Genomic DNA, 288,358 nt, shown 5'->3' with positions numbered 1-288,358 from the left:
TGAGATATACAAGGGTAAGGCAACACATGGTGTACTCGATTTTTTAAAGCTAAAAGGAGGCGGGAAGGAAATGTAGAAACCGGACTCCTGCTGGTTGCTGGATAACTAATGATGTAGGCCAGGGGGATCAGATGGCAAAAGTAGACATTAAAACATATATATCCTCCAAAACAGAAGGGAGAGGGCATATATTACTTGGTAGAGTGGGGGAGGAAAAGAAATCAGCCTGTGTGCTCTGGAAAGCCCCGGTTTTACTCTCCCAGATGCCTGGAGATGCAGGATGTCAAAAAGAAAAGACTTCTTGGATGGATTTTTAAGGTCTGTGCAGGGTCCATTCTGACTTGTTTGAGGTGAGCAGGAACTGAGATGCCCATTTCCTTTTTTTTTTAAGTGGGATGATGAGATACCAGGGGAGAGGGGTGCTGAAAATGTGCCTGGGGTGATGAGAACAGCCAAGATGCCACTTAAAACAGTGGCAAGGCTTTTGCAGAGGGAGGGAAAAGAAGAGAAACCCAAGATATCCACATTGTAGTGCCACCCCGGGCTCCTTTGGAAGAGGGTCCAGGGTGTAAATTTAATCAAACAGAACTTTTAAATAAAATTCAAAGATAAGACAAAATTTTCAAAATTTGCCAACCCACCATGCCAAAGTCACCAAATATCCCCATACCTTTGCAGGGGATAGACAGCCCTGTGGAACGTGAATATTCAGCTGCTCTTGAGTTTCAGCTGGTACAGGGAGCAAATGTTAATGACAATACTTCAAGTACTGAAGTTTGTTCTTTCTGTAAGTCAGATTTGATCCTCTGAAGCTTAACCTTACCAATGTTAGTGAAGGGAAGCTCCGAATTCACTAAGCAATGAGATTCTTCGTGGGATCTGGCAAAGGGGAAGGAAATGCCAACCTGAGTTTGCCAGCAGTGAGGAAGAATAGGGAAGATGGCTATCTGTATGTCAACTGTGTGCCTGAAAGTACTGAGAACAGTTCTGCAAAAATGGTAAATATTGTCTGTTTGTTTTGTTGATGGCCAATACTACCTGAATGAAAATTGTTTAGAAAGCAGGGGACCCCCAACCTTTTTTTGGGGGGGGCAGGGGCACATTTTGAAATCTTAGAAGCTATAATGGCCGCCATTTCACAGAAGGAAAACAGACAGTGCTCAGAAGTCTCTCCTGCCCCCCACCAAACAACAGGCAAAAAACTGACACCCCCTCCAAGACAAATAACACACAAACAAAAATAGAACAGGCATACAGCTGCAATTAAAGAGCCACCCCCTTCAAATTCGTTGTAGAAAAAAAATGGAAAGGGCATAGTGCCTTGGCAGGTACCATGGGGGGTTGCCTGAAAGTGCCATGGTGTCTGCAGGTGCCACGTTAGAAACCCCAAGTTTAAATGATAGTTTTGTCTAAAAATGTTTTAAAAAACAGCTGTTCATAGGGAAACCAAGCATGTATCAACTTGTATGTTTTGTATTCTATTTTCTTTCTAAGAAACAGTTTTAAGTAACATGGGTAACTTGGCATTTTTGGTTTTGTTGGTCTGGAATTCAGTTGTCCACATTTCTACATTAGTTTGTGGGGTGGGGTTTTTTGTTTTTTGTTTAAAGTGCTCATGAAATTTCATTAGCATCTTAGTGCAAATTTCTCCGCACATGCACATTATTGTATGTCATTCCACCTGATAAGCATATTTTTGTAATGCACATGTTTTGTAATATAATGTGTTTTTTTTTCTCTTTTAAAAAATACATGATTTTTGTGCCTGCTTTCCCTTTGTATATGCAATTTTGTACACATGATTTGGCTGAAGAACTGCATTCAAAATTCAGAGATGCGTGAATTTTGAAGGATGTCTGTATTTCTGTTCATGTACTGTTTCAGAAAGTGAGGTAGATTTGAGTTTAAATGTGGGTTGGATAGAATTTCTCCCCCATTCCTACATGCGCATATGCAGCTGATGTTTGATAATCCTTACATGGGGCTGAAGGGAGTACCCCAGTGAACTCTGGGGTCAGTGCAGTTTATAACAGGAAAGGGGGATTTTTAAGGAATGTGAGGCAAGTGAAACAAAGCTTTGGGCCCTTTCTACTTTGCATTGAACAGGATGCCATTTCAACCCCATGTTGCACCACAGCTGTTGAAGTGACTCCACAGACTGGGCTGTCAATCAATTTAAAGTTTACATCGAATACATTCCTGTATTAGAAAGAAAGAAAAGACCTACAATCAATGTTTGTGGTACATTTGGGTTTGTTTGTTTTTAATTCACCTCCTAGAGGCACATTTGTAAACAAGCATCTTTGGGAATAGGTTCTATTAGCTAAGTAAGTGGGTTTAGATCATGATTCCCGGGCAAGACCAGGCAAGATTTATAAGCAAAATCTCTCTGTAAGCAAGAGAAAGCACACAATTACCGCGCTAGAGGCTTGTAATGTTACCAAGCAAGCCTTCAGGGTACATTCATGCCCATTGTGCCTATCCCTAGAGAGCATTCGATACCCACAGAGCAGCAGCGGTAGTTTTCATTCTTTGCAGGAGCAGGCTGGAGGGTGTGTCGCGGCTCATGATGAGCAGGCAGAGAAATCCCCTGGGTCAGGATAGCAGCCCTCCAAAGAGCTGGCAAAGTTAAGTCAAAGAGAGGAAATGAGACTAATAGCCATAAATCACGTGGTTTTGTTTTCATAGAAATTACATTCTTAGTAAACCCCCAGAGAAACCAATTCCATTCCGTGGTACGGTCAGGATGCTGCCTTTTACAGACATCTGCGGTGCATAAAACAGTACCATGACCCACAGCTGTTGGAAAGCGGTAATCAGTAGTTAGAACACAAGACTTGCATTACCACTAACTAATGAGTCATGTGGCTAGTCAGAGCATTGGAAAGGACTCAGGGCAGCAACTGCTCTGACCCACGAGCCCATTGCCTCTGCCCGGCAAGTCAAAGACATTCCTGCAATCTGCAATTGCCCGGGGCCGGATTTAGGTTTGACAAGGCCCTAAGCTACTGAAGGTAATGGGGCCCTCTATATGTCCAGGTGTCCTTTGTCAACAACAAATTGCCGCTGTTTTGTGTTGAATATATGCTATATGGTAATTTATGGACCTAATAGGTATCTAAAGCCATTTGCACATAACAAAATATGTATTTTATCAAAGTAATTGTTGAACTGAAATACAATTCAGAAGAAGTATATTAATAGTGAAATACAATTAAGAAATGAGCAAACCAGTGATATTTTAGGGAGCAGGCTAGCAGGCGGGGCCCATTACTTACATCATAGGAGCCTACACAACTCAAAACACTGTTGCTGTATGTAGGTTTTGTTTTGTTTTGTATCCTGTATTTTGGAAATGTACATCCATATTTTTTTCTTCACATTTTTTTGGGCCCCCCAAGAGAGTGGGGCCCAAACTATAGCTTGCTTAGCTTATACATAAATCCGGCACTGAATTGCCCCATATATGGGCCTCTAAACCACAGAGCCTAGGGCTTGCCGATCAGAAGGTCGGCGGTTCGAATGTCCACGACGGGTTGAGCACCTGTTGTTTGGTCCCAGCTCCTGCCCACTTAGCAGTTTGAAAGCACGTCAAAGTGCAAGTAGATAAATAGGTATCGCTGCAGTGGGAAGGTAAATGGCATTTCTGTGGTTTACCAGAAGCAGCTTAGTCATTCTGGCCACATGACCCGGAAGCTGTCTGCAGACAAATGCTGGCCCCCTCGGCCTATAGAGCAAGATGAGTGCGCAAACCCAGAGTCATCCGTGACTGGTCCTAACAGTCAGGGGTACCTTTACCTTTACCTATGGAACTTTTATTCTGTTGTCATTTCCTACTACTTCCTTTCCTTACAGCATTCTGCTTGTCATACTAACCCTTTATCTGAATTTAGGGGTGTCCCATTTTTTTCGTCATAGCAGTCCTGAGCTATGGTGGTGGCACAGGCAGAGGCTTAGACAACAGGCAGCTAAAGAGGCCATTCACATCTGTCCCACTTACCATGCACACCATGTGCTCTGGGGGAGGGGAGCAGGTGCAAGACTGCAACATCAGTTCCTGGACCACTAAGCAGCCCATCGGCACCTCTCAGCAGATGATACTGCCTTAAATGTGGATGCAGCTTGAGTCTCAACACCTTTAAGAAAAACGAGAAAGAAATTAGCCCCTGGATCTGTCATCTTGTCCTTACGAGTTGTTGCTCCAAAAAGAGTGAGATAGCCTTCCAACCGCAGGGCACTTACTGTGCAAAGGGGCCCTGTTCCACTAGCGGTTTCTTGGCAGTTCTCCTAGACGGGAATGAGAAACGTAGCCGTAATGATGGGGTTTGCGAGTGTACCTTTCGCCCAGATCTCCAAACCCACAATGTGCGTCTTAAGAATGGATTGAAGTTACACCATGTAAATGCCCTGTCTCTCAGGGATTTGCCTCAGTGAGCTGTGTGCTATCCCTAATATATATTTGTTTGCAGCATGAATGCAGATCCAAAGAAGCCACTTTCTCACTAGGGTATTGCCTCACCATCCCAAGCCTGCTGTTCTTTTGGACTGGCCATGTTTATTTTGACATTCCTGGTTTCCACCAGTTCCCTTTCCGCTTATTGTTTAGAGAAAGGCATTTGCTGAGCCAGGGGCACAAGGGGCACCTTCCTGGGACAGCCAGTACTGCAGCTCCTTGTCCTAGCATATGACCTGGTGGAGCCATCAATGAGGAGAATGCAGCCAACATTGCCCTCCTAGAGTCCTTAGTCCATATTTCCCCAGTCTTATTGCACTCATGCTGTTAAGGTCTCCCTACCTAACATGTCTTTTTTTTTCTTTTTAAATGTGTAAAACCAGAGCATATTCTGAGGCAGGGCTCACTGGGCCTTACTCGGAACCTATATTAATTCCAGGTCACGCTGGGTCATAATGTGGGGCACGATGAGGGGAAATAGCCTAAGGCACATTATATTTAGGGGGCACGAAGATCAAGATGATAAACCTTTTGTCACAGAATGGGGAAAAATTCTTGAATATATGAAAACAAATTGTAAACCATTAAAAACATTAGCAGGATTGACCTAAACATGAGCAGTAAGACATTTAAAGGCATTATAAAGGATAAATTAGTAAAAATGATAATTTTGGGTATGCAGTGAAAATATGACAAAAATAAGAAACCGCAGAAGGGGAGGGAGGGAAATCACAGAAAATATTATTTGATTTGTGTAGATTTATATTCGTTGTTGAATGTTCTAAAATGGAAAAATGGGGGGAAATGTTGTTTTTTAAAGATTTTTAGGGGGCATGAACAAGTCGCCCCCCCCCCAGGGATCCCTGTTATGCCCTGCCTCACCACCATGTCCCCAACCCCCTCACTGAATGCCCTCCTGGCCGTTGTTGAGGGAATTCACCTGCCAAGAGCTGCAATGGCTGGCCATGCTTCTCCCTGCGAGGGCAGACAGTGCAGCCCCACTTGGTTCCAGTGGTGAGGTCTGGGCTGGAGCAGGGGCTGCATGAACCCTCTGCGTCCTGCACACATGTGCCCAGTGGCATCAGTGGCAAGGGCTGGGCTGGTGCAGTGGGTTCTGTTCACCCTGCTAGCAAATGCCGCAAAGTTGCTGAGGTCCATGCCGTGTAAATGTCAAGCAGAATAATGATATCTCTTTTATGTTTACTTCTTTGAAAACTGGGGTAGTTCACTCATTTTCAAGAAATGAGCTTTATTACTCTGCTTTATCTTTGAAGAGGAAAATGCACATAGTCACAGGAACTAGTTTTGATCAGATTCTGAACTCTGTCTAATTTTGGTTTTTTTCTGTTTTGCATGCCTAGGATGTTGAAGGGGTTGTCATTCAAATACAAGCCCTTGTATCTTGAAAGATGCATTGGACAACAAGGTCCTATAGTTTGCCAATGCATATGCCTGTAGACCTTTCTGTGTACCACATATGCATGTCTGAGAAATTCTGACTCTGTTTAGTGATGCAAGATAGCAAGAAGACCATGAAATGGAGAGGATCTTGCTGTAGAAGACTGCACAAACATGTGTAACTGAGCTAGGAATCTTTGCCATTGAAAGTGAGGTACTGTATACTCCTAGCAGTGCTTGATTTATAACATAGAACACAACTACTTTATAATATGATCATGGGACATCCAAAAAGTATAAAACAATGCAGCTACAGAAGAACATGAATCATTCTCAAAATATAGTTATAAACGAGCTCTTACATATGTACCCTAAGTATGTATACAAACTCAGAGAGAGGTGTGAGCTTGCTTTTTCTGGGCAATCTCATTTACATTGCGTCTAATTTGAGACAAACAAACTCTCATCTCCTCATCAACACAAAGAACCCTTTCTCTTTTCTGATCTTTCATATTTGTCAGAGTTGAAAATCCCTCTTCACAACAATATGTTGTAGAGAACTGTAGAAGAATAGCCAATGCTCTTGAAGAGAGGCGTGAATACTGTTTCCACCCTGATTTAAACAGTTACGTCATGATTTATCAGCCATAAATGTGACATATGGAGGGTTTTTCAGAGCAGAATGAAATCATTCAGCAACTGCTCAATTTTGTATGAATTTTGCATTTCCTTGCTGCGGGCTATATGAATTATATTAACTTTATAATATAACCTTGTGCTAACATAAGTATTTTCCCCATTGAATATACTTTCTGTTTTACTGACCATACATTCCTCTTAGGCACAACCACACATCCCAAAGGACAGTGTGAATAACACACATAACCCTTTGCAATGCAGGCACAGGATGACCTTCTGACATGCTGCAATGGTTTTTTTAATAAAAAAGTTAGTCCTCTGAATCAACAGCACCCTTAAAAAATGCAAAATAACCTGCAGAGCTGACACTAATTAGTGCTGAATATGTCTTGAGTATATTCTACTCTTTAAATATGAAGACATAAAATACCCTCCTTGATGAAATCTGAGTATCCTGCTTTCACCAGTGGACAAGATGTCTCTGGGAAGCTAACAGCCCTCTGCTGATGTGTCCTGAACATCTGGTATTCAGAGGTAGACTACTTCTGAACATGGAAGTTCTGTCTTGATGTCACAGGAATACCTAGATATACCTGCCAAAACCTAATCACCACATCTCATGGAGTGAAATTTGTATGTTATACGAGCATTTCTTCTTCACCTTTCTTCCATCATGGAACTCAAGGTGGGATACACAGGATTGTCAAGCAGTTGCCCACCTGGCCACTGAAAAAACTCAGGAGCTGCTTAGCTCCAGCAAGTCTGCTGCATCACGTTCCTTCAGACTTTACTTACAGGGCTGACCGTATAATCAATAGTGCCCTGGGCCAGGATGGCTTTTGGTGCCTGCCCCCCTTGTGGCCAGCTTTGCAGGGCCACCCAGAAGGTTTATGGGACCCATTGGAGGTATGATGTTGGAGGCCCTGCTGCTGCTACCCCCTGCAAGGGTCCATGCATGTGTAAAAAGCTGGGGACCATATGCGAGAATTATTGCCTGCACAGGCTATAAGAAGAAGAGTTTGGATTTGATATCCCGCTTTATCACTACACGAAGGCGTCTCAAAGCGGCTAACAATCTCCTTTCCCTTCCTCCCCCATAACAAACACTCTGTGAGGTGAGTGGGGCTGAGAGACTTCAAAGAAGTGTGACTAGCCCAAGGTCACCCAGCAGCTGCATGTGGAGGAGCGGAGACGCAAACCCGGTTCCCCAGATTACGAGACTACCGCTCTTAACCACTACACCACACTGGCTCCTATAAATGATAAATGATTGTGTGCAGCTCCTCCTTGCCCTGGGATGAAGCAGAATGATGCTTCCTTACAGGGAATAGGGGCAAGGTTGTACTTCGCCTGAGTATCTCCTGCAAATCCCAACCCCCGTCTGGCAGAGCTTCCTTTTCTTCTTTTCTCACAGGTCTTCTGGTTGTGAGCCTTCTCCACTACTCAAACAGGAAGGAGTCTGCCCTTAAGGCCTGGCCTCATACCCTTTCTCCACTTTTTCCTGTGGCAATTGCCACAGAAAATTACTCTGCAGTGACACCTTGCCTCCAGAAGAGGTTAGATGGCGACCTGTCAGAGATTCTTTAGCTGTGGCTCCTGCACTGGAGGGAGTTGAACTGGATGACCCTTTGGGTCTCAGCTCTACAATTCTGCGATTCCAAATAGTGCTTCTAGTGTCTACAGCTGACAAAATGCTAAGTGCTTGGTAATGTCGCCTCAAAGTAAACACTGTGTTCCACTGATATGTGTCTAGCACAAATGACATCGACGTGGAAACCGAAAAAGAAACATACAGTACTTCAGTGCTAACTGGAAGAAGGTCATTTTTGTAGTTGGCACCAATAAAAAACCCGTTGAACCTTGAGAAAAAGGTTACAGTCCCTTGCTTTTTGACACCCTTGCTCACCGCAGGCAGCACATTAAAAACAACAACACGGCCACTGATCTCAGCTTGCTGGTCCTCTCAGCTCCCACATTTTGAAGGTCTGCCCAGCTTCCATGCCCTGGGATTGTAAATCATAGCAGTGAATTATATTATTATTTCTTTATTTGCTTGCTTGCTTTTTGTCTTTTTGAGACAAACTGGGGAGAGAAATCAATACAGTGGTACCTCTGGTTAAGTACTTAATTCGTTCTGGAGGTCTGTACTTAACCTGAAACTGTTCTTAACCTGAAGCACCACTTTAGCTAATGGGGCCTCCTGCTGCTGCCGCGCCGCCAGAGCACGATTTCTGTTCTTATCCTGAAGCAAAGTTCTTAACCTGAAGCACTATTTCTGGGTTAGTGGAGTCTGTAACCTGAAGCGTATGTAACCTGAAGTGTATGTAACCCGAGGGACCACTGTATTAGAAATCCTCATAATGGATTTTTTATCTTTCACATAGGCCTGTTTGCATTGCAGCCTTCCATAGGATTGCCTATCAGTTGCCTCTTCATGCACTTAGCAGAATGGGTAGTAAAATTACCGGTATACATCCTTCCTCTGCAAAAATGACTCAGCCATCCTGGCAAATCTGTGCTCGCTAGTGCAAAACAATGACAGCACGGAGACCTGCTAGCTCTCTTTAGCGCGAGTTATTTCTGAACAGAGAAGCCTCTGCAGCTTTCGGAGGCTGCATGAACCATTCCAGGAATAGCTCAGTGCTAAGTCATGCTGAGCTCCCACATTAACCCAGCAAAAAGAGGGGAAGGGAGGAGGGAAGGGAACTCATTAATGAAATGAGTCCTCCTACGGACTTCTGCTTTTAAGGCATGCAGTGCAGGAATACAAGGAGGCTTTTCAATGAAAGGGTACATGAAAGAATGAACCTATTTGTTCTGATACTTGCTTGTGGAACCCACTGCCACAAGATGTTATCAAGGCCAGCAACTTCCATTGAGCCGAGACGTTGAATACTGAATAAAGGTAACATTAATAGGCAGAGATATGACAGGAAATGTTTTGTTTCCTAAAATGTCAGATGTTTTGAGGAAAAGAATAGTAAATGTCATGCATCAGGGCATGAAAATAGCTGCGCAGACTTCAATGTTAAGCAACTCAAACTATGATATTGGCAAGCCAAAGAAGAAAATCTGATGGCAGGTCCCTCCAAGAAAGATTTAGAATGCTAACTTTAAAATTTCTATTTATCTACAATAACAAAGGCTATGTGGAATCCCCTTCTTCCTCAGAATTTTTTTTACATGTACAGCCTTTCTGTTGCCCATACAGGTGGAGCTATGAGACTCTGCAGCCATCTGCTGCTTTGGCAGACTATGTAGTGATTTTTCTGCCTGCTGTAGAAATTGTACTTCCATAGAATATATACAATAAAATACAACATAAATGAAAGAAGCAATAAGAATACAATTAAAAATACGAATATTCAATGTGGTGGATGTGCTGTCTCCCATCTTCAAACACCAATCCACAGACACACTGTGGACCACCTAAATGAAGTCTGAAGACATCTGGTGATTCACAGATCACAGTTTGGGAACCTCTGCTTTAAATGATAGCTAAATGAAGACCCCCAGATACCAGTTGCTGAGTGACAAACAATGTGGGAGGATGGTTGCCTTTGTCCAACTTGTGGGCTTTCTGGAAACATCCGGGTGGCTACAGTTGGTAATAGGATGCTGGACTAAATTCACCTTCCCCACTCTGCTGCCTTCTAGGTTCTTTTGGAATATGATTCCCATCAGCCCCAGCTAGCATGGCCATGGTTGGGCTGATGGCAGCTTGTTCAAAATATCTCTGGAGGCCACCAGGTTGGGGAAGGTTGGATTACACGGATCTAGCATTTCACCTAGAAGGCCTTCTCTTATGTTTTATGTTCACATCCCCAATAAGCACCACATCCTAAGACATCTCAGTACTCTGGCCTGCTATGTGTGTGCAGTGGGGAGAGTTATCCTTGTATATGGCTATGAGCTATGGCTGTCAGCTGGTTTAAGAAACCTTGGTTGATTGATTTAATGACTTTTTAATCAACCAGTTAATACATACAATGGGCAATAGTTCACAAGGTGGGTGGGAATTCTGCTTTTTTTTAGGATGTTCATGTCACATCAGGTCCCATCTTTGAAGAAATATGACCTAATATGTAGGAGAGAAATGGGAATGTCTTCTTCTAAGGTAGTACCTACCACATACAATTTTTGTAAGTACTTGATTTTTCTCTCTCTTTTAAATGTTAATCAAGGGACATGTTGGGTATGTGTGTTGTTTTTGTTTGTTAATATGGGATTTATTTTGTCTTTTTATATTGTAAACTGCCCTGTGATCTTCAGATGAAGAGCAGTGTAGAAAATTAATAAATAAAAAAGAAGTAATAATCCATTCATTTCTTTGGTTAAACATTGCAGCTCCTGTTACTAAGGTTGACCTCTTGAGACAACCATGTGGAACGGGGGGAAATATATGAAAAGAGAAGCGTGACTATGAATCAGGGGAAGTCTATCAGCTTTTGCATATGTCTGCTGTCCAGGAAACCATCTTCTGCTTGCCTTCTAAAGGATTCCTCAGTAGCTGTTCAGTGAGGTCATTTCTGATGACCTCCACATGCCATTAAAAGCAGAAGCTGCAAGGGAGCCCTTGACGGTATTCTGCAAAAATGGGGAAGCCAAGACCGGTTACTATGTTGTGTTGTTTCTCTACCAACTTTCCTATATGTTACTACGATTAAAGGGCAAAGGAAAGATTGACAGAGTTTCACATGCAAGCCAGTGAACTATGTCAAAGGAGGAAATAGAGCTGTTCAAGGAAGTGTTGTCATCTTTCTTTCTTTTTCTGCTAAAGGTGCTATAGTACCGTCCCCCCGCCCCAGGTAGTATGACAGGCAGTAATCTAATAAATAAATGCAGATTTGCATTTTTATTTTTGCTGATGGAGTTGCCCTGTTGCTTTCTGTCTGTCATGCAACCATTGAAAAGGTGTGGGGAGCAAAGAGGGGAACACCTGATCCAAAGGCAAAAATGAAATATCTTCAGGCCTTTCACTATAAAAACTAATTGCCTGCCTCGTGATGTTCCACCAGCTTTTTGTATTCCTTTCAAGCTTTGATGCTGCTGCAGAAAACACATTATGCTTTCATGCTTTGCATCCAGATATAGAATGCATTCTTTGGAAAGTCAGTTATCTTTAGGTCTCTCCTTTAAATGTCTTTCCCCTTTATTGCAGTGGTGAAGAATCTCTGCAGATGTGGCTCCCCTAAGTTTATGCCTGGAGCTTGTGGAACACCGAGGATGGAATTGGTGTGATTCCACTACTCAGGTCAGGATGGGACTGAGTGATGTGCCAGCACAGGATCCTCTCGTGCCATAGTGATTCCTGCTTTCAGAAGTTCAGCAAGGTGCCTCATGACTCATCCAACAGCCAGTCCAATCAGCTTCTCTACATGGAATTGGGGGAAAAAATATTGTTCTTTGCCTTGGGCAGTGAAATATATTTGGACGGCCTCATACATGAGGCTGTTGAGCTGTAAGCAGGGAGTGGACTAGGATCGAGGTGATGATAGTGGTAATTTATTCTTATATCCCACCCTCTTTTGAAATGGAGCCTAGAGCACAACTTGGAGGAATAAGCTCTCCAGGGCACTTTGCTGGCTCAGATAGCATCCAAACAAAGACGAGCTGTTTTCCAGGGCTGCTTGTTTATTTGCAAACAATGCTGTTCATATCAGCCATCTGCACCCTGCCCAGCGTCTGGCCTCCTGCTCCCAGTGCTGTAGCCGGACAAGGCAAACACAGCGGCATCTGTGTGATTTAGTCGCCTTCCCCATCTCTGCCCCATTCAGTACATCTCTGGCTGTAACCAGAGGACCTTGGCTAGGCACACGAGATTAAATAGGTGGTTAATAGAAGATATTAGATAATAATAATAATAACTTCTAATAATCTCTCCTGCCTTTAATCTCTCCTGCCTTTGGACTAGAGTCCTTAAGGTAACTTGCAAGATCACCATAAAGTAAAAGCATCAATGCATTTTAAAAAATCAGCAGCTGCACAGAGTTCACATCAAGACCAAGACGTACAAAGCAGTTTGTGACTTCTGTCTGCAGTCTGGAAAAGCCCCCTCTGTGCTGCTGAGGAATTATTGTGTACTTATATCAGAATTTGACAGCCTGAGACAGGCTGTGAAGCAACAGTATGCAAATTCCAAATCCAGAGCTGGGAAATTGCCAGCTAGATCACATGAGCCTAGCAGACTTGTTTAAAATGTCTATACTGATAGTCCAGCTTCCCCAAGAGCTCAGGTTGAGTTATGTCAGTGTTTACAGAGTGGAAAAGAGGGTGATATTAAGCACCGTCATTCCATTAAGGATTTCTCTTCCTGTTATCATAAGAGGTGCCAAGGATATTTCCATCCCCGTATGTTCCTTGAGCACTTTAAATCGTGGTCTATTATAACTGAACAACAATCTGTTCTGAAGCCAATTCCCACCCTGAGGAGTTAAGCCAGATTTTCTAGAGAAACTCCACCCTGCAGCTCCTCCTCACCCATATCTAACAGCTGTGATGAAGTCACCAGCCTCAGAGAAAGAGATGTATAAAGTGGAGGCTCAGTTTGTGCTGCAGTTATCTGACTCAGTATACATTTAAAGTCCTATCAGAGCGCTTTATAAACAGTCATGGCTTCCCCCCAAATAATCCTGGAAACTGTGGTTTGTTAATGTGCTAAGAATTGTTAGGATGCCCCTATACCCTTCACAGAGCTACAGTTCCCGGGTGGTTTAACAATCAATCCCTCTTCCCAGGGAACTCTGGGAACAGTAGCTTTGTGATGAGAATAGGAGTCTCCTTAACAAACTACAGATCCCAGAATGCTTTTCAGGAAGCTGTGACCATTTGTGTGATGATACTGATTTAAACATATAGTATAGATGTAGTATCATTTGAACATCTTTCCTGGGGGAGTGGGGCATTTGTATATAACTGTGCTGCTGTGCTAACATTTATTGAAGTCCAGGAAAAAGGAATCCTTACCCAATGGGATGCATTTCCATACATTCCAACAACGAACTCCACCTGAGCAGATATGTATAAAACCTACTTCTTTAGCAGAGTGCTAAAACCAAGTTTTAGATGCATCCAATGACTTAACTTTTTGCAGGTTAGGGACATGTGCAGGATCTAACAAGGTCAAGTTTGTTTCCAAGTCTGTCTCCGTCCCTCTGAGTCCCTTCACCAGTGTAGTTCCTGCAAGATCATTCCATGGTCTGTGAAAACTCCGAATACTGTGAAAGAAGAAGTGATTATACAAATGATTTAAAGGCACACCAAAGTGCAGAAATGCTGAGTTTGGAAACTGATGTTTGGTTTTTTTCTCCTTGCAAAACCATCGTGGTTTCAAACTATTATTCTTGGCACAAAGTGCTCCTAGACTTGAGCCTAGGCAATTGACTTGCTCATCACAGGGAACTTACAGCACAGCAGTGAGTAGGTGCTGCAGGAAGCAGAGTTCCTCTGGCATATAGGAAGATATTTGTTACGAAGATATTAAACGGGGAATTCCACCTCCCACGTTCCACCTACATATCATGAACAGTGAGGGAATAAGATCCGACAGCTAGTAGTTGGGCACGGAGCCTAGGGAAATGTTGCTAAAGCAGTGTACATATCCCATTCCAAAGCATCCGACTACCTTGGAAGGAGGAGAATAATGATTACATTGGCAATAGGGATTCCTTCTGATTCTATGGCAGATACAAGATGGGACTTGTTTTGTTGGCATACCTGCTGTAAAAAGCAGAGCCAGGCTATGAGTTTGGGATCGCTACCCTTTCATACTTTTGTCTGGTCTTTGTTCTCTCTTCATCTCTTGGGGGCCACAGTGTCAAAACTACCCATTGCTTCCATTAGATGCTACTGAACGAAGACCTAGTATATTATACTCGCTGCTTCCCTCTGCCAAAAGCCAGGACTTTTCGTAACTCAGGGAGTTGCCTGCATTCTATCTAAATAGAGAACATTCAGGGTTGGTGGCATATGCGGTGGTCTGAAGCTGTGCTACAGAAAGTTCTCGGGAGTGTTTGTGTTGTGATCAGCACTCCTATGAGTTAACAAGGCCAGGCCAGAAGGGAAAGGGTGCCTTCCACACCTGCCAGTCATCTGGAAATAGTATATCTTGGCTGGAGGGAGTCTTGGCCTTTCTGTGCTGGGCAATAGGTAGGCCACATCTCTCCTTGGGCAGCAAAGCAACCAGTATTCAAATGCAATAGCTGTGTGGGCAGGTCCTATTGTGGAGCAATGAAAAAATACCAGGGAGGAAGTGACCTCTCTCCCTTCTTGCAGAAGGCAAGGAGGAACAGGTCTCAGGGTACCTAGATGCTGTTTGGGCAGTTTCATCTGAAGTGCTCTGAACAAAATGGGCATAGCAGATGGGAGAGGACTAATCCAATTCAATTTGCCACATTCCCACATCAGTTTGTGATTTATTTATTTTAGAAGGTCCTCAGAGGAATTTGTCAGCATTTTAGTGTGTGTCTCTAAATACACACATTCTAGCAAGCAATTGTCCCTAAAATAATGCATTTGTATATACTGTTTTCGCTGATAGATGCATTTCTTATGCACACTTTCCCATAGCATACATAATTTTGTAAACATTTTTGGTTCGAGAACTGCATCACAAAATTCAGAGAAGTGTGAATCTGGAAGGTTAGCTGAGTTTTTGGTTTGTATGTTATTTCTGGAACTGTGAATTAGATAGGTTTCCATTAAAAGGAAACCTATCTAAGTCACATTCCTAATAGCAGAGGAATCTCCATGGTGGCTTTTATTCTTCCTATCACATCATGCAGTAACCATACTTTGTGAAAATTCAGCATATGTCACCTGATGATCTTGTTCAACAGTCCCAAGGAAATGGGTGCTATAGTGATCTAAAAACATGCAAAGATTAACACCCATGTGGTCATGAAAACCACCCTAAATTAGCTTCTCTGTGGTGTCTTCCAGACACATGACAAAGTCATGTCAAATTCTCCTTCATGACCGCAGTGACTCTAATCTCACTCTTATGCCTATAGGTCACAGCTGTGTAGGAAACCCTTCCATAAATTAGAACTTGCTGCATTTTCTATTTATGGGCACAGATAGCCCAATGACTGAGCTATAAATAACACCATGTCTCTGTTTTTCCCCTCCACCTTCTCATGAAACTTACTGCATGAGGTGTCTCAACTATCATGTGGCATTGTTTCTCAAAATTTCCTTTGTGGATACAACATAACCGTAACTACTCAGAAAGTTGCTATATTAAACACAGTCTTACCCCATAGATATGGTGGTGGTGGTGGAGAAATCTAACTGACACTATAGCTTTGGTCGTCTTCTTAAACCCCCCCTCTCAATCTCTCTCTCTCTCTCTCTCTCTCTCTCTCTCTCTCTCTCTCCAGGTAACCATTGTGCATCATGATGGCTACATACATGTATACAGGGATTTTCAGCCTGACTACTCCACACTCTGTGGCATTTCCCCACTCGCTCATACACACAGAGGGAGCACACAGAAAGGCAGCCATATAAACACGTACATATTGACCCCTCCAAGAAGGTGTTGGTTTTTACTTCCCTGTTGGTTTTTACACTTTTGCAGTTAAGTATACCAGGACTTCGGTTTATGTGTCACATGTGGCAGCCATTTTGAGATATGCCACACCCACTTGGCAGCCATTTGGTGATGGTGCCCATTGCACTTTCTCAGAATTCCATATGGGCCCCCAAGGTTAGTGACCACTATGGTTTGGTTACAGGTCTTAAAAACCATGTCCAGCATGCGTTTAAAAACAACAACAACAACAACAACTTTGCAATAGTTTTACAAAATGAAATTTCTAGGGAAGAGTTAAATTTTTCGTACTAGAAAAACTTAACAGATACATTAAGACTTCTGGATTGCAGGAAAATGGATTCACAATGGTATCAAACTCCAGGAATAATATAAGTATGATTTTAAATGGTAAAATGGTTGAAAAAAATTAATCTGAGTTGTACTAGATGTGTGAGAAAGCAAGAAAGGATTTATGCAAGAAGTTTCAGGAATCAACTATAGAAAGCTATTAATAACACTTTGAGAAAATGACCGTAAGTTCAGAGCCTAAGACATTATTATGAACAATATTGAAAGTGATAGTACCTAAAAGGGGAAAAAAGGATGTTATTTATATGATTGTGACAGCAAGATTGATATATGGCAGATTTTATAAATACTGAAGTTATGGGACACAGCTGTCTTAAGTAAATTATCATGGGAACTTTGAGTAAGACAAGGAAAACAGCATAATGACTTTGAATATTATTGGCGCTGTTTTATACAGTTTTGGATTGCAAGACAAGATCAAGTACTACAAGGGTGGGGAACCTGTGGCCTTCCAGATGTTGATAGACTACAACTCCCATCATCCCCAACCAGTATGGTCAATAGTGAGGGATGATGGGAATTGGAGTTCAACAACTTCTGGAGGAAGAACTTCCATTCTTGAAGTAGTGATAAATTGATTTCTATTGTCAGAATTGTCACTTTGCATGCTCAAGTCTTTGGACACCCTCAGGTATTACATTTAAATCACTTTGTGCTAAAATTGACCTGCCATGCAAATGTAACCTCTGCATTATTCAACATTTCATTTTATCTTATCATTTAAAAAATAATAATATTACACACTTATTTTCTAGTGGAAACAACATTCTGCTCCAAACAAGTCCGTTTGGCACACACACCCTCAGTTAAAACTATGTCCACAATATCACCTTTTAATAGACCAGTGTCTACATCTCCCAGTAGTCCTGTTCTGGCAGTGTTCCATGACTGAGCAAATTGTCTGGGCAATGACCTCATACCACACACAGAGAGAACAAAAACTGCTCTTTTTCATAGCCTGTTTGTGTTGTAAAGCACCCAAGACAGGTCTGGAATCCTGCACAGGCCCTCCTTCAAAATCAGCTCTGATATCAGCTCCTAAATCTATTTTGAAAAGGACATTTGCCCCATAAATAATTAAGTTTATTTTCCAGGGAGGGTCTTTGTTTGTACAAAATGTGTGTGTGTGTGTGGGGGGGGGGAATAATCATATGAAAAAACTGGCCATCCATCGCTGTGGTCAATTCTTTCATAGTCTGGGTATGACACATGACACCCAAACGTCCTGCTTTTCAACATTTCCTGCCCTGTGCCCTTGCACTGTTCAGAACTTTGCTACATCTTGTGCATATCCTCTGAAATGGTAGGCCTTTTTGCTGCAGAGTGATTTAAAAATGGCTGGACTGCTTTGTCTCTACTTTCTTTTTTCCTGTATTGGCATTGCCTTTGCTGAGGCATAATGAATAAATTTGTCATTGGAACAAAAAAGGCTTCTTCTGGGAGGAGAGGTTAATTCCTCCAAGACACTCCCAAATTCCTTTCTACCTTTAACTGGGTTGCCTTCCCATCTCTGTGGCTTTGTGGAAGGTTTGGTTCTCCATTTGCTCCATGTCTAGAATGCCAAGCCAATATCTGTCTCTAAATTGCTCCTCCTATTTTTATCAGCGGACTCAGTGTTCATCCTGTCATGATAAGGCCCTAACTAATGACCAGCGCTGACAGAAGGTGGCACTCTTCTAATAAACCACATTCCTCTTGCAGATTAAACAGATGTCAGACTTGGCCAGAAGTGTCTCATAGTTGTAAAGTAAATGATTTATAAACATGTCTGGCTTCTTTCTCCCTAGCGAAAAAAGCAAACTTATTTGCACTATTACTTCCTCCTTTTGCTGTTTTGTGACCAGGCAAAGGCAAGTTTTTCTTTTAATTCAGGACATGGTGCAGTGTTATTAAAGCTGAAGGCTTCTGGTGTTGGTGACTGTGCCATGTCTCTTAAAAACAAAATAATTATTGGTTTTTTCACAATTTTATACATTTTAACCTAACCATTTCAAACATTAAAATACAAGGTTCTTTTGAACCTTGGGACCTCCTTCCCTCCCTCCACAGGTTCCATGTTTAAGATTAAATTTGCTGCATATTTTACCATTATCCAGCTGTTAAATATCCATAATTATCATTTAAAATTCCACATTACAAGTGTCATTACATCCATGCCAGCGATTTTAATTGTTTACAGTGATCTTTTAAATAAATTACAGTTTTACTCCAATCTTTAGAAAATACTTGAACTTCCTGGTTTCAGATCTTCCCCATCAGTTTTGCCATCTCTGCATACTCCATCAGTTTCGTCTGCCATTCTTCTTTTGTTGGTACTTCTTCCTCCCATCTCTGGGCTAGTAGCATTCTCGCTGCTGTTGTACCATACATAAAAAGTATTTTATCCTCTCTTGGTAACTCTTCACCTTTTTTACCTAGTAGAAAGGTTTCTGGTTTTTTAACAAATGTATTTTTAAACATTTTCTTTAATTCATTATGTATCATTTCCCAGAAAGGCTTTACATGTCCACCACAGGCAACTGTGCCATTTCTCTTCATTTTCTTAGGAATCTGTAGGTGTCAAAGTTCACCTCTAACATCAGATCATGGAATTCCATTGAAGTGCAACGTGTTAGGAAATGACCCATGATGACAGTGACTCTTTTTAACATTACAGTGATACTCTCTTTCCTTATCTTTAATATCTCACTCTCCTTATGTTTGGCGTTATTGATTTAATTGTTGTGATACTATCAACCACTGTATCCTTCTGGAGTTGAAAGTGAAGGGCACTGCTTTCCAGTGAATCTGCTCATACTGGTATAGCTGGTTGCAGAAGCCGGTTCTTGGAGTGTATCGTTTGGTCCTATGAATTCTGCAACATGGTGTTTTGCAAGTGTTGGTAATATCCTCCATGATGTAACATCTGTATGTAACGTAAGAAAGAGGTAATTTGGAGTGTGTCGTTGTGACTGGGCTGATTGCACACAGCTTTACTTATCCCGCTCATCTTCAGGAAGTGAGGCAGTGGATGTGCTGAATCGGTGCCCAGCTGCAATAATGGACTGGATGAGGAACAGCAAACTCAAGTTCAGTCCAGATAAGACAGAGGTGCTGTTAGCGTGTGGTCCTTCTGACCACATGAGTTTTGCTCCGTATGTTCTGGATGTAGTTGCATCGCCCTGCAACCTACAAAGCACGTCCGTGGCTTGCAGATCCTCCCCATGTCCATTATTGTCACCTAAAGTATGGGTGTCTTCTGGCAGCTTTGGGTGGTGGCCCAGCTATACCCCTATCTGGAGAGGAACAACATAGCGTCAGAGGGTCTGGTAATCTCCAGATTAGATTACTACAATGTGCTTTATATGGGTCTGTCCCTTAAGATAGTTTGGGAACTGTTGCTAATGCAAAAAGTTGATCTTATAATGCCCACTGTGGTCTTACTGCAATGGCTGCCTATAGATGTCTAGAATCCATCAAAACCACTGGTTCTAACCTATAAAGTTTTACATGACATGGAACTTCAATATTCCCTCTATAAAACAGCCCATTCCCTCCCATCCCCTTAGGCCAATGCCTGAAGTACCCCTTCTGAGAGAGGTTTGGGGTGTGTGTTACAAAGGAAGGGGCCTTTTCAGCAAAGGGATTTGCACATGGTGTGGTTAATGTTGCCAGGTTTCATGTCATGTTTGCAGACATCTTTGGAACACACAGTTGGTCTGACAACACGCCTGGTGCGTGAAGGCACCTCCCCGTAGAACAAGTCCTTGGGGATCCTGCCGTCTTCCATTCTGTGGACATGACCCAGCCAGCATAGACGTCACTGAGACAGGAGTGTGAACATGCTGGTAATATGGGCTTGGGAAAGCACATCTTTATTTGAGACTCTGACCTGCCATGTGATACCAAAAATATTCTTGATGCAGCACCTGTGGAAGGCATTGAAGGATCGCTTCTGAGACTTTGAATTGCACTGGCAAAAAAAGCAACTGATAAATTTAATAAATCGTCATCAAATACCCTTCAACATGTTGAAGCCGAAAACCGCAACACATATCTTCTGGGCTGTGTTCCCGTGTGAGTCATGTGATCTGCACGAGATCACAATCTTGCATGTTTTGGGGCACTGTCTTCATCATCTGTGGAATGATCTGCCAATAAGGTCTGCTTGGTGCTGACAGTCAATTTTTTATGCCCCCCATTAAGACATTCCTCCACTCCAGGCATCTGATGGAATGTGATTATCACTTTCAAGCCTTTCTTCAGTTATTATTATTATTTATTAAATCTGTAGACTCACCCTTCATCCATAGATCTCAGGGCAGTTAACAAGATAAAAACACAGAATATATAATAAAAACAAGAACAACAATAACCCTCTCCCCTAATTTCCCCTGGTGTTTTGTTTGCTGAGTTGGTATGGTTGTTAAGATATCTTAATATTGTTTATACTGAGGATAGCCATTGTGGTGCCCTTCAGATGTTACTGGACTGCAGTTGCCACTAGCTCTGATTCTTGGCCGTGTTGACTGGGCTAATAGGAATTAGAGTCCAACAACAACTGGAGGGCCACAGTTTGCTCACCCTTGGTTTATACTGTTTTGTATTATTGTCTTCTTCTGAATTTTGTATATAAAGAAGCCTTGTGTCTTTTTTTAAAAAAGAAAAATGTGTCTCAGAAATTTGATGTGCTCAGCTCAACTCAACTTGCAGAGGCAATGTCACCTCTCTTCAAAATATTTTTTCTATTTTATCTTGGTGCCATTTCTATAAGCTTTAGACCACTTTATTTCCCTAGAATGCTGAGTTTCTATGAACTTACTTTTAGCGCTGCTTCGTTTTTTGCATCTCCCGTTCATAACTTCTCATAACATTTTTGCATCATTTTCTTGAAAGTTTCCCAACGGTTCTATAATTAGATGTTTAACATCCTCTTCAACATTCACTGTGTAACAAGTGTCTGTCATCACCTTGTATAACTTCCACAGTTCTGTCTTTTACCTCACTTGTTTTCAAACAGTATTGAGTAGTGATGGAATTGAACAACAGTATATGTCTGACAGATTTGCCTTACAATGTGAAAATCAATTTGGAGGTGAGTGCTTTTGATCCTAAGAATGGTCATCTGCATACAATACAAACTGAGATTATTGTGAATATCTGTAGCTACTTTGTACTTTGCACTCTGCTTTACCGCATTAAGTGGGATATAAATGCAATAAATATAAACAAACAACTGTTCATAACGGTAGCTGTGTGTGTTGATGGCTGGCTGGCCCATGGCTGTCCATTGCTGAAATTAATTTGAACTTCTTTTTAATCACACACACAACAGGTATGCACTTTGCAAAAGAATACGATGGCTCCTTGTATATGCTAAGGGCAGGACACACACAATATACATGTAAATTTACCGAAGCAAAATGTGTGTCCTACTGATGGGAACAGGAAAACAATACCCCCTTTTTCTTTCATGTGGAAGAACTCACCAGAATACATATGCAGAAACAAGTGAGAGTTAGTTCAGAATTATTTGGGGAAAAGCAGTCTTCCTTATGATTAGTCTCAAGTAATGTGTGTGTTTGACAGCACAAAATTTGAGTTTAGGAGGGTTTAAACTAGGAGGGGACTGAAGTATTTAGCATTAGCCCAGCAATTTCCATGAATTTCTGGGGATTGGATTAATCTTTTGGGGTGGCAGAAAAAGAGCGAACGCCTTTGGCAACCAAAATGATCAAATGGTTGGAGTACCTCCCCTGTGAAGAAAAGCTGAGACTTTTTAGTTTTGAGAAAAGGCAACTAAGGAAAACCTGGGAGCAGTAATTGTTTACTGCTGAATTAGAACAAATGCCAGTTGGGTTTTCTGCAGATTGACACTTGTTCCAATTCAGTAGTAAATGGTGGGTTTTCCTGGAGAAAGTGGTGGGACAAAAACCCACAATGCTCAGACCCGGGAAATAGAGGTGCTGCCTTGAGCCAAAGATTGGGTGGAGCCAATAGGGAGGGACATGTGCAACACATGCCTATGACATCATGCGTGCAATGCATGTCACATGTTACACATGCATTGTAGGGAGGAGCCCTTGCAGCTTCAATGGCTGTGGCTTTGCCTCTCTTGTGCACAGGAGAAGTCTGTCTGCCTTTGGTGGGGGGAGGGGGGCTGAGCTCCCTGTTAAAAGAATATTGAGGGGGCTGATGACATCTCTGTCCCCTGGAGCGGGCACACCTGCCAGGAAGAATGGGCCTGTGCCTACAAATCACAGCCCAAACAGAAGTCTGGATGAGCTCAAAGAGGTGACATGATATTTATTAAAAATTATGAAGTTTATAAAACATGAAGTTGACAAAAATTATGCATGTCATGGAGAAAGCAGATAGAGAATTCATTCATTCATTCATTTTCACATAACTGTGGAACTCATAGACATCCTCTGAAGCTGAATGTTGGAAGATTCGGGACAGTTAAAAGAAAGTACTTTTTCACCCAGTGCATCTTTAAACTATGGAACTTGCCCCCACAGGAGGCAGTGATGGCCACCAACTTGGGTGACTTTAAAGGAGGATTGGACAAATGAATGGAGGACCAGGCTATCGATGGCTACTAGGAACAATGGCTATGCTCTGCATCCATGGTTGGAAACAGTAATGCTTCTGAACAGGGCCGGATTTAGGTTTGATGAGGCCCTAAGCTGCTGAAGGTAATGGGGCCCTTTATATGTCCAGCTGTCCTTTGTCAACAACAAATTGTCGCTGGCTTTTTGTGTTGAATATATGCTATATGGTAATTTATGGACCTAAGGTAAATGGCATTTCCATGCGCTGCTCTGGTTCCCCAGAAGCAGCTTAGTCATGCTGGCCACATAACCCAGAAGCAGTATGCTGGCTCCCTCGGCCAATAAAGTGAGATGAGCGCCGCAACCCCAGAGTCGGTTACGATTGGACGTAATGGTCAGGGGTCCCTTTACCTTTAATAGGTATCTAAAGCCATTTGCGGGACGCAGGTGGCGCTGTGGGTTAAAGCCTCAGCGCCTAGGGCTTGCCGATCGAAAGGTCGGCGGTTCGAATCCCTGCGGCGGGGTGCGCTCCCGCTGCTCGGTCCCAGCGCCTGCCAACCTAGCAGTTCGAAAGCACCTCCGGGTGCAAGTAGATAAATAGGGACCGCTTACCAGCGGGAAGGTAAACGGCGTTTCCGTGTGCGGCTCTGGCTCTGGCTCTGGCCAGAGCAGCGATGTCACGCTGGCCACGTGACCCGGAAGTGTCTCCGGACAGCGCTGGCCCCTGGCCTCTTAAGTGAGATGGGCGCACAACCCCAGAGTCTGTCAAGACTGGCCCGTACGGGCAGGGGTACCTTTACCTTTACCTAAAGCCATTTGCACATGCAGAATGTAGGCACCCTATGTATAGAAATGTATAGAAAACCAGTGATATTTTAGGGAGCAGGCTAACAGGCAGGGCCCATTACTTACATCATAGGAGCCTACACAACACAAAACACTGTTGCCGTATGTAGGTTTTATTGTATTTGTTTTTTTTTTATCTTATATTTTGGAAATGTACATCCAGGGTTTTTTTTTCCTTTAAATTTTTTGGTGGCCCCCAAGAGAGTGAGGCCCTAAGCTATAGCTTATTTAGCTTATATGTAAATCTGGCACTGCTTCTGAATACCAGTTGCTGGAAACCACAGGAGAGGAGAATGCTCTCATGCTTGGGTCCTACTCATGGGTTTCCCATAGGCGTCTGGGTGGCCACTGTGAGAACGTGTCGCTGGACTTGATGGGCCATTGGCCTGATCCAGCAGGCTCTTCTTATGCTCTTATGTACAAGGATGGATTTCTTAGAGCTACTGGGCCACCCTACAGGATTGGCTGTGGGGTGAGAAACCACCTTAACATTACAAGCATTCCATAGTCTACCATGCTATTTTTATTTATTTATTTATTTAAGATTTCTACCTTGTCTAAATCACAGAGCCTAGGGCTTGCCGATCAGAAGGTCGGCGGTTCAAATCCCCATGATGGGGTGAGCTCCCGTTGTTTGGTCCCAGCTCCTGCCCACCTAGCAGTTCAAAAGCTCATCAAGTGCAAGTAGATAAATAGGCAGGAAGGTAAATGGCATTTCCATGCGCTGCTCTGGTTCGCCAAAAGCGGCTTAGTCATGCTGGCCACATGACCCGGAAGCTGTCTGCGGACAAACACTGGCTCCCTCGGTCAATAAAGCAAGATGAGCACTGCAACCCCAGAGTTGTCCACGATTGGACCTAATGGTCAGGGGTACCTTTACCTTTACCTTTACCTTTACCTTGTCCTCCACTGGAAAGTCCCAGAGCAAGTTACAACAGTATCATCATATGCTTAAAAACAAGAAGAAAAATAGATTGTGAACAATTATAAAATCAAGTAAAACAAACGCAGCACAGTAAATGAAACAAAACAGAAGAGGTGGGCCCCACAAATATATCTCACCCATCAAACTATTTAGTTTGAACTCCCAGCCCAAATCCCTGGCACAGCACCAACCTTCTTTATTGTGCCCAAACTTTTCCGTTGAGATCTTTCAACTGTGTGCAATGGGCTGAACCGAATACCTAAACCACCCCAATGGTAATGGATAAATCTTCTTCCAGGCTGAGATTCCACCTTCTCAGATTACAGGAACTTTTTTAAAAGGTTGCACTCCAAGCATCAAGTTTGGCACAGAACCACATGGATTTGTAGGCAACCTTGGCCGGATTCCCAGAAACTGGCCAAATTCCCAGAAACTATTGGTGCTTTCACGCTAAAAATACATATAAGAATACTGGTTTCTAGGTGAACACAGGTTGTTAAGATGAGCGTTGCTGAGTAATAGTCATGTAAGTTTCATTTTAGTTCATATTGTTAATGAACATTTCAGGAATGCAGATACTCAGCTGTTATGGGCCAGGTTGTAGTAATAGCTCACATGGATGGGAGGCTAGCATTTTTATCCATTTGGATTTGTGGTTTGCCTTGCCTTTGTAGTTTGGGGCAAGCAAAAGGGCTGACCCCTGATATTTTGCTGCTTGAGGCACAGGACCGTGGGCCTCTGTTCCATATGCAGAAACCAGCTGCAGCAGCAGCACTTAAATGCTGAGAGTGGGACATTGTGCTTCACCACATCTGAGGACAGCGAATTAGCAGAAGGGGTGCAGAGGAGGTCCTGCTGCATGCAGAGCTTTGTCCTCCAGCACCTCACTGCTGTTTCCCAGTTTATGTCATCTGAGGTGGTGGCCTCAGTCTGCCTAATGGTAGGGCCAGCCCTTGCAATTATTGGTAATGTATAATCCTATACAAGCCAAAAAAAATTCCATTGGCAAACTTCTACCCTTCTACAAGGCTGTTTAGATATGACTTACTATTTTTTTTAATGAATTGTTAATTTCAAGTAACAAAACACACCCATAGAAGGGTGTGGTTGTACAGAAAAGGAAGAAAAATAGTGCCTGGTGGTTGTAGCTTTAGATGTTCCAAGAAAGGCAATTAAATGAAAGTGTCTCTTCATAAGGTTCCATGAGTCGATGGAGAGCCTAGGATGCACTACGACCAAAGGAACATAGAATTGTAAAGAGATATTGCCAGTTTAAATGATCAAATGCCTTGACTGCATCCAGCATTAGGAGAACAGTAGATTCTGGACATGACTGATTCCCAAAAAATGTATTGGGAACCTTTCTAATAGAGAAGGCCATGGATCTTTGCCTTATGAATCTGACTTCGTCATGGTGGACATAGTTGAGTAAAATTTTAAAGCCTATTGGCCACTATGCCTATAAATAATTTAGCAAACATATTAATCAGTGAAATAGGTCTATACGGTTTAACCTGTTCAAAGTCTTTTTGTGCTTTGGGTATAACTGTGATAATTGAAGTACGCCAAGTTTCAGGAATTTGGCCTCTATTGTGTATGTCAAGAAACAATTTCAAAAGGTAACGTGAGATTTGTTATGATTTTTTAAAAATTTAAACGGCTAATGAATCCATCAGGACTAGGTACCCGAAGCCTGAAGCCTGCAGGCAGCTCTCCGCAAGTCGTGGGAGAGCTGTGCGACTTCGGATAGCTTCCTGAAGCGGATAGCTTCCTGAAGCGGATAGCTTCCTGAAGCCTGGAGAGCGAGAGGGCACCGACCCCTCTCACTCTCCAGGCTTCAGTGAAAGCCTGCATTCGCCCCATAGGACGCACACACATTTCCCCTTCATTTTTGGAGGGGGAAAAGTGCATCCTATAGGGCGAAAAATACGGTATTTTGGATTTCTGCCAGAGTAAAGGATAAAATTTTGGAATTTATTTTTTCCCCTAGGCATTTTATGTAGACTTGAGAGTCCAGTAGTTCAGATTCATAGTTTTGTGTGTATATATTCAGAATTTCTTTTTTTCTACAATTTTTTTCACCTTTTTGCATTTTGAGAGTGCATCACTCGTTTTGCTTGCTTCATGTGTACTTTTCTCGCTAGGAGGACATGATTTTTGTTGCTGAATTTATGATGATATTGCTTTATCTTCTGAAGTGAATTAAGTATCTGTGGGATTTCTGGAGATCTGGGTTCTGCTCTTTTTCTTAAGAGTTTTCTGTACACTCTTTGGCTTGGCATACGTTTTCAAGATTTTGGAAGTGGCTGTGGCCTGGGCTTGTGATCTTTGATGATCGGAGATGGAGGTGAAAACCAGCTGTCCAGAGTACTGCTTTTGATCCTCTGATTCTGCAGCTCATAGCCTATTTGGGACTGTTAAAAGTTTGAGCAAGACTATGTTTTAGAGCATGCTATGCTCTTTTTGCTTCTGGGGAAGGAAGGAGCAGCAGATCAAATCACCGCCTTGCCTTGGTAACATCAACCCCCCCCCCATCTCATTATAATTTTTTTAAGGTCTTTTCAAACATGTTTTTGAAACAGCTTTCCAGCAGGAACATTTGTGTAACATGATTAGATGACACATAACATGAAAATTTGCAGATAGCACAGAATGTTATTTTCCTCTATACAAAAAAAAAAGAGCAGTAGACTTGGTTGTATCAATGTAAAGAAGAGCATCTGGACCAAACCAGAACTTGTAAATGATACATAATGAGAAAATGCCAAGGTTCCTAGGAAAGCACTTTCATCACCCTGCTGACATGAGGCAGGCACCATCAGTGCACTCTTGGGGATGCATGCAGACACTGTCTCTGTTGCAGCAGGCCTCTCCGGAACAACACATGGTTTGGTTACATCTGTTCTTAACTGTGATCTAGATGTTTTATTGTCTTTAGCAGATGTTTTAAATATGTTTTTGTTTTACATGGCCTAGGCGCAAGCTACATGAAAGACCATATTCCCTCATGCAAACCTGCCTGTGCTTTGAAACTTGCTCCCTCCTTGCCTCCCGTTGGCAGGTGAAGATTTTCTTGTTCCAGCAGGAACTGACTGCTTTTAATGAAAGGGCTGGTGCCATGCTGATTTTATTGTAATTATTTGTATACATAGTATGTCTGTGTGTACACACACACACACACTTTCAATAGAATATATATATATATATATATGTATGTATGTATAATATACATGTATATTGTTTTAATTATGATTTCCCCCCCTATGTTTTTAGCTGTTCTTATTTTTATCAGGGAAGACAGTGGGGTATAAATAGGAAAACTCAGATGTGTTTGCCACTCTAGGCTCCTTTGTGAGGAATGGCAAGATATAAATGTCATTATATAAATCAATAAAGCCCAGGAAGAAGAGACTAGATAAGTAAGATACTGGGTTTTATGAAATTTTTATACCAGCACCCTGAAGTAAAGGGCAAATGGGACACAACAAACTGGTCTTCTTTATGTCTGTGTCTGTCCTGTTCAGATCTAAGAAAATGTGCATGTGGGTGAGGAGACAGGAACTTCCGCTCCTTTCCTTGGTGTATTCTGCTGCTTTAATCACTTTCCCCCCCAATCTAGATGACTTCAACTCTTGGAAACTCCACCCAAGTTCCAATCCTGGGCTTGCAGCAACAGGGAGGCAAGGCAGGGTTCAGCTCCCCTCACCTGTGTGGCCTTCTGCTGTAAAAAAGGAAATTTAAAAAATAGATGCTTCCAGCCTCTGCTTTCAATCTGAAAAGGGCAATCATATGAAGAGCACCTGTGGCTTCCCCGTCACAGCTAGTAGTTTGGCCCAAAGAATTCCTGCTCTCTGTGTTTTGCTGGCGTCTGGATGTCATTCGGAGGCTGAGTTGGATGTCTCCATTCCATGGATGCCTTCCTGGTGACTCAGGTCCTCCTGACACTGAATGAACAGCAAGCCTGTTGGGAAGCAAAGGAAGGAGACCATCAGAACTGTTGGTGACGGTTCTTCCTCGCAGTCGTCTTCAGACCTCTTGTCAGAACAAGGGAATGCACTGGCTTGGGAGAACTCATCCCCGGCTGGGGTACACCCTGAGATGATTTCTAGCTTCGTTTTTCAAAATGCAGCGAACCATTTCCAGGCTTGTAAATGATGAGCAGGAAAGACTGGAAACTGAGGGCACGCTTCCAAGACTCTGCTATTATTACACTCAACTGCAAGCCTCATTCTCTACGGCTTTGTGAACCGGCAGTGACACCAATGCACTATCCACCAATGTTTCGGAGATGACAACGGGGCAGATGTTTGCACTTTCCTCTATTTTCATTTGTGGTGCCGTCGCTCACTTGCTCAGCACAATCCTCTCCTGCCCTGGCTGCCGAAGCGTGGTGTGTGTCAAATATGGGAGTGACAGTTGTCATCCTCAGGCTGAAAAGTGTGTAACCAAGGGTAGGGCAACAGCTGTGGACAGAGAGGGAAAAACATTCTTGCATGGCAGACGCTGATAATATGAATGGGAATAATAAAAGGTGGTGGTTTTTAGTGTCCTCTAGACAGAGGGACACAGGTGGCACTGTGGGTTAAACTACAGAGTCTAGGACTTGCCGATCAGAAGGTTGGCGGTTTGAATCCCCGCGACAGGGTGAGCTCCCGTTGCTCAGTCCCTGCTCCTGCCAACCTAGCAGTTTGAAAGCACATCAAAGTGCAAGTAGATAAATAGGTACCGCTCCGGCGGGAAGGTAAACGGCATTTCCCTGTGCTGCTCTGGTTCGCCAGAAGCGACTTAGTCATGCTGGCCATATGACCTGGAAGCTGTATGCCAGCTCCCTTGGCCAATAAAGCAAGATGAGTGCCGCAACCCCAGAGTCAGCCACGACTGGGCCTGATGGTCAGGGGTCCCTTTACCTTTACCTTAGACAGAAGAACATGTAGTGGCAAAGATTGCCTTTCTAATATGTAATGGGCTCACAATTTACTTTTGACTGTTTCTGGTAAACCTCTCCATAGATCCTTTTTTTCCAGGGTGATTTAGACCTGTTACAACTTTTGGGGGCAATCATCTAGTGAGTTCAATTACATCAAGCACTATATGAATAAATAAGTGGGATATTTCTCTGTGTAAGATACTGATCTGAGTAAGATACTATAAAAATAAATAGCATAGCCCATATAGCTAATAATGAACTCCCTTTGTTTCTGACCATTTTATTGCCAAAATCTCAGCTTGAAAATGGGATAGTTCCTTTCAGATACTGCTAAACCCTGACCAGAATAGGCCACTTGTCTCCACCTTCTGGATATTCTGAATATAACCCCACCCCCCGCACACACACTTTCCATCAATATCTAATATGTATAGCATCTCCAAAGCCTGAGAGAGAGGCAGAAGGCTGTAGTCAACCAGTCTCAAAAGGATGTTTTACTAAGATGAAGTTCTAGCTTTTTGAACCTCTCCAACTAAAAGTTACTTCTTATTAGCTCACTCAAATGATGATAGTTAATAGAAAATCCTTTTTAAAACCACATACCATTTTTTTAGAGTTCTTGGGCCTGAATCAAATCAGTAGGGCTTCCAATTTAACTCACTTGTCAATCGCCTGACATTACAGTGATCTTGGGTGACCTGTTACTGCTCACATGATTTTAAATCAAATCACAAATGGAATACCCAGAACTTCTGAAGCACTAACAGTCAGCTGATAGTTTGGGTGTCCTGTCAGCTAGAGATGGAAGGATCTATCAATTTCAATTAACTCAGCCTCTCATTATTTTAAATCTTAAATTCAGTTCTCCGCATTTCTGCATCAATTTGCCTTTGTTTAAAAAAAAAACTCTTGAGAATTCATCAGCACTTTTGAATAAATTTATCCTAATAAATACATTTTTATATGCAGTTTTGATTAAGGTACACATTTTTTGCAGGTAATTTCCTTTGATAAAATGCACATTTGTAGATTGTTTTCACTAATATGATCATGTTCAGGCACACTTTCCCTCAATATGCACATTTTTGCAAGCATTGTTTGGTTGGAGAAATGCACCCCAAAATTCAGATATGTGAAAATTTCAAAAGGTACGAAAGAAGAATGGCAAACAAAATTACAAATGGACTATGCAGAATTGGATAAAATGACAAGAAGGATTCAAAACCTGCGGGACCAGAGATTTTCAAAAGATTGGATGAAATATACGAACTATTTGAAGAGCAACTGTAATCAACAAATTACGCTAGTAGGACTACAATAAGTTTTGTAAGGAGAAATATTTGAAATATTGCAAAGAAGAGAGATATTAGTTATGAGATTTAAATGTAATAATGAAAATAAGAAATGTAAATCAAGTAAATAGATTGGAAAATTTTCAGATGTGATTGACAGAAGTAAAAAAATTGTATAAGATGTTAAAGTACGTTTAATTATTGTTGAAAATGATATGTTGAATATATATATATATATATATATATATATATATATATATATATATATGAAAATTTCAAAAGGTAGCTGCGTTTTGATTCACATAATGGTTTTGGAAAGTGAATTTGATAGATTTGCCTTTGCGAACTGGTTCAAATTTATCCTGCATTCCTACTATCAGCTGATAGTCATTGCAGAGCCCAGCACTAGAGGATTCCTGACCAGAAGGATAATCTTAGCTAGCAGCCCTGGCCAAAGTTGAGCCAGCCTAAAAGCCAGAAGCAGAAAAAGAAGTGTGAGGCGGAGGAAAACTGTCATATGCATCTGTGTGTGTTTTGGCTTGGGTGAAGTTTAGGGGGAAATGGCCTGAGGAAAAAGCTACTGAGGAATTATTATTTAGCTGAAGAAGAGGTCCCTCTTCGAACTGCAACAAAACATATGTGACCCTTGAGAATGAAGGATTCTGCCAATAAGCAATCTTATCCTACTAGCTGAAAAGCAACACTTCCTTCCCTTATGGTGCTAATTCCTTCAATAAATATGTCAGCTTTGTTCATTTTATAAGTTTATCTCTAGTAGTGGTGTTGATCCCATGTCTGTGCCAGAGGAATTTTTTCAGCACCAGATCAAGACTCAGGCATTTCTTTGCTGATTTATATCCCCCGTGGTCAGGGCCAGATTTAGGTTTGATGAGGCCCTAAGCTACTGAAGGTAATGGGGCCCTTTATATGTCCACCTGTCCTTTGTCAACAACAAATTGTCGCTGTTCTTGTGTGTTGAATATATGCTATATGGTAATTTATGGAACTAATAGGCCCATACACAACACAAAACACTGTTGCTGTATGCAGGTTTTATTTTGTTTTTCATCTTATATTTTGGAAATGTACATCCAGTTTTTTCCCTTTAATTTAATTTTTTTGGGGGCCCCCAAGAGTGTGGGGCCCTAAGCTATAGCTTGCTTAGCTTATACATAAATCCGGCACTGCCCATGGTTTGCTGGCTTTTATTCCAGGCTGTTTCAATGGTGCATATACCAATGTCTGTGGAGGTGATTTAAAAATATGTATCATAACTGTATTAGAAGAGTTGAGCCCATTGCTGTACCTGCTTTTGCCTCTTACTACACCCATCCCTGGCAAGTGGCCCCTGGATGTTGCCTAGGAAATAATGTAGCCCTCAGACTGAAAAAGGCTCCCCGCTCCTGCTTTGTATCTTTCATAAAATGATTTGTTATCTTAGTGATCCACAGCTATGGAATCTCCTTTCTAAGGAGAGAACCACCAGGTTTTCTCTCTTCCCGTGTTTAGATGGGGTTTGTGTAGTAACGATTTATCATTTGGGGACCCGCAGAAGAACATCAATGGCAATTTCCAGAAGCCCAAGCTGCCATAACTACCAGAGATGCTAACTTGAAACTGAAGAGCAATGCATGCTGGGTGTTCCAAAGCTGGTATTGGTAGATATTATTTCTGCTAAAAGAGAAAAGAGTGCTTGCCGTTGAAATGATGACACAACCATAGCCTAAGAAGAGTGGTTCTAGGGCAGAGATGAAGAACCTGTGGCCCTCCAGATGTCGTGGGACCCTAAATGCCATCAGCCTCTGCTAGGATAGTCAGAGATTATGGGATTTATAACCTGAGGACATATGGAGTGTCAGATAGGATGTCCTTATAATTTAAGGACATATGGAGGCCACAGGTTCTCTGTTCTAGAAGATGGCAAATGATCTTGGAAAATGTATGCTTAACTTGTCCATGATACACCAATGTTGTGGCTGCCTCTTGAAAATATAAGTAAAATATGCTGTGATGCAAAACCAGAACAATCATTCAAAGCCTTGAAGCAGCGCTTGATACAACAGCTAATGTCAAAGTTTTACAACCCAAACAGGCCTATAAATATTTCAACTGATATTTCAAAACTTTACGATTTCTGGCAATTAGGCTGCTTTGAGGTTTGTTCATTTGTTTTTAAAATCAAGCAGTATATAACTTTTATGAAATAAACTAACTGCGTATGCATCAGACTCTTTCACTGATACAGAAGCCAGATATGCATAGATTGAAAAAGAGCAGATTTGCAGATGACACAACCTTGATGGCAGAAAGTGAGGAGGAATTAAAGAACCTTTTAATGAGGGTGAAAGAGGAGAGCGCAAAATATGGTCTGAAGCTCAACATCAAAAAAACTAAGATCATGGCCACTGGGCCCATCACTTCCTAGCAAATAGAAGGGGAAGAAATGGAGGCAGTGAGAGATTTTACTTTCTTGGGCGCCATGATCACTGCAGATGGTGACAACAGTCACAAAATTAAAAGACGCCTGCTCCTTGGGAGAAAGGCAATGGCAAACCTAGACAACATCTTAAAAAGCAGAGACATCACCTTGCCAACAAAGGTCCATATAGTTAAAGCCATGGTTTTCCCAGTAGTGATGTATGGAAGTGAGAGCTGGACCATAAAAAAGGCTGATTGCCGAAGAACTGATGCTTTTGAATTATGGTCTGGAGGAGATGCTTGAGAGTCCCATGGACTGCAAGAAGATCAAACCTATCCATTCTTAAGGAAATCAGCCCTGAGTGCTCACTGGAAGGACAGATCCTGAAGCTGAGGCTCCAACACTTTGGCCACCTCATGAGAAGAGAAGACTCCCTGGAAAAGACCCTGATGTTGGGAAAGATGGAGGGCACAAGGAGAAGGGGACGACAGAGGACGAGATGGTTGGACAGTGTTCTCGAAGCTACCAGCATGAGTTTGACCAAACTGTGGGAGGCAGTGGAAGACAGGAGTGCCTGGCGTGCTCTGGTCCATGGGGTCACGAAGAGTCAGACATGACTAAATGACTAAACAACAACAACTACTGTTTTCTTATGAAATATTAACAGTGCAGCCCTATATCCATCTACTTAGACATAAACCCCACCACATAAGTGGGTATACGATTGCAGTGTCAATTGATATATGTGGAAACCGGCCACAAGTTCTTTATGCCATTTTTCAGCATATCACTAAATTACTGTACACTGTATGGTCCAAGAATGTCAATTAATCTACAGAAGCATGATTTCTGTTGAGATGTTTACTGCTGATGCACTTTTAAGAGCATCCATCTCATTGCACGAGGCAAAAGACTTTAGAGGCTGACATACAATCTGATGTGAATATGATTTTAACTTCCTGTGGCAAATCTTAAATTCTTGATTATTGATTTAATTGGGTCTACTCTGAGTATGATTTACGCAGAGATCACCCCTAATTTTCCCTTACTTGATGATCTGCATGTTTGACTCTTTTGTTACTGTGTATTACTTAAGGAGTATGATGTAAATATAATTTATATTTCAGAGATATGTCAGGGCAATTTTTACGGAAAGGAACACATTTTCTTTTTATTATATGTGCTATCTGATTAGCTTTTTGTTGAACCAGGTATAAAATGTAATTTGATTAGTAAAATATGCAAAAATATTTTTTTTAAAGAGCCATTCCTCTGTTTAATGCATTAGTCAGTTCTTTCCTTGTCTGCTCTAGATGACCTGTTGATTGAGCAGGAAGGTTAGATGACAGTGCAATTTCCTGCCACTTTCCTTATCGCAAAAAGTCCAATCTTGTTGGGAAGCGGTTTTTTGTGCAAGACCTTCCAATCAACTACAGTTGCACAGCCTTAATTTGCCCTTGCATGATTGAATCCCACCCCAGAATAGGGAGGAGGAGGAGGAGTTTGGACTTGATATCCCGCCTTTCACTCCCTTTAAGAAGTCTCAAAGCAGCTAACAATCTCCTTTCCCTTCCTTCCCCACAACAAACACTCTGTGAGGTGAGTGAGGTGAAAGACTTCAGAGAAGTGTGACTAGCCCAAGGTCACCCAGCAGCTGCATGTGGAGGAGCGGAGACGCGAACCTGGTTCCCCAGATTATGAGTTCACCGCTCTTAACCACTACACCATGCTGGCTGTTACCATGGCTGTCACCATGCTAGTGTCAGTTTGGAAGCACCAAACTAGTCATTTGGGGATACACCCTAGCATGGCATGCCTCTAAATTGTATGCAAGAAGCAGAGGAAGGCTTGAGACCGCTATACAAACCTGACACTTTCCTTGTGCTTTATCATAAAACTCTTATGCAACAGGTTTTCTCCTTGAGGTTTTCTCAAGGGAAAGGAATATAAGATATTTGAGAAAAATACTTAAAAATATGCACATTGGATAAATGAGAAGCAAATAGGCACACTGAATCACACTGTTTAATTCTAAAGAAGATTTCTCCAGCATCTTGAGATCCTAAAAAGCTGGTTTTGCCAGCTGGAAGCCTATTGGCAAACGTTTTCAGCCAACTCCAACACTCAAAAGTGTTTTCTCTTTCTCTGGCCAAATTCAGACTGCACAAACTGTTCCTTTCAGCCCCAGTTCACCCAAGTGGGTGTGACACATTCCTCAGGCTTGTGATTGTCACCAACACCAAAGCCCATTAATCAAGACAGGACCCTACTGTCCACCAACTGGGGCCAGTCTATCACAAAGACTGAGTGAGAGAATACCAAACCAAAGGGTGGGCTTCTTCCTTCTTATTTTTTTGTGCTTCCCAACATCATTTTACCAGTTTCTGAGCTGGTATCACTTTACACATTGCCTCTGACAGGTTTGCTGTTGATTAATTTCCCACCCAGCATCTGAACAGCTTTCGCTAAGCTCTTTACAGTTATTTCATTTGGGTGTGGCAACACTGCTGGCTGCTACAAGCCCATATGTGAAGAAAACAGAAGGATCAGTCATGGGGGCAGATTCCATTCCCCTCCCCTCCCCCACTCCTGAAACAAGCAATACAAGATGACAATCATCCCGGTGGTTCTGATGCAGCAAAAACCCTGCTTGGTGTATGTTTTTAATGAAGCCCATCAGTTCCCCGAAGAGCGTCTGCAGTCCCGCCCAGGAAGACCTGCTATGCCAACATTGCAACATGAGTTATGTGGGCAGCTCAACTGATAAAGCAGGGTGAGCACTGGGTAGATGTGTAGGCTGATTGTGTGTGGGTCACTAGATTTCATCTCTTTGTCAAGCGATCAAGGAAAGGGACATAGGGTGAGATTGTGCAGAGAGGGGCTGGCCCGATTCTCCGTGGCTCCCAAGGCTGAGATCAGTGGAACAAGGGAAAGAGGCTGCAAGCTGGAACACAGATGTAAGAGAGCAAAAAATGGGTGGTGTGCTCTCCGCATTCAATGATTCTGCACTGCGTATAGACTTTGGCTGTGTACACATTCCCATTTGCTCTGGCTCCAGTGCACTCTGCTGCTGGTGCTCGGGGCCGTGTAAACGTTCTTTGTATAAGTTTTTACTGGGTTTTCAATTGTACAGAGAGCATACCAAAAAACATAAAGTTTCCCACTGCCTATAATGAAACAGGAGAGCAGGAGCATTAACACCATATATAAGAAAACCATGAATCATTGAGAGACAAAAGAAAGTACAGTCATACCTCTTGTTACGTTCGGTTCAGGTTATGTCTTTTCAGGTTGCGTCCCATGGTGACCCAGAAGTACCGAAAAGGGTTACTTCCGGGTTTCGCTGCTCGCGCATGCACAGACACTCAACATGATGGCACGCGCATGCACAGAAGCGGCGAATCATGACCTGTACACTGGATGCATTCTGCTCATGTTGCAAATGGGGCTCCGGAACAGATCCCGTTCGCAACCAGAGGTACCACTGTATAAATACAAGAATAAGAGCTGGGCCTTAATAAAGACCAGAAGAAGATCATTCAAGCCAAATTGTCCCGGCCATTTCTGGCAGATGCTCTTGTCTGTGTGATTCAGAGGTACATAAAAACAAAGTCCCACCATATCACACTAAAAGACTGTGGCTGTTCTTTACCCTGCACCAAATGTAGGTTGTGGGTAATCTTCTCTAAGATTGCAAGGATAGGTTGTTCAAAGGTTTCCAGTGTCACACTACTGTCCACCTGGCAACATTCTGTAGGAATGTCAAAAGTTCCTTCAAAGCTGTTAAGCTATGTACACATGATGTTAACCACAGTGTATATCTAATCTGTAGTTTCTTGAGAAAAACTGCTGTTTGGTGCGTATTCTCTCAAACCAAATTCCATCCAATCTGAAACCGTAAGCCGCAGTTAAGCCCAAATGTGTACTATTTAGCCATCTGTTGCACATATGCAGAGGGGTGCACAGATGACAGCTTCATGGATAGGAATTGGGGGAAACAGGTAATGCACATTGAATGAAAATAGCCTCATTCCTTCTCAGGTGTGTACAGCAATTTACAAATGCAACTTGAAATGCAGTGAAGAAGGGGATGACCTCACTGTGTTTTCAGTTGCTCATGTGTGCATGGCATTGGAAACAGAAATTCTTTCTCCTAGCATATCCTGCCTGCAGAATATGTCTCCGCCCTTTCCCCACCTTTCAAAATGAAAAACAAAACAAAACATGTTTCTTGCAGATGTGCACATGCACATCTTTTACAGACAGAATTGACTCTTGATAAACAACCTTTCCTTTATTTTATTCCACTTTATTTCTCTCATTCTACTGAAGTCAGTGGCAATATTCCAAGTGATTCTTAACGAAGAAAGATTTCAGCTCTAACATGATTTTCTCCCTGTGACTTATTTTTTAAAAGAAACAAATCCTCAGAATATTTTATAAGGTGGTTGCATAACATATTAGACTAGTTATCCTAAAGAGAATGAAAACCTAAGCCACAGACCGCCCCCCCCCCATTGAAGGGCTTTTATTTAATCTCAAATTTGTGGTTTGACAGTGAAACAAGCTGCCTCCCAGAAGCGCTTGTACTGATGATCCTAATAAGAGGTTGTGCAAGCATATGTCCCAGATGTTTTGAGTTAAGGAAATCTCACCCCACTGGGAAGTGAATGGAATATATTACATTCAAGCAAGCCCACTATGATTTGGGGCACTTTGCTTCCTCCTGGTAGACCCTTAGATGCATCTTCACTCCCACTGGGATGTGCTGGCCAGGACCTGAGCCTCCTTTTATTAGACTTTTACCACACACACACACACACACACACACACACACACACGAAAACTTCCAGTCAAAGAAATCCTGACGGAAAGGAACAGAGACAAGAGACGTTCCAAACAAATGTTGCACAACAGCTGCTAAGGATATTATGTTCTTGTTTTGAGATCACACAATTGAAATGGTGAAGGGGAATAGGTGCTATCATGCGATAGTGAGGATGTTTGCTGGATCAGACCAAAGGGCCCTTCTAGTATCACATCCTGTTCTCCCTAACTTTTATCTATGTTCTGTGACCCAGCCCCACATGACAGGATCACAGCTGTTTCGCACCTTTACAGTCTCTGCTTTGCGGAGCAGCCGCTCCACCTGTTGTTAAATGATGCCGTATGAGCTGTAACCATAACTCAGCATCTGTAATGCGCATTCCTTTCTCTTGCTAACCGCAGAGAATCCTGGAATCTTTTCCCCTCTGAGTTTTTCTGCAAATTGAGACTGCACTGCACTGCAATTATTCCTATGGCTAGTGGGATCGTAAGGGAGCACAGGGGGTGTCCAATGGCCTCCCAAACCGCCTCACCACTGGGAGAGGTAAACATGGCAAAAGTAGTAATTAGAAACTAGGAGTAGGAAAAGCACTGCAGGAAGGTTGAGGGGGTAGAACAGGAATGAAATGTTAGAAATGCAAACTCTCTATTGCTATATGCAAGATCATTCTCTCCATTGTAGCAAAACCAGCAAAGAATAAACAAATGAAAAAGAGAAAACTGGAGTCCAAGCAGCCAGGGTCCAACAGTGAATCCATTCTTGGATTCTTGGAGACGGGGGATATGAAAGCTGTTTCCAATTATGCAGATGTCCCTGTTTAATTAGGAACATAAAGGAAACCCAGCAAAAAATACTACTACTCTTTCTTTGGAAAAAGAATATATGTTATGCTCTTTTCAGTTGCTCATACAACATCCTTTGGACCATAACAGACTTCCCATACCTGATGCTCTCCAGATGTTTTGGACTTCAACTCCCATCAGTCTTAGCCCTCACAGCTGTTGGGAAAGCCTGGCCTATAAGAACAGCTCAAGTCATTCAATCCTGGGCGCATTTTTGCATGGGGTAAAGCATAATGCAGAAATGAGGTGCTCATGCATAAATTTGGCAGTCTGGTGGCTGTAAATACGTTGTCAGTTTTTAAGTTCACACCAGGCTTACACCAGGCATAGAGCTACATATATCTTTAAATGACATTTGAAGAACATCTCACCCCTCAAAGAATTCAGGGCCCTTTCCTCATCCTCTGGACCCCCTGGGAAACTCAACAAACCTGCTGTCCCTGGAACTGAGTGGGAAGAAGACAGCTGAATGGGACACAGCTGTGGGCAGCCTGAGGAAGTGCCATCCACCTTGGGCCTGCCCAGAAAAAGGAAGGCTAGAGGGAGAGACTAGGGTGATGCCTGCTGCTTCCAGGAACCCTTCTCCTTGTGAGACTATTTCTGGTGAGCTGAGAGTTTATTTGCTGAGACCTGGGAGCTGAGAGGGAAGGTGTGTCAGAAGGAAAAGGAATTGATTTTGATTTCCAGTAACCTTGTAATAATGCAACATTTCTATATGTAACTGTGTATTTTTGTAATATTTTGCTCAAGTTGTCAGTTGTTGCTTCAGTTTCTTTGTATACCTCTTGGAGATGCTTTCAACGCATTGAGTGGTACAGAAATTAAATAATCAAGCAGTCCCACTGCTGTGACAGTAAGCAGCAGTGAGCTCCCCTGTTGGGAGGCCAGGAAAGCATCTCCACACATACCCATGCTACCTGTTACTGCTCTAATGCCCTTGCCAGGGCCCCATTGGATTGCCAGTTAGCGAGTCGGTGTAGTGTAGTGGTTAGAGTGCTGGACTAGAAACTGGAAGACCAGGGTTCAAATCCCCACCTAGCCATGAAACTCACTGGGTGACCTTGGGCCAGCTTAGCCTAACCTACTTTGCATGGTTGTTGTGGAGATAAATAAGGAGGGGAAACCACATATGCCACTTTGAGCCCCTTGGAAAAAAAGGTGGGATATAAATGGCCGGTTTCTGGTTTCATGCTGGGGAGCATTTGTTGTTGTGTCATTTGACATCTGCTGTCTGGAGAAGCAGAGATGCCACCAGTGTGAAGCAACTGTGAGACCTTTTGGTGTGCAGGTGTGTCAACAGGCGGAGGGACAAGAAAGTGAAATGGCTCCATCTACTGTATAACTATTTGATTGTGATTAGATTTGTAAATTATCTTGTTTTAAAACTTCCAAAATCTCCTACGCCTGGGGAAAGAAAAGAGATATTTTCCTATCTACACACTCTCAGTATTACTTCTGTGCTAAGGAAGAGATGCAGAGAGATTTGCCAACTTTTCTTCTGGCAGGGCTCCTATCTCTAACAGCTTCCTGCTGTGCAATTTAATAACTGGAGTTTTCCCTGTCAAGGAGATGCAGTGAGACGGGGAGTTTCATCTGCACAATGTCAAGAAGCCATTAAAAGCAGGGAAGCCCTATTTGTGGGGTGGGGGTGGGGGAGTTGACAACTCTAGAGATCAGAAAGAGCACCAGAAGTGTTTCTTCCACACATCTGGGTTGCACCATTCATGCACAGCCTGCCTGTCTCTGCATCGCTCCTTCATACAGAAGAATATTCCTTTTCTCTCTCCATCAGAAGCCCTGTGCCTTGACAATCACATCAGAGACAGAAATTCAGCTTGGGGACAGCTTCCTTCTCCCTGTGTGCCTCCCTGAATATTGTAACTGCTCCTGTTGATTTTTCTTTGCCTATAAAGAGCCTCTGTCAGGGGGTGGGAAATGTTGGCAACTCTATCAGAGAAATAACTACTGCTTCTGAACACTCTTTGGGACTTGCAAGGATCAGATTTGCTGAACAGTCACATTTCAACATCTTCTTTTAAAAGTAAAACTGTGTGCAGATACGTCCTCCAAAACAGAGCATATGTTCTTTTTTCTTTTTAATTCAATTCTTATGTCAAATTTGGTTTCCGCAAATTATAGCATGGGAAAGCCCATCCTATATCCCTGAAAAATGTGCCCACTGATGTTTCTTTCAGCAAACTGTGCTTGCCTGGGGACAACCCACAGAAGCTGCTTTTGCTACAGACCACCAAGTGTCCTCTTTTCTTATCTGTTTATATAGAGAACATTTAATTTCCTTCTATGATGGATTACTTTATTTACAGAAGCAATGTTTATCAACATGCTGCTGGCACAGTCTCTTTCCAGCTGCCTCTGGTCTATATCATAATGTTGTTAGTAGAGCTGAGGTTAAACCAGCCTGAAGGGACCCAGAAAGCCAATGAAAGGGGAAGATGTACAGAGGGGGTTGGGAAGGTATAGAAGTTCAGTGGATGTCACCCCAAGGCTGGCTCAGCTTACTAAGCTATACTGCTGACCCTTGGGTCGACAGAGGCGCCAGATGCTAGAGGGCATGGACTGGCAGCAAGGTGCTGAAAGCAAAGCTAGGTGTGCCATGCAGCCTGTTCTGCATCCTCTAAGACTGCCTGCTACCTCAGCTGCAGTGTAGGATACGGTCCAATCCCCAACCCTGGACTTAAGATTCAGTTGCCACTCCAGTCAGCTTCTGTACGGGAAAGGGGTGGTGGCACTATCTTGTCCTTTGCCTCACGCATCAGAATATATTGGGCCAGGCCTGCTGAGGTACAAAGCACATTTCCCAGCCACAAAGAATTCTGGGAACCGTTGCTTGTTAAATATTACTGGGAATTTTAACACTGTGTGTGATAAAAGATAGTACCCAGAATTCCTTGAGGGGGTAAATGTGCTTTGAATGTGAGTTGAATGTATAGTGTATATGCAACATAAAATAATTTTTGAGGAGTTTACAGGTGATTGTTATGCCGAAAATGCTTGAGGTAGGAGAATATCTCAGTGATAGTGAGGGAGACTGTGATTTGTGGGTTGAATCCCACTCACAAAACAAGCAAAAGTCTGGAAGCAGCATGAGGGACAATGTGTAAAGATATTCGAAGTGTGTGGTGTAAATTTGGTGTTTTTTTAAGAACAGCCACCCCTTGGGCTTCCAATTCCAGGAGGAGAAAACACTTGAGTAGGGGGTGGAATATGGAAGTGTCATTTCAGGGACAGCGAGCAAATAAAAACAAAGTGGAACAAAACTGTGGAAAGTGTTGGCATGGACACAATTTGTGTCTTTAACAGCAGCTGAACATATAGAAATTTAGCAAGAGAAGTTTTTCTTATCGTCTCCATACCAGAAAAACCTTTGTTTCTTAAATTCCTTTGCATGAGGCTGTCCAAGATGCTGAGCCAAGGCCTGTAATGAAAATTTTTTAGAGTTGCAGGGACCCTGAGGGTCATCTAGTCCAACCCCTGAAATGCAGGAATTTCAACTAGTTCATACATGACGGATGGCCATCCAGCCTCTTCTTCAAGTTTAGCTGGCTTTGCAATGCCAGGTACAGGAAGGCTGTAAGAACTAAAGCAGGAAAAGAAATAGCTTTTATTAGCCTAAACTGTAACAAGCTGTATGATAAAGAACTTTGTGGAACTTGAAATCCCGCGTGGAGGCAATCCAGTAAAAGTTATTGATTTACTCCATGTTTTATTTCCTATGCTCTTTGACTACCACATAGCCAATAAAAGTTATAATGCCTAATAAAAGTAGACGAGCCGTGAATAGCGATGTCTGCGGGTGTGGTAAAGAAAAATGGGAAGAAGCTGAGGAGCCAACTAGCTTACTGTTAGGTCGCTGGGAGTCCTGCCATCGCACAGACTTTGAGGTTGCAACTGCAGCATTTGAATAAACAGTGGCAGGACATTAATTGTGTGTTTGACTCGATGGAAAGCCCCAGCCTTTAACATGGGGCTTGGCAGGGATACAAGAATGCTGTGGCTGGAATGAATTCTGCATTATTTGCATCAGTAGCTAGGATTAATATTTTTGCATGAAAACTAAGACCTTCCCAGGTTATAAGAAAAAATGTAGTCAAAATAAACTTTGGTCCTTGGGGAAAGCTAGACAGGGTGTATGTGTGTGTGCTGTTACAAAAGTCAGGTGCCTGTCCCTCTCTCTGCCAAGCTGCGGCAAGAGCGCATGGGATCCCAGGTGCCCACACAGGGTCTGTGTCCCTTTGGAGAACAGAAGACACATCACAAGCACCAGTCTGTTGGCACTCATGAACCTGGCACAGCCACACTGTGCACAGCAGCCGTAATCGCACTGCACCCACTTCTGAACCAGGAACAAAATCTTGTCTGAGCAATTGGGAAATACAGGAAGACTAGATTGTGGGAGCAGCTTCTCTCTATGACAGGATAATAATTATGCAATTGTTGTGCAATTAAATATTTATAATCTTCTGAGACAGCTTTCCTCATTCTGGTGCCCTCCATATGTTTTGGGCTACATCAGTCTCAGTGAGTATGGATGTGCTGGCTGTGGCTGATAAGTGCTGTAGTCCAAAACATCTGAAAGATGACAGACTGGAGGATGCTCTCTGGAGAGAAGATTTCCTACATAGTCAGGAGACCTGTCCAGTAGCTAAGAACATTCCTTTTTTAGCTCTTCCATAAAAAAAATGACTTGTTTCAGCCCATTGGTGATTTTAAACTTTTGTAATGGATGTGTGTGGGAGCTGCTTGCTTTGCTTTGCTTTGCTTTTAAGATGAGGTCATTGGAAGTTGTGAATTAGTCATTAGGATAAGCCGTGTCCACACTCTTCAGCATTGTATGAATGTCACGCACTAGAGGAATTCAGGGTAATCACAAGCTGTAAATTCCATGGATTGACTTGTTTCTTGGCTGTGAAGATGCTGCTGGTACTGTCCATTGAGAATTTCATCATTTCCACGTGTTCATTTCAAGCCAATTCATTATTAGTCTTTTTGACCCAGCTGTGAGTCACAGTCCTTTGGGATTCCACTCTAAAAATCTCAACCAAGAGAAGCTGGCCTCAACTGGGGTTCTCTTAGGTCAGGGGTGGGAACACTTACACCTCCAGATGTTGTTGGACTCTAACTCCCATCATCACTGACCACTGGCTATACTAGCTGGGGCTGATGGGAATTGAAGTCCAACAACGGGTTCCCCCTCCCATTCTTACATGACTCCCATCTCTGTCTGTCCATGGTGGTACTGCAACACTGCTGGGAGGTAATTCAGCCAACCATTCTCTCTCTTTGATGTACACATGAGCACCAATTTGACAGGTTTTGTGATGGCCTGGGATTCCGATTCAGAGGCTGAACCAGAGGAATCCCAGCCTGCACAGGAGTCCCCGCCTCCAGGGCCGGCTGAATTGGGGCAGGGCCTTGATGCTGAAGCGCCTGCACCTGTGTCGGATCCTCAGGAGCAGGCACCAGGTGATCCCACTCTGGCTCCAGAGGTGGTTGAGGACTCAGTGCCTGCAGGTGAGTCTCCCCCTGGGCCCAGTAACCCTTTAGCCTCTCCTGAACTGCAGAGACTCAGGGCAGAGAGGCGAAGGGAACTGGTTGCTCCCAGGAGGAGTGCTCGCCTTAAGGCCAAGAGAGGCGGGTCTCCTGGTGGCCGGGACCGCCCCTGACCTCAGAACTGATAAAGGCCAGTCGGCCCGGTCCCAGGTTGTGGGAGCAACGTCGTTGTTGGCTTCAGACCTTCCAGTGTTCCTGTTCCCTGCTCGGCCTCCTGTTCCTGACCTTCCAGCGTTCCTGTTCCCTGCCCGGCCTCCTGCTTCTGATCTTCCAGCGCTCCTGTTCCCGCCCGGCTCCCAGCTTCTGACCTTCCAGCGTTCCTGTTCCCTGCCCAGCCTTCTGCTTCTGACCTCCCAGCGTTCCTGTTCCCCGCCCGGCTCCCTGTTTCGGACCTCGCCTCTCATCTCGTGAACTCTGACTACGATCACGGTACCTTTCCCCCGGGACCAGCACAGGTTTGCACTTCCAACCTTATAACTGTGCTAAAGACATATTCCAATATTTCTTTGTGCCTAGGCTGCCTTCCTTTAATCTCTTGTCTGCCTGCCTTCTCTAGGACTATCTTTCTGCAGACCTTGGCTGAGCGCTGGAGTTTAAGACCATGGACAGATCCACACCATCCATGTAAGACGCCCATTCAGTGCCAGTTAAGGGAATGCTATTAAGGATGATGGGAGCTGTAGCTATGTAAGGGGGAACTACCGTTCTCCGGATTCTTTTCAGCAGAATCATATGTTTTAAAATGTGTGTTGAAAGTACTTTCAGTGTATGGTGGGGATCTGCCCCAACCCTGGCTCATTTGGTGGCTTGCCATGTTGTCTCCTGGATTTTCCAGCTTACATGCTAGGTCTGTTCTAACTTTACTGGATTGAACCCTCTAGCTGGACTTTGGAGGTACCAATCCAGCCTAAATATTTTTGCATTTGGAAACTGACCTACAAACAATTACTGTCCTCTGCCTTGGTGATAATTTATAAGTGGAAATTCAACAGATGTAACCTTTTCCAGCATGGCAATGCTGTTAACTTGATGGCTTCATGACAGGCACAAAACACGTGGCCTCTGTAGCAACCCAACTTTCACTATGATCATTCCACATTTGATGCCAACCGTATCACATGGTAGTGTTTCTTCTCTCTAGTTGGAGGCAGTGAATTTTATTTTTATATTTTTAAGGATGGTCTTGATGATTGCATAACATGTATTCTCTGGAACAAATAACTAGTGTTGCTAAATTTGAAACTCATTTTTTTCAGCTCCCAAGGTCTATCCAAATCCTTGCCCATAACAAGCAATATAAGTTCACAACAAGCCAAACACAACACTTTGCCTCCCTAAACATAGGGAATCCATGTCACTTTACTGACCAAGTAGCCCAATCTCTGAGAAAGCTGCCCCGACATGTGTCATAATGACCTAAAGTCATTCTGGGACAAGGATAAGTGGCTCACTGTGTAGCCGCCACACTATCTCATCTCCTGGTTTAGACAAGACTCAGTAAAGCCACTAAGCTCTCTGTGGGCATGGATAGAAATGAACCTTTGGGACCTGTTGGGGAGTGAAGAACACAACACCAAAATTAAGCCAAGTCTATCTCTTATATTTGCGGGACGCGGGTGGCGCTGTGGGTTAAACCACAGAGCTTAGGACTTGCTGATCAGAAGGTCGGCGATTCGAATCCCTGCGACAGAGTGAGCTCCCATTGCTCGATCCCTGCTCCTGCCAACCTAGCAGTTCGAAAGCACGTCAAAGTGCAAGTAGATAAATATACCTTCCGGCGGGAAGGAATACGGCGTTTCCATGCGCTGCTCTGGTTCGCCAGAAGCGGCTTAGTCATGCTGGCCACATGACCCGGAAGCTGTACGCTGGCTCCCTTGGCCAATAAAGTGAGATGAGCACCGCAACCCCAGGGTCGGTCATGACTGGACCTAATAGTCAGGGGTCCCTTTACCTTTACCTATCTCTTATATTTGGTTAAAAATGTTTCACATAAATAAGATGTCACATACATGTTTTCTGTCCTTGAGTAATTACATCCAATCTACTCCCAGAGTAATTTCAAGGTATTTGCTTTCTTCTGTTCCAAACACACACTATAGGAAGCATTGCTATACAGGACATCCCCACTTCCTTAGTAGAGTGATTGTTCATTGTTAAAGAAAACTCCATTACTCTGGAAAGCAAAAGTTCTGAGCTCCCCTGGAGCAATTTATCCTCAGTTGCACAGCTTCTCCTGCTTTTCACACCATGGCGATGCAATACAGGTAACTCTCAACTTACATGCATTTAACTTAGGCACATTCAGCTTTACACACTTGGTAAAAAATAAAATAAAACGAGGTGGAAAGGAGGCAGGGATCAAGGGAAAAAATAATTTTGGCAATCCCAGCCACCATTGAACCAAATGTGTTTTGACTATATGCGATTTTGGCTTTACGCACTGTCAGGGAACTGCCATCGGAGCCAGGGGTGGAGGGAAGGCTCCAGAGCGATGCTGGAGAGGGTCCCAGCAGGGAGAGAGGCAGCTCATCAGCTGGGGAAGGAAATCAGCCTAACACCAGTGGTGAAGGGGGGCGGATGGGGGAATCGGAGAGGAGGCTCAAGGACTCTTCACCGGAGACCAGTGGGGAGAGCACGGGTACTCCGCTGCCCACGCCCTCCCTGCGCAGAAGACTTCCGTGCAGGGAGAGTAGGAGGAGACTTGGCATCAAAGAACTTCTTTGCTGGAAGAAGTTCAAGAAACGCCCACTGACGGATTCTGCCAGTGACTGAGACAGCCACAAGGTGAAGGGCTGTCCAGACAGAAAGGGTTCAACCAAGTAACCTAGCCAGGAGTGGCGGCAACTTACGCACGAGCAACCCCTGGAACCATTACACACACTGTCCTCAGAACATAACCACAGAGTACATTGAGAGTCACCTGTGTTCCTAGCCTGGGACACAAAGAGGACAGGGCTCCTGCATCTTTAATAGTGGCATAGAAGAGGGATTTTCTAAGGAGCTTCTGAAATCCCCTGTTCTACACAACTAAAGGTGCAGGAACCCTGACCACCCTAAATACTCATTTGCAATGAACAAGTGGTGATGAGCTCCATTAGATATTAAGAAACATATATTGTTGCTCTGAGTCTTGCACTGTCAGCTCAGGGCCTTACACTATGGGTTGTTGTTGTAAGTGTGCTTAAAGCACACTGATCCAAATCAGGGCCCCACAGCAATTGCCTGATGAAAAGCAGCTAGAAGCATTTTAAACTTTTCTTTACTGAGTTGCTTGTTTGCTAATGCCTTATTCTCTCTGTGTTTTGCCAGTGCAAATACTTTTGATAGTTAAAGAACTCTGTACAGACCCTGCAAACTGCACCATCGCTACCCGATGATTAAGTGCCCTGTGTGCTGCTGCTCCACAAAGAGAGGTATATAACATCAATTTTGATTTTAATTAATCTTATAATGTTTTTATAATGTTGTACTGTTTTAGTGTTGTTAGCCGCCCTGAGCCCGGCTTCAGCTGGGGAGGGCGGGATATAAATAAAATTTATTATTATTATTATTATTATTATTATTATTATTATTATTATTATATTGTGTTTGAAAAGACCCAGTGTCCAGAAGACCTGCCCCTGGTACGTACCATTCCAAATAAGTCCTCCATGCTCCTCTACCTTGCAGTAGGACAGAGCTACCTGTACCTGAAGCATAGCAGAGAGATATAGTTCTATGTCATAATACACAAAACTGTATGGAAGTGGAAAGCCCCTTCAAGTGGGAAGAGCACTTGTGTGACAATTCTGTGAGTACTGTACATGGACTTCGGCCCTTCAGCTTATACTTTCCAAATTCACAGTGATGAATGAGAACTCCCTCTGACTTCAGGAACTTCGAGGAAGAATCCTGTTGACCCTCAAACCACATATTCCAAAATAGGCCCACTGGCTTTTGTGGATCTGTTTTCTAGGGATGTGGCCCGAGAACTGCAGCTTCATCATTAGATGGAAGATTGCTAGTTCAGATAATTTGTATCCCTCTCTCTTACTTCCCTACTTTTATGTGGACTTTGGCTATGCAGAAGCTTGGTGGGAAACACTGAGCGAGACAGGATGGGAAACAGGAAGCTATCAAGGCTGGTGGTGGGAAATGCATTGGTCTAGCAGCTGCTGTACCACAAATAAGAAACCACTTTGTTCATGTACCCAGTTCCCATGGTCTAACTGCACCAGGTTCCTGGGTAAAATGACATAGGTTGGAAGGCACAGCTGGAGGGGAAGTCACAACAGAGTTCCATCTTCCACCTGACTGAGAGAAAAGTTTACCCATTGAATGAGGCAAGAGCTGGGCCTCCCTTTAGCCCTTTATTCAAAGAACACAGATTGGCCTCCTGGTGTACCTTTCAATGGGACACACATTTCATTGAATGTATATGCATTTATATGCACACGTTTCATTTTACTTGGCACCAATGTATACAGAAAAATTGTGCACATTATTATCATGGCTATCAGGCAACAATACCCTGTATATTCCAAGTTCTTCCCCAGCAGTCTTTAGTGTGATGAAATCTACACAGCACCTAACAGAAGCTCAGTTAATCATTTCTGACCTCCTCCCATATTCTAGCTTCTGAGTGGAACTAGGTGCAGCCTCTCTGGCTTCACCATCAATCAGCTTTCCCCATGCCTGTTTTGTTTACCAACTGACCCAGTGAAGTGTCCTGGAGAACCTAAAAGCTTGTACTTTGTGACATTTTAGTTGGCCGCCCTAAGGCATTGTCCTAACCATGGGACTGGTGCTACACAGACCACTTGCCATTCTTCAGGCCTGGAGAAACAAGTTACAGTATATATTTTTGTTAGCAATTTCACATTTGAGTTCTTTAAGAACGCCCCAGCGGATGTCATTCAGACCCAGTGGCCTGCCATTTTTAAATTTGTCAATAAGGCCCAGAGCTTCTTCTCTTCACACCACTATTGTCCCTCATGTCACAGAGGCTCAAAACTGGAAACCAGGAATTTAGTGTCAATGGTTCCATGCTGGGGAACATTCTTCCAGCAGAGATTTGGCAGGGCTCTTTGCTTTTGCCTATCACACATCTCTTGAATGGCTCGGAGGCTTCTGACATTAGCAAAAAAATACCTATACACAATTGTTATGTGCCGGCGTGGTTGCTCAAGAGCGAACAGGCAAGACTCCCACCGGTCTTTTCCAGGCTTTATTATCTGTACAAAAACATTTACAGTGCAGAGCATCTCAAGTTCATGTCTGCTCAGTCGGAGTGGGCGGTCCTTAAACCTTTCCCAGCATAACAGTCTTTTGACCCCCATCCTTCTCCTCCCCTCTCTGTGCAGAGTGGGCGCTGGCAGAGGGGGACTTGCCTCCCCTCCGCTTTGCTCAGGCTTGGTGTTGCGGCTCTCTCTAGCATCTTCTGATCCCTGCATCCCTTCCCCACTGGAGGCGGGGCTTCCCTCCTCACTGGAGGAAGAGCTGCTTCGCATGATCTTCGGAGGCTCCCTGTAACACAATTGATCTTCTACCTCTCGCCTCTGAGCTGATGGCAGTTCCCTGACAACAATCTCTCTGTGTATGGTTTGGCACTGTGAGTTACCCTGCAGTGCTTTGATCTCTATTGCTTGTTCCCGCACTTTCAGTGCCTAGTCCTACCCTCACCGTTTGGACAGTCATAACCATTTTCTATGTAGGGCTTTTGTAACTGTGTGTAGGTGGCAATGGGCCCAAAGCTCAAAGGTGACATATGATCAAACTATAATCAAATTGTTTTTAGGTCCTTTCATAGACTTTCCAGTGTGGGAAAGAACCCAAGGATCATCTAGTCCAACACCCTGCAATGCAGGACTATTGTTTTAAGTGCAATAAATAAAGCAGTGTTATTTGTTTATTGAAGTGGAATCAACAAGGTAACAATATCCTGTAGGGATGTTGCATTTTTACAATGCTCCGACTACAGCCTTTTATCCCTGGCAAAATATGATTCTTCATCACTGATCACACATCCATTGTAATTGCCAAAGGTGCCTACTGTGTAACATGCACAACATCACTAGTGAGGACCAAAAGAGCCATCCTCCCCACACCAAACCATGCATGCCCTATTTTATGACCTTTTATGACCTTTCAAATGTTTCACTTTTAATTTCCCTGTGTGCCTTAATCTCAGTGCCAATGATGTCAATCGTCCTGATGCTGATTGTAGGCCTCAATGCAGTATTTGCAGCATGAAGATTGCTTTGTCTCTCTTCCTTGGCCACCATTTGGCCGTAGCAGCTAGTAAATGGAAAGTGGCAGGCAGGCAGGATGACACACAATACTTCATGAAGTCTGACCTCATGCCTGAACCTGCAATAAAAAGGTAAAGGTAAAGGACCCCTGACAGTTAAGTCCAGTTGCAAACAACTCTGGGGTTGCAGCGCTCATCTTGCTCTATAGGCCAAGGGAGCTGACATTTGTCCGCAGACAGTTTTTCTGGGTCATGTGGCCAGCATGACTAAGCCGCTTCTGGCGAAACCAGAGTAGTGCATGGAAACGCCATTTACCTTCCCTCCAGAGTGGTACCTATTTATCTACTTGCACTTTCTGGTGTGCTTTCAAACTGCTAGGTTGGCAGGAGCTGGGACCGAACAACAGGAGTTCACCCTGTTGCGGGGATTCAAACTGCTGACCTTCTGATCAGTAAGCCCTAGGCTCAGTGGTTTAGACCACAGCGCCACCCGTGTGCCATGAACCTGCAATATGTACATATTTTATTGTTTTGCTGTGGGACTAAAGAGACCAGAAACCTACCCTTTGGAAAATCTTATGCAGGATTACGAAGGAAATCATTAATAGCTTATTCGGGAACTGATGATGCAATTATAGACATATAAATTTCAATACTTTCTGGTTTCATTCCATATTTGCTATCTTTTGCAACCTTTTTGTCAGATTAATTTTTGACATGGATTTGTCAAACGTGTATTTACAGAGTACACTTCTTTAGAATACGCCTAATATACTAATATATGCCCAGCATTGCTGTTGACCATCCTTCAGAGCACAGGAAATACCACGCCTTAATCTGTGGAAATACGTTCCAATTAAATGGGTTAAGAGCACATGACTGGAGATTCCGTCATCCATGGAGTTCTTGAACCTTCAAGCATTTTACCCCATAAGAGTTCCTTTGAAATGCTTGTGCAAAAAAGTTGGCTAGCCAAATGTTACTCAACCCCTGTAACTGTGCCACAGCCAGCAGCATTATCAGCAGGTATTAGCGGGTGATAAATGTGTATCATCAAATGTTTCTGCCCTTAACATTACTATTAAAGGTATGCAAACAGACCATGTATTATTAGTTGGCAACCCTGGGGAGTAAGAAATATTCTGACAATTGCTAAATAAGAAAAAAAAAACAGCAGCTTTGACAGCAGCTTGGTCTGCAGAAATCCAGAAGTGAAGCTTTTCATAGCATGGAGATTAACATTATCACATAATGTTTGCCAAATAGTTAAAATACACAGCTGCAGGGTCTAATTTAGAAGATGGGAAACCCTACCAGCAAGCCCCCAACTAAGTCAAGTTTTGACTTAACCATCTTAGTCTTGGATCTCTATGAAACCTTTTTCTAGTGCTCTAGGACTGTTTTGGATTGAGATACAATGTGCCACTTGCAACAGAATATCCTGAAAACTCTTATGTTTTTGATTAATTTTGTACCAGATTGTATCTAATGAACCAATAACACAAGCTGATCTGAATCGCTTGGGAACCATAAGAATTTCATTCAGCTTTTCTGTGGAAATGAACTGGGTTGTTGTTTCTTCTGGTATTGCTAAGCTGCTGACAGGAAGAAATGCAAGGCGAACATGTTCTCCAGATGGAGTTGATGACAACCTGCCAACGTAGATAAATAGGCACCACTCTGGCGGGAAAGTAAATGGTGTTTCCGTGCACTGCTCTGGTTTGCCAGAAGCGGCTTAGTCATGCTGGCCACATGACCCAGAAGCTGTATGCCGGCTCCCTCGGCCAATAAAGCGAGATGAGCGCCGCAACCCCAGAGTCAGCCACGACTGGACCTAATGGTCGGGGTCCCTTTACCTTTACCTAGGCTAATACTACAAAATGCCAAAAGTCTCCAGTGACTGCATTCCAAGGAATGCAAAACCCTAGGTCAATGCTTCCATCCCTGGAGTCCTCACTCTGAGAATTGGTGTGCAAGCTTCTAACAATATTCTCCTGCGGACTCCTTAAAATGGGAGAATCCAGATATGTAAGTGAAGAGATCAGGAGCAGGACAAGAAGTTCAGAACTGGAAGGAAGCGGTGAAGATGGCCTAGTAAGTTTCCCTGCCCCACCGCCAAGCTTTAAAGATGAGGCATGACACACTCACACACAAGACTCTTGCACCTTGCAGGAATGTTGAGGTTGCAAACTCATGTTCCGTCGGTGAAGGTGGGTCTGCTCCCCTCTGTGAAGGTGGTGCCTGGTTCTAGGTAACAAGGCTACACCCTCCTGTTCAGTCATTGCCACCTCATGTTCAGCCTCCCCACTTGGGTGATCCTCCCCAGCCTCCACTGAGGCTCTCTGCCCCACAGAAAGATCAGAGGGGAGAGATGACATCTCTGCTCCCCCTTCTAGAGCGGCTGAAGTTGAGGCAGAAAGGGGAGACATGCCATCCTCCATTCCAAGTTCCCATCCTGCAGCCCAGCCCTGCCCAGACCAGCCCTGCATTTCTTCCTTCTCCTGTGTCAGGCCCTGCCAATCCAAGCCTGATCCCAACAATGCTGCAGTTTTTAAAATTATCTACTGTGGGTGCTTCTACACTGTAAATTAAGATTGTAAAAGGGTTGTTAAGATATTGCAAATGGGTCGTTGGCAACAGGTTTGGAGGGCGGTGTTTTTTGTTTACTTCTAGAAAGGGTAACTCCAAATTAAATGGGTCTGTGTGTGTACTACAAGCTGCTGATAAGGAGCACCCATCCCTCTATCAGAACCCATGTGGAAGCACCCTGTATTTCTCAGTAGCCCAGTAGCTAATGTTCTGTCTTTTCAGCTCATCCATCGTTAAAGGTAAAGGTAAAGGTACCCCTGCCCGTACGGGCCAGTCTTGACAGACTCTGGGGTTGTGCGCCCATCTCACTCAAGAGGCCAGGGGCCAGCGCTGTCCGGAGACACTTCCGGGTCACGTGGCCAGCGTGACATCGCTGCTCTGGCGAGCCAGAGCCGCACACGGAAACGCCGTTTACCTTCCCGCTGGTAAGCAGTCCCTATTTATCTACTTGCACCCGGAGGTGCTTTCAAACTGCTAGGTTGGCAGGCGCTGGGACCGAGCAGCGGGAGCGCACCCCGCCGCAGGGATTCGAACTGCCGACCTTTCGATCGGCAAGTCCTAGGCGCTGAGGCTTTAACCCACAGCGCCACCTGCGTCCCCATCCATCGTTAGTGCTGAGCAATACCAAATTTAAATGTATAAATGCCACAATGATTAACTATCTTTCCTCTCCTTCCTTAGAAAGATGGTGATCTCAATTCAGAATTATCTACAGATAATATCCACCCTTGCCTCCAGTTCCCTTCACTAAGTGTTAAGGGCTGGAACTGCAGCTATGGATATAAGCCACCATTCACTCACTTGCAGAGGAAGAAACAAAAAACTATTCTTGAGCTGGCAGCTTCTGGTGACCTGGGTCTATGTAACAAGCACAACAACAAAGTTGGGGGTGGTGGGGTTTTGCTTTCACTTTCCGCAGCTATTTAGCCCTTGTCCAGCAGAATGAAAGCCTTGCTTGTGCACCAACAGTACTGCTGAAGCCAATTGTATAGGGCTGCATGAAAGCACTTGCAAAAAGCCAAATCTTTGCTCAAACGGATGAGGAAGGATTGTGTTCTGATGACTAAACTTCTCCGCTATGGAAAAAGAAACACCATCAGGTGTTAGGCCCTTGAAAGCCACTAGTCCAAGACAACTAAATAGGTGGGAGTCCTTTGAGCCAACAGCTGGCGCTGCAGGGGCATCAGGAAATGGGTTGATAGGACATCCACTTTTTTCCATGTCATCAATGAAGCAACCCACGTTAGTTTGATGGAGCCGCATCCTGACTTGGGGATTTCCAAGCAAAGAAGGCTATTGGAAACAGATGTGTATACACAGACAGACACAAATATGAACTTGTGGATATAAATTATAATCCTCTTTGTACCTTGCAATGGGGTGCTGCAGTGGGGGGGGGGACATATTATTGACCTGTGGTTTCTCTGTCTGCTCTACCTCTCTGGATACTTTTGATTTATCAGCTCTTAAGTGACAGATGACTTTAGGAGGTTATTGACATTACTTATTTGTCTGCAATTGACCAGGCAGTGGAGCCCCAAGAAATACAGTGAGATCAGAACAATCAATGGCATTGAGACTTAACCTAAACACATAAATATTGTAGTAGTCAAAGCTTTTAAATATTGCTCACAAGCCATTGGTACATAAGCAGGCATGCACTTTTAAAAACAAAAAGTGGGGGCTAATCACATTTTGTTGTATTTAATAAGAGATTTTCTTTCTGAAACCGAACAAAGAAAAATATGATTCCACTTCAGCAAAATTGTGACAGGCAGCTGTAACATGGACAAAGCAGCAGCAATAACGTCCAGACCCTAGACCAGGAGTGGGAAAACAAATTTCAGCCAAATGGTCTTCCGGGATGGGAAGTGCCAGAGGCAAAAGTTGGGTGGAGCAGCAGAATTGACTCTTACCTTTGTACACAAAAGTCAGAGGTTTCACATACACTCCTCTCCATCCAGAAAGGCCAAAGGCAAGATCAGCACTCAAAGTTTCATTTCAGCAAGGCAAAAGCACTTGAAGAGGACATGGAGAGCAGGGCTGGTAAGGGATATGGCCTGGGGAAAACCCTGAAACTCAGGCAGAGAGGTTTGGAGGCAACATTTGGCCCCTGAAACTGAAGTTCCCAAGCCCTGACACAGAATTTCTGTCTCTTCCTGAAGTTATCAGCCATAAAGAACACAGCCAGAGTTTAACTGGAAAAGAGCTGGTGTGGGTAATTTTATTTTTTGTGACTAAAAGAGTGTTTCCCCCCTCCTAGGGTTGCTTAATGTCCTTCCCCCTAATCTGCCTCACACAAACTCCCTGAAACCTCATGGCTTGGAGAATTGGTGTGTACATAATATTATCACTTAAGTGTGTACTTAAGCAGCAGACCTCCAGAAAGAAAAGGAACAAAATGAAAGAATCACAAATGAATAATCAGCAGGAAGGAAATCGTATTGGGAAGTCATCATCTAACAGGTGCTTGGAGCACTCGTGCAACCACATTTCACATAGCAATCATATTTCTCCCAATACGGATTGTAATTTGGGTGCTTGGGCAATGCAATGTCCCATCCAAAAAGCAGATGATGAGAAACATGTGGACAGGGCACACCAGAGGAAAAAGAAATGTGGATTTATTGCTCAACAGATGATTGTGCAAAAAGGCCCTCATTACGGAGGACGTTGGCCAGGCAGCCACCCAGCTGATGGTACAATGATCTCCTTTCTTACAGCTCAAAGAGGTTGAGGCACAAGAAACCAAACCTGCTTGGAATGGAAAGCGGCCATGGTCTGGAATGAACACCACCACTGACATGACACAAGCGGGAATGCAAGCCACAGAGAGACAACTGAGCTCCCTGCTAGTTCCAGAAACAAACTCCATTCCCCTCAACAGTTGAGTAAAACTGGACTGGGGCAGGGGAAGCAGGAAACTGAAATGGCACCCAGTGGGACCCCAGATTTACTTGGCTGTGGCTTTGCCTGTTTTAATTTAACATGGAAAACATGTGGGGTAGAGTGTAGTTGCAAGGAGGTGATAGTGCAGGCTTTAATTGAATTCACATGCAGGTGTCAAGGTCCAAAGGAGTCTCAGGTGGAGACATTTTTGGTCAGGAAGAAATGGGTGGGCACCTCCAGGACACCTGTTTATCTAACCTGCCTCCTGATTTCTTTGCATGTAGGATTAGACAAAGTTGCATTGTCTCACACTTTCCATTGAAGCTTACTGTCACTTTTCATATCCCAAGAAGTTCATTTTTTTATTTTATTTTTTTGCAGAAGTGAGTTTTCTGCACAAGACCTCCCAATCAACTGAATTTATCAGACTGTTGCAATTTTTTGGTGCAATTTAATCTGGAAGCACCCAGATACGGGGTGGGGGGAGAGGTATCCCACTTTTTTAAAAATGGGGTGAATGTGGCTCTAGTCCCTGCATAACTGGGAGGAGAAAGGGAGGAGAACATAGAACCAGGTTCCTGTTAGCTTTCCTTCAGTTTTAAAAGTTCTCACAGATTTGGTCTCTCATGCAAGAGTTATACTAATAGGGGAAAGCCCTCTTGAAACAACACTAAACAAAGGTTTCACAAAATAATGAGGGCGCTGCCTTGAACAAACAGCCTTCATTGTTTTTGTTTCCCTTCTCCATTCTAAGCTAGAGAAATGCTCCAGTGCCAGTAGGGAAGTTGCATGGCCTCTGAAGAATTTTTAAACAACGCTTGAACAACCAGCTCATAAAATGACCTGAAGGAGATGAGTTGTGCTGCTCATGCTGTTATCCAAACTATGTCTACTCAGATATAAGTCCTATTAAAGTCTATGGATCTTACTCCCAGGTAAGCAGAGTTCAAACTGCAACCTCTGTCACTGACTGGATTACTCACTACGATGACTCTCATGCAACCATGCACTACACAAGAGCCACAATATTGTTTCTGTGGGAGAGGAGATAATTGCATCTTCTCATAGAAGTATCAGATTTTCCCCAAGCACAACAGTGTGTTGTTGAGTGCTTAGTGAGTGCAACCAACCCACAACAAAAGTGCCACCATGAAGGAAGACGTGCTGATTGTGTGCAACAAATGAGAAGCAAATGTGCATTTATGTTGTGGAGGGGGAAAACACCCTTCTAAGAATTCTGGTTACATAGAAGGGAGACGCCACAGTGCGCAATGAACAAAGTGATGCCTGCTGTCATGATGAGAGCCAACAGATGATCACACGTTGAACTGGCCTTGAACTCTTAGCTTATGCTAACATGAGCAAGTCCCTGAGGCTCATTGAAATGAAGGTGGTTACTGCTGATCTGCTCCAGTTAAGCTTCTGGTCCCTAAGCAAAAAAAGATAAAGGAGCTAATAATCACAGCAGTAGTTTCAAAAGCTGATTTATTTCCTACCTTTTCTCGAGGTGGTGTACAGTATTCTTCCCACCTTCCTCATTTTATCCTCAGTAGAACCCTGTGAGGTAGACTAAGAGACTATGACTGGCCCAAGGTTACCCAGTGAGCTTCACTGCTGTGTGGGAATGTGAACAATAGTCTCCCACTGCTTCACTCATCCAATACTAACTGCTACTTGTCCTGAACCTCTGGCCTGCATGGCAGCAAGTCAGTATGTCAAGTCCGGGGGATCAAGCCACATAAGCCAAGTTCAAACATCAGGAAACGCAGTCCACGGTCAATCCAAACAGCCAGAATACAGTCTGGAGTCAAACCTGAAGCACAGTTCCATAGAGGTCCAGGAGCATTCAAGCCAAGGTCCATCAACACGGGCACCTCAACTCTGCTTCCCTTTTATATTTTGCATGCCAATTGCAGCATCTGGGCTTGAGGAGGCAGGTGACCCTCACCTGTTCCAAGCATCCTTCAGCTGAGGAATTACACCCCTCCTTCCCAAGCTAGTGAGCCCCACCTGGCCAGCTAGGGAGCTGGGCAGTGGGCCCTTGCCTGCCCCAGCCTCCTAGAACGCCACTCCTGCTGCTCCCTGTGCCTCAGAGCCCGCTATGTCCATGAGAAAAGGGGCCCCTCTGGTGATGGGTCATGCTGCTCTGGTTCCTGTGCATTGTCCTCCATCCCCTCGCCACCCTGTGAGTACTTCCTTCCCCACACCCTGCTTACCCTGGTGTGTCCCAATCCTAGCTACACCCCATGCTGGGACCCTCTTCCTCCACTCCATTGTCCTGCCTGTTCATGTCAGTGCTGCACACACACTCAGCCCTAGCCATTGCCCATGCTGGCTGATGGGGAGGAAATCAGATAACTGGAGAGAGAAGATTCACTCCTAATTTAAGAGAATGACTGTGACTGGAACTTGGATGTTATAGTATCAAAGATTCAGACTCTAATAGTTAATATCTTAATGTTATTAATCTTAATAATAAATGTCTTATTAATCTTATTTAATATTTATTATTATTAAATAAGATTAAGAATAATTAAATAAGATTAAAATATTAATCTTGTTTTGTTGTTGTTTAGTCGTTTAGTCGTGTCCGACTCTTCGTGACCCCATGGACCAGAGAACGCCAGGCACTCCTGTCCTCCACTGCCCCCCGCAGCTTGGTCAGACTCATGCTGGTAACCTCGAAAACACTATCCAACCATCTCGTCCTCTGTCGCCCCCTTCTCCTTGTGCCCTCCATCTTTCCCAACATCAGGGTCTTCTCCAGGGAGTCTTCTCTTCTCATGAGGTGGCCAAAGTACTGGAGCCTCAGCTTCACAATGTGTCCTTCCAGTGAGCACTCAGGGCTGATTTCCTTCAGAATGGAGAGGTTTGATCTTCTTGCAGTCCATGGGACTCTCAAGAGTCTCCTCCAGCACCATAATTCAAAAGCATCAATTCTTCGGCGATCAGCCTTCTTTATGGTCCAGCTCTCACTTCCATACATCACTACTGGGAAAACCATAGCTTTAACTATACGGACCTTTGTTGGCAAGGTGATGTCTCTACTTCTCAAGATGCTGTCTAGGCCTGTCATTGCCCTTCTCCCAAGAAGCAGGCGTCTTTTAATTTCGTGGCTGCTGTCACCATCTGCAGTGATCATGGAGCCCAAGAAAGTAAAATCTCTCACTGCCTCCATTTCTTCCCCTTCTATTTGCCAGGAGGTGATGGGACCAGTAGCCATGATCTTCGTTTTTTTGATGTTGAGCTTCAGACCATATTTTGCACTCTCCTCTTTCACCCTCAATAAAAGGTTCTTTAATTCCTCCTCACTTTCTGCCATCAAGGTTGTGTCATCTGCATATCTGAGGTTGTTGATATTTCTTCCGGCAATCTTAATTCCGGCTAGGGATTCATCCAGCCCAGCCTTTCGCATGATGAATTCTGCATATAAGTTAAATAAGCAGGGAGACAAAATGCAGCCTTGTCGTACTCCTTTCCCAATTTTGAACCAGTCAGTTGTTCCATATCCAGTTCTAACTGTAGCTTCTTGTCCCACATAGAGATTTCTCAGGAGACAGATGAGGTGATCAGGCACTCCCATTTCTTTAAGAACTTGCCATAGTTTGCCATGGTCGACACAGTCAAAGGCTTTTGCATAGTCAATGAAGCAGAAGTAAATGTCTTTCTGGAACTCTCTAGCTTTCTCCATAATCCAGCGCATGTTTGCAATTTGGTCTCTGGTTCCTCTGCCTCTTCTAAATCCAGCTTGCACTTCTGGGAGTTCTCGGTCCACATACTGCTTGAGCCTTCCTTGTAGAATTTTAAGCATAACCTTGCTAGCGTGAGAAATTAGTGCAATTGTGCGATAGTTGGAGCATTCTTTGGCACTGCCCTTCTTTGGGATTGGGATGTAGACTGATCTTCTCCAATCTTCTGGCCACTGCTGAGTTTTCCAAACTTGCTGGCATATTGAGTGTAGCACCTTAACAGCATCATCTTTTAAAATTTTAAATAGTTCAGCTGGAATACCATCACTTCCACTGGCCTTGTTATTTGCAGTGCTTTCTAAGGCCCATTTGACTTCACTCTCCAGGATGTCTGGCTCAAGGTCAGCAACCACACTACCTGGGGTATATGAGACATCCGTTTCTTTCTGGTATAATTCCTCTGTGTATTCTTGCCACCTCTTCTTGATGTCTTCTGCTTCTGTTAGGTCCTTTCCACTTTTGTCCTTTATTATGGAAATCTTTGTACGAAATGTTCCTTTCATATCTCCAATTTTCTTGAACAGATCTCTGGTTCTTCCCATTCTATTGCTTTCCTCTATTTCTTTGCATTGCTTGTTTAAGAAGGTCTTCTTGTCTCTCCTTGCTATTCTTTGGAAATCTGCATTCAATTTCCTGTATGTTTCACGATCTCCCTTGCATTTTGCTTGCCTTCTCTCCCCCGCTATTTGTAAGGCCTCATTGGACAGCCACTTTGCTTTCTTGCATTTCCTTTTCATTGGGATGGTTTTCGTTGCTGCCTCCTGTATAATGTTACGAGCCTCCATCCATAGTTCTTCAGGCACTCTGTCCACCAAATCTAAATCCTTAAACCTGTTCCTCACTTCCACTGTGTATTCATAAGGGATTTGACTTAGATTGTATCTTACCGGCCCAGTGGTTTTTCCTACTTTCTTCAGTTTAAGCTTGAATTTTGCTATAAGAAGCTGATGATCTGAGCCACAGTCAGCTCCAGGTCTTGTTTTTGCTGACTGTATAGAGCTTCTCCATCTTTGGCTGCAGAGAATATAATCAATCTGATTTCGATGCTGCCCATCTGGTGATGTCCATGTGTAGAGTCGTCTCTTGTGTTGTTGGAAAAGCGTGTTTGTGATGACCAGCTTGTTCTCTTGACAGAACTCTATTAGCCTTTGCCCTGCTTCGTTTTGATCTCCAAGGCCAAACTTGCCAGTTGTTCCTTTTATCTCTTGACTCCCTACTTTAGCATTCCAATCCCCTATAATGAGAAGAACATCCTTCTTTGGTGTCACTTCTATAAGGTGTTGTAAGTCTTCATAGAATTGGTCAATTTCAGTTTCTTCAGCACCAGTAGTTGGTGCATAAACTTGGATTACTGTGATGTTAAAAGGTCTGCCTTGGATTCGTATCGAGATCATTCTATCATTTTTGAGATTGCATCCCAGTACAGCTTTTGCCACTCTTTTGTTGACTATGAGGGCCACTCCATTTCTTTTACGGGTTTCTTGCCCACAGTAGTAGATATGATGGTCATCCGAACTGAATTCACCCATTCCCGTCCATTTTAGTTCACTTAATCTTCATTAATCTTGTTTAATAATTATTAATCTTAATAATAAAGATATGTCCAGGGAACATACGTCTGAGATTCATGCATAGGATTATGTTGTCAAGCTATTTTAATACCACTGCTGTTTTACTGTCGTAATGTTTTTATTATACTTGACTGCTGTTTGTAATTGCTGCCCCAGGAGTATTTTATACTAAAGATGTGGGCTCTAAATACTGTATACAAATAAATAGGCACAGGATTGCCAAGTTATTCATGCTGAGCTCTTAAGTGAGGAGAAAAGTTTGCTCCACTTAATGCATGTAATGAACTGTTGATGAATTTCTTTTTAAATGAAGATCTTCGCTCAAGGAAATCTTGATCAAAGAAGCAGGACATGGTATAACTCTTATCAAAATGTGGGCAACCGTAGCAGTTCAAAGGGTTGTGGCCTAATGATAGAACAGCTTCAGGTACAGCTTGTTGGAATATTCTAGAAGAAATTTGAAAATGGTCTTGAACAAGTTGCTAGGCAATGGAAAATTTCCCCAGCAACAGATGTCCTTATCAGGGCATGCAATCAACTCAGTCTGGGTCAGTGTAAATGAGTACATGAATGAGTCAGCATTAGGTCTCTGGCCGGATGGCTAAAAGAGAAAAGACTATGTCACTTTATTTGTTTTGTTCTTTATTAATGACCAGTGTAAGGTTTTGTAAATCATAAAGACAGAGAAAAAGAACCAAAATGGTGTTTATTCCTGCAATGGGAATTTCACTAAGAGATAGCTGGGATGCTGCTGCTGTTGCTGTAAAGAAGTAAAAGATGCAGGGAAACTTTTCTGTAAAAGGAACTCTGCTGCAGAAAGGAATGAAAACGCAAGAACAGATGCTCACGGACCAACAGGGATCCTTGCCTGAAATCTGACAGGCAGCCAGAGCTAGGTGGACCATGAGTCTTACCTGGTATGCACAACTTCTTATCTTTCCAATTTCTTGTGTTCAGGGGTGCCAACTTGAATAAAATAATGGCGGGGCACAGGTAAGCCCCACCCTGAATAATTGATCACATGATGGGGCTCAACCACACCATTTGAATGGCAATGCCCATCAACTTGGGAGGACAACCCCCTCAGATATTTTACTGGGGGGGGGGGGCAAAGAGACCTTGGGCCCTAGGAGGTGGCTCCTATGCCTGTGTTCATATCATTTGTGACCCTGAGCTCAGCTCTCCTAATAAGGTAAAGGTAAAGACACCCCTGACTGACTCTGGGGTTGCAGTGCTCATCTCACTTTATTGGCCGAGGGAGCCGGCGTGCTGCTTCCGGGTCATGTGGCCAGCATGACTAAGCTGCTTCTGGCGAACCACAGCAGCACATGGAAACACCATTTACCTTCCCGCCGGAGCAGTACCTACTTATCTACTTGCACTTTGACGTGCTTTCGAACTGCTAGGTTGGCAGGAGCAGGGACTGAGCAACGGGAGCTCACCCCATCGCAGGGATTTGAACTGCCGACCTTCGGCTCGGCAAGTCCTAGGCTCTGTGATTTAACCCACAGCTCCTAATACAGCTTCCCAAATGACAGCTTATACATCATCTGCAGTATAGTCTATTTGTCTAGTCAGAAGCAAGCCCCACTAAATTCAGTAGAACTTACTCCCCGGTACATGTATTGGGTTATAAGCTCTGGAATAAGTTTGGAAGGCAACTGAAACAGCAGGTGCTGTGTTTTCCAAATTTCTCTGGAGTTTTTGCAAGAAAGCCCTAGCCCCAGCACTTGCAGGAGAAGAGACATAGATCTGGAGACAAGAGACCTGTGACTGGGTTCAGAAAACATATTGAAATTAACAGCAGTCGGATTTGGTCCAAGGTCAGAAACTTAATGACTCTAACCTCCTGGAACCAAACCAAAGCCTCCTTGCTTTCAAAGAGTTCCCTTTCCTTCTGTTAAAGAGGGTGGTTTAAGAAAGTCCTCGTCAATTGTCACTTTTATAAATAATGTTTTTTTTAAAAAAATTCACAATGAGTCAAGCCACAAAGTTTCCTCCGGTTTGTTACCCGGTCAGTGTGTTGAGTGGAAGAAAGCCTAAAGACACAGTGACTGGGTGCCTCTGAAGCAGGAAACCAAGAACTGCTAGGAGAAGGACATCCCAGGAAAAGGGGGGAGGGATGAGACAGGGAGTAAAAAGGAAACCTACGTAGACCAAAAAGAAGGCAGAACAAGGGGCACAGAAGAGGGGTCACATCTGGGGCTGGGAGAGGGGGGAGATGGGGGAATGCAGCATCAGCCCTAAGCTGCAGCATCAGAAATCCCTGAGACTTCATATTCACTGTGTGGGCTACCCCCACTGAAAACAAAATCACATTTCAGGGAATCGGCATGGATTGCTGCAATTTGTCCTTGCTGTGGCAGTTCATTACAGAATCAGCCTTGGTTGGCGTCCAAAATCCAAGTCATTGAGACTGAAAAACAGCCTTGTGTTGTTGTGCCTGCAGATATTCCCAATAGAGCCCCCCCCCCCCCCGGTCCTTCTTCTCTTAGCAGCATGTTCACAATGTACAGGGGTGTGCAACAGCCACCATCTAGTGTTCCTAGCGGGGGGGGGGAGCAGCTGCACACACACACACACACACACACACACACACACACATACACACACCCTGCTTACAAGCTCAAGGTGGAAAGGATTTTTGATTTTGAACCTGAGAGTGTTGAATTCTAGGGAAGTAGCTGCGTTGGACTCTTGCAGCAAAAACCACCAAGAATCACAGATGTAAAAGGCTTAACAGATTTATTGTGGCTCAGAAAAAATACATGTTGTGTGTTGAGTGGGTTGCAGCCTCCTTCGAACTTCATTGTTGCAGAGTTATCGAACAGGCTGCAAAGGGCAGCAAGCTCATAACATGTTCCTCACAGTTTGTGGGCAGCCACTGAAACTTCCTTCCACCTCCCCCTTTCCTGGTTATGAAAGGGTGAATTGGCAGAAACGGGCCGAGTCACAGCCCATCTGGGGAGTCATTGTTTTTCCTGGAGGTTTCTGCATCTTAGCAATTAAGCTGCAGGTCTGGGTAACCACTGCCTCACACTTCACCTCATTGACGTGAGGGCGGATATGGGCTTTGCTGACAGAGAGTCTGCGGGACGCTGTGGGACATGCCAGTGGTTTATCTCAGCTGGATATGTCCCAGCCTCTTCCCCGATGGAGGGGATTTGGCTGTGGCTTCATCTGTTTCTGATCAGATGTCCCCTCTTTGACACAGCTTGTCTTGGGTGGTGGCAGTCAGGGACTGATGGGGACTCCTCAGGTGGGCGAGGAGCAATATACCCCCCTCAGTGGCATGCAAAACAGTGTTTTAGGGGTGCAGCAGCACAGAGAAGTGACCCTGTTTGTATGATTAGCTGTCTTATTGTGAAAGTCAGCTCAGAAGGGCATTGCAAAATGAGATGAAAGCCAAGTTTGAGTCAAAGTGCCCCAGTGGCCTGTGGTTAAGGGTCATCAGGTGTAGTAGGTAAGGAAGCGGGGTGGGGGTCACTTCCAGAAAACCAGTTTATTGAGCATTCAGGTTGATTTGTTTGCAGGGAGCATACGCAACATAAGCTACTTACTGAGCATTCAGATTTTATTGTGGGGTGGTGATACAATGTTGCATCAAGCAAATGTCGTCTTAGAATTTCAGCTATCACTTTCCTTATTGCAAAACAAAAATGCCCATTTTTATTGGGGGGAAGTGGGTTTATTGAGCAAGGCTTCCCAATCTACTATAATTACACAACCTGAATTTGCAGGTTTGTGACTGAATCCCACCCGGAAGGCCAGGAAGCAAACACATACACACCCACACCCACACCCACACTTCCCTACCTTACTTTGCACCAGACACAAGGCTGTCACATCCTGACATTAACACAGGCCTGATGGAAATTCCTGGATAAGGACTGGTCTAGTGTAGAGACTGGTGACCTGCTCCAGTTGTGCAAACAAGACCACAAATGATCTGCCCTCCTGCTCCACAAAGAGAGGGTGAAGAGATTTCAGGAAGCAGGGTGAGGTGGCAAGATTCACAGCAAGGTTCAAATGCCTACTCTTTAATATCTTCAAAAATAAATTGCAAAAATGCAGAGTATTCCACAAGCATGAGCTCTGGTTTCCTTTTTTTATATACTTCATAATCATTAGATTATATAGAGTTGTATCCCATGCTAGTCCTACTCAGAGTAGACCTATTGGAATTAATAGAGTCTGAGAAGAATATATGATACAGCAGAATGAGAGGAATGAGGGGTTTCAGAGGTGGGACCATCCAATATATCCTATTTGTAGTTTCGCTCTGGCTGCTGTCAGACCATTTAAAAACGTGAAAAGCATATTTGAGCCTCTCTCTCTCCATTGTATTATGTCTCACAGTTCTTATTGCAGGATCATTTGCAGAAGAATGATATGTTTAACTTGGATCTGCATTCTGACCAATATAGGTTCACATTAGCGGCTTACCTGAGCATAGACAAAAGAAGACAGTTTAATCACCATGAATTTGGACTTGGCGGAGTCCTTAGTCTTGCCAAGGCATGCCTAGACAGCTGCTTTCTATATTTCAAATTTGTCACTGAGGAGCACCAGCAGGAGTGTGGGAAACTTCTTTTGGGGTGGGCTGGGGGAAACCCTGCTGTCCAAAGGCTGGAAAGAGCCATGCAAATGGCATATGCAGCCAATTCTTGTCCAACAATGGTCCCTTTGACATTTATGGGCTCAAGGATTTAGGGGGACCATATGCTCCTGAAGCAAGAGCCATGTGGACATGTTGCCTCAGAGCAGAGATAGGCAGCCACATTTATTCAGAGCATCTGACCATGCCTTAGTGCAGGGCTGAAAATATGGGGTGAAACACCATTTTGATGAACTTTTCTACAGATTATGTAAAGCAGCTGCTAAGCTCCAGAGCACTGAACTTCCCAGGGCAATGAGAAATCAAAACTTAGTTTCATTTTCCCTATTTCATTAAAGCTAGAGTGCATGATAGAATAGCCTGCCAGTCACATATTTAGCTAATTGGTGCCAATGAAGTGTTTAACTAAAACTATAACAAATTGGATGTTTCCAGGCCATAGTCCAATTCTGTTCCAGAATACTTACTCATTCATTCTCTAATAGTATTCCAGATATAATACAGAGGGAATCCCTTTCCTATTGCTTATTAAAATAATTTGCAAGTATTCTGTTTATGATATATTACTCACCCGTCCCATTAGGCTTGGAAACTTGGTGAATGACCCAGTTAAGGACTTTCAGTTCCTGTTGACTGAGCTGTGGAGGTTAAATGCATGCTTGAATTTTGCTGATTAGTAAGCTCCAAAGGGATGCGGGTGGTGCTGTGGGTTAAATCACAGAGCCTAGGACTTGCCGATCAGAAGGTCGGCGGTTCGAATCCCCACAATGGGGTGAGCTCCCGTTGCTCGGTCCCTGCTCCTGCTGACCTAGCAGTTCAAAAGCACGTCAAAGTGCAAGTAGATAAATAGGTACCACTGTGGCAGGAAGGTAAACGGCGTTTCCGTGCGCTGCTCTGGTTTGCCAGAAATGGCTTAGTCATGCTGGCCACATGACCCGGAAGCTGTATGCCGGCTCCCTCAGCCAATAGAGCGAGATGAACGCCGCAACCCCAGAGTCAGTCACGACTGGACCTAATGGTCAGGGGTCCCTTTACCTTTACCTTAAGCTCCAAAGTACTTTACTTTGACTGGATCATGTCCATTATAAGAAAGAAAGAAAGAAAGAAAGAAAGAAATTGTTTGGTTCATAGATGGTATTCAGTGTAAGTAAGCACATGAACATTTCTGATTTTCTTCTGTACACCCTTAGTCGCCAGTGAGGCTTGGAGAGTATCATTGTGGTTTTCAAAAGATGGCTCTGAGGCTGAGTAACAGACCTTTCATCACTGTTAGTCAATGTGGATCATTTCAGATGATACGCACACGCGCGCGCACACACACACACAAACACACACTCCCTCTTAATTTTTTTCCTGTGTAAATTTTAAATATTATTATTATTATGGCTGCTTTCTCAAATGCTTTTAAAGTAGATTCCTTAGAAAGTGCTTCAAAATATGCCTAGCGTGCAAACCAAGGGTGCTTCCAGATGGGGGCTTAGTTCACAAATGGGACATTGAGACATCACAAATGTAGGGTAGCCATATGTCTGGAATTTCCCGGACATAACCTGGATTCGGCAGTCGGAAGCAGTGTGCGGGTGGAACTAGCTGAAATGTCCAGGGAAATCTGGAAATGTCGGAATTGTAGATTTTGCCAAATTTTCTTAAAAATAGCTGAAAAGCTTCGATTTTTTTGAGTTTCTGCAAAAGAGAAAAGGGGGAGGAAGAAGCTCAACCCTAATAGGTCATTGCCAATGGGTTTGTTTGTGTTTGTTTTTACTTATTGGATTTCCTACAGAAATTATTGATTAGATGAGGGGGTGAAATACAATCTGCCTGTAATTTGAATTTATTACAGTGAAATGGTACCAGTCCAATTTAAGTTGTTTGCTAAGAAGCACCAGAATAAAATTATAATTAAATCAGGTCCCTCTAAAAGCTTATTCCTGACAATAAAATTTTTCTTCATTATACTTGTGAATGAGCAAATCTTGAAGAACACTAAACATTCATTCAGTTAGAGTTATTTTTAGCAAAACTATCTCTGGAGAGAGTTCTGGGAAAGGCCAGATATGTCAGTAATTTTTATGTGCATTGGTCATAATAATTGAAGAGGCAAAATACAATTCCAAAGCTACATCTAGCCATAGAACCACTCAACCTTACAAAAATTCAAATATAGAAATTGGAATTGGAAGTAAAAATTGAATGGATAAAAATAAGGGCAGGCTAATAAACCATAATAGCTAAAAAAAATTAACCACAATAACTAAAAATAATAGAAAAACCGATTGTCTCCAGTCTCTAGTGGCTTTAATTCTAATTTTAGAAGCGGTCAGAACAAATTTTGCAACTATTTTGGTTAGCTCTGCATGCTTAACTTCCTTCCAACAAAAGTGAGAAGTTTGTCTTTTGCAGTATTTCTTTAGTTAGCTAGTTCTTCAGCTGGAAAATGTCCTCAGATGCCTTCTTTATCAATCAATAAAAGCAGGACACTTCTTGCCCAATGCCTATGGGCATCCGATCTAAAAGAAAGAACACAAAAAGTACAGGAGGGGAGAGGGAGGGCAAAGTAAATTCAGGCAACAATTTCTCAAGCTATAATGTTCCAATAATTGTCAGCTAGAATGGAAACAATTCAGTGAGAAGAGGGAGAGGAGGAGTCGGAGTCAAGTACAACTTGTCTCTCAACAGAGACAATGGAATAGTCCTTCCCATGACATTAAAAATGTTGTTTTCTAGAAGTAGTAAAAGTCAGCTGCCAGTCCAACTTCTTTACACGGAATAGGAAGGAGGCACCATCTTGCCTTTCACCTTGGGTATCAAAATGACTTGGGCTCCACACCTTTGCTTCTCCACACCTTTGTGGGTCCTCAGGATTATGCTATAGCTTAGTAGCCATCACCACACCTTTTTGAACAGCATAGTACAAGTGTTGCTACTTCCCATGTAATCTGGCAGGCTAATGTAGGTGGAACATGTAAACCGGGGTGGAGAACTTGCATGCCTCCAGGTGTTGTTAGTCTCCAACTCCCAACACCCTGACTAATGGTGTGTTGGCTGGGGCTGCTGGGAGTTGAAGTCCAACGGCAGCTAGAACACCGAAGGTTCACCATCCCTTACTTAAACGATACAGCCGCATGGAGTCCTAATTCCCTGTCAATCTCTTTATTAAATGTCTACCTATAAAGATAGGCCAAATTTGGTGGAAGTCTCATTGCCAGAACCATTTGAAATGGGCCAGACCAGCTTGAGTAGTAGGCAGCTCTGAACTGACATTATATAGTCAGGGGTCAGCAACCTAAGGCCCATGGGCTGGTAGCGGCCCATGGGGCTCGTCTATCCAGCCCATGGCACCCCCTGCTCCCCTCCACCGCCCTCTCTTACTGGCATGACGTGGTGCAGTGTGGCGTAGCGCGGGGACCGACTTCCGGATTGATGACGCCTGTGTGCATGCGCATGGACACTCCTCTGACCTGGATGTGCACGGGAAATAGCATGTGCGCACATGTGTGGGACGGAGCAGTGCCCGTGCACATGCTCATACGCTATTTCCAGTGCACATCCAGGGCAGAGGAGTGCCAGAAATAGCGTGTGCGCACACGCATGGATGGACAGAACGTGGACCGGCCCATCGTCTGGCAAGCTTGCCGACCCCTGGACTAGGGTATCCCAATGCTTGGTTGAATGGATGCTAAATGACAGGTTTGGGGTTGAAAGGTTACAGGCATAGGCAAACTCCAGCCCTCCAGATGTTTGGGACTACAATTCCCATCATCCCTAGCTAACAGGACCAGTGGTCAGGGATGATGGAGGGCCGGAGTTTGCCTATGCCTGGGTTGGGAGGACAGTGGAGTCAGATAGTGTCTTAGGCTGCTGCAGCTTGAGGCCTGATTTTGATTGTGTTTGCCCAACAGTTTCTGAGTCAGTAGAAAGCATCATTTGGGGTTCTTAATTGCGGTGTGAGACACTGCAAAGCGTTCCACAGCTATCATTTCTCAGAGTGTTTACTAAACATCTCTGTGTCAGTTGCGGACAGACAGGCAAAGGGCCAGGCCTTAGGAGCGAAGCTGCATTGGAGAAATGATGCTGTCTGTGACTCATATGCGTTGCTTGAAATTGATTGCTGAAAGTCATTATTTACCCCACCTGCTTAAATGGGTTAATTTTATTGGAATCTCTGACTTTCCAGAAGACCAATTGAGGTTGTGGGGGAACTGTCAATGCAGCCTGAGCATGATGCATCTTTGAGATCAGCTGGGGCCTTCTCATACCTGTGCACGTAATAATAGAGCTCGTAGTGGTCATACTGAGTGTTCCTACAACTGTCTCTTGACTTGATCCTCTGGGCCAGCCAGAGGATGAAGTGCTACAGTTCAAAAATGGCACATTCCAGGGTTTAACTGGGAGCAGCTGGCCAAGTGGGCAGCACTGGGTTGCCACCACTAGTGCATCCATGCAGCTCTAACCTTACTGTTGTATTTCGTGTTATCCAGGTAGGTTGCAGTGATGCAGCTGCTGGAAGGCTGGCTCCTGAGTTCATGTTAAAATCGCATTCTCTGCCCTGTTGACCTTTAATTTCAGAGGAGTTTGTGGTTACTCAGCAATGTGGGGAAAGCATGCCGCTCATGTTCAGATCAATCTATCCATTATTATTACTTCACGCTACCTAGGAATGGGGAAGAAATTGTATTCCATTCTCATTTAAAGCCAAATCTATCAAATTTGTACTTTCTGAAAATATAAGAAATTCACACTTGTTCCAGTTTTGCAATGCAGTTCAGCCAGGCAGTGTTTACAAAAATGCATATATTATGGGAAATGTGCATAAAATGTCTATGTTAGTGAAATTAACATAATAAAAATCATGTTTGGAGAAATTATATTAAGAGAAGAATGGGTACATTAGTGAAAGATGCATACAAAAATGTGTTCTTTTAACAGGAATCCACACTAAAATGCTGGAGGTTTTTCATGAGGGCTCTTTTGTGAGTTGCTGCAGAAATCTGGGGAACTGAATTTAAGCCTGGAAAAAGAAGAAACCACTTTTTTTTTTGATGGAAACCGCAATGGGGGGAAAGTGCTTGATGATTTCCCACAAGCATCTGGTTGGCCACTGTGTGAAGAGGATGTTGAACCAAATGGACCGTTGGCCTCATCCAGCAGGCTCCTCTTATGCTTGCAGAAATGTAGAGAACTGAAATTGACAGATTCTTCTATCAATACTGAAAACCAGTTCTGAAACTAGGCCCTGTTGAGCCCTGTCTCCAGTCAAACCCTATCCTGCTCACTTCCTAGTTACTGTGCTCAGTGAAATTCTTAGACTCTGTTCCCCCAGAAAGCTGCATCACAAACAGCTGCTCACCTTCAGTCGGATGGTAAGTCAGATGGGATGAGAATGAAGTGGGACTTCAACTCTCCTCGTGAGCCATAGCTTCCACACAAGAGTAATGAGTAGTTGCCCTTCCATCAACCACAACAACTGGATGAATTACTCCCCACAAACAAACAGTAGACAAGGGAGCAATTTTGACTCCAGTCACCAGTGACTACTTACCCTTAAATCATGGAATAAAGGGTAGAGGATTGCAAACCTCCTTGAGTGTCAATGTCTCCTTATGAGAAGAGCTTTTTGATATTAGCTGATGGGATTGATCTGGGCCCTGGAAGTGGTTCCAGCAGCTTCAGCTCAAAAGCTTCTTTACCTGGCTGTGCGACCTGCTGGCACATCTTTCCACCGGTCCTTTGCTGCTTCTGTGTGACCAGACTCTTGCCTACCTGGGTGCCCTTTCACTTGGGACCTGGTCTGAAACACAGCCATCTGAAGGAATTCCCAGGCGAAGTTTGACTTAAATGTAAAGAACCATAAGAAGAGGGAGTAGGACCCTGAAGTTGCCTGCCCATGAACAGTGAGCACCAGAACAGCTGGCTGAACCCATAGCCTTCCCCACCATAGTGTGATGTACTGTATTTATATGAAAATTACACTGATTATTTCCAAATGTTATGAAACTATTTCTTTTCTTCTTTCTTTCTTTCCATTCCCTTTTTCTTTTTCTGATGTATTTCCCCTTTTTAGCCATGCGTGTAAGTGGCCACCCTATGCCTCCCACAAGGTTCTGCTTGTGCTCTAGATCCCTACCATGTCCAACACCATACATCTAAGCAAGTGCAAGGCTCCAGTGCTTTACTAAACCCACAGCCTGCAGACTGCAATGATTCAAGGCAGGAAGGTTTGCTGCTTGTGCATGAAGTGGGCAGAAACATGACTATGGCAGAGCAACTCCATGAATCAAAAGAAAGAATATAATAATAATAATAATAATAATAATAATAATAATAAAAATTATTTATATCCCGCCCTCCCCAGCCGAAGCCGGGCTCAGGGCGGCTAACAACACTAAAACAGTATGACATTATAAAACATTATAAAAATGAATTAAAATCAAAATTGATGGCAACCATAAACTAAAGTTTTGTAAAGATTGCCAGAGGAGGGGGTCAGGCTGCGCCCTGACCAAATGCCAGGTGGAACAGCTCTGACTTGCAGGCCCTGCGGAAAGATGTCAAGTCCTGCAGGGCCCTTGTCTTTTGTGACAGAGCGTTCCACCAGGTTGGAGCCACAGCCGAAAAAGCCCTGGCTCTAGCTGAGGCCAGCCTAACCTCTCTGAGGCCTGGGACCCTCAAGGTGTTTTTATTTGAAGATCGTAAGTTCCTCTGTGGGGCATACCAGGAGAGGCGGTCCCGTAGGTGACTAAGGGGCAAACTAGACATGACACAGCAAATCAATTATCGGGAAATCCCATTTGTTTTTATACTGGCAGGCAGCCAGTTTTTATACTGGCATGTTGGGGAGCGGGGAATTGGATTGAGCAGGTGGGGTTAACCCTTTCCTCACTCCCCATCTCTCTGATTTAAATACCACACATCCCAAGCTGATATTGGCTGTGGTGGCTATCCATTGCAACTCTCTCTTAAAATCCTCCCCTGTTGATTGCAGCCTGGGCGAGGGGCATTTAGATCAAGGGAATCATGCAAGTGCATTCAGCATGTCCACCCTGAAATCTTTGCAGACAAGAGCAGTACTAAAAGTGGGATTCCTTATACCCTCCCTGATAATGTCATGGACACAAATAATCATGAATGCACAACACAAACGAAATCTCTGGAAAGGTCTTAGTTAGGTCTTTAAAAGGCACACCTTGGCAAGGCATCGCAGTCATAATTGACAAGTCTTCTGAGGAAAGGTGAAACTGGATAAATTTAGTTAACGTGTAGCCATTACAAACATTTAAAAGGCTGCTGTGCAACAGAGTAGGGATGGTTGCTTGTTACAGAAGGTAAAAAGGAGCAGAGGAAAACCTGAAATGTCCAGAGAGACATTAAGCTGAACATTCAGGCATGTCTGACTGGGGGAAAGAAGCTATTGGTGAGGAATCTCCTTCCTCACCCACATTTTGGATGCAAGTTTTTTTTTCCAAGGTTGCCTTTAATATTGGGTACGAAGAGAGGTGGCTTATTTCATGGCCCATTCTGAAAGCCTGCTTGGACAACTGCATTTTTAGGGTTCAGGAAATGTGCCTCCCCTGTCCAGCTGCGTCTCCCCTTCAGGTGCGACTCAGTTGTGAGCATCTCACATTTTTCCAGCACTCAGATCTCAGTGGGTAATGTAATTCTCCCCCCCAGCTAGCATGATTATCACTTTATTAACTAGTGTGGGAAACACGTGTGGTGCCTACACCTTTAAAATCTTTTTTTTTTCTTTTTTCACATCCTCATCCTCTAGTCTAGTCTGACCTAGAGGAAATTACTTGCACCTGAGTCATGGTCAAAACCAGCAGAATGTAAACTTGGTTGTGGGCAGCTGGCTTAAGGCCCATTGATGCCAATAAAACTTAGGCATGACTAACATTCATTGACTCCAAGGGTCTGTCATTGTAATGTTATGACCGGCCAGATGGGTGGGGTATAAGTAATAAATTAATATAAATTATTATTATTACTATTATTTTTGAATTGGAGCTATTCTCCACTATAACAGGCCAAGCACAGAAAAACCTTTAAAAAACAGAGAGAGCTGGCAAGGCTACCTCCTCTGCTCTAGAAGGGCTCCCCTTATTTTGCAACCTCTTTTTTTCTTTTCCTTTTAGCTTGATTTGTTTGGTTGTATAAGATAAATAGCCTCCTACCTGCCCTTCTCCCCACAAAGCCCTGCTATTCCCTTTGGAGGATGACTAGGACCTGCCACTATACCACACCTCCTGTCCCTGGATAAGGTCAAGCAAGAGTCTAGAGAAAAGGCTTTTCATCATCCAACCAAGCCCCCAAATTCTGTGACTGTGGACAGCTCTGTCAACTCTGCTCCTTGAAACCAGCCTTGGTGTCTACAGCACTAGAAGTGGTTTTGCGCCATTCCGCGCCGCCTTTCCCACAGCGAGGGGGAGTCTGGGAGCCGCTGAGTCCTTGCATCCGGCAAAGGGGGACATAGACTGGGGAAGAGGCTATGTCTGGCAGGGACTTGTGGAAAAAGAAATTGCAAGATGCTCATCAATCAAATAGTCCAAGAAACCAAAGAGCTTCGGCGGGAGGGCACCAACAGGCTAGAGTTATCATCCCATCCTCCTTGCAATCTTTTTGACTAGGGATGAAACATCCTGTCTGAACAGGGTCACAGCACAGCAGCCCCCTCACCTCCCACAAAGCTCTTCCTAGGAAGGAAATTCCCAAGCCACCTCACGTCACACAGCCAAGCCAGAGAAGAAACAGCAGCCATGCTTGTTGCCGTGTTGGCCAAGAATGATTGCCATTTCCTCTCTGCCTGAGCAGGGCCCTTTAGAAACTGCATGAAGGCTGAATAAATGGGTAGTCTAGAAGTGGCCTCTGTTCTTCTTTCTTAACTTCAGAGGTCTACATCATGCTCCGCTGTCATCCTGTGATATGTTCTACTTCCACCTCCAAAGGTTGCAGTCTTTCACTGCAGCTCAAACCCCTTGATTTTGTAATTTGCTTCTATGTACCTTCCCCAGCTGGAATGGCCAGAACCGTACACACTATTCCAGATGTGGCCACACCATAGTTATGTGCTGTTATGCCACCTGACTGACTATTGTTATGTTGATTCGTGTTTAATTGCCCAGAATGATTGGTTGGTGTTTGCTCAGTAGGATGAAAGTAATCACCTGGAGATGGTTCCTTGATGGGTCCCAATTTGTGCATTCCAATTATATATCCATCAGAGCTGAGAGAGAGAGAGAGAGAGAGAGAGAGAGAGAGAGAGAGAGAACAAACTGTAGGCAGGTAGATGTATGGGTGAGTGAGTGAATCAGACGAGCAGCAGTTTCCAGATTTAAATAGTAAAAAAAATGGAATTGGGTAAATGTACCTTTGGGGGTAGAAGGGCTCATGGTAGGCCCTGTGGTGTAAACCACTGAGCCTTGGGGTTGCAGATCGGAAGGTTGGTGGTTCGAATCCATGTAATGGGGTGAGCTCCCATTATTTGGTCCCAGCTCCTGCCAACCTAACAGTTCAAAAGCACGCCAAAAAGTGCAAGTAGATAAATCGATACCACTCTGGTGGGAAGGTAAATGACATTTCCGTTCGCTGCTCTGGTTTCGCCAGAAGTGGCTTAGTCATGCTGGCCACATGACCCAGAAAACTGTCTGCAGACAAACACCGACTCCCTCAGCCTGTAAAGCGAGATGAGTGCCACAACCCCAGAGTCGTTCACGACTGGACTTAACTGTCAGGGGTCCTTTACCTTTACCTTTTTACCTTTGGGGGTACTGATCTTCCTGGGGATCTGATATGGTGTCATTCAGCCTCCATCAGTCTGGGGCAATCCAGATGTTACCTGACTACATTATTTCTGACTGTTGGCTGCAATGGCTGGAGCTGATGGGAGTTGGGTATTCAACAACTTCTGGGTGGCACCAGCTTAATGAAGGGCTAGCAGATCTGCTACTTTTATGCTCTGCTTGTGTGCTTGTAAATAAAGCAAATAATATGAGAGTTGGTGGTGCATGATGGCCACGAAACTGTCCTGTGAATCAGGAGATCCTTGGTTTAAACCTCACCTCTGGTCTGAATTCACTTGGCAGACTTAGGCAAGCTACACCCTCTCAGCCTCTGATTCCCCCAGCACCACCACTACTACCATCACCTGCAACAAGGGATAATAACACTACAGATTTGCTTTACAAGGCTCACACTGTTCTAAGGAGAAGTACACTGAACACTTGAAAACACTATGCAGATGCTTATCACGATGAGGATGATGTCAACATCATTACAAAAATGCCATAAAGTCTCCAGTGTCCTCTCATCCAGAGAAAGCCAGACATGTGTCCAGGAAACTTCTAGTTTGAGGAATTGGAGGGGGGCATACAACCATATAAAGGCATCATAGCACTGACTGTTTCAGAATCAAGTTTAGTCACTTTTCCTAATAATCCCTAACTTGCAATTTGCCTTCATGATTGCTGCTGAGCCCTGGTCCTTGTGAAGGTGTCGGTCATCTATCTCCCTCCCTGCTGCTCCAGTAACCAGCTTCCTCTGTCATCCAGGAATCATCACTAAACAAACATACACTCTTTATCAAGAATGGCAAGTACGCAAGCCTTGCAACACTTCTCACCACTGATGTTTGGCACCAATATTCTCAAAGCATGGCAGCGGCCCATTCGGAAAGCAAGTTAGGAGAGCAGAGCCCTCTACTGGGTGGCTGTGAAAGGGAATACACTTTGACAGCTTATTTTGGTTCCACTCCCAGCTTCCTTTCCTGTTCTCAGTTTAATTAAGAGACACACTTTCTGTTTCCTTCTGTAACACTCTACAAAATAACAGGTATTTACATGTGTATGCTTGCTTGCTGGTTTAATCAAAGAGCACTGGCTTCCAGCCTTGACAGGATAGTTTAGGGATTAAATAGGACCTTGCAGAATAGACAGCAGCAGTGACAGTTGAATGCCTGGTCAGGGTTGCCATCCAGTGATCAGGATTTGCAACTCTTAGTATTTCAATTTGCCAGAGAGAGAGAGAGAGAGAGAGAGAGAGAGAGAATGGCTTTCTTTCATTTCAATGTTTTTATTAGAAACACACAGAATTGCATACATTTGTATCAGTCTACTGTTGTTTTAACTGTGTTTTAAATTATTGCTGTAATGTTTTAGTGATAATTTTATTGTTTTTTGTAAACTGCTTTGAGTTTTTTCTACAATGAAGAGGCATATAAATTTTATGACACAATAATAATGATACATAAAGGTAAAGGGTAAAGGTACCCCTGACCGTTAGGTCCAGTTGCGGACGACTCTGTGGTTGCGGCACTCATCTCACTCTATAGGCCGAGGGAGCCGGCGTTTGTCTGCAGACATGTGGCTAGCATGACTAAGCCACTTCTGGCGCACCAGAGCAGCGCACGGAAAGGCCATTTACCTTCCTGCTAGAGTGGTACCTATTTTTCTACTTGCACTTTGACGTGCTTTCAAACTGCTAGGTTGGCAGGAGCAGGGACCGAGCAATGGGAGCTCACCCCGTCGCAGGGATTCAAACCGCCGACCTTCTGATTGGCAAGCCCTAGGCTCTGTGGTTTAGACCACAGCACCGCCCACGTCCAGTAATGATACATATTTATAATTACATATTATTATAACATTTCCCCATTGCTATCCCTATAAAAAGTCATAATAACAAGAAGAAGAAAAATATAAGTATATGACTTTATATTCACACATTCGTTTGATTATAAATGAACCAACTAGGACTTTAAATAGTTCTAAAATGTATTTCTGTTTCATGTAAGAAAAACTGGATTTTTGATAAGAAATTGCAACTTCTTGAAGAACATTTATGGGCAACATCAGGAAGGATCTTGCTCAGTTTATTTTATTCTATTCCCCAAAAGAAAAGCTGACCTGGGATGACTCTGCAAACTGGTGCTCATCACTTCATTACAATAAGTGATTGCTTTTCTGCATGAAATAGCCATTATGGATCATCAGTTGACCTTGGTTTAGCAGTAGTTTTCAAAAGAGGCAGTTTACATGTTCAGCTGTGAATCACTAAGAGATAAATCACACAATTATCACACAATTGTCATGCACGTGTGAGTCAGTTCTCCATGTAAACGGGAGCAGCTTGTGGGAGGAATTTATGTCTCAGTCATCTCAGGATCACTGGCTTTGTAGGACGACGCAAACTAGCTGAGGGTGGTCCAATGGGGCACTGTCCCACCAACCTCAGTCTGTCCTCACCAAGCCCCTACCTGCCTCCTTTCTTACATACTTACTTCCAGGAGGGGCATTGCCTGTCAGCTTCCTCCTCCTTAGTCTCAATGTTGTCCTCTATAGAACTCAGCAGAGAGGAAGGTGGGGACTATGCTAAATGTTGCCTGCACCCCAGTCTCTGAGCAGCAAGAGATTCCAGGAGTTCGAGCACTTACCAGCTTCCTTGGAATGAAGGTCAGTGGAGACTGTGGTGTGTCTAGGACACATGCTTTTATTTACAGAGATATGCAGCCTGAGCACAAGATGGAAGGACTCATAGCAGTTACACTTCAATAGATCTTGCCTCCCCATTAGGTTCCTAGAACGTCCCCAAAGGCCATAGCTTTGGGTTCAGCACAGCTGAGAGAGTCAAGCTTCTTACTCCAGCTTCCAGCCAAGTCAAAAGAACACTCAGACAGTCCCCCCTGAACTATTGTTCTCCTTTCTAGGGTGACAAGGCACCCAGCCTGGCAAGGAAAGGCCCATCCCTTCCTGAAAACCTTCACTTGGTTGCTGCTATAGCAACATGCCACACTTTTTAACATTCTGATGGGGTTTTTAAATAGGTCATTGTCTACTAGAATCTAAACCTCACAGATACAGAAAGACAGAGCTGGAAGGACACCCCCCATATATATATATATATATATATATATATATATATAATATTATATAATATATATATATATTATAGTGCTAAAATTAATTGGCTCTGCCTCTGAATGGCTCTTATAAATTCCATGTCCTCCTACCTTCTGGGCTATGGAATTCATTGGCTGGTGTGGCACTCCTTTCCTCCCTATCTGTCTCTGGCTTTTTCCTAGGCAAAATGGTTATTTCCAGGCTGTTGCTGGTTGTGCTTGGGCTGCCAGTGAAATCAAGGCCCTGTCTAGGATGGAGGTGAACACAAGCATCTATTGCTGCTGCCTTCCTATTCATGGAAGTACTGTGAATTCTTCCTGGGATTATTGCGCGTTGTGTGTGGGAGTTGGTGTGGACTAGGGAGGGGGCCGCTACTGCAGCACTTGTGCCTTGTGCGGTGCTGATTGATGGCTTCCATGCACAGCCAATGTGGTAACATTACCGGAGCACAATGCTATGATTAGTGGATGGCAGCAGAGTTGTCATGGGTGCTGGAAAATGTCCGCCAGCGTTGCTGTCTTATCTCTTGTTTTCTGCTTTGCACGTGTGTTTTGGTCCTGGTGTGGTGGCTGCTAGAGTAACAGGAGGATCATTCTACCTGCCAGACAATTAATTTGCTAGGTTAAAAATTCATTCCTGTCAGAGTGATCCTGTAAAAGTGCCTCCAAGATGTTCATTTAGGATGCTCAGTCAATTTAGTATTTGTAAAACTACAGAGCACAAAAGATTCCCAAACCTACCTCAGCATAATAAGGATGTCTGGAACTGTAGGTAGACCAGGCACACACACCAAGAAAGAAGAGATGTTATTATCATAATTGAATTACCAATCTCTTACAAATCATTGAAATCCCAAAGGAACCTCTGTGGGTATTTCTCAACCCAATAAACTGTTTTATTTAATTTGTGAAATGAGTTGACCACAGGGAGGAGAGGATGCCTATAGTAAATCACTGGCATGGACATTTCTTACATAGCACAGATTAGTGGGATTCTTAGCATGGGATAAATTTTAAATTGACGCATTACAGGAAAGTGGTATGTCAAAATAGAATTTGGAAATAACTGAATGTAATTGTTCAGGAGTTTAGCTCCAAAATGAGATGATAAACATTTTGACATTTTTAGGAAATGGAAACCCAGGCCAGTGTGCATCTGTATGGCAAAATGTTACAAAGAATAGTTACTACTTCTTTTTCTTTGGACTTTTCTCCAAAATGGAGGCAAGTGTGTACAAGCTCTGCGTCCCTATCTAGCTTCATTAAAGCACCAAGTAGGAATGTAGAAATGAGTCTCCATAGTTACTGAGCAGGCATTCTTCCCTTCTTTGGGTGCCATAGCAACACGGCATTTGGCTGGCTGGCTGGGGGAGTCAAGGGCCCTCTCCTGCAGACTAACTCATGATTACTTGCAGGCAAGATCAAAAGAAGCAAACAATAGAGATCCAGCCTGGGCTCAATCATAGAATTATTGCTAAAGCACCATCTAGTCCAAACCTGTATACAAAGTGAGGCTCATTCCACCCTCCTGCAGGTCAAGCTCTGCAGTCACGACCCACAATATAATTTGTGCAACGTGAGCAGCTAAGACTGAAATCCCTATTGTGGAGTGAATGGCACACGCAAGTAAGCGAAGCAGTAGAAAGGGAAAAGGGAAACCTACGCAGCAGGTCAGTCTGACCTATAAGAATCTTTGCCCGCCCACCCCCATCCTCACATATTGTGACAAACCAGATCCTGAGTCTCAAGGAAATCCAGCCCCCAAACTTTCTACGGCGATGTGCTGCCACTGGCTGGCGCTGTCTCTGATGCCTCATGTAAGGATCGCCAGCACTGGGCACCTGTGTGGCCATCAGTACCTCCTGTGGCACACACAAAAGTTCTCAGGAAAACTCTCCTCAGAAGTCCACAATACACATGAGACTGTTTACTCTTCCTGCTCAGTTCCTGTTTGCACTGTCTCAGCTTCCCTTACATTAAAGGTGTTCCCTTAAACATGCCCACTTTGGACTGGCTGTAAGGATTGGACATTCATCCTCCCTTCTGTTTTGAACAGAGGAGAGGTGCAAAGGTTTTATCTCTGAGTGAGTACAGCGGCGGCTTTTGCAGGTCCTCTTTCCCCCTCCATTGATGTGGGGGAGGGGGCACACCTGCATCCCATTGTGGTCCTGTTTGTAGGTTTGGCAGCCATTTTGTCTTCTCTCCTGCTTCGTGGCCGCACTCACATCACTTCATCAGCAATTCCAGGTGTGCCCACTGGTCCCAAAAATTTGGTGAGTTTTGCATCAGAGGAAGTAGAGAGAACGAAAGTGGGCAGATGAGGCCCCATTCTATCCTGAGCACAGCCCACAAACATAGCAAAACACAGAATGACAAGGCAAGTCTTTATAAAATTATTCAGATGGACACTTTGCCACACATATGCCCCTTGATGTGCAATGAAGTGCTCTGTTCCATTTAGCAGGGTGAGGCCAGCTTTCCAAGCAGCTATATGTCCATGGTCATCTCTGTCCACCCTCTGGCTTAAATGCAGTGGCATTCCTTGTCCCCACAACTGCTCCACAAAGACAATTCCAAAAGATTGCAGCTCTGATCGAAATCTCGATCCCCTTATCATATGAGGGATAGATTCAATTTCCTGTCTCAATACTCAGTGGGTCCAGGGAGCAGCCCCCACTAGCCATAGTGCTATCAAATTTTACACCCCTCCCTCCGTGACTCATAAGCCAAGCTTGCTTCAGTTACAAGTCAGACATTTGGTGTCTCATGCTGTTGAACACTCAGCCAGAAGAGATTCGGCAAACATCTGTGCTGCTAACTTTCAGGTGTTTCTTGAAAACGGTGTGTGCGTGGGCAAGCCTTTGCAGCTGTTTAATTTTTTGGTTAGCTGGTCACCTTAATAAGTATCTGTATTTTAAAATAAATTTTATTTTTTTAAAAAACAAGTTTTATGTTTTAGTAGTGTACACCACCTTGGTGTTTTATGATGTGGCAGTATAGAAATACTTCTATATATAAAAATAATAATCTGTTCTGATTCTTTTTTTCTTTTTTTAAAAAAAATAATATTTATTACTTTTTAAAAAGGAAAAAGAGACAAGAGAGAAAAAAACAAGAAGATCAAGAAAAAATAAAACAATACAATACAATATGTAAACCATACAAAACACAACCTTAACACATTATCTAACACAATGAACTAAACAAAACAAAACAAAAACAATTTAAAAACATACATCATACCTTTTCCATATTCTAACTTTCATTCCCTTCTATCATCGACCTCCTCTCACCTCCCTCTTTGTATTCCACTTCCATTAATTGTTTCAGCAATTCCTTTCCATCTTTCTCCATTTTCTATCATATAAATATCTTAACCTATTTTTAATCTTATTTCCATTAAAATTAGTATACTTATTTAAGCTTAACTCCTTATAGCATTTCTACTAAGGCCATAAAAATTCATTCCAACATTTTCCTGTCACTCATTAATTTTACAATATTTCTATATGTAGACTTTAAATCTTCCAATCTTCTTTCACCATCTCCTCTCCCCGGTCTCGGGCTCTGCCAGACACTTCCGTCCACTCCATACAGTCCATCAACCTGGAGATCTTATGTCCGAGGCTCTTAACACTTTTCCGCGTCCCTTCTGCAGTTCTTCTTCATATTCTTTGATGCTAAAGAGCAGATCTCGAGGAAACTCCAATCCAACAACACCTTCACTCCATAAAGTATTTCAGGGCATATTTCAAAATTCCTCCAACTCCAAAGGCCCCCCGAGCTCCAATCTCCTCCTGACCCAAGTCCATATTCCAAAAGTTAGTTAATCCCTGCATAGAGGGATCTTTCCAACTTTCCTTTTCCAGTCCAGGCCGGGCTCCGATCTTCAGAGTCTGACTTTTTCTAGTTTCAATCATAAAGGGCCTCAACTTATAGTCTTCAATTTGCTTCTATAAGACTAAGGCTCCCCCTTGTATTGCTTTAGGTTCGACAACAGCAACTTTCTCCTTCTCCTTTTCAACAATTTGTCCTGTTAAAATAGATTCCTGTGCCCAATCCTGAATAATTTCTGTATTGGTGCTCACTTTTGGTCCCAAAATGTCAGTTTTAGTAGTCATAACAACCATTTTTTTATGAAGCTGTTCCAACAAATAGTTTATCTTGCAAAATGCAGTTACTAAGTCTTCTCCTGTCGACATCTCGAATGTCCAAGGTCAATCTCTAGTTCCCACACTTCTTATCAAGCAGCTGGAGATTTCCCAGCTCCACTCTTGTAACAGTTTCAAAAGCTCCCTCTAGAGGGAAACAGTCTCCACTTGTATCAATCCTTTCAAAGAAGGTTCAAAAAGTAAAGTTAGTTTCAATTTTCAGTTACTTTTCCTCCCTTTTAAACGCAGAAGCGGACAATGGAAACAATATATTTCTCTTATTCAACCGACTGTCAACATCCGTTCTCTTCGCTGTCAATGAACTCTCCCAAAACGTCAATCACTGTCAGTCCATTCCAAGGTTCAGAGCAGTGGCAATTTAATTCTAATCACTCTCTCCTGCAGGATACACGGTCCAAAATTTCCCCCCTCTTCTCCTGCTTCCAAGGGGGGTCTAATAATTTCAATCGATGGAAGTTTAATCCTTTACATAAGGCTTTCCAAGACCTTAACTTGTAAGCTCTTTGCTTCAGTCTATTTACAAAAGGGGAAGGCGGACTTCCTGCTTTGAACCTTCCCCGTTCGATGTCAAATTAAGGTATTTAAAGATCCAATTTTCCGTACTACTCACGGGTTGTTGTTTAAAGTCCAATTGTCCACAGGAAAAAGTCAGCGCTCTCCGGCAGCAGCAATGCAGCTTCACTCCGTGAAAGAAGCAGTTGATTCAAAGCACCGCGCCGCTCACCCCACGTCGCTCCGGATCCCCAAAACAGGGTTTCCCCGTGAGTAAGGGAGGCGCGAAAGGTGCCAGCCGAATCCCAAGTTCACAGGCTTCTTCCGCCTGTTATTTCAGTGGGTCTCCGCCTTCGCCGTGGCGGTTCAGACCCTACTTTCCACGGAGCAAGTTCCTCCTGATTGGAGGAGCTCCGTCATTGCCGGAGGCGCTAACCCGGAAGTCCCCTGTTTCACCATGGCAGATTATGTAGAAGATTTTGGCATTTGTGGTCACACTGCGACTTTATTTCAAGGCATATCCCTTTGCAAGAATCCACCAGCAGATGTCACTGCAGAGATGAACAGCAGACTAACAGGGATGGGGTTTAACAAATGCCCCCTCTGCACAACACACTTAAAGCAGTATTATGCCACTTTAAGCAGTCATGGCTTCCCCTGCCCCCAAAGAATCTTGTGAAACGTACTTTGTTAGGGATGCTGACAGTTGTTAACAACTGTTATTATGTTAATAACTGTTGTTATGTGAAGAGACCCTCACAGAACTACAATTCTGATAGAGGTTTAACAATCAATCCCTCTTCCCAGGGATCATTAAGTCAGTCTTCCCTATTATGGTGAGATATCTTGTGTTTCTGTTTCTAGTTAAAGTAATTATTTCTACATTTGTGTACATATTAGAATACACATTTTTTTATGATGAATTTCCTTTTTCAGGTCTGCAGTGCAAGATTTGTGTATTCCAGTTAAATCCACCCTCAAAACAATGACAGATTATGGTGCCTTTGATAACTAAAGTATCCAAGTCTCTTGGGGCCAGAGTGGATGATTTGCATAGGCTAAGGCTAGAGTCACAGGTGAATGAATTAATATGAAGATCATATTACCAAGTCTGACTTGGCTCTGGTTCCTGAACTGTGCTTTCTCCCTGCTTTATATCTGAGCATCACAACTATTGCAGCTGCATCCAAGTTACTTGCAATTTTGCAAGGAGGACACGTTGCCATTTAATTGAGCTGTGCTGTCATGCAGACCTAATGTCATACAGTGAGGTTTGGCACTAAACCAGAAGTACAGAAATCAGGAGTGAGAACAAAAGAGGGGGGCTTTGTTTCTTCTCTCCTGTGGGCTACATGCCCTGCTCATCCTGCAAATGCCTTGGCCTGCTATTTGAAGTGGCAAGGATAGGCCCTGGGGGTGGGGGTGGGCCTCTGGCTTGCTGAGTCAGTAGTCCAAACACCAGAAGAATCTTCCATTGGCAACCACCTCATTCACTTGGCCCTTTGGTTAGCATGAATGGCTGATATTTACTAGATGTCACATTCTTGACCACCAAATCTCCAGGGGGAAAGTTGACAGAAACCAGGCAGAAAGGCAGAAAGCCTCAGGGCTGTTTGCTATGCACATTTTTCAACTTGATGGGAAATTGCACATTGGAGGTGGGTACACAGAAATACAAAAAGTTCTAGCAAAAGTTTAGAAGAGATTCACCCAGAGGTAACAGAAAAGAAGTAAGGATTATCAGAAGACATAGGCCATAGGCAGAAGTGATGCAAGGTTAAATTGTCTTTAATTCTTGGGAGTGGAGGTTAGTTGTGGATAAGCACCTACAAAGGATTTGAAGGATTTGAAACCCTACAAAGGATTTGAAGAATATATAATCTGCGTAGCTCATTGGGATTATTCCTTTTCATAGCAAACTCTTCAAAATGAATGGATTTTGCCCTTATGGATTTCCTCAGAAAGGAATATCCTGACAAATACAATTTTCTTGTTTGAGAATCTCCTGAACTGCTGAGGAATATTATTCCTCTCATGGCGAATATTCAGCAAAATTGCCTCCTCAGTTTCTCCATCCCTGAGACTGGTTACTGGTCTTATTTTTCATAGGATTTAACATTATTTTAGTGTTGTTGAAGGGAGCAATGCCATTGACCCTGACTCCTCCCTGCCCTTCTCTCTTAGCCCATTGGAAGGGCTCTCTTAGCCCTTCATCCACCCAAAGGAACTAACAACAGAGTTTCAATGAACATTATGCAAGTTGAATTTTTTCCCCCAGAATAGGAGTTTTTGAGAAATGTTTGCAATTTTTTGGTTTTTGAGCTCCCCATAAACTTTTGGAGGCTTTCGGTCCTCCCCTGGGGAATGTTTTGCAAATGGACCACTGTTTCAAAACAAATAGGAAATGGGTGTGGCCCTCCCTGGGAGAGGGAAGGAGCCCTAGTCCCATAAGACTGTCTTAACCAACCTGGCATCCTCCAGACGTTTCTGACTATGTCAGTGTTCTCTCTCCTAAGTAAGGACTGTTCTGGCACAAGCAGAGTTGGTTGTGGTTTGAGGGGGTCTATGAACAGGAGGTATGACACTGAAATGGCTGCAGTGTAGGAGATGTATACGGCAGTGGCGGCAGCATCAACAGTACTGAATGGGATGGATTGCTTCTTTCTGTACACAAGAGACCAAAGAGCACAAGGTGTAGCCTCTGCGTCACAAGCAGTCAAGCCCTGATGGATATGAATTGCTCTCCGCCTTTCAGACCTTAACTCTGTTTGTTTGTTTCTTTCACAGAGGGGGCAAAGTCTAAACTCGAAGCTATGTATCCAACCCAGTCGACTCCTTCCCTGCTCGGCTTTCAGGTGCTGTGCGCAGCAGAGGGGGGCCTTGCGCTTGTTCTACAGTAGGAGCTATCGCTGCAGCAACTGAGAAGGTGAGTTGCTTCACCATTTCCTAGACGCTCGCTGATGGTACTCAGATTTCCCTGTCCTTCTACTTTCTCATACTTCCAGGTACAGCTAATCCCAGTTCCAGGGAGTGTTTGTCACGGTGTCTAAAGGGAAGGGAGGAATAGAGGGACTTTCCATTCAGTGGAAGGGATGTTCCGAAGCTGAAATTTGCACGAAAGTGGGGTTTAAAATAATCTATCCATGTATCAACAAGAACTGCTTGTGCTTTTGTCTTTCATACAAAGGGAATGGCCACATCCCCTTCTCCAGCTCAACCCCACATATGGGAGAGACTGTAGCACAGTGGTAGTGTGCTCAGCATGCAAAAAGTCTGAGGTTTAATCCCTGTTCTCTCTAGTTAGAAGGATCAGCTTGAAGGGGGCAAGGGGAAATCCTCAGATCTTCAAGAACTGCTGCCAGTTACTGGAGACAAATGAACAAACAAACTGGCCTGGTAGGAGGAAGCTTCCTGTTGTCCTCGTACAAATCTTTCTGGCTGGAAATACCCTAAATATAATTGATTCCTGGTGTCCTGACATCCCAGCAATTTGGAATATGGAGATGGAACAAACTGCTTGGCTCTTAAGAGCACCCATAGCTACTAAAGGCCACTATTGTGTAGATGGAAACATAAGACTCAGCCATAAAATATTATTGATCATTAGGCAAATTTCAGGAGAGGTAACTATGGCCTAGTTCCCATGGCACAGTAAGCTAAACTATGGCTTGGCATGAATGTGTAAGTAGGTGTGCAAGCTCTGGGAGAGGAGATTGTGGTTGCTTTGCTATTTATTGGCCTTTTCCTTTTTGTGCTGAGCTAAGCCATAATTTGGCTGAGGGTGTCATTTGAACCCGGGCTCACCACTTAGCTCTCCCAGGCAAACCATGAGCTGTAAACTATTAGCCTGGACTTGGACAACACACTAAGCCCGAACGATGGCTTAGTTCAGTGTGGCACAGCAGCAAAACAACTGGGTTGAAGCAAAATAGGCTGCAACCTGCTCTCAAGGAAACTGAAACACTTCCACATTTGATGTGGTGTGTCATGTGAAGCAAGCCGCTCTTAGTTACACCACACAGAAAATAAGGAGGATTTGTGGCACCAAGTTTTGGTCGGCTGCATGAAGTTTTATCCCAGCTGGTTTATGTGTATGTGTGCATATGTATATTTGTAATCACACAGAGAGAGGTCAAGTGTGGGGGCATAAGCAGAAAGTCCAAAGGGCTGTGAAATGCTCAATTTACAATGAGTGACATTTCCATGCGAAGCTCAACTGTGCAAGGTAAACATAATTAATGGACTTGGTGACTAATAAGGATGGGCACATCTGTCAGTTTCATTCTGGTTTCTTATTTTTCCAGTCTAAAGTTCAGTTCTCCACATTTTAACATCAGCATGTGAATTTATTTATTTATTTATTTTAAAAGGGTTTTCATGAAAATTCACCAGCATCTTTAAAAAATAAAAAATAAAATTCACCAGCATCTTAGTGTGATTTTCTCCTAATGTACACTTTTTTGCAAAGCAAATATCCCTACAGTTATGCATTTATGTATATTAGTTCACTAATAAGTGCGTGTGTATGCACACTTTACTCTGGTATATGCCTTTTTATACACATTCTTTGGCTGCATTGCAAAATTCAGAGAAGTGTGAATTCCACAGGGTGGTTGTGTTTCAGTCCTTGTATTATTTCAGAGAGTGCAAATTAAGGAATATTTAAGTGTGAACTGAATAAAAATTCTCCACCATCCCTAGTGCCTAAGGATGATGTGGAATATGCAGTATAAAAGGAAGCAGTACTGAGGACCATCTGATGGTGTTCAGGTTGTTGTTTTTTCTTTCCCTTCTTTTCTTCCTTCTTCTATTTTGGATTTTTGCTAGTTCTCTTTCTTTTTATCCTTAGCTGTATTTCAGCCTCTGAATAGATTTGAGTGGGCAGCTAGATGTACAGAAGTTCACAATTTGATCCAAAGTCTTTAATAGAGAGAAACTTACCATATCCCACCACTTCTTTCATGCACACCTGAAATATTGATTAGATAGACATGAGTGTTGGGCATCTGTCTGTAGATATAATTGATGTATAATCCACAGGATCAAAAGTCAGGAAGATGGCAGATCTCTTTCACCATAGGAATGACATTTCTTACAAGTAAGTTTATGCATATCTTTCATACCATTTGATACCACTGGAGGACTCTGCTTGCCACAACCAACTGTTCTTCACGTTATATTCATTCTTGCATGTGGACAAGAGTCTTTCTTCATCAGGAAGAATTTGATTCTGAAAACGTTAGACCTTTTATGTTCCTTCTTTGGAAGTTGCCAAGTTCTAATTAGGATTCGGTGGTTTGCAAATACAAAATACTACATAGTTCCCATGGCAGTATTAAAATATGCCTCTTTTCAGCCTTGTTGCTAGTTAAGGTTTGTTTGCTTTTTTGTTTATTACTCGTATATCCCACCTTTCTTCCAAGCAACTTGAGGTTTAGCCTTGCAGCATCTTTGTGAGATGGGTTAGGTTGAGAGATGGCAACTGTCCCAAGGCCACCCAGTGAGCTTCTTGGCTGAGTGGGGATTTGAGCTTTGTTAACTGAGTTCCTGCTATCAGGATCCCCTGAAGGCTCATTGAGATGGATGCTGCAGCATCCCTACTTGTGGGGAGATGCCATCAGTACCCAGTTTTGACTCCATGTAGTAGTGATGAAGGGACGTGAGTGGCGCTGTGGGTTAAACCACAGAGCCTAGGACTTGCCGATCAGAAGGTCGGCGGTTCAAATCCCCGTGATGGGGTGAGCTCCCATTGCTCGGTCCCTGCTCCTGCCAACCTAGCAGTTCGAAAGCACGTCAACGTGCAAGTAGATAAATAGGTACTGCTCTGGCAGGAAGGTAAATGGCGTTTCTGTGCGCTGCTCTGGTTTGCCAGAAGCGGCTTAGTCATGCTGGCCACATGACCCGGAAGCTGTACGCCGGCTCCCTCGGCCAATAAAGCGAGATGAGCGCCGCAACCCCAGAGTCGGTCACGACTGGACTTAATGGTCAGGGGCCCTTTTACCTTTACTTAGTAGTGATGAAGGGTGAGGGAATTTAAGGCACGTAAGGTGGATATATTTAGACATTTTAAAACCTAGGGGACATTTCAACCCCTTGTGTCTTTTTGCTTCCTCCACAGTGAAACTGAGAGCAGCTTCAACAAAGCCAACAGCATGACCAGGCCAAGTGGCAAGTCCATTTACCGTAAGAACAGCCTGTTCTTTTCTCCTGCATTCAACATCTCCAGTCTTAATAAGTCTGAATCCCCATCCGAGAGCTCTCAGGGTTTCTTTGTTCATTTTTATTATTTGCTGCAAAGTCTCATATTGGGGGGGGGGAGAGAGAGATAATCAAATTGTAGATGCCACCTGCGTCCTCTCCTATTTCTGTCACAGCAGTATTAGAACACTTTTTACCTCAGGGAATGGCCTTAGAGTAATATAGTTGCCACTTTCCTTTATGATTTCACTTCCCCTCCTCAGACAGCAGTGAGATCAGCCGTCCCTCACAAACAAGCTAGTTAGAAGGGTGGAGAGCTCCCCCCCCCCGCCCACCCTCCTGCTTGTCAATAAAAAATAAGAAATTCTCCCTAGTTGCACAGTTAATCATTTGACATTGGAGCCATATTAATAGAAGCCACACATCCATTCTAATCACACAGCAATGAAGCCATAGGGCTGTAGTAGACCACATGGTGAAGCAGAGATGATTACCTAACCTCCTAAGCAGGTAAATCACGTCACTGCTGTTTACCAGGAGGGATGAGGTAGTGGGGAGGGTGATGTAAAGCAAGCCCAAGGATTACCTAGGAAGTAAGGTCTCATAACATCTTCCTGCCTAAGGCAAAGGTGAGGATGGTGCAAAAGTAAACTGGACTGGCAGTTGGATTTTCTTTTGGTATTGGCAATAGGATTGTGTCTGTCACTGCACCTCAGGCCAGTGTGGTGGCAGGCAGTGTGGCACACACAATTCTGCCCTCCAACTAATGGGTACAGCTAGGGATCTGGATGCTGCTTCCCCACAACGTCTGCTGCCTAAGGCAGTTGCCACACTCTGCCTAATAATAGGGACGGCCCTTCTCCAACTTATGCACCTGCTTGCAACTCATTGGCCACACAAGAAACTCCTGCCAAGCTGTCTTCCTTATGAATCGTTGGAGCCAAAGCTATTTGACCATTCTGAATTCCCTGATATTTGTACAAGAGGTTGTACAAACCTCATACAGAGGTTTGGATTCATATATTTAAGTGAGGATTCCCTTGCATCTCGGGATACTGAAGTTGATTTCTTCATACTGTGTCTCCTCTCTCTCCCTCTTGCTCTCACAGACCAGCGGAAGGAATATACTGAAAGTATGATAAAGCACCAACATGAATTCCAGCACCGGGTGGAGGTAGGAAAAGCTTGGGGAAGACATTTATTCTGTCCAGTCATGGTGGAAGAATGAACTGGTCCCACACAGTGGTGCCAGTTCCTACACTTGGTGGTGCCACACAATTCCCATCATTTTGCTAACCTGCTGGTGGCCTCATACTCTCTCCTACAGGAGATCCCATGTGGCTCGCCCATTCCCTGGCTTTCATCTCCTACATGTGTTCAAAGGAACATGTTTGGTGAAGGGAGCAGGATCACAGCATCATGCACCATCCCCAATCTAGACACATTCATTTGAATGTGTTCAAAGAACACCTACATGAATAAGGCTTTCTCCACAGAAATGGGGAACCGCTCCACTGTATGTGCAGAGGCTCTCATCATTCATTCAGATGAATGTGGATCAGGCAGGGACACAACATGTCAATTGTGATCCCACTTGCTCCCTCACTCAAGGCTGAGCCATGGGCAGAGGAGCCAAGAGCTGTGGGGGAAGCAAGTAGCCAGGAGCGCATTAGAGCTCAGGAAATCCTTATTGTTCAAGGACAGCTTTTATACTCCTTCCTGCCCAGGAAGATTCAATGGGAAGCTTGAGTGGGTGGAGCCAGTCCAGGACCAGAAGGTTTTCCACCAAGAAGATTGCCACCAGCAGGTCCATAAATCACCACAGGACAATCCAGTAAAATCATCACACAAATGATCCATGAGTTCCTGACTGCTGTGCACAGGGCTTTGTATACCAGAAGGAGCTCAGGCCCTAGACTCTCAGATCTGAAGTTACCCTGAGGTCCAGCACTAGAAGACTATACTTGCTACACAATTTCAAAATACTTAGCTGATAAATCATCTGCTTTTTGATCATCCAGTTAATCAATTAAATAAATTTAAATATATTTGTATACCACTGAAACCTCATTTTGGGATTTTCTGAGATAGTAGGAGGAATGAGCATCTTTAATATTTTCTTTTATTCCTTTTTGCAGTAACATAAACATAAAGGTAAAGGGACCCCTGACTATTAGGTCCAGTCATGACCGACTCTGGGGTTGCGGCACTCATCTCGCTTTATTGGCCGAGGGAGCCGGCGTACAGCTTCCGGGTCATGTGGCCAGCATGACTAAGCCGCTTCTGGTGAACCAGAGCAGCACACGGAAACGCCATTTACCTTCCCGCTGGAGCGGTTCCTATTTATCTACTTGCACTTTGATGTGCTTTCGAACTGCTAGGTTGGCAGGAGCAGGGACCAAGGAACAGGAGTATGCAGTAACATACTAGGACCAAATTATCATTAGAAATAAACACACTACTCAGTTATTTATAGTTTGCCCCTGCAGATAAGCATTTCCTCCACCAATGTTCAACTAAAGCTTTCAGCTTATAGCCCTTATAATTTCACTGAAAGGCTAGAGTCTTAATGCACCACAGCACAGAAGACCATTCTATGCAATACTTCCTGGTCCCTTCCATGGAAACTGTTTATGTAGGGGTGGAGTGTCCTGATTACCTGCTGCAACAATTAAACTATGGCTTCTATTCCCAGCACCTTCTTACCTGCAATGTTGATGGCAAGGAAATTAGCAATGTAGAGAACTGTATTAACCGACTCAAGATGATGGATGCCCAAGGTCAGGTGTGGGGACAAGACATGCTTTTGCAGGTGAAGGATAACAGATTGTTGCTGACTGACATTGAGGCAGAGGTAAGCAGAGCTGCTTTATCTTATTGTGCACACCATGTAATGTCAGCGGGGGACAAGTTGTGCTAAGTAACTGAGTCCACATCTTGTTTGGAAGCGACCAGACCTCTTATTTATACATTTATACTGTGCATTTATTCATAAAACATTTATATACTGCCTTTCACACCAGCTAAAGATATACACATGATATTACCATCCAAAATGATTAAAAGTCAAGCTGGTCTCAGCAGATCATCCTCACTGTGTCACCGGTTGGCTTGTAGTGCTCCCCACCCCATCCTTCAGACCTGGAAGATTGTGATAGGATTGATTGCCAGGGAATCCCCAATGGCCTGCTCTGTTGCTGACTGTACACTGATTTCTTTCTTTGCTTACAGGAAGAGCTGGATAGTTACCCCCTGGAATATATCCAGGAATGTGCCTGTGTCCTGGACAGCTGCATCTACAACTCCATCTTGGCCATCACGGTGAAAGAAATGAGACCATCCAGGACTAGCATCATGCTGTTTCAGTGCGAGCAGATTGGAGTGAGCAACTTCAGGGCCCAGAGGAAGGAAGAGACCTGGGCGGGGAGGGGGGTTATAACAACCTGTATGTTCCATGAAATGCAAGATTGCATTTACTCTGTCTTTTTAGATAGTCATGGTGGGGCCATGGCACATGGGGAACTTTCCCCTTGAACCATAATCCTGATTCACACCCACCCAGCTGCTATTTAGTAGTTTGTTTTATTCTCCTGTGGCAAATAGCAGCTGGGGTGGGGAGGGATTCTGCCAGGATCATGGGGCAAGAGCAAAAATCTCTCATTGTGCTCCTGATTCTCATTGCCTCCCTTTGTTGTGATTTAAAACACAATCATTGCAGTCACACATTAACATGTGTAGTTTGACCTTTATCCATGTGTCTGTCTGCAAGATGGATGGAAAGAAAGAAAGAAAGAAAGAAAGAAAGAAAGAAAGAAAGAAAGAAAGAAAGAGGGAGGGAGGGAGGGAGGGAGGGAGGGAGGGAGAATCTGAGAGTAAGAACTGTGTTGTATAAGTTCCCTGTACTCACTACAACTTAGATCACTCAAGTATGTGTCCTCCATCCTGCACTACCATGAGCTAAGAGGAGTTCCATAATCTGATGACAGATTTCCTCCCAAGGGTATAGGGAACTCATTACTGCTGCTATTGCCATAGAAATTGAGAGTGATTTCTATTCCCTGTGCACCACAGTAATAGCAGCAGTTCCAGCTCAGAGCATGCCTGAAGCTGAGATTAGAGGAAGATATTTTCAGGGGAACTTTGATAGATGCTGGTGAATGGTTGTAAAAAGTGATAAGACTTGCGGTGCTTTTACTTTCCTCCAGGCTGAGCTGCTGAAAACCAAAGTGGAGAAGGCCGTTGAGGAGTTGAGAGACGAACAGCAGAATCACAACTTGCTCAGGTAGTGAGAGATTTAGAGGCCTGCAGTATGGACAGCCAAACCTTTCTTTCTCCAGAAGCCTGCTAGATTTTAACTTGTGCATAATCATTATCAATGCAGAACTCCTCAGCCCAGAGAGACTTCTCCCCCAAGTCAACGTAAGATATATCCCAGCCATAGAGAAATGTATTATTTCTACCGGCCACCTGGAACCCAATCATACTGAGTTGTTAGGCTGTGAATCTCCACCTCACTTGTCTGTTAAGCATGTGGCATCTCTCTCTCTCCCATGTTCACAAGCTTTTTCTCACACTTTTTGGTGATTTCTAGTTATCCAAATTCTCCCAGGCAGATTCCACCAGTGCTCTTCCAGTTCCTTTAGGTTCAAATTCCGTGCTGAATTTTCCAAGGTTTTCCTTCATTCTTGCTTTCCTAAGAATGTACTTATTCTCAATTATCTTATCAGGAGCAACCTGGAGAATATGTTGTACCAGCAGAGCAGATCATCACATACCGACAAATCCCCACTGATCTCCCAAGAAAGAAGACCAGCAGGGCCAATGGAGCTGAACCATACGCCTTCCCCAGCACAGCAGCCTTGGCAGAGGCAGCAGCAACATCCTTGGAGAGCTGGCCCAGTCCCTGTGGACTATGGTAATGATGACGTTACAGTCTCTCTTGCAACACACAGCAGCATTTCTAGCTCCCACTCTCATAATGCATCAGGAAGCGGTCAGAGGAGACATTGTATCTCCAAAGCAAGAATAAATGCCTATGGGATGTATCCAAAGTAGCACTGCATAACGTGTCTCTTTAGTGCAAGGACTTCCACTCCTCCACCTGCATCCCCCTAAATCTGTTCTAGGGATTCACCCAACCCTCTAAAGCAGATTTTGGGGAGGGTGGAGGTGAGCACAAGCAAACGCTTTTACGACATGGGCCTATAACAGTACCATTGTACTGTTCAGAGTATTAACTTATGTTCTGTATGTGTGGTTTGGGAGCTGCACAGTCAGGGAAAAAACAATGCTGTCCAGGGTTGTAAAGACTGTGGAGAGAATAATTGGATGCACTCTTCCTACCTTGGATCAAATCTACGCTTCCAGGTGTCATAAGAAAGCTGCAGAGATAGTGCGCACCCAGGAAATGATCTCTTTCAGCTTCTGCCTTCTGGAAGAAGGTACAGGGTTATTAAGACTAGGAGTAGCCGCCTGACAAACAGTTTCTATCTGTTATGTACTGAGTCGAATAGGATCCAAACTGCAGCAGTCTGATTGGTCCTAGAACAATAGGATCCAAAAGGCAGCAGTCTGATTGGTCCTAGAACAATAGGATTCAGAATGCAGCAATCTGATTGGTCCTAGAACAATGCAGCAGTATGATTGGTTGGCAAGAACCACCCAATCATGCTCCAGATTGAAGTGAATCCACAACCTGATTGGCTTACAGTAGAATTCCGGAATTAGCCAATCATGTGCAGCCCATTGTGTAAATAATGTATATAAAGCAGATACTTGAGGGGACATTCATTCCTCCTCACCACTATGAGCTGAATAAAGAGCATGAAATCACTTTGCGACTCTGAGTATATTTCACTATCCAAATGTGATTTTGGTTTTAAACGCAGTGTAAGGTAGTCTCTATGGGAGTATATTGTATTTAATTATGGGGTATCACAGTTTTTAGGGGGCTAAACAGGCTGGGATAGCTGGGATAGCAGGCTTGTTGTTTTGAATGTCTGATGTAGATTTTTTTCAATTTCGTTGCTCTGTATGAGACAATGACAATAAAGATTATTGTATTGTATCGTATCATTGTATTGTATAAGGCTGGATCCTCCAGCAGCACTGTTTACACAGATAGGCAGGTGATTGACATAAAGCTGCTACACAACTGGACTGGTTGCACACTTGGTTGAAAGAGTATCCTATCTGTCTCCTTCAGATAGGCCAGTTGGCCCCACCACCTAAAGTCTCAATCAGCTGTGCCATTGCTTAGGATGTGTATCCTACTTTGCAGAAGATAGCTCTCTGTTTGAAGAGCTGTGAGAAGGCTCTATTTAAAGGGCTATCCTCTATTTAAAGGGCCACTTCAAGCCCAGTTTAAAGTTAAAGAAGCATAAGAAGGAAGAGTAGGGGGTCTTGTCGTTGCCTATCAACAGTTAGTACCTGAACAGCAGAGTGAGCAGGTCACCTGGTCCCAGCCTTCCCCACTATAGTGAGATGTATTTTATTTCTGTATAAATTAATTTTAGTAATTATTTCAAACGTTGCAGCTCCTACGTATAAACTGCCACATGCAAATTTTCTGCGAGTTGCGTGTCTTCGTTGTCAGTGGTGCATTTCATCTCTTTTGGCAATGTGTTAAATGGTTGCACTGTTTCCTGATGTGGTATGTCTTGCTTCACTGCGAGAAGCGAAGTTACAGGGAACTAGGCAGAGGGCCTTCTCGGTAGTGGCGCCCGCCCTGTGGAATGCCCTCCCATCAGATGTCAAGGAAATAAACAACTATCTTACTTTTAGAAGACATCTGAAGGCAGCCCTGATTAGGGAAGTTTTTAATGACTGATGTTTTAATGTATTTTTAATATTTTGTTGGAAGCTGCCCACTGTGGCTGGGGAAACCCAGCCAGATGGGCAGGGTATAAATAATAAATTATTGTTATTATTATTGATCTTGGGACTCTGATTGTTGCAGAATCAGAACAGCCACTTCCCCAGCAGCAGAAATATGAGTCAATGTATGAAGACCCTGGGCCTCCAATGATGCAGGACATAGACAGAGATGCTGTAAGTACTTTCCTGGATACCACATCCTGCAGGCCCCAACTCAACCTCTTTCCCTGTTGTATTTCTAGAGGGTAGGAACCTCAAGCACTGATAACAGGGAGGATTATTTGATTAAGCAGGGCGGGAAAGCTGTGTTGTCTCGGAGCTTGATCGGACAGAGGGAGAGGGGCATCTCTTGGCTGTGAGACCTGGAAGACCAGCTCCCTGCCTTGGAGGCCTTTTTCCACCTGGTCTGGGAGGGGAGGGCTCAGGCTGACTCCAGCTACAAAAGCTGAGGCTGCTAAACAGACTTTTGGGCTGGGGCATTGTTTAGGGGTTTTTGTTTTTGCTATTATTGAGATGATGTGAGAGAGAGAGAGAGAGAGAGAGAGAGAGAGAGAGAGAGAGAGATTTGTATCTTTATCTTAAATCTTAATGTGTTTAATGTGGAACCTTTTCAATTTGGCTGTGTGCTTTTTGAGGTTTTATTTATTGTTCATGACTACTTTTGTTATCTTTGTAATTAAGTATTTTTTAATATTGTAATCCACATTGAGCATGGCTTTAACTATGGAAAGGCAACATACAAATAAAATAATGAATGAATGGTGTGATATGAATGCTTATTGGCTAGAGACATGAGTTGGGCTACTTTGAAGAACAGTGTGCAGTCAAGAAGTACTTCTGCTGAGCAGATATTGACAGATAGCTCTAAAATTGGTTTGGAGGATAGAAGGGAGTCAGGAAGATGGGCAGTTAGGAGCCAACCCTACAAACATTAACGGATTCCTATAACCCTATAACCCTTGGTCCAGGAGTAATTTGTGATAGCCAAATGTACAACTAATTTACCTGCTCTTTTGTCTGAGACTTTTCTCCCAGACCTGAGCTGAAGAACAAACAAAGTAAAAATGACAGATAATCAGCCATAATCAGTATAAAACAAAGTCTCCTATGATGGCTGTGAGAATTTGAACTACTGGTGGTTCCTTGAGCAACAGCTTTCGATGCAGTGTCTGATTTATTTATTTATTTATTTATTTATTTATTTATTTATTTATTTATTTATTTATTTATTTATTTTTGTTTCTTTGCTGGCCGCAGGAGATCCTGAACCATGTCTTGGATGACATTGAAACGTTTGTAGGGAAAGTACAGGAGACCAGTAGATCCCAGAATGACAAGAAGAAGAAGAAGTCAAAAAAGAATAAAGGCAAAGAGGGTAAATAAGAATGGCAAAGAGGCCACCATGAGGTTCTGAAAGTGGGCTGACCCCAAGCATTTTTCTGCCTTAAGCAGATCAATAAATGACAATGCCTGCCTTGGTGTGCATCAACCTTGGGTCCCTCACATGTTGTTGAACTACAATTCCCATCAACTGTCATGGATGACAGAAGTTGTAGTCCAAGAACATCCAGGAGCCCAGGGTTGAAGAACAGTACCCTACCCTAACACCAGGCCAAGGTACGTAATGCTGAAGTGATGTCAAGATCCTGTGGTACTTGAGACAGATAATCTCATGGGCTTTTCTCCCCCTCCTTGACAGTAACAGTACAATAAGAAGACATAGACAATGTATTTACATAGAAAAATCGACAGGACCACAGTCAATAGTAGGGAAAAGGCACCTATGTCAGCCACTGTGGCATCACTCAAAAAAATAAGCTCAAAGCCCCTCTCCACTGTTCAGAATGGTTTGGGCATCAAATCCTGGCATTCAATGAAATATGAGCATGTTTAAGGGAGGAGGGACTTTTGTAGGAGAGGCCAGCCAGCGCAAACAGGAACTGAGCAGGAAAAGCAAGCAGTATCTTATGCGTTGCAGATTGTTGACGGTATATTTATTGCGGGTTTTTGCAGTCACTGTTGGAGGTATTACCAGGTACACTGGCACCTCTAGGTGCTGGATTGGAGGGTCACGGGTTCACGATTCATGGCACAGAAGCCGTTCTTGATGGTGTCCACCAGGGATGGCTTGTGCACTTTGGATCAGGGTGTCTGCTAGGACAGGGGAAATTTCCAAGCAGCTGCTGTAGCTGGCCAAGGCCTGTGGAGGATTAGCCTTGGCAGCTGTGTTGAGCCATAAGCCAGTTGCTTGGTTACGTTCTGTCTTATCTACACTTTCAACTTAATGAAGAGGCTGTGAGCTAGTGAGTGGGTGGCTTCTTTGTATCCGATGCACTCAGGATGGTGAGATAGAGATTGGATTCCAAGTAATTCATTCATGGGGACATTTCATGTCCTTGCAGTAATATGAACATTCTAAGCAGATTTGATCGCTTATTTGCTATCTCCTTATCTGCCCTTAGCGCTCCTTTGACAGCTGAAGGTTGAACCATGACTCACTGTTTTCCTACTTCAGATATAACATTGGTCTTTAATATTCTATTTTATTTTATTTTGGCCCCTTTTTGTTGAGAAATAACTGGGGAAGTCAGTTAATCCTGAAGTCCCACGTGTGTAGGGAACGGCAAAAGAAAAATGGCTGAATTACTGAATAAAAAAAAATGGGGGGGGGGGCTTGACTCACTCTTTAGCCAAAACACCAAAACAGCCCTCAGCAGAGTTTAAAACAGCATTTTCAAAGCAGGGGAAACATACTGTAGGTTGTTAGACCTTTAAATGTCCAAGTATTAAGCATTCTCCCCTGCCTCTACCCCTCTCAGAGTGAAGAGACCACAAGCTTTAGTAAGTTTAAATGTTTTACTTATAGCAATCACAGGTCTCTCTCATGCATTGTTCAATGCTACAGCAGAAACAACACTGGCAAGGTATATTTGTTTGCAAAATACAGAAGTGAGTCTCAAACACGCAGTCTGAGTCTGGAGCCCCAGCCTCAGAAATGTGCTTTGCTTGCATGGTTCAGAGAGAGGGGAACAGGAAACAAACCATACTTCCTCCCTCCCCTTGCCTAGAAATTTACAGCTCTGTGTTCTTTAACCCCTTTCTTACTGACAATTATGCACAGTTACGATTAGCTGCATAAAATCTCCCACACTTTCCCCATGCCTCTCCTAAAATTAGCTCTTTTTCAGGAGCTATTTTTAAGACAGGCCCAAACTCACAGCTACCAGATGTACCTACCAAACATACATAGTTCCATAAGCCAACTTGACAATGAAATATCTGTCCTTGGTGAATTCGTATTGAGAGCTTCTGGGAGCAATGGAAACTCTTGCAATAAATGTGGCACTGGTTGAATTTTCAGTGTAAAACAAGCCTGTGCAAAGATGTGGGGTGAGTGGGCGAGTGTCAGACGAAAGGAATAAAAGGGTTTGTCTTTTATTAGGCAAACTACCTGCACTGTGCTTGAAAACCTCAATGACTAGGACAGGGCTAGGAATCCTGTGGCCCTCCAGATGCTGCAAGACTACAGCTCCCATAGTCACACACTATTTGCCACCTTATCTGAGGGGAGATAGGAGCCAAACAACATCTGGAGAAATACAAGTTCCCCAACTATGGATTGGAAGGACAGTAAGGCAGTGATCTTTACTTATGCTGTGCTGACCACCATAGCTGTCAACTTTCCCCTTTTCTTGCAATGAATCCTATTCGGAATAAGGGAATTTCCCTTAAAAAGGGGAAAACGTTGACAGCTATGCTGACCACACCCACAGCTAGCAAAGCCAGTCTCTTGGATTTAAACTGACTTTGTCCCATTGAGGCTATCTGGATCAAACCAGCTTCTGTTCATGTTACCCGCCAATTGTTTTGGCGTATCTGGATTGTAAATAGGGATTGAAAGCTGTGTGCATGTGTTCATGCTATGAACCAGCCCATAAATTAAGAGCCTAGATAAACAAAGGCTTCTACATGAGTAACACTGCCTGTAACACCTGTTTGTTTTTGGTTGAGCTGACTGACTGATTCTTTCTCTGGATCTGCAGCAATGCCTCCGGAGCCTGAGTTCAAGAACTGTTTCCAGAACATCAAATACAGCTTCATTTTGCTGGTAGGTCAGTGTGCAGCCTGCACAAACTTGGCAAGGAAATTCTCCAGCATGAGCAGGGCTGGCCGCATTTCTGAAGAGAGAGGCATCTCCCCTGCCTGAAGGCCTGGCCTCCCAAGTGCGGAGCAACTAGGGCAGATGCACAAAGAGCCCTATTGTGTCCTGCTGCAGCCATTCATTGCACATGGAGAGGCTCACGGTGGATTTGTTTTGGAGATATCTTGACCCACCAGAGCAGGATAAGGAATATATGGATAGGAGAAGATGGGGAATAGGGATGTGAACCAGTACAGAGATGGATGAAGGATCAAATAGTATCCATTGATTATATTTTGAACCTGCTTTCCAGATGGGAAAAAAACCCTTTTCCCAAAGCAATTAAAATTCAATACATAATGCTGCTGGCAGGCATTCTCCATAAAAGACACAGGTCCTCCCTGTGAGCCACAGTCTAAGGGACAAACCAGATGACATGCCATTTTTACAATTAGCAAGTGCAATTAGGAACAGTGTTTTTCAAAAGAAAGGGCAAGCCTGATCCTAACAATGTTTTTCTTCATTTTCTCTCTTAGCTGCCCAAGCTTCAGTTCCTAACAGGAGACTGGTTGGGCACTAACTCTTTTTTCTCTACCGACTTTTCTCATCCAACTTGTCCCTTTTCCCAGGGGGGAAGGGGAAGAGATGTGAGGGAAGAGGGAATGACATATAGCAGAACACCATGTGTAGTTTCAGTCTTAAAGGCAAGACATAGAGGGAAAGGGAAGTGGAGAGGAAAGATAGAGAAGGGAGAGGATATTTGACAGTGCCAGGAAAAAAGGGGATGAGTTGCTTACGGGCAGCAGGCCCAAGTCATTTTGCTGCCTGAGGCAAAGGACAAGGTGGCACCTCCCCCATTCCATGTACAGAAGCCAACCAGATTGACAGCAGTTGAACCTTACTTCCACACTGGCAATCGGACAGCACCTGAGGGAAGCAGGTTAGCTTAGGTAGCACATGACGATGCACACAGCTATGTTGACTCCTGCCACCCTATTTGCAGCTGCCACCTGAGGCAGCCACCTCATTCTGTCCCACAGTAGACAATCTTTGGTAGCAGGCATCAACATCCAGTTGAAGGAGGCCAGACTGATCTCCCCTTGCTGGTGGTAGCACTGGGCAGATATGGTGCCGCTACCCAGTGTTTCATGGTCCTCAGGCCATTGATTGGGAAGGGGAAGAGTGCCACTCCCTAGTCTCTGCCACCACAGAGCAACTGAAAGTTGAAACAGTGTTTTTTGCTGACGGGTGGGGAAGCAAGCTTTCTGCAGCTGCATGCATTAAAATTAATGGTCCTAACTTAGTCATGTGCATTTTGATAGGTCTGCTCTGAGAAACAGTTAGTTAAATGCCACCCAGAGAAATATATTAACAGTGTAAATATTAGCTTGCCTTCCCCCCCCCCCCAGGCAAAACTTGAACATACAATGCAGCAACCAAGCGCTCCTGAGATGGTTCAGCTCATCTTTTCCACTTTGAAAATTGTGAGTATTCTAGCCAGGAACAGACTCCTGGAGGCCTCTGGTGGTAATCTACTCTCCCCCATTATTATTAAAGATATTATTTGCCATATCAGTGTGTGCTACTGAAACTCTGATATGGATTTTCCTGTGCCATAATAATTAGATTTCATAGTGCTTGGATTAAGGACTCCATGCATTTTACTCCTAACCTGCTCCTGATTTGTTGGTGACCTTGATGTCCCCCCAAGCATTATTATATATATCTCACTTTCTGCATGAAACGGGACAATCACCAAATGATACCTGTGAAGAAAATTCCTAAAACCTTGAGATCCCTAGAAGGAGGCAATAGAGAGATGAATAGTACTACCTTTGGTCCTTTCTGTGTGTCAGTCTTTGGGCACAACAAAGGGTTCTTATAAGCTTATGTTCAGAAGAAGCCTTCCTGGAGACCTGACCACACTGGGCAGGGACAAAGAGACTGTCAGGCTCCATGAATCTCATATGCTGTTGCGTTGCAGGTTTTGTCCAATTGTCCTTGGACCAACTTGGCCTCTACGGTGTCCTCACCTTTGCTGATTCCTGCAGCAATTGACTTGCTAAGGCGCTCGTTGGATTCCAAAGACCAGCTTATTTGGAAGAATTTGGGAGATGCTTGGAATCTAAGCAGGTACGGATAAAGCCCACAAAGTAGATAGCATGTGCAAACCAGCATGCCATTTGAACTTAATGATAGGCATTAGTGAGTACATTCCAGTGACATATCTCACTGTAGCAGGAACCTGGCCAGAGGCATCTGCCAGGCCACTGCTGGAAGCAGACAACTGGTCTTTTGGCCTAGCAAGACTCTATGTTCTTCATTTGCAGCTGCACTATGTCTTTTGTTGACCCTAGCTCTGAGTCACACCTTGAAAGGGTGTAAAAGTACAAGTAACTCTGCCACGCAAGTGAATTTCCAGCAGGAAGTCTGAAGAAAAGGTCATGGACTTAATATCCTGCATTGCGAGAAACATCTGTGGCTCCACATCTGTAACAGGATGCACCTTCTCATTTTGGAAGGCCCTTCATTACAAGTTCTCTTCTTCCCCCATAGGGCAGAACATCCAGAGGGACCATCCATCCCCAGCTACCAGCCCACGGTCTTGAGTGGATGGGTGCCGCCGATGCCCACTCGGAGGCAGAGCTCTGCTGATTTCGATAAGGTGAATCTCTCCTTTAAAAGCACATGAAAAGCAGAAGTAGACCTTGCAACCTGTAGCACAGAAACACAAGGGGGAACTGTGTGTTTCCCTGGTAACTAGCGCTGACAAAGGATAACATCATTCTGCTACTGTCTCTGCACATGAATTTAATGAGCAAGTGCAGTGGCTTTGACTCAGAATAAGCTTTTAAAATATCCAATACATTTCTTGTGTTTTCCTCCACACAGGTCCGCACAGAAAGCCGGAGTAGCTTCTCAAGCAGGTATGTTCTCTTACTGGCTCTAGCATGTGACATTGTTGTTGTTGTTTAGTCGTGTCTGATTCTTCGTGACCCCATGGACCAGAGCATGCCAGGCACTCCTGTCTTCCACTGCCTCCCGCAGTTTGGTCAAACTCATGCTGGTAGCTTCGAGAACACTGTCCAACCATCTAGTCCTCTGTCGTCCCCTTCTCCTTGTGCCCTCAATCTTTCCCAACACCAGGGTCTTTTCCAGGGAGTCTTCTCTTTTCATGAGGTGACCAAAGTACTAGGAGATAAAGTTTAGGGTTGTGGACATGTGCAAATCCCATTGAACCCAACAGCAAAACAGCACATAGAAAAAATTGTGTTTGTCTCAGGAGTCGATATCCTCACAATTCTGAGTCCCCTTGATTATCCCTACACAGAAATTAATCAGAAAATGATTCTATCAGCCATGTATATGCCTGTATGTGAATATGTACACATTATTCTAGTCCTAAAGCAGGCCTCTCATTTTCCATTCTCCTGCTCTCATCAGGGCATCTAATGCTCCCCAGCTTATGCAAGCCATATGTGACTTCCATGCAAGAAACCCCAGGGAGCTCACATTAATGAAAGGAGATCTCCTAGAGGTAAGACAGAAGTTCCTTACCCTTCAGCAAACTAACCTTCTGGTAAAAACAGCACTTTTAATAATAATAATTTATTATACCCCACCTATCTGGCTGGGTTTCCCCAGCCACTCTGGGTGGCTTCCAACAAAATATTAAAATACAATAGTCTATTAAACATTAAAAGCTTCCCTAAACAGGGCTGCCTTCAGATGTCTTCTATAAGTCTGGTAGTTGTTTTTCTCTTTGACATCTGGTGGGAGGGCATTCCACATGGTGGGTGCCACTACCAAGAAGGCCCTCTGCCTGGTTCTCTGTAACTTGGCTTCTCGCAGTGAGGGAACCACCAAAAGGCCTTTGGCACTAGACCTCAGTGTCCAGGCAGAATGATGGGGGTGGAGACGCTCCTTCAGGTATACTGGAACAAGGCCATTTAGGGCTTTAAAGGTCAGCACCAACACTTTGAATTGTGCTCAGAAACATACTGGGAGCCAATGTAGATCTTTCAAGACCGGTGTTATGTGGTCTCGGCAGCTGCTCCCAGTCACCAGTCTAGCTGCTGCATTCTGGAATAGTTGTAGTTTCCAGGTCACCGTCAAAGGTAGCCCCACATAGAACGAGTTGCAGTAGTCCAAGCGAGAGATAACTAGAGCGTGCACCACTCTGGCAAGACAGTCTGTGGGCAGGTAGGGTCTCAGCCTGCGTACCAGGTGGAGCCGATAAACAGCTACCCTGGACACAGAATTGACCTGTGCCTCCATTGACAGCTATTCCTTCTGCATAAGCTCAGCAAGCCTCCTGCCCTGCTGCTTAATTGCACCCATGTGCACTCCAAATGATTGCAGCCCAATCATGACTCAGGCAGGTCAGGAAGGGGGGCGGAACCAGATCAATGGGAATAGGGTAATAATTCCCATTATCAAGCAGTGTTGCATGAGCTTATTAGAAAGAAAAGACACACTAAGGGTTAAAGACTTTGAACATTAATCTTTGTCAATAAATCGCTCTTGCTGTAGATGGACTCTGGAGCTGGAAGCTAATCAGTAGACAATAGAACCTCTCTCACCCAAAGAGAGAAGTCTCTCCAACCTTTTCTTAATATCTCTGATGATTCACTGTTCCAACTAGCTCATTCCATTTCTGCTTCACTGATAATTTTTGCTTAATGCAACCTTTGCCAATGCCATGCTCTCCAAATATTTTGGACTTCAACTCCCAAGAGCTCCAGCCAGTGTGACCTTGGAGATGGGAACTGTAGTCCAAAGTAACTGCAGTGCTTTTCAAGTTCCATCAGTGCAACAGACTTTCTCCCTCCTCTAGTGAGGGAGAAGATTACATTGCAGGAATCACTGTACTGATGGGACATGGGACTTGGTGCTATGTTGGATTCCACCCTTGGAGATCACCAGCTTGCTAAAACCTGGTTTACTATCCTGCATTATGGAACTTGAAAGTTAAGTGGGTAGCCCTTGGCTTGTACTAACTTCACTGATATCTCCTTTCTCGTGGTTACATTCCACCCTCACTATAACTCAAAGGCAGGACAGTGGTACCTCGGTTTAAGAACAGCCCTGTTTACGAACTATTCAGTTTACAAACTCTGCAAAACCGGAAGTAATGTCTTGGTTTGTGAACTTTACCTTGGTCTAAAAACAGAATCCGAACGGTGGAAGGGCAAGGTGGCGGGAGGCCTTGTTAGGAAAAGCGTGCCTCAGTTTAAGAACAGTTTCGGTTTAAGAACGGACTTCTGGAACGGATTAAGTTCGTAAACCGAGGTGCCACTGCACAAGTATTTCATTTTAATCAGTTGCAGTGTTTTGAAGTAATCACACGTTCTCCTTTGTTTAGGTTTTGGATCAACGGAAAAAATGGTGGCTTGCTAGAAATGCTGCAGGAGAGACAGGCTATATCCCTAACAATATCCTGGAGCCTATGGAACAGAAGACACCTAATGGGAACAACGCAGAGCAAGTAGGTACTATTCTTTATTGTACTGGATGGCATTGCAGTGGCACAGAGATATGGAGCTATGAGTTTGTAAAATACATCTACTCTGCACAGTCTTTGAGCATATCTATGTCTGCCCTTCAAAAGAGGCAACGCAATGCATGACCAGAAACCTAGAAAGTGCTCCAGAGGAAATTTAGGTAGCTCTGCAAACACTGCTGGGAGCCAGCTGTGCATGGGACTCCCTCTGCTTCATTTCTCTCCTCACCCCCACCCCCGGTTCAATATAGAGACATAGGCTTTTTCTCCCCCCCCCCTTTTCACAGAAGCGGATGAAATTTGCAAGCATACCAATCCTCTATGGTGGCTAAAGCTTGCCAATTTACAGACTAAGAAATTCACAAGTGTTTGTACTGAAAAGCTCTGAAATGTGATTTACTGTTGTTGTTGTTTTAAGGAACCATCTACAGCTTTTTTTAAAAAAAAAAGTTCTGGGCAAAATTTGATGAAATTTGCAGACAAGCTTGCCTATTCTAAATCCTGCCAGATTTCAAAGGGCAGCTGCAGTGGTTTTCCAAGAAAAGCAGCTATTAGAAGCAGGGGTGGGGTAACTCCAGCCCACCAGGCCTCCCCAGTTGGGCCCCTGATGCCATTTCAGGCAAGCTATATCCACCTGCTCCACAGCCGACACCTGTGCATCAGGTAAAAGCAGAACTTGGCCAAAGAGGGCCAAGCACCCAACAACCACCTGCAGCCCTATGCTCAGTGCTGGGAAAGTGCTGGGTGGCGATGGATTTCAGTCAGGACCATGGCAGAGAAAAAGCCTTTAATCTGCCCTCCCCCAACATCAGCTTTTTGTTTTTTTTAAAGCAACTATGCAAAATCATATCTAGTTTGGTTCTGAGAGCTAAAAGAAAGAAAAAGTAAGTACCCAAAATTTCAGCCACTCAGCTGTTCAAGATGTAAGCCTTTAGTTGGAGGCAATCATTGTTCTCTATTAAATATCTTTCTCTGCATTAAGGTTTCAAGAGACTTCCTTGATCTCCGGCCCAGTTCTTCACCAGCAGAAGTCACAGTTTGGCTCAGGATGAAAGGCTTTTCCAAGATGTAGGTGCTGCATTAATAACTGACCCAAGAAAGCTTATCCCTAACAAATAACTCGGCCCCACATCCTTTCCTAGGTGCTGTGTTTCTGATACATAGCTTAGCAGACTGCCTGCAAAGATAATAAACTTTCAATTTAGACTTAAAAGGCATGAAGATCAACAAAGCCCAATAGCACAGCGGCACTATTATCATGGTCTGGGGCCAGTTTCAGAAATTATCTGGTTATTTCTCCATTGAAAAACAATGGAATAGTAGGGAGTGCCACTCTTGTATACCTTATCACGAGGATGGTGTGTGCTGAGCATTTAAAAAAATCCAAACTCTGTATAAAGATGACTCAAATGGAAAGCTCAGAAATAATGAAATGTGATTTGATTATCTTGCACAGTATGTTCTACAACCAAAGAACATGGAGGTTTTTGCAAAGTTCAGGGAGAACAGGAGAAGGGAAGGTTGTGAATATAAGAGATGGTCCATAGGGCTAAAAAGATTTGTGCCATGGAGTGAAATTCTTCCCAGCTGTAAGCCCTGTTCTGCCTCCCTCTAGCTTCAGAGATTTCACCGAAAGACTACTATAGACAAAAATGTGATTTTAAATGAAGAGGATCTCAGTGCTGAGTTCTGTATGAAATATCCAGTTCTAGGTTTGCTAAGCCATACAGAACCAAAAGTGACCTAGAGGCTCAAGCGATGGGATTGGATGTAAAAGAGCCAGGTTCAAATTCTCAGTTACCCATTTAAGGAAGTTGCTGTCTCTCAGCCTTACCTATCTCACATAATTGTTTTTTCACACAGAATGATAAACTAATATAGGCTAGATTTTTGAAAATAAAGTGGGCTAAAAACTGCTTGGTCAGCTAGCACTGTATTTGTGGCAAAGTCTACCTTCTGCCTGGCACAGGCTTGAGGAAGAGGTGGTGCTGTGGTCTAAACCACTGAGTCTCTTGGGCTTGCTGGTCGAAAGGTCAGCAGTTTGAATCCCTGCAACAGAGTAAGCTCCTGTTGCTTTGTCCCAGCTCCTGCCAACCTAGCAGTTCGAAAGCACACCAGTGCAAGTAGATAAATAGGTACTGCTATGGCAGGAAGGTAAACAGGGTTTCCGTGCACTCTGGTTTCTGTCACGGTGTTGGTTTGCACCAGAAGCGGTATAGTCATGCTGGCCACATGACCCAGAAAGCTGTCTGTGGACAAACACTGGCTCCCTCGGCCTGAAAACGAGATGAGCACCGCAACCCCATAGTCGCCTTTGACTGGACTTAACAGTCCAGGAGTCCTTTACCTTTTACCTTTTACCTTTTACCTTTTACCTTTTACTGTGCTCTTCTCTTTGGGAATGTCTCAAGCCTGTACCATCTTTTACCACCTTGCTTTGATGCTATCTCACTCACTCACACACGCACACACATGTACACTTTCCCTTCTTACTTCATCTTTCAACAGTACGGTGAAGGCCCTTGGAGTCCTTGATGGAAACCAGATTCTGTCTCTGAGCAGAGAGGAGCTGAAAGCAGTTTGCCCGGAAGAAGGAGGAAGAGTGTTTCTCATGCTTTCAACCATTAAATCAGCACTGTAGGTAAGACGCCCTCCAACAGAACACTCATCTGTCTTGGGGCAAGAGGTATGCTATAGAGTGGCCTCTTCCCAGGCCACACACCCCTCAGGCTGCTTTGCACCCTCCTTGAGTGTTTTTGTCTGGCTGGAATAGTCCTTGGATTGTGGTGATGCCTCTCACTTGCCTGGACAGAGGATACAGAGATATGTGTGGGTGCATGTAAAAACCTCTCAACCTTTATGGTCAGAGTCTGTTTTCACTGTTAAGAGCCATGTCTGTTTCTCTACCCACTTTTGCCTCTGGCCAGCTCACCATTTTTATGTAGTCACCAGACAGTTTCTCATGACGGAATCTGGCCTTCGGGCTGAAAGCCAGTCCCTTCTCCTCATGTAGGCAATATTTGACTGGATACAATGCCACAATGCCATTGTGTTCTTGCACAGGCTACGTAGTTTCCCATTGCTTTAGTTTCTCCCTGGTGGAGATGAATGTAGGCATAGGACCCAACTCCTAGGGGCCAAGGTCCCTTTGCCCCCCCATAAAATATTTGAGGGGGCTGTCCCCCCAAAGTTGAGAGGCATTGCCATTCAAATGGTGTGTGAGCAGTGTGTCTCTTGATCGATTACGCAAGGCCTCCCAATATTTTATTCAAGTTGGCACCTGAATATAGGAACACCGTGGGTGCTTAATTCAGGGAGATATACCCAAGTAGAACACAGGGGTTTTCTACTTGTGTATGTTCCTATACAGGGATTTCCTTAATTCAGGGGGATAGCATATGCATAGCTTGTTGCATTCCTGCACCAGCTTCTCTCTCTTCAAGCCCCACAGAAAGCTAACAAAGAGACCAGTGACCCACTCCTATGCACTAAATGTGTCAGTTTTAGGATTGTCTCACTTTTAAGACTGGGGGTGGGAAACCTTTTTGGCTCCAGGGACCAGATCATCATCAAGCCCCATCATCTAGTACAGAGTTTATGGAGAAGCGCTTGGGGGAAAGTCACTGTTATCAAGCTCAACAATTATGAAGCTGCTAGAAGGATAAAGTAAGCAATTCTGAAATATAACCTCAAAGCTTCTTAGAGGTTTGTAACTGTGGTAAATGTAATGATTAGAGTTTATCCAGCATCAATTCCTCTCTCCTTGCTTCTCTTGACAGGATGATCCACCAGAGCAGCCATCTTTAACCACTACATAATTATCATAATAGGAACGTGTTAATGATTTTCCATTTGCTTTTCAAGAAGGTGAAGTGTTTTCCTCTGCAGCTGTGTGCATACAAAAAGTTGTAAATAGTGGGGCTGTAATGCCATAAAATAAGAGGTATTGTCAATGCAATTACTGTGTGAATTTCAAAATATATGCAAGATAAGGAGTAGGACAAATTAGCACAGCAGTACGTTAGTGTAGCAAGTTTAGGAAGGCTGTGTTATGACCAACTAAACATTCTTGATTTAGTCTCCCAGAAAAAGAATCAAACTTTTCTTAAGTTAGAGCTATGTCCGAGTGTCCCAATACCATTTTTGACGGGAAAACATGAACTTTCAAGATGAGTGGAGGAGCTCACTGCAAGAATTGAATGTTTTCCAACTAGTTCCTAAATGTTTCCATTTGTGTCAAACTACCCAATAAATTTTAATCTTTAATGTGTCACAACTGCTTGTGTTTTTGCTGTATAGCAAGTAATGTAACTACTGGTCCAGAACCTTCTCAAAAATATTTGTGAAAATTGTGCATTTCCTACTAAGCATGTGCTCTTATCTCACCGTCGGTTAGATTTAGCAACAAAATAACTCTACAGGCTACATTTGCACCTGCAGCCAAATCTTAACCCAAACAGCCTCACTCTAGGGAGGGAATCCTTCTCTAGAAAAGAAATAAAGCATTCATAAGAGGAATATAAAGAATGCCACTAGACCTCAAATTAGCAGGAGACCAACAGAAATGTCAACCCTCTTCTTCCATAGATGGGCAAGACATGTTCATACAACCACTCGGAACAGCAAGATAAAAGCAACACATTAATGGCCAATAAAGACATGATGGCACATTCAACAGAACAACAATATTATTCTTTATTGGCTACTACAGCTTTAAAAATACAGAATAGTTTCCAACTATTCTATAGAAAGAGTACTACATTTGGGGGGGGGCAGCCTTTAGTCAATCCAATCAGCTCTACTCAAGGCAAAAAGAAGTCTTCTTGTCTAGCAGCAGCAAGGAAATTTTTATTCTTCATCTACTCTTTCTTGTTACACCATTTAGCCATCTTGTTATTAATAGGAGTCTTCATAAAGCGGCTGGATTTCATGTAGGCAGCAATCTTCTCTAGGGCCTGGAGGTGCAGAAAATGAATGTTTATAGGAAAGGATGTGGGTGAAAGAATCCACCTCAGTAAGACAAAAGTTGAAGAAGCCTTAGGAAAACTGACACTGCTCTCAACTGGCACTGGTTTTGCTCATGCCAAAATGGCAAGTCTGCATTTAAAAAAAAAAAAAAAAATGTTCGTTTGCTCAACTTTTCTATAATGGTAGGTGATAAATGAAGGCCACAGGTTGTATCCTATGCTAGTTCTAACTCAGAGACGACCCACTGAATTTAATAAGCCCAAGTCAGTCATGCGCACTAACTTGTGGGTCTAGTGGGTCTAGTCTGGGTAGGAATAGCATTGGCTACCACACAATTCTTCATGGTTGGTTGGCTTACCTTAGTTTCCAGTTGTACTCACATTCAGCCACCATATGCAAAAATTACATGACTCATGGCAGCATGGTCTTTAACAACATATTTTAAGTGTGTACACCCTGTGTGGTAATGTGTGTTTAATGTGCATTTAAATGCTGAATGTAGGCATCTTTGGGGGACACTGTCATTTTGGACTCATAGCTGTCCAGGGCAGCTGTCTACTAGCTCCATTTGGTACACCAGCTGAGATCCTATCTGCCCATGGACTGTCTCGCCATAGTGGTGCATGCTCTGGTTATCTCCTGCTTGGACTACGGCTACCTTTGAAGGTGACCTGGAAACTACAACTATTCCAGAATGCGGCAGCTAAACTGGTGACTGGGAGCGGCCGCCGAGACCACATAACCATCTCTTGAAAGATCTACATTGGCTCCCAGTACGTTTCTGAGCACAATTCAAAGTGTTGGTGCTGACCTTTAGAGCCCTAAATGGCCTCGTTCCAGTATACCTGAAGGAGCATCTCCACCCCCATAATTCTGGACACTGAGGTCCAGCACCAAGGGCCTTCTGGCGGTTCCTTCACTGTGAGAAGCCAAGTTACAGAAAACCAGGCAGAGGGCCTTCTCAGTAGTGGCACCCACCATGTGAATCTACATTGGCTCCCAGTATGTTTCCGAGCACAATTCAAAGTGTTGGTGCTGACCTTTAGAGCCCTAAATGGCCTCGTTCCAGTATACCTGAAGGAGCATCTCCACCCCCATAATTCTGGACACTGAGGTCCAGCACCAAGGGCCTTCTGGCGGTTCCTTCACTGTGAGAAGCCAAGTTACAGAAAACCAGGCAGAGGGCCTTCTCAGTAGTGGCACCCACCATGTGGATCTACATTGGCTCCCAGTATGTTTCCGAGCACAATTCAAAGTGTTGGTGCTGACCTTTAAAGCTCCAAACAGCCTCGTTTCAGTATACCTGAAGGAGCCCACTCCTTCAGGTATCATCATTCAGCCCGGACACAGAGATCCAGCTCTGATGGCCTTCTGGCGGTTACCTCCCTATGAGCAGCAGAGTTACTGGGAACCAGGCATAGGGCCGTTTCAGTAGTGGCACTCTCCCAGTGGAACACCCTCCCTTCAGATGTCAAAGAAATAAACAGCTGACTTTTCAAAGGCATCGTAAGGTAGCCTTGTTTAGGAAAGTTTTTAATGTTTTAGTATGTTCTGATATGTGCTGTGAGCCACCCAGAGGGGCTGAGAAAACCCAGCCAGATGGGCAGGGTATAATTAATACAGTGGTACCTCGGGTTAAGTACTTAATTCGTTCCAGAGGTCTGTACTTAACCTGAAACTGTTCTTAACCTGAAGCACCACTTTAGTTAATGGGGCCTCCTGCTGCCACCGCGCCGCCGGAGCCTGATTTCTGTTCTTATCCTGAAGCAAAGTTCTTAACCTGAAGCACTATTTCTGGCTTAGGGGAGTGTGTAACCTGAAGCGTATGTAACCCGAGGTACCACTGTAATTAATAATAATATTTACATACAATATAATCCCCATGTTGTCCCTGTCCTACATTGTTTGACAATCTAATGCACATTCTGCTGGGATGGTTATAACCAGCTTTGTGCCGAGAATGCACTTCTCAAGCACATTCTACTTGTGTACATGTGCACACAGAGAGCTCTTTCTCAGGTCATCTCCTGCTGGGGCTGGCCTACTGATACTGTAGGTGCATGCCATTCTCCTTCAACGTGTTTATCTCATCTCTAAAGGAGATTGGCAAAATAGGAAGCAGAATATATTTGTCTCTTCTAGTTGAGGGGAGGAGAATAGAGAAATACATTGCACAGTAGTTTGAAGACAGGTCCAACCGTGTGTACAGACAACACCGATAGCAGCTGCCCCTTGACACAATGCTATGGTGCAAAGGTGTGTACAACCGCAAACCGCTATGTACAAAAACACTGAGAAATGACCCCCTGTGCATTTCAAAAGCTGCATGTGTAAGACAACAGCAGCCAAAGTGTTCACCTACTGAGCTCAACATAACCCAGCTGTGTTGCTGTGCCAGTGCTGAGGAACTCCACTCACAAACAATTTGACCAGGAAGCATCTGAATCTCTGAGCTAAGTCATCTGGTAGAAAATAAGACACTCCAGGAGGCTTCTGGAGCAATCCATCACTTCATGAAGGAAGGCGCTCCCACTGTATCTGCAACAGCACACGGGATGGGCAAGAACACAAACAAAACCTCCTTCTCTCTCACAGCCCACAAAGATGTCAGTCAAGACCCTTCAGCAGAGTCAATTAATTGCTAACACCCACTGCCTTGCTACCAGTCACATCTAGGAACATATGAAATGATGGATGAATGGGAAATTGCCACCATCTCCCTCTGAAGCAAAGCACGTTTCAGAACCCTGGCCATTATGTGCAAAAAAGGAAACAGACAAATGTTTCTTGCAAATTCCTGTTTGTGCCAACTTGGACAGTTGCTCTAGCCAGTTTGGAACTTTGTAGTCAATCAGTTTGTGGCTTCTTGCCAGAAGCTAATGAGCCAAGTCACAAGATACGGCAAAGACCTGCAAGCAAGCACGTTTTGGGAAGACAGCACTAACCTCAAAACGGGAGACAAAATCCTGAAGGTTCTTGAACTGATCAAGGCACTTGGGTTCAAACATGCGGTTTTGGTCAAGGACATCATACATGAGGAAGTCAACAAAGGTGATCTGGAAAGAGACTCAAAAGTGAGACACCAAAGGGAGCAAGCCTGCTTTCAGATGCCTCTAGGTGGACATGCACATACCTTGTCCCCAGCAAACCACTTTCTGTCCCCTAGGAACTTTGAGAACAGTTTCAGCTTTCCTGGCAGTTGCTCCAAGTACCCAGGTTTTAGTTTCTCCTGCAAAACAAGCAAAGGGGAAGGGGGAAGGTTGGATCCGTGTTCTCAGGTAAAGTTCAGCATAACTCCCCTCCAGCCAACAACCTATGAATTTGATGTTGTTAGTGCAAGAATTATCAGAGAACAAGGCAGGATGGCATCTTGCCTTCAAGGAGTAATATGTCAGGAAAACAAGAAGTTATTAGGCATGACCTAGAAGAGCCGGTTTATGGAGACTTTTTTTCACTTTCTTCAAGCCAAACTCTATCAATCGCCATAACACCAACAGGAGAAATTTAAACACGCTGTTCTGTGAGCAGATTCACATTTACGCAGCAAACACTGTTGCTTTGTGTACCTTGGTGTTTCCTGCAGAAAATGCTTGTGAAGTGTGAATCCCACACAAATGCACACACCTGCACACACGTCCCATCTCTAGCAAGGTTTCTAGAAATATGTTCTAGACCAGTGTTTCCCAAACTTGGGTCTCCAACTGTTGAAGACTACAATTTCCATCATCCCTGACCACTGGGGTCCTATTAGCTAGGCAACATGGGAGCTGTAGTCCAAAAACAGTTCGAGATCTTGGAAAAGTCACATACTTCGATGAAAGAAACATTGCTCACTCTATACAGTGTGACTCACTCTCCTTTTGGAGACAGCCTATAACAGGGGCCAATCACCTTTTTGGAACAGTGGGCACATTTTGAATTTTGAGAGAGTGCTGGGGATACCAGTCACAAAATGGCTGCAATGGGGGAATGGCATAACACAAAATTAGAGGCAGCCACCCGCAACAAGCTTAAGCTTTCAGTGGAAATGAGCTATCTCCTGCCAGTCCCAATTGTGGGATCACACAATATTAATTTTACACAGGGAGATACACTGAGGCTGTCTAATAACAAGGAGCACTACCCAGCACCAGAAAAATATACAAGGTCATCACACCACACTCACTCTCAGGACCGCAATACCTGAAGGACTGCCTCTCCCCATATAAACCAACCCAGAACCTGGTCATCATCTGAGGCCCTTCTTCTTGTGCCTCCTTGAGAGATCCAGAGGGTAACATTGCAAGAATGGGCTTTTTCTGCAGTGGCTTCCTGTTTGTGGAATGCTCTCCCCAGGGAGGCTTGCCTGGCACCTTCATTATATATTTTTAGGCAGCAGGTGAAAATGTTCCTCTTCAACCAGGCCTTTGGCTAAGATTCTACAGCCTTTTAATTGTGTTTGTGGGATGGGGAGTTATTGTTGCTTATGTTTTAACTATTTTGTGCTTTTATCCTGCTTTTTTATCTTGTGCATCTCCCGAAGATCTTCAGATGAAGAGTGGTATATAAATTTAATCAATATTAATAATTTCACAGAAATTGCTTAGAAAGTACCTGCACATTTTGCCCTGTCTAGGAGGGCTAGATACTTACTTTAAAAAGAAAAGAAAAGAAAGGAAGCTCAGAGTCTGGGGCAGCACCAGCGAGAGCTTTTGCAAGCAGGCACAGCCCCTGTCCTATAATATCCCGCCAGCCCCACAATACAACAGCAGCTGTGAACAACAGAGGCAGGGGAACTCACAAAATCAGGGTTGTACACGACCATCACAAGGCTCATGCGGAAATCCATCACCTGATTCTCCAGCATATCCACTCTGACAATCTCCTCCTCTGTTTCTCCACCTGGAGACAACACACAGCAATGAGAAATCCCAGACAGACAGAAAGAAGCCGATCCCATTCAGCCAGCCCAAGTCCCCCAAAGAACTCAATTCTACTCACAGAGCTTATGTTTGCGCGCAATGTACCGGAGAATGGCATTACTCTGTGTTAGCTTGGTCTTGCCATCAATTAGGTAAGGAAGCTGGAAAGTAAGCAAAGAATGATCAGCTTAAAGACAAATCAGCTTGGAACTTTGTGCTTCCACCATTAATCGCCCCCATTCACTCTACTCACACTCATTCCTCAAGCATTGCTTCCCAACCCAAGGCCCCACAGAGGAGTACCACAAGGAAGAAAGGCACATTCCTCCACCAAATCTCCAGAACTTCTGGATAACCCAGGCACATTCCTCTTCGCACCTGTCATATGATAGAAAAAGACAGTGACCTACATTAGGGAAGTCCAGGCCCAGCTTCTCCTTCTCATTGAACCATTGGCTCTTGTCATAGTCGGGGGCTGGAAGAGAGAGAGAGCATTTTCACTTCCTGCACATAAAATTTGCTCAGTCACTCTCCTTCACACAGGCAAGGGAATCAACGTTTAAGAAATGCCATGCACGCATGTGCACACACACACACACACACACACACACACACACACCGTGAATTTGTGGCTAAGGTTGCAATCCCAAGGAAGGTGCTTAGGACAAAGTCCAATGACAATTCAGCAAGATTTAATTCTGAGTTAGCTTGGTGAGAGCATTCTGAGGGATATTTTTCTACAGAGGCTGATAGATCTGGGCCTTGCTGAGTTATAGCAAGCCCTGTTCAAGTCAAGGGCACAAGTTCAGGCAAGCATTCTGAATTGCTTTCCCACACTTTACTTGTCCATCTTGCTAGGATCCATTCAGAGGAGTCTCTCTGAAAGTTACATGGAGCAGTTCTCTGGCTTGGTTTTATATTTTCTTTCTAGATCCTAAGAAACTGTGGGGACATTCTGAAGATTTCAAGAAATCGCTTTGCAAAATGAAGATGCAGTTAAGAGGAAAACAGCAAGTTCTGAGCTATGTGGATTATAAGACAAAGCCTCCATTGTGCTCAAGGCTTTTCTGGACAACCAGGGTTTATAAGCACAATCAGTTCTTGCTGTTACACGTTTTCAAATGCAGACATCTGCCTCAAGATGGTGCTTCTGCTATAAGATCTCCATCTCCTAGTATTTTACAGTTAGGAAAACTTCTCCCTCCTCCTCTTTGAACATTCCCAATTAACACAAGGAATGTGGCCTAAGTCATGCCAGGTTTTAAACACTAATTTGAGCACTTTGAACTGGACCTGGAAACAAACTGGCTGCTGCTGGCTTAAAAAGGGGTTATATGAGTTCTAAATAGAACTCAAGTAAGTCAGTTACCTGGCTGGCACATTTTGAACCAGCTGTTAACTGTTAACTGTGTTACAACAGAGGGCAAACTCTAAACTTGGAGGCAGTGGCATCTGGCCACATCCTCAGTTTCTTTGTAGGAAATCAAGCAGATTCAAGAAGTGACTCTGGAAAGGGCCATTGCCTTTTTTTCCCATTGTCCACTTCCCACCAGGTGTGCAAAACCAAAATATCCCCCATCACCATCCACTAAGACAAGCAGGAAATGTGGACCAACTGAGTGGTGCATAGACTGCACTCTTGTGCATGAGCGCATCTTAATTCTGAAACAAACACAAAGAGGGCATGTACCCAGAAGATTTGGGGTACCGAAATCATTTCTAAATATGTCCTTGGTGGTTGCATACTCCCATACTTTGCAAAGCTACTGTTGGAATATTCATCCATCCTTAAATTAAGAGAAGCTTGCAGAGAAAAAGCCACTTAAGAGGTACTGTCCCTACAGTTATGCTCTCCCTATGCTCTCTGTCACTCTCTCATGTGCAAACACACACAAATGCAAGGGATTAAGCTAAAGACACCAGAGTGAGCTAGCAATATAGCACTCAAGATAAAACCTACTTTCACAATCACCCTGAAAAGCTCATTGTGACGGTTTGGTAACAGCAGCCTCTAATACACCTTTGCATTCATGGTATGCGCCTCCATTCTACACACCAAGGTGATTCAAATGTTGTGGCAACAAGTGGGAATTTGAATCATTTAGTTTTCTGTTGCTTATTAGGGCAAGTACAGACCGCAGAAACCAAACTTACATATCCACACTTGGGTATGGGAGAGCCAAGATTTAGTTAGATTAATTCTGCCCCTTTTTTACTCTTGAACAGAGTCACCACACACACAGTTCTAGGAATATTCCTCCAAACAACATCTGGTAGCCATTTAGAAATATATGGTGGTGTGTAATGCGACATATATAAACATTATGTAACAATTACATAACAATAAGCAAACTGATATATTAAATATATTAATATATATTAAATATGAGTGTTACAAGCCCTTCATCAACACACACAGAGAGAGAGAGAGAGAGAGCCTTCCAGCAACTTGACATACCTTCAGATTGTAGTACTTAAGTTTAACATAGTTGCAAAAATGCAACTTTGGGCATTTCAAATAACTGGCTGACATAAGCACAAGCGAAACACTTTCCCTACCAACTCTTGTTCAGAATGCCCAAAGGCAAACTGCCTCTGCCCCACCAGGAAACTAATAATAAAGCAGCAACTTTTAAAAAGTGTTTAGTACTCTGACTAAGAGGAGCTTGGTACATTCTAAGCTTAGCAATACGCACCTTCTCCACAGCTGTAAAACTTATCTTCAAAGGGGGTGTCTGTGTACGCTAGTAGTAAGCGGATGCTGTGGGCAAGCTGGAAAAAAGGAAAGAAGAATAAAAAGGTATCGCAGCAGCAGTCAGCATCTAAGATGGAGGACGAGAGGGCAGAAGGTGAAGAAAGAGCTGTGCGGGAAGTGGGGGGGGGCTTTCCTTATCCCCTGGCCCCCCTGGAAAACTCAACAAACCTGTTATACCTGGAAATAGGAATGGGGAATGCAGCTGAACGGGACACAGCAAGTACCATCTGCCTTAGGCCTAACCATAAAAAGCTAGTCTAGAGGGAGACTTGAAGTCCGCTGCTTCCAGGAACTCTTCTCCTGGTGAGGCATTTGGGGGTGAACTGAGAGTTTGACCCCGAGTGAGAACCGAGAGTCTGTGTCAGAAGGGAAATGAATGTAATTTGTACTAGTGGACCCCTAGATGCCTGTGGGAAACCCGCAAGCGGGATGTGAGCCCCTGGGCCTTCTCCATCCCCCACCCACCCGTGATTTTCTGCAACTGTTATTCAGCAGAATTCCTCCCTCGTGGCTAATCGCTATCGATGGCCCCCCACTTTCCACGTGCACGGGGCTGTAGAGTCCTAACAGCACAACACGCAGGCAAGGTAGGCGTGGACGAAGCAGAGCTCGGCAGGTGGGAACCGCTCGTCCAACGAGCCTCCGCTGCGGGCGCCCCGTCGAGCTCCGCTCGCGCGAAAAACGAGGCGAGGCGAAGGCCCGTGGGGGGGGGGTGCACCTCAAACCGTCTCGCAGGACCTGCCGGCCTTTTGCAGGGGGCAGCAGACACGTGGAGCAGCCAGACAAAAGGCCTCCGCCGAGCTCCGGCCGCCTTTCCCCGGCCGCTGCCCCGGGAGATCAGCTGGGGGCCTCCAGCGCAGCCCCTCGACGGCAGCGCAGCTTCCCAAGGCTCGGGGGCTGGTGGGGGCGGGACAGTGGCTCGAGCTCCTCTGGGGAACTTCTCCCTCCTCGCCTTAGAAGCCACGGGAGCAAGAGCGCACCCAAAGGCCCCCCGCGGTTGGGAGGGCGTAAGCAGCGGCTGGTCCGGCGCCCCTGGACGGCGCCGACTTACGCAGGGGCGACCCATGGGCGCGACTCCCCCCCCCCCCCGCGGGAGCAAGGAGGGCCTGGGAAGGCTCTGCAGAGCAGACTCAGCAGGCGGAGGGGGGAGACCTCTTCCTCGCTTTCTGCACAAGGAACTCACCCCTCGGATGTCCCAGTAGCCCAAAATCATCGTCATGTTGCCTGTCGAGTTCTCTTTCTCTCAGCCTCGCTGCCAGCAGCCACCTTGGAGGAGGGACTCGAGAAGCAGCCGCCGAGGCGCGTCGAGTTCAGCTCTTTAAAGGGCCAGAGCCGATTAATCTTATTTTTAATTAGGTGGGCGGGGCGTGGAAGCAACGTTTGGGGAACGGCTTTTTATTACAGAGTTTATGAAAACTTCAAATACACATAATCCTAAAACTGGCTTGGTTGCACATTAAACCTGCCCCGGAGAACAGCACTTTCCCATTGGGGTCAGTCCCAATTAGCACCGAAAAAGGACGGGGGTGGGAAAGTGTTTTGCTTTCTTCTAACCCGATGTTATTGTGGCCTCGTGTTTTTCACGTCCTACACCACCTTCTTATACTTTTCATGTTAAGTTTTGTGAAACATTATATAATAAAGTTGCAATGTGATCTTTCTGTTGCGAGGAAAGGGCGTTTAAAAACAAAACAACACAAAACAAAACACGGTCAAGTGAGAAGCATTCGTGAAGCTTTTGGAAATTTCTTAACCACTCAGCCCTGTCCATGTCTGCTAAGAAGTAAATCCCACCGAGTTCAATCCCCAGTAACAACTTCGACTGCAGCCTAATGCCCACTTACTTATTACTTAATTGGGCATAAGACTACAGTCCAAGTTGATACAGGAATCTCCTGGGAGAGAGAAGCTGGAGAGCAGCCAGGCGCTGCAGGCTGGAGTCAGGTTTTGGAGAGAGGACTTTGAACAAACTTACAAGTTTGAAAAAGTGCCTCAGGCAATTAACCCCTTAAGCGGCTTTCCCCCCTGCAATACAGTATTAGACAGAGGGCCTTCTCGGTAGTGGCGCCCACCTTGTGGAACGCCCTTTCATCAGATGTCAAAGAAATAAGCAACAATCTGACTTTTAGAAGACATCTGAAAGCAGCCCTGTTTAGGGAAGTTTTTAGTGTTTGATCTTTTATCGTGTTTTTAATATTCTGTTGGGAGCTGCCCAGAGTGGCTGGGGAAACCCCGCCAGATGTGCAGGGTATAAATTATTTGATTATTAATTGAAAGCTACTGTCTATTACAACAATTCACACACACGCACACACACACACACACACACTGCAGTGTCTCATCTCTTCTACCCCACACCTTTATTGAAAGGTTAACTGTTGAAAGATTACGGAAAGAACTAAAAAAACAACCTACTTAGGCAGGCTTTATTATTATTATTATTATTTAAATAAATTTTATTAGTATTTTCCACACAACAACAGCAACACGAAAGATATAAAAAAATAACAATACACAACACACAAAAATCAACATTCGAAAACTAAAAAACAACAACAAAAAAGCAAAAAACCCAAATCCATATCCATATCTTACAAGTTAATATTATAAACACTAAAACAACAACATCAAGACATTGACTTCCACCAATCCCACAGCACCTCCTTTATCTCTCATTTTGTCTTCCCGTTTTCCTGTTTTCTTTATCATCTCTATCCTAACATCTAGATATAAATCCTTCTTTCATATCCTTTCACTTCACAAGGTTATTCCAGACTCAGCCAGATTTCTGCCCTCGAACCTTGACTTTTGAGGTATTCATTTAGGCACTCCCATTCTTTTTTTTACTTCACTTTTTGGTTTTTGTCTTATGTCTGTCAATTTGGCTAATTCTAAGTATTCTGAGATACTTAGGCATGCTTTTATGGATCATGTAGAAAGGCCTTAATTGGGAGGAAAGGCAGGCTAGCACTTCCCAATCATACAAACGAAACCTGTGGCTTTACACCACCATGTGTCCTGCCAGTGTATCTGGCTGACACAAGGGCATCAGTTGCACTGGGCAATGTTGCAAGGGACGACAATTCCTCCTCCTCCTCCCCCCTCTCCCACAGTCAGGTTGCTTTGTGCCCTGTGAGCTCTTGGAATAAGAAGCCAGGACAATTGTTTCAGTATCCTTTTTTTTATCACAATGACAACATTAATTAAGAGTCACAATGACAACATTAACACAACATAACATACATGTTTAAAGGCACGAAGGGATAGTGAATCATTCAGAGGCCATCCCTGATGCCAACACTCATCTACAGAAGCTTTAAGGTCCACATTCTCCTCTTCTATTTTTTATCGCCCCACTTGGCATTTTTCAAGAAGATGGGAGTCTTCAGGTAACGGCCAGATTTCATGTAGGCAGAAATCTTCTCCAAAGCCTGCAAGAGAGAGTCATTAAACAGCAACAGCATCACACATAGCAAGAGTCTAAATCCAACTCTGGAGGAAACCTGAAAACAGTTGTCTAGGACCCAAAATGCTTTCCACTCAGGACATGCTTGCACTCTTCTTGTGTGTTTTTGCCTGGCTATAATGTGTCCCTGAGAATGCCTCTCATTTCCTTAGATGGAGGATAGAGTTGAGTGTCAGAGCACATGTAGAAATGAGCCTATGGTAAGAAAATAAAATTTACAGCAATTGCTCAGCTGCTTTTGCCTCACCACTGACAGTGGCCTCCAGAAGCTTTTGCAGAACAGAATGTGGGCCTTGGCTGAAAAAGGATCCCTACGCCTGGTATACAGCAACAGCAGATAGCTTGAAAAACATGACAGAGTTTGTGTGTAGATTCTGCCACACACACAGCCCAGCAAATACTTTCTCATTATCTGGAGAATCAGATTTTTGTTGTTGTGCAATTTTGCCAGTCTCTCATAGCATGTATGGCATCTACACAGCTTGTGTGTGTAGATGTGTGAAGGGGGTGAGGTAGGGGAAGCACCTTTCTGCAGGAAAACCCTGCAGAAACACACCCACCCCTAGCGTTAGAATGCACAACTCCTATGTGATAGCATATACACAGTGTCTCTACCCCCCCCCTTAAAAAGAGTATTTAATATCCATAAGGGAGGGGGGTCACATGTGTAAATCTCTGGAGGCTGGCACCAAGTGGAACAGCTAAGAAAGGATGAAAGGAGACCAACATTAGGTAGATCCAGAGGTAATGGCAAGCAGAGCCATAGAAGTCATAGAATCATAAACTTGGAATGGATCCTGAGGGATCCCGGTCAACCAATTCTGGTTTTGTAACCATTATTCTCCCTGCTGAGTTCCACAAAGGCAGCACTGAGACTAAGGCCACATTCACACTGTACATCCAAAGTGCTATGATACCCCTTTCAAAAGTTATGGCATCGCCCAAAGAATTCTGGGAGTGGTAGTCCATTAAGTGTGCTGAGAGTTTCTGCTCACAGAGATATGGTTCAGAAATCCCAGAGTTACCTGGGAAGGGGGACTGATTGCTAAACCAATGTGGACAGTTGCTCTTAGAGCCAGGGAGTAACTTGCAGGAAGCACCCTTAACAAAAAAACAGCTCCCAGGATTCTTTGGAAGAAGCCATGACTCTTTAAAGTGCTATCATGACACTTTAAACACATAGAGTGAGTGTGGTCTGAGGAGGAGGCTGACATTTAGTCCTACCCTGTGGACTGGTTGTGAATAAGGATGAATAAAGAAAGGGACAGATTAAGGGAAACTGCCAATATTAAGTTGGTTGGTGGATCACATTTCTTCTGCTATGGATAAAAGAACAATTCCTACTGGAGATCCATGCATACAACACAGTAAATCTCACCTCAAAGCGGTCAAGGAAATCCTTCAGATTTGGGAACTCATCAAAGTATTTTGGCTCAAACATCCAGAGCCGTTCCAATACATCATATGCAAGGAAATCTACATAGGTGATCTAGGAAATCAAAACAGGAAGACATTTTAAATGGATCCATAAAACTAGAGAGACATCTTCGTTTCTATGGAATTAGGCATAGCCCTTGTACCTTCTTTCCTGTAAACCACTTCCTGTCCCCCAAAAACTGGGAGAGCAGCTTCAGTTCCCCGGGTAACTGCTCCAGGTACTCAGACTTCACTTTTTCCTGCAACCAGAAATTCTTGAATTATTACATACACAGATTCATTTCCAATTCAACTCTTGTGAAACCTTGAACTACTGACTCCCAAGTTATAGGACTCTCTTTCTCTCTCTAACTCTAAAGATCTTTTGTTCCTCTGCTAGCCCTCAAAGAGCAGAAAGAAAGTATTTGTTAAGACTTACATAAGTGCTATTTTTTGACCCACTCACTCCATATTGATCCCCAAATCATTCTCGTCATTGGCTGGATTGCCAACTTGGAAGGAGGATTCAAACCACCAGACTCACAAAATCTGGACTGTAGCAAAGTCTTGCAAAGGTCATTCTGACATCCATGAGCTGGTTTTCAAGCATATCCATCCTGATGATTTCTTCTTCACTCTCACCCCCTGTAGAAACACAACATACACAGAAGGTAAGAGCGTATCCACTAACCAATTATTTGGCAATAATATTATCAATCAGTTAACTGGTTAATTTTAAGCTGGCATCCAAAGAAACACTACTGCCAAAAAGACTCACATATCTTGTGCTTGCGTGCAATGTATCTTATGATGGCGTTGCTTTGTGTGATCTTCATCTCACCATTGATTAGGTAAGGGAGCTAAGGAAAGGATAGGAAAGGTTAATGGTGCCAGTGCAGAAGACCCAGAACATTTCATCGCCCCATCATCCTTCCTGGACAACTTCCCATTTACATAGGATGAACAATGCCAGCAGAAAGGATGTCTAAACTGAAATGGCTTCAGGAGAAAACACACTGTTAGGTGTTAGTTTTTGCATCACAGCTCTAGTATAATTATTTAGGGCTACTCAAGGATTGATGTGGCAATTTTGCACCACCAGTTGAGAAACACTGCACTTGAGAGTTGTGCGTGAGAGTTTAATTGCAGAATTTACAGGGCCTGGCTTCTCCCCCCAGGCACACTTGAAAGGTCCTGGCCTCTGGCTTCCTGGCAGCCTTTGCTCCAGCAAGAAGCCAGGAATACACTGCAGATCTCAACCTCCAGCCAATCCACTGCTTTAGATTCTGCTCACAAACCGTCGTCATTTTCCACTGAGCTGTGACCTGTACTTGAAGCAGCAGTGCAGCAGAGCCAGATGAGAAAGTGCCCAGGACTCTGGCCTGATTGCTCTCACTCATCTCAAAGAGGGAGCAGCAGGAGGATGACCCCACCATCCCCATCAATGCACAATGCACAATGACATGTTGCTGGGTTTTTCCACAGTTGCTACATACATTTGGGAAGTCCAAGCCCAGCGTCTCCTTCACATTAGTCCACTGACTTGTGTCAAAATCAGGAGCTGTAAATACAGGTATGAAAAGTAAGTCCATGGTAAGTCTGTTTTCACTTCTATACCAGTCAGGCTTATTTTCCCCTTCATTTCCAGCTTCTCTTATGTTTTTGGCTCCATTCCTAAGGGGGTTATCAGGCATGAATCCTAGCAATCTCATACTGGGAGCCATAGTCCAACACAACCAGAGTGCCAGATTGGGGAAGGTCATTCTAGCTGCAGAAACATATTGGCCACTGTCCAAAGTACAACCCATACTTTTAAAGAGGCAATTGCATCTAGAAGTAGACACAACAAGAGATTGTCTGTTCCACTTCAACTCCCATCACTAAACATTTTACATGGCCTACATAAAACACACACACAAACCTTAAAATCATTGAGGTCCACCAAGACATTTGGCATGTATGAAAGCCAGAAGGCATACTCAGAAACACTAAGCCATTGTTAAGTGATCTTCAGTGTGCATTGTTACATGAGAACGTAACCACCTTTTTGGCCAGATGAAGGTCTGACCAGATTGAGCAGGAGGCTTACACTAAGTGGCCAGCAGAACTTGCAGGCTGCTGTCTAACCTTTGGTCCACCACTGAGGATCAGAGGCAGCAGCTGGGCTGGGATTTAATCCTACTCTTTCTTGAAAGTCACATAAAAAGCACAAGTTACCGTACTTCTTTAAAAAAGCTCCATCTATTTCCAAATGTTCTTGGATATATTTTTTCTCTGCTTTCCACAATTCCCACAGCTAGATAATTCAAAGACACTAAGCAAAAAACCAAAGCAACTGACAATAATCCTAACTGCTGAAGGGATTCATTGTTGGTCAAGAGATAAGCGCATGGTTTCTGTACTATGAGCAAGGTCAGTGATAAGTAGCAAAGGTTCAAAGAGGTTCTCTGTATCAAGGCGGCAGGAGGTGGAACAGGATATGAGGGCACTTTCAGCCCTTCCCCACAATCCTCTGTTTTGGAGGGGGGGGAGCCACAATGGCATTAAAGAACTATTCCCCCTCTTGTTACTGCTTCAGGTGGAAAGTGTGTTTTAGAAGAAACATCATAGCTGAGCAATCTGATGTAAGAACTCCAGATTTCACACAAGAAGCACATCAGAATGTCCAGCCATAACAAAAACTTGTTTTGGTGACTTCTTTTTAAAAAGCCAATTACCATCGCTCTTCCACATACATCTGTGGTGGTTAACATCTGCCCCACAAGCCAGATTAGGCCCAGCAAAGGTCCCAAATTGGCCCATGAAGCCATTTCTTCCAATCACACTTGCCCTACACTTGGCATCCTATGTGACACTAGGTGTTGGGCAGGTACGTATGTGGCTGTAAAGAAACAATTGGGACTTTGAAGTGTGCTCCTAAGTGTGGTTCCTTAGCGAGGAAGGCTTTCTGTAAGCCCCATTCAGCTGATTGGCACTGACACCAAGTCTTGTTGGGTTTGGCTACCCTGTGTGGGCAAAGGAAAAGTCTTCACCTGCCAGCATGGGGTGATCAGATGATTGTGGAAGTGGCCTTTGAGAGAATGTCTGAACCTGACCCACCCCTAAAACACATACAGTGGAACCTCTAGTTAAGTACCACTCTGGGCACGTAAGTTTCGGGTTACGAACCCGGCAAACCCAGAAGTGTATACTTCCAGATTTTGCTGCGTGCACAGAAGGGCCCCTGGAACGAATTTAATTTGTATTTGGAGGGTCCACTGTATTTAGGTGTCAGGTTAGCCCTTCTCTCACACAAAGACACAAAACACTGGCAGTTTTACTAGTTGAGGTTTATCAGCAAGAACAGGCTTCCAGCAATCCTTCCCAAGGCCAGATATAAGCCAGACCTGCCCCCGCTTCCTGATGGCCTTGCTTTGTTCTAATCGCTTGCTCCGCCTTCTACTTCTTGGAAATTCAGGTGCAGCCAATTCTCCTCTGGAGCTGAATCCAATTGCCTCCTACCACCTGCGTCCTGCTCCTTCATCTCTGTGCTGCTGGGAAACCTTACAGGCAGCCTTCCAGAGAAGGCTTATCTCACTTTTGTTGTGTGATAGAATCAAGTTTCTCATTTCCTCTGCCTCTTCCTCCCCCTCTGCAGATCCCCCTTTGCCAGCCGTGTCTCTGACATCAAGCAATCAATGGGGGAAAGGAACATTTTAAGTAACAGCTCACCCATGCCTTTAAGACAGGCAATTCCCATGTTTAGAATACTTATACCTTAGAAGCAACAGTGAACAGCTATGGCAATTAACAGCTACAAAGCTTAGACACATCTAATGTTTAATCAATGGGACTGCAAAACTGCCTTACCAAGACAGGAAACCAAATGTCATTTTGCTTCCAGCAGTGACCAGCCAAATGGCTCTGGGAAGCTCACATGCAAGGCAGGAAGAAGGTAGCTATAGCTTCCTGCTTGTTTGTCCCTAGACTTTGATAATGCAGCTAGAAACGCCTCTGGAGTCAGCTCCTTACCATCTCCAAACGCATACTGCTTGTCCTCATATGGGGTCCCTGTGTATTCCAGAAGGAGTCGGATCGCACCAGCGAGCTGCAGGAAGAATAGTGGAAGAATAATCACCATTGGTAGAAAAGCCAGCAAACTGCATCTGCTCCAGACTAGCAGTGGCCCAAGGCAAAAAATATTGGCATCCTTCTGAAATTTCACAGATGAAGATAGCAGATGCTTACAGCTGAAGGTTCCTGTCCAATAGCACCCTGGCATTACTGAACCCCCTGTTTCATGTCAGTGGCTGTGATCAGACATGACAGGAAACCACGGTTTTTGGTGACAGAAATGAGCCTACTGTCAAGGTTTGGGGGCTGGGTGTACTTTTTCAAGCATAGGAACAAGATCAAAAGCTTTCTTTTCTTGTTTTGATTAACTGCAGCTTGTCACCCAAGGTTTAAAAACTGTGGCCTTGTGCCTGTTATTTGTCTCCTGGCAAGGTCAGGACCGGATTTAGGTTTGATGAGGCCCTAAGCTACTGAGGGTAATGGGGCCCTTTATATGTCCACCTGTCCTTTGTCAGCAACAAATTGTTGCTGGTTTTTTGTGTTGAATATATGCTATATGGTAATTTATGGACCTAATAGGTATCTAAAGCCATTTGCACAGGTTGCCATGCAACCAGTCCATGCAGAATGTGTTGTTGTCGTTTAATCATTTAGTCGTGTCTGACTTCTTTGTGACCCCATGGACCAGAGCACGCCAGGCACTCCTGTCATCCACTGCCTCCCACAGTTCAGTCAAACTCATGTTAGTAGCATGCAGAATGTAGGCATCCTATATACAGAAATGAACAAACCAGTGATATTTTAGGGAGCAGGCTAGCAGGCGGAGCCCATTACCTACATCATAGGAGCCTACACAACATAAAACACTGTTGCTGTATGTAGGCTTTATTTTATTTGTTTTTTTTCTTATATTTTGGAAATGTACATCCAGATTTTGTCCCCTTTAAAATTTTTGGGAGGCCCCCAAGAGAGTGGGGCCCTAAGCTATAGCTTGTTTGGCTTATATGTAAATCCGGCACTGAGTGAGGTGTAAGGCGAACAAAGGAAGGGGTCTCTGTGCTCTACAAATGGGTAGTGCCCCTCCGTCATCTCCCATATACACACTGGTACCACGGGTTAAGTACTTAATTCATTCCGGAGGTCCGTTCTTAACCTGAAACTGTTCTTAACCTGAAGCACCACTTTAGCAAAGTTCTTAACCTGAAGCACTATTTCTAGGTTAGTGGAGTGTGTAACCTGAAGCGTATGTAACCTGAGGTACCACTGTAGTTAGAAGCAGACACCTGGAACATCCCTGCCTACTCCGTCTGCCTTTCCCCAGCCGCTGCCCCGAGGGATCCGCTGGGGATCTCCAGCAAAGCGCCTCGACGGCAGCGCGCTTCCTCAGCGCGACCATCAGGGACCCGGGCTCCTTCCAGGAAAGGTCCCCGAGGGGCTTCTTCCTCCTCGCCTTAGAAACCACTCGTCCTCGAGGGCACACAATGGCCCAGGTTTCTCCAGCCAGGGCTTAAACATCGGCTGGCTCTGGGCCCGCGGCCCCTGGACGGCGCCGATATGCGAAAGGGGCACCCGCAGGCGCGACTCCCCCGGTGGGAACAGCGAGCGCCTCGGAAGGCTCTGCAAAGCGAGGCAGGAACCCCAGACTCAGCAGGCGGACGGGACGGGGCGGGGCGGGGCGCCTTTTCGGCTCTCCCTCCCTTTCCGCGCAAGGAACTCACCCCTCGGATGTCCCAGTAGCCCAAAATCATCGTCATGCTGTCCGCTGTCCTCTCCTCTACCGTCGAGCTCCCTTTCTCGCAGCCTCACTGCCAGCAGTCACCTCGGAGGAGGGAGGGAGGAAGCAGCAGCGGCGTCGAGCTCAGCCTTTTAAAGGGCCGGAGCCCTTTATTTAGTGTTATTTTTAATGAGGTGGCAGACATGGAAGCAATGTTTGGGGGATGGCTTTTATTATAGTTTATAAAACCTGCAAATACGCATAATCCTAAAAGTGGCTTTATTATTGCACATAAGCCCGCAAACTCATATTAAACCTGCTCCAGAGAACAGCTCTTCCCATTGCAGGTTCCCCACCCCCCAGTCAATAGAACAAATTTTGAAGAGTGCTGCAAAATTTGCTCTCAACTCAGACTGGGAAGAGTGTTTTGATTTGTAAACTCATGATATTGTACTGTGATATTTTTATGTCGTTCACCACCATGTCATATACCATTGCTCGGTCCCAGCGCCTGCCAACCTAGCAGTTCGAAAGCACCCCCGGGTGCAAGTAGATAAATAGGGACCGCTTACTAGCAGGAAGGTAAACGGCGTTTCCGAGTGCTGCGCTGGCTCGCCGGATGCAGCTTGTCACGCTGGCCACGTGACCCAGAAGTGTCTGCGGACAGCGCTGACCCCCGGCCTCTTAAGCGAGATGGGCGCGCAACCCAGAGTCGGACACGACTGGCCCGAACGGGCAGGGGTACCTTTACCTTTACTATATTATATATAGTATATATGTGTGTGTGTGTGTGTGTGTGTGTGTGTGTATATGTATAATGAAAGTGTAGCCTGTAATTATTTATTTAATAAAGTTCCAATATGACATTATGATGGGAGGCGGGGTGAAATTTATTTATTTATTTATTTATTTATTAAAGGTCAAATGAGATGCTTGGGTGAGACTTTGGGAAGTTTCTTAACTGCTCAAACCTGTACATGTCTCATCAGAAGTAAACCCCACAGAGTTAAAGGGGACTTTCTCAATTGTAAGTGGGCTCAAGACTACAGTCCAAGTTGGTAGAGACAGCTCACAGAAGGGTTCTGCTGGACAGCAGCCAGATGCTACAGGCTGAAGCCAGTTATCAGAAGCGAGGGCTTCGGACAGAGTTCAGTCTTACTAGGTAAAGGTAAAGGGACCCCTGACCATTAGGTCTAGTCGTGGCCGACTCTGGGGTTGTGGCGCTCATCTCGCCAAGGGAGCCGGCATACAGCTTCCGGGTCATGTGGCCAGCATGACTAAACCACTTCTGGCGAACCAGAGCAGCGCACAGAAACGCCATTTACCTTCCTGCTGGAGCGGTACCTATTTATCTACTTGCACTTTGACGTGCTTTCGAACTGCTAGGTTGGCAGGAGCAGGGACCGAGCAACGAGAGCTCACCCCGTCACGGGGATTCGAACCGCTGACCTTCTGATCGGCAAGTCCTAGGCTCTGTGGTTTAACCCACAGAATTATTAAAAAGTGGCACAGGGAATTAACCCCTGTGGGGCTTTTTCTCCTCAATACAGTCATACCTTGGGTTGAATGTGCTTCAGGTTGAGTGCTTTCGGGTTGTGCTCCATGGCAACCCAGAAGTAACAGAGCGTGTTACTTCCGGATTTCGCCACTTGCGCATGCACAGACGCTCAAAATGACATCATGCGCATGTGCAGAAGCGGCAAAATGCAGCACGCACAGACGCACCGTCGTGTCTTACGTTCTATTCAGGATGCGAACGGGGCTCCGGAACGGATCCCGTTTGCATCCCGAGGTACCACTGTACTGTATTAAAGGCTGTTGCCTATTCCAACAATGCTGTTTTGCATATCTTTATTGAAAATTTGACTGGTGAAATATTAAGGAAATTACTAATTAAAAAAACCCAACATACTACTGATTGCTCACTTAGAAAATCCTTAAGTGGAAGGATTGGCATACTAGCACTTACAAATTGGGCAAACAGAACCTGCTGCATTAGACCACAATGCTTCCTGCCAATGTATTTGGTTGGCAGGTGTTTATTGGCACAGTGCACTGGGCAATGTTGTAGAGGACAACCTTCTTCTTCTTCTTCTTCTTCTTCTTCTTCTTCTTCTTCTTCTTCTTCTTCTTCTTCTTCTTCTTCTTCTTCTTCTTCTCGCCCTCCCCCTCCCCTCCCCTCCTCCTCCTCTACCCCCCACCCCCATTCAGGTTGTTTTGTGCCCTGTGAGCTCTTGGAATAAGCTCTTTCGATAAACTAGTAGCTACCAGCTTGGTTTGCTGGCAGCATTTTAAACCCAACTTTGAAGCATGGGAATTGAAAAGTGCATAACACAAATGGAGAAATTTTTTCTGGCTGCAGGGCAGAAAAATCAAGAAGCCAGCACAATCTTTTCAGTATCCAATAGGTTTTATTAATGACAGTCTGCATTAAGGGTCACAGCATAACATACATGTTTAAAAGCATGAAGGGATGGTGATTCACTCAGGGACCATCACTGATGCTAACATCCATCTGCAGAGGCTTTAAGGTTCACAGTCTCCTCTACACTTTTTCATAGCTCCACTTGGCAAGTCTCCAAAAGATGGGAGCCTTCATGAAACGGTCAGATTTCATGTAGGCAGAAATTTTCTCCAAAGCCTGCAAGGGAATAGTCATTAAACAGCAACACATAGCAAGAGTCTAAACCTGACTCTCGAGAAAAACTGAAAATAGCTGTTTAGGATCCACAATGCTTCAGAAATGTTTTTGCCTGGATGAAATGTGTGCTTGAACTCTGATAATGCCTCTTGCTTGCCTGTAGGGGTGTACCTAGGGGTTGACCAGGCTGCCCCCACTCCCTGGCAACTAACACAGCCAACTAATTCTGGTTTTGTCCCCATGCTACTCCCTGCTTGAATTCCACAAAGGCAGCACTGAGACTAAGGCCACATGCACAATGTACATTTAAAGTGCTATGATACCCCTTTAAAGAGTCATGGAATTCCCCCCAACGAATTCTGGGAGCTGTAGTCCCTTAAGTGTGCTGAGAGTTTCCAATCACAGAGCTGTATTACAGAGTTCACAGAGTTGCCTGGGAAGAAGGAATGATTGCTGCACCACTCGGGGTTGTTGCTGTGGGAGACAAAGAGCAACTGGAGGAATTGCATTTCCTTTGCTATCAATATAAGAACAATTCCTACTGGAGATCAATGCATATATCCCAGTAAATCTCACCTCAAAGCGACTAAGGAAATCCTTCAGATTTGGGAACTGATCAAAGTACTTTGGCTCAAACATCCAGTGCTGATCCAATATGTCATATGCAAGAAAGTCTACATAGGTGATCTAGAAAATTACAAGTGGAATACATTGTAAATTGAGTCCTAGAACTAGAGAGACATCTTTGTTTCTATAGAAATATACATAGCACATGTACCTTCTTTCCTGCAAACCACTTCTTGTCCCCCAAAAACTGGGAGAGCAGCTTCAGTTTTCCAGGTATCTGCTCCAGATACTCAGGCTTCAGTTTCTCCTGCAACCAGAAGTTCTTGAATTATTAGGTACACAGATTGATTTCCATCTCAACTCTTGTGAAACCTTGAACTGCCGACTCCCCAGTTATAGACTTCCTTTCTCTCTCATGCCTGCTTATTGGTTGTAACTTTACAGACTTTTGTTCCCCTCCCAGTCCCACAGGAGCAGAATTATTTGTTCAGCCTTACGTAAGTGCTCTCTTTTGACCCACTCACACACCATACTGATCCCCAAACGATTCTCAACAACTGCTAGATTCCTGATCAGTTCCAATTTGGGAAGGGGGGGCAGATGCAAACCACAAAACTCACAAAATCTGGACTGTAGCAAACTTTGGCAAAGGCCATTCTCAGATCCATAATGTGGTTTTCAAGCATATCTATTCTGACCATTTCTTCTTCACTGTCACCACCTGTAGAAACACAACATACACAGAAGGTAAGAGCGTACCCACTAACCAATTATTTGGCAAGAATATTATCAGTCACTTAATTAATTAATTAATTAATTAATTAATTTTAAGCTGGCATCCAAAGAAACACTAGTGCCAAAAAGACTCACACATCTTGTGCTTGCGTGCAATGTATCTCATGATGGCGTTGCTTTGTGTGATCTTCGTCTCACCATCGATTAGATAAGGGAGCTAGGGAAAGGATAGGAAAGGTTAATGGTGCCAGTGCAGATGAAGCTACCCATAAAGCTTCATTACCTTCTCATCCTTGATGGACAACTTCCCATTTACTTAGGAGAAACAGCACCAACCGAAAGGCTTTCTAACTCACCACTGCTGGGTGATAGTTTTCGTATCCTAGGTGTAGTATAATTACTTAGGGCTGTCCAAGGATGGATGTGGTAATTTTGCATAGGATATCCCAGTGGTAAAAAACCAAAATTAAAACCAAAAAACCAAAATTAAAATCATAAGGGATGTCTTTTTCTTTTCTGGTCTAGCCTTTTCTTTTAACACTGCACCTTCTTTCTTTTGACACTAGGCAGCTTCCAGTCTTTCTCAAGTTCCCCAAGTCCCACAGAATCTTTGAGGAAAGTCTTGCACATTAAATGTATGGCGTTTAAGGTGTGTGCTTCTTGTTTCATTGAATGGAGACTAGAGACAGGGCTGGAATAAGGTCTTTAGAGGCCCTAAGCGCTTAAAAGATTTTGATGCCTCCATGTACCATATTTTTTGCACCATAACACTCACTTTTTTCCTCCTAGAAAGTAAGGGGAAATGTCTGTGCGTGTTATGGAGGGAATGCCTACGGGTGGCATGCCCACGGATTTTCCTCGTCTAAAAACTACGTGCGTGTTATGGTCGAGTGCGTGTTATAGAGCGAAAAATACGGTATATCTAATTCAAAATATAACAATAAACAACCATAAAATAAAATTATATTTTTCAAAATAAAACAAAACCAACAGTAAGATGGAAAATAATGTTTATTTTTTTACACTTCCACTTTATTTATATCTGAAAATTTTTCTCCTACTTTTTCTAATTGCAAAGTCTTTAATCAGATCCTCATAACTAATCTTGCAGAACACATCTGCTTCTATACTTGGTAGAGCTAAGGCATCCAGCCTGTCTTCTTGCATAGTTGTTCTGCTGGGATTTTTTATAATCTTCAACTGAGAAAACGAACACTCAACTGAGCAATTTCTGACCACTAATGTTGAAAATCTGGCAATGGAAAATTTCTGTGGTGCCCTACTTGGTGCCCTAAGCACATGCTTATTTTGCTTAATGGTTAATCCTGCCCTGGACACAGAGATGGTTGAGAGAATATGTGCAGAAACTAGCCTAAGGCATAAGGGTAAAATTTGCATTGCTCCACCCACTTTTGCCTGTGGCCCTGCCCAGCACTGGCATGTGGCCCTTGGAAAGTTGCTCAGAACAGAACATAGCCCTCATAAACTAGAGAAATGTGCATGAGAATTTGGTTGCAGAATTTACAGGGCCTGGCTTCTCCCCCAGGCACACTTGAAAGGCCCTCTGGCCTCTGGCTTCCTTTGCTCCAGCAAGAAGCCAGGAATGCACTGCAGATCTCAACCTCCAGCCAATCCACTGCTTTAGATTCTGCTCACAAACCGTCGTCATTTTCCACTGAGCTGCGACCTGTACTTGAAGCAGCAGTGCAGCAGAGCCAGATGAGAAAGAGCCCAGGACTCTGGCCTGATTGCTCTCACTCATCTCAAAGAGGGAGCAGCAGGAGAATGACCCTACCATCCTCATCAATGCACAACAACATGTTGCTGGTTGTTTCCACAGTTGCTACATACATTTGGGAAGTCCAAGCCCAGCGTCTCCTTCGCATTAAGCCACTGACTTGCATCAAAATCAGGAGCTGTAAATACAGGTATGAAAAGTAAGTTTTCTCCTTCATAGCCAGATTCTCTTGTGTTTTTGGCTCCATTCCTAAGGGGGTTATCAGGCATGAATCCTAGTAATCTCATGCTGGGAGCCATAGTCCAAAACAGCCAGTGCCAGGTTGGGGAAGGTCATTCTAGTTGTGGAAACACAGGGCTGAATTGGCCACTGTCCAATATACAACCCATACTGCATACAACAGCAAGAGATCATCTGTTGCATTCCAAGTCGCATCACTAAAACATTTCATGTGGTCTGCATTAAACACACATACAACCCTTGAATCCTTGAGGTTCACCAGGACGTTTTGCATGTATAAAAGCCAGAAGGCATACTCAGAAACCCTTAAGTCAGGCTTCCTCATCCTCAGCTCTCCATATGTTTTCTGGCCTACAACTCCCATGATCCCTAGCTAGCAGGACCAGTGGTCAGGGATGATGAGAATTGTAGTCTCAAAACATCTGGAGGGCCAAGGTTGAGGAAGCCTGCCTTAAGTGATCTTGAGAGTGCAAGGTTACTTGAGTACATAAAGGTCTTTCTGGCTCAGATCAAGGTCCTCCTAGCCCATCTTTGCAGGAATCCCACTACACTAAGTGGCCTCCAGAACTCGCAAGCTGCTGTCTACCTTCTGAAAATCAGAGTCATCAGCTGCACCAGGATTTAATCTTACTCTTTTGTGAAAGTCAAATAAAAGGTGCAAGTTACTAAATATAGATATAGCCATCTATTTGCAAGTGTTCTTGGATGTTGTTTTCTCTGCTCTCCACCATTCCCACAGCTTAGATAATTCAAAGACACTAAGCAAATAAAATAAAATAAAATAAAATAAAATAAAATAAAATAAAATAAAATAAAATAAAATAAAATAAAATAAAATAAAATAAAATAAAATAAAATAAGCCAATAATCCTAACTGCTGATGGGATTCACTATTGGCTGCAAAGGGACAGCTCCTTACCATCTCCAGGTGCATATTGTTTGTCCTCAAACGCGGTCCCTGTGTATTCCAGAAGGAGTCGGATTGCATGGGCAAGCTGCAGAAAGGAAGAGACAAATATTTAGTGGCAGAATAATCACCAGTGGTGGAAAAAGCAGACAATTACATCTGCTCCAGACTAGCAATGGCCCAAGGCAAAGGATACTGACAAGTCCGCTGATATTTCACGGATGAAGATAGCACATGCTAACAAGATTACTATACAATAGCCTCCTCGCATTACTGAAAACCCTGTTGCATGTCAGTGGCTCTGATCAGACATTACATAAAACCATGGTTTATTGTGACAGGAAGGAGCCCACCCTCTTGGCTTGGGTGCTCCCCACTCCTTTTCACACATAGGCACAAGCTCAAAAGCTTTCATTTCTCATTTTTTTCTTAATTTTAAATATTTCTTAGCCACCTTTCATCAAGAGTATTCCAGCATAGTGTATTAAAGTGTGAATAAATCTGTTCCTGCAACATATGAATAGAATACAAAACAAACAAACAAAACAAGAGAGAAAGGTAGAAGCAGAGAATGAAGGCAGCTCCAACAAAAATATTGCCCCAAATGCCTGGGCATTACAGCAACTGCTCCAGAAAAAGAGAAAAATACAGCATATTTTAATGACAGGAGAAATGGGGGTCAAGTGGTGGTGGGGGGAGCTCCTTATGGGAGGCACTTGCCTTCCCCCCCCCCCACTGCCACCCTGGCGCCACCTGCGCTGGGCAAAAAGGGAGAGCTGAATGTGGCACTGCAAAATATTGCCATGTCATTGCCATGCAGAAAGCATTCCACATTCAAGGCACCGTTACAGAAAAGGAACTCTGTTCCAGAAGGTCCTTGGGGTAGCTCAGTCGGGAGAGCATGAGCCTCTTAATATCAAGGTTGGGGTTCAAGCCCCACGCTCGGCAAAAGATTCCTGTTCTGCAGGGGGTTGGACTAGATGACCCCTCGTGGTCCCCTCCAACTCTACAATTCTATCTTTCTAGGATGTTAAGTGCTTTTCCAGGAGCTCTCCGGGCAGGGACAAGCTGGTACCTGGAACAAAGATCTGGGGCCAGGGAGCAGGATGGGGCTGGGATGCGCTTTTTTGTACCTGCACAGAGCGCAGGAAGAAAGGGAAAGGAAAAAAAAGACGTGGCCAGCCTGCCTCCTTGGGACTCCAGAGACGCGGGTCTGCCGGAGGGAGGCGGCTGAATTTTTGGCAAGATGGAAGTGGCTCCTTCTCCTCCTGCACCACCATCACTGCTTTTCACTCTCGCTGATGACACCGTCACCCAACTGTTATCCAACCCTTTTTGGCACCGGATTGAAGAGGTAAGAGGGGAGGGAAGCGGCTCGGCGCCGGGATTGGCTGCTCAGCTTGCCCGTCGGGGCGTATCTCCGAGCTTCCCCGTGAAAATCAAGGGGGAAATCGCGGCCACAGGAAACGCGCTGACGATGCAATCCCGTCGCCCCCGCGCCAAAGCCGGAATTTCAGGGAACTCGAGGTCTGGCGCTGAGTCACGCCATCTCCGCGTGGGGCCTGATGCTGTCCACACGGGCTGGCAGCGACTCTCCGGGCTTTCAGACCGGGACTCTCCCACAGGTGTCTGGAGACGGCGGCGATTGATCTTCAGCGTGCTAAATAGATGCTGGAGCTCCGGACGTTTGATTGATTGATTGATTGATTGATTGTATTTCTATGATGCTTTTCACCCAAATGAATCCCAAAGCAGCTTACATACAATAAATAACAATAACTCAGTGCCGGATTTACCTATAAGCTAAACAAGCTATAGCTTAGGGCCCCACTCTCTTGCCCCCCCCCCCAAAAAAAACTGGATGTCCATTTCCAAAATATAAGATAAAAAACAAATAAAATAAAACCTACATACGGCAACAGTGTTTTGTGTTGTGTAAGCTCCTATTTGTTATGTGCAAATGGCTTTAGATACCTATTAGGTCCATAAATTACCAAATAGCATATATTCAACACAAAAAACAGCGACAATTTGTTGTTGGCAAAGGACAGGTGGACATATAAAGGGCCCCATTACCTTCAGGAGCTTTGGGCCTCATCAAACCTAAATCCGGCCCTGATAGTAGGATATCCTTGTCTTTCCCCGAGTTGGGTGGCTTAGTAAGCGGGGAGAGGGTTGCAGCCTGAGCCTCTCGCCGGACTCCGGCAGCCCGTTTCCCTGTCTGTGATTTTTTGACTCCCAGGCAGAAGTCAACGGGCGAAGTTTTCTACTGCCGCTGCAGATGCGTCTTCGGAAAGCTGCACCTGTTGCACGTCTGCCTGCGAGGCGCTCATAGAATAGACGCCCGCCCACCAGAAGCAGAGCGTGAGTGTTGGTACCAAGACCGGAGATCTGCTGGCCAAAACACATCCCCAGCCTGCCCCCCACAACCAAGGACCCCGACGTACCCCACGGATATCCCAGTAGCCCAGCGTCACTCCCATCTTCGTCCGGCGTCTCTGGCTGCTGTTGCTCGGCTCAGGCAGAAGCAGGAACCCCGCTTTCGTGGAAAGGCTGAGCGCCGCTTTCAAACTTGCCCGGCGAGTTTCCGGGGGGAATGTGGATGGGCGACTCCCATTGCGAGCTCCGTATTACCGAGGCGGGCTCCGCCCCCAATCGCGCTCGTTTCCAGAGGCTTGCCTCGCCTCCCGGCCTTGAAACCTTTCCTCCAACCTCGCCAGTCAGTTCTGTTGTCCTCGTAGGGGCGTGGGACTGCCAGCTCCTCCTCCTCCTCCAGCCCCAAACCCATTGAAAGCAAACGCTCCTCTAGCAGCTTTGCAGATGCTGAGGATAATTTGCACAGCACAGATCTCTTTGAAAGGAGACGTTTAGAAAGGTCAGAGACAGGGGCTGTGAAGATCTCCGAAAGAAACAGAGCAAACTAGGTGAATTGAGAGTGATGCACAGGAGAGGACAAAATATAACCCTATGTGTTTTGGGAGTGTTAAACTGTATGACTGACCTTTCTAATCTCTGGGTCCAGCAAGTGATGAAATCTAATCTTCTAATACCTGTAATAGGCAGGCTAGCCTCCTGGACAGGTGTCAGAAGAGCAAAGGAAGGGGCTATGTGGGAGGCGGAAGATGGGTGGAGCCCCTCCCTCAACTCGTTTTTTTAAAAAAGTTTTTATTTATACTTTTCAAGTTTATACATTTCATTAATTTCACAATCAATTTAAAATTTCAAAATGTTACTCTCCTCCTTCTTGTTTTAATAAATTTCTGCAAGTTGTCCACCCTTCTTCGATATTCTTTTTCTTTACTGCTATAGCTTCCAGCAGTGAGAGCCATAATGGTGTTTTTACCTCTAATAAATTCGTGTATTTATCCCAGGCATGGGCAAACTCAGCCCTCCAGATGTTTTGGGACTACAACTCCCATCATCCCTGACCACTGGTCCTGTTAGCTAGGGATGGTGGGAGTTGTAGTCCCAAAACATCTGGAGGGTTGAGTTTGCCTATGCCTGATTTATCCCATACTCCATCCCCTCCCTCAACTCTTGGATAGCTAGAAAGACAGAGGCAGAATTGAGAGGGCAGCGATGTGGCCCAGATGTCAAAGCAACAAGCTGGGAGAAGGCAGAGTAATACTTGATTTCTGTTTGTGAATCCATGGCTGTGGCTATGGGAGAAGTGAGACCCTCTTGGGGTGTTAATGCTGTGAACTCCTCCATCGTAGGCTCAGATTGTACAAGGTGAGTCCTTTAAAAGAGGCCCCATAGATACTGAGTACACATGTTCCATGAGGCCTCTTTAAAAAGACTCACCCTGTATATATATGCAAGGTAAAGGTAAAGGACCCCTGGGTGGTTAAGTCCAGTTAAAGATGACTATAAAGTGCGGTGCTCATCTCGCTTTCAGGGCAAGGGAGCCAGCATTTGTCCACAGACAGCTTTCCAGGTGATGTGGTCAGCATGACTAAACCGCTTTCTGGCACAATGGAACACCGTGACAGAAACCAGAGCGCACGGAAATGCCGTTTACCTTCCTGCCACAGCAGTACCTACTTATGTATTTGCACTGGCATGCTTTCGAACTGCTGGGTTGGCAGGAGCTTGGACAGAACTACTGGAGCTTACACCGTCCCAGGGATTCAAACTGCCAACCTACTGATCAGCAAGCCCAAGAGGCTCAGTGGTTTAGACCACAGCGCCACCTGCTGTGTAAATAAACTATATATCATAAAGACACCATGGTCTCCTTTCTGAAGGAAGCATGCACCCTAAGTACCCCTGGAATCTCACACCATTCGGGAATTGCAGGGCTTGCAACAATATATTCCTAACCTCACATTACCATGCTGGGCTCCTTTAGGAGAAAGGATGGGATATGAATTTAAATTTATTAGTAATAATACAGACATTTATTTATGGCATTTGTATACAACATTTTCCTCCAAGGAGCTGAGGGTGGCTTACATTTAATCCCTACCACAACCCTGTGTTACCACAGGTTAGGTTAAAAGGCAATTATGTATTGTGTGGGGAAAGGAAGATCTCTCACATAATACTGGAATGGAGTGAAGGATACTGGAGGCTTTGGGAAGGACCAAAGAAAAGACTACATCACCTCATGCATAGTGAAACCAATGGCCGCCATCTTGGGTGGCTTTAAAAGAGGATTAGACTAGGCCATGGAGGAGAAGGCTACCTACTGATGGCTACTAGCCATGACAGCGGGATTCTACCTTCCACTGTCAGTATATGCCCCTGAGTTGCTGGAAATCACAAGTGGGAAGAATGCCTTTGCACTCATCTGGTTGGCCACGGTGAGAACAGGATGCTGCACTAGAGGGGCTTTTGGTCTGATCCAGTGGAAGTCCTCTTATATAGTATCTTTTCAAAATAATTAGCTGAATCATTCAATCTATAGACTCTTTCATATTGGGGGAGCAGAGAGTAGACCATCGCTCGCCTTTGTTTCAAAAATCCCTGCCCCTGGCCTGAACCTTGCAACTATGTGATCCTGGACAGGGAAGAAAGGAAGTGGTTTTATCACCCCACAGAAACCAGCTGTCTTTGCCTCAGGCTGAAGTGGAAGAGCAAGATGTGGCAACCTCCTTATATTTTAACCTACCATAAATAGGGACCTTGGGTTCAGCTTCAAAAACTGGGGTGTAATTCCCCCAAAGACTGGACTTTGTGATAAGAAAAGTGAAGGGGAAATGTGCCTGGAATTAAATATACTTAAGGCAACAGGAAGTAGAGGGAGGAAAGGTAAGAATGAGATAACCAGGAGTTTAAGTGATTGGATAAGTGTTTTGTGAAATTTCTCTAGGAATGCAGCACCTGCAGTTGAAGTACTAAATCAACAAACCTGAACTGTTTCTTAGTTTCACCTTACAAGAGCTGGACTCTCCATGTAGAGCTCATGGGTTATTACATTGCATGTGTGGAATAGTGATTATTTCTGTCACTAAGTCTTTACAAAATGCATGGGGTTTCGATGAAATGGAGCTATGAACCTGATTACAGATGTGCAGTGAATATTGTTTAATAATATAACAGCAGGTCCTTTTACATGATTTCATGGGAACAATGCACGACCACTGGGTCATGTTGGTGTTGGGGGGCGTGTTTAACAGATGGTTGCAAAGTTTTGAAAACCTGCACCAACTGGAGGTACTGGTTCTGGACCTTGATTTTTTTTTTTTTAGCAAGGGTGATATTTGGATCTAAATTGGTGAACATAAGATACTTAGGTAAAGGTAAAGGTACCCCTGCCCATTCGGGCCAGTCTTGCCAGACTCTAGGGTTGTGCGCTCATCTCACTCTATAGGCCGGGAGCCAGCGCTGTCTGCAGACACTTCCGGATCACATGGCCAGTGTGACAAGCTGCATCTGGCGAGCCAGCGCAGAACACGGAACGCCGTTTACCTTCCCGCTGGTAAGCGGTCCCTATTTATCTACTTGCACCCGGAGGTGCTTTCGAACTGCTAGGTTGGCAGGCGCTGGGACCGAACGACGGGAGCGCACCCTGCCGCAGGGATTCGAACCACCGACCATGCGATCGGCAAGTCCTAGGTGCTGAGGTTTTATCCACAGCACCACCCGCGTCCCATAAGATACTTAAATTTATGCAATTGAAGAAAATGGGTTGATTTGTTTTTTTTTTCATTATACATATCTATCTATAATACATTTAATTCTTAAAAGACTGAACTCATAGGAAGTTGCATAACAAAACAGGACACTGGAGAAGGCTAATAAACCAAATTGTGTTTGTCCTTTTAGGGAATATTCACATCAATGGCTTGAGATGCAGCAAGGTCATCTCTCCCCCCCCCACCCCCACCCCCCCGCAATGTGCCCAGTTGCGTTTCAAGCCACAATGTTTCCCTGCCCCACAACCCCCCTGGAAAGCCTATTCATTCAGATGTCTTCTGCGCTTGCATGCTCATCTGCACAGCAGCTTATGGGTTATGTTCACATTAGAAAACACATTAGGATACAGAGACTGAAGGTGGCTTGAGGAAAAAATGCATCAAACAGCAGTATTTATCAAGAATCTATAGGATCAATAAGCATCATGGCTGACATCATGTGAACGCAGCTTCAAAAATTAGCAGTGAGGTGGCCCTGGATGTGGAATAAGTGGTAATGTGAATATACCCCCCGTTATGCAGAAAAACTGGCTGAAGAACACTAAGAACACCTCATGTGCTGGAGAGAGGGCTTCTCATGCTCTGTATGGATGGTTTTTCACATCTTGTGGATTATTTTGATGGGAACTTGTGGCACAAGCATGCAGCTTGCCGACAGGACGTCCTACATTAAGAAATTAACACTGGTGAGCTGAGGACACCTTGAAACCAAATCTGATGCTTTCTCCAGTGACATTATGTATTATCCTGCCTACTGAATAAAAAGGGTGTTATTCAGTTGTACAGGGCGATTTTGTATTCTTCTGCAATGAGGCAGGGCTAGTAGAGTCCTCCTGCTGTTCTCCTGGCCTGGGCTCCTCACCATCTGATACACCTGTCTCAGGTTACCTCTCTCTCACCCCACCCCCCGCCCGGCCTTCGTAATCCTGCCTTGCTTAGAAATCTTCCCACAACTCTTAAGGCGGTCTCTTGGCCCGGCTTCCTTTTGGTTTGCTAGAGGTGTCCCTCTGGTGTTCAGATGCCCAATAAAGCAGATCAAGGTTTGGATGTTATATTAGTAATCGTGTCCCATTTCTCCCACCGTTATCTAAACATAACAGAACTTAAGTCATACTGGGGGCCCCAGAGGTCTCCTCTCCTGTTGATATGAGGCTGGAAATAAGCATTCTGCTGTAACCAACAGAATGCCTGAGGGACATTGCTGCTGCTGTGAGTGCTGGAAGGAAGACCGCTCCCTGTGGCAAGGCCCATTTCCACCTGGCCTAGTGGGTGGGGCCCAGACTCACCTTGAACAGCTAAAAGAGGCTCCTGGGAGGCCGGAGGGACATTGCTGGAACAGCTCTTGGGTTGGGGAAACTGGCTAAAATGTTTTAAAAGGTTCCAATTTTGGTTCCTCTGTTTCATTTTTGTTGGGTTGGTGTTGGTTAAATGTTTAGTTGGGGTTGGCGGTTATTTTAATTTGGGTATACAGGACTGTAAACTGTTTGTTGTTATTGTTTTCTATTGATTTATTTGTTGCTTGTATAGGATATTTCATTTTTTAATGTTTGATGTTTTTGTTGTGTTTTTATATATGTTGTAAGCCGCCCAGAGTGGCTGGGGAAACCCAGCCAGATGGGAAGGATATAAATTTAAAAATTATTAAAATTTATTATTATAGGTTGAGAGGTGTCCTTCGCTGTGATGTGTGTGGTGCCCCAAACAGTTCCTCTGGTTTGCAAAGGGGCTCAGAAAGGTCCACAATTCCTGACATACATGCACTCACCCTATGGATTCAATCGCTTCACACAAGGCACTGTGGCAACGGAGTCCAGGAGTTTTCAATCCAGGCAAACCTTCAGAAACAGTAGCAGGTGGTGGAAGGAAAGCATTTGCAGAGGACTTCCAGGTTGGCGCCTCCAGCAATGGTTGAATTCCTCTGATCGGGAGGAATTTGCTTCGTGGAAATTAGGGTCTGGCCACCACGGTGAAGGCAGGGACCCACCAAAAATCACAGGCGGGAGAAGCCTGTGAACGTGGGATTCGGCTGGCACCTTTTGCGCCTCCCCTACTCACGGGGAAACCCGGTTTCGGGGATCCGGAGCGACGTGGGGTGAGTGGCGCGGTGCTTCGAATTGACTGCTTCTTTCACGGAGTGAAGCCGCATAGCTGTTGTCGGAGAGCGCTGACTTTTTCCTGTGGACAATTTGATCTTAAAACAACTACCCGTGAGTAGAACGGAAAATTGGATTTTTAAATGTCTTAATTTGGCACCGAAACGGGGAGGTTTAAAACAGGAAGTCCGCCTTCCCGTTTTGTAAATAGACTGAAGCAAAGAGGCTGCAAGCTAAAGTCTTGGAAAGTCTTCTGTAAAGGATTAAACCTCCATCGGTTAAAATCATTAAACCCCCCCCCCTTGGAAGCAGGAGAAGAGGGGGGAAATTTTGGATCATGTAAGCCTGCAGGAGAGAGAGCGAAGAAAGATAAATTACCACCGCTTCGAACCTGGAAAAGGGCTGCTAGTAAGACTGATGTTTTGGGAAAGTTCATTGACTGTGAATAAAACGTATGTGGACAGATAGCTAAATAAGAGAAATATATTGTTTCCATTGTTTCCTTCTGCATTTAAAAAGGAGAAAAGGTAACCGAAAATTGAAACTAATTTTGTTGCTTGAACTGTGTTTAAAAGGATTGATACAAATAGAAATTGTTTCCCTCTAGAGGGAGCCTTTGAAACTGTTACAGGAGTGGAGCTGGAGGGATTACCAGCTGCAGAGATAAAAAAACTGTGAGAACCTTGGATTGGTAAGAATGTCGACAGAGGAAGCCTTGGTGATTGCATTATGCAAGATAAGTGCCTCACTGGAACAGCTTCATAAGAAGACGGATGTGATGACTATCAAAATTGACAAATTGGGACAAAATGTGACTGATTTGGGACAAAAAGTGAACATCTATACAGAAACTATTCAGGAATTGTTTCAGGAATCTACTTTGACATGGCAAATTGCTGAGAAGGCAAGGGAGAAAGTTGTTGAACCTAACGTAATACAAGTGGAGAGAGTCCCAGTCTTACAGAGGCAATTTGATGAATATAAGTTGTTGCCTTCTATGACTGAATTTAGAGAAAGTCAGATTTTGAGGATTGGAACCCTGCTTGGATTTGAGAAGGAAAGTTGGATAGATTCCCTCATGCAGGGATGTACTGACCTTTGGGATTTGGAGTTGGGCCAGGAGGAGATTAGAGTTGTGGGGACTTTCAGTTTTGGAGGGATTTTGAAACACGTCCTGAAACATCTTTTGGACTTTAGTGCTAACAACGGAGATTTGGCTGACCTGTCGAGAAAGAATAAAAATATTGCTAGGTTGGAGCCTCCCCGAGATCTACTCCTCGGCATCAAAGGCATCTGCAGAAGGGACTTGGAAAAGAGTTAAGAGCCTTGGACAGAAGATCACCAGGTTGATGGACCATATGGAATAGACGGAAAGGACTGGCAGAATCCGTGACCAGGGAGAAGAGACGGTGGAAGAAGATTGGAAAAAGTTTAAAGTTTATTTATAGAACTATTGTAAAATTAATGAGTGTTAGAAAAATGTTGGAAGAAAATTATATGGCTTTAGTAGAAATGTTATAAGGAGTTAAGTATAAATAAGTATTATGGTATTAATGGAAGATAAGGTTAAAATAAGTTAAGTTAATTATATGACAGAAAATAGAGAAAGAGGGAAAGGAATTGCTGAAATAATTAATAGAAGTGGAATACAAAAAGGGAGGTGAGAGGAGGTCGATGAAACGAGGGAATGAAAGATAGGGCATTGAAACGGTGTGATGTTTTTAAATTTTTTATGTTTAGTTTAATGTGTTAATGTTGTGTTGTTCATTGTATATTGTATTGTATTGTATTGTATTGTATTTCTTTTGCCTTTTCTTCTTCTTTTTTTCTTTTTTTTTTGGTAAGATTTAAAAGTAATAAATATTATTTTTTTTAAAAAAGGAAAGCATTTGCAAAAGACAGGGATTTGGGTAGCTGGCACCCATCGAGTTTCCCTTGCCTTGCACCCCCTCAGGAAAAATGAAGGAACAGTTATCGTTTACTCCTCTCAAATGCAACAATCCCCCAGAGCAGGGGTCAGCAACTTTTTAGCTGTGGGCCAGTCCACTGTCCCTCAGACCATGTCTATATTTTGAAAAAAAATATGAACAAATTCCTAGGCCCCACAAATAACCCAGAGATGCATTTTAAATAAACGGACACATTCTACTCGCATGAAAACACCAGGCGGGCCCCACAAATCACCCAGAGATGCATTTTAAATAAAAGGACACATTCTATTCATGTAAAAACATACCAATTCCTGGACCGTCCGTGGGCCGGATTGAGAAGGCAATTGGGCCGCATCTGGCCCACGGGCCTTGGGTTGCCTATGCCTGCCCCAGAGTTTGTTTCAGAAAAGCTAGAGCACCATCTTCTGGCAACTTCACAACATGGCATTTTGCAATTATTTCATAAGCATTTTTAATTCAGGAACTACTTTACTATCCTTACTATATTGACCTTCTACCCACCACAAAATCCCAAGTGGCAAGTTTCTTATTTTCATTTTGCAGCCGGGAGACAGTCACACTTGACCACAGCCACAGAATGAGCCCATGAAGAGTGGGTTCGAACTCGGATTTCCCAGCTCCAATTCTTTAACCCAAAGCTGTGCTTAAAAACAGGCATAGGCAAACTCGGCCCTCCTCCAGGTGTTTTGGGACTACAACTCCCATCGTCCCTGACCACTGGGGTCCCGTTAGCTAGGGATGATGGGAGTTGTAGTCCCAAAACACATGGAGGGCCAAGTTTGCCTATGCCTGCTTAAGAACAAAGAGTATTTTTAGTTTCATCTAAAATAGCAAACACTACATGAATTTGCCAAAATAGCCTCAGAAAGCTTGGAGCAACCAGCTAGCACAGTCAGTGCTAAGTTACTATCTGCTACAACGATCTGCAGCCAAGGACCCTTGAAAAGGAAGGTTCCAACTTGCCAAACCTGGAATATTCCCGACTAATATATCTGCTTGTATGTAGGCACTCACCTTCTACTTCATGGGTAGGCAACCTAAGGCCTGGGGGCCGCATCCGGCCCAATCGCCTTCTCAATCCAGCCCGCGGAAGGTCCAGGAATCAGCATGTTTTTACATGAGTAGAATGTGTCCTTTTATTTAAAATGCATCTCAGGCTTATTTGTGGGGCATAGGAATTTGCTCATATATTTTTTTCTTCAAAATATATTCCGGCCCCCCACAAGGTCTGAGGGACAGTGGACCGGCCCCCTGCTGAAAAGGTTTGCTGACCCCTGTTCTACTTGATACAGCACTAGGCATTGGATGGAGTTCATTCCTCTCTCCCCCCCCCCCAAGCTGTGAGTCACTGCTATGTCTTAAAAAGCAATGACGACAAAGTGCACTAATTCATGTACTCTGTGAAAGGAGGCGGGAGCACTTATGTGAATAGTAGCCTTGCATTTTCATAAACTACCTGTCTCCACCAGCGAAACAGGCCCCAAATTGTTCGAACCACTGCCAATATATATTTATGCAAGCCTGGGTTAACTACAGATATCACTTGTGTGTTACATAACGAACCATGTAACAAATTAAGAGCGGGTATTGGGGTAAGGGAGTCCAGCTATCTGGAAACCTCCCGTTTTGAACCAAGCCCACATTCCAGTCAACCTGGGGGTGGTCATGATCGTTAGCTACTGTTTTATGAGCTGCATTCCAACCTTATCTGGTTGTTCTCTAGGGTCAAAATCCACGAGCTCACATTTTCTTAGATAGGCAATCCTAGCTAAGTTAGATACCTGACCCATAATTTCCTGCTGTTCAAAGCTTTCAAAAGCCCCCTCAGGAAGGCTTGGTGCAAACAGGATTCCTGGGTTCCATTTCACCCATTTTGCTCTGTGACTCACAAGAAATGAAGGTGTTTTCAGTTCTGTACTGGTCTACCATTTTAACTTACAGGGATACACTCCCGACTCACCACCCCCACAAGAAGTGTCTTCAGTGAAATCATATGAGAATATCCCAGACCTCTCTCTCCTGCCTTCTGGAGAGAAAATAGACCTTTAGCAATGACATTCTGGGAGCGGGGATAATGTCTGTCTTTGTAACAACGCAAGCAGCATTTCTTGGCTCATTGGGTCTCTGAATTACAGCACCAGCCATGTGTATTTGATGCATTTTCTGTAACTTGTATACATTTATATTTTGAATGTTTAACATATTAATTCATTTTTCTAAAAAAATCATTTCTTAAAAAGGAGTAGTCGCCCTGCAGTCCACAAAGACATGGTGTTGATTGCTCAGTTTGCAAAAGTGTACAACTGTCATGGTGGCATTTTTAGACTTTGGTCCTTTAGATGATTAATGTCCCGCATAAAACATACTCCATCCTTGTGTGGAAGCAATCTGAGCAATAGCCCTGTGTGTGGTCTATAAGTCATTCAAAGGAAGAAGTCCATTCAGTCAGAAACAACACAGAAGACTTACTTAAATAATCTTTAATGATGGATCATGCTCATGTTTGATAGGATTTCTAACATCACATTTCAGCACAGACAAGCAGATAGTTTATCCAAACTACGTCAAAATTATCAAGAGTGTGTGATAGGAGGATGCAGTGATTGCCAGGGGGATACGGGTTTCATCTCCATCTGACAACAAAGCAAAAACTAACATGGTGTGTGCCGCACCAGATACCAAAGCGAAGCAAGGCAGGTTGCGGCAAGGAAGGAAGGAAGGAAGGAAGGAGGGAGGGATCTGTGGGGAGGGGAGAACCCTCTTGACATAGACCAAGGTACATTCAACTCCCTGAGTCGAGATTCCATTATCTTCACAAAGATACAGACCAAAATGCTGTGGCTCCGATCCGCAAGGCTAGCTGAAACCAAGGCAAAACACCTCCACTGCCCTCTCTGGGTACCCAAACAAAAGCACAGAGGTAGGGGAGGAAAGAAAAAAAGGTTTCCCCCTTTCAGGCCATGGAGGTGAGATGCCAGTCATACAAAGAAAACATTTTGACCCTTTAAGAATTCTCCCTGTCCCTCTTGTACACACACAAACACACGGACACAAAGGAGAGCAAGTGCCTGTTTCAGAGGTAGAAGCTCAAGGGGAAATCTACCCAGTCTTGGCACACTCCATGTACTACTTTAAGCAAGGCACTGGCTGCAGTATGGATCTTCAGATTTTGGTCCACAGCAGCCTAGAGGGAGGGCTTCGCAAGCTCCCTGCCCAACCTTAGAAAAAATAAAAACCCCATTTCTATTGCTGCTGCCCATCTAATGTTTAGCAAACGCATTTTTCCATTGAATCAAAGCTGCTTGCAACTACAAGGTCAAAAGTGCCTTGGCAACAGCAAGGAAGAGGTGGCGCCGTGCAATCGACTCACCACCGAGAAGCCTTTTTTCGTGAGCAATGCAGACTTTGCCCGAGAGTCTGAAAGGAGTGAGCACTGTCTGAGACTGGTCTTCTACTCCAAGTAGCTGTGCTCACGAGGAGTTCCTTATTGTGACTAGTTGCACACGGACTGCTAAGGGGGCCACAGAGGCCCAATATGTCAAGGATGGTGAGCTGCCCACAAGCAAGATTCAGAAGCTACGTGATGGTGAACAGCTTGGCCAGAGATCTGTGGAGGGGACCCTTCTAACCGTTATGAACCTTTCACAGGGCAGGACTCAAAATGGAGAGCTGGGAAAGGCACGGATCCATGTTCTTCTGTGCGTTTCCATTTTGAGTCACATGGCTTCAGCAGGAGGCAGAAGTTACTGCCTGTTGCCTCCTCAGGATTCATTACCCATTCGCAATAAGCAGGAGGCATCAAAGTCAGTTCCCAGAACAGCAGCAACTTTGCTGGTGAGAAAGCTAAACTATTACTATGCCATGTTTCCTTGCCAAATGTAGAAAGAAGATCTTGACGTACATATGCATTATGCAAGGGCAGACACAAGAGGCTGTTCTCCTCAACCCAATGCAGAGGAAAAAGGAGGTTGCCCACGTGGTCTATGCCCAAGCGTGGCAAGGCGTACTGAGACCTAATGGCTCTCCCCAAGCTCAAGCAATTGGCAAGAAACCGCTCTTTGACCCAACAGGGTGGGGTTTAAAAACAACAATGCTTTTCTAGAGCAGCTCCAGGGAGGAGTAGTCAGATTTTGTTTGGAACAGCGATACTGAAGTGGGCACCATTTTGCTGATCTACTCCCCAAACAGCAGAAATGTTCCAAGAAAATAATACAAATATGATGCAGATACTGTTTTTTGCCCTGCTCCTGGGCTAAGGGTGGCTTGTGGGGTGAGGGGGGGGCACCAGTTTAGATCAGATAAATTGATTAACACATGCACTCTCAGTGACACTGATCCAACCAAAAACAGATGTTTAAGGTGTATTTTTTGGTGTGTGTTTTTTTGTTTCAAAAGGACATAAATAAAGGAATACTCAAGATGGCTGATCACAGAACGCCCATGTCACATCCATTTCAACCTTAAGGCAAAAGCCCCTGCTAGGATGGGTGTTACGGCTCCTCTTGTTACACTTAGATAAAGACCTCTTTGTTACATGATTGTAGAGAGGGACAGACAAATGCTAAATATGCCAGTTACCCGGCAGGCTACTTTCTCTTTATCCTGCTGGGCTAGACTTGAAGGCCCACTATTCCCCAGCCACTCACAGTATTTTGCCTCCTAAGGCAGGGGGGTTGAGAACTGGCGCTTCCACCAAGCAAAAGACACCAGAGTTTAAGGGCTTGAGACAGAAAAGACTCTCACCGCATGGCCACGCTGTGCACTGGAGGCTGCAGCACGGGAGAGCTGCGCCAACATGCTGCTCTGATAATAAAAGGCAGGGCTGCCTAACCAAAGAGAAATAGAGATAGAGAGGATGTTTTATTGGCCAATGAGAAACTCCAGCTGCCAGCAGCCAAACAGAGGACAAACAAAAAATCCAACGTAGCAGAAGGCACCACCACTCTGCTCTATCCCTTGGCAGAGCCACACAAACACTCACAGCATCTCATTCCAAATACAACTGGGACATATGCTTCCATGCTGGTGCTTCATTTGGCCTTCATGCAACTGTCGCCAGGTGCCTCTAAGGTCCACTCAGCAGGTCTCTGCCACAACCTTACTCTTTGCTGTCCAGCCTCTGCTCAAAAACAGCACTGCCAACATCTGCAGGATGCACTTTCCTCTTTCTAGAGACCCCCAAAAGGAATTTCTCTGACACCCTGCCTCCGTTGCCCCAGAAAAAAAACCTCCAACCCATTAATGCCTTTCCAGGAGATAACAGAAGATAACAAGATGCTTAAAAACAAAAACACAACAGGAAATTAAAACGGTCCGTGGGGCCGGGGTGAGGTGGGTGGGTTGGTCAGGGTCTCTTCATGCTTGTAGGACAGCCCCACCTTGGCAGGCCAAGATGGGGATGGAGGGGAGATTGTGAGCCGGCCATTCTTCAGCGAGCATCCAGGCTGGAGCTCATGGTCAGAAGGTCTTCCTCTTGGATGGTCTCCAGTTCCTCCGTCTGCACAGCCTGCGTGATGAGGGTCAGTTCCTGGGAAAGTGTCTCATAGCGGTAGGCCACCCGGATGTCTGGCACGTTGGTGCGCCGGATGTCGTTGCCCTCAGGACCCTCCTTGTGGTAGTTGTGCCCAAGCCACTGGCTCTTCACCTGGGCAGAGAAGAAAGAGACCAATCCATTGTTAGGACAAGCAACAACTTATGCTTTACCACTGTGCCATTCAACTGCATGGTAACATCCTGTGCCCATGAGCACTTTAATCAAGGCTAGCACCAAGCATAAAATCCCAGGATACCTTTGTCTGTCTTTAAGCAATCTGTAAAAAAGAAACCTTAGAAAACAAAGCCCTGTGGAAGCTGTAAAGAGCTGACAACAAAACTGAGCATACGTCTGGGCTGCTAGGATAATGGGCCACATCTCTATAGTTTCTCATCAAGGCTACAATGCATCTTTTGCAAAAGAAAGAAAGGCAGCTACATTTATGGTTCTCTATACTCTAAGAGAGAACTTGTCCTCTGAGTGCCAAGATGGCACCTTTCACATACCAAAGACAGGTTATCAGCAGACCTGGGGGTGAAATGTCAATGTTTTGGAGAAGTACAAACCCGAATGGGTAATGCAAGAATAAAAACAGCTGATTAAGGACTGAACATGCTCAATGAGCACAGAATAGCGACTGACTACTGGGTGGATGGGCAGAACTTGAAAATCGGGGGGAAATGGAATGGAGCACCCTTGAAAATGGCAGGAATCATGAACTGGAACACTCCAAGGTGCAACAATTCCTTATATTGCAAAAGTAAGGACATCTTTATGCAGACATCTCAAAACCTAACAAGGGCAGAGGAGGAGACAGATTAGAACCACTCTGATTCCCACCTCCTCAAATCCCACAGGGGCAGAAAATGTGAGTGCTCTCCGCTGGCCTGGCCTGGAAGAAGAATCCTTTTGGTAAGGAGGGGGACTTCTTTCACATAAAAGGACTGTAGTGGTATTGAGTTGGGAGAAATTGGGCTCAAGAGGCCACAGGGACAGCATTATCCAAAATCAATTCCCTCTCCCATCCACCAGGGTCATATTGACAACCAGGACAGATCCTTCATTACTTACCGTACTTTTCGCACCATAGGACGCACTTTTTCCGTCTTAAAAACTAAGGGAAAAAGTCTGTGCGTCCTATGGAGCGAATGCAGGGGGGAGGCAGGCAGGAAAAGCCCCCAAGAGCCCCACACAAGCTTCACGCGGCTCTTGCGGGCTTTTCCCCAGGAGGGAGAAGGGACTGACACCGCCAGTCAGTCCCTTCTCCCTCCTCTAGAAAAGGCTTGTGCAACCTCTGCAGCCGGGTGGGGGAGGCTGCGCAAGGCTAAAGAGGAAGCCGGGGCAGATCCCGTTCGCTGCCCTGGCTTCCTCTTTAGCCTTGCGCGCCTCTCCGTGATCCACCAGAGGTAGATCTTAACCCTTGCCTCACCTAGGAGCTTTTCTGGGCAGGAATTTCCTCAGCTTAAGTGGGGTGGGGGAAGTGTGAAGGTAGGGGGGGTACCTACCTAGACACTGAAGCCAGTGTCTCTCTGATGAAAATTGGGAGTGGGCATTGTGTGAAGTGGCTTGGATCTCCTGCTGCAGAACTGTAGGACTGTATAGAGTTGGGAGGGCCACCCGAGGGTCATCTAGCCCAGCCCCCTCACAATGTAGGAATCACAGCTAAAGAATGCCAGGCAGATGGTCCCCCAACCGTTGCTTAAAAGCCTCCAGTGGTGGAGACCCCCAACACCTTCCGAGGTCATAGAATTGCAGGGTTGGAAGGGAACCCCAGGAGTCATCTAGTCCAGCCCCGGTGGACAGCGGGCGCGATCCATCCCGTTGCGCAAGGCTAAAGATGCTGCGCAAGGCTAAAGAGGAAGCCAAGGCAGCGAGTGGGATGGATCGCGCTTGCTGCCTTGTCTTCTTCTTTAGCCGCGCTGGAGAGGTTTAGCTCCTGGCTGGAGAGGTTGCGCGGCTATGGATCCCGCTCGCTGCCTTGGCTTCTTTGCTCTTTGGGGCTGGGGGGGTGGAACCCGGGCCTCCCCCGCAGCCCCGAAAAGCTCTGGGAGAAGCAGCCTGTCCACTGCTCTTTGGGGCTGGGGGGGGAATAATTTTTTTCCCTTGATTAAAACTAGGTGCGTCCTGTGGTCCGGTGCGTCCAATAGAGCGAAAAATACGGTAAACTTAAAGGGTCGCAAAGTCCAGAGACTTTTCTGAGCTCGATTTTTCCCCTTTCAGAAGTGGTCATGCTGCAGAAAAGGCCACAGAGTGGAAGGAATTGGGCTGAGAAGAGACCCTCTGGGCCTGATCCCAGCCACTGCCTTTCACAGAGCCCAGCTGTCACAGGACAAATACAAAGATCTTCAGCTGGAGCATGTTCATGTTTGTGTAAAGGCAGAGTTGGGCAGGAGGCAGTTCTAAACTGATCTTAAATTTCCAAAGCTGGAGACATCAGGCCATGAACCAAGGGAGTTGCTGGGGTATTCTTTTGTACTGTATTCTCTGAGAGGTCAGGGAACAAAGAGAGGTTAGGGAACAAAGGCAACCTCTTTTCAGGGGGGGGGGGGAAGATGTAGCATTACCTTGTGGGAGAAGCCACTCATGAGCACACTGTTGCGTGCAAGTTCGCACATATCACAGGAGCTGAGCTTCCAAACCTGTGTGGCGATGCTGTACTCTTCCATCAGGGGTTCCTGTAAGAGATGGTTTTGTCAGTCAGGCTGCATCATGGACTATACTGCAGATGAAAACATTCAGTGGCCCCATCAGGTGTCTAGGGTCCCACTCAGAAGAACAAGCAGGAGGGTCCCCCAATGAAGCAGGGCTGTCTGACCACATTTTGAAAGCAGCGAAGTTATACACATTGTCTTCAAAAAAGGGCACCTCCACATAAACTCGAGTCTAAAGTATCCTACTTGCACCCTCTGTTTGTATATAAAGAGCATTAAGACATGCCACTGAGCTAGGTTTGGAGATTCTGGTGCACATTGGACCGGATGGGTAGGAGTGTGAGATTTATGAGATCATGGGGCATATTCTAGCTACCCCCTACCGCAATTTCTCTGTACTAGACAATTAGGAGAACAGCATGTACTAGGAAAATCAGGACAACGGCATGCGGCGAACATAGCTGAAAAGATGAAGACAGCTGAAGCAACATCTCCTGTAAATAAAGTTCAGTTGTAACCCTGGCCTGGCTTTCCACTACTATCCCTCCAGGCTGAATCAAGCTCAACACTACAGGCTGACTACTACGTTCTTGCTCTGACAGCTGTAGTGGACAGGCATCTGTCCAGACAACTGAACAGTCACTAGGTGGCAGCATTCATGCTGACTTGTTGAGAGGACCCTACTCTGTGCTTGCACAAGCAGAAAATGAATTAAAAGGAAAATCTGCCTACAAAGTGGAACCCAAGAAATGTACATATATGACCAAAATGGAGACAGAATATGATTCCCGCCCCCCCCCCAGCCAAGAACAGTTGCTAAAGTTACTTCTGAAGTCTTCCACAAGGTCCCAGCCCTCAGATCCAAGTTCTATAAGCGTCTGTCATGCAGAAAAGACATTTAACTGACTGCTATCAATACATCTGGCTAGGTAGGAAGGTGAAATGTAGGGCTTCTCCAAGGTAGCTTGCTCTGAAATGCTACCCATTCCATATGCTCTGAAATGCTACCCATTCCCTGAGAGCTGGCAGGGGGGTGTAGGAGATTCAGTGCATGGATGAGGTATTTGGAGAAGAGCTTTGGCACTTCTTAGGCACTAGGGAATGTCTTGGGGCATGCCAGACCTCTGCAAAAAGGCCTAGGCTCTATGTGAACTAAGATGTAACTTATCAGAAACATTCCAAGCAGATTTTAAACTGACGCTCCTAGGGAAAAGCCAACAGGAGCTGGGAAGCATCTGCTTCAGGGTGAGGGTGAAAACGTTTCTGAGCATCCAAGTTAGTAGAATTAGGCAACAAGAACAGAGCAGGATGGGAGAAGCAGCCAAAGGACCTCAGGGGGAAACGGAAGAAATGTGATAATACTGTGAGAGCTTCCAAGCCAAGTTGGGGGTTGCGGTGGGGGAAGGAACTGGAATGCTTGCCGCTAAAAGGAGAAGATTGCTATAGTGGGCATAACAGAAGCTTAGTGGAATGGAAAGAACCCAACCAATGGATTAAAGGTACAAGAAAGGAGATTCCAATTAGGAAGGACATTCTGACACTAATTGCTGTTCGACAGTACAGCACACTGCCCTGGAAGGTGGCACTCTCTCCTTTAACAGAGGCTTTAAAGCAGAAATTGGATGGCCATCTGTCAGGGATGCTTTCATTGTGATTTCTGCATTGAAGGGGGTTGGACCGGGGGTACCTTCCAACTCTAGAATTCTTTGAAAAGAACCAGTGGAATACAGATTCATACAAACTTTACAAGAAGGAAAGGCTTGTCAAAAAAGCATTTTGCTTGGAGTGAGTAGTGGTTTTTTGTGGTTGTTTTTTTTTTTGGGCAAGGTCAGAAGTTACACGAGACTGGTAAATGGATGCCATCTGCCACAGGGTCATGGCCTCACTTGGCCTCCGCGACATCACACTCACCTTAGTGAAGTGGAACTGCAGTGGGTCATCTGTGGACAGGGAGACCATGAGGCCCCGAGAGAGGTACTCTGGCAGAGGGTTTCGATGGTAGCTTAAGAAGAGGCTGTTATTGCTGAGTGGGGACATGGCAATGCCAATCTGGGCCAGGTAGTAGAGGTACTGCAGCACAGGTGCCTATGGAAGAAATGCAGGTTTAGGAGCTGGGCAGCACATCTGCGGAGTGTTGAGCTTCGTCAAATCCTTGGCTCAGAAGTGAATAGCAGCAATACCCAGGATGTGCCTCCTTCAACAAGTTCAGAAGGCTCATGAGATGCCAGGAACTGAACCTGGAAGCTTCTGCATGTGCTCTGCCACCGAGTTTGCACATGGGCACACACGCTCTCGTTTTCCAAGTGTGCCCCCCTCCCCTTCTTACTCTCACCTTGCGGAGCAGGAGGCCATGTGATATGTTCTCAGACAGCATGAAACCAGATACCAGATGGTGGATGGGCCCGGCCTCTCCACAGTGGGGGCGCAGCACAAAGGTGTGAAAGCCTCTCTTCCTAGAGAACCAGCAGCAAAACACACAGTTCAGTGTCACTGTATAGTGCCTTCATTTTATCTGCCTATTTATTACATTTATATCCTCCCCAGGGAGCCCAGAGTGACAAACAACGAATGATAAAACAATAAAAGCATCTTAAAAACTATTCCAGCACAGATGCAGGTTAGGACCAATCTCAACTTAAAAGGTTTTTTGAAGGAGGATGGTCTTCAATAGATGCCTAAAAAGACAACGGAAATGGAACCTGTCCAGTGTACATGGAGAGGGAATTCCAAAGTGTAGCTGCAACAACACAAAGTCCCGATTCCTATATTGAGCAAACTTCCTGATAAAATGGCAGCTTGTAGGAGGCCCTCAGCTGCAGAACAAATTGATATAAGGGTTGAGGCGATCTTTCAGGTATCCTGCTCCCAAGCTGTAAAGGGCTTTATGCACGAAGATCAGCATCTTGAACTTGGTAGCTAACTGGCAGCAGTGTCTTTCTTTTCTTTTTTATCCAAATTTTTTTTTATTGATTTTCCAAGATTTTTAAACAAACAAACAATCAAACAATCAAACAAACAAACATACACCTTAACTGTACTTAATCCAACCTTAGTAACATTGTTAAGTGACTTCCTCAAATCCCCCCTAGCTGAATTTCAGTGTATTTCATTGTAACAGTTTTCCAAAACCAATTTTCTCATAAAATTAACTTAACCACTTAACATCTTTCTTTCTTTTCATTTTAACTTTAAACATATTATTCTCTAACATCACATATTTCAATCCTAGGCCTATCTGATATTTGCAGGTTTTTCCAATTAAGTTATCTTAGCATATTTAACTAAACAGTCTTTGAATTTCATCCATTACTGGCAGCAGTGTCTTTCTGTGGGAGGAGCAGGCGATGAGTCGTTAGAATGAGAAGTGGAATGGGAGCTGGGATCCAAGCAACAACATCAAAGGTGTGAAGCTAGCACAAAACCCAGCAGCCACCTCCAAGGACTCTGTGCACCTACTTATCTAATAGGGCACAGTGCTGCATGCTCAGTCAGCAGGCACCCAAGCAGTCTTTGCTTAGAAGGTTGAGCAAAGAGCCTTAAAGGGACAGGACTAGGGAACCTCAGGCCTCTAGACCTCTCTGTCCGGCTCTGGGGGCTCTCCTCAGGTCACATTGCTTACTGGCCCTCTTTGACGTAGGCAGAAATGGATGCTTCTCTGGATGGAGAACAGAGATGGGCATGCAGGAGCAGAAACCAGTCTACTGTACAAAGGCAAAACCTGTTTTTGCCTCTGGCCTCACTCACCAGAGACATGTGGCTGCCCAAAGGGAATGTGGCCCTTGGGCTGTAAAGGTTCCCCACTTTTGCCTGTGGAGCTAGCAGGGACAGGAGTACCATTCTGGAGTCTCATCCATGTATACTGGGGGGTGGGGGGAGGGAAGAAGAGAGCCTCCTACCTGCGCAGGTGATTCAGAACCACCATGTTAGCATATGTGTAGTAAAGGTAGTAGGAATAGGGCGGGTTGTCCTCCTCCACCCAGTTCCCAGGCAAGGGGCTGTCTAAGTTGAAGATGTGGTGCTCTGGCTTTGATTCGTCATCCACGCTGTCAAATCCATCCACCTGCCCATCAAGAAGCCGAGGGAAAGGAAGGAGAGAGAGAGACAGACAGGGAGTGAGGATGAGATGGTCCCACTTATCTAAGGATTTTCCGCTCCATGCAGAAAATTGAGGAATTTTCTGAATCCTATCGCTCCATGCAGAAAACCTTCTATACAGGTGCTGAAGATGCTCATCCTCAAGAGCCTTCTCTGAGAAAGCAGAGGCAAGTCTGTTTCATAGCTAGGACCAAAATGCTAAGACTGAAGGTTCAAATGGGTTAAGATATGGCATAAAGCCATTTCCAACCAAGCCAAAATCAGTCCCCCAGGACTGAGTGCCCAAGACAAGGGGCACCCAAGCCCCACATATAAAAACATAATCCAAAGGTATAGCTATCCCTTTAGCCTGTTCCAAATCTAGAGACCTTGCCAGTCTTCCCCTTAGGAAGCCACACCAGAGCAGCCAGCCTTTTTTTTTGGTGGCAGAACTTACGTGCTCCAAGAAGAGGTGCAGCTCTGGGTGGCTGGCAGGGTGGATCGTAGCTTCGAAGAGGGGCAAGAAGATGTTCTCCAGCATCTCCTGGAAGTTGGCCAGCTGCTTCTTTGTCTTGTACACATCGCTGTCGGAAGCAGAGATACACGGAGGGCACAGTTGTCATTCACAGAAGCTTAAGACACAGGCCTTTGCAGAAATCTCCATATTCTGCAGTTCACCAGAGGGTTATCACTTGCAGGGGCTGCATGAGCCACTCCACATGCCATTTGGCCAGAGTAAGACCTAAGGCAGTATTGTGACCCTGGTTCAAATCTCACCTCTGCCATAAATCTGCTAGGTGGCCTTCGGTGAGCCACACCCTCTTAGCCCCAAACCACACCACACCTCCCCCATTTCCAATATGGGGATCACAGTTCTGAGCTCCACTGATTAGAATGGCATATTAAGAAAAGAAATGACATTTGAAAAAACGGCTATAAATTTATGACTATGGAACTAATCTAGATGGTTTTGATACTACAATAAACCACTTAGAAAAATCCAAAGCAATTGCTGGAAGCTACGTAGAAGAGAAATTTAAAACTACTGGAGTTAGCAGCAAATTTAAAACAACAGAGCCATTTGAATATTCAGATAGTAACATTTGACCTGAAGAATTTGACTGTTTGGGACATAGAGAAGCATGTTGTGGGCTGGACACACAAGATGATCTCTTACCACATCTGTCCTGTAATCAAGTGCGGAGCAAGCTAGGACTGAAACTGTGTAATTAACAGCTACATTCTCAGAGTTTGCCAACAGCTTCAGGGACTGTTAGGCAATGGTCTTAAGAATGTGATCCAAAACACAAGCTTGCAAAAACTTGATCCAAAATATATCCTTGCAAAAAAAAAGTGGGGGACATGACCATAAGCATTAGTGTATCTCTCCTCAATTCATTGCTTTGGTTAAAACATGATGGTATACTATGTATCTTCTCCTTTCTTTGGTGAGGCAGGCTGCTTGTTAAATATTGTAACGGATTTCTTCTCTTTTCTTCCTTGTGGACAACAACTCTTTTTTAGGACAATAACATTATGTATTAGGATAATAACATTATGTATTTATGTAAATATTAATGTATGGAATTGCAACTGATTACAGTTAGTGATCTATATTATATCTTTTTATTAAACTTCCAATTGAAATTCTCTTAATATATATTTTTAAATAAAAATGAAAAACAAAACAACTATTTTTTAGGAACAAGTGTTTGCTGACCACCCCACCCCCACCCCCCGAATTTCAAGAATACCTCATTACAAAATGCTGAACTTACAGACTCTACTAAAAGGGTTGTAGGGATAACCAAGATAATGTATGTGAAATACTTTGGGCACCCTACATCAATACACAAATTCTAAGTATCATCATCACCTTCCAAAGCAGCATTTGCATGGCTTCCTGTCATCTTTAATCCATAAGAACACAGGAAGCTTCTTTATAATACAGTGGTACCTCGGGTTAAGTACTTAATTCGTTCCAGAGGTCCGTTCTTAACCTGAAACTGTTCTTAACCTGTAGCACCACTTTAGCTAATGGGGCCTCCTGCTGCCGCCGCACCACCGGAGCACGGTTTCTGTTCTTATCCTGAAGCAAAGTTTTTAACCCGAGGTACTATTTCTGGGTTAGCGGAGTCTGTAACCTGAAGCGTATGTAACCTGAAGCGTCTGTAACCCGAGGTACCACTGTACATCAGACTAGTTGCCCATCTGGCCCATTATTATATCCTCTGATCAGCAGCAGCAGCGCTCCAGAGCAGAAAGCAGCCTGCTACCTAATCATTTTATTTAGAGGTGCTGGGGGCTGAAGCTGCCTTATTCCAAGCCAGACCCTTGGTCCATCTATCTCAGTAATGTCTACACTGACTGGCAGCAGCTCCCCAGGGTTTCACACAGCGATTTCTCTCAGCTCTACCTGTAGATATAACCCTGGCCCTTCTACATGGCAAAGCAGTTGCTCTATCACTGAGCCCCAAGAATGTTGGGCTTGCTTCCCTGTCATAGCTTTCTTTTTAGAAAATCCCAGCTTATTTTAGCCTCTCTGCACAATTTAAGAAACTCTGCATGTTGCACTCCTCAGGTGCCCACCAGGCCCCTGTTCTTTGCATTGTTACCTGAAAGATCACTGGCGCACTCCCTCTGTTGCTTTATTCAGACAGAGAGGCTTTTCATTCACTTCCCCCAGCCAGCGAAACAGGTGTTCAGCTTAGAACGTGCAACCCTATCTGAAGGTCTTGCAAGCTGTGTTGATAGTGTAGCTGAGCAGCTAAGCTTCGAGTGCGCTCTCCTGCTAAGCTAGGATTACAAGCAAGCACAGCTAAAGCCCCAAGCACAGATCCATCAAAACAAAGTCCTCCGAGTTCCTCATCAATTTAGCTTTATCCATCAGTCAAACATGCAAAAAAGAAAATTATGGGCACCAGCTAAGGAATAAATGGACGTAGTTATATGATGCGTAGCCCACTTTTCCTCCATTAAAGCAGCTTGGCAGCTTTGTTTACTTTGTCTTAAACCATAAATTAAGAGGGTGGAAGGGAGCAGAAAACACCGTATCAGAGAAGCAACAGGAAAGCAATGGTAAGAGCAGCTGCAATATAAGGTACGTTTGCAGGCCAATCACATCCATGGCTGCACCGTGTTAAGGAAGGACCTGGTGGGGGCTGCAAGAAGAGAGCAAGCTGGGAACCAAGGGAAAGGCGGCAGAAAAAGAAGGAGCTGAAGGGAGAGACCTAACTGAGCAGGGAAGGAAGCAGACAGAGGAGGAGAGAACAGGAAGCAAAGTGGACTTTGATAAGCTGGGAGAACAAAGGCAGAAACTGCCACCTGCATGAGAGCAGTTAACTGACATTATTGATTTATTCATTCAAGAAATTTGCTGTTGCCAGGCAACTGGTGGCAGCTTGTTCATTTACTGGCGTTGTTAAGTAATCTGCTAATTTTATGAGCTGGTGTTGTGTTTTTTTAAATCAGTCCTACTGAATTCCATGCAAGTAAGTGCATGTAAGATTGCTGCTTTGGAGACCTTGCCTAAAGAATACCTGCTCAGGCAGCACAGTTTTCACCATTCTTTTATAAATGCAAAATAAAAGGGGCAAGATGTGTCACTTTATAAGGAGGCTACTCCACAATCTGGGTGCCAAAACAGCAGAGGAAAAGAACCTCATGCAGGTGCCTATGAGAGATCAGGGATTTTCTGCTGTTGTTTTGGTACCCAGATTGCTTTGCGGGTGAGGGAAAGGTGCAGAAACAAGACCCGGAAGAGCAAGATTCCGCTTACGGAACAAGCTTTCCCAACTTTTCCATTTCAGATTCCACCTTAACTACTGGGGTAGCTATTGCCTAGTTCACAATACAACAGCTGCAGGGGTGCCCAAACCCCCCATCCCGCCAGCACAACAGATTCTACCCCTCTAGCCCTCGCAAAACCCTTTCTAATAATTCTAGCAGCTTGCTACACTTTGCTAAAATAGTTTCTCCTACATATGACTAGGAGAAAATACTGCGATCAATTCAAGCCACACAAGGCAGCACAGCGGAGTACAGCTTTGAGGCTGTTTCCCCTGCCAAATTCCCCTTCCTGGAATAACACAGGGGGAGTGGCACTCACAAGAGGCGAGGCACCTGCACCAGCCAGCGCACGTTGTTGGAGTGCACTTTGTGAGCCACAGCCCACTTGGCCAGCTTGTCCCACTCGTCACGGGCTCGGCCATAGATGGAGAGCCGCAGCTCCGCATTCTGATACTTGCTCTCTTCCAGATCAGACATCACCTCCTGCCAGGAGAGAGAGAGAGAGAGAGAAAGGGCTTGTCAGCAAAGGAGCCTCATCAAAGACATCAAAGACTACCCTCCTTTGCTACAGAAACACTCTCATGTTTTTGCAGGATGGAACGCATTACAAAGGCAATCCAGCGCTTGGACACCTTATACCTTCTTTGCATGCGGGGTAGAATAATTTATCTGCCTGCGATTGATTGCTTGGGCTTCACATGTGCTCTTTGAGACAGCCCCTACTGTCTCAAAATTGACTGCTCTCTTTGCCCTATTTTTTATCCCCAGACAGGTGTGTTGTTATTCCTAATATTCTAGAAAGCAGACAGAGTGAAGAAGATCTTGAAACTTAGAATCTTGACTGCCTTTCATTATTCTCCTGGGAAACCTGCAAGCCCAAATTGAGATGAATAGAAGAAATCATACTGTGCCTTCCCCTTCCTTCCTCAAGTATGGAAGCTGGCACCAGACAGATTTTGACAGCCTAAGAATGTATGCTCTCCTTCAAAAGCTACGTTTCAAGACCTCAAGTCTGAGGGCAAAGTTTGCAAAAAAGCAATACTTAATCTGGGAAAAACTCAGAAACCAGGAGGGATGAAGTGGGCTGCTAGTAGTCAAGAAATCTCAATTGCCCAGCATGGTTCCCTTTCTCTGCCCCATCTCCTGGTTCACTAGATGCCCTAACTCAATCTGAATGCTCCTCCCAAGTTTTAAAACCACACACAATGCAAAAATCGGGATACAGAGTTTGGATAGTTTATTCAGCACTCTGGCAATAAGTAGAAGCTCCTAGGTACACAACTAAGGAAAGATCAAGTAGTCTGCTTACCTTGATGATATGGGCAAAATATTTTCCAGAGACTCTGTTGTCTGTCTTGATGAAAATCTCCCGCAGCACAGACTCGCCTATAGGGTTATATTTGGCATTGAACTTGTCAAAGCGATGGAAGGTGTTACGATCCTATTAGAAAAGGCAGCAACAAAGATTGTTGTAATTAAGTAACCATGAAGACAAAAGACTGCAATTCTCTTCGTCCCCATTTGGCAAACTGCAAATGACTATATAAGGCCTATATAGGACGTTGTTAAGGCTCTTATTTGACATACCGCATGGACATCAAGTGTGTCTACGCTGAGATCATAAGCTGTGAGATTCATGGTCTCAAAGACCTCCTTTAGAGTTTGCTCCTTGCCCTTCTCCACATGCACAATCTCCTCCAGGTGCTTCTTCATAGCCCGCTTGATGAAGCGCAACAGATGCTTCTGGTTCATGCAGGATGATGCATGGATATGCGTGTCCACCTGCTCAAAAGATCAGTGGTTAAGAATGCGGGCCAGGAAGTCCAGAGCTCAAATCTGACCTTGGCCATTGACCCACCAGCTGGCTTTAGGGAAATCTATTATCTCTAAGCTCCAATCCCTAACCTTAAAACACGGGCAGAGAACCTGCTGCCGGACTACAACTCCCATCAGCCCTCATCACTGGCAACACTGGCTGGGATTGATGGGAACATGAGTCCAAACTATCTGGATGGTTATAGGCTTCCCACCCATTTTAAGGACTGAAATAAAATTTTAAAATATATCTGTATATAAATGCTTATTATTTAGCCACCATAACACTTCTTGCCACTATGGTTGCCTGGAAGACCCTCAAATGGGCAGGGAACCATTTGTCAGGCCATCTAAGGAATCAGGGTGCAAAAACAAGTCTTTGAAAGAGAGTGCCTGTTTATTAAGAGGTACCAATGGAGAGGGGCCCATGTCTCCATCAGACTTGCTGTTCCTTCCTTTGGCATTGCAGAGGCCAGGCAGTTTGGGCTGTAGCGACTGAGCATTCTGCAGTAACTGCTGGGGTTCCCTAGAGTCCAGTTACAAGCATTTTTGTAATGAAAACTACAGGCACATACTCCTGAAACACAGAATGTCAGTACCTTCCGGATATTGTAGAAATCGCGGTGCGGAACCCTCTTCTGAGCTGCCAGTTCTTTCATCTCATTGAGCAGGACGTGCATCTGGAACTTGGAACTCAGGTACTGCAAGCGTCTGTAGCAGAAGGATTTTCTGGCCAAACATTAGAAAGGAGGTTTAGTTCACCACACCAAAATCAGACCTTCACCTTCTCAACATTGTAGCCAGCACTGTAAATCATGAAAACCTAATTCGGGGTTTAAATCTATGCTTGCAGAAGGCTCAGGGCTAGTGCATTTGTCAAGTAACAGCCGACATTTCTAATGTGGTCTGGGTGGGTGGGTAATTGCCAAAGACATAAGGGTGCGAATTGTAAGGAATTCCATAACATCAGTAAACATTGCCATGCGAGGTCAGGTCCATGTTCCAGCCAGCTCAAGAATGATCAGACATATACTGCAGAGAAATTCCAAAGCAAGCCATATTGATCCTTACTGTAAGTTCCTGGCATCTCATAATCAGAAGTGTACTACTCTCAGTTTGACCATGAAGTTTGTACTTCAGGTTATCGTGGCAAGCAGCAATCACCAGAACTACCCCTCGTGAATTTACTCAGGCCTTTTCATTGAAAAAAGGGGTTTGATGCTAGTTTTCCATGATAGTTACCAGATAGGCTCACAGCCACCCTGCTTGGATGTGAGCCTAACCACATTTAACTGAATTGTCATTTGGAAGAAGGAGCTTGTTCCTGCACGTAAAGATGAAAGAAATAAGATAATGGCATCACTTACATTGGACCATTGATGATCAGAGCCATTAGGACATTCATGTCAGCAATGAACTCCTGCAGGTCAGGGTAAGGCAAATCTAGTTCTGTGGTCCTTAAAAAAAAAAAAGAGGCAAAAGATGAAACAAGATCACAGACACAAGTAAACAAGAATCAAGAGAGCTATGTTGTCCAGATATGTATTTTGCATAGTTCTATGTGTAAAATGAGAGGAAAAGCCAAGATCAGCCCTGCCAATAGCACAAAATGAAGATCTCTCTCTAAAATCATTAGTTAGAACTAAAGGGGAGGAAGCTACTAAAGAAGGCGTTAGCTCAAGAGAAAACTGGCAAACAAGATGCTCAAAATATAGAATTTGGTAGTTATTACCACTGCTTCAAATTGAAATTGCCAGAATATCCAGCTGCTTACTACACCAACTCTGTTAAATCAGGTTAACTGATATTTCCATACAGAGTAGAAAATTAAGATTCCTGCGAACTTTCACTTTAAAAGAAACTGTAAGGCATTAGCAGTTACTATTATGGAAATGCATTGAGAAAAACACAGATTGTTTCTGGGACAGACTCGTGTTCTTTATTGTATGTGTGCTTTTTTATTGTATGTATATTGTATTTTCCTCCCTTATCTATGCCCATTTTCCTGCTATGTCAGTATTTAATCAAAAATCACAACTAGGGTTCAAGCTTGAGGAACTTCCATTTCATGCAAAACTATTCCATGCAAGGTTCAACTTTTTGTCCAGGAAGTCCTGTCTAGCTGTATTATCGCGTTCATTCCTTCACCTTGGTTGCTTGCAAGGATTTACCTAAGTGTCTGAAACTGGTTAATAGCTATTTTGCTAGAATATGATGCTTTTTAAATTCAGTTTTATTGTATAGTACTCTGAATATGTAAGAAGGAAAAAAATATAACAATAAAGTTTTCATACATTTTACTGATTTGCTTAATCTAGTTTGAAAACAGCATGTGCTGTTTGGTTCAAATAACGAACAGGCCCAATTAAAATGTGGATCTGCCTTTCTGTGCTCTCAAAGCTGTGTGGGCGGTTGTCAATCACACCTTCTTCCCCAGCTCCTGTAGTATAAATATTCCCTTCTATACTTTCCAAGGGCAAATGGATACAGGGAAGAAAGCACAAGATTCAGTGATTTCAACCGTGTTCATTATCAGACATCATGTGTGCATATATTATGATCTGCATGAGAACAGAGTTTTCACAAGATGCTGCATAAGAATACGGAGCTAGACTTCCTAAAAGCTCAGGATGTCTATAGATGAATTTTCACTTTCATTAGGCATATGCCATTTCTATAGATACATGAGCTAAATGCATCCAAGATTCCCAGCTACAGAGAAAACAGGGAATAACTTGGCCATTTAGGTGTGGGCCATGGATAAAATCACTGTGAATGACCTCTGCTCACCTCCAAATTTTACCTGTCACTAAAGAACATATTTTCCTAGAAGCACTGTTAGCATACCAAGGCATCTGTACCCAGCAACAAATTGCCATGCCTTCTCCCATTCCCCCTTACTTGTCGGTGATGTCCTGCTTAGTGTACACATGGACTACTCCATTGACCATCTTCAGGCCAAAGCCAAGGTCTCCAGGCATTGATTCAGGGTCACACTTCTCATAAGGATGCTGGTTTGTAAATGGTGAGTGCCCTGAAGCATCTGCAACATGGGAAAGAGCAAATGAGAGGGTATACTTTTGCGTCATCACTACGGATATTTCACCTACTATTTTAAACAGAAAACCAAAATACAAAAAATAAAACTAATTATTCTCAAGAACCATCTCTCTCCTTGAAGTTGATGGCACATTCCCTTATCCAGTTATTGTTTGTCTGCTTGCTTGCTTGTTTAGCAAGAGTTGGTGAGAAAGAAAAGCTAGCACATGGGGCACAAAACAAGCAAGCTCGGTGATGGCTATTCAGCTACAGAACATGACAGATCAAGTCAATATGGGACGGCACAGTCTCACTGGGTCCCAGTCACACCATCTCTCCCAATCATCCAAGGCTGACTCCACGGGAGCACAGAAACCTTGTAGAATGTAGTTAATGGGTACAAAGTTCCATTTTTCTCAGAATCTTTGTACGGCTTTTTTTTGAGAGCAAGCAAGTTTCTAGTTCTCATGACATAAGATACATTTTGAAACGTGGGGGCAAAGTCTACTGAACTCTCGGAATCCAGTGGCTGCCACTGGACATTTTCTAGAACTTCAACACCCCACATAAGCTCCTTGCCCCCCAAAGACTAATAACATCTGAATAAAATGAATCGGGGGGGGGATTACCCAAATGTACCCAACTGGAACCCAACAATTGCAGAATTCAGCATTTCTCAGCAAATGGCCCTACACTCACCCCATAGCTCTAGCATCTTTCCATGGGATCACTTAAAATTATTTGTAGTTGAGCCCTTGGAGACATGAAGAGATGCCCCAATAGATCTTGCAGCTACCCAGTCTTGCCTACCCCAAAGCTGGAGGTAATGTACGACTTGCCCTCACAGCTCTCCTTGGGTGTGGGAGAGGAGGGGAGCTGCCTCTGGACCATGCCCTGGCTTCCACTACCTGCTGGCCTTGCAAGGGCATCATCAATACCATGGCCATCTTGTAAGTAGCCAGGGACCAATCTAAACCTTCTCCATGTTCCTCTTCATGTCTGCCACTTTAGGCACCTCCAATACTGGAGTGACTTTGCTGAAAGGAATGCCCTCTCACACACAGGCCCAGATTCAGACCTCACCTCCAGCCCCAGGGGTCTCGGGGATCTCCTCATACATCCTGGGGGCCAAAGGCCTTTCTGAAAGGTCTTGTAGGAAGCGGGCTGTGGTCTTGCAGAAGCTTTGCAAAGAATGCCCCATATACTTCTCCCGAATGAACAAGGCCTTCACCACACTCTTGGCAGCATCCAGCAGGTCTGTGAAAGGCACCTGGTGGGGGGTGGGGGGAGCCAAAGAAAAACAGTTAGCTGAACTGGGAACAGCATTTATCAAGGAATCATGATGGGCAGGCTAGGAAACAGACGGCGTGAACCGCTAGACAAAAATACATAACATATCAATAATAATAATGTCTCCAATAAGGCAAATCTATCAAGTGCAAATTTCAAATAACCACAAAATGATTGATCCATTCAAACTATATAAAGAAGGCCAGAAAATCAAAACAACAGCCAGAAGGAAGTCTTCAGAGATTCAGTTCATAAGATGGAAAAACACAGGGACTGAGTTAGGTAACTCTAACTGCTTCACAAGATATCGATCAAAAGCCAGTTTGCATGGAGAACTTCAGTATCCATAAATAAACACAATGAAAGTGCAATACAGGTGCTGCAGCTTCTTCGTGTTAAATCAAATCACTCCAGAGGTTCCTAACAGACATCTCAGTTAATCATAGTTTAGTGTCATTCAAACCATAAACTGGGGTTAATGTTGACTATGGTTTGTAGTTGGCTTGTTTCAAACAAACCATGATTAACGTTATCCACAGGGAACACTGAAACGTGAGATTAAGCAAAAACAGAAGTAAAAGCGTCTGAATTCCAAAAGGAGGGGGAAAGGGGGAGCATGTGAGCCAGAAGCTCACATAGGCTCATTCACAGCACACTAAGCTGAAGTTTAGCAAAGTATCCAAATGGAACCACTGGGTGAAGTTAGGCGAGCTGCTCCTCTTTGCCCCAGACTCCCATCTGCAATTTTTTGGGGGTATAACACTTACAACACGGGTATTGAAAATTATTAGAAAATTATTTTAATACTTGAAATAAATTAATAATAAACAATTTCCCACAATGGCCGTGCCCAAAGTGACTCACGGCAAACATTCAAAACATCAAACTACAAAGCACCAAAAATACAAACATACAAAATACAGAGCCTGTCAGTAAATTCTATTTGTCCAGCTGGTTTATTAGATGGGTTGCATATTTTTACCAACAGCTGCTCTCCAGGGGCTCAGGCGGACAGAGGCCTTTCACATTCCCTGCTACCTGATCCTTTAAAGTGGAGATGCCAGGGATTGAACCTGGGCCCTTCAGCATGCAAAGCACAATGTGCTCTAGCACTGAGCTAAGGCCCTTCCAGGGCAAAACTGGAGTCATTTCCTGCCTGGAGGCTATCTGATTGCTGTCAGAAAGCAGCATGTTGTAGAGCAGTGGTTCCCAACCCGCCCGCTCCCCCTAAACATTGTCAGACCACGGAATGATTTCCCTGTCTGCTGAAAAGTTGTAAAGCACTGTGCTGGATGCTGCATGGTTTTTAATTGCATTTTTTACAAACATAGCATGGATCACTCGCATGAAGCTTGTAGACCACCGTCTGGGAACCCCTGTGGCAGAGCCTTTGCGGGAGATTGTGGGTGGGTGTGCGTGGTTGGGTGCAAATGGATGGCTAGTTTCTGAATCCGTCAGCCTTACCCCGCACGTCTCTTCTCCGGAGATGGTGACCCTCTGGAACTCCCTTTCCAGAAGCACATCCCGTTCTTTGGGATACTGGTCCACCAGGTCCTCTCCCTGCTCCTTAAACAATCTGGGGGGAGAGGAAAGAAAGGGGAGAGTTGAGGGAGCAACAGTAAATGACAGATTTGGCTCTGCCGGTATCCTGCCGTGCTCACTGGAGTCCCCTTTTCGAAAGAGGTCCTTCAAGACATCAAAGCAGGACGTACCACACACAAAACACGTTCAAGACAGGGACAACCTCCCCGCCAACCACAGGGAGAGCAGCCCTGAACTACGGAAAGGGGTGGAGACAGTCATGGACACTTGACAGCTTCAGAACCTTGGACAGTCAAACAGGGTGCCCACGTAGCAGGAAGGTGGTTCCTGCTCCTCAGGGGAGAGCTCTTTCATTTTGCACAGCTTCACCAGATGACCAATTGCCCCTTTCTGCACTGCATGAAGTCAATCATCTGGCAGAACCAGAAGCAGAGCAAGGGCCTGAAGAAGCTGGCCTCCAAGGGACGCCCTGACAAGGACCTTGCTGGGCTTACTAGGGATCTGAGCTGCTCAGCCAGCACCATGAAAAGAGGGGAGGTGGGAGAAGAAATATAAAACACAGAGACAAGAGGCTGGCTCCACCCACTGTGCCTGCCATGAAAAGAATCATCGCCATTATAATAAAAAGACAGGAGGGAAACGGAGCTCAGAGCAAAGGAACAAGGGAAAGTGACCAGCAGTGGAAAGGGAGGAATCCCCCGCTCAGCTGTGTCGAGAGCCATGGTGAGCTCGGGATCAAAGGCGCTTCTGCCTGCCCTAGTTGCCATAGGGCTTCCCAGCTTCTCAATCTGAACAGCATCTACTTCTCAGAAGGGATCGCCAAACTTGACACATGCACCAAAACAGTGGCTAGCTTTGGCCTTTCCTCTGCAAGGATTTCTCCATTCTAAAACACCGAACTTTCATTCTCCTCCAGGAGGCGAGGGGAGATTCACTTCATCCATTTACACCAGGCAAGTCCAACAGGTAGATCCTGGTCTACCGGTAGATCACTGGATGCCTGTGGTAGACCACTGGTGGATCATTGGCTCCCCCCAAAGAAGTTCAGCAGGGCTTTCCTCCCTTAAAAAAAGCCCATTAACTTTGACCTGAACCCCCCAAAATGGGGTAGATCACTGACAGCTTTTAACTCCGTGAGTAGATTGCAGTCTCTTGGGAGTTGGCCACCCCTGATTTACACCATCTTTCCACTCTGAAGTTCAGTTCCAAGCCTGCTCCCAGGCTGTCTGGCATGTCTCTCAGTCACTGCTGGTAAGATCAGAGCCCTACTTGTACATTGGGGGCAAAATAATGTGGACTTAAGATGGAGAGGCGAGGGATACAAATGCAAGCCCCACCCCACCCCAACTTCCTTGTGCCTCCTGGTCCCACTTCGGACTATCCCATGTTGTACAAGGTCTGATGGGGGATTTCTAAGCATGTTCCACATAGAATCCCCCCACTTTAGAGCTTTGCACTGATTGTAGGAAGGTCTGAACAGGAGCTGGCATGCACTGGGATTTTGAGGGAAGGTGCAAGGGTTGTGTATGCATGCCTCTGCCTCCTCCCCATTTTAAGCCTGCACAAGGCAGTCCCAAATGCCTGCACATGTCTTAGTTTGACTTAGCAGTATCTGCACCTAATTAATTGACCACACATGCAGCAGTGGCATGATTGAGAGTGGGAATGTGCCACATGCAGGTGGATAGAACTCTTGCAAGAGTGTCATTTCCTTTGTGCCTGCCAAGGTGGGGAGAGGATGAGGATGCAGCCTGCAGGGTGCTCCCGCTCCCACCCCTGAGTCAAGGGCAGAGAGAATTAATGCCAGGCACTCACTGTAAGTCAGCAGCACTGTCAATTTTCAGGAAGTCCTGTTTGGCTCTGAGTAAAATGTCAGGTTCTAGTCTGAGGATAAATGGGAAGTGGAGGCCAAGGCCAAGACAGGAACAAACAGAGAGACAGAAAGAGAGAGGGGGGAAGAGAGAGAGACACACACAAACAGAGAGAGATGAGGAAATGTGGAGGAAGAAAAGGAGAAGAGGAGAAGAAAAAAAGAAAACACTAGCATTAATACAGAAACCAACACCAGAAATGGCAGACACTGTACAGCAATATTCACCAGCTGTGGGAGACAGAAGAGAATGGATTCAAAAGGCCTAGAACAGACATCAAAACCAAACCATGGTTTGGCCATCAGGAAAGTGCTACTGATTTGAATAGTAAGTCCCTCCTCATCCATGGCAACCAGTTTGCCATGAAGATTAGGCAAACCACCCCCACCTGAACCAGAAAGTATAGCTCAATGTGAGTTTCTGGTTATGGTGCGGAGGCAAACTATGGCCAGTGGTAACCATAATTTGATCAATCCAGATATTATGCCAAAGCATGGTTACCACAACCCAGGAAGCGGAGAAGGGAAGCAGTGTGTGCATGGAGAAGAGGGAGCAAATGCTCCTACAGCACACTTCCAATAGCCTAGGCATGGTTAGGTCATAACATCTGTACCGGGCCATATTTGTCCTCTCTCCAGTCCTGGTTTCTAAACGAATTTAGCCACCTCTGGGCAGATAGAGCTGGAAGAAATACAGAGGCCTTTATTTGCCTGCTGGTAACGTAGATAACCACAAAGCAATCCCACCAGTGAAAAGCCTCTGGGCACCCAAGACAGACCGTAAGCAGGACAAGCGTTGTGTAAAACTGCCAGCTACAAACGCACACACATACAGTTATGTATATGCACACACACAACCATGTCAATGGCAGGCATCCTAGCCAACGTCCGATGTGCACCTCTTTGGACCACCTATGTCTTCTCCAACAAGCCTATTCCCCGAGTTATAGCAATCTATTCTAGGTTGCAACTAAGGGTTCCCCATTTCTCAGTTCTCAACTGCTCATATTCATCCAGTTGTCTTTGTTCATGAACTTCTCTGAAATGCACCTTCCTACTCTTGGAAATACCAAACAAAGGAGCCAGAAGAAGACCAAGAAGCATCACAGCAACTTACTTCACATCCTGGCTGATTTGCCGCTCCAGCCGCTGGCGCCTCTCCTCCAGCTGTTCAATGGGGCTGTCTTCTGGGAATTCATAGGGGGCACTGCGCATATCACTCTCAGCCAACGAACGGCAGAACAGCTCCTGTGGGCACAGCAGCACAACAGTGCAGTCGACCGAGGGTGGGGCAGGGAGGAGTAGTTAAGCCTCCCACATAATAAACCTCTGACAAGCAATGCGGACACCAGCATGGAGAGTCCATTAAGAGGGACTCCCTGGAGTCTGTCTGTTGAGATGGGAATACTCTGCCAGCATCCATGAAAGTATTGTGGGTGGGATCCATGCCACAATGCCTGCTTTTTCAGGGCAGGAATTCACAATGGGGTCACCAACGCAGTGACTTACAATTGCCTGAGTGATGACTGTTAGATGAACTTCACTGCTGCTGGTTTCACATTGCCCAGGTCATCGAAAGGTGCATTAATGATTAATATATCTCAAGGTCCCCGTCTTCCCTGCTGCCTTCTCCAGCATGTTTCTGACACACGGATGTGTCAACATCAGGAAACGACAGCTGCTGAGCCATCAAGCAGGCCCTAATTTCTTCCTACAAAGGTCAGGTGGAAGCTAGAGCAGGCAGCTTCAAACACTTCCATACCACCACCAGTGCTCACATCCAGTGTCTCTCTGCTTAGGACCATGCCTCACATTTAAGTTGTAAGATATACACTTTACAGACCTGTACTGTGAATCCACTAAAGCCATAACATTCGAAGTGTATATTCAAGCCTGTGAGGTGGGGTTAATTTACATCACGCCACAATGCTTTTCTACAATGTGCATACGACATTTATGTACTTCAGATAGTGATTTTAATAAGTCTGTACCATGGACCCTTTAAAATCAGCACGTGACGTGAGCTCCACCAACAGGCTCTATGACACTTCTATCAGTCTGGGACCAGAAAGAGTGAAGGCAGACCTAACATCTTCAGTGTGGCAAAGGTAGATTGAAATGACATTTCCAGCCTTGAAAATGAATGCACATTTTAATGTCCTAGACTTGGGGTGAGATACCCGTGGTCTGGCCAGATTTCATACAGCCCTCCGGGTGCCCTGCCAACCATCAGCTGCTCAGCAGAAATGGAAAGAGGATGTGTAACCGTGGCTCCTTCCTCTGCAAGGTCACAGCAAACTTGTATTCTTTGCAGAAATGCAAAAAGTAGTCCACACATTTTGCAATTGCTGGATCTCAATTTTGGGGAAGGACTTGCAGTTCAGCTGTGAATTGAACATATTTGCATTATCACACTAGAATTACTGAGCCTTTTGGATAGGCAGTACAAATACAGTGGCCCCTCGGGTTAAGAACTTAATTCATTCTGGAGGTCCGTTCTTAACCTGAAACTGTTCTTAACCTGAAGCACCACTTTAGCTAATGGGGCCTCCTGCTGCCGCCGCGCGATTTTTGTTCTCATCCTGAAGTAAAGTTCTTAACCCGAGGTACTATTTCTGGGTTAGCAGAGTCTGTAAGCTGAAGGTACCACTGTATAGGAAGTTCAATGTATTTTTTTTTTAAGTCTATGAAGGAAATGGAAGGTATAACTTGAAGAGAGCTAGTAATAATTAAAAATATGCCTCTGCTTCCATGATATGCGTGGTGTTATGAGAAAGAGAAATTGTGTGAGCATCAAGGGTTTATGATTTTGTGTGGATCTGGCCCCACCTGGTTCAAGTATATGGCTCCACAGCTTTTCTACTAGGGCAATGTGACCCTCAGCCCCCCCCCCCAGAAAGTCCCCCCACCCATCATGTTCAAGAGCAAGGTATGAAGGAAGGAGACAGACAGCTCTCATGAATCACGAAAAAAGGACAAGATCTTGCTATGGACATTTCCATACTGCATCTAAAGAGCCCTGAAGCACAAGCAGCAAGAGAGAGCTGTGCTACAAAGAGACATGAGCTGGGAAGTGCTGAGTCAGGCTTGCTCTGCAAGGATTTCCCCCAATAAATCAGACAAGCAATTCAATTACTTAGCCTGCCAGTAGGTCGATCAAAATGCATTTTCAATTAATTCACTCGGGTACCCGATTCTTGAAAGCTTGCCTGTGGTAAGTTCACTCTTTAGATAAGCTAAAGGCAAAAAGCCAAATTTCTGTGCCAGCAATTACAATGGAAACATCTGTTGCATAGGTTAAAGGGTATCAGCATCAGAATTACTGGCAAGGCAAGTTGGGACCGCTTGCCGGTGACCCACAAATTCCCCAGTTGAAATTATGGACCTTTTCAGTCTTTCCAACTGGGAGAGAATGCACCCAAGAGCCCATCCAGACAAAAAGTCTGGCCAAAGTACTCCTGTAATCGCTCTCCCTGACAATGGCTCAGTTCACACTCCAGCAAGAGATTGCTCACCTATTACTGAGGTTGAAAAAATTGTTCTGATTGCCTGAAACAGGAAGCCTGGAACTGGATCACGCAATAAGAGGAACATAACAAGAGCTTCTCCTTTTTCTTGCGCCTCCTTTCTCTTGTAATGCTGTGATTAGCAGGACAGTTCATCACTCACAGAGATTCCAGCTACTCCAGAAACCATTAAGTGCACATGGGACAGACTTTGCCAGGCTTTGAGGCTGGATTTAGGCTAATGCACATTTCCTGTGAGCATGCCACGCCTGGACTTGGAAGTAGCAGAGTCCCAGAACTGCACAAGATTTGCCTACCTTAAAATCTGGCATCCCCAAACAGTGGACGAAAACAACCAGTGTGGGCTGCAAGCAACGCTAGGTCCACCTTTCCTTTACGCCACAATTAAAATTGGGAGAAGGTGGAATCATTATGGCAGTGGAGACCACGTAACAACACTTTATGCCTCAACTGCAGGGTGGCACTAACTGGCACAATGTGGCAACCTGGCCCTCTGGGAAACACCCCAACAAAACCTCACAACAAGCACACTCAATGAGAAATAACTCCCAAACACCGGGTTGGATACAGAGGTGATCCTAGGAAAGCAAAACTGTACTTCAGCCAAAGCGTCAAACCAGCAGAAGCTTCTACAAACAGAAGGGGAGGGTGATTTATCCCCACAGCCCCTCCACCCACCACCACCAAGCACAATTCCCAGGGGCACAGGAGATTGCAAGAGGAACTGGCAAAGATCACTTCCCTCTCACCTTCCATTTCCAGGAGTTGAAAGCAACCCACTCCTTACCTCCAACAGTGAAAGGCTGCATGGATTATCTCTCCCACCTCCCCACAGCCTTTGCAAATGCAAGAGGAGTCGCATGCATTTGTCAGAGTTCGGGGTTACAGAGTTGAGCTTGTTTCATTAAAAAGCAATCAAAGGAAAAGAGGAACTCAGGGCCAGTAGGTATAACCCTGAGGTGGTGTCCTCACAGGCCTGGTTCCAAGGTTATAAAAGAGGAAAGCAACAGCAATGAAGAAGTAACATTACCTCGGCTATCTCTTTGTACTTGCCATCCATGGAGGTGCGCAGGTCAACAGGAAAATGCTTCAGGCAGTGGGGAGGCCCCGGGAGGGAACGCGCAGGCTGCAACTGGCGGGACCGCGGCCCTCCGTGGATCTCTGTGGAAAATATGAGACAGCAGTCAGGGAGATGAGAGAAAGCCACAGCCCTGATCAGAACAATTCAAGGGAAGAGGAGAAATTTAATCAAACACAGCCTCTATCAGTTCTCTCCAACCTGGTGCCCTCTAGATGTTCTGGACTATGATTTCCATCAGTCCCAGTCGGCAGCGGCTGGTAATTCTGCCTGGATCAAAACGGCGAACTGCCATAGGACAGTCCTGCTTTCCAAGAAACATCTGCAAAAGGTTTCTGCAGATTAGCAGACACCCCACCACCATCATTTCGTTTGAGAAACTGCTAAAACACTTGGCTTTACCATCACTCCCTTCTCACTCCACATCATGCATTTGAAGGAAGCAGGTTGTGGCTGCTGGTACTGTAATTAACAAACAAACAACTTTGTTACTCTGCCTTCACCCTAAAGTTCCAGGGGTGGGCTACATTGATTAAAATTACATCAGAAGTTTTAAAAACTTACAATAAAAAATGCAACCACACACACAAATAGAGTGGGTCCTGAAAATATACATCTCAGGTGTCAAGGCCAGGGAAAAGGGGTGATAAGATAATGACACTATAAAAGGTAAAGGACCCCTGGGTGGTTAAGTCCAGTCAAAGGCGACTCTGGAGTTGTGGCGCTCATCTCGCTTTCAGGCTGAGGGAGCTGGTGTTTGTCCACAGACAACTTTCCGGGTGATGTGGCCAGCATGACTAAACCATTTCTGGCGCAATGGAACACCGTGATGGAAGCCAGAGCGCACGGAAATGCCGTTTACCTTCCCACAGCAGCGGTACCTATTTATCTACTTGCACTGGCGTGCTTTTGAACTGCTAGGCAGGAGCTGGAACAGAACAACGGCAGCTTACCCTGTCGCAGGGATTTGAACCGGCAACCTTCCAATCGGCAAGCCCAAGAGGCTCAGTGGTTTAAACCACAGTGCCACCCACGTCATATATAAGCCAATGTACTAATTCTACACTCTTTCCATCCTTTTGCTTCAGGAAGTGGCTCAGGAATGTATTCAAGCTAAGATGTTAGAGCAATTGGTGCACACAGAAATGGCACATACTACCTCTGCTGAACCTCACCATCCTTCAAAGGAAAACTAAACTGCCAAGTTCACTTTCTGGCAATCCTTCCCAAAAGCCTTTTTCACATCTGTGCACACTGAAAAGTATGAAGCTGCTAGAACTCAGACTGGCCCAGGGCATCAACAGAGCAAAGATGCTACTGAAAATTGACATTAGAAACAGAACTAGTCTTGTGGCACCTTAAAGACAGATGTGTTTATCATGGTGTGACCTTCTCTGGATTAGTCACCAGATGCGACAAAAGAAAAATAACAGAAACAGTGCAACTCTGATTTCCACTCGTAACCCATCCCTTACCATGTCCAATGAATGGCAGCTATTGACAAAAAGCAGGAAATCCTCTGTGAAATATGCCCAATTTTATGCTGTTTTCTGGTCTCTGTTAACATAGCCCAGGTTCATCAGCTCCTGAGCTATATTTACCAGTTCCAACAAGAGCCCACCATTTAAAATAAAAGGAAATGGCACAAGCACTATTTGATCCATTGGTTCACCATCCACCCCAAGGGTCGCTCGAAGCCCACACTCAAATTACCAGCTGCCAGTCTGTGTCACAGGGCCCCAGACCTTGCAAATGCCCAAGAACTATCTTAGGATCCACCCACCTCTGTTTGCCATTTTCAGCTGCTCTGCTACCAGGGACAAGGGTTGGGTCTGGAAGCCACCGTTATATTGGCATTATGAGAAGAGTTCCCAGACATCTCCTTCTATGCCTGGCCATTCATTTCCTGAATATGTAGTCACATATTAATTTTGGCAGATTACGTAATATGCACAATTGTTGCTTTATTCAAGCTCACAACAGCCATGCAAAATAAGACCCTCCTACTCCCATTGAACAGATGCAGGATTGAAGGCGAGACTTCCTCAAGGGAAGCAACTGTATGTTCCTGGCCTAGCAAGGATTTAAAGTCGGACTCTGGATAGGCAACCAGCATATGCTATTCAGCTGGACCCCACCATGTCTCAAATGTCAGTTCTCAAAGTGATCCAGCCACCTCAAAATACCGGAAATGCCACTGAGCTGTGGACCAGATCTCCTTTCAAATGGGGAAGAATCCCTTATCAACTGGCATCACCTTTCATTGGGCTTTTTCAATGCCATTCTTCCTAGCATTTGCGACAACCACAAAGCATTTGTGACAATCACAAACCACGTTGCAGGTGGAGGACTCCAGCCCGGAGATGAAAATACTTACTGCCGTACTTAACAAGGAATTTCTGGCAGGGCCAGGAACTGACTATGCTAGCTAAAAATGAACAGATGCTTTTGCTTTTCTTGAAGAACAAGGATGCAGAAACTGCGGCCCTGAGGATGTTGTTGGACTACAACTCTCACCACCCCTCACCAATGGGCATGCTGGCTATGGCTGATGAGAGCTGGAGTCCATGGAAGACCACACAGTCCCCATCCCTGCTGTAAAAAGTGAAGTCTCCTCACCATCACGCCCAGTTAAAAGGATCCCATTTCTCACCAGCTTCAAGACTCTTAGTGTCCACTTTGAGGTTGAGAAGCACTAAAAACAAAAACAAAAAAGGGTATCCCATCCCTTCTAAAAGTTTAAACTAGTTGGTAAGGCTTGCCCCACCACTTGTCTGATGTAGAAATAATAATCAGCTTCCAGCCTGGAGACGAGTACCTTAAGCTGGCTTCCAGAGAGACTATTAAAGGGAATAACACATCCTTTGTTCTGTTAAAAGGAACCTGGCAGAGACACATTCTCTCTTGTTTGCGCCTGCAGAGGCTGAAGGCAAACACCATGGACCGATCAGCCAGACCCTACGCTGAGCCTCACAGGAGAAACTGCTCAAAGTCCATTTTATAGGGGTGATTGGCTTTCAGCTCTCAGGCCTTAACGTTCTAATGAGAGCAAATGCTTGCAGACCAGATCTTTCCTCCCTGCCACTGCAGCAAGAACACAACCACTCCTAGCTCCCCATGCAGAGCACAAGGGGAACAGATAGAGAAATCAATACAAACAACCCAACCACAGCACTTTTGCTGACTGTTGGCCAAATCTACCATGGAGTGGCCTCTCTGAAGCCACACAGGAATCCATGGGTGACCCAACTTCCTACCTCTGCAGACTATGGGGCAAAGCAAGTTGTGAAATAATACAGAGTCATAGGCAATTACTTTGTTCCCTTCTGCTAGAATCGACATGTCTTGACCTCAAAATTCCTAAAAATAAAGCAAGGTAAACAAAATAGACTCCTCAAGGGAAAGGGAGCGAAAGAATGTAGTTACTTGAGACATTTTTAAAGCAGATCAGAGTCCCAACTGCTGTGTGCTCAGTATGTGTTGTAGAATACACTACATTGGTCCATTACATATCTTGTTGTTAAGTTGTCACAAGTTAGGTGACAAGGTTGCTCATAGATCTGTTTTTAATGTCTCCCAAGGATGCTTCACACACTACAGAAAATATGGGTTTTCTTTGCTCCTCTGCATGTCTCTGTGGTGCCTTTAAACCATAAGGTCTCCAAGTCCATGCCACCGATTTTTCACACATGTCTGCACCCTCCACACATTATAGCAGTCACCATGTGGACACAGTCAACAAACAAGAGCTCATTTCCCTCCATAATAACCCAATGTAGGTGCCAAACTAGCAATCTTCTAACTCGTGTGAATTCTTTCCTTTCCGTGGCTCATGTAGACATCTTGACTGGCACTAGCTATGGTTTGCAAACAAGCGTCCATCTCTGTTTGTGCTGCTGCAGATGTTAATGCTGCTGTGCCAGAGTCAAATCTAACCAGGTAAGGGAAGTTAATTTTTGAGAGTTAAAGTAAGGAAGGTGATGATGGGCAAGGAAGGAGATGCAAACCTGCAGCACAGCTTTGATCACCTAACCATGGTTACATTTTCATTGGGTCGATTTGCAAGGCAGCTCTAAGCAATATGTTTCACCTACTAAGTAGAGAATAATAAGCAAGAGCCTGCTCTGGTCCATGGGGTCACGAAGAGTCGGACACGACTAAATGACTAAACAAGAACAACAATAAGCAATAGACTGGGGCGGGGGTCAAGGGAGGTTCAAAGGTACAAAGGAACATGACACCTCTAGCAGAACTGGACTATCACCAACAGCTACTGGCAATTACATAAACTGACACTCTCGCATGCTGTCAATAGGCAGGGAATCTAGATAACTTGTGTGGTCAACTATGTCACAAGTAAACACTACTTGGCTTTGTCAGAACTTTTTCTGTTTAAAAGTTTCAGGTATTCATAGCCACACAAAAGGATTTGTAAAGTAAATGCTCAGGAGCCAAAAGGATCCATTTCTAGGTACCATTTTCCAAGCCATACTGCTCCAAGTGACATTGCTGAATTAGGACTGGGGAGACAAAGGCTCAGATCCCACATCAACCATCATGAAGTTCTGAGTGACCCGGGGCTAGTCATTCTTTCTCAGCCAGATTGAAGTCACAGGGTAGTTGCATGGATAATGAGGTGGTGGGGACCCATGTATGCCACCCTGAGCTTTTGGATGAATAGGATAAAAGTGTCCAAATTAATCAATCAATCCACAGTCCCGGCAAACATTTTTTTATCACTGTAATGCCTCATGTCCTTACTTCTTTTCCACTCTCTCTGTCATGCGATACATCACATTCCATTCTTTGAAGAGGATATCATAAGTACACACATTCATGAAAATTTATGGCTCACTTGCACAGCCCACACTAAATCACAGGATCTGGCATTCCCTCGGTTGAATCGTACAAGTCCTGTCTATAATTACTGACATCACCCACTTCACAAGGAATTCCATTTGTCTTCCCATCCAAACCAGCTATTGTCTATCTAGAGTCACTTTTCAACCCAACTCAGCTGGCCTGCAAGTACTGATTTCCTTTTCTTGTCAAGAGACAGAATATCTTCTTCTAAATTGTATTTAGTATCAACAGTGTGTTCAAGTAAGTTTGTTACTGTCCATGAAAAAGTTGAAATTGCTTTAGGTGAAAGGCCAACAAGTGAGGATGGGTGGAAGATGTCTGATGGCACTGGAGGTGCTTGACTGGTGAGCAATCTGTCACTCACTGTTGCCCCTATAAATCGCTCAAGAATAAATACAAGATGGAGGATTATTACTTTAGAGAAAATCTCCAGGTCAAATTGCCGCAGAAGCTGCTTTATACAGAGTCAGACCACTCGTTTGTTGAGCTCAGTGTTGCCTACTCTACAATGATTAGCAGTGACTCTCCAGACTTTCAGAGGGGGCGACGTTGTCCACCTCCACCTGGAAATACCAGGGATTGAATTTGGGATGTTCTGCAATGCAGAGTATGTACCCTACTATCTAGCTATGGCCCTTCCCAAAAGGTTGCCTGATCACAGTCTAGAGATCCTGCCTGGGTCTAAACATCCCACGGCAACAGGAACGCAAGGAGCTACCGCATTTCCCAGTCCATTCCTCCTCCAGATCCTGCATCCATCTTCATGTAGCAGTGTGGGAAAGGGGTAAGGGCAGATAAAAGTAACAGGCCAAAAAGAGCCAGAGGAGCTGTTTATGATCCTGCTGTTGCTGCCTTAAGAGTGTTCAAAAGAACAGGCAGGATCTCCAGGGCATCATCCGGCAATGAGACACGTGTGTTCCTACCCACCAGGGTCTAATAAAGCATTTCATAATTATATACCTGGAAACGTCATTTCTGAAATGATATGATTATTAGCTTTTCCCCATCTAGTGTTCTTAGCTGTTACATCTACAATAACCAGAATTCTTGTCGTGGGGGCACTTAAAACAGATGCTGATTCCGCCCCAAAAGCAGCTGCACTGCAGTAGCTGGCAATATGCATTTTGTGCACTCAGATTTTCAGTGCTCATTCCTTCAGAACGAAACTTGTCACAGAAAAGGAAAAATTGGCCCTGCTGTCCGTAGCAGCCTATTCCCAGAAACCTCTGCACAACACATTCCAGTTTGTGGGGGAGGGGCCACTTATCTTAGTAGATGCTGAGCAAGTTTCACAAGTGTCACAACTACCCGACAAAAGAGTGACACAAGAGAAACCAGTCCCTTCGAGTTCATTCATATCCTGAGCTCACTGGAGACACGTGAGAACTCCATAACTACACAAAGGTCTCCCCCACCAGCACCCCATGACGAAAGCTTGCAATGCCTGCTTTGCATCTGGCCCTCAGCAGGTCACCAAGGTACACACCACAAAGCAGAAGCATCAAGCCCTGTTCTAGGACAAGGAGGAAAGCATTGCCATCAACTGTCAAACCTGATTCAGAGTGTTTTTGCCTGCCTGATGCCCCAGAGGCTGACTACCCGCTCCATCACAGTGGCTTATGCAGAAGGAAGAAGTGTTTGCTTGGGTTCCCTCCCCCCCCCCACTGCCCCTCTCCGACTCCCAATCCAGGCACTGCCTGAATAGTCAAGCTCCACTGTGCCTTGCTAATGACCCTCACATGTCTCCCTAATGGGCTCCCTGTGCACAGTGCAAACAATCAATTCATTAGGGGGGGAAAAGCAAGAGCTGGGGAACCGCCAGGCCAATTGCAGGGCTAAGCCTTGGCAGCCCCATCAAAGCCAGCATGTGTCTTCAGCTCATGAGGGGGGCAGCCAAGAACAGCTGCTCCTGTAGCTCCAATTGCTGGCTGGGCAACACCACGGATGGCAACACAGATTTCCTCAAGCTTTCTTCCACTGCCACTAGCAGCTTTTGGATGTGCAGCAGTCTGGAGCCCCAGCTTTTGTTGGGAAGCCTCCCAACACCTGCCAGAACCAATGGGGGAGCATCACTTCCAGGCCCAAACCCTCCATGGCAAAAATCCCCTTGTGACATTGCAGCAAAAGTTTAGTGGGGTCAGCAGTGTAGCCTGCTCCTCCTACACTCAGATACCTAGGAGAAGTAAAGACAGGACATGGCTTCCCACACTTAGTCACATCTTCATGCTTGGTTCTGAATCTGCAATAGTCTTCCCTTAAGTCAAGCTCTGGCCAAATGCTGAAGCTCCTCCACCAAGACTATAGCTGCGGATGCTGATTCGGTCACATGCCCATATTGTGACACTTGTTATGCCACTCTTTTGGAAATCCTGAGCCCACCACACACAGAGCAGCAGAAATGTGGCTAATTCAGACATATGCCGATGCCGTAATATATAGCGACGGCTTCATTCACATGTATGTAATGGAGACACTTTATTGTGACATCTCGTTGGCGAGAGGTTACTAGGTGCTCCATCAATCCGACTCCAAGGACCAGATATTCATTTTTCTTTTATGCAATTTACCCCTTGGGGGTTTCCCACAAACACTGGGGATGCAATTATGGTTAGTTTAATAGTGGCTTAAAGGCTTGCCCTGAGAAACTAGAAAGCTAGACTCTCTCTCAGTAGTCCTCCGTTGATCACTGAAATGCCTGTTCCGGCAACTTGAGACAAGGTAGCACAGATAAATTGCCATGTGACTAGTTCCTTGGGGTGAAAAATTAGGCAGTTTTTATAGAATGTATTTCAATGAAATAGTGGAGCCTCTTCCAAACAGCTGTATTTTCACAAGTACTAGAAGATCACAGAAATATGCTTTAAAGAGTACTAATAAGCATCATAGTTCCCCCCCCCCATTTTTAATTTTATTGTACATAGTACATGCAGGTGGTTGTGGCTAATGGCTATCAGATTTATACACATTCAATTAATTAAAGTACGTGTGGGTTTGTTTGTTTTTAAACTCCCTTTCTCACAAGAAGCCTTGCACCACCAAAATACTAAAACAGAGTGCAAGGGATAGAAGTCCTGCATTTTTTGTGGGTATCATCGCAACAACTTCTCATCACAAGGAATCCAAACTCTTGCAATGCATCTGAGAACATGATAGGGATAAAAACAACTGCAAAAGAAGCTGTCATCATTACCCACTTCCCCCACTCCCCAAGACAGACATGTCAGCATCTGCACCAGGATAGCCAGTGGAGGTCCCCTTCAGTGATGAGCTGTCAGCTAGCCCAGCTTCAGAGAATTGCCAGAGGTTTACACACAGAGACACAAAACACCTCCCACTCCCCGGAAAAAAAGAAACCTCAAGCCTCAATCAATACAGGAATACCTTGCCAGTGCTCCTGCTCTAACTTTCAGGGATTTGCCTTCTGCGGCAGCCTGAGCAAATCACCCCTCTCTTTTACGTTGAGCGCCACATGCCCATCTCACGTCAAAGGCTTTTAAATCGCATGCCCCTTAACAACACAGCATTGCAACTCCAGCCCATTAAATAGAACAGGCAGGCTTCACTTTATCCTTCAAGCATCTCAGAACTCCTGATTAATAAGAGCAGCTGCAACTCAAAACCATCCAGCCCCAGAGGGGAGAAAGGAAAAGGCATTTCCAAACACTTACAGATCTGGCAGTCTTAAGGGCCTCACTAAGCCTCTGCCTTTTCTCCACCTGGAAACCAAGATGCTGGCAGGCTAGGCAAGGAGCATCCCATCACCTTCTGCCCCCTGAGCGTGGACCAAAAAGCCTCCAAGGTACCCTTGGGGGAGGCAGAGTGCCCACAAGAAGGCAACGAGGACGAAGCAGACAGAGGTGCCTGCTGCCGCTGCTGCTCTTGCCGGTGTTTCGCAGCCTCCTCTCTGAGAGCTGCAGTCCCACAGGATTCCAGCTCCAGAGCCGGCTTGGGCTGTACCAACCGTAGCTACATGGGGGGAGAGGGAGGAGACAAAAAATATATGACAGTCTCTTCCAAGAGGCAGGCAGAGCCAGACAGGCAAAGAGAAGCCACCCTCCGCCACCAGTGGCCACGCAGCAGAGCTAACTCCTGGCCTCGAAGTGAGGAGGAGTTAACCCCTAACGTGCCAGCCACAGCTGCAGACGTGTATCCCAGCGCCCGCCCCCATCTCTCTCTGAAAGTAAGCAATGGCAGAGATCTACCCACACACAAAAGCACAGAGCACCACATACTGGTCGTTCATGCTGTAAGAAAAGGGGGAAATCGAACAAAAGCTAACTCAACTTTAAGAGTGTGTTTTCATTATGTACTGGTATAATAAGGCACAAGAACACTCCAAGCCACATACTTTGTAGGGAATACATTGAGATTCTTATTTGGTTAAGCTCAACGTTGTTGTTATTATTGCCCCTCTCTGTTTTTGTTTCACATTGTCTCTGTATGATTTTAAAACAGAATATATCATATTTCATGGGGGGGGGGGCAAACAGAGGTGTGTCTTGTGCTCCCCCCATTTTTTTCCCACTAAAGGCTATGAGGAGTCTGGTAAACATACACACAAATTCCATCCAGCAGTCAGTTTGCAAGGTGTGATTATCTGTCCCTCTCAAACATTAAACCCCACTCTGGCTAGAATCTAAAGAAGGGTGCTCCCCTTTGCCCAAATTCTCCTGCACCAGTCTGGAAAATATTACTTTTCTGCTATCTGTAGCAGATTGTCTCTATCTGGCTCACAGACCATCCAGCTCTAACCATTAGGAATCGTTACTTCCCAAATGGCACATTCTAGCCCTTACGGCACAAACTCCATTGCTGGCATCACCCAGGTGTGTTAAGACAACTCCAAGCCAGATCTCGTTTGGTTCCAAGGTAAGGAGAGGAAGTGGAAGAATCGAAGCTGTGCTGCATACTTGACTGCAGCTCAGTGGTGACGGGGATGGAGGTTGTCTTGGCAGAAGCCGGCTATAAGCTTTGTCTCCAAGAGCTGCAGCCGCTGGTTAATTAAGAACAATAAATGGCCTATGAGAAGCAGCTGTCCTTTCCTGATCCCGCAGGACGTAATGGAGGTGCCTGTGCTCAGAGTCTGCTGTCACGGAGATGAAGGGCCTCAGGGGTGACAGTGATGGGCATGTCATTCCTCAGTCTCGATCCTTTGAAGACAGACTGGCAGCAGGTTTTGGAAGCCTGCCCAGTGATCGCTCTCTTTCTGAGGAAGGCAGTGGCGGCAGCGGCAGCAGCAGCAGTGCCCCAATGTTGCTTACACAGACTTTCTCCAGTTCTCAACAATCTGGCCAAGGATCCCACACCTCTTGTTGAGAGAGCCAAATCCAACCCAATGCGGTACTTGTTCACAAAGCCCTTAAGTGAAATGCGTTTTCAGGGATGGCACTAGAGCAGCCAAGCCCCAAATCTCCAGAGGCAAGCTCCAGGCTGAACTGCTCAAAACTGGGTTTTGAAACCCATGGAGGTAAACTTCATTATTTCCACATCTGGGAGGAGTCAGCCTTTCACTGTGGCAGCACCTGTGGAACTCTCTGCCTATTGACATTAGGTAGGCACCCTCACTATACAATTTCACACACCAGCTAGTTTCTTTGTTTCAGCAAGCCTACCCAGATATAGTGTTGTGTATGCACTTGTTTCTAAAACAAAAACAAAAATGCTGCTCTTATCGGTGTATTGTTGACAATTATTTTATTATACACAGCTTAAATATTTCCCTTAATTAAACAGTTTTGTATTGCTTTCCTGAATAAAATAAAACTATTTTTGTAGTGGGTGGATGCGGGTGGCGCTGTGGGTAAAACCTCAGTGCCTAGGGCTTGCTGATCGCATGGTCGGCGGTTCGAATACCCGCGGTGGGGTGAGCTCCCGTCTTTCGGTCCCAGCTCCTGCCCACCTAGCAGTTCGAAAGCACCCCTAAGTGCAAGTAGATAAATAGGTACCGCTTTATAGAGGGAAGGTAAACGGCATTTCCGTGTGCTGCGCTGGTGCTGGCTCGCCAGAGCAGCTTCGTCACGCTGGCCACGTGACCCGGAAGTGTCTCCGGACAGCGCTGGCCCCCGGCCTCTAGAGTGAGATGGGCGCACAACCCTAGAGTCGGACACGACTGGCCCGTACGGGCAGGGGTACCTTTACCTTTACTTATTTTTGTAGGTATATAGCTTTCTTTCAAATGAATATGGGGTGTGTGTGGAGAACTACAGATCAGCAGCCAAGCCTTTGAGGAGATTGACACCTAAAGACTGGCATCAATCCCTTTCAAAATAGAATGGCTAATACCTTTTTCCTATCAATATTGTTATGTCCACAGGTGAGAAACACCTGTATTTTCAATAATAAATAATATATATCAGTTATTGGGGTTGCAAGGCAGATAAGAGAAATATGAAGCATGGGGATATATTTACACAGACCTTATACTCAGTGCTAGTATTTGTACTGGAGTGGGAATGGCTGTTGGATGAATTTCAGCAGCTTGACAAAAACAGCCTTAGAGCCAGATGCTTGGAAGCAACGAAGTACACTGAATAATAAGTCTGTGGGCCAGGGAGGAGGAGGAGGAGGAGGAGGAAGAGGAGGAGGAGGAATAGGCATTTAACTCCCTCTGTCAAACATTAGTCGCCTGTTTCTGGATTACTTGCATTGTGCAGATGACAAAATAAATCCCCGGAGAAATGATAGAAACTGCATAAATGATGCCTTTTCCACAGTTGTTGTTGTTGTTGCTTAGTAAAATTTGGAATTATTACTTGGTTTTGATTTGACAACAAAGTCACAGCCGGCAAATAAGAAGCATATGTGCAATATGACTGAAAGTTAAGCAAGATCTAAGACAGAATGTAAACAAAATGTAAACAATTAGTTCTTATCATCCAAGGAGAACAAAAATCAAAATACTATAGAAAACACTGTACTGTACTGAGTATTCAGTGAGATTTGCAAAACACTTCTGTGCACTAGAACAGCACAAATTCAGCGAATGCATATGGCTGTCATTATCTAGGTGTAAATAAAGATGGTGGAGGAGAGAAAAAGCTAAGATCCTGCTGGTCTATCAGGTGGACTTGTGAGTGGCCTTAGGACAGGAGACCCAGCTTCAATCCTCAACTCTGCCTGCAAGTTTTAGCCTGTTGTCATGGAAATAATTTTATACCAACCAGGGAGAAAATAAAAACATCCCACACAGGATAAAAGACAATAACAGTGTAAGCCTATGCAGTGGTACCTCAGGTTAAGTACTTAATTTATCCTGGAGGTCCGTTCTTAACCTGAAACTGTTCTTAACCTGAAGCACCACTTCAGCTAATGGGGCCTCCCGCTGCCGCCACGCCACCAGAACACGATTTCTGTTCTCATCCTGAAGCAAAGGCTTTAACCTGAGGTACTATTTCTGGGTTAGCGGAGTCTGTAACCTGAAGCGTATGTAACCTGAAGCGTCTGTAACCCAAGGTACTGCTGTAAATATTTACTTAGAAGTAAGGCTCACTATTTTATATGGATGCTACTCCCTAGTAACCCTATTTCAGTAAGCCTAGGTTTTCTCTTCTGTTGGAAATACTATAGCTTTGGACTTCCTGCATCAAGCAGGTGGTTAGGCTAGATTAGGGGTAGGCAACCTAAGGCCTGGGGGCCGGATGTGGCCCAATCGCCTTCTAAATCCGGCCCGCAGAACGGTCTGGGAATCAGAATGTTTTTACATGAGTAGAATGTGTACCTTTATTTAAAATGCATCTCTGGGTTATTTTGGGGGCATAGGAATTTGTTCATTTTCCCCACCCCCAAATATAGTCCAGTGCACTACATTGTCTGAGGGACGGTGGACCGGCCCATGGCTGAAAAAGGTTGCTGACCCCTGGGCTAGATAGCTAAACCCTATGGCAGCAGCCTAAAGAGGGTTGCAGTCATGCAAAAGAAGGGCAGGCAGCCTAGACCTCTGGAAATATAATTCTGATTTTAATCAAAAGGATCTGGCATTCTTTGCCTCCCTCTTAAAATCTTCTGCTCAAGACAATTTTCTCAGATCACACAACTGACACAAGGTGCACATTCTGCAGGAGTTTCCAACATTTCACTGGGAAATCTCCCTTTGAAAACTGTGCTGTGCTTTGTACATCTGCTGAGAGTAACAGAGGGAGAGTTAACAAGAGGCACACACTGGAGTTGCACTATATTCTGCCACACTTAGCATAGGAATGTAGTGGGCTCCTGGAGAAGAAGGGGAGCTTTCCATCATTCCCACCTGCAAGCTCGAAACATTTTGCAGGCTAGGGACGCAGGTGGCGCTGTGGGTTAAAGCCTCAGCGCCTAGGGCTTGCCAATCGAAAGGTCGGCAGTTCGAATCCCTGCGGCGGGGTGCGCTCCCGCTGCTCAGTCCCAGCGCCTGCCAACCTAGCAGTTCGAAAGCACCTCCGAAACATTTTGCAGGCTAGGGACGCAGGTGGCGCTGTGGGTTAAAGCCTCAGCGCCTAGGGCTTGCCAATCGAAAGGTCGGCAGTTCGAATCCCTGCGGCGGGGTGCGCTCCCGCTGCTCAGTCCCAGCGCCTGCCAACCTAGCAGTTCGAAAGCACCTCCGGGTGCAAGTAGATAAATAGGGACCGCTTACCAGCGGGAAGGTAAACGGCGTTTCCGTGTGCGGCTCTGGCTCGCCAGAGCAGCGATGTCATGCTGGCCACGTGACCCGGAAGTGTCTCCGGACAGCGCTGGCCCCCGGCCTCTTAAGTGAGATGGGCGCACAACCCCAGAGTCTGTCAAGACTGGCCCGTATGGGCAGGGGTACCTTTACCTTTACCTTTAAGGCTGGTTCAGTGGTTTTGTCACCACACCCTAGAGAGAATTCTTCTTCCAAACAGCAGCTCTTCAACATCTGGCTTAGACCACAGGCTATTGTGTATCCATGACTATTTATAGGTTTATTACTCGAGTTTCATTTATTTATTTTTACCTGAATTAGTTGGACGGGGGGGGGGGGACACTTTTTAACTGCTACAGAACTAAAAATAAAGAGCACAAACTCAACTGACCAGTAGTGACTCAACAATAACTAAAATACCCTGCTAAACAATGAACAACTATCTGCTTGCTCCATGTGGCTTTGCTTCTAAGTAGTCCCCATTTTCTGTACTGTGGTTAAAAGCAAGAGGTCAAGGGCTTTACATATGTTACTCCATTGCAGCAGAAAACGCTCTTCTTTACTGGCTTTTAGGAAGGGTGCAAAGCAGTGCTTTTTCTGGGGGTACTCAATGGTATGCAGAACCAGCACCTTTCCCCCAAATGTTAAAAGTGTGGAACTTACTGTAACAACTTCATGGTGACTACCAGCACGTTTTTCTATTTGAAAAAGCACTGGTGCCAAGGCAATACCTCTTTCACCTAGTTTTAAATTTCAATAGATAGTTCACTGTTATTTTTCTATACAACCCCTGTTCTTCACTATTATAATGTTTTGCTCATTTTTACTATATTTTAATATTCGCTGTGAGCTGCTTTGAGTTATGGAAAGGCAGCTTAAAACAGTTTTAAATAAATTTTAAAAAGACAAAAACGGGTGGAGGAAACATCAGGAAATTCACTCACAAAAGGTTAGAATTCAACTTAACGTTGCTGCACAACAGAACTGTGCTGTAAGATTTCTAAAGAAAACAAAAGCAGCATTGCCATCCTTTTCCTGCAGATTTAGTAATAGAGTAATTTTGAAATGCTCTCTCTCTCACACATAAATAAGCTGAAAGAGGAACCCCACACTTCCCAGATCCCTCCACATGGCATGAAATGTTCTTTTAAAACGCACATTTCCCTCCATTTCCTGCCTTTGACTGCTGTACCACCACTCACAATCCCATGCTTGGAACCCCCAAATCCTTCCTTGGTCTGCCCTTGGACCTCAATATGCCAAGGCATCTCCTCTTACATCCCCATTACCTTATTTCCCAGGGCCTTCTTAGCAACCTCTAATAAGTTTGGTCCCCAACTTGTCTCATCTTTTCTAGCAGTCACTTCTCATTTGAAGCCTGGGGAAGATTCTCACCTTCTGCACGTCAGCCCTCTTCTCCACTGTTTAGCCTGAGGTTATTACCACCAGGATTCATAGCTAAAGAAGCATCAGGGGGTTGTTATGTGACTGTAATATTTGCTTTTGACAAATGTTTTTAGGTCACACACTATGATCATCCTGTTCTAGGAATTTTACTCCCATGAGGACCACAAGAGTAAATATGATTATGTTCTCAGGATTTTCTCCCAAGAGGACTAGTCAATATTATTTGTATTTATTTTTTTTAAAAAAAATGAGATTCTCAAAATATTCTGCCTGCCCAAAGGAAACTAAGGCAAGAGGCATGATCAGTTTGCTATTTAACATTTCCCTGTTGCCGCAGATACATAGACTTAAAGGTAAATAGTGGCTAGGAAATCTCTATCAAGCTCTAATTTTGCTGTTTGTAAGTACACGCTCTCTCTCTCTCTCTCTCACTATATATATTTGTGGGCAGCTATAACCCTTCCATCCTGTTTCTCCAATATTCCCTATACTTTTCAAAATAACATGTATCTCAAAAAACAACAACAGTAGTAAGTTTATTTTCCTTGTATTTCATGCTTTCCTCCCAAAGAACAAATATTATTACAGTAAGGAAAACAAGAGAACAGCAACAACAAAACCATCTGTCCCGTACATGCACAGGGCTCCACTACCTCACAGCTTATGGGGACAAAGGTGGGTCATTTAACAAAGGAAAGCTGACTGCAGTGGTTAGAGTGAAAGACTCAGCAGATTTGAATGCAGAACTTTGCCATGCCCTGTTTCTATGTGATCCTGGACAAGTCAAGGACAGGACAATTCCCAAATTGCTCCAAAGTGAATGCAATTAAGTTTCACTGATGGATAAAAAAGATTGAGCATGGGGATGGGGACAGGGACAGCAGTTGTGCTGCACAGACTTTACTACACAGTTACGTCCAAGGGCTGTATGCACTTCTGTTGGTTTTTTTTAAAAGATTCCAAATTCTACACTAAAATAATCTTGAAAAGCCAACTGCTGCAATTAAAATATATGGAAATGTGAACCGTTTTGCTCAGTTTGAACACTGTGGTCTGAATCCCAAAATGATGTTTATGAAGACCGATGGGGGGACAAATGCTGTGAGAAATGAAGGGTATTGAAACAAAATAAGGAGGAAATGATGCAAAGCTGTTTAGGGCACTAAAGTACCAACTCCTTGAAACTGGAAATCCTGAAGCAGGAATAGGGACCCTGTGACCCTCCAGATGTTGCTAGACTCCATCTCCCACCATTCCATTTGGCCTTGACAGCTGTCAGACTCAGGGATGACAGGAGCTGTAGTCCAGCAACATCTGGAATGTCTCCAGGCCTAAGCTAAAAAAACAGGCTTTTAAAAAAATTAAAGTGAAAACTAAGGTCATCGGCAAATCAGGATTTGCACCTTCTATCAGATCTTGTGCTTGTGTGACAATTTTATAGACGTGCACAACACCATACACAGCCCTGCCATTATTCCTCCTATGAGGAGGGGGGGAAACTGGAATTGTAAGGGTACCATTACAGATAAGAAAATAACTGAAATCACGTCTGGCATTTTGCGAGCTGTTTTTAAAATGTGACACCCTAAGCAGCCAGGCACGCCTCGCTGTCACTTAACAATGGTCTTGGCTGTGCAGAAGTATTTTACTTCCAGTTGCAATGTGGTAATAATATCCTCTCAAGTACTAGAGAACATAGGAAGAAGCATGCTGTTTCTTTCAGAGCTTACTTCCACAAATGCTCAAAGGGCCTAGAGATTCTGCCCACACCCCTTGAAACAAAGGTAGGGCAGAAAAAGATGCAATGACTATCTCACACTCTGAAGAGCACCGGCAAAATCATTTGATTTGCACTCAGACAGGCTGGTGTAATGTAATGAAGTGTTTTGTGTCAGCTTAAAAACTATCGGCAGGGACGCGGGTGGCGCTGTGGGTTAAACCACAGAGCCTAGGGCTTGCCGATCAGAAGGTTGGTGGTTCGAATCCCCATGACGGGATGAGCTCCCGTTGCTCGGTCCCTGCTCCTGCCCACCTAGCAGTTCGAAAGCATGTCAGAGTGCAAGTAGATAAATAGGTATCGCTCCAGCGGGAAGGTAAACGGCGTTTCCGTGCACTGCTCTGGTTTGCCAGAAGCAGCTTAGTAATGCTGGCCACATGACCCGGAAGCTGTACGCCAGCTCCCTCAGCCAGTAAACCAACCCCAGAGTCAGCCACGACTGGACCTAATGGTCAGGGGTCCCTTTACCTTAAAAACTATCTGCACCGTACAGAGAACGATGTGACAGAAGCCAGTCCCAACACACTTCTGACTACAGATGTTTTTCAAAAAACAGTTAGACAACTTTATGGAGGAGAAGGCTATCAATGGCTACTAGCCATCAGGGGTATGTTCCACTTCTGCTAGCAGAGGCAACATGCCTCAGAATACCAGTTGCGGGAACTGACAATAGGGGAGAGTGCTGTTACACTCAGGTCCTGCTTGTTGGCTTCCCATAAGCATCTGGTTGGCCGCTGTGAGAACAGGATGCTGGACTAGATGAGCACCCTCTTCTTACATTTATATGTGGGATAACTCAGATTGTTAATGTCACCATCACATAAGCAGTGAAAGGAAGACACCAAAGCTTACTCCCTCATGTGCTGGTGTATGATATACTGGGAGTTTTCTTAATATACAGCAAAGGCAAGCTTCAAAGATTTTCTTAAAAACAAATCCTAGATCTGTCCTCCTTTCAGTAGCAATAGCAGTAGTGTCTGATGGAGAATGGATGAAGCCACCTCAGCTGCAACACTGGGATGGACAGCTCTCCAGGCTAGTCTGTCTTCTTAACATTCCAGAGGAATTCTATAGAATCGGGATGTCCATTTACTACAGGAATGGGGATAGAAGGCAAACCCAAGAAACATCGGAAACTGCCTTACACCAAGTCAGGACATTGGTCCATCCAGCTCAATACTGTCAACACTGACTGGCAGCTCTCCAGGGTTTCAGACTAACAGTCTTTCCCAGCTCTAGCAGGGGATGCTAGGGACTGAACCTGGGAATTTCTACATGCAAAGCAAGGGCTCCCCAATGGAAGCTCTTGCTATTTTCATTATGTGCTTGGGTAACCAAAACCTCATGGTGAGAAGCAAGTGGGGAATAAAAGGAACAGCCTAGAACAGCATTATTAATTATTATGTTACTGGACACAAATGCTCGGTCGAGGGCCAGTAAAAGAAAAAAGAGTCCTTAGAATGCAGTTCAGGAAGAATTAAGACCCGGGCTACTAGGAAAGCTGTATTTTAGGGAAAGCATTACTGTATAGTTTTTTGAGGCAAAAACCCCATTCACGGCCCTCGTCTCCAGCCTAAATAAAGGAAAGACTATGAAGTGCCTGCAATAATTCCAAAGTGTCCAATGTTTGCAGGCCTAGGCAATCTAGATGGTAGACATTTTAGGAATATAAAACAAACAAACAAAAGGAGGGAAACAATGTGTAAATACTTCTTTTATCAACAAGCAGCCATTCAGTTCAGGCACCTTATCATTAACATGATTCCCATTCTCAAAAATATATACCTCCATGCATATGCACATCACAAGCTTATCTAACCCATCAACAGCAATCTGTATGCACATATTGGACAGCTACACTATATGTATGTTCTATATCAGCTCCTGGGCACTCATAGCTCCAAATGAAGAGAGCCCAGGAGCTCATAAGGATACAAGAAAGACAGCCATATGGAGCAGCAGCCTGCTTCAGTAGGAGTGAATGCCACGTACCCTATCCTGCAGTTGCAGTTCCTACATACCCACACACTGCAGATGTACTCCCACAAGAAGGAGGGTGTGCTTTTTATGCGCAAAGACTCCCATGCTTCCTACAAAAGACATATCTAACCCAAGAGGTAAAATACTCAAAGTAAAACTGTCAAACTTGGGAATATACCTTCTCTCCTTCTCTCCAGTTCTCACAAATAACCTGTAAAGCACTGCAGATACTGGCCCACTTACCTCGAATTAAGCAACAAGGGAGAAGCCAAGAAAGGAAAAGTACAGACAGTGCTGAACTTCTCAGAAAAGGGGATCCAGGGTTTACACATACCTAGCCATACTCCATGTTCCAGCTGGCTGGAGGTGGCTCACTAGAAATGGCATGCTCTCTGCACATGCTCAGAAGAAAATTGAGCATGACTATTTTGCATTCACCACACCACACCAAATTTCTGGCAAGCTGTGATTAAAAGTAAGCCTGAATCTAAATAACTAGGAAAGGTGAGGCAAGATATCTTTCAGATGTGTTGTATTACACAGGAAATTCACAGTTCTTACTATGTTTTTTGTGGGAACTCTAAACATCCTCCCCTTAATTGGCACATCTGGTGGGAAGGGGGCAGATCTAAATGCCTTTCCCCCAGCTAGCATGTCAGTTGTAATAAAAAATCTAAGACATAATTAGAAGGAATCCCAGGTATTGCTGCCTTCCAAAGGCTTGTATACAGAATAACAAAAACAAAACAAAACACCCAAACCCAACAAACAAACAAACACAGAGTATAACTATATTATCCTAATCAACAACAGCTTTAAATCCAGCATTCTAACACCTCTAGTCTCCACTGTACAGATAGTCAAAGATGTTCCTCCTCCCTAATCCAACCACCAAGCATTTGGCTATCCAAATTTCTGCTCCACTCAATAGAACCGGGCTCCACAACACACAGAAAGGGTGGCACATGGATGCTGAAGCTCTTTGAAAGATTTGCCATTTTATGCCTCAAAACGTGTGTACTCTTCATGCCTCTCTGTTCCCTGAATTCTCACACAATCCTATGCATGCTTAGCGGGACTTGTTTCTGAGCAAAAAAGCACAGGATGATGCTCTTGTCTCCCTATCATGGTCAACAAACAGCCTAAAGGAGCAATCGTCTGCTTAAAGATGAAAAAACGCATAACAGTATAGAGAAAAACAGTATAGAGTGAAGGAATGGGGGCTGGACTCGGAAGGAAAAGGGCTCGTTTCCATTCCAGGACTGCTATTTTCCCAGCTTCTCTCTCTTTTGATAGCAGCATCTAGTGGCTAAGGAGACAGTACCAAGCCCTGCTCACCTCCTGTGATGGGAGCCTGAAGACTGGCCCGCTTCCTCAGCGGGGATCCGCTCTTGGACATTTTTGCTGCCTCCTGGAAGCTCCACCGAAGTCTCGGAACCGGCGCTGCTGCCGTGCTCAAGAAAGAGGCGGGGACTAAGCTAGGCCACGCCTCTTGCCGCTGATGGATGGAGTGTGGTCCTCCCAGACCAGGGGTGGACAAAGACGCCCCCCCCCCCCGCGCCTTCCTAAGCCGAGGATCGAGGTCGGATCCTGCGCTAGAGCGCACCTTGTCTGCTCCCCGATTCGTCAGTGGGGGTGCTGAATGAAAGGCAAGGCCTGCGATCCCTGTCCGCTGTTACTTGGGAGTCGGTCTCATTGGAATCGGGGGGGATTTGCTTCCGATGGAACAGTCACCAGGGGATCCCTGGATCGGCTGGTTTCCTTGCATGCAGCCCAGACCGCTGCCCTCCCCCCACCTTGCTTCAGTCTCAGGCTCACAAACCCCGCCTCTAGTGCGGGGCGTTTGGGCTCCTTGCACCGTGAAGGCCACACGCACGAGATCACGCCCCACGAGAAATAATTAATCCAGAATAACTACCACCCCGGGTTCCATTCCTCACTAGCACCCTCCTACCTGGAAGTACAGTTTGCGTTACAGAGGGGGCGATATCACCATCGGTTAGTCATCCGATTGTTAAAAGTGTGTTAACAATTGTTAAAAGGTGTGTTAACGCGATTTCGAACATACGCCCCTTCTTGATCCTGATCTTATCAGCCCGATGGCAGAAACGGGATTCTAGACGCTACCGGGGCAAAAGCAATTGCGGCATTCTTCCTGGGTTTCGAAGAAAACGCCAAAGGGTTAAATGAAATGTAAAGTCGGCAACACAATCGGGTTAAACCAAGGCGACCGGATCCCACAAGACCACAGAAATGTATTGAAAGATACTGATGGAAATCAACGGATTTGACATGCAAGTGTCTCTCGAGCTAGCTTGTGCACTGAGCTTTAAAGGCTCTCGGTTCCTCTCCGCAACAAGCAACCAGCCAGACCCCTTTTCCAGGAGTTCGCTTCTACTGGAAGCTGTCTGTCTCAAGACCAGCCTCGACCACGCCGTCGGCCCAAGCAAACGGCGGTGGCAGGGCAGGGAGCGCAGACAGCCCCCCCCCCTCGCATTTAAACACAGGCCAACTTGGCACAATGGACCAGATTCCGAAACGCTTGGCTCCTCCCCCTCCGAGGCCTGCCGGGCTCGGCGGCTCCTGCGAAGATGCTGAGCGCCGCCCTCCGCACCGAGCTCGGCGGGCGTAGGCGGCGCTTGCTGCAGCCGAGGCGCGGCATCCTCGGCAGAGCTCCCCGGCCCTGATCCGCTGCGGGCATGGAAGCGGCATCCTCGGAGCGCCAATCGCAGCCGGCTTCCCTGCCCTGGGGGTGGGGTGGGCGAGTTTGCATAACCAGCCCGTTGCGCAAGTGCCACTTAGGGGGGTCGGCGGGGGAAACTTGGCTCGAGGGGACATCTTGCATTTTTTCTGTGGAGCCGAGCAGCTAACCTGGCTGCACGCGAGAGAGGCCGGCTTGGGGGGGGGGGGAGGGAAGGGAAGTCGGCTACAGGAGGCAAATGGCGGCGGAGCAGCCCTTGCACTTGAAGCGAGTTCCCGGCTAAGTACGATTATTCCCCGCGAGCGCAACGGACGGCAGCCGTCGCCTTCACCCCAAACTCTGGCCAAGCGACCCTGCTTCACGGCGCCTTTAAACGTCTGCCCTTGCGCAAGAGATCTGCTAGGAAAGACTTCAGCTCGCTACATCCGCTTTTTACACACACAAAACTTTCCAGCTCTTTCGCCTGGAACCGGCTCCGCCCTGGAGATCTGAACCTCCTCCCACACCCAGCCGCCCGCGTTACTGGGCTGGGTAACTGGTGGGGCACGGGCGCCCCCCGGAGCTCCTCTGGCTCCGGCCGCCTTCACCCTCCGCTCCCGCTTCCTTTCAGGCACGACCCGACGAAGTTTCGGCTGCGCGGTAAGGAAGGAGGAGGGTCTACGGGGCAGCCGTTCGCGGTTCGTGCTTTGACGGCGGCGCGGAAAAGCCCTCGCTTTGCCACGGCGAAGGCGTCGTCCTACCTGAAGCCATCGCGGCCCCTGCGGAAACGGAGGGGGGTCTCCTCTTGCCGAGCCGCCGCCGCCGCCCCGCAGCTGGAGAGGAAGCCGGCCCCTGGCAGCCCCTGGGAGCGGGGGCGTTTCGCGAGCACTTCCTGGCCCAAAGTCCCACCCCGGAGCAAGTGCTCGGCCTCTTTCTGAGAGGTCCGCCCGAGGAACTACTTCGGCCCAGCTGAGGGCTTCAGGGCGGCCGAGTGCTGGCGGGGAAGGTGCTGCCGTCACTGGCCCCGAGGAGAAGCAGCCGCATTATATAAGAGCAGAAGGGAAGATGCTACACCCACTGGGCATGCCGGCATTGCAAAATCAAATCGTGGCGCACAGGTAGGGCGGCCCAAGCCCCGCCCCGTGGCCGGCGCCGAACAAAGGAATTTCATCCGGCTTGTGGAAGTGCCGCCATCTCGCGGTGGTGTAACTAGAAGTCAGCCGCGCGTCAAGAAAGGGCGCGAAATGTGCCACATTCCCCCCCCCCCACACACACACACGCACAAAGAATCCTGGGAACTGTAGTTTCTCCCTCAAAGCACTACATCTCCCAGCCACCCTTGGCCAACTACAGTTCCCGGGGTTCTTTGTGGGGGAGTGCTGTCCTTTCAAGGTGTTATGTACTGAAGTTCTCACCTTGGGCCAGCAGGGGGGTTACTGTAGATAGTTTTCACTCAGGTCCACATATGCAAATAAGGGATTGAAAGTGACCTTCAGTGATTGGATAGTTACAGAAAATGGTTACTGTTGTGTTCTAGTGGTGCTCTATATAAGCAGGCTGGCTGAACCCTTCAGTTCTGTTCTGGCCTGTGAATAAACAAGAGCTGTTGAAAGAATCGCTGTGTTGTCTGATACGTTCACCCACAACTTAACACAATGCATGGTGTGTGCTTCTTGAAACTGACCTCTTGAACGAAGGAATTGAGAAGGGAAACTGCGACCTGAAAGCACCAAATTGCAGTTCTTTGAGAGGTTCTGCGATAACAACTGTGACTTGAGTCAGGATAAAGTTCAGTCACGTGCACACACGCTTTATTTATTCATTAGCTCATCCAGTGCCAGGATGCCTGATTTATCATCAACAACAGTTTACCCAATTGCCAGTGTTAGATTCCCTTCTGTACTTGCCGCATTTCATTTTCATCTGACCTCGCAGTTTAGAATCCCTTCACCATTTGTATATATAACCTATGACTCTGGGTAACACTTCACACATCTGATGAGGTGGCTTCTGAGCTAATGCCAGAATAAGTTTGTTGATCTTTTAAAGTGCCATGAGACTTCTTGTTTTTGCTGCAACAAACCGCTGTCCCTCCGGAAAGTGAAGTGTGCAGTCCTCCCCGGCAGGGCTTCTCAACAGCAAAGTTTGCTGGCATTTTAAAAATAGTGGAGTTAGTGTTGTGATAAATTAAGTGTTGGTGCCCTTCCCTTTTAGTCATAGGGACATCATTCATCTTGAATAACAGCTCCTTTTCATTCTGAATTAATCCACAACAACATGTCTTGCTTAACATAGCACCTGGATTACCGTCCTCCTGCCCCAGAGTACCAAATGAAATAAGGGAGTGGGGAGGGATTTAGAGGACATGTACAACCCCAAACAAAGGCAGAATCAAGCTGCAATCATAATCATACTTAGAAATAAATCCCCTGTATTTAGACAATAATTAATATTTATTCAATGATATCAAGGACAATAAAGATTCCATGGGAGAGTGACCAAGTAATGAAATCACAGATACAGCTTTGGCATTAAAATGTAATAAACACAATAGCATCTGGTTTCATTTTAAAATGTTTTGCACTTTTAGTTTTCATAAAACTTGCATGTTTCCTCATGTGGGCATTTTCTTTCTTTCATAGGGGAAAAAAAGAATTTGTATCTTTGTTTCCTAGTAATCCTTGGCCTCATAACCCAGTGTTCTCCACATCTTGTGCAGGCATTCACACAGCGTGTGAATTGCTCTGCAGCGCTCCCTAAATCATGCATGTCACAGTGAATATTATCAAAGGTTATACTGTACAACATACAATCTGGAGTTTAAGGATAGTAGTCAACGTAAGTTTTATGCAGAGTAGATATATTGAAATGAATGAACATAGAGTAATTTTGTTCATGAATTTCAGTGGATCTACTGTCCCTCAGATACTCGGAGTAAAATTTGGTTGAATGCCACTCTAATATATTTGTCCTGCATACATACATAATTTATTTGTATGCCACCTTTCCACAGTTCAAACCGTGTTCAAGGTGGCTTACAACATGAAAAAAATGCATGACTACAACATAAGTTGTCATAAACAATAACACATTTTTAAAAATACACAACCAAACTGAACAATTTCCACATATGATGTGCCCCTCATCAGCTGACTTCCTAAGGCCTCATTTTATGTAAGCCCTAGAAAAACTTGTAACACAGCATACCACAGTCTCATGAGTCATGAAATAAAAGTTTCTATTTTCGTTCTGAAATAACATTTTCTACATTTCTGGAATTGCATAATGGCTCACCTTAGGTGTTTTCCATTATGCCAGCTTTTTTTTGCTATTTTTAAACATCCAGCCTCAGAAAGAGTCCTACAGAGCTTCCTGACTATTTTATAATCTTTTGATTGGTCCTAAGCAAGTTAATGTGTCCTTTCCTGTTTTTTTAAACTCACTAATGGACCAACATAGCTGCAAACGTAAATAGACCAGTTTGCTTTGAGGGTTATTTTTTTACTTTAAAAGGCCAGAAAAATGTCATCCAAAAGGATATTTCCCATGCAGGTTTACACATGGTGAGGTACCTCTGGCCTGCGGGTCAGACTTGGCCCATTAAGGGTCCCCATTTGGTCCCATTCATGCCCTTTTCCTGAAACTACACACACCTGTTCTACCCCTGATGTCAAACGCAACATTCAGTGAGGGGAAGGTAGAGATTCCACTGCGGAAAGCACAAAACTTGGGCAGTGTCTCTACCCCCTACCCCCTTCACAACCAAGGGCCAACTTTAACAGGTTCGTGGGGCAACCCACCCGCCAGAGTTGGCCTGCTGAGTTGGGATAGATAAATATCTGGCCCATCAGACCAAAAAGTTTTCCCACCTCTGTAGTATACAAAAACTGCTGTGGGTGGCTTAACCACTCTTGTCCCATGTACTGTACGTGTGTGAACTAGGACCTATGTATTTTGGCACTAATCTGGAAATCTACGGGTGGAAATCAGCACCATGCTAAGGCAGTTGTTCTGTCAGCCCAAGCATTTATGTTTGCCAGATGAAATGAGCTCCCTCCTCCCCTGCTTGCCATTTTGGAGGTTCTTCTGACCCAAGCAGGTTTGGAGAGGGCACAGGGGTATAGGGAGGAGAGGAAGAAGAGGAGTCCCATTATACTAGAAGGAGTTGTTATGCTGGCTTCTGCTAGTGCTGGCTTCTGCTAGTGTTGAATCCAACCCAATATATTTATATATAAACCTATGTTTCACTATTTAGATGCCAGGCAGAAATATTCCTCTTCTCCCAGGTATTTGGCTAACTAAACAATCTATGGCCTTTTAAAGTGTGGGTGGGATATTGTTTTTGCTTGTTATGTATTTTTATGTTGTGAATCTCTCTGTGATTCTCGGATGAAGGGTGGTACAGAAATTTAATAAATCTATAAAATGAATGTCTGTTTTTTTAAAATGGCACCCTCTGAACTCCTACAACCAGCACTGGTTCTCTCACTAGAATAAATGTTTCCAGTTGTTATTATTGTGCTTAATCGCACCCTCCTCCTTATGCACTTAAGAACACCAGGACTCATAGTCCTCAAGAGAGCATGTCAGATAGGGGAAGCACAAATCTTTCTGTTTTTCAAGCTACAGGTGAACTTAAAAGGCACTAGCACACTTTCTCTGTTCTAGCGAAGATCCTATTGTTCAGAATGTTGTTCTCGACACTGGTTCTGATTGGCTCCAGCAAATCTTATCAGATCTGGACAGTAAGGTACAAAGCTAAAGGAAAATTAATTTAGCATCAGTTTCATGGTCAGGAGGTTGCAAAATATCTGCTGGATTGCATCACAGGTGCAACCAGTTCTGCTTGCCTTCAAATGAGAGGGGGAGGATTAACCCTGTCCTGGTCAGCAAACCAGACCAGCCAAGAGCTCAAATGCTTCTTTGGCGGGTTGCCACCTTTTTGTGTTTTCATTTATTTCAATATAAATTCAAAATATTACAAGTCATATATTTTCAATATGCTCACATTCTCAATTTCATGCACAGGACAATACATTTCTTCTGTCAAGTAGCTTTTAAGTACTGTACATCACATTTTACATCCACAAATATAATATCAGTTCTTAGGCATTTATTAATTTTGTCCAGTTAAAATTCCCTCAACCTATATTGCTGTTACTATAATGATTTTTATATTTTCAAAATAATTTGTCTCAAAACCTCCTTGATTCTACCACCTTTTTTAAATCCAGTAAATTAGCTTTGCTAGTTTGATCTACAGCTACTTCCAATATCTTCCCTTCTTTCATTGCTGGGGCTTCTGCCTTTCAAAAGTTCTGTGCAATTAAAACTTTGGCTGCTATTAAGAAAGAACATGTTTGTTCGTTTCCTGCTTCTGCATCTTTCACCTTTATGCACCCTACCTTTCCTTGGAAAATGAGGAATACAGACTCATCCCTGCAGATAGCTAGCAATTCCTAGGTTCTCTTGCCTAAGGTTAACCACCAGTCGGGGCTAGAGGGTATTTCCTTGAAGCATCTACCTAGGAAGACATGATTAACTGGAGCATTGCATTTGTAGAGTGATAAAATCTTATAACACACACATTCACTACTCATGGACCTAGGCTTATGTGCCACGTCTTGTAATCAATTATGTGTGTGTGGGTGTGTGCCATGTCTTGTAATTGATAAGTATTTTATTCAAGTTGGCACTCCTGGGCATAGCTGCCATGTGAAGACGCAGGAAGGGGCACTGTGTGGCTGCATGTTTGCATGGAAGCACAGGGACTGGCAAATAATCCTCTAGAAAAGGGTGCTTTGGAGAGGGATGGAGGAAAGGATTCCCAATCTCCTTAAAGAGGAGGAAGAGGAGGATATGGGGTAGGTGGGAGATGAGGAGAACTGTTGTTTTGGAATGGGATGGCTCCCTACTGTTGAGATTCAGGAAAGACCTTGCCTGAAGTGACACTTGTCCCCTTAGTGGTTTGTCTCCTCAAGACTGGAAAGTTTATATTGAGCAATAATGTGGAAGATCCCTCTCCCTCTGTGTGTATGTGTATCTGCAGCAAATGTGGTGAGGTTGCTATGTAGCTCCTAGGCAAAGCTACAAGGGGGACTAGGTATGTCTCTCCTCAAGTTCCCAGCCCAAAGGAGGAGTAATTTAGAAAACAAACAAATAAAATGTATTCGCTCTTCCCACAAACTTCTTAAACTCAGTTAGGAAGCATTTGTAAAGGATAAGGTACGAAACTATTGAATAAGTTTTGACCGAATCTTGACAATAAAGATACAAAAATGCATTTGCAGATGCAAATATTACTATTCACTACAGTATTTTATCATCTTCTGAGACACCCAGCACGCAGCAGTCTTCCCTCCAATTAGTGAGGTTCCATTTTTAGGTATCAGGGCAAATAGCCAATGAAAGAGGTCTCTCCCATCAACTTGAGCCACGACCTGGCTGATAAACATTTCAAGGACAATTTGAGTTCGGCACCACCAAAAAGAAGAAGATATGCATCCTTTAAAAAAAGAAGACCCCAATCTGTATAATATTTGCATATGTTTAAGTATATGTGCAAATTTAAAAATAATTACTATAATTTAAATAAAAATACAATACTTCTTGTCATAATGGGGAAGACACCCTGTGTCTGTTTAGTCTGATGACCAGGAGATGCTAACTGTTGATGGGCAACTTCTGCTCTCCCTTTTCATTCCTTCTCTTTAAACCAGACTTGGGACACCCTCAAATAGAGGGCTGTCCTCTTGACTGCCCTTCAAAATAGAGGACTGTTGGTACAGACTTTGAAGGTGACCTGGAAACTACCAGAAAGCAGCAGCTAGACTAGTAACTGAGAGTGGCTGCCGAGACCACATAACACCAGTCCTGAAAGACCTACATTGGCTCCCAGTACATTTCCAGGAACAATTCAAAGTGTTGGTGCTGACCTTTAAAGCAGTAAACAGCCTCCACCCAGTATACCTGAAGGAGTGTCTCCACCCCATCGTTCAGCCCGGACACTGAGGTCCAGCTCCGAGGGCCTTCTGGCGGTTCCGTCACTGCAAGATGTGGGGTTACAGGGAACCAGGCAGAGGGCCTTCTCGGTGGTGGTGCCCACCCTGTGGAACGCCCTCCCATCAGATGTCAAGGAAATAAACAACTATCTGACTTTTAGAAGATATATGAAGGCAGCCCTGTTTAGGGAAGCTGTTTTAATGTTTGATGTTTTATCGCTTTATTATTATTATTATTGTTCTGTTGGGAGCCGTGCAGAGTGGCTGGAGAAACCCAGCCAGATGGGCAGGGTATAAATAATAAAGTATTATTATTATTATTATTATTATTATTATTATTATTATTATTCTTCAGAGTTAAAATATTTATTAATGTTTATTTTTCATCCACGTATTTAGGAGGCTTCACAACCACACAACTCCACGCTAATGCTCCATCTGCCTTCGTGTTTACTGCTACTAGTTATTTTCTCCTTACCTATTTCAGTCTCCGCCCCTCACAGAAATCACGGGAGGCTAAGCAAGGTCCATAAATTAAGACAAACAAATTTCAGTGTCAGGATTAGAAACCTGTTTCAGGCAATTGCTTTGTGAAATCACTTTAATCCTTGGACTGAGAACGGGGTATTTTTAGAACGCCAGCTCTGAGCAAAGGGAATTCCACATGCTCACCAACATGTGGCTGTTCTCAAGGCCTGGTGACAGACTGACTCTACAGCAAAACCAGGGGAGCAGGTAATATAACAATAACTGAATGGTGACTGGAATATACAGAAGCTATAATGAAACTGTAGAATAATCCACAGCTGGGAGGTGAGCATGTGCTACACATGGGGAGAAAAAGCTGGGGACTGAGCCATTGCTAGATCACAAAACAGGCCTAATGTAGAGCACACCCTTCTGTACCCCTTGGTTTCCCAGCCAAGCTGTTCTCTACTCCTCACCTGGCAACATTTACCATCCTCCGATCTATTGTTTTTGTGTTTGTAGTCAGGAAGAGGATTCTGCAAAATAAATCTCCCTTTTTCCAGCAGAGGAGGCAACATGATCTGTCCAAGGTCACAAACAGTTATCCCCCTGAAGAAGAAGAAGAAGAAGAGGAGGAGGAGGAGGAGTTTGGATTTGATATCCCACTTTATCACTACCTTAAGGAGCCTCAAAGTGGCTAACATTCTTCTTTCCCTTCCTTCCCCACAACAAACACTCTGTGAGGTGAGTGGGGCTAAGAGACTTCAGAGAAGTGTGACTGGCCCAAGGTCACCCAGCAGCTGCATGTGGAGGAGCAGGGAATTGAACCCGGTTCACCAGATTACAAGTCCACTGCTCTTAACTACTACACCACACTGATTTCCACCCACACTGTCTTTCCATCAAATTGTTTGTTGATTAAAGAAAGAAAAAAAGCACAATTCAAAGGATATTTCGCCCCTCAAAGAATTCTGGGCACTGTAGTTTACCCCTCATAATGTTACAATCCCCAGGGACCATTTATATGGTGCACAGAATTCTTGGGGGGAGGGCGGGAAATGTGGTTTGAAAGTGCTATAAAGCCATAGTGTGTGTGCAGATTTACAACTCGCCCCATCTCTCAGGTTCAGAGGAGGTCATATTGCAGTGTTGTTCTCCACAGCAACCCAGAAGATGGGATCACCGTTCCCATTTTTAAAAAATACAGAAATTGAGGCTTTCAGATCCTCATACGTACAAGACCGCCTAGTGGGCCCACAGTTGAAGTAATATCTGAAATCAGATGTTATCTTCCAGCACTTGGTACTGGGAACACGCTAATCTGAAACCTGGAAGAAACTGATATAATAGCCTATGCATAGTTTCAGCCCTTTAAAAAGCAGCAGCTGCAGTTCTTAAATGAGCAAAATGATAAGACTTATGTGAAGAGAATTTGTCTGGGCTACAAAGAATTCTGGTCCAAGTAAAAGTTGCTGCAGCCACTGGATGCCAGATTTTCCTGTGCATGCCATAAATTTTGAGCACTCACAGGCATGGCTTCTCTCAAAGAATTCTGGAAACTGCAGCTTTATGAGGGGGTCTGCTAACAACTCTCAGCACCCTTAACAAACTATAACTTTGAGGGAGACCAGGCCTGTTAAAGTGGCATAAGAGTGCTTCAGATGTATTGGGGTGTATCCAGTGCTGGTCCTACTCAGAGGAGACCCATTGAAATCAATGGACCTAACTAACTCAGGTCCATTAATTTCAACAGATATACTCTGAGTAGGACCAGCATTGGATACAACTCATGTGGATGTGACCTAAATCTTATGCAGAAGCCTAAAGGTTTTTCAGCTTCATCAAACTGTGCCCCAACTATATATAGCAGTCTCAATTACTCCCTCTCTATCCAATGGCAATGCAGTATCTGCTAAACTAAAGGATGTAGGGAAAACATACCTACACAGATAGCGGTGCCGCTGTTTCCCTTCTTCTCCCCACGTCTCAACCAAAAAATGGCTAGGATTTTCTTTGCAGAACCTCCAAAGAAATTAAAAAAAACCAAGCAGAGGTTGGATGGCTATCTGTAATAGATGCTTTAGTTGAGATTCCTGCATTTCAGGAGATTAGACTAGATTTATTATTATTATTATTATTATTATTATTATTATTATTACTACTACTACTACTACTACTACCCCGCCCACCTGGCTGGGTTTCCCCAGCCACTCTGGGTGACTTACAGAATATATAGTAAAGGTAAAGGTAAAGGTACCCCTGCCCGTACGGGCCAGTCTTGACAGACTCTGGGGTTGTGCGCCCATCTCACTCAAGAGGCCAGGGGCCAGCGCTGTCCGGAGACACTTCCGGGTCACGTGGCCAGCGTGACAAAGCTGCATCTGGCGAGCCAGAGCCGCACACGGAAACGCCGTTTACCTTCCCGCTGGTAAGCGGTCCCTATTTATCTACTTGCACCCGGAGGTGCTTTTGAACTGCTAGGTTGGCAGGCGCTGGGACCAAGCAGCGGGAGCGCACCCCGCCGCAGGGATTCGAACCGCCGACCTTTCGATCGGCAAGTCCTAGGCGCTGAGGCTTTAACCCACAGCGCCACCTGCGTCCCAAACAGAATATATAAAACATAATAAAACATAAAACGTGACCCTCGGGTTCCCTTCCAACTCTATGTTTCTATGAGCATCTAATTCCAGACTCTAATTGTGGGCTAGGTGAATATAACAATTAGTGGCCCAGATGGGATACACATCATATTACTATCTTTTTCCTGATTCAGAAAGGAAGATCTGTGTGTTGCTGAAGCAACACAATATGCCTTTAGATGCAGATGGGCACCCATCTGTTTTGGACTGTATCTCCCATCAGTCCCGGGCAGCATGCTCTGCGATTTGCAGCCAAAAACATATGAAGGGCACCAGGTTGGGGAAGCCTGGCTTAATGTGGAACAAATCCCTCACTTTTTCCAATATAGTAATCCTAAAGCTTATGGCTCATGCGGCTCCATTCCCTAGCCTCTCTGATCTATCTTATAAACATGCCCTTTTTCCTATAACTACTTAAGATCAAATGACTCAAAGCAAACGTTTTATTATCTATCTACATTATTTTAGAAAGTTATTTGTTTGTTGTGCACCTCTTAAGATAGTGTAACCAGATTTTGCACGATTATTCCTGTCCTGAGATCAAGGAACAGGCTTTTGTCTATGTTTCGAGAAGAAGAAGAAGAAGAAGAAGAAGAAGAAGAAGAAGAAGAAGAAGAAGAAGAAGAAGAAGACCAACAACAACAACATTTATACCCCGGATACAATTGGATGGTGTTTTGAATCGAGATGGCAGCATGAACCTTTCAAAACTGCGTGGGTTTTAAGTACTGATTTCAAAACTGCAATGACCTTTTTGTTTCTTGGAATTCCTGAGTAATGCTGGGTATGAGGCTGCTAGTATTCAATTATACCGTACTAGTCAATTGGCACCATATACTCAGACTCCATTAGCACAAAGGTTCTATGAAATAAGTGGACATCAGCAGTGCATTTGTAAGTGCTCAGCCAAATCACCTTGCAGGGCATGCATCCAACTAATTGAAAATAATATTCAGTGACAGACAGACAATGTGTTCAGTGAGAATGAGGCTTCCTGACGTAGGACAGAATGTCCCTATTTTCATCTAAGAAATGTTAGGAGGGTATGTAACAGAAGGGGGGGTGGAGTATAGGGTTGTGGGGAAAGTGGCTGTGGAGAACACCTGTCAGTGGGGTTATCAGACTGGGAGCATTAAGAAGGCCTCCTCCAACAGGCATCGGCCCAGCACACACAGAGAGAGTGCGCACAGAGATCTCCTGATCCTTCTAGAACTGCAAACCTCCCAAGATGTAGGAGTTTGCTGCAGGAGGGGGGGGGGAGGAGGATTTTGTGAGCAAAGCCAGCAGTTTAAAGAGCTTAAGTAGCAGGATGGAGAGAAGCATGATTAGCGGGTGCGATTCTGCTTGCCAGCACTTAAGAATTAAACTCACTCGTTCCCCACCTCAGTGAATTATCTTATTCCTCAGAAAAGCCAGGGCTGCACAGAGGAAAAAGGAAAGAGAGGAGTGCATTTTGTTCTTCGTTTATCCCAGCCCTAACGCCCATAAACACAACTGTGCACAAGGGATATACCCCACCCCGTTTGAATGGCTGATGGTTGCTTCTAGGACTGAGACGTGTGTCCGTTTCCTTTCCTCTATGCAAACAGAAAAGCAAACAAAACCCAGAAGCCCACCATCTTCCCCTAATATGCTGAGCAGCACATCTATTTTGGCCTTTGTGCCACTGTGTGTGTGGGGGGGGGGGGGTCACCTGACATTTTCACAAGCTCTGATGATGGCAAAGCCAGGCCTATGGGGCAGTTCATGTGAACAGCACCAGAGCATTCCTTGAAGATGTTGTTGCATAGGCATGGTCCTCCTGCTATTCCCATCCTATTGGGAGGGAGGAAGCTCTGCCACCTTTTCCTTGGTGAGCAAGAGAAGACTAGTGTCAGAATTCTGTACTCTTCCTGACTGTGTGGGGGAGAAGAGCAGTAAAGGAACAGAAATAGCTGCATCTAATTACACATGCATTTCAGCGATGCCATCTCCATGCTCAGTCCCTAGGCGGCACCTGTTTGGGATAAATGTTATTAAGTTTACTGGGTTGCAGCTGCCAAAATAAGACTAGCTTGTACATTTGGGCCTCAACAAATTCTTAAGCCACCTTCCCCATCAGATTGGGTCCAAACTATTGGGAAAAGACCCATCTGGAGTGTGTGGGTGCTTTGTATACTACTTTTTAAATTTCTGGTTAGTTTTAAGCTGTTAAATTAGGTTAGTTCATTTGTATTATTTTATACAAACTTGTGTGGATTGATTTTTTGGTAATTATTTATTAGTATTATATTTCTAATTGTGTGTGTGTGTGTGTGTGTGTGTGTGTGTGAGAGAGAGAGAGAGAGAGAGAGAGAGAGAGAGAGAGAGAGATAATGGCTATATTTGTTCACCCAATATGTTATGAACCACTTTGGGCACAATTTTGTGAGAAAATGGCATACAAATAAACTGATGGTGATGATCAGCTCTGAGCATTTGGAATATAAATTGAATGAATAATAACTATTAGTTTATTAATTAATCCCCCAACAGGCCTCCAAGGGGAGGAGCTGACTATGAGGCCTCCTTTGGGAATTAAGAATCCTTGCCTAGTACGTAGGTAGAGAGGGCTGTCAGCATCCACTCCTAAGAGTAGGCCTGTTCGATCAGAACAAAGGCCCATCGAAGGCAGGCCTTCTGCTTCACACAGTGGCCAACCAGATGTGAAAAGGAAGCTCAGAAGCAGTCGGAGTGGAATAGCTCACTCCTACTTGTGTTCCTTGGCAGTCATATCCCATTGAAGTTGGTGGTTATCCTTACACCTTGGGGGGGGGGGCAAACTCCATAGTTTTAATGATGTCCTTTTATCTGTCCTGAATCTCCCCACATTCAACTTAATTGGATGGCCTCAGGTTCCAGCATTTATAAGAGAGGGAGGAATGCTCATCCACATCCATTTTCTCTGTACCATGTACCACTTTATGCACCTCTATCCTTCCTGTCGCCTGCTCCTCACTCACCTATTTTTCTAAACTAAAAATCCCCAAACGCCGTAGCCTCTTCTCACAGGGGGAGCTGCTATGTTACATCCTCGTGTTGCGTAAGCATCTTCCCCTACACCACACGGCGCCACTGCTTGGGTTCAATGTTCTGCTTTGCCAGTCATTAATCTTTGCCATCTTGGGCTTTTATAATTGGATTTCCCAGGTCACATGGCGAGATAAAAAGCCCTCAAATCCACCGTAACAAAATTGGGTTACCCACGAAGACTTAGCAAGGAGCGGGGGGAGGGGGAAAGAGCACAGAGCAAGGTGAAGAACTCTGATGCTACCTTCTTAGCAGTCTTGGACCAGCTGCCTTGCCGCTTGCAGCTGCGGAGCTAAGGCAGCTCCGTGGAATACCTTCTTCATCACCCTGGAGGATTCCATGTAAGATACTTTTATTTTGGTCTTTTTCGTCTCCTCCACCCGGAAAAGGGTGAGTCAACCAATCTGAAGAGCTGGAACAAACCGAAGAGCTAGAGGGGCTTCAGGAACCAGCAGAGGAGGAGGAGGAAGGAGAGGAAGAAGGAGACGGTGAGATGGGGAGTGGAGCAAGTGCAGAGGATAAGGAACTTGCCAAGAGGTCCAAAGAACTGGAAAAGAAGCTACAGGAGGATGCAGATAAAGAGGCAAAGACAGTCAAGCTGCTACTGCTCGGTAGGTGTGCTGTAGTGAGATCTTGTAGGGGGTGGGCTGCAAGGGGAACACACCACTGGCAAGCAAAATGAGAAGGCAGCTCTCTCCAGGGCTTCCTATACTATCACACGTTTGCGAATGAAGAATTCCAAAGGGAAAACATAGGAAAGTGTTTCATTTCAGTAGGGTGCTGGTGGTAAAAATAATAAAAATGAGAAAGTGCCTTTCAGTTCTGATTTAACCATGGCGCACGTGGAATGAAGGCAGCCACCCTCTGGTATGCCATTTTCCAAATTAGGCTTTTCCCAGACGATGACAAAAACTATGGTTGACGTTGCTGCCAAGCAACAGATCACTACTGCCCAAATAGCCAAGGACATTGAAATATGGCAGAGAAATAGCTTGTTTCAGCACACACCGAGAAACAGAATTCAAAAAATAAAAATAGAAAGTATGTTTTCCTAAGTAGCACCAGATGGTTCCTCATTAGCTTGATGACCTCCTAAGTCGGCCGATCAGCCGGAACTCAAGATCTCTCAGCCCATTGGCTAGAACAAGATGTCACAAACACCCCTCTCCAGCAAAGCAGTCTCAGGCACCACAGTTGTCAGAAGAGATTAAGTGCTTCCAAGGAGAGTCAATGGCTGGAGGAGAACAAGGAAAGCTATGGCCCATGTTATTTTTGAATGTGCAAAACCATGTCTCTTGCATTCAATCTCCCTTCACAAGAAGAGGTGGCAAATTGATCTGTCAGCCTTTTCACGGCCTTTTGGAAAAGAAGAGGAATGGAGCCTGACATAAGTCCCTATCCTCTCAAAGGTGGATATATAAACACCTTATCCAAAGGACATTAGATATTCTCAATTGGCTCTGCCAAAATAATACATCCTAAACTTGCCCTTTAAGCCATCCGAACCTTATTTTCATCACCAGCCCATAAGGACAGTTGTGAGGCTCAAGAGATGCGGTTATAATGTGATAGTTATTTGCAGTCAAGTTTTCTTTGAATGAACAGCAAAGGCTTTTCAGATCCTTGGGTCTGTGGTGCTGAAAGAAAGGCATTGGTGTCAATCCAGGTTTGCTTTCTTATAGGACTTAGAAATGAATTCATGTTACAAAATTCAGCCTTTACTTGATAATAGCTATAGAAATTGAAAGCATTCTGTCTGTTTATATTGATGTTGACTTATGTATTATCCTTTTGCTGAAAGAGTATTGATTGATTCCAGGTACCCTTTGTGTTTTGGGGTTGGTGTTCAGACCAGCAATAGAGGTTTGTCCCTATGTGGTTTTGGTGTCTATCCCCTGAACCTCTTGTCACTAAACATGAAAGGAGACCGGCAGAAGGCCAGCATCAAAATAGACTGACTTTCATTCTAGACAGCTTTACTGAGAGGCAAGAGTGGGTCCTCCCTCCCTCCCCCCCCCCAAAGTTGTAATTCCATGCAATGCTGAACATTCCCACTTGATATCTCCATATACCTTCAGTGATGCTTCATGTGCCCCTCAAAGCTGGTTTTTGTCATGGACTGGCTCCTGACAATTATTTAGTTTGGTGCGCGAGGTGGAGGGGAGACAAGTATGGGAGTATAAAATTATGCATTGTGTGGAGAAAATGGATAGAGGAAAGGTTTTGCACCTTCTCTCATAATACGAGGGTGACACTGAATGTCAAGAGATACAGGACAGATAGAAGGAAGTATTTTGCACACCACATAAACTGCGGTATTTGCTAGCACAAGATGTGGTAATAGCCACCAACCTGGACAGCTTTGGAAGAGAATTAGATAAGTTCATGAAAGATAAGGCAATCAATGGTTGCTCATCAATATGCTGCATACTACCTACAGGATCAAAAGGCCATCTGAATAGCAATTGCTAGGGAGCCACAGCAGAACTGGGGTATTGCCCTCACCTTCTTCTGTCAGCTTACAATAGGCATCCGGTTGGCTGCTGTGAGAAGCAGGATGCCGAACTCAGTTAGCTCTTTGGTATAATCCATCAGGGCTCTTATGTTCTTATCCGTGGTTTTTGTGGCTGATGACTTTCCAAGTATAACAAGGATGTGCAGTGCTCCTAGGAGTGTACATCTTCCCAAGCTCCTGATTGCTGCACATATAAACTCATCTGAATGATGCCCTGCCTGTGTGGCTCATAGCTGTGAGCTGTTTCCATAACCCAGGGATGGGGAATTTGTGGGCTACCAGATGTTGCTCTCTGCCATGAACTAATCTAGAATGTGAATTAGTGGGAAGAAAGTGACTAATGGAGATTTTACAGGAGGTGGCACAAAAGAAGTTTGAGACAAGAAAGCGCATGGTTAAAGAAAGTAGCTGGACATCTTGTAAAGTTGTGCGAGCTCAGTGAATTTTTTGAGTCCCGTAGTGGGTGACCGTAGGTGCAGCTGAGATGCAGAAGCAAACAGCAGTGCACAGTTTATTACTGGGCAAAGGAAAGGGAACACCTTGTGCCAGCTCATTCAACAGTGGTCTGAAAAGCACAGGCTTCTCCAGACGCAAAAGCCTAGAGGATATAGGAACACAGATGTCACACCCAGGCCAGAAAGCCTGTTCACCCACCCAGCCTCTGAGAATTCAAAGATCAAGATAAAAGCACCTCTGGCATTCTACATGCAGCAGGAAAAGATGTTGCCACTCCCGCCTTTTAGCTCAGCCAAGTCAAAGTTTGAGAAATTAGAAACCACTGCTATTAGGAGCAGTGGGTTGCATGGAAACTCCTCCTGCATGGGAAAGAAGCAGGATCCCATGTGCTTGCTCCAACAAAATGGCTTCTTGCATTAAACCTTCCACAGGAAGAAAAAAAAAAGAAGAGCACAGATCAAATAGCTGAAGTAGCATATATCAAATGTGCAGATAGCCTGTGCTTGCCTGCCACTGTGCAACATGGGTTCCTTCAGGTGACAGCAGGGAGGTTAGGATCAGGGTGATTAAGTCCTAATTCTAAGCAGCTTCCTGTTTTGGAATAAGCAGCTTAAGGTGATGAGATGAGGAAACATACAGTGGCTGCTGAAGAAGACTGAAGGGCAAGCGAAGAAGATAACTGTTGAGAAGTAGAGCTGGGTGGGGAACCTCAGGCCCTTTATCTGGCCCTTGGAATTCCCATCAGACCCATACCTCCTTTCCAGCCTTTCTCTGCACCCTTCCTTGTGCTTTTGACTAGCTGGAATGTGTCTCTGAAGTATGATAGTACTCAATTGCCAGGATGGAGGTGGAGGTGTGTATGTGTAGCAACCTCTTGACTACTGTTCAAGCATCTGATCTGTTGCTCCACCCACTTTGGCCTCTGGCTCCACCCACCACTGTGGGCTGCCCATAAGGCAATGCTGCCCTCAGGCTGAAAAAGCTTTCCTACTCCTGAAAAAGTGAGCACCTAAAGAACACACACTTCTAAGCCAGCACATCTAAAACGCAAATATCTACTGATGTGAGGTAAAATATGAATCAGTCCCAGTGGAAGTTACTATTATGAATCTACTTTGCAGCCGTGAGAAGGCCTTTGTAACTAAGCAAATTTTAAAACATAAATGGGACTATATTGTTGCCTTTTTAAAAAATAGCCCACATTGGCTCCAGGTTGTCTCAACTTAGGGCGGTTGGCCATCACTAGAATTGGAATACCTGTAGGTGGAGGTATGGTTTGATACAAACGTGGAGAGGGGCATTTATAGTGTAATCCTATGCAGAAGTAAATCCTATTGATTTCAATGGGGTTTATTCACAGGAAAGGAGGTATAGGAATGTGGTTCACAAGTGTGCCCTGCTTAGCAAAACCCAGGTACTTCCCTTAAATGAAAAAGTTGTCTAGACAACTATCTTGAAGGACTGATTTTTTTGTGTTTAGTTCTAGTACAGAAGGGTGAGGAACCTTCCAGAAGTTGTTGGGATTCAACTCCAATACACAGTCTGATTTGGCCCTAGGGGTAGTAATGTACATGGGGTATTTCCAGCTGACAATAAATTCATGCATCATTAATTCAATATGGCAGTAATGCTAGCTCCCATGCAACATCAGCTCCCATGTAACAGAAGAGGTGGTGGCCTTGCCCAGAGGGCAATGGTAGCTGATCCTCATTAGAACTGGTAGGGTGGAAGGCAGATGTGCCAACAGTAGGTGGAGCCAGAACCAATGACAGGCAGAGCCACAGCCTGATTGGTTGCACTGAACAAGACAGGCAAGTAGGGGCTGGCTTCTGGGGCAGACTGAGGTGGAGGGGCTATTCCCCATTTGCCCTATTAGACCAGCCTCCATTGCTGAAGGGGGATATCTGTATACTCTGGTTTGCTGACCGGGGTTAGCCTAATTGGCACATCAGTAAAGTGCTGAACCTGCAAATAAAATACAAAAGTAGGGGTGCCAGTTGAGGAGCGGCAGTGGAGATGGTGTCCCTCCCTGATTCCAGGCCATATATTCCGTGGGAGCCCCCCATCTACAAGTTTACTGGGCAGCTTTTTTTGGAACTAGATCCAGGAGCAAACCTTGGAACCATGCTGTGAACTGCTCCTACGCACCTGTCAGGGGTGATATTCAGCATAGGCCTGGCCTACCTAGTAATTTCAAAGGCTGGTCTTAGTTTACCTAGTCATTGTTGGCTTCAGTATTTAACCTTCTACTTGTGCTGGGTTAACAGACAGCAATAGAAATGTTTAGGAGAGAGAGAGGCAGAAAGAGATACTGAGATGGCCTCGTCTCTTGACCTGGGTGCTTAAGGCTGAATGCCAGCCTGTGAGGAACCACAATTTGTCTGTGGTCTCATATCATCTGTAGGCAGTCTACCTTCTCCTTGAGTTAGATATAATTCCACAACTACTCAATTTTGGAATCTGAAATGGCACCCTAGGATGGAGCTGTGTTTCTTACTACTAGTGATTTCACAAGCAGAATCCAAGAGCTGCCATGACAATCATACAAATTATTGAGTGCATTTAGCATACTAGCTTTCTCTGTGTGTGAGAGAGAGGGGGGGAGAGAGGGGGGAGATGGACAAAAAGAGAGATATCAGTGAGAAATAACCAAGAATAGCCAGGTGAGGATAAGAAAGAATCTTCCTGCCAGGCCACTTTGCCATCTAAAGAATAGGAACAGTGTACACTGCAAGCACCAAGACCACAAATCCTTATTAGACTGAAGTTTTGTCTCCTAAACAGTTCATGCACAATACTGGGAGGAAACCTGAGGCATTTCAGAAATGAAAAATCAAAATATTAAAGCAGCCAGCCAAAATATTAAATCCAGCCTCCACTGGATCAAAGAGCTTCTATGAATGGTTGCAATGGGGGGGGGGAACCAATGGCTAAAATGTTTTGATTTGAAAGGCAGTTAAATTGAACTTTTAATCTACTCCTTGATGATACCTGATGGGTGCTTATTTTTATATTTTTCATTACAAATATTGTGTATGTGCTTTTAAAAATCTATTTTCCCTCTCTGATTATTTGCGGGGGGTTATTGGGGTGTTCTTGTTTTTATTTTGATTATGCATTTTGTGTTTTTATATTGTGATTTTATCCTGTGAACTGCCCTGAGGCCTGTGGGTATGGGCGGTATATAAATATAATCAATACCGTAATAATAATAATAATAATAATAATAATAATAATAATAATAATAGGTGGATACAGAAGGATCTGCTATATGAAAGAGGCTGTGTCGCTAAGCCCAGCATGGGGAGGCCCAGCAGAATGATTTGGCCTCTATCCAAATCCATTCCCTTGGTAACTTCCTTAGTAATTACTTTGCCTCTTTATTCTTAATGCATGTCGTAGGAACACTCCCAGCATTTCCTCTTTTGCTTTCTTGCATGACATCCTGGAAATGGCACAATCCATACCCTTTTGCAAGGAATGCTGCATTACCAAAGGCTTTCTACTTATAGAGATTGACGTAGTTGCACGGGGTGGGGGGGTGGGGACCAGATTCCTCCAACTGTCTGCACTGTTCCTTTAACATGCATCCCCTGAGAGGCTCCCATAATGCTTTCTGTTCCAACAATAACTGAAACATATTTAACACTTCATTAGCAAGGCTGTGTCTTCTTCCGTGCAAGATCTCTTCAAAAAATCAACACCAGCATCTTTAGTAGATACTCCAAGAAGCACACAATGCTGCTCAGATCCGAACTATTTTAGATTTTTAAAGTTTTTGTTGGTTTTTTTAAGAAAAAAAAATGTTTACCCCAGCATAACTGCAGCAAGACACAAGTTGACAGGGCATCTTCTCTCTCAAAACAAAACAAAACAAAACAAAACAAAACAAAAGCCTCAAGATAAACATGGAAAGTGTCTGAAGTATCTGTGTCCAAGAGTATATTCCCTAGTGGAAGATTTGCAACAAACATCCCATGTCATTGGCGCCCCTTTTCATGCCAATAGGTCTCTCTAAAGATGTCCTTGTATAGCCAGAGAGTGTAAAGTGCATTTCTTTCAATTTCCATATTGAATGCAACAAAAACAATTTATCAATAAAATTATCTCTTTCGGAATGGTATCTCTAAGTTCCAGTTGTTTGGTGGATTTCTCCATGAGAGTTGCCACTCAGACTTGCACAGCCACATTTCCAAAGAGATGTACTCTAAAGTCTGATGGGAAATTTTCTTGCACTTATTTCAAGCTCTAAAAAAAACCCCATACAAATAATGAACTGCTCCCACTCTCTTTTCTCATCAATGAAATAGACACGACTGGTCAGACTGGCAAACAACAGCAGCTCTTTCATTAGCCTATGAAGGAAAAAAGCAGGCATTTTCTAGTTAGCAGTTGGAGCAGTGATTTTGTGCTTAGCAGTTTGCATCAAGAGGCTTTACACATTACATTTTCAGCAGGGACACGTTACATGTTCCTGGTAACCCCTTACTCTTCTAATCTGTTGTAATTACAGTGGTACCTCGGATTAAGTACTTATTTCGTTCCGGAGGTCCGTTCTTAACCTGAAACTGTTCTTAACCTGAAGCACCACTTTAGCTAATGGGGCCTCCTGCTGCCGCCGCACAGCCAGAGAACAATTTCTGTTCTCATCCTGAAGCAAAGTTCTTAACCCGAGGTACTATTTCTGGGTTAGCGGAGTCTGTAACCTGAAACATATGTAACCCGAGGTACCACTGTAGTGTATAGACCATTTTAGAGAGAGAGAAATGTAGCTTCTTCAAGTGTTAGTTTCAACTCATATATGGCACAGATCTGTAACATTTAACTGCAAAAATAGAAAGGCTGCTGAGGGGCGGGTTCTATTTTATAATAGTTTCACATATTTTTGTTTCAACTCCCTGCAAATAAAAAGACTAGGAAATTACGGTAGTCTGAGGGATTCAAAGCCAAGCTGTTCCTTACTGTGCTAGTTTTCAGATAGCAAGGATTGTGTGGGTGTTTTTAACACAGGAGAACATTAAATCGTTGAATCCCCACCTATAATCTGAAGCAACAAAACCGTTTCTACCTTAGAACATTAGACTGTAACTACAGAAGAGAATGGAGGGGGTCAGGGATTGAAGGAAAACCGAAACAGGTATATTCTTATTCCTTAGCAAATATTCTAAAATATATTGAAGTTTAGGAGGGAGAGAAAAATGTGAGCTAACTTGTCCTCTGTTCATAGTTCCTACCTGTGGAATCTTAATTGAGAGCATGTTGAAACTCTGCAAAGGAATTCTATGGAGGATAGTAATTTAAACTTTGTTGTGCTACGCTGTAATGCTAGGAAGGAAAGACGGGGAGGGAGGAGACGGGGAATGGAAGCAAGACTAACACCATATCTTCTGAAACCGTTTGCCACATCATTCTTCTGCATGTGTGGATTAGGCCCAATCAATAAAGTAGTCTTTCAGAATAATTTCATAGGGAGAGAAAAAATATTACTGGTACATATTATTGGTTGATGTAGAAATAATATATGAAGGAGTCAGGTCCAACAGCAACAGGCTTTACTGCAGTTATAAATAAAGTTGTAGACAGGTCTTCAACTTGAATTAGGAATGCTTCAGTATTCAGGATGGGATGTCTTTTAATAGGCCAGTTCTCCACTCTGGGATATATATCAAGACACATCAAACAATGCACACACCACCCTGCTCATATTACTAAGGAAGCCTTTGCCCTCCCAGATATCTGGGACTGGACTTCAACGCTGGGTTGAACCTCAGTTACTGCACAAAGAATGGGGTGGGTGGTATTGCCAAGATGTAATAGTGAGCAACAGCAACAACGCCTCTTGCAGCATGTCTCAAGCTCTTTGGGCTGTCGAGTTTGCTAGCCTATGCTCCTGTTCCCCACGATGTATACCGTATTTTTCGCTCTATAAGACTCCCTTTTTCCCTCCTAAAAAGTAAAGGGAAATGTGTGTGCATCTTATGGAGCGAATGCAGGCTGCGTAGCTATCCCAGAAGCCAGAACAGCAAGAGGGATTGCTGTTTTCACTGCGCAGCGATCCCTCTTGCTGTTCTGGCTTCTGAGATTCAGAATATTTTTTTTCTTGTTTTCCTCCTCCAAAAACTAGGTGCGTCTTGTGGTCTGGTGTGTCTTATAGAGCAAAAAATATGGTAATTTCCTCTCCCCCCCCCCCACCATCATGCCCACCTTACATCCCATCCATCGCTTTCAAAATGTCAAGTTAAAAATCTGAATTAGGTGCACAAAATTGCAAAACACCACCTTGCAGAAAGCCAGCTGGATATAAGCACAAATGAAGTGTGCCAGTTTGACCTATCTAATGTCACCTGCAGTTTCTAAAGCTCCTGTATACTGCCGTATCATTCACCCTAGGTGTTGCTTAAGAAGGTGTGCAGCTATCTTGCTCAAGCAACTAACTGTCCACGTGAATAGTCCATCCATATGTGCATCAGAGGAGGAGGTGGTGATCACTGGTGTTCCTCCACAAACACGAAGCCACATGCCCCCTCTGATCTTATGTCACCCATATGAATAAGCCATGGGCATTTATTTGCATAAGCCTGGTGACCTAACGTCTGAACTGGGGAACTTGGCAATGGAAAGACATTCCAGTAAGAAAATATAAAATAGTTAAGTGCCAAGACAAAACGACCCCTGTCTTTTTGCAAAGTGATCTGCATGTGTATCTTTCCCCATATTCTGCCATTAATCAGTTTCCTTTTCCTTCTTCCAGGTGCTGGAGAGTCAGGCAAGAGTACAATTGTCAAACAGATGAAGTGAGTATTGCCTTCTAGACTGGGGACCAAGAGCCCTAAAAACAGGGGCGTCCTTTAGCCCTTTCCTCCTGCATTGCTATCCCACACCAACCCAGAGTAGCACATTTAGAGGCTGTTGTTGGCAACAGGACTGAGCTGGGACAAATAACTTAAACAGATTATGGAAGGCTTAAATCACAAATAAAAATAGCATTTAGTTAAAAGCAAGCTAGGGCAACATGGAATAACTGCTTGCTTCACAAGCTGATCCTGAGCAGGATAAGGAAGAAATAATGCTTTATATGCTATAGCACAGAGATGGGGAACCTATTGCCCTCTAGATGTTGCTGGACTGCAACTCCCGTCATTCCTGACCATTGGCCATGCTGACTGGGACTAATGGGAATTGTAGTCCACAACATCTGGAGGGCACCAGATCCCCAGTTCCTGCTATAGGAGATTCATTGACTAATCTACATTAATTTCCCTGCACATGGTTTTAGTAATCCTCATAATAATAAGCCTGCAATAAAGGCTGTTGACAAAGTCCATAATGTCAGATTTCTAAGTCCTGTGGCTTATGAACTGACAAACAAACAGCAAAAGATGAATGCACTTCTGTTACTCTTCCTTTAGTAGCCTTTAGTATTCCCTGGGATACTCAAAACTTTCTGGGAACTTAGATTTAACACCAGAGTGAAAGTGCAAACCATACAGGAAGAGGCATCTTAAACTGTGGCAGTAACCAATGTGACTACACCCACGCCCACCCACCCTACTCATGAATTCCAACAATAGAAAAGTGACCTACAAACTTAACGGCCATCATTTAATACACAGGCCTTCAGTGGAATGGCAGCTAATTATATATCATGAGGGATCTTGGCAACATTTTCCTACAAGTCCTTTATAGATGATGACCTTATACATCATAGCTGTCCATGTATCTAGGACTTACAGCCTTCACATTCAAGTAACATACAAATAAAACTCAAGGCCTTTCAATGGGATAGACAGTATTCTCATTTTTGCTGCACAATTAATGGGAGCCATTTATTGCTCTGGGAAAATGTCAAAACTGCTGCCCCATGGGATACAATCAGGCATGGGGCAAAATGTGTTCTTCACCCAGACATGGTCATCTCAGCCAATGTGGTTTGGGGCAGGTTTTACTCTGTGATGTCTTCGGTTATGGTCCTTTAAAAAAACTTTCTTCCCCCAAAGCAAATAGATGCCATTTATTATGCATCTCTATAAAATGTGTAGAACTTCTCAAGAAGATCCAGAGTGGTTATTTCATCTATGGCGACTGTCTCTCTCTCTCCACCCCCCCCCTTACCCAGGATTATCCATCAAGATGGTTACACGGAAGAAGAATGTTTGGAGTTCAAAGCAGTTATTTACGGCAACATCTTGCAGTCCATCTTGGCCATCATCAGAGCCATGACTACCCTGGGGATTGATTATGCGGATTCAAGCAAAGCAGTCAGTATCCTTGTGCATGACAGCAGCATGTTTTCGTTGAGCGAATGAGGATCTCTGTAAAAGGGGAGGGCCAAGGCATTTGCCACTACAATGTGGCTGATGTGCTAAAAAGGGACCTGCTATTAAAGTTTGTTTATTTGTGTTCAAGGTCAATATGCATAAACATACAACAGGAATGCCATTGCCACTAGATACGTTTCCTGTCTTTATTTCCATGGGATGTTCTGAAGAGAAATAGGTAGGAAAGGACAGGTGGAATATCCAATCACCAGAACCGTAGGAGTTAGTGTAACTGTGATCTCAATGCACTGTGCTGCACACTTCATAAGATATCAAAAAGAGATAGATTTGGGCTTCGGCCTCAAGTCGAAGCAGCTATGGGATGATGCCACCTGGTGGCTAAAGACCACTTTTCAAGAGCTGTAGCTATAGATTCACGGGAGCTGATTCATAGAAGGGCTGTAACTCAGCCGTAGAGCATCTGGTTGGCATGCAGAAGGGCCCCAGCATCTCTGGAATGGGTTGGGAAAAATTCTCTTGTATGAATGAGGTGAGGGCACTGCCAGTCAGTGCAGGCAATTCAGAGAGAGATGAACAGCTGGTCTGACTCTGTATAAGGCAGCTTCCTTCGCTCCTAGAATTATGGTGTCAGAATACGACCTCCAGTGGTACCTAGGCTGTGGCCACTGTTGCACTTTACCTTCTCCTACCTAACACCATTAATGGTGAGAATCAAAGTACTTACTGAAACAGGTAAGAGTGTGCTGGGACACCACCCAACGCATGTTGTTTCTGGAAAGATGCCATGTTGGAGGTTGAAAGGTCCCATGTTGGAGCAGATCACCACACAGAGGTGCCAAGATGGTAGCACACACACCTGCATCCATGTGGAGTAGTAATGTGGAAGCACAGACACATTTCTAGACCAGCTTTCCCCCTACATGTTATAGCTTAAATCATCCCCAGCAAGATGCTTACTGTATTTGCACCTTCGCATAATACTTCACAAGAAATGCTCAACTTGAGAAACCATCGACCAACCATAGGAGGTTTTTTGTTGTTTTTTAAATCTCCAGACCAAAGTTGATTTGTTGCAATTTGGACTTTTTCTTCACTTCCTTGTCAATAATGGCCCTGGGAAACAACTGTTTCTCCTTTTTTTTTTAATGCATTGTTGTCCTCTGACTTGATGCATGCCCAGTAAGAAGACCTCTGCTAAGTCAGAAAGGAGGAAATTATGAAGTGCCCAAACCATGCGGCTAAAAACAGGTTGTGAGGGTGCAAAATACAAACACTTGAATATGAGGTTCTGCCATACCCTTGTCACCAAGGAAACCACAGTCTCTTTACAGGCTCTGTCTCTTTACAGGATGAGGGGCGACAGCTGTTCAACTTGGCTGACTCCATCGAAGAAGGAACCATGCCTCCAGAGCTAGTGGACTGTATAACCAAACTCTGGAAGGATGCAGGTGTTCAGGCCTGCTTTGAGCGAGCCGCTGAGTACCAGCTCAACGACTCTGCCGCCTAGTAAGTTGGTCCCTGTGGAAGCATATTGGGGAGGGGAGAGGCAATATTGCCAGCACAAGGGGTTGTGGCAGGGAGACTTCAGAGAGAGAGAGAGAGAGAGAGAGAGTGCCATGCATTTATATAGTAAAGGTAAAGGGACCCCTGACCATTAGGTCCAGTCGTGACCGATTCTGGGGTTGCAGCGCTCATCTCACTTTATTGGCTGAAGGAGCTGGCATACAGCTTCCGGGTCATGTGGCCAGCATGACTAAGCTGCTTCTGGTGAACCAGAGCAGCACACGGAAACGCTGTTTACCTTCCCACCGGAGCGGTACCTATTTATCTACTTGCACTTTAACGTGCTTTCGAACTGCTAGGTTTGCAGGAGATTTATATAGTACATTTCAGCTTTAGCTAGTGCCCTCCAGATATTTTTGACTACAAATCCCATCAGCCCCAAACATATGTAGTACACAAAGCAAATGAACTTGCCTTGGCAGGCTTCTCCATATTTTGAAATGCAGCAAGCTTCTGCAGATCACTTCTTTCCTTGTGCCTTACCATAGCGTTCCATTCAATGCTGCACAAGAGCTCTACTTGTACAACTAGACTTTTCCCTCCTCCTCTCTCCCCATGCTTTGGAAGGACCCCTAATCCTCCAGAGCAGATCTTGAGGATGGAGAGGGTGGGGATGGAGATGGAAGAGTAAGCTCCGTTGTGCAAGCAGAAGTCTGCTGTGGGAATGCAACAGGAACCCTGCATGCAACCCACAATCTCCAAGCCGGTAGTCCCCTTCCCATAGATGCCAAACAGCACAGGAGTCACTTCCCTGCAGAGAGATCCCACATCACTGGAGAGCAGGTGTGAATGCAGCGACATGGGTAAGACTAGTCATTTAAGTCTTTTGCACCTCACTGGCACTCGACAGGGTTGAAAGCCAGTGGGAAAGATCCACCATTTGGCTGGGCTGTTCATACTTCCCAGGAGTGTGGGATCAACTCACAGGAAAGAGGCTCCCATGCAACTGGCGAGTATGGATAAAAGAGGTGACCCCACCCAACATGTGTGTTAAGATGCTCTTTGCTTGAAGTGAAAAAGAACAGGAGCATGGCAAATGGTCCCTAGTCTGCAGACCTCCAGTGCCAGGGTGCTCTGCAATTGTGCCACCACAACCAAGCCTTCTAACAATGCAACTGGAAGCTTAGGGCAGGTGAGATGTGCACTGCCTACTTGCTTTCTGTTGTACACTTCTTAGGGCAGTTTAGGGCCTGGGGAACCAAAAGCGCTGGCTATGCCCACAGTAAATATAATGGCTGCCAATTTCCTTGTGGAGCAATTGACCAGGAGCCATCCCTTTCTATCTTTGCTAGCTTTGTTGGCAGAAGTGTGAAACAAACAGAGGTCTATCCTAGCCATGACCAAAGGGCCTTGTATGCTTTTCTGGCAAAAGCAAACAGCTGCAAATTTAAACAGATCCAAATACAACAGCCCAATAAACTGCAAATTAGTAACCCACAACAATTGCACAATTCTTGCAGTACCTCAGAGAAGCAGAGAGCTCTGGTAAATGTTTGCATGTGTTCTAAGCCACTGCATTAGCAGAGACAGTATTGCTGCTGGAGTCCTCTTTAACCTGTTACTCTCCATTTTTGTACAAGCAGAACATTTTGAGCCCAGTTCCCAGCTGCTCACATATGGTTTTCTGTGCATATGAATATAATATACACAGCACCTAACACTTCCAACCACTTGGCTCTAGACAAGTCAAGGGTAATTATGTTCAGCCAAAAGGATGCAGTGGTCTGATCCTGCAAGATCTGGGTTCAACATCTTGCTAAGCCATGAAGACTCCAGATGGCTTTGGGGAAAAGTCACTCAGCCTCAGCTTCCCATCTGGAAAATTGGGAATACAAATAGTGGTTTACCTCCCCAATTTGTGAGGATGAACCATTTATTACAAAGCCCCCACATGTGCTGTTGACGTTACAGCATTACTTCTCCATTTCCTTCTGCAGCTACCTGAACCAACTGGATAGGATATGTGCTCCCGGCTACCTCCCCAACGAACAGGATGTATTGCGATCACGAGTTAAGACCACAGGTATCATAGAGACAAAGTTCGGTGTCAAAGACCTCAACTTCAGGTGAGAAAGAAAACCCTTCTAGGTAGCCCTCCTTGTTCTTTATTCAATCACAGCACATTCCATATTCCATCTGCCAAATGGCAACATGGATAAACTCTGTTTATCTTAAAGATTGTCTCCTCCTGTATATACCTGTGTACAGAGTACACTGTGCTTTATTCTCATGTGTGAAGTCCTGCTCACTGTGCCACTACAGCACAAAGTATAGCAGGGCCTTCTTAGTTGTGTCCCCTTACTCTTACGGGATGCCATTCCCAAGGAAGCCTTTGTGGCCCCATCACTGAGTGCCCTCAGTTCTCAAAATGATCTGTGGCTTCTATGATTTTTGTATTTACTATTTACCATAGGAGTTATTTCCCCTTTTAATTGGCCTCAGCTTGATTTTTGTTGGTGGAGCTATTCTACATACTCTGTTTTGCTGCTTTTAGCCTTTTGATTTCTCTTTGGACATTTACGGTTTATTTCCCTGAAGATCAAAAGGGATATACATTTTTTCTAAATAAATATTTTGCCAGTCTGTGTCAGTTTTACATTTCTGGTATTATCTTCATATTTTTGTCTGAACTGTTGCATTATGCCTCCAGCCTGATGAACGGTAAAATATTCACCTGTTGTAAGTTCCAATCATATGTTCATTTAAAGCTACAATGCTGAGGAATGACTCTTCCCTTCTAGCACGCTGTTTCAAACGGTTACCTTTGAAAATAAAGATCATAATCACGACTCTTCTTTCTGCAGGATGTTTGATGTAGGTGGGCAGCGGTCTGAGCGCAAAAAGTGGATCCACTGCTTTGAAGGGGTGACCTGTATCATCTTCTGTGGAGCTCTCAGTGCTTATGACATGGTGCTGGTAGAAGATGATGAAGTGGTATGTTTTCTAGCTCAAACTCTTAGGAAATTAATTATCGCTCCACAAACATGCCTGCATCCGCTTTGAAATCCAACAACCACCACAACAGCTCCCCTGTCCCACAGAATAAAAAATAACGCCAGGATCTTACCCTTACTTACATAAAGAGCCTACCAAAAGTTGTTTTTGAGTAGAGCAGGGAGGAAAATTAGGGCCTTGGGGGAACTAGTAGTTTGTTTCCAAATTGTGCTGCTCTGATGCAAACCGAGGAAGCATTGGCTTAACCCCTGCCTGAAAATAAATATGTCTCTGTGAGCATACATCCTAGAATCAGTTGATTCCAATCCTTCCTGTGCACTTTAAGGATTGGTAAAAGCCTCCAATTTACATCAATGGTGACATCAAAGGCAGGGCAGACTTTTCAAGGCACAGGAAGGGTAAGAATTTTACCCCTAGTTTTACTAAGAATTCCTCCTGAAAACCCCAACGATTCTGAAAGGAGAAGTATACATCACAAACACTTCCCTATTGCTGCAAAGCCTGTATGTCAAATGCTGTTGAACTGTATTTCTCAGAATCCTTCTAAGGGAAAAGGAAATTCTATTACTTTTGCCAATTCTATTACCTTCACCAGTAGAACTGGGCTGCTGAAAATCTTACCAAAAGGAAGACATAGAAGTTGTGCCAAAAAAAGTGCATCAGCTATACAGCCCTCCCCCCTGCCCCCAGTTGTTCATAGGCTTTCCATCAAGACTAACTAAAATAAGAGAAGGAAGCGATAGATGATTTACCCCTCCATAAGCAAATTTAATCGCCAAGCACAAAGGGAAAAAAGCAGCATGTCTGCAGCAATTGTCCACTAAAATGAGGGAATCCAAGCTTGTTTTGCAACCTGTTCCATACTCTGTAATTAGGAGGATCAAAACCTTATAGATGCAGTGCTTTCTAACTTATTTATATTGCTGAGAGAAAAAACCAACAGAGGAGTTAGAACTTTGGCTAAGAATAGTAGGCCAATACTGGTAAGACAGTAGATTAATGCCACAGCAACAGCAGTATTTTATAATGTGGGTGTGTTTTTAAACCCAAAAGCCCAAGGGCATTTAGGAAAAATCCATCTATTACAATTAGATTAACCAAGAGAGGCAAGTAGATAGATGCATCAACCACTGAGCCAAACAGCTCCAGTATAGACTTGCTCCAATTTCAGTTTAAGAACAAGAACAAACCTGTGCAGAAAATGCCATGACACACGTACAAACGTTGCTACTTTTGCTTGTTCACCTCCCATTTGACTTAAAATTCTGTCTTTCAACATTGTTCTATGCAACTTTTACATTTTGAGTTGCATCCCAAGCTGCAGGAATGGAATGGATTATCTGCTCAGACAACAGGACTTCTCCTTCCCCTGTAACTCCCTGCTCATCCTCAGGGCACACAGGGGGCTACAAGGGGAATGTTTTGGAAGTAACTGAGAAGCATTTGGGGGTAATGGTCAAGAATTGTGTCTAAAAGCATACCCTACGGATAGAATGAACAGATGCTTTACACAAAGTCTTTGAGCTTGCTTGAACTGTGTGGTCTTCCCCTCTAGAACCGCATGCACGAATCCTTGCATCTGTTCAACAGTATATGCAATCACAAGTTCTTTGCTGCCACCTCCATTATTCTCTTCCTGAACAAGAAGGACCTCTTTGAGGAAAAGATCAAGAAAGTACATCTCAGCATTTGTTTCCCAGATTATGATGGTGAGTTGGTCGACCATTTCCTACTTACAGTAGCCAGTCATCAAGAGCCAAGAACTGCTTCACATATGATGTAGAAACACACACTAAACATGGGTGACACATCATGTGCCATCTCTGACCCACTTCCTCCTCTGCTATAGGAAAGGAGGACTCAACAAGCATCCCCTCCCGTAGCAGGAGACTGCATTAGATCCAAAGCCCTTCTCTGAATGAGGAACTCTCCAATAAGCTATGCCTCTTTCAGCAACATTGATAGCCTCTTCCTTGTTTCTCTTACGCACACAGGTCCTAATACCTTTGAAGATGCAGGCAACTACATCAAGCTTCAGTTCCTCGATCTGAACATGAGAAAAGATGTGAAAGAAATTTACAGTCACATGACCTGTGCCACAGACACGCAGAACGTCAAATTTGTATTTGACGCAGTCACGGATGTCATCATCAAAGAGAACCTCAAGGACTGTGGCCTCTTCTAAGACTTCAGCTTTTTAAGAAGGTAATTTCCATTCTAAGGAACATAATCAACAATAGTAGTCCTCCTATGGAAGAGACTGGTGAATGGGTATCTTTAGCACTCACTTAATTCACAGAGCTGCTCCTGTAAATTTAAAACCACACTTAACCTTGCATTTGAGTTTACTCCAGCAGTCCAAGTTCACCAATGTTCCTTCAACAAAAAACAAAAACCACTTATTTTAGCAGTTTTCCTTAGCTTCCCCAAAAGTGCAGCAAGTTTTGACTTTGATGTTAATTTATTTTTAGTAAGAATTTACTGTTCATTGCAAGAATTTGGAAAATGTTTCTGAAAAGGGAGAGCTAACCATAAATTCTGAGGCAATTCCCATGCAGATGAATCAGACTGCCCCCCACTACAAAGTGTAGCAACTACATCCGAGTATTTATAATATACATCAGCCTAAATGAGAAATAAAATCATTAGCAACCTGACATTATAATTTGTCTCATGTGTTTATGTATTTGTGCAGAAGTCTTTTGTGGTGTTGCAGGATCTAAATGTCATGTTACGTTGTATCTAATTTCTCTAAATGCTCTCTCACCTTCTTCATTAATTAGGAAAAAGGACTTGCAGTTAGCTTCACTGTTCTGCTTGAGCAGAGCCAACGGAGTAAATAAAAGCCACTCAAAGAGTCCACATTTTTCTATAATCTACCCATGGCACAAACTGTATACTTCCAAGAACATGCCATCTCTAAGCCATTTTCTTTGGTAGTTTTCCTCCTTTCTGAAATTCTCGGCAATCTGTAAACCCTGACGACAACTTGAAAGAGAGCCAACACAATCTTGTCTGCAAACAATGAATCATGCGATACACTGGACGTTTGTGTGTGCATACAACTGAGATCTTTAAAAAGCATCAACCTTCTGTGGGAACGACACAATCAGTGCTTTTGTGGATTCTCCAGCAGAACTTCCTTATCTATAAATGGTCTGAATGGTGATTCTAAAGGGTTGAAGGTGCAAGTCCAACAATTTCTAGATTCCACATGAAATCTAATTATCAGTGTGCAAATTAACCAAGAAAGTTAAGTAACATTTTTCAAACCTTCCAAGTAGATCAGTTTCAGTTCTTTGGAACTGGTGCAATTTGTCCCTACAGCCTTAAGTAAATAATTCATTTTCTTTCTAGTATCCAGCTTTCCCCATATTAGAAGGCCTGGTGAACTTAAGACTGATTTTCTTTCTCTATACCAACTCACCCCACTGAGTACAGCAGTACTGATCCCAACCCATTGCTTTACCACTTGCTGTGAGACAATTGCTCTTGCTGTCTCTCTGGTCCCCGATGGAAAGAGGTCACAGCAATGTGTACAAGCAACCTATTGACATCACAGAGTCAGAAAACTTCTCCACAACATAGGAAATAGAAAGAAAACATACAAACTGGAAATGGTGACGTCAGGATTTTCACTCTGCTATTTAGCACTGTATCGTTCTTGATCATTTGTAAATAAGTCGTGTTACTGTAGATAGGATTCTCTTTGTTATCAATATGTACTTCAGAGAATGGCTTAGGCAACTAAAACTGAATGTAGAACATTGGAAAATAAAGAAATGTGCATTAAAAATGTGGATACAGTGTTACCTATTTTGAAAAGTAACAAATTGCTCTACAGGTTTTATTTGTGTTTTCAAAAGTCACCCAATACTTTTTCAAACATTCTACCAGGTCTAATATTATAAGGATCATATGTTTAGGTGGTTTAATATTGTACCTGGAAGACATGGATTCAAATTTCACCTGAGACAGAGACTCAGATACCCAATGGCCACCTTCAGAAATAATGCAAAGTGTTCACACTTCATTTGTCTCCTTGCCAAGAGGGGAAACAAATCACAAAGTAGCTATCTGGGAGAAGTGAAGTATGTAGAATAGCACACAATGCATCTGCAGGATAATTCGTTTAACCAGTTAGTGGCTTAGCACAGGGGTCGGCAAAGTTTTTGTGGCTTGGGCCAGTTCACGGTCCCACAGACACCACGGTGGGTCTGAGTGCATGCACATGCATGCACAAACACTATTTCCGGTGCTCCTTCTGGTGTGGAGGAGGCGTGCGCAGCTTCCCACTGGTTGCAGAAGGCGGTCCTCGCTCTGCTCTGCGACGGTTTAGCGCGGCACATGGGAGCCGACCGAGCGGGTAGTGGGGGTCCATGGGCCGGTTAAACAACCCCCATGGGCCGCTTGTGGCCCATGGGCCTTAGGTTGCCGACCCCTGGCTTAGCATTACATCCAGACATGGCCAGTGAGTGAAAGACCAAAGGATGTTTTGCACATGCACATTTATCAAACAGCAAACCTCAAGTCAGGGGGTACATTCAATCTCAAGCAGTTCTTTCCAGTTGAAGTGTTTTACGCATTTAGTACATATGTATGAAATCGACCCTCACAGAATAGCCTTGGGCAAGTGACACTGACTCTGTTTCCCTTTTGTGAAAAGTGAATAGAGGTGATGCAAGCTAAACATTAATTCACCAAGAGTATTTTACGATAGTGTGTGCAGAGAGAAACTGATTAAGCTAGTGATCTGCAATATTCTACCATGTAGTGAGAATTTTACCACTCTTTCCTGTTAAGAATCATCATCATTCTTGGTAACAAACAGTCATAAAGAAATGCTTTAGAAAATTATTGCTGTATCTTGCTGATATGACTTAATGGTAGAAATAACTTGCCACAATTCTCAGCCTTATCTGTGTCAACACACAGAAAATACCTGACACCATATTCTTCAAGAAACAAGACAGGAAAGTTTCAGTTATTTATATGAAGGTTCAGCACAACGAAAAAGCTAATCCAGCTAACTAAAATCTTTATTTGCAGAACCTGGAAATGCTATTAAGAGAGACTGACAAAGATCCCTAGATCATTTCTAGAAATGGCTCCAATAAAGTGAGAAACATTAAGATTTTTAACTCACCGTTTTAATATTGCCAATAACTACATCAGGTTGAAACTGTACATGACAAATTGGAAAAGAGTCTCAATGTAATGATTTCAGCAAATAAATGTACTGACTTGGGTTAATAACATCACTACAGTAAAAACAATGGCAAACAGGAACTTGGCACCACATTTACAAAGTAAAAGCATGCGGTTGATACATTTTTGAAATCTCCTATGAGAAAAGGCCCTGGTAAATGCAGAACAAATTGCACTGTCTACAAAACTCCCCACTGGTTTAAGACCAAACACACACACACACAATTAAGTGGTTGATTAAGTAGCTTTGTAGCAGTACTCTCTCCCCACCCCCTGCAGTTTGTAATTTTACAACTCACCTTTCTACCTAGAAGCCAATTCAGGCATTTCATGTAAGAAGATTTCCATCTGCTACATTAGTAGCACACTCAGTGATTTGGTAATCAGCATAAACCAGGCTAACCCCCTCCCCCAGCCATTAAGTCTGACAAGACTTGTTACCCTGCTACAGGAAATCTCTCTTTCAGGGGTGGGAGCACCTTACAGTGTTTGTAGCAGACTCATAACATTATACATTAGAAGAAGCCATTGCTTTAGCCATAAGAATCCTAAGGCCCTTTTAAGTAGTTGCAGTTACTGTATATCAAGTTCTGACCATACCAAGTTTTAAAAACAAAAGGTTCCTGCTAAGAGGAATACTTTCTGCATGATCTGGTCACAATCATGTGCATAGTTAAATGTTTTTTGTTTGTTTTTAAAACAAGTCTGTTTGCAAATAAGGAAATAAAATTTAGTAAATATATAGTTTTGATGGAAAAACCTTAAAAACAGAGCAGCGGTGGCTTATTAAAGAAAGAAAGCTACATATTTGAAGGTCTGGGATCTCAACTTCGTAACAGCTGTACACATTTGAGACTATGCAATCCATATGATGCCTGGATGATTTAAAAAAAAATCACACTTAACAGTAGTTCCATTTTTGGAATTTTAACTTCCGCATCCCATATCAATAAAAAGGTCCCTAGTACAGAAGATTGTGCTAAAGAATGCAAGGATTTTTGCATGCTGTTTTCATTCCCCGGTCCTGTTCATGCTTGCAGCTGTCCCACAAGGCAGCAAATAAACAGCCCAGTTCTTAAAACGCAACATCCTGAAATGGAAATAATTTCATTTCATTAGGTGAAGTTCATGTTATAGCCAGGCAGCTGTTTATGCAATGCTAAAGCTCAGAAGAGACTACAAAGTTCATAAACTTACATTTCACTGTTACGCTCTTTTTAGTAGAGTCCACATTCTTTCAGGTTGTTTTTAATTATAACATCTGTAACAGCATCAAAAACAAATTGCACATTCTTTGTGTCAGTGGCACAGGTGAAATGGGTGTAAATTTCCTTGGTGTCTTTTCTTCGGTTCAGGTCTTCAAACTGGCACTGAATGTATGCAGCTGCCTCTTCATATGTATTAGAACCTGGAGGGGGAAAATTACAACTTCTACTAACTAACACCATTTTAAGGACTTGCAATTGACTTTACAAGTCTTTGAAAAGAAAAGCAACTGTTTCCAGTCATCACACTTTGCCATCATTTTAGGCTAAAGAAATGCATCTAGACCTAGGAAACTGTGTCTACACCTCTTAGATGAAGCAATCACAAAAAGTAGTTCATTTTAAAGAAACACAATCACAGCTCCATTTCCCCAAACAGGGCATATGCGAATCTTTTGTGATCAGAAATCTTTACCATTTACTTCTTTGCTTCTTTAGTGCAAATAGTGCTGCAGTCACTGGGTGCCATTAGTGAAGTACTAAATTGAATCAGATTGAGTACAAGATTGCAGCCTCCAATGCATGAATATATGAAGCTGCTCATAGTGAGCAGACTATCTAATTTAATCCAATCCAATACCATCTCCTTTGTCTGGTAACAGCTTTCCTTCAGCTCAGTTTGGCTATCAGGTATCTCTTTAGCTACAAATGCCAGGTACTGGTCCTCAGACCTCATGCATGCAAAATATACAGGCTGCAATTGAGGTATGAGCCCCTTCTATCCATGTTTTAAAACTGTGTTAATAAAAATATGGTACTCGGGTGCCACAGAATTCTCATTGTTCTTGAAAACCTATTACTTTCTTGGCTTTTGTAATAAATTCTTTTACACGTTTTTAAACTAGCTACTAGCTCCCCCCTCTTTTTGTTTTTAAAGCAATGGTTTTTTTAAAAAAATTAAAAAGTTCTAATACTTTATAAAACCCAAGAGGCTTAAGAACTACCAGTTTCAATTGCAAGAGAACATAAACAGGTGTCATGAATGACAGTACTTTGCACCTAAAGCTGTGGCTTGGGTTTTGACTACTTATTTATTGCCTGTAAGAAGCATGATTCATCTTTTAAGAGTGTCTGACTAAAAGACCTATCCATATATCTCACACAGTCTGATCATTTCTGATTGCTCTAGACTTCATCATTACAGCTAGAGGCAGAACCATGTGGTAATAGAAGCATAATAGTTGGCTACAAAGCCAAGATACAATTTTAGGACCCCTCTATGAGGAAAATAGCAAACAGTCATGAAGCAGTAATTTGCAGCTGTTGGGACTATCATGACTTGCTTATTCATAGGAAGAAATTCTGTGGAAATAGGACACAACAAAGCAGTGAGGGAAGACTACACTGCGCTACAAATTTTGAAAGTTTGGGCAACAGAACTCACAATGAAGGCCATAATAAATTGTTGGTGATAGGGCATCAGTTTCAGAACTAGGATTATAAAAATCTAATTTTAATGCTGAGAGAAACCACCACTTTCATATCACACATAGTGAAAGGACTCAATCTGGGGGGAAATGTACAGGTGTCTCCTTCCATCAGAAAATTCAACCTTGGGCTTTAAGAGAGAACATGAAGTATTCAAGCCAGCATGACAATAAGTAAACAGAGCCAAGCTAATGCTAACATATCTGTTTTAATCTAGCAGGAACATTATCAGACAGGGATCTATATTTTTTTAAAGGCTGATAGATGATGGGACAAAGAAAAATATTATGTACATATACTGAGGTCATAAATACACATTAAACCAAGCTACAATCTGTTTTCATCCTATTTTCCCATTTTTTTACCTTACCTGGGTATTCCGGGTAGCAAATTGTTAGTGGACTCCTCCTTATCTTTTCCTCAAACAGATCTTTCTTGTTTAGGAAAAGAATGATTGATGTGTCTGTGAACCACTTGTTGTTACAAATGCTGTCAAAGAGTTTCATACTCTCATGCATACGATTCTGGGAGGAGGAAAACATCTCGTTGAAAAGGTAATACCCCAGCAACTTTGCATAATCACTAATGAAAACAAAGCTAGTAGTGCAAATAATGTGATTTAGTCAAAGCTGATGCTCGGATAAGAAAGTACTAGTAATCATTTGGGCAAGTATCAGAATTCCTAAACTTTGGCAAAAAATGGGTCACAAAAAGACTTTTCAGTTATCACAATTACATAATGTTTCACAAAAATTCATCCAGATGCTTTATTTCCTTCTCAGCTAAGAACTACTGTAGTTTTCAGATTCGACGGTGGGGGGTGGGAGCAAGGAAGATTTTATTGAACACAGCCTGCCAATTAGTGCTGCTGCCAGCGCTCACTGCAGGAAATTTGAGGAGACATACAAGAAATGTTTGCTTCTATGCCTTAGTAATTTTCAAAACACAAGTCATTTAAATTAAGTTGTCCTAAACAAACTACATAAAGCTTAAAGCCAATTTCCACCACAGTTTACGTAATGCAACATGTAACCAACATTTAACTCTATGGCAACCTACCATTTCTTCGTCCTCAGCAAGAACAAGGTCATAATCACTGAGAGCTACGCAGAATATAATTGCTGTTACGCCTTCAAAGCAGTGGATCCATTTCTTACGTTCTGAACGCTGGCCGCCAACGTCAAACATCCTGGCAGAAAGAGAAATTGCTTTTATTATTATGCTACATTATGCCATAAAGTACAGTGCAGTGTACAGTGTTGTCAAAAGCACACCATAGGGTTGTTACAAAGCTGAATGAGCCTTTGCCACTAGCATAACCTATGCTGCTCTAACACTGTTTTATTGAATAATTGAAACATGCTGATCCTAGCAAAAACTATGATAAGGCGGTTTCTAATAATCACTAAAAGCCAGGTGAGTCATTGAGACTACTAGGCCAAGTACCTCTACAACTAGCCTGCTTGCATGAATGCAGGGCTCCCACTATCTTCCTCCTCCGCTTAGTATTGCCTCTACTGGCAAACTCATGCTCTCAAAGTCAAAGCCCAAGAAGATAAGAGTATATTCAGTTATGATAATTATTCAGTCCTAATAATTTGATCATGTGAAATTGTCAGCAGTAGTCACCACATATCATGGTTTCCTTACCACTTCAGGTTAATGAGTGGGAGTCAAGTTGGGAAATAAGAGAGAATGATTTTGACATGGGGTAGGATTCAGGAGTGTTATCAATCTGCTTTAGCAGAAACATGTTATTGCAGAGGCTGATAAACTGCTAACATATGGTATAATTTAGTAATCTTGAGAAATATTTAAGTAGTGAACAGTCCAGGGAAAACATTATTTGTTTATACAGTTTGAACAATATGCGTAACTCCAGACAATTTCCAGTGAAGTCCATTGAGCATAGTACTTCATTGGACTGCTATAAGAACAAGATTAGCATCTCTTGGTAGAGACTGAATGGGCATATGATCCAAGAAATCTAAGAGTCACATGAAATAACAGGATTATAATAGCAGCAATGTGCATTTTATCAAGTATTCAAGGTAAGTGGACGGGGAAGAGGACCTGCCTACTTCTGTAAGGGGAAGGCAATATTTACCTTGAAGTATAAAACTATCCTGCCTCTAACAGCCGGAGAAAGAACAAAATAAAATAAAATAGCAAAATCTCACTTTTGCAATGTGAATTCATATTCTCCAACAGTAGACTATAACAATTTACCCCATATTCAGCACAATGATTTCCTTTTGGAGTGAAAGGTGGCATAGAAAGGAGGAAATGCCACAGAAAAACATAAGGACATCTCTCTTGACACATCACACAGGTGGGTAAGCTTGCTCAACACAGAACCTGAATGTTATGCTAGCGTACGATGTTTATCATCTTCTGCTGCTTGGGAACAGCATTTTGTTTGGCTGCTGAGTAAAAATGGCTGATTACCTTCAAAAATGTATAACTTGCTGTTGAAGTGGAACACACAAGATGAAACGGTTAAATCGGCCATGATAAAGTGGGCACAGGACATTGGATACAACATTATGTTTGAGGATTGGGAGAGGTTGTGGACTACTGGGCTGAATTTCACTGCATGTAATGCTTTGAAAGAAAATGTTATGAAAATGATATATAGATGGTACATGACCCCAGTCAAACTTGCAAAAATATACCACTTGTCTGATAACAAATGTTGGAAATGTAAAGAAAATGAAGGAACATTATTTCACCTCTGGTGGACTTGCCCTAGAGTGAAGGCTTTCTGGGAAATGATATATAATGAGCTGAAAAAGGTATTTAAGTATACCTTCCCTAAGAAACCAGAGGCCTTCCTTTTGGGTATTGTCGGCCAGAACGTGCTAAAGAAGGACCGAACTTTTTTATGTACGCAACAACAGCAGCAAGGATACTTGTCGCTAGGCATTGGAAAACCCAAGATCTACCCACACTGGAAGAATAGCAGATGCAACTGATAGACTATATGGAACTGGCTGAGATGACTGGCAGAATCCGAGACCTGGGAGAAGAGATGGTGGAAGAAGATTGGAAAAAAATTCAAGATTTATCTACAAAAATATTGTAAATTGTATGAATGCTAAGAAGGATGCGAGAGTATAAACAACTTGGCACCATTAAGCTAGATGAAGTGAATTATGAAGATAAGCTAAATTTAAGAAAGGATAAAAAATTTGGAAGTTGTAGGTTATATTTAAATTCTTTAAGATTTGAATAAAGGATAGTTAAAATCAGAGATACAACATTGGAAAATTAGATAATAAGAATAGAAATAAGGGGATAAATTTGCTGGAAAAAATTTCAAACAGGAACGCAGGAGCGGGAGATGTGAGGGAGTCCAAAGAAGTGAAGAGATCTATGTTAAGAGATGTTATATTGTATTGTTTATTGGCATTGTAATTTAAACAAAATTGTTAATAAAAATTATTTAAAAAAAACAAAAAACAATGGCTGATTACGCAACCTCCTGTTGCAGAATAGTCAATGCTCTTACAAAGTGGTTTCCAGTGGGAAAGCTAACCAGCAGCAAACATTTATAAGCCGTAACACCATAGTGCAAGGTGTTGCTAGTTTCTAGTTAAATTTCCCCTAAAGGGTAATATGGTCTTATTTTATGTTTAGCTGAATGGCACAACAAACCAAACAGACACTCCATAACATTAAGACTGGCTAGCTTAAATGAGGAACCTACTTAAACAACATACACGCTGCTGTGTCCACATAGTGCATCAGGAATTCTTTAAGAATAGGTTAAACTCTCCCTTTCTGTGACTGAAGTTCTGCATCTAGCAGGATAGAATTAGATACACACACAGAAAGAGAGAGAGAATCTGCCTTCCACCCATCCTATCAGCTTGTGCATCAGATTATTTAGGAGACAAAAAGCCCACTGCAGGAATGGATACAGAAGTCCTATTGAGTCTTCTTTGTTTTTACGGCTGTGCTCTTGACAGCTTTTACTGCCTCACCTACATTGAGGTGGCCAGCCTCCAGATGTTGTTGGGACTCCAACTTTCACCAGCCCAACAGTGTGGACAATGGTCAAGGATTATAGTCCAACAGCTGGAGGGCACTATGTTGGCTACCCTGACCTACATCTATACAGCCAACAAGGCTGCCTCCCACTTGGTTAGGCCCTCTGGCAAAGGTGTAAATAGGGCAAGACAGAAAATGATATGCTGCTTTAGAAAAAGTCTTAAAATACTCACACCCTTCTTTAACTGGTAGTTTAATAGCCAGAACGTGCTATCAAGCTGTGCCACAATTTACAGCATTTTCTTAATTATAATTACATCTGATCTTAGATACTACATACCAAAGCAATTTTGGGCAACTAATTCATATACTGGAAAGGTGAGAAGCCAAGGAGCTCCAAAAATGATTTAAGTTAATAATTTAAACAAACATAAAAACTGTAGTAACAACTGCTGGTATAGTCCAGTTCTACATATGAGGAAAGACTTGAGATAACGTTAAGAGAAGGGAAGGGAGGTGTTGAACTGCCCAAGTTCAAGGCTCAATTTACTGAATCAGTGCGCAGAGAAGCAGATTTGATCCACTAGTTATGTCACACTCATCTAATACAGCATATATATATTACGGAGTTTTTCTCATTCATCCTCTCTATATATGGGGTTCATTATTCCCACTTTACATATACAGAACACAAGCTCATCAACGATAATTTTCCAAAGGCCATTCTGTGACTTGATGTCCAGAACCAAACTTTACATGACATTCACCCAGTCCTAACTTCCTTGGGTTTGTTTTTCGTTTTTGCTGTGCATTTATAAAATGAACACAAAAGTATTCTTAAACATTATCCCAACCAATTGGAGTGCAATTAAAAGACATGTGCAAGTGAGCCTTGTCAGCAGAAATCCAAGCAAAGGTAGTAACTCATTTTGCCATACATAAAATTCTTTATTAAAACATTATTAATAATATTATGATTACCGTCTATCAAGATAAAGCACTGTAACTAGGCTATGGTGGAGCATATGATCAGAAATGAGCATTTCTCTAATAGCACGGTGGCAGGTAGAGGAATATTGGGTTTCAGTGCATCCTTATGGCTGGCATGAAGGATAGGAGACAAAGGGGAAGAATTCATACTTAAAGGGATACTGCCTAGGTCAGACCCATTCTGTTAAGGTGGATACATGTTCATAGAGCAGGGCTCCTTACACTTTCCTCCTTTAAAACTCAGACAGAGTGTCTAACATTTCTCTGAGTTCCATGACGTCTGTAGCAAGGCCCCCACCCTACCACAAAACATGGTGGCATCTTGCAGCATGAGGGATGTGAGCTCTTACTAGTCCCACTTATTCTGCTTGGCACTATATATTACAGAGACATGGGACTTGATGGAAGTTATAGTCAAAACAGAGCCAAGGGACTTTAAAGGCTGCATTTAAAGAGCATATGGCAATCCCTGTAGAGGCGATCAATAAAGGCAATCAATGGTGGGAAGCTACATTGAGGTACATGGGTTGCAAGTCTCAAATCACTACGTATGTATTCCAGGGGGAAATACACATCCCCTTTCCTACATCTAGCTCTATGTATGGCAAGCATTTAAACACCTGTGCATGCTTCCGGCCAATGTTCTGTTCTACTGACTGGTTAGTACTCTCTCTACACAGTTTTGCTGAAAAAGCCATGCACATTTCACAAAGCCATGTTAATTTCAGCTCCAACTGCAACACGGGAAAATAAACACGTGGCAAATTGGAACGTCGGTATGGTGGGGATTTCAACAAATAATGTAAAACAGTAGTCAGTATCCTTTTAGTATATATGCTCCTGTAAAGGAAGGGTTCAGTACCTGTGTCTGTGATCCCAACATAAAAGCAGCTGAAAAGAACAAAACAATGAAAATAAAAAAGTGAACTGATAGCAAAAATCTCCAGCCAGAATAGAACTGAAGGACAGAGATTTTACACTGTGTGAAGCCGGAGCCAAATTAAGCCTGCACAACATGAGCATATGTAAAAGTCGTAAATTTTACACCACAACCCAAAGAACAGTGGAGTGATAGTAATATGTGAGTGGGACCCTACAACCCACAATGTAACTCACTTGAAATACAAGTCCTTGAAAGTGAAGTGTGTTTCTACAATGCCTGTCGTTTTCACTCTGGTCCGTAGAACATCTTGCTGAGTTGGAATGTAACTTTGCTGGGATATTCTGTCCAAGTCATTAAGGTAGCTAAAGGGGAAAGAGAGATGGAGAAAGGAGATAAATACATTTTTATCCACTCTCTTGGACTAAGACACAATTCCTCTTCTATGCCTTATTCTCATCTAGAGAAAAATAAAAAATTCTTCTGCAATGTTATTTTTCTTCTTCTTCCAGGGTGTCATGACTGTCATATAGTTGTAGATTACCCAAAGCCCGTCAAGCACTGGCTTTACTGGATGTAACTGTTGAAATCTATTCCATGTTTAACAAAGTTACTTAAGTTTGTAACCTCATTTGAAACTGGAGCCAATGGATATATTTTGAGTTATTTATGAGAAAGCTACATTGAGAGCTGCCTTAAAATGTAGCTTTAAGATACAGGCTTTCCAAAACATCATTACTGTAGCAATGTTCACACTATAAATTCTTGAGTTTTACAACAATCAGTAAATATAATAGCTTGAGCCAAAGTAGTCCCTAATATGATGATGAGAATAAAAACTCCTTAAGGCAAGGTCCTGTCTTTTTTGCTTAAGTTATTCAATAAAGAACATTTATATAAATGGTGCTTATCTGAAACACTAAAAAAGAGTTCTAAGATATACATGTAGGAAATGCAATGTAGAAAGAATTGATAGTTACCTCTATACTGGCAGGCAAAGGGGAGAAATACAAGACACAAATTGAAGAGTATGCACTATAGATTGGTAGGATTGCAAGCTTGAGGTATGTATCATTGCCTGAGTTGCTGTGATGAGAGAAACTTCATGGAGATCAGTAGGAAGGAGTTGTGTGTAATGCAGCAGTTAAGAAAAGTGAGTGACGAGACTATGTCACCAATTAAAATCTTAGCTCGGTCACTAACTTGCTGGTTAACTTCAGGCAAGTCACTATTCCCCAACCTCACAGATCCCCACTCAGTAACAGGTCTACATTAAAAGGGTTGTTGCAAGGAGTGACGACTATATACAGTACTTGAAATCTTAGGAGATTTCCTCTGTCAGTCTTCCTCAACATGATGCCCTACAGATATTTTGCACTAAAAAGTATGAAGGCTCAGGGTGATGAGTGGTGTAGTACAAAAGGTATGGAGGGCAGCTGGTTAGGGAAGCTTGCACTATATTATTAGGTATTATTAGGTAATGTCCCTATTCCCCATGGTTTCTTTTTACAAGTATCTATGACTTTACTTACTTCTAAATATGCATAAAGAACCAACAGACACTGTCTTGAAAATCACAATGTGCTGGAACCAAGGATGAAATACAGTAGCTTGCCCTAAGGGTACCATGAGCTTTATCAGTTAAACAAGGTTTGAATCTGAGTTATCCACATCCATATCCAACACATTAGTTACTATATAGTATTCTGGCTCTAGCTTAGTTTTCTCCTGCAGCAGAAGGGAGGGCAGCCTTATTCTGCACTGCCACTTAATTGTATTTTACAGCTGAACCTTTTAACGGAGAGCCCAGTCTCATTTGGTTCTATAAAGTCTCACAAAGCAGTAAGACGACTTAAAATTAACTCAAAGAATATAATTACTGACTTGAGATGCTATTCCTTTGCTGAAGCAGATTCCTGATTAGGGTTTCATGTTAACAAATTATCTAGGGAGGGCAAAGTTTATGATCTCAGCTCCTTGAAATAAAAATACTTCTGCTGGGAAACAAAGATCTTGCGACCTTCTATGCTATACTTAAACTACAGCTATGTGAAACAGTACTATAACTTTATTTATTCATTTATACCTCACTTTTCTGCCCACACTAGAAGGAAGAGCGTGTTGTCCTGCTTTTAGATTAGGCAATGGAAAAGCAACCTGAAACTAAAACCAAAATGTGAGTGGATTAAATGAAAACTCCAAGCAACTGGCTGTAATGTAAAATGCTGCCAAAAGAATACAAGAGCTACTTCAAGTGCTGAAAACAGTTAAGAGCTTCATTTGAAAACAAGAAGCAGTGAATTATTTAAACAGATGATATTCTCTCTTTCCATGCAGGTTAGTCATCTGTATACAGTACAGTCATGTTTCAGCAGCAAGCTCTGAAGAAGTAAAGCTGGTTTAGATCTACCTTATCTGGTAGTACAAAGACTTGGTTCGGCAAGTTATCAACCAGCAAGGAATTAGTGATTTTATTGCCCTCGTCCTATGATATGCTGCATACATTGGTGTAAAAAAAATAAATCTATCTCAAAATAGATAATCCACAGGTTCTTAAGAATATCTTGGTTTAAATTACTGGAAAATGCAAATAAAGCTATTGTTCTACAAAAAAGGGGGGGGGCACGGCAATGCCAAGAAAATCCATTCAAAAATGATACTTGTTCCCTATAATCATAGCCAGCTTCATACTGCTGTTATGGGTATAAATGGCTTCTTTTATTGTGACTTCAAGCTAAATAGTAGTACCTCTACTTACATATCCCTTTGGATATGGAATCTTCAGGTTATAGCCACAGCAAACCCGGAAGTGTATACTTCTGGGTTTCGCCGCATGCACAGAAGTGCTCTGCACGCCTTGTGCATGTGCAGAAGCGCACCTCTATTTACATTATTTTTAGGGTGTGAACGGATCCCCAGAACGAATTAAGTTCGTATCCGGAGGGTCCACTGTAAAGGCAGAAAAAGTCTCCAGGAAGTGTTGCAAACACCTATACCCTGAGAATATTAAGCACTTCTGAAATAAAATAATAGGTTCATGCAGTTCTGGAAAGAAATAATAGGTTCATGCAGTGTCCAAAGGACTGTTGCCACTCCTCAATTGTCCTCAGTGACTAAGTTTAAACAAATGACAGGCCACAGTCTTTCCCAGTCCTACCTGAAGATGCCCAGGACTGAACCTGGGACTTTCCGCATACAAAGTAGATGCTCTACCACCAAGCTACAGTCCTTTCCCAAGTTCAGACAAGACAAAATAAACACTGAGAATTGGGGAGATGACATTTTTGTCAAAATGAAAAAGATTAGTACCACTGTTTTAGAGAAGGAGACCTCAAGAATGCCATTAAAGTCAGGTTGCCAAGCGTCCAGTATACCATAGACAAGAAAAGTGAGTGGTGTTGGGACTGATGGCTCCGCCCTTTCCTTTGACCCACAGAACTCGCTTTGATCAATTAAGCATAATCGATGGAATCTTCAAAGCCAAGCCTTCATTAACTGTTCACTGTCCAGTTTGTCAGGCTTAAGGAATTTTCCTGAAATGCATTTATCATCCTCACATTAAGTTTCCCCAAAGCCTTTTGAGAAATACCACAGAAACTATTTGGGATTATTCATCGCTCTTGCCAGAACTCTGAAAAATAAACAACAGTTCTGACAAAACAAGTATAGCACCTATGTGGGTAGTTAAAAGAGCATGAGTTTATCTGTGAAAGTGCTTAAAATCTATAAAAAGCTTCTTACTAGGATGCAGAATCATTAAGCTGATATTCCCTTGATCTGCTGAAGCATGCTTGGACCCCAGGATCTCTCCATAACCGTTTAATCACGCCTGCCAGTTCAGGAGTCATGACTCCCTCCTCTGCACTTCCAGCTAGTACAAACAACTGACGGGCATCATCCTGCAGAAGAAGGCAAATTAAACACTGCTGTTATCATGTGCAGTATAATAACATATGCTTAACAACCAACATTAGGGGAAGTGTTTCAATGTGAGTTTACAATGGTATGGTTGATTACCTACTACCCACCAGCAGCAGACTGTTTCCTTCTTTGAAATGTGACTACTAAACGACCAACTGCTAATTGCACAAACCATTATTTGATGTGCATCACAACTAGAATTCAAAGAATCAGCTATGCTGATCAGAACTACCAAAAATGAAGGTATACTGCAGTCTGATATGACAGTTGGGAAACAAGCTCATCCAATAAAGAGGTTTAGGACACCTTATTTATTATTGGAGATATCCACTGTTGCACAAGCAGACCTGCTCATACAATTGGACTTTCTCTTCTTTTCCTCCCCTCTGGAGTCCTCTGTGCCCCACAACCCTCCAGAGCAGATCTGCAATGGGAGACTACAAGAGGGAGAAGAGAAAGCCCCATTGCATAAATGGAAGTCTGTTCTACAGACACAACTGTATGTTGCCCTATGGTATAAGCTTCTGTGGACTACTTTAAATAGTACTACTCAGCTATGAAACACATTGTGATAAGAATGGCAAGAGCCAAAGAAATAATTAAAGCTTACGCTTATGAATTAAAAAGTTTTAAAGCTGCAAAACTAGTAGCTGAGCACTGTCTTAAGCTGGGAAAAGAACAATTTAAGCAAAACAAATATCTGCAAATACAAGAAATATAGCTTCAAATTAGGGAAAAGAAGTTGAAATTTTTTAAATAGATGCTCATCAACATTGCATACCAAATTAGTTTTTTAAATAATGGATAATTAAAGTTTTAAAGCAAGTATGGGAGAGCTCCAGTTCCTGGGACTAAATAGTCCAATCAAATCATGTTCACTTTCCCAAGTCTTATGTCATCTATGGCATTAGGTGCGAGAAACTTCAAGCCATGACTAAAATGAGTAACTGGGAGCACACACTACATGTGGCTGGTTGTAAGCGGCTTTGGGTTGCCTTGGGCAAGATAAAGCAATTTTAAAAAATGAAATAATAATAATAATAATAATAATAATAATAATAATAATATCACCAGCTTGAATTTAAATGGGAAAAATGACTGATATACAGGAAGATGGACAGTTTCAGCAAGGTGTTCTCCTACTTAATTATACAAAACAGTAATGATAGATTAATTAAAGAAGCACAACAGCAGAAGCTACAAATTTGTCTAACATGTCTTGAGCTGTTTAAGAGATCACAAAAGAACATTCTCAGAGGTTGACAGCACTTATTTATTTAAGGGATTTGTACCCCACCCTTCAATGTTTACATGTCCAGGGAAGCTTACATAAGACAACTAGTAACATAAAAACCATTAAAAACAGTAATAGCTATAAAACAGCAGAGAGCAAACAAATCCACATTTTAACAGAGATTTCGAACTAGAACAGAATGCATCAAAAAGTTAATTAAGAGCTGGGGGGGGGAGTCAATGCTTGGAGATGAAAAGACAAAATACACACCAGCACTCCTAAACATAAAGAGACCTGCTTCCCAGTTACCACCCACCACCTAATCATCTGAAAGCAGAGAAAGCCCTCAAAGATCTTACTTAATGCACTGTCAGGTTCACATGGGAAAAGGTAGCCCTTCACATCTACTGACAACATTACAATAACATCAAAACAACAAGAACACAGTTTACCAAACTCCTCACATTTTTGGATCAAATGTATACACATAAACACAAGATGGTAATGGTATTTCCACCAACAGTTTAATAGACAAGCACTTTATTATCATTACTACTAAATCAGTAGTAATTTTAAATCAATACAATACACTTACAGCTCTGGCAACTTCACCAAAGTCTATCTTTAGTCTTCCCATTGCTCTTATTATTGCAATGATGGATTGGATAGTATTGCTGTAGACAACCACTTTATACTGTCTGCATTCTTCCTCTGAATAGCCATCCTCATGAATGATTCTGAAAAAGAAAGAAATACTAACCAGTTGGTGCTTTGCCCAGAGTGAGGAAATCCCCATTCAGCCATTAGGCTAAGTAAGTACTGAGCCGGTCACTGTCAGTCAGACTAACCTACGGTACTTCACAGAGTTGAGAAAGGGGGGAGAGAACCATACAGCCCCTCATTGAGAAAGGGCAGGACAAAACAGTAACAAATAAAATTTTATTCCTTACATATACCTAAACATATTGGGTTGTAGTTTAACTACTGCCAAGATAATGGGGCTTTCTTGCCTCTTGTTTCCCCTGCAGTCCCTTTGTCCTCTCAAAAACTGTTCCCTGGGATTGGGAAATCCTCCGGAATGCAGTGGGATGTGGAGCAGGGCCTGTAGCAGGAAGGATGAACCAGCAAAAGGTTCGGGGAACCCCACTCCCTTGCACAAGCAGAAGTACGATCTACTTGTGCAATAGCACATTAGCATACTTCACTAGCACCATGGGCAAAGCACCAAGAGAGGATCATGGCAGGACTCAATAGCTTTGTAATCTCACAGCCCAATAAGACATCTGCACAAACAGCACAATATGACAAGAAAAGGAGCAGCATACAAACTTTCAAGTCCCCAGATGTCCCCTCACACTGCCTTCATGGTAGGGTGAAGTGGGGAATAACAGAGCTCTTTCAAACCCTGAGAAGATCCTCCATGTGCAGGCAATGTCTGCAGTATAATTAGATTAGGTACCAGTCTAAAAGATACGCCGCTTTACTTACTTCATCTGTTTCACAATGGTGCTTTTACCAGATTCTCCAGCACCTATAAAACAAAAATAAGCAAACCTGTTTTAATTTGATGTGGAAATTGAGAAAGCAGAATCTTGGTGAGTGAGTTCAAAATTTAACTATTTTTCTACATCAACTACCGTCTGTTCCAGAAGCATTCACGCACCAGTACACTACACACAATTTAATTCCCATGCCTCTTAGCAACAGCTGCAAGTAATCTTTGGCAGTTTAAGCCTCATTGGAAGTCAGGATTTACAAAATGAACATCTGCATTCTTTATACAAATAACTGGGATACCTACATATGTATACAGGATTACCCATCACCTACTTATAAATGTTTCTCATACTTCCTGCAGCAAAACACTACTGATCTCTCAAAGACTGTCAGAAACATAAAGACCAAATAATTATGTGTATAAAACACTTAAGCACACACTTCCTTTTGTGTGTACATGTGACAACACAGATGTATGCCCAAAGCCCGCAGCAGCATATACTGAAGTTTTGAGTTTCTAAATTAATTACCTAATTTTTGCATGGTTAGTACTGAACTATGAAACACAAATTCCCCAAGATTTCAAAGAAGGGTCATAAATCATTGGCAGAGCAACTGCTTCACATGCAGAAGGTCCTAAATTCAATTCTACATTTCCAGGTAGGACTGGGGGAGAGACCCTTATCAGAAATCCTAGAGAACTGCTTCCGTACACGGTGGATAATACTGAGTAGGATAGCTCAATGGTCTGGCTTAGTATAAGGCAGCTTCTTATATGTTTATAAATTGAATGTTGCTACTTGTTTACATACTTCAAAATCCCTTGGCTATAACCCTAGCAATTACTTTTCCCCAAAGACGAGAAGGTTGTCTCTAAAGTGTATTGCGCAAACCAAATAAAAGTCTCGGGATGGGAAGAGAAGCTTGCATGTATTTCATCAGCGGCTGCTTTTGCTTCTTAGAGCCAACTCTCAATTGCTATGCCTCTGAGCCACTCCTAATCATGTGGAAATAATATACTGTTTAAAATATTAACTCCCTTTCAGGTGGCAGATCACATACCAAGCTGCTTTTAAGTTCTGCTACAAGAAGAACAGGATTTTCTTTACACTGGGGTTGTGCTGCCAAATGAAGTCAGAACGAAATAGTAGGGAAGGATACTGTAAGCAGAGTGTCCAAATTTTCAGGATCCGGGTCTTAAGACCACAATTACTGGTGAACTGGGTAGCATGAAGTATACAGAAAAAACTACAATAGCTTCAGTTGTGCATTTCACATTAATTTCTTATTTTTAAAACGCAGCCTTCTATTGTCAAAGCAAGCAAACATATTCTACTTCACAAGATGGCATTGGATCCCAAAGATACACTGACACCCAAACTGAACAAAAGTGCTTTGTTTATATTAGGTTTGTGAGACCCTTGGCCAGCCAGATGTTGTTGAACTACAACTCCCATCATCCCTGGCCACTGACCATGATTGGTGGGACTGATGGGATTATAGTTCAGCAACATCTGGCTGGCCAAGGGTCTCACAAACCTAATATAAACAAAGCACTTTTGTTCAGTTTGGGTGTCAGTGTATCTTTCCCACAACTGGTTTAGATATTTTAAAAGACTAAACAGATGGGATATTTTACAGGAAGATGAATTTGCAGCATTGTTTATGAAAAGGTTCAGTATAGATTGCTCCTCAGTTTAAAAACCTGATGAAGAAGAGCTCAAATACATTTCAGACTATGGGGCTATAGCCTCAAGATATGAATGACCCAGCATTAGATTTTTTTAATGTGTACAGATCTATGTAAGATTTCTTACATTTCCAGGAACCTGGAATATTCCTTAGCTCTGTACCACTTCTCTTAGGCCTGAAATATTTATTACACCTGTGTGGGAAAAGACCCCAGCTATCATTACTTTCCTGCAAAACAAGGTCAGGAGGGAGATGACTGCAACCAAGAAGGAACGGGCAATAGAAGCAGTGCTTCACATTTTGCAAACATGGATCAGGGACCCAGACAGGGGAGGACAGAGAGTGGGGCTTTGCAAGAGAAAGCCAGCAGAAAGTGGAAAGTTTAAGGACTCCCCCCCCCCACAGCTGCTTCTTCACTGCAGTCACTCCTTCGGAAGTGACTTTGCAGAGAAGATACAGCAGTTGGGGTTTTATTATGCAAGGTGGCTTCATCATGAGTGGTTCTGGCATTTTTCCTTAAGTTCCACCTCAAAACAGAAGAAATAAAATTACAAACAGTCAACTTGTTCTAAAGAGGAAAAAGCTTTAGTTAATAGAAATAGTAATTAGTAATTGGGACACGGGTGGCGCTGTGGGTAAAACCTCAGTGCCTAGGACTTGCTGATCGCATGGTCGGCGGCTCGAATCCCTGTGGCGGGGTGCGCTCCTGTCGTTCGGTCCCAGCGCCTGCCAACCTAGCAGTTCGAAAGCACCTCCGGGTGCAAGTAGATAAATAGGGACCGCTTACCAGCGGGAAGGCAAACGGCGTTTCCTTGTGCTGCGCTGGCTCGCCAGATGCAGCTTGTCATGCTGGCCACGTGACCCGGAAGTGTCTGCAGACAGCGCTGGCTCCCGGCCTATAGAGTGAGATGAGCGCACAACCCTAGAGTCTGTCAAGACTGGCCCGTACGGGCAGGGGTACCTTCACCTTGCTAGGTTCCCCTTCTTTTAAGAAAGCTTAGTTGCAGTGAAAGATAATATTACTATTCAAGGCCATAGCACAAAATTAGCAGGTACATTTTGAGTATACTACGTGTACGCACAACTATAATATGCATGCTTCTTTATCATTTGTGTAGATTGTGGGGATTGTGCCATGGCAGAAAAAAAAATCAGGTACAAATGCCCCCTAGCTCTCAATGATGTGTGCCTGCAGTCAAAAAACGCCATCCATTCCTCACATGTCACAGGGCTCCACACTGTATATTCATTAATTTTATAAAATGTGAAGCAGCCTGAAAATTCACAGAATTATTCCATTTATGTACAATTATTCCCACTGAAGTGAAGGGAGACAGAACCTATTTACTGTACTGTGGTTCAACTGGTTTGTGAACTACAAGTTATACTGAACCAGACAAATAATATACATTATCTGAGTAGACAGATCAATGCAACTTCTGTAAATTTAGCTATTTACGGCAATAGGAAAATCACGCAAGAACTATACGTCAGCTAAATGGAGTGGCCCTTCATTAAAGTGTTTTTCCTAGAGGCAAAACAATAATGGAACAATAGAAGTGTTGTTTGGAGCAGAGAGATGTGGGGAGGATAAAGGAGGGGTAATAGCAGCATTCTCTCAGTTGTATATATTCCCTTTATCCTTGAAATCTTTTGCAGTTATCCTTAGTAACTGGCCTGTTACTAAGGATCAAATGCCAAAGGACTGAAAATGTGTCTACAATGCTGCCTCCTCAACTAAGTATTATGTATTTCAGAAGCTTGAGAGACATCTATTAGTAGCTGACTGTTGGTAATACGCCAAATAATTTCTTCACACTTCGGTTGAAAGTGAATTTTGTACTTGCCTAATTGTGCTTATTGTGAGACAGACTAGAGTATTGTTTGTGGAAAAGTAAGTGACCTTTGTATGACCAGAAAGAAAGAAAGAGAAATTATGATCACACAATTCAACAGTTTACGTAACTGCTTCCAGAATACCCCCCGGCACAAAAAAGTAAATCTCACCAAGGACGTACAGAACACTTTACTACTCCATCTGAGGAGCTCTGTTTGAAGACCACCAACACACAAATACAAAAGTATCAGGCATTGTGAACAGAAGCATAAAGAAAAAAACCTTCCTAAAAGAATACAGTATCATTTTGAACTGGAGGCTGGTGAATGTTACAGTATTGCATAGTGTAATAAATCAGGATGAAGATGATGCAAGAGGGCCTTTCTCAAAGAAGCCTACATGACTGGGTGCAAAACTGTTAGGATATTGAAATAATACAGAAAAAGAAATCTTTACTATTATCCAGAAATGTATGAAATTAATGAAGGCTTGGCCTACATCAAAGTCATGGTTTGACAAACCATGGGTTAACCACAAGTTGTCCCACAGACAAAGAAACCACGACTTGTTTCTCCAAAGTTTGGTTTGTTTTCCAGCTGCTGTTGCCTCATGCCTTTGACCACCCCACCTCAGACACTTGCCAAACAAACCACACTAAAGGAAGGGTGCTTGGTTAGTATGCAATGCAAAGCTGAAGTTAGAACATGTCAACAAATCATGGCTTCATAGTGTGACTTGATGGCAGTTAACAAACCATAGTTAAGCTGCTGGGCAGGGTTCACATGAAATGTTAAACCATGGTTTAGTGGCCAATGGCTTAGTATTATATGTGTGTATCAGTCCTATATGACTAACTGAGGAATACGAGGAATATTTCATTATGTAAACTCCAGTCATTTTATGTTCACTGATTTCTTAAAAACAGCAACTAAAACCATTTCCTTTTTGCATGTGAATTTTCAGTGGTTATAAACACACAGTCAAGTGAAGTAATTACCTTGCTCATCATTCCTTCACTGAGGGTTTTACTATACCCTTCATGGAAATAGCACCATCTATACAGAACACTTGATCTTTTTTCTTAGGAACTGGTATTCAGAGACATGGAGCCTCTGATCCTGGAAGCATCTTATAGCCACCATGGCTAGTAGCCATGAATTTGTCTATATCCCTTTTAAATCCATCATGTTTATTAAACAAAATGAGTATTCTGCAAATCATAAACCATCTGTGGACCGACACTAATTAATGTACCCATGAACCTTTGGTTGTATTGTTTTGGTAATACAAGGAAATGAATTTCCACACATCTGCATGCACACTTATCCCACCAAGTTCAGTAATAAACTTATAAGTAGATTGATCAAGACTAGCTCCTTCAAATTAAGGCTATGCCATACTGTCAAGTGGAATTTTAGTTTTAAAATAGTATTGAATCAAAGCCATTTATGAAGTCATTCAACCCAATCAATGCAGGAGTGCTCCATAAACAAAGTGGTTTAGTTTAAAGCTCTATTACAGATACTAGGAATTCTATCTTTACTTCTGAATACATTGCAAGGCAGTCACACCTTTCCCTTCAGCATTTTTTAAAAAATACTGTTTACATGCACAGATACATGCAAGCTCTGTACAGCATAAAAACATGAAAGCATTTTGGGTCCTATGAACCAGTTTGTGAACTTACATTCTTTAGCCTGCAATTCTATACAAAGCTACCTGTGAGTAAGCCCTATTGAACTCAGAAGAGTTCACGTCTGAGTAGAAATGTATACCACTGATCTATCAGACAAACAAGCATAAACAAGAAAACTTGGGATGAAGATTGGTGTAACTAAACTTTGGGAAAGTGTGCTGCCAAATTCCATGCTGCCAAAAAGGAAAGAAAAAAACGAATGCAGAGAAAGAGAGGACGATAATTCTTCTAAGGCACAATGGTAATAAAATTGCCCCCCAAAGGAGGTTTAAATCATGATTCTTCCAATTGAAAATACAGGTTCAGAACTCATAATATTCATAGTATTTCAGTTATGTGTGTGTTCATCATGCTGACTTCCTAATCATAGTTGGTTGGGGTGAAGCAATAATTCTAAACCGGATGCTTCATGGTTTCTTTCTCCACTAGAAAAAGGGGCAGAGCAAAGCAGGAGTGGCTGGTCTGCATGCAGCTGGGCACAGGATAGTTTACTAAACCATTAAATTAATGGTTTAACATTACATGCTGACATGGCCGTGTGACATAGTTCTTCTAAATTAAATGGAGGCATGGACAACCTGTGGTCCTCCAGAAGATGTTGGACTGTTGGCCATACTAGCTGGGGCTGAAGGGAGTTGTACTCCAACAACATCTGTAAGGCCACAAATTTCTGATCCCTGTTTTAGTAGTTTTTGAATAATTTTATTGTGCCCCCCATCTTTCTCATTAAGCCAGTGTTCATGGGAAAGATTTCATAACTGTGATAATTTAAATTGTCCTTTTCTAGTTTTTGCCAGTTCTAAAGCTGCCTTTTTGAAATGGGATGGGTTACAACAGTGCACAGCATTAACTGTAGTTGTAGCTGATTTTTTAAAAATACCTTTCCTAATGCAGAATTTTGCATTTTCATTGCCACTGCAATTGACTTCTGGTGGGCTTTGATCACAATGGCCTGATTCACATGCAATGCTAAGCCAAACTCCTCCCTTGCCATTTTGTTGCTGCACTAAGCTAAGCCATGGTTTACTTAGCATGCCATCTGAACCTAGGCTTCTTGTTTAGTTATCTACGCATAAACTATATGCTGTAATCAATTGCAGCACAGCAGGAAAATGACAGGGGAGGAGCAGAGCAGCTACAATCTCCTTTCCAGGAGCCCTTAAGTTTGTGCTAAGCTAAATTAGTGTTATGTGCAAATGAGGCCAATACCTCTTTCCACCTCAGTCTAATTAAGGGTTTCTCCCACCGACCCACCCCAACATGCATGACTTTGGAGTCGAATAAATGATTTTTTTTAATTAATGCAACATTGTCAGTACAACTAGGACCCTAAACTATAAAAGTGCATTAAACAATAACATTTTTTAAGAACAAAGACAATAGAAGACACAATAAAATGTGGTAATAAATAAAGCATAGTTGTCCAACCAACAAACTCTTTAGAAACTCTTCATGGATTGGTTAGGATTGTACTCTACTATACAATATCATCTGCCATTATCTGTAAACATGGCTGTTTATCCCGGACATCATGGTTGTTTTTAAGCTAAACACCTACTCCTAGGTGAACACCCCCCAACAGGTTTATATTCTCTCAATTAAGAAAACTTATCCTCCGCTTTCTGCTTTGTTGTCCTCCAGTCATTCACTATCTGATCCTATGAGCATTGTTTCTTTAGAAAACACTGATAAGGAATTTCATCACCAAGTTTTTGAAAACTTTGTTTGGAAGCTTACCTGTAGTTATAAAATGCTTATTTTTAATTTCTTGTTTATCACACCTGCTGTGATTTCTATTTTAGGTTTTTGAAAATCCAAAATTTTGTACTTTAAGAACTGGGTCATTTGTTACTTTTTCTTGGTTGCTTTATTTTAAAAGCCTGAAATTAAATAAATGAATGGCTACATTCATTCATTTAATGAAATAAAGAACTGAAGTGAATGACATGTGGCCTCAGTGACTTAAAACTGACAAATGAAAAGGCGATGCAATTTCAACTTCTGCCACTTGTTATCTAACATAGGTCTTCAGATGCACTGCCAGGAAAAAAGAAAGTTCAGGAGAAAAAGTTCTGGCTGAAAAGAGGGGAGGGGGAGGGTCTAGAAAAAGACCAGGAACACCAAGTACACTTGCCAGATGCCACTAACAGAAGACAGGTAATTCTTGAGCTCTTTGCTAGAGAGAAACCATTCCACAGTCCCCTATACTGCACGTACAAGACAAACAGCTTGAGGCTAACCCTCTTTCTCACATTCATGGCAAAGGGGCAAGCTGCCCAAGGTTATCAGGGGCCTCTTCCTTCAAGCGTCTAGAGAATCAGCAAAGGGAGCAGGCGGGCACTTGGCATCAGATGCTGCCTACATACTAGTCCTAGGAATCTGTTTCTCTCTCATTTCATTTTTTGAGAGAGGTACTTCTGCAAATGTGAAAACCTGGAGGAGAGTCTGAAAAGGGATCTTTAAAACACAAATGCAGAACAAACCCTTATCAACACACGGAACAAACAGCAAGGAGTTTTTTGTGTGATGTGAAAGGTAGACCGTTCTCCTTCCTCAAGGTCTACTGCAAGTGGGTGAGTGGGGGCAGCTGTACAACTATTCAAAACCACCATCCTTCAAAGTTCCTTAAACCTGATCGGAAGGTTTCTATTTAAAAAAATAATTGGGGAAGGCCTAGGATCTTCTCCCACGAAGTTTAGTGGCGAATGACTTCCTGGGATTCTGGCCTTAAGCCTGCAGGACTTTTACTTTTACTACTTAGGGCCTTAAAAAATTAAAACATTCGAAAGCCCTTTGGGTCAGAAAGCGGCAGCTGGACCAAGAGGAGCTCTTGGGCTGGGCGCCTCGCTCCCTCTTGCTCGCGAGTAAGCTGCGGGACGTGCCCGGGAGCCACGGGAGGGCCAGCCCGGGCCACCAACGGGGAGCGCCCGGTTAAGAGAGAATCGCCACCTCGGCCTCTCCTCACGGGGCCCGGCTGCCCCGTCCCTGCCCCTCGCCCCACCCCGGGGCCGCCGGCGGAGCAGGCCCCGGCCGCACCCTCCTCGCCCGCTTCTCCTTACCGAGCAGAAGCAGCTTCACCTCCTTGGACGCCTTCTCGCCGTCTTCGCGCAGGTTGCGGTCTATCATGCGGCTCCGCTCGGCCGCCGCCTTGTCCTCGGCGCTCAGCGTACAGCCCATGGCGGCGGCGGCGGCGGCGGCGACAGGACGGGAGAGGCGGGCGGCACCTCTCGCTCTCCTCAACGGCCGCGGACTCGGGAGGAGAACGAGCTGGGCGGAGGAGGGGAGGGGGGAGAGAGAGGCACCGGAAACCCGTCCAGCTTCCGCCTCTCCATGGGCCACTGACGAGAGCTTGAAAGGCACCCTGGGAAATGTAGTTAAAGGACGAGTCTCCATCTCCCACTAAGGGGCGCGCGGGGAGACTGACTAAGGCCCCCATCATATATCCAAAGGAATAATTAGTTCCCGAAAGAATCTTGGGAATTGCAGTTTGTGAGTGCTGACAGCTCTCAGGGCATCACACCTTCCATGTATTATAGACTATCTTACAAACCTTCTGACTATTGGCCATATGGCTGGATCTGATGGAGTCCCATCAGGATCGGGGTGTGGGGTGGGCACAGGTTTCTCATCCTTGGAATATAGGACTGTAGCATGAGAAAGACGATACCAACTGGTATTTCCTTGGCCGGAGGCGCACGTGTTTCAGGGTAAAAAACGGTAGGGTTGTTCATAGGAAAACATTGTGAAATCCAGTCATTTTTTCACTGCAATGATTTGTCAGCAATATGTCGCCACTTCCACCCCAATAATTAAAGGCAGAGGGGTTCACTCTATTTCAAACTCAAGAATTAGCGTGCTTGTTAACTTTTAAAATGCAAATATAGGTAAAGGTAAAGGGACCCCTGACCATTAGGTCCAGTCGTGACTGACTCTGGGGTTGCGGCGCTCATCTTGCTTTATTGGTCAAGGGAGCCGGCGTACAGCTTCCGGGTCATGTGGCCAGCATGACTAAGCCGCTTCTGGCGAACCAGAGCAGCGCACAGAAACGCCGTTTACCTTCCCGTTTATCTACTTGCACTTTGATGTGCTTTTGAACTGTTAGGTTGGCAGGAGCAGGGACCGAGCAACAGGAGCTCACCCCGTCGCAGGGATTCAAACTGCCGACCTTCTGATCAGCAAGTCCTAGGCTTTGTGGTTTAACCCACAGCGCCACCCATGTAATTCACAGCTATTGTCCCTCTTTTTTAAAAAAGGAGGTGGTGGAGAAACTCAGGCTGAATCTTTATTTCAGGCAGTCAGGAAGGGCTGAGACTTAAGGATGATACCATGCTTATCACTATTAATATTTTAAATTGGTGCGCTTACAGCCAGTCTATACTGTATTTCATAATTTCCATATTTCAGATGAAGCTGGTAGTGGCTTGAAATAACTCTCTAATAAATGCTTTAAGAGCTGTTGCCCAATCTTTTATCAATGACATGCATATGATTGATTGATGGTTAATAAGTAAATAAAAACATTCATATGATGTCACATGTCTCCACTACAATACTATGTACCGGGGATCCTCAAACTTTTTGAATCTATGGGGACACATTTGGAAATCTGTCTTGGGTACCGATAAGTGTCCATTTTACTGAAGAAAAACTAGTGATGCTCAGAATTATTCCACCACACCAGAAAAACAGAAAAACAGCTATATGCTCCCCCAAAGCAAATAAAATACAAAAAAGCACTCCTATACAAACAAGCAGCCCCCATAGCCAAACCTAAAACTAAGTACAGTAAATCAATAAAGAAAGAGGGGCAAGGGGCCTTGGTGAGCACCCAGGAGGGTGTTTGTGCGGTGGGGATGCCGGCTGTATATAGTACATACAGGTTATCATGATGAAGTCAGACAGCATTACAAAACAGGATACAGAGCAATATGAATTGCTCAGTGAAATGATTTTCTTCCACATCTCCATGAGTCTGAGTCACCTAAAATTATTCAGTTATACTGAAAACAGAAAGTAGAGCAAAACAATACCTCTGAAATAGCTCGGGCTTCAGCAAAAAAATACAACAAACCTAAGCAGCAATCCTATACAGTGGTACCTCGGGTTAAGTACTTAATTTGTTCCAGAGGTCCGTTCTTAACCTGAAACTGTTCTTAACCTGAAGCACCACTTTAACTAATGGGGCCTCCTGCTACTGCTGCGCCGCCGGAGCACGATTTCTGTTCTCATCCTGAAGCAAAGTTCTTAACCCGAGGTAATATTTATGGGTTAGCGGAGTCTGTAACCTGAAGCGTCTGTAACCTGAAGCGTATGTAACCCGAGGTACCACTGTACTTCTGGGGACGGAAATCTTTTTCTGCCCAAGGACCACATTCACTTGCGGGCACCCTTCCAAGGCACTGCCTGCCAGTGATGGGAGGGGCCAGAGATAAAATGGGTGGAGCAATTAATGTAACCCCCCCCCCCTTATAGTGGCCACACAAAAGCCAGTTTCTAAACAAACTTACCACTCCATCCTCAATTTAGGCAAGCAAGAAACGCCATCAGAATTCAAAGACATATTCCAACCAGCAGGGTCAGGGAGGGGTGTGTCCTGGGGGAGTCCTAAGGACCAGACAGGGAAGATCAGAAGGCCACATTTAGCTCCTGCGCTTGAAGAGCACCATTGATAGCAATGAGACTTACTTTTAACTAGACATGGATTGTTTTTGTGTTCTTACCAAATCTGTTCCTGAGTTTGTCTTAGAGTGTGTATCTGCAGACATCAACATAAACAGAACCAGTCTGAAAGAACAAATCCTTGCATTCATCCTGGGTCTTTGTGAAGACAAAGAGAGGCTGTGAAATAATTGAAGAGGGTGCGAAATAGATGCCATCAGGATTGCGAGTTGTCTCACCAGTGCAGCCAGGATTATTAAGAGTTATATCATAGAACTGTAGAGTTGGAAGGGACACTGAGGGTCATCTAGCCCAACTCCCTGTAATGCAAGGAGATGCAGCTGTCCCCTATGGGGATCTGCAACCTTGGCATTATCAGCACCATGCTCTAACCAACTGAGTGGTATGCTTGATGAATACCCCAAATTTGATGGGTCTTTCCCCATAAAGATGGGATTATGCAGATATACTAATGAATAGTCGCACTTAGTTACATTAGCCCTGCCTGCTCCATCTAGACTATGTGAAGTTGTGTATCTTGGATGGTTTTCAGTCTTCGCCATTTACATGATTTGCACATATAATACACAGCTGGTAGCCAGAAGTGCGTTATTCTGGCCCTAGCTTTGGCTACTAACTTCCTACATCCATAATATGCAAATACAACCTTTGCACACATTCACACATTGGTGCAGCCCTTCTGGAGTTGGAAGAGAAGCCACTGCTTCCTCTTCCTCTTCCTCTTCAGTGCTGCTTTCATCGGGTGCTGCCTGAGGCAGCTACCTCACCCTGCCTCATTGGTGGGCCAGCCCTGCAACTAAGGGATCATTTCCTTCTTCCTCAGAGTGACACCTTCTTTCTACGAGACCCTCCTTCTCCATGACAGCAGAGAACCCATCTTCCTGGTGGTGAGACACAACGGCCCCAAAGGCCTCATCCACCAACCTCCCTGCTTTTGCTCACCTTTGCTATGACCTTCACCTCAAGGGAACGAACTCATTGCACCAAGGAACTTCTGTCCAACAGACAGTTGGTCGTAGCCCATCTGCTTCGCTTTCTCCCACCTGCAAATACCCTGGCCCTTTCAGTTGCACCCCAGTCCCCCTTTACATGGCACAGAATGAGGATTTGCAGCTTTGCGAGGTTAATCTGTGTTTTAGGCAGAGGTACTCTCTCTTCAAGGGACGCGGATGACACTGTGGGTTAAACCACAGAGCCTAGGACTTGGCAATTAGAAGGTCGGTGGTTCAAATCCCCACGGCGGGGTGAGCTCCCGTTGCTCGGTCCCTGCTCCTGCCAACCTAGCAGTTCGAAAGCACGTCAAAGTGCAATTAGATAAATAGGTACCACTCCGGCGGGAAGGTAAACATTTCCGTGCGCTGCTCTGGTTCGCCAGAAGCAGCTTAGTCATGCTGGCCACATGACCTGGAAGCTGTACGCTGGCTCCCTCAGCCAGTAAAGCGAGATGAGCACCACAACCCCAGAGTTGGCCACGACTGGACCTAATGGTCAGGGGTCTCTTTCCCTTTACTCTCTCTTCTGGTGCAACCATGCAAAGCCTAAGATAAGTCTGAATGAAAGAGAAGCCTGCACCTAACCAGGTAACCTCCCTCTTCCTCTTTTAGGAGGACTACTTCCCATTTTGAGAACCACAACGAAAAATGATTGCAAAATAAAATTGCATTAAAATTGCCATGACAAGCTTTGGGGCAATTACATGTTCACTGTTTTATATAATCCCCAAATGCTCCTAGAATGCTGCAGTATAAAACACACCCAAGGGAACATCAGGTTTAAAAACAAGCGAAGCTTGGGAAGGATACATATTGCCTACGTGTCTAGATTAGAACAGCTGCCACAAAGGAAATGAAGGCCGCCACCACTGTTTCACCATTTGTTCTCTAAAGAGGGAAGTTGCTAGCTAAACACGTCCTGCTATTGCCCTCTAGTGTCCTTTACATAGTATGTCTGAAACAAAAAAAAAATCAGTTCAGGATATGGAACAATTTCCATAGCGTTTACCAATCAATCCCTCTTCCCAAGGAACTCTGCAAAGTGTAGCTCTTTTAGGGGACTAGAGGGTCTCCTAACAACTGTAATAAACTACAATTCCCAGGATGCTTTGGGGGAAGTCAAGACTGTTTAAAGTGGTATGATGGTGCTTTAAATGTCTAGGGCAGATGGGGCCTTATTTCAGTCTTTGCCAACCTGGTGCCCTCCAGAATTTTTGGGCTACAACTCCCGTCAGCTCCAGCCAGCTGTAGTCCAAAACATCTGGAGGGCACCAAATTGGCAAAAGCTGGCTTAGGTCTAATCTGGAGATCAGCTGAATAAAGTCTCTGCTAGGTGTTACATATAGCAGGGTACACACCAAGGATTCTGGGATACAGAAGCAAGAGTTACTCCCCATTTTTGGTTTGTAATCCAGATCTGTCCCATACAATATAGGAAACACACACAGGTTCCTGGTTAGGCAGACAGCAGAAGAGGAAAATGACAGTTTTTTTATATTAGCAAAGCAAGGGAATAATTTTGGATGGTGTACCATCTAAGAGTAAAGTGAAGCCAAATTGTGCAGTATTCCACAACTGAAACTGAGTCTGCAACTGACCTTAGGGCAAGGGTGGTTAATTCTCAGGTCGAAAGCCTAATGTAGCTCCCCAACAATTTTTTCCTGGCTTCCTAAGACCCTACTGACCCTACTGCTGCCTGGGTAGACCACAGGCCTGGGCAGGCCAGGTCATCCTCTTATATACCTGCTGGGATTGACAAGTCATCTGACCCTCACCTGAATCTCATAGCTCTCCTATAGCTGCCTCTGATTAGTTATCATTTAACTCTTGGGGAAAATAATTAGCATCACACACCATCACAACTTTTCTGCTTGTATAAGTTGATAATATAATTTTGGTTACTGAGGACAAACAAGATTGCACAAAAACAAGATTGGGTACAGGCCTGGCCAGGACATAGGCATCCTGACTGTGACAAAGGCGACCTGTGCGTTTGCTTGCTTGCTTGCTTAATTAACAACTGTTGGGAACTTCAAGGTCCCTGCTCTCCCTTCTTATGGTCTTTGTACTGGACCTGAAGACTCCAATAGAGAGCATTCCATGTCAAGAAGGAGGGCAAGTGGGCACTCTATTAAATGACAGGGTACGAGTTACACGGAGCAGGGCCTATTCACTGGTGGTGCCCATTGTATGCCTCGCTCTTCCCAGACCTGCTCTCTTTTGGCCTGTATATTGGAGCTTTATAATTTAGGAAGACTTTGGAAGAACTGGTTGACAAGTCTTATCAGTTGCTGATGTATGAGCGGATTTTATTTGCTGCTGTTCTGTGCTTCTGGTGCACCAGGGTTTACACGAGCGTAATAGAGTTGGCCAGGATGCCAGAAGGGATACAATTTATGAGCTTTCTCCAGTATCTGCACAGCAGGGGGTGTTCAGTCAACAGTGCAAAGGCTGAGCTGAAGCATTCTCTGCTGGTTACCTGCTTTCAGCAATAGGGGTCGCTGTTTGGTTAGCTGTCAGATTCTAGAGCTCCCTATTGGTGGCTCTTAGGTAATTCAGAAAATACAGAGTCCATTCATAAAACACAGTGTTCATTCATAAAGCAGTAACATAAATCTCCATTGCTACATATTGGGTGTATATTTCAGTGGTTGAACGTACAAGTTTATGGCCATGCTGTAGGGTAGTGCTGCCCAGGCCGCAGGACTGCCCTCTACCTCTACTGCACTGCTGCTACATAACATTTCCCCTTTCCCGTCACTCTGTGCACTCCATATAGCTGCATCACTGTCTTTTCCATTCAGACACTTTTGAAAGCAGCCTCACATTATGTAGCAGCCAGGACTTCGCAAAGAACCAGCAAGTGAAAGTGGTGTTCTGCATGCAAGCTTTATGAATCACTACAGTAAGGAACCCAGAATGCATGTGGACTGATCTCGCCCGTAGTCCTTTCAGAGCTTTTGTTGCCTCTTAGCAGGGACTCCAAACAAAGGACTGTGTTGAAGCACTGAAGCCAGAAATAGCCTACACACCTGAGGCCTGCCTTTTTTTCAGATTCAGCACTCAGAATGTGAAGCAGGGGGGAATTATTCTGATAGCGAAAGCCTGTAAACATCTAAATGCATCAGAATAAAAGGCGGAGGTGCATCTCACAGTGTTTAACAGGCAACAATTGGCTGTATTGTTCCAAGGGCCTTTCTGGAATTCGTAACATTACAGAAGGAGAGGGGAACCCATATTTTAGCTCAAGGGCCACATTCCCTCATAGACAACCTTTTGGGGGCTACATGGGGCCAGAGTGAACATGACCAGAAGTAAAAGTGGGTGGAGCAATAGATCTGATTCTTAATTTTGAACAGGAGGCTACTTCCCAGCCACACGAAAAGCAAAAGGTTTCTGCACATACCCCCACCCCTCTCCACTCTTCAACTAGGCAAGGAAGAGAATATATCCCATCTAAGCTAAAGTTCTGAAGGAGGGCATGGAGAGGGGCGTGTGAGTGTTGTGGCCTGGGAAGAGTGCTGAGGGCCAGACAGAGAAGCCTAAAGGACTGCAGTTCCCTATCCCTGCATCAAATGAAAAGCTATGTCTATGCTGAAGGCTTGAACAATGGGCTGTGAATTTGGGCACAATAAGCCAGTTAATAGGAATCTTTCCCATTTGTTTTTCACCCTTCCTAAATCCAGGGCCAGATTTAGATGAAGAGAGGCCCTCGGCTACTCCACTTGTGAGCCCCCTCCACCCTTACAACTAGAAGAAAATGGAAGAGTGTTATAAACAAAATTGAGTGACGCCAGGGATTATGACGGGTATTTAAAATTCTACAATTCACAATTTCTCCTCTAAAGGACATAAGATATTATTGTTAAATACCATGGTGATTTTTAAAAATGCATAAAGTTAAAGCTGAAAAACTTTTGCAATAACTGAACTTTGTAAACCTTTGTAGCCTGGGCAGGCCTGGAGCAGGTTCCCATATCTTGTTCCTCTCTAAGGAATCAAGTTCAGCCTTCATGGCATTTAACCATGGCTCAGCATACTCTGAGGTTAAATTTTGGACCTCTTGGAAGCTTGAAGGCTCCCAAACCTTCTCTGAGTTACTAACAACATGGGTGCAGGAAAGTGCAGCTTCAAGATTCCCCCCACCCCCCACCCCCCGCAGAAGTTATAACATCATCTACCTGAGCACCAGTTAAGTAACGGATCCTCCTTATTTTGCCAAGTGAATGAGGTGGTAATGACAAGTTATACACTCGTATCTCAGAAGTCGAATGGAATCCATTCTGTATAGTGACAGGAAAAGGGATGTGTCCCTTTTCTGTTGCTGAAGGATGAGCACTTTTAGTTCATAATGCTCTTTTATCTTCTGATGTATTTTAAATTTGTTATTGTATGGGCTTAAAAAATTATAAGACATTTTTAAACAAAAAAATTTTAGGTAAGCAACAAATAAATATAATAAACCAAATAAAGTAAATCCTACAAGCATGAAGTCTGCCCATCATCCTGACCTCCCCCTGCCCCCAGCCATCAGTGGGGTGGGAAGTGGTGGCCAGGATCAAAGAGTTGTGGCTGACCTTTCAAACAGTTTATCTGCTCAGGCTGCCTCTCTAACAGGTATGGAACGTTTCTTTCCTTCTCAGTTTTTGCATAGTAGAGTAGGAGTATCTCTTCAGGGATCCTAGAGGCCACAAATTGCCCATAAGGTGAAAGGCCACTGGTTGACATAAAAAAAGATTTTATTTTTTTATTGGTACCAGCAGAAACCAACAAGTCCCTGGTACTGTGTCCCCAGGGAAAGTCTTCAGGCACCTATTTGTTATTTTTGAGGCACGGGGTTAAGGCATTTGTTATTCTCTCGGGTGTCTTAAATCAAAGGGATTTATTAGATCTGATGAAAAAGGAAGCTATATTTTAAACCATCGGTAGGCAAACTAAGGCCCAGGGACTGGATCTGGCCCAATCACCTTTTACATCTGACCCGCAGATGGTCCGGAAATCAGCATGTTTTTACATGAGTAGAATGTGTCCTTTTATTTAAAATGCATCTCTAGGTTGTTTGTCGGGTATAGGAATTCGTTCATATTTCCCCCCAAAAAATATAGTCCGCCCCCTCCAAGGTCTGAGGGACAGTGGACCGGCCCCCTGCTGAAAAAGTTTGCTGACCCCTGTTTTAAACACTGTAACTGAGTTCTCCATCCTGATGTCTGATTCTGATGGTGTGACTTTCAGAAGGCATTTTTGTTTTAATTCTGCTTTTTGCACTATTTTCATTATGTAATTGCATTTTATTGTAAATCCTACTTGTGGCATCGCATGCCCTGGGATATATTTGTATGAAGGGTGATGTACAACTTTCTTAAACCATGCGGGTGGGGAATATTTTTCAGTTTGAGGGTTCCATCCTCCCATAGGATAACTGGAGAGTTGCAGGACAATGGTGGGTGGCCCAGAGGCCAAAGTGTGTGGAGCGATGAATGCAAATCCTAACTTTGTACAGTAGGTTAAATTCCAATAATGCAAAAAAAAGGAGGTTACGACACCTTGGACTCAGCTACACAGCTGCAAATAAAACGTTTTAAATGTGTGGTAAAGTGCAATATACAAATGTGACGCTAGATGGCAACAGTGAGCTATGAAAAATTCTATGTGTTTTTCAAAACTTTTTTTTTAAAAAAAGCATTTCACAGCGTTTTTTAATATGTATGTAGATTCCAACCTTCACGCAACACACACATCTCTCCATCCTCCATCCAGAGGCAAAGAGGCAAGAGGCAAAATTAAACACAGTTCAACGAGACATTCCAGCCTGGCAAAATCACTCAAGGAGGAAGCATAGTAAGGCCACTAAGAGCTGTGGTCAGGAGAGATGGGGCATAACCTGAGGAGAGTTCTGAGAACCAGATAGAGAGGCCTAGAGGAACTCATTTCACCAGCACCCCATCCCTAACTTAGAGAAACTATAACTCTCTTCCTGCCTAACGAAAGCTGGAGAAGAATTGGGTGTTGAAATAATTGGGTGTTGAAATGTACATATCCTAGATCTCAGCCAAGGCCCCAGTCAGACCATGCATTTAAAGCAGCATCATACCACTTGAAACAGTCAAGGCTTCCCCCAAAGAATTCTGGGTGCTGTAGTTTGTTAGGAGACCCCCTATTCCCTTCACAGAGCTACAATTCTCAGAGTGGCTTAGCAATCAATCCCTCTTCACTGGGAACTCTAGCAAGTGTGATTGGGATAGGGGGGCCTCCTAACCACTTAGAGCATCCTGGATAACTACAGTTCCCAAGATTCTTTGAGGGGAGCCACGACTGTTTAAAGTGGCATACTGCTTGAAATGTATGGTGTGCCTACTTCCTCTGTCTCAACGCTTCCCTCTGGCTGTACCCAGTAGAAGCCTCCTTTGGGACCCAGCAGCTTGCAAAACACTGCAGAGAGAAAGGGCAATGGAGAGAGAGAGAGAGAGAGAACATAATTTCCTCTAGAATAGGACTCCACAGGCTGCAGATCAAAAAGAAACTAATGCTCACCGCCAGCTTCAAGTCACACTGCTGGGGGAGCAGCATCAGATCTGGATGATGTTATCAGGATAGCTGCTTTCCTAGCTGGAGCCCTTCGCTCAAGTTTCAGAAGGCGAGAGCCCATTACTCACACACAGGCAGGGAGCAAATTTCATAATAAATAATCGCTTTATTTGTGGCTCAAGGTTTCAACTGTCCTACATAAAAACTCCCTCCTTTTCTTGCGGGGTCAACCAATCAGAAAGCCGAATGGCAGGTGGCACCTTTGGTGGAGGCCAGAGGGAGAGCCGCTTCTGTGCAATTGATCAGCTGCATACATTGTATATATTTGAAGCACATGATCCCCCTCCCAAAACAAAAAATTCATAGGAACTGTAGTTTGTTAAGGATGCTGGGAATTGTAGCTCTGGTGGGGCAATCTACAGCTTCCAGGATTTTTTTGGGGGGGTGGGTGAGGAGTGCTTTAAATGTATGGTGTGGATGTGATCACCAGGATGATTGCAGAGGACATGCCCCAAAGTCTCCATGATGGGAAGACTTCACCTTAGCCAAGAGGTTGAGAATTCTGGATAGGGATAGACCAAATTTTGCAAGTTCACCTTTTCCTACCTCCCACCCGCCACATTTGCGCATAAAGAAAATTCTGTAGATTGGACAGATGGGCATAACTTTACACAACACACACACAGCTTTCTAATTGCGGTGTTTGGATCTCCACCCACACCCTGTCTGAACTGTTGAAGAGAAAGTGTTGTGGTAGAGGACGTAAAAGAAGAATGTGCATGTGTCACTGGGAGACATAAATGTGCACATGGAAGGGAGAAGTGAGCCAAGGAGGCCCCAGCTGGGCTATGTGCAGAGTCCCCTGATCCTTGCCCTGTCCATTCCCCTTTAGGTTTGTGAGCCATTAGATCTCAGGGCCCATTGGTATCATTCATCCGTGAAAGCCCTGGGGAAGGGCTTCCACTTGCACAATGGAATGTCCCCTCCTTTCCTCCCCCCTCCAATTAGCTGGGGGGGGGGAGTCAAGAGAACCCCGAGAACAGGCAGGAGGAGGGGGGAGGGGATTTTCCTTTCCAGCAAGCTGATATGCTTGCATAGATGGAACGTTTGCAATAGGGCAACCTTGAATTCCACCCCCTACGTTTTCTATGCAACAGCTGTAAGGACCATATATCTATATATCTATATGTGTAAACTGAAAGCTGAGATTGTGGAGTCTGAAAAAGAAACAACACCAGATTCTTTACTAGAACGCAAGATGCCATATCTCACAGTACAATCACATTCATGCAGAGATGGTTAGGCCACCAAAATACTCCTGCTGGTCACCATCACAGGACCTTACATTGCCTACTGGGTTTGGCAGGCGTGCCTGAAGGCATCACGAGCTTTGGGTGTGGTTGTCATCCCCATTCCACACTCCCTGAGATGCCAGTGCTTCTGCTTGCTTGAGGGTGCTTGTGGAGTGTGTTTGTGCATCTGTGTGTTTTAGTGGCCCAGAAGGGAATGCCCATCTAGTCCACCTTAAAATATGGTGTTTAGAAGCCTAGATTGTAAGAAACTGTTGTTGATCAGTGGTCAGAAGCCAATAGAGCTGGACTAGAAGTAATTCACTAGGGAATTAAACAAAAAGTTTGTAGTGTAGTGGGTGGGTGGGCAGGGTTTAACAAACGCACCTTTTTTTTCATCAAGGCCCCCTCAAAACGGAGGGTGGAGAGAGCAACAAGTTACTTGAAAAAAAGGGGTGGCAGTAGGATGAAAGCTGTTCTAAGTCATTGCTTAATTTGAGTAGGGATGCGGGGGGAAGGCCTGTGTTTATTAGGTGTTTTCCAATTCAATTCTGAGATGGAATGATGTTGTACCTCTGTCAATGCCACCTCCAAACAAGTCTGACAGCATCACACCTAGTTTGACTGCTCTTGATCCTCTTGCTAGGAGGATCACTTCTAAAAAAACTGGTGGTGCCAAATCAGACGTAATGCCTCTAAGAAGGAAGCATTGTCTCGTGTGTGTGTGTGTGTGTGTGTGTGTTTTGAAACTGCCAGTGTCTTGGAACTGTGGCTGCTTTGCCAGCTGCTAGTCCAGCTTATGCTGACCTGATTTCCTTTAGATGCTTTGGACTATAACCCCTGCCCCATCAGCTGATTGGAGTTGTGGTCCAAAACATCTGTAAAGAACCAAGCTGGCAAAAACTGGACAATGGGCAGGAGGGCATCGGTGAGCATGCCACTCACCCACAAATCTCTGCATCTGGAAGCATCCCAAGGGGAACATCAATCTTAATCAGGAGGTGTGAAGGATGGGACAGGAGGTAGGGAATAGATAGGGAGCTGAGGGACGATGACCCTCAATTCACCTTGCAGTCTGGAGACAGCAGGACCCCTAAGCCCAACTTTTAATCAATTGCTTGGTAGACTGTGTGGGAGGAAGAAGGCAGTTAATGATCAGGCTCCCTGCTGATTCTGGGTAAATATTACATGTACTGGGCCATCATCATCATCAATAAAATCTTTTCTAAGCTTGAGTTCCTAGATGTTGTTGAACTGCAACATCATCCCCAGCCAGCAAGGAGCAAGGTGATGGGGTGATGGGAATTGTATTCTGACAAGAATTTAAGGATCCAAGATGGAGGAGGCAGATGTACCTGACAGCCCAATTGGTCCACCTATTTTCCCAGCATGACATGCCTTCCCACTCCACCCACTACAGAAACACACGGGGAGTCTAGTGGGACAGGCTGCTAGGGAGAGGAGGCAGTGGGCTTCTGTGTGCTCCATGCATCAAGACCCTTTGCCTCCGCGCCACAGCCATCTTTTGCAAGAGCTCTTACATTTTCAAACTAGCAAACTCAGTAAGACAGGTGGCATTTACTTTCCCTTGCAGAAGTCAGTGGCTTTGGTTGACTGAAGACTCAGGTCAAGTGAGGCAAAACCTGGCTCCTGTCACTGATCTTGAGATTGCCAGTGTCTGGTTCACTTTCTGCCATAGAGCACGTTCCCCGTGCTTCACTGACTTCGGCAACAGAAAGGAAATACAGTCCTTCAAAGCTAAACGTTCCTAGTAGGACACCAAAATGGTTCTTTAAAATCTTCCTCCATCATAAAGTTCAGTTGTTCTGCTACAGCTGCCTCCATCCACTCCTGCATGGCTCAGTCATATGGGGCCCCAAGAACAATGGGCAACCTCACTCCATCCTTTAAGCCAAGGGACACCAGCTTAACAGAAGATAAATGCAGGGAGGGAGCCCTGCTTGGCAGGCCCTTTGTTCTGCAACAGGGCTAACTTTCCCCACACAGAAGTTCAAAGCAAATGATAACATTGCTAGGTGGCAGCTATCAAATAAACCTTTGTAAACTGGCAGGGGGTATGGATGGATGCTGCTGGACTCCAACTCCCATCAGCCCTTGCCAGCATGGCCAGTAGTCAGAGATGCCAGGAGTTGTAGTTCAGCAATATCTGGAGGGCCACAGGTTCTCCATCCCCGAGACAGATGGAAACTTCTGGTAGTCTTGAAACATGAGGCTGCTTCTGACTCCAACCCTTAAGAATGAGTTGAAATGCAAGTGGGGAGAACAGTTACCATCAAACGAAATGAAATGACTGAGATACTAGTAGGAGCTGTTTCTTGGAGCGATAAGTTCCCAAATGCCATGGCTGTATTTATTAAGTGCTCCCAATCTCCCCCGCCCTTCACCAGCTGCTATGTTCTGCATTATTTCACACACCAATGAAACTAGATTGTCAAGTGCAAAAAGAGCTACAACTCAGGTTTGGGTGAACGTGCAGCCCTGATGTAGCTGTCGGATACAGTGATGTCACTGTTCATGTGCTGGTCCAGGAACTCCGAGGTCTCTTCTGCAATTTGACCTGGGATCCGGAAATCAATGGTCGGCTGGTCCCTTTTAGGGCTAGGATGGGTAAGAGTGTTTCTGGCCTCAGCATTGCAACCTGTCCCTTGTAGGAACTGCAAGAAGTTCTCCTCAATGGAGCCTTCTCTGCTGGGTAACCTGAGGTCTTCCTCTGGTGGCTGCTTGAAGAAACAGGTGAGGTGCTTGCTCAGCTCTCCTCGGATCTGTCGATTGAGGCACCCGTAAAAGAAAGGATTGGAGGTGAAGGAAAAGTAGCCAATCCAAGTAACCACATTCTCTGTCTGCCGGCCGGGGAAATGGGAGCTCAGCACAGAGTAGAGATGAAAGGAGAAATATGGCAGCCAACAGAAGAGGAATTGGCCCCCCACGGCCAGGAGGATGATGACAGCTTTCCCACCCCCAAACGTCCTCTGAGGGGTAGTCTGAGGGGCTCCTGAACTAGTCACCATAGTGGATCTACTGCTAAGGGATTCTGACCGCTGCCGTGGGGTCTCCATCCAAGTGGGGAGTGGGCCATGGTGCATGGCAGCCACTCTGGCCACTTTGAACATGCTGCAGTAGACAACCAAAATGATGAGGACAGGCAGGAGGAAGTAGAAAAGGGCAAAGAAAGCCACAAAGAATTTGCAGTAGGCACTCCGACTCCACTGCAAGGTACAGCTCTGTCCCCCATAGGCTGCTGAACTACGGTCTTGGGAGAGCCAGCCCAGGATAGGGATGATGGACATGACCACAGCCTTGATCCAGATGCCAACCAGGACACAGACAACCAGGCCCACAGTCATTTTCACCTCGTAGCGCATGGGGTGCACCACATAGTAGTAGCGCTCAACGTTAATGGCCGAGATGGAGAGGATGCACATGGTGATGAAGCAGACACTCAAGAACAGGTAGATGTGGCATATGGCATCCCCAAAGGCCGTGCCGTCAAAGAAGGCTGAGCTGGACAGCATAGCCAGAGGCATCAGGGTGACGGCAGCCAGGAGATCCACCAGGCAGAGGTGGAACACAAAGACGAACTTCCTCAGTGCAGGTGTCTTGATGATGACCGTCATAATGGCTACATTGCCTACAATGGCTGTCAAGTCAATCAAGAGCATGAAGAAGAGGCCCACAGACTCAGAGGCCACATCTCTGGTCTTGGTGTCAAGGCTGGAATTGAGGAGCAGAGAGCTCTGGCTTGTCTGCAGCAGCCTCCTGATCCTGGTGGAATTCCGCACCCACTGGGTGGGGAGAGAAGGCTCCATGGAGAATAGCACCTCCCTTCACAAGTCCATCACCCATCCTATTCTGGGTCCCCAGGGAGTGAACAGAGAGAATTGACAGTGGCCGTGGAGAAGGAGCAACCCCAAACCCTGGAATCACATTCTTGCCAGTGTTAAGAGCAGAGCAGGAAAAGGGCTCTTATGTCTCCCGTTGCCATTCAGTTCTGTACGCCATTATGTTCTTAATTAAACACAGCCATTTTGCACCTCATTTTGATTGTGCTTCTTTAGATAGAATATCATGGCAATGCAAGAGGACCATGGGATTGGTTCTCGTGATGGAGAAGGGTCTCATTTTGCTGCATCTCATGACAGGCTTTCCCCCAGGCAAATGTCAGCACCTACAAAGAAACACAATTACAGATTAATGGCTTTGTCAGCCAAAGAGAAAGTCCTGAGATAGGTCTTGTTAAGTTCACATGGTGGTTCTTTGATAAATCCATAAACAACAAAGAAGACCTTTTTCATTTTGCTCCCACATTTCAGGCTACTGTGCAAGGAAGCTTATTTGCTTTCAGAGACCAGTGTGGATTGAGTAATCCTGCAGGTATTCACTGCAAAGGCTTAGCATTGAAATAGCACTTACAACCCCTGCTGTTAGCTGCATCAGAAATACCCTAGTTCTGATGGTATCTAAGCTCAGAGCAGGTTATGAGACCCCTTTCCTAGGGGGCTTTTTACAGCTCACTTTCTTTGACCAATGAACATGCCATTTCTACTCATCAGTTACAAGGGATCCAGGTGTCTCCCTCACCAAGTTGCTTTTCTATTGCAGCACTATACCTCAAACTGCAATTTGCTGCTACTGAGAAAATGTAGTTTTACCACCATTACTGAGAGTGGTTATGCAAGGCCTATAGGTGCTTATTGCAGCCGTTCTCAGACTGTGAGCTCCATTCAGATAATTCACAGAAAGGTAGGGGGAAAGCAGAAATATCAGCCCTGAGATTGATTTTCTCCTTCTTTTGACAATGCAGATAGAGGCTGTTTTGACCAGAGCTCTAACCTACATCCCATGGATTTCATAATACAGTGCTGGAGCAACATTCTAATTTCCCCCTTACAGGAGAAAAAACTATAAACACTTTAAAAAGCCCTTCTTAGCAGCCTGGACTAGCACACATGCACACACATACCACCTGTGATTTTCATGTTATAGCACTAGTCCTTGTGATGATGCTGGCATTGAAGAAGGGGGGAAAGTACAGTGGTACCTCGGTTTAAGAACAGACCTGTTTACGAACAATTTGATTTATGAACTCCGCAAAACCCGAAGTAGTGTCCCGGTTTGCAAACTTTACCTTGGTCTACGAATGGAAGCTGAACAGTAGAAGGCCACCGGTAGTGGGACTTCCGGAATGGATTAAATTCGTAAACTGAGGTACCACTGTAGTTAATGAAGGGATGCACTGAGATTTCCACCATGTTTCAAATGGCCCATGTGCTGGCCTGTTGGATAGTGCCTATGATGCAAATTATGATAGCTTACACATGACATTTTAAAAAACAGTTTACTAAATAAGCACTCACGTGCTTTACAGGTCTGGCATGGGAGCATTCATTCAATGTCTATAAATTAGAGCAGCCTTTCCCTCCCATGGCCGTTGTGCCATCTCTCCTGAACACCCCTTTATTTATGTTGCATTTATTTGTCCGTTTCCAGAAGAAAATGTCTCACAGTGACTCACAAATCCATAAATCACAAAACAACGGCGATCATTTAACACCAGATACATAAGGAAAATGCAACAAAGCAAAGACATTCTTTTTTTTTTTTTTTGGTTTGTGCGATTTGATTGTCCTCAGTTGGCCACTTTCTTTCTTTCTTTTTTTATATAATATTTATTAATAGTTTTTTAAAAAAATTATAACATAATAAACAAAACATACAAAAAAATCACATTTCATAACATATTTTCTTATCCTTTTTGGACTTCCTCACATCTCCCTCTCCTACATTCCAAAATATAAAAATTAATTCAGCAATTTATCACCTTGTCCCCACCTTATCTAATTTTCCAATGTTATATCTTAAATTTTAGATATATTCATTTGACTTTTTAAAACTTTTTAGTTTGGCCTAATCATTATCTAAAAGTTGATTTTTTCCTAAATTTAGCTTATCTTCATAGTTCAGTTTATCTAATTCAATGGTGCCAAGTTGTTTGTGATCAAGCATCCTCCTTAACATTCATACAGTTTACAATATTTTTGCAAATAGTCCTTAAATTTCTTCCAATCTTCTTCCACCGTCTCCTCTCCCAGGTCTTGAATTCTGCCAGTCATCTCAGCCAGTTCCATATAGTCTATCAGTTGCATCTGCCATTCTTCCAGTGTGGGTAGATCTTGGGTTTTCCAATGCTTAGCAACGAGTATCCTTGCTGCTATTGTTGCATACATAAAAAATGTTCGGTCATTCCTTAGCACCCTCTGGTCAACGATGCCCAAAAGGAAGGCCTCTGGTTTCTTAGGGAAGGTATACTTAAATACCTTTTTCAGCTCATTGTATATCATTTCCCAGAAGGCCTTAACCCTAGCCTAGGGCAAGTCCACCAGAGGTGAAAGAGCGTTCCTTCACTTTCCCTGCATTTCCAACACTTATTATCAGACAAGTGGTATATTTTTGCAAGTTTGACTGGGGTCATGTACCATCTATATATCATTTTCATTACATTTTCTTTCAAAGCATTACATGCAGTGAAATTCAGCCCAATGGTCCATAACTTTTCCCAGTCCTCAAACATAATATTATACCCAATGTCCTGTGCCCACTTTATCATAGCCGATTTAACCATTTCATCTTGTGTGTTCCATTTTAACAGCAAGTTATACATTCTTGAGAGTACCTTAGTCTTAGGCTCTAACAGTTCCGTTTCTAACTTCGATTTTTCCACCTGGAATCCTAACTTTTTATCAAGTTTAAAAACTTCTTTAATCTGAGCATAATGTAACCAATCTCGCACTTTGTCTTTCATTTTCTCCTGACTCTGCAATTTCCAATTATCTCCATCTTTTTCTAATATTTCCCAATACTTCGGCCATTTGGCCTCCATATTGAGTCTTTTCCGGGCCTTAGCTTCCAATGGTGAAAGCCACCTTGGAGTTTTGTTTTCCAATAAGTCTTTGTATTTTGTCCAGACATTAAACATTGCTTTTCTGACAATATGGTTCTTGAAATTCTTATTGATCTTAACCTTGTCATACCATAAATATGCATGCCAACCAAACGCATTGTCAAAACCTTCCAGATCTAGTACATCAGTGTCTTCGAGAAGCAGCCAATCTTTCAACCAGCAAAAAGCTGCTGATTCATAGTACAGCCTTAAGTCTGGCAGGGCAAAGCCCCCTCTTTCTTTCGCATCAGTTAATATCTTAAACTTAATTCTGGGCTTTTTGCCCTGCCAGACAAATTTAGAAATATCTCTCTGCCACTTCTGGAAGCACTCTGTTTTATCCACAATCTGTAATGTTTGAAATAAAAAAAGCATTTTCGGCAATACATTCATCTTTACAGCAGCAATTCAGCCTAACAAGGAAAGTTTCAATCTTGTCCAACTTTCTAAGTCTCTCTTAATTTCTGCCCAGCATTTCTCATAATTATCTTTAAATAGACTCAGATTTTTTGCTGTTATATTTACCCCTAGGTATTTTACTTTTTTAACCACGTTCAACTCTGTCTCTTTCTGAAACCGTTCTGACTCTGTAACTGTCAAGTTTTTCCCCAATACCTTAGTTTTCTGCTTATTTAACTTAAATCCCGCTACCCGACCAAACTCTTGAATTAATTGTAATACTTTTTTCGTGCTAGATTCTGGCTCCTGAAGGGTCAAAACTAGATCATCTGCAAACGCTTTAAGTTTATATTGTTTCGCTCCGACCTGAATACCTTCCACCAGCCGGTCCCCTCTGATCATGTTCAAGAGCACCTCCAGAACAGAGATAAATAACAGTGGGGAAATCGGGCAGCCTTGTCGTGTTCCTTTTTCAATTTTGAACTCTTCAGTAATCACATTGTTAACTATCAGTTTAGCCTTTTGTTCTGAATAAATTGCGTCAATCCCGTTCCCAAAACTCCGTCCCACCCCCATCCCTTCCAAATTTCCCTTCATAAATTTCCAAGAAATATTATCAAAGGCTTTCTCCGCATCTATAAAAATTAAAACTGCTTTTGTGTTGATATTTGTTTGCAAAAGTTCCAAAATGTCAATTATGTTCCTTGTGTTAGCAAACAAATGTCTTCCTGGGAGAAAGCCTGCCTGGTCTTTGTGAATTACCTGATTCAAGACTTTTTAAAATCTACTTGCTAATATGTCTGCAAATATTTTGTAATCCACGTTTAGGAGGGAGATGGGGCGGTAGTTCTTAAGTTGAGTCTTTTCAGTTTCCGATTTTGGTATCAATGTGATAAAAGCTTCTTTCCACGATTCCGGCGCCTTTTTCCCCTTCAAAATTTTGTTGCTAGCCTCCAGCATTGGTTGTATCAAATAATCTTTCAATGTCTTATAATACTTGGAGGTTAGTCCATCTGGCCCTGGAGATTTGCCCAATTGCATATTCTGAATAGCTTGTTCAATCTCTTGTCGTGTTATTTTAGAGTTCAAGATTACTCTATTTTCTTGTGACAATTTTGGTAATCCATTCTTTTTCAAAAATTGTTTTATCTCGTCCTCATCTTGTGGCCCTTGAGTATATAATTTTTTGAAGTATCTCTGGAAACACTTTCTAATGTCCACAGGGTTCTGAATGTTTCTTCCTTCAATCTCTAAATTTGTAACTGTGTTTAGTTTCTGTCTCTTTTTCAACTGCCATGCTAGCAGTTTCCCACATTTATTCGCCGAATCAAATGATCTTTGTTTCATTAATTTGAGTTTCCACTCTATTTCCTGGTTTATCAATTTAGAATACTGTGCTTGATGGAGTTTAATTTCTCTAAGAATCGGCTGTGACTTCGGATTAGATCTTAGCTTCTTCTCAAGTTCTTTGATTTTCTCCAAAATCTTATCTTTTTTCTCATTTTGTGTCCTTTTCTTTACAGCATTCTGTTGTATCAGGAACCCCCTCATCACGGCCTTACTTGCATCCCAGATGATTCTTTTTTCCACCGTAGTGTTCAAATTTATCTCAAAATAGTCCTTCAAAACTTTTTGGGCCTTCTTGGTAATCTCCTGATCTCTAAACAAATTGTCATTCATCTTCCATCTAAAGGAGCCGGCTGGTAGTAGTGTTATGTTCATCTTTACAGCATTATGGTCGGAGCAGGTCTTTGGGCAGATTTCCACCTTTCCAGTCTTAGGTGCCAGACCTCTAGATATCCATATTTGGTCGATTCTCGTCCATGTCAGTTGGGCTTCAGAAAAGAATGTTCCTTCTCTTCCCAGGGGGTTCTTTGTCCTCCAAATGTCAATCAAGTCCATGTTGTCAGTTAGTTCAAAAAAGGTCTTTGGTAGTCTTCCATCTTTTGTAAGATTTTGATTTTGTGACTTATCCATGTTGGTTGATACCACGCCATTCATATCTCCCATCATAATGATGTTGTCATAGTCCAGATAGTCCAGGACATTCTCATGCAACTTCTTATAAAATTCCGATTTCCCTTCATTTGGTGCATAAATTCCTAGTATCAAAAACTTCTCTCCTTGATAATGTATCTCTATTGCCAAAATTCTTCCTTGCTCATCTTTAAATAAAAATTTAGGTGATAGGCTCTCCTTTGCATAGATCACCACTCCTCTTTTCTTCACTCGGTCCAAAGATATAAATTCTTGGCCTAATCTTTTATTTATTAGCACTTTTCTATGGAGCCTTGTCACATGTGTTTCTTGCAGACAGATAATGTCCAATTGTTCTTTTTTCAATATATGAAATAATTTCCTCCTTTTTTCCGGAGAGTTGCACCCATTAATATTCCAGCTCAACAGTTGCAGAAACATCCTGAGCAAATCTGTTATTTCTCAGGGGGTGGTATCTTTTTCTCTGGATCTTCAGGTTCCAAGGGAGTAGGTACAGCAGATGCTCCAGGCCCCAAGGGTGTTTCGATTCCTTTCTGAAGGTCCTCTCCGTAAGCAATCAAAAATTTATCTCTATCTTCAAATGTTTTAATCTTGACTTTCTTCCCTCTGAAGGTGAAGGATAATCCCTGAGGAAATTCCCACCTTAAAATGATTGAATCACTCCTTAACAGTCTCACCAATTCAAGATAGGCGGATCTAAGGTCCAGCAGTTGTTTTGGGATATCTTTGTAAATTTCTGCTCTTTTATCCAAAATGTCCAGTGACTTTTCGTAGTGTAATCCCAAAATCTTGTCCCTTTCCTCCCTCGATCTCAAAGTTATCAAGCAATCTCTGGGCTTATCTTTCTTTGCAAATCTTCCAAGTCTGAAAGCCGATACAATTTTAAAATCCTTTTCTTCCTGTATAGACCAGAACTTGGAAAATTCTTTGGTCAGGAACTCAGCTAGGTTTTCTTCTTCAGCTTCTGGTATTGACCTTAATCTTAAATTATTTTCCCGGTTCCGCAGTTCTATCATAGACAAATACATCTGATGTTCTCCAACTTGTTTACGTAATGGTTTTACCTCTTGTTCTAATTTTTCAACTTTTTGGCTGGTAGCCTCAGCCAATTTACGATTCTCTTCAGAGGCCTCAGTTAACTGCCCAATTGCTTGTACGTTCTGTGCCACCTGTCCAGTTATTCTGTTTAGACAAGCTGTATTTTGATCAATTTTAGCTGTTTGTTCATCCGCTTTCTTGTCCAGAGATTCTACTCTTTTATCCAAGGATTCCAATTTTTCATAAATTTTCTCTAGGATTGAAGCAGTTGCTCCTGAGGCCATATCTTCCAACTGTAACTGCTCAGTTTCTTCTTCTTCCCCTGCCAACGGCAGAGTAGATACAATTTCTTCCTCCCCTGCTACCGGCAGAGTAGGTACAGATGATCTACGTGTCTGTAATGCTGAGGTTAAAGTTGTTTGTCTAGTTCTTACTCCCCTTTTTCTTGTGCCACTCATTCCAACTTTATCTAACAGTCAAGGTCAAGCTGAGTTGTTCCCATGAGAATTCCACAGCCCAAGAGTAAACAACCGTATAGGAGGAAAGGAAAGAGAAAGTAGAATAATGTCACTGCTGTAAGTCCAGAATCCTCTAGAGGGAGCTTACAATGTCTTGAGAGAAGAAGTCAAATCAAATAAAATCAATAAAGTCAAATTTAATGTCCATAGACCTTCAGTAGCTAGTGCTTAGCAGAGTTAGAATTGACAGCAAAACATTGTTTCTGACAAGTGTCAACTGGTGTTTCAAAGTAGCAAGTCTTAAAATGCTCTAAATGTTGCAAGTCCAAATCCACAATAGCCAAGTCTGCAAACTGACAGTTTTACTGTTCAGGCAGCTCAAGTACCTGGGCTTCTCAATCAAAATCTATAGTTCCCATAGCAGAAGATTATCACAATCCAAGTAAAGGTTAAATCCAGTAATTAAGTTAAATCTTTACTTTGTCTCAAAGCAGCTTCAATGGGTGCTCAAATCAGATGGTTTAAAAAACCTCTACAGTGGCCCCACTCCTCCAGCTCTTTTTGCTTTGAAATTTAAATAGCAGCGGAAGACGGACTTCCTTTTAACATCTCTCCGCTTTCAGCCAAATTTCCATTAATTTAGACTCCAATTTTAAAAAGTCCTTCCTTACTCACGGGTTGTTGCTTTTCAGTTCCGAACGTTCCAAGGAAAAAAGGTCAGCGCTCACCGGCAGCAGCTGCGCGGCTTCACTCTGCAGAGTAGCGATCGACTCACAGCGCCGCAACCCCTTCCACGATCTGAGGCTCCTTACGGGGTCTCTTCAACGTTTTGAGGGTCGCTCCTGGCGCCCGCCGAGTCCCAGGACCACAGGCTCTTGCTGCCTGTGGGTTTCAGACGCGGGTCTCCGCTCAAAGCAAAGACATTCTAGAAGTGCTCCAGTGCTTTTTACATCGCACTTTCTTTGACCAATAAACATGTCATTTCCACTCATCAGATCTTACCCCACACTACTAAAACTGTGACACTATGAAAGAGGTCAGACTATGAAAGAGGTCAGAAATAATACCACAGTTTGACCTCAATTGAAAGCCCGGAATGTCTATAGCATTTTGTTTCTATAATCAAAGTGAGGGCAAATACAGACATGGCTGCTCCTTTGCAGCAGAGTTCAATCCTGCCGCATATAATAGGTAGAATGAAAAATGCCTTATTAAAGAATCATAGGTGTGTAGTGGAATAAAGGCATAGAACCAAGCAGCAATAAAAACGAATATACCCAGGCAGTACAAAAAGTAACCTCTGAGGTCTGGGGGAGACTAACTGTGACTCGGATCCTCTGCTAGGCCAAGAAATCTTCTGTGCTCAGCAATGCACAGGTGTGGACCAGAGGGGGCATATGAAATGGGTAGGCCAATGTCACGGCCCCCAAACCTGCTCTCCCACATTACCTTAAGGAAGAAACAAATGATGAGAAAATATAGGTGCGGGGAAGGCTGAGCATCTCCCCTTGGGCCCTCTGGCCAGAGGACCTAACTCTTCTGCCCTCCTCAGACTCAGAGGATGGACCTTCTCCCTCAATAACATTTCATTTGTTTACACAGCATGGAAGTTATCACCTGTGGAATTGGACAACCAGCTCCTCAAAGAACTATAGTGTAGGCATTGTCAGAAAACATAATGCCTCAGAATGTCCCAGCTCTTGACTGAGGCTAACTTCACAAGCACACGATATATCTAAAGCACATTTGAAGCGCATTGCTTCCCCAAAGAACCCTGGGAACTATAGTTTGCCCATCACAGACCTATAGTTCCCGGTACCCTGACCTGAGTAAACTACAGTTCCCATGATTGATTGATTGATTATGGGGGGGGGAGCAAAATGCTTTAAACATATGGTGCGGATCCAACGAATATTGTCAACTAGCAAGGTCCACTGGGAGCTGTCCAGGGTCCTGACCTGTCTTTTGCTTCCACCACAAGCCCAGGACAGCTGGGAGGGCTGGTTCCTGCAGCTGTGCTACAGCAGAGTGCCTGCTAGTGGTGTATTCTGCTTTCTTTCCACAACATGTTCTTCTAGGTTGATGGGTGTGGCACAGACGTCCTGTGCAGGTGAGACAAGATGGGTGGGGGGTGGAACGTCCCCCTTGGACATTGATGGGTGCACCAGATCATGGCTGTCCTGCTTGGCTGGTTATCTGGCTGCCATCATGTGCTCTTCGCTCTTGTCAGTATTAAGCTGCCCCACTTCTCACACCCACCCACAGATTGGCTAAGTTGCCCCTTCTCATGCTGCAAACCAGATAGCTGCATGCAAGAGGGGGGAGTCTGCAAGGCCCCTGCCCCCCAACCTCCAGCAAACACAGGGAAAACACACACAGCATGGTAGTGGTGTTTATTGCATAGTTAGGGATAGGGCAGATTCTGAAAGGTAAAGACAGATGTCTGGCCTTGATGGTCAGTTGTTCCAGCAGGGTTCTTGTGCTGAGGGCAGTTGCAGGACAGCAGACAAAGTGTCCCCCGCAGCTTGGTGTCCATACTACAGATAGCATCACCTGTTGGCTGACCAGTGGCCATGGAGCTTGCCAGGGCACAGGAGTCCGCCTGGTGTGAGTATATTGATGGGTGATGTTGGACTTCCTTCACAGCCTGCATGGGATGGGGCAGTCCCATCCACTATGCCTGTGGAGAGCAAGAGGAGACATGGAATCAGCAAGCATCAAGCAGAGATCAGCAACTGGAGGGTTAGAGCGAGACTTTGGATGAGATGCAGTCTTTGCACATGGCAAATGGGATGAGGGGAGATATTGGAGGCTGCTGCTGCAGTTAGTACATTATCACAGCATTTCCCTGCTTACCTACATGCAGATCTCTGACCTGGCTACCCCAGTTGTTGAGTGGAGTTGGCTGTCTCTGTTTGGAATTCCAAGGCGACGTCTCTGTTGGGGTTCTAGGCAGAGGAGTATTAGCTTAGGTTTCCATCTGTGTTGCAAGGTCAGCTGTCTATGCAAAATGCTCCTTTTATGTGCACAGTACCCTTTCTGTCTCACCCTTGTGAGCAATAAGTGTGTACACCATGTACACCTGGGGACAGAAGGATATAATCCCATGCCACCTGAGGCCACATCTGTACCATAGAATCACAGAATCATAGAATCGTAGAGTTGGAAGAGACCACAAGGGCCATCGAGTCCAACACTCTGCCAAGCAGGAAACACCATCAGAGCACTCCTGACATATGGTTGTCAAGCCTCTGCTTAAAGACCTCCAAAGAAGGAGACTCCACCACACTCCTTGGCAGCAAATTCCACTGTCGAACAGCTCTTACTGTCAGGAAGTTCTTCCTAAGTTCTTCCCATGCATAGTAAAGCACTGTTATCCCACATTAATCAGTCATGGCTCCCTTCTCCAAAGAATCCTGGGAACTGTAGTTTAAGGGCATGGAGACTTGTTAGAGGCCCTCTATTCCCCACACAGAGCTGCAATTCCCAGAGTTCCCTGGGAAGAGAGACTGATTATTAAACCACACTGGGTATTGTACCTCTGCAAGGGGAATAAGGGGCCTTCTAACAAGTCTCAGCACTCTTTACAAAAGTCCGTTCCCAGGATTTTTCGGGGGAAGCCATGACCATTAAAGTAGCATAGTAGTGCTTTGAATCATCGACTCATATAGTATAGAATCAAACGTATAGTGCAGAAATGGTTTGAGTTACGGACTTCCTTTGTGGGGTTCCTAGCCCTCCCATCAGATGCCAATGAGATAAAGAACTAAACAACTTTTAGAAAACATCTGAAGGCAGCCCTGTTATTGGGAAGTTGTTAATGTTTGATGTTTTACTATCTTTTCATATGTGCTGGAAGCCGCCCAGAGTGGCAGGGGAAACCCAGCAAGATGGGCAGGGTAAAAATAATAAAATTAATATTATAGTGATGTGCCTTGATTGTATGGCATACCAGAGTACAGTTAGGGATAGGGGACCAATTTGCTCAGGTTCCCTTGAAGGCTGACCTACTCTGAATCAGTCATAAGTTGCATCTTCAGTACTGTCCTTCTTGGGACATTTGCCCTTTCAGGGAGCAAGAAGCCAACCTGCTAGCTGGTCTACCCCATTCCACGTATCCCTTGCTCTACAGTTGTGAACTGTTAGGTCAAAATAAGCAGACTACCATTTTCAGAACATGAAAAGAGTAGGTCTACATAGCATGCTAGTGAGCAAATGGTTAGTGAAAGCCAAATCTATGGGGTTGTACAACCCCACAAAAACATGTTGGGTATTTTTTAAACGTCATTTTATTGATTTTTTTTCTTATTTGACAAATACATCCACCGAAAACAATAAAATAACACAGAACCTCACATGCTCTACCCATGTTATTCATTTCAAAACTGCCGTACCACCCAGCTTACTCATATTTATATATTAAATGCCACACATCTCAATTTTGATGTGTCATAAAATTAACTCCCGAATAATATAATTTTCAGAAGTTCAAAATGAGATTTATCTGCCACTCTTGAAGTTGTTAGATAACAGGAGGAGAAAAAGAAAGCCAAGTGCTCTTACTAGGCCAGTGGGCGGTATTTGAGAATATGCTGCGGAATTAGGTATAAATGAAGCTCATGCCAACAGTGGGTCCACATACAGACCGATGCACAATCTACTTATGATTAATTACATTTGTTTCAGTCAATGCAACCCCTCTAAAGCCAGTGAAAATAAGTCAATCCTTTCAAGTTATGGATCAGCCCCCCACAATAATAATTTAGCACTCTTAAAACATCTGCAGTTGGAAAGTATCTGGTGGGAATCTTAAGTCAGCTGATAAAATCTCAGCACAAACCTCCATCAAGCAGAGTGAGCCAGTGGGGCTGGTCATTATGAGCAGTAGAAAATAAAAATAAAAATAAGGAATTCTGTAGACAGAAGACAACTGATATGAGAACTAATCTTTGTGTTCAGAGTCCTGGGACACTCAGAAATAAGAATCTCAATACAGACTAAGCTTTGGAGATACAGTTTTATCCTGAAGTTTCTTCCTTCCTATTTTGGGGTGTGCTTCGATCGTGTTGCAGTAAATTCAAGTTGCACAATTACAGCTGATAGGGTGGTCTTGCAAAAGTTCAGACGTCTTGTGATGATGATATATTAATTTTATATACCACCCTTTATCTAAGGGTTACAGGGCGGTTTACAGTATAAGTGTCAAGGAAAGTGATGGATAGAAAACACAGTTTGGGGCAACTCTTTGTTTGTCTCTCTGCAAGCAAATCAAGATGAGTGCTCAGTAAACAGGTTGTCCGGAAGCACCCTAGAAGTTCTTCCTTCCAGAATTCCCTTTGCCCTGCCAATCTAGTTTAAGTCCTGGGATAGACTAGCCTATGCTTAGTCCAGGGCATTCTGGAAATCCTGACCAAGGAATGGATGTGCCACAACCATTATACCAATGAATCTGGTTCAGAAGTAAAACATTCAGTTTTCCTAAATAGATTTCTTTATCCATTTGACCCCAAGAGTTCCCACACATGGGATTTCCATGTGCCTCAAATCCATATCAAGAGCCATAAGAGTGCACGACTTACCCGCCTGAGTTGCATAGAAACAGGAAACTTCAAGGACTGTGTTGCAACCCAGAAAACACCCTCCTCCTGCACACCAACTCAACAAATGTGCTTGAAACACAGAGCTGGGATTGAAATCAAAAAAGCACCTGGCTGGTGATAATAGTTTTGACTTGATCCCAAATCATGCAAGCAAAGTCATCTGTGTTCAGACTAGCTCTGCTACACCCATCCTGGCACAATAGCTGAAGCAAGGGCATGTCTAGTGTGTGGTCTGCTGCCTGGTCACCTAGTTTAGTGCTCCTCTGAAGCATTCCATGGTTGCAATGACCACTTGGGGGACATGGCATTATTGAACAGATCCTGCCCGGTGTGGCAGCTCCTCATTCCTTTCAGCGTCGCCATCAGAGGGGAACTTTGGGGCAGACGTTTCATCACCCACTTGGCAGCATGAACGGGAGGTCCCACCCAAGGGTGTAGCGTGGGCTGCCAGTGTCTGGAGCAGGGCAAGTGGTTCCCTGGGCAGCAGTCAGTTCCTTTGCTGGCCAGGGTCTAATCAAGGGAGTCTGTCCTTGCAAACAAGCCCCAACCTAGGAGCAGAGATAAGTCAGAGACCAGGAGCGCCACTGTGTTGCCTCACCCTCCTGTCCTTGCAACTCTGGGCAATGCACATGACTCAGGCACTGCTTTTCTGCCTTCCTCTTCCTCCTGCCCTCTTCTTTGGGTGAGTGTTGCACTCTCTCCCTCTCAGCCGGCACAAGTGTGGGGTGTGGGTGGGCATCCCTTCACCAGCCACAAGTAGTAGCAGGTGCCACCACTATCCAAGCCCTGAAGGCCCAGCTAGGGTTTGGCTTCCCTCCCCATGGCTCCAGCCTTGATGAGGGAACCTGTCGTGGGGGCACTTGGTTGTGCACCCTCCAAAATTTGCACCTGGGACCACCGCCCTCCTGGCCCACCCTTGCTATGCCACTGGTCCCACCCCAAACACAGCAGAACTGGCATGCCACATTTCAAAGTAAGCAATGAGCTACACCTTGCTGCCTAAAGCTCTGTGGGGCCATGAAGTCCAGGTCTAAAATGACTGAACTCCTCTTCTTCCCCATCGCTTCTCTTGTCTCATGCAGCATCTTCTTTCTACAGAGCAAAGAGGCATGGAAGCTGCAAGCCTGCTCTGCGATGTCCGCCCTGATCAGACCATGAAAAGAAGAGTCTGTATCCCACTGCATATCTACGTCCAACCACAGACATCCGGCCTTCTCCCTCGAATTGCCAGATGACCTTTCATTGATAGGATGCCCCTTTAAGAAAAAAGTGCTGCTCTTTATCTCATCATTGCACATCATAGGTTTCCCTCATTCCCATACTTCACACTTCCACATGTATGCTCCATATTTCAGGAAATGAATGGCCCAAGTCTCTGAATTGCTTACCTGGCATGCCTCCTGATTCAGAAGCGATTACACAGGTAGGTGCAGCTCTATATAGCCACACAACAGGATCTGCTCCATCTAGAAGGGACACCCACTCTCTCACACATAGACCAACACCCTCCTCCCCAATTCCTGCTCACATGGGTTTCTGCTGTGCTGCCTTCAGTCTTGCAAGACAAAGAGCTCTCAAGTGCTGGACTTTTAATTTCTTCCAATGGAAATATCAACAGACAGTTTCCCACCCTGGGGGGAGGAGGAGGCTGCCGCTCCTGCTGCTCACACCCTCCTCCTGCTGGGTCCTCCTTACCTTGAGCTACCCACCTGTCCAGTGCTTGGAGACCCACCTTACTACCAGTAGGCCTCAGCTTGTGCCAGGAGGGAGGAGAGCAAGGATCTTGCAATCGGAGGGGAATCAAGGCTGGTCCTGTTCATTCCTCTGCCCTACTGCTGGCAGATTAGCTCCTAGTTTCACATGCAAGAAGGAGCCTACCTGCAAAGCTCAGGCTCTCGTTGCTCTTTCCATTTAAGTGCATACATAGATTTGAGTCCCCATGTTTCGCCTCCCCGGTGCTTATGCCTGTATCCATCTCAGCTTCTTGGGGAGAATGGACCGGCTATATGCTTTTCTTCCACCGAACAGCACATACTAGGCACCTGGGCGATAGGAAAGCACTGGCAATAACCTACCATAGAAGTCTGCATGCTGCTGCCTGGCTACACCGTTGCCTATTCCCTTCTCTCTAATCCAGACTTCAGTTCTCATACCTTCCCTGTGCAGGCTTCCAGCATACTGGGTACCTCTCTGCTGCTTCTTCTCCACTGTAGCTGATGCACAGATCCACTGCAGTGAAGGGTGAGAGGCAGCCAGAGTGTGTCAGCTTCTGGGTCCTAGAAGCCTCCTCATTCCTGTTTCAGGATCCCAGGTTTTCCATGTGCATGGCCTGATATTTCAAAAGGGTAAGTAGGGATATGAAGTCCCAACTTTAGAAATGCTTGAGGGTGGCTAAAGCATCCCCTCTCCGGCTGTCTTTCATTGGCTGGTGAAGACATTTTAAAAATTAGCAGGATTTTTGCCTTGCTAAGTACCTGGTGTTTCATTTCCAGCTTGTATTTCATCTGTGATCTCTGTCTCTGTCGTATCTGCTGTAGTTCTATTTAATGCATTGTTTCATTATATGGTGTTGCAAGCTGTCCTGAGCAGTGCATAGGCATTAGGGCAGGATGGAAATTTCTATACAAATAAGTTAAAAAGATCCAGCTGTAGCTCTCAGAAACCACTATTTAATCATCAATAACTAATCTAAATCGAGGAACAGAGGAAACTGCCTCTGGAAACACAGCCTGTTGGTGCATCTAGCTCAGCTTTATCAACACTGACTGACAATGGCTTTCCTGGATTTCAGACCAGGGATATTTCCACACCTAACTAGAGATGCCAGGGACTGAAACTTCAGCCATATTCTGAAGTTTCTGCATGCAGAGCAGATGCGCTGTGGTCCTTCCCAATGTTTTGTGGAGTTTTCCCACCTCTCTCCCTTCTTCCCTTTAGTTACAGGGGCGCACTATGCAGAAGGTGTTGGCTCTTTGCAAACCACAAGCGCTATGAATTTGCTTTTAAAGCCAAGATTTTCACACAGGCACACCTACATGACAAAATCTCTGCTGGAGCTCTGAAGAGGTGAGGGCTGCTCTGCTCCCTTGGCCCCTGCTTAGTGCTGTGGGGCAAGGGCTGGATTCAAACATATCCTGCTTCCTCTACACAGAGCAGATGGAGCATCTCTGGGAGTGAAGACATATGACCTGACAGGTTCCTGGTTACAGCTGCAGTTTCCTGGCAGCAACTCACATGAGTGCAATCCTACATTTTATGTTTTATTTTTTTGGCCTCTCCACTCGAGCAAAGATTGCTGAAAAGCAGTGGCTGAATCCAAGGATGTGTCAGTTCAGTAGTTACTTCCTCTGTACAGCTGTATTCCTGGCAGTCATGACAGGGAATGATGGAAGCGGCAAACTTTTGAATACTTTCATAAATCAGAACCATTTGTCCTTTTGGAAAATTATCCAGTAAAGTGTGACCATTAAATCTAGCACATTCAGCTTATGGGAGGGCTGGCCCTACCATTAAGAAGAGTGAGGAACTTTCCTCAGGTGGCAGATGCTGAGGCAGGGCAGCATCTCAATCTTTTGGAAAGACTGAGCTGTGTGCCATGCAATCCTGTTGCCCTCAAATTCAGTGGAAGATGCTGTCCCTTTGCCAGTGCTGAAGTGACTTTCAGCGGCTAGTCTAGTTGGCTTCTGTAGGTGGAATAGGGCATGATCTTGTCCTTTGCCTCAGGCAGCAAAATGCCTTGGGTCAGCCCTGCCAATGAAAGCAGCATTTCCTAACACCAGACAAAGACATTGTGTGATGGATCCTGTTCTGACCACAGTTGCTAACTGTTCCCTTGGCGTTGGGCGTTTTTATAGCTGAAATAAAAAATCACAATGACACACCCATGGAGTGTCATTAGAGTTCATTTTTCTGTCTAGTCAAGTTGCATGAAATCAGTTTCAATCCGTTACCCCTGAGGATGTGGACAAGCTGCTTGGACGCGTGAAACCAACCACCTGTCTCCTGGATCCTTGCCCATCCTGGCTAATAAAAGCAAGCCGGGAAGGACTGGGCGATGGGCTCTGCGGGGTGGTGAATGCTTCCCTCTGTGAGGGAACATCCCCAGATCCACTGAAAGAGGCGGTCATTAAACCGCTTCTTAAAAAACCATCTTTAGACCCGGCCAGTATGGCCAACTATCGCCCAGTCTCAAATCTTCCATTCTTGGGCAAGGTGATTGAGCGCGTGGTTGCTGAACAACTCCAGGCATGCCTGGAGGATGCGGACCATTTAGATCCCTTCCAATCGGGATTCAGGCCTCATCATGGGACTGAAACTGCCTTGGTCGCGCTGGTTGATGATCTCCGGCGAGCTAGGGACAAAGGTGAGAGTTGTTTCCTAGTTCTGCTGGATCTCTCAGCGGCCTTTGATACAATCGACCATAACATCCTTCTGGACCATCTAGAGGGGCTGGGAGCTGGGGGCACTGTTATACAGTGGTTTCGCTCCTTCCTCCTGGGCCGTGTTCAGAAAGTGGTGGTGGGGGATGAGTGTT

General features: G+C 44.1%; 6 protein-coding genes across 23 annotated transcripts; 2 read left to right on the top strand and 4 right to left on the bottom strand.

The window, feature by feature from the left end:
- Positions 1–86,547: 86,547 nt before the first annotated feature.
- On the top strand, positions 86,548–110,766 carry EPS8L3 (EPS8 signaling adaptor L3). 2 transcript variants are annotated; one of them, XM_079980358.1, is made up of 20 exons: positions 86,548–86,698; positions 88,813–88,870; positions 89,891–89,955; positions 91,080–91,144; positions 92,666–92,824; positions 93,202–93,351; positions 94,176–94,252; positions 94,698–94,885; positions 96,929–97,020; positions 98,104–98,221; positions 100,890–100,954; positions 102,397–102,471; positions 102,972–103,120; positions 103,544–103,652; positions 103,880–103,914; positions 104,432–104,525; positions 106,353–106,475; positions 107,473–107,558; positions 108,999–109,131; positions 110,270–110,766. In XM_079980358.1, the coding sequence occupies exons 2-19, from the start codon at positions 88,830–88,832 to the stop codon at positions 109,129–109,131; spliced, it is 1,824 nt and encodes a 607-aa protein (XP_079836484.1). In that variant the 5' UTR covers positions 86,548–86,698; positions 88,813–88,829; the 3' UTR covers positions 110,270–110,766. The 2 variants fall into 2 exon arrangements, with proteins under 2 accessions (XP_079836484.1, XP_079836485.1); XM_079980359.1 differs by lacking the exons at positions 86,548–86,698; positions 88,813–88,870; positions 89,891–89,955 and adding an exon at positions 90,462–90,480.
- Positions 110,767–111,160: 394 nt separating this feature from the next.
- LOC307219205 (uncharacterized protein) lies at positions 111,161–139,292 on the bottom strand. The gene is made up of 16 exons (XM_079982204.1): positions 139,039–139,292; positions 136,604–136,679; positions 135,558–135,622; positions 133,842–133,923; positions 124,541–124,641; positions 124,161–124,256; positions 123,959–124,069; positions 122,456–122,545; positions 120,298–120,354; positions 119,056–119,131; positions 116,770–116,834; positions 116,439–116,520; positions 116,239–116,339; positions 114,592–114,687; positions 114,404–114,514; positions 111,161–111,445 (listed from the first exon to the last, which is right to left on the bottom strand). The coding sequence occupies exons 1-16, from the start codon at positions 139,072–139,074 to the stop codon at positions 111,350–111,352; spliced, it is 1,341 nt and encodes a 446-aa protein (XP_079838330.1). The 5' UTR covers positions 139,075–139,292; the 3' UTR covers positions 111,161–111,349.
- Positions 139,293–149,241: 9,949 nt separating this feature from the next.
- On the bottom strand, positions 149,242–199,771 carry AMPD2 (adenosine monophosphate deaminase 2). 4 transcript variants are annotated; one of them, XM_079980281.1, is made up of 18 exons: positions 199,085–199,771; positions 176,937–177,067; positions 173,497–173,627; positions 172,325–172,393; positions 170,432–170,543; positions 168,761–168,947; positions 167,540–167,681; positions 166,006–166,095; positions 165,238–165,367; positions 164,411–164,605; positions 164,133–164,264; positions 163,143–163,306; positions 159,492–159,618; positions 158,857–159,020; positions 157,293–157,413; positions 156,872–157,045; positions 154,874–154,984; positions 149,242–152,420 (listed from the first exon to the last, which is right to left on the bottom strand). In XM_079980281.1, exons 1-18 carry the CDS (start codon positions 199,092–199,094, stop codon positions 152,205–152,207), a joined length of 2,406 nt encoding a protein of 801 aa, XP_079836407.1. In that variant the 5' UTR covers positions 199,095–199,771; the 3' UTR covers positions 149,242–152,204. The 4 variants fall into 4 exon arrangements, with proteins under 4 accessions (XP_079836407.1, XP_079836406.1, XP_079836409.1 ...); XM_079980280.1 differs by lacking the exon at positions 199,085–199,771 and adding an exon at positions 196,982–197,578; XM_079980283.1 differs by lacking the exon at positions 199,085–199,771 and adding an exon at positions 185,516–185,758.
- A 6,240-nt stretch (positions 199,772–206,011) lies between these two features.
- On the top strand, positions 206,012–231,047 carry GNAT2 (G protein subunit alpha transducin 2). Of its 3 annotated transcripts, XM_079980505.1 has the most exons (10): positions 206,021–206,059; positions 211,869–212,090; positions 221,202–221,244; positions 222,567–222,708; positions 224,078–224,235; positions 226,230–226,358; positions 227,097–227,226; positions 228,803–228,956; positions 229,242–229,452; positions 230,031–231,047. In XM_079980505.1, the coding sequence occupies exons 2-9, from the start codon at positions 211,973–211,975 to the stop codon at positions 229,430–229,432; spliced, it is 1,065 nt and encodes a 354-aa protein (XP_079836631.1). In that variant the 5' UTR covers positions 206,021–206,059; positions 211,869–211,972; the 3' UTR covers positions 229,433–229,452; positions 230,031–231,047. The 3 variants fall into 3 exon arrangements, with proteins under 3 accessions (XP_079836632.1, XP_079836631.1, XP_079836630.1); XM_079980506.1 differs by lacking the exon at positions 211,869–212,090 and having other exon boundaries at positions 206,012–206,059; XM_079980504.1 differs by lacking the exon at positions 206,021–206,059 and having other exon boundaries at positions 211,734–212,090.
- A 1,328-nt stretch (positions 231,048–232,375) lies between these two features.
- GNAI3 (G protein subunit alpha i3) lies at positions 232,376–256,169 on the bottom strand. Its single transcript, XM_079980503.1, has 9 exons — positions 255,948–256,169; positions 247,655–247,697; positions 246,762–246,903; positions 244,753–244,910; positions 241,248–241,376; positions 236,208–236,337; positions 235,519–235,672; positions 233,653–233,863; positions 232,376–233,545 (listed from the first exon to the last, which is right to left on the bottom strand). The coding sequence occupies exons 1-8, from the start codon at positions 256,063–256,065 to the stop codon at positions 233,673–233,675; spliced, it is 1,065 nt and encodes a 354-aa protein (XP_079836629.1). The 5' UTR covers positions 256,066–256,169; the 3' UTR covers positions 232,376–233,545; positions 233,653–233,672.
- A 13,533-nt stretch (positions 256,170–269,702) lies between these two features.
- On the bottom strand, positions 269,703–286,055 carry GPR61 (G protein-coupled receptor 61). Of its 12 annotated transcripts, none has more exons than XM_079980676.1 (4): positions 285,534–286,055; positions 280,778–281,172; positions 280,183–280,326; positions 269,703–271,559 (listed from the first exon to the last, which is right to left on the bottom strand). In XM_079980676.1, exon 4 carries the CDS (start codon positions 271,198–271,200, stop codon positions 269,842–269,844), a length of 1,359 nt encoding a protein of 452 aa, XP_079836802.1. In that variant the 5' UTR covers positions 271,201–271,559; positions 280,183–280,326; positions 280,778–281,172; positions 285,534–286,055; the 3' UTR covers positions 269,703–269,841. The 12 variants fall into 12 exon arrangements, with proteins under 12 accessions (XP_079836802.1, XP_079836800.1, XP_079836796.1 ...); XM_079980674.1 differs by lacking the exon at positions 280,183–280,326 and having other exon boundaries at positions 280,778–280,904; positions 281,081–281,172; XM_079980670.1 differs by lacking the exon at positions 280,183–280,326 and having other exon boundaries at positions 285,520–286,055.
- Positions 286,056–288,358: the final 2,303 nt, after the last annotated feature.

Source organism: Podarcis cretensis (assembly GCF_951804945.1).
Source record: "Podarcis cretensis genome assembly, chromosome: 6".
Lineage (NCBI taxonomy): Eukaryota > Metazoa > Chordata > Lepidosauria > Squamata > Lacertidae > Podarcis > Podarcis cretensis.
Note: the sequence above shows the minus strand (reverse complement) of the source record. Positions and strands in the feature narration are given on the sequence as shown.

Excerpts from the sequence above, each read along its gene's own strand:
- GPR61 (XM_079980670.1), bottom strand. The coding sequence starts at position 271,200 with ATGGAGCCTTCTCTCCCCACCCAGTGGGTGCGGAATTCCACCAGGATC.
- LOC307219205 (XM_079982204.1), bottom strand. The coding sequence starts at position 139,074 with ATGGGAGTGACGCTGGGCTACTGGGATATCCGTGGG. Across the intron at positions 122,546-123,958 it reads ATTTCCTTGACCGCTTTGAG|GCTTTGGAGAAGATTTCTGC; the intron begins GTGAGATTTACT and ends TCTCTCTTGCAG. Across the intron at positions 120,355-122,455 it reads CCAAGTGGGGCGATAAAAAA|AAAGAGAACTCGACAGGCAA; the intron begins TAGAAGAGGAGA and ends CGAGGCTGAGAG.
- GNAI3 (XM_079980503.1), bottom strand. The coding sequence starts at position 256,065 with ATGGGCTGTACGCTGAGCGCCGAGGACAAGGCGGCGGCCGAGCGGAGC. Across the intron at positions 244,911-246,761 it reads TTGGTGAAGTTGCCAGAGCT|GATGATGCCCGTCAGTTGTT; the intron begins GTAAGTGTATTG and ends CTTCTTCTGCAG. Across the intron at positions 235,673-236,207 it reads TTGCTGAGGACGAAGAAATG|AATCGTATGCATGAGAGTAT; the intron begins GTAGGTTGCCAT and ends TCCTCCTCCCAG.
- GNAT2 (XM_079980505.1), top strand. The coding sequence starts at position 211,973 with ATGGGGAGTGGAGCAAGTGCAGAGGATAAGGAACTTGCCAAGAGGTCC. Across the intron at positions 221,245-222,566 it reads ACAATTGTCAAACAGATGAA|GATTATCCATCAAGATGGTT; the intron begins GTGAGTATTGCC and ends CCCCTTACCCAG. Across the intron at positions 224,236-226,229 it reads CTCAACGACTCTGCCGCCTA|CTACCTGAACCAACTGGATA; the intron begins GTAAGTTGGTCC and ends TTCCTTCTGCAG.
- EPS8L3 (XM_079980358.1), top strand. The coding sequence starts at position 88,830 with ATGGCAGATCTCTTTCACCATAGGAATGACATTTCTTACAA. Across the intron at positions 91,145-92,665 it reads AATTCCAGCACCGGGTGGAG|CACCTTCTTACCTGCAATGT; the intron begins GTAGGAAAAGCT and ends TTCTATTCCCAG. Across the intron at positions 97,021-98,103 it reads AGGACATAGACAGAGATGCT|GAGATCCTGAACCATGTCTT; the intron begins GTAAGTACTTTC and ends TGCTGGCCGCAG.
- AMPD2 (XM_079980280.1), bottom strand. The coding sequence starts at position 197,042 with ATGTCCAAGAGCGGATCCCCGCTGAGGAAGCGGGCCAGTCTTCAGGCT. Across the intron at positions 170,544-172,324 it reads GACAGTGCTGCTGACTTACA|ATTGTTTAAGGAGCAGGGAG; the intron begins GTGAGTGCCTGG and ends CTCTCCCCCCAG. Across the intron at positions 152,421-154,873 it reads TGAGTGGCTTCTCCCACAAG|GTGAAGAGCCAGTGGCTTGG; the intron begins GTAATGCTACAT and ends TTCTCTGCCCAG.